This window comes from Archocentrus centrarchus, chromosome 6 (assembly GCF_007364275.1).
Source record: "Archocentrus centrarchus isolate MPI-CPG fArcCen1 chromosome 6, fArcCen1, whole genome shotgun sequence".
NCBI classification, from domain to species: Eukaryota; Metazoa; Chordata; class Actinopteri; order Cichliformes; family Cichlidae; genus Archocentrus; species Archocentrus centrarchus.
Genome location: NC_044351.1, coordinates 23,835,549 through 24,072,881, shown reverse-complemented (window position 1 = coordinate 24,072,881; position 237,333 = coordinate 23,835,549). Strand labels below are relative to the sequence as shown.

Genomic DNA, 237,333 nt, shown 5'->3' with positions numbered 1-237,333 from the left:
AAAATCTGTTCAGAATTTAGAGCGTTACTATAAAGTAGCTTAAGGTTTCACTAAAGTACAGCACATTCAAAAAGAAAAGAGGGGGGGCAAAACATATAACTAGTAGTACTGCATCCATGTGCCTGGACAGAGCAGTTAAAACAACGAGCAGCTGATGTGCATTCATCATGTTTCAATCTGAATATCGTGATAGTCCATTATGGCCGACTGCAGAGGACCTGAGGTTAAGTGGTGCCAGCAGAGAGAGGATGGAGGGAGGCCGATATGCTGACAGCTGGTACGAGTGATTAGACCATGCAGTGATGCAGGGAAGGCATCAAAGCTCTTTAGGGAGAATCCCTAAGTGGGAGGAGACAACGATACACACATACACACACACACACACACACACACACATGCATTAAACCCTGATACACAACTTCCTGGTTGCTAAAACTGCTTACAAACTGAGCTTACCACATCCAACAGCATAGGCCGCACAGACCATCTGTCTTCTGCAGATGCATCACCAACCAATGGATTATGAGCCGCTCCGCCCTCGGACACACACCCCTCTTTCACACGCTTACTAACCCCCCCCTCTGACTATGAGAGTCTGGTAATACAAGAAAATGAGTGGTATCATTAGATTAGATTGGGTGTGGAAGTTATGGAAGGATCTCATCATTAATCATACACACTAATGGTGGTTTAATTGTTATTGTCTCAACTGCTACTTTGTACTGTACATCACTGTGCTGCTTCTCTGTTTCAATAAAGATGTTTTAATCTCAGCAGGATGGCGAATGTTGATTCGAGTGAGATTCACTCAGAATACAACTGACAGAGAAATGCTTCAAAAAGTTAACAAAAAGCCAACATTTGGAAGGAAAACTTATTTTGAGGTTAATTTTATTGTTACTATATCAGAATATGAGATGTTTGAGGTAAATCTGTAAAACAATTTGTTTTAATAAACAGAAAAGTAAAAGAGGAGGTGGCAAAGAGGGTGCACTCCTTACAGCATTGTGAACTTTAGTTAGTTGTAATAAAAATCGCAGTATATAATTTAATAAGGACACAGGTCATGCATTTGTGTAAAACACACACACACACACACACACACACACACACACACACACACACACACACACACACACACACACACACACACACACACACACACACACACACACAAAGAGGGAGACTGGATTACAATAATCCAGGGACTGGGGAGTATTTTTAGGACTCCTTGACCAGAGGCAGACACTCGAGGAAAACAGATAATAACTGTCATATAACCAGCTGGATTTTCATGAAATACAGTTAATTACATAGCGTCTGTGAGGAACACGTGTCAGGCACAGTGAGTGACGTCACTACAAAACTATTTCAACTGCTTCTAAAACCTGCCTCAAATAATCTTAAGGGAAACAGCTTCTTTATTTATTATTGGGATTTCTAAATTTATGTAACTCTCCAGAGTTTTAATAACTGAACCAAATAGTGTATTTGGTGGTTTAATATTGAGCGGATAAATTTAAATTTAAATTCAGGTGGCTCCATAGTATAGTGGTTTATGCCTAACACAGGAGTGTCAAACACAAGGGTTGGGGGCCAGAATCAGTCAGGCAAACTGGACAGCTTTGGAAAATGTGAAGGAGGGTTTCAATTTTGGACTTTTAACTGTATTTTCATAAGTTTTACAGCTTATCCTACTGATAAAGATCTCTTCCAATAATTAAGTAAAAGATAAACAATTAAATGACAGAAAAGTTCCTGTTTTTTAATTATAGTACAGTTTGGGCAGTGAGCTACCAGAAATTTTCTATAATTTTATAAATTTATTTCTAACATGCTGACAGGTTTCCTTCATTTACTAAAGCTGCATTTCTTTATAATTTAGAAAAACTGAAACACACAATGAAATTGCACTTCTTTTTATATATAGTTTGAATTCAGTTAAATCAAATACATTTATGTGGCTGATGTGGAGTTTCCAATAGAGGTGCATTTCTTTGGAATGTGGGAGAAACCAGGGCACCCAAGGGGGCAGGCTTATTCCACACAGAAAGGACAAGGATGCAAAACAACACCTCAGACTTCCTCCTGTGAGGCCACACTGAGGCACAGTGCTGACTTGTTTTACAACCCTGTTTCTAAAAAGAAGTTGGAACGGTCATTCTGAAAGATGGACTCAGATATAAGATTCAGAAAAGCTGCTGCCTTCTCCTGAGCTCATCCAGGATGGAGAGAGTCAAACTGGAAAATTGTACTGTTGTTGTAACTGATCAAACTTTAAAATTCTTTTTGGAAATAATGGCAGAGGTAACTTGGACATCTGTGAAAGCCTAATTATTAACTGTGCGCCTTTTGGAATATTATCTGTGCATTTTCAAAATTGCTTTTAAAAACAGGTTTAAAAGTTGACATTATCAAGTTTTTTAAAAAAAATTAATTCTTGACAAAATTTACTTTGTCATGCAAATCATTGCAGTCTGGACTTTTAAAATCCAAATTAGATTTTTTTTAAAAATCTTGAAAAAATAGAAATATTGCTGAATTTTGAGGGGAAAGTTTTTGAGTTTTTGTGAAGTCAAGCTGCTGAAATTCAGAGTGCTATTTGTGGAAGATGATGGCCCAGTGACGACACTTTTTAAAAATGTTTTCTGGAGGCGAGGGTGTTGATCCATTCTCCTTTTTGTGACTTTTGTGATTAATGTCACAGACCAGAGAAAAGCTCCAGGTCCATTTGCAGAATAAGTTGGGGTTTTTTTAACTGACTTTTTCAACCATGTCTTTGCTCTCTCTGCAAACATCACATCACCCGACTCCATGGGAGCCTACAGTAAGTATTTACTTTCAGTCTTCCAACAAAGACTTTTATAGATGGCAGTGCAAAAGTCTGCATCTCCTACTCATTATTTCCTCAAAGTCTACAGTTAATGTTGATATGTTAGACTTCTGAGGAATGTGAGCCACCATTTTTTTGGGGGGGGGGCTGGTCTCGCTGTTACAGCTTCCCTGCAGAACTCTCCAAACATTCAGACTTCCACTGAACTGGTTAAGAGTTTGGACAGGCCAAGATTAAATTTGTTTAACAGATGCTAATTATTGTTTCATCACTCCACAAAACATTGCTGCACAGCTTTTTGTAAACTACATCCTGTCCATTTACAAGAAGGTTGCATTTGTGGTGAATTCTCCAAAGTTCTGGTCATGAAGTCCTCTCGTTAGCATTGACCAGGAGGCATGCACACCTACAGCATGTTCTGATTTACAGTGCAGTCATAAAGAACTTTTTCTTAGTAATCTATTCCCCATGATATTCCTGTCAGGGCTTTTTAGCCTTTATTGAGACAGGACAGTGGAGTGAGAGCAGAGGGAAGACATACAGTAAATGGCCTTGTGGTGGATTCAATCCCGGGCCTCTGCAACAGCCTTACAGCCTACGGGTCGCCTGCTGAACCCAGCAAGTTATACTACTTAGTGTTCAATGTTGCTGACACTTATTAGGAAACAGCTTTGTAACTGCATCATTACATTTACACTGCTGGTCAGCCAGTGGCAGTCCTTGAGTCTGGTACCAATGCCCAAGACCAAGCTAACTAGTTATGAACCATTAATACTGTAACCACTAGCTTCTATGCTCTTTCCGCTTGCCAGCTACACTAACAAGTCGACTGCTGGTGCTCTGACTGACTTGCAGCAAGCTTCACAACACAGTCAGCAGAGATGGGCACCTCAATAAGTGTACAAAGTGAAGCTGTTTTAAGAGTGTGTGTGCGTGTGTGTGTGTGGGGGGGGGGCACTACTGGCATGGGGCCCAAAGCAGTTGTCTCCTTTGCCTGGTGTCAAGCTGCATCAGCAGGGAAAAAAAAACCTTAGCCACACAGCCAAACAAAGCTTACCGATGCCAGGTTGACTCTGGCTAGTTATGACTATAATCTATCCACCATGCTGTACAACCAACTTACTGAGTGCTGTGTTGTGGTTGAAAGGTGGAGGCTGCAACCTTAATTGAACTGGCATGGTTGTGTTTGTCCTATCCAGAGCCAAGGCACAGCTTTGCAGACTGCCGGCTACATGTTGTAGCTGTTTACTGTCACCCGGAGCAGTGTCAAAAATTTGTGGTCTGTGGGCTTCCCATGATTACTACATACAAAGAGCTGACGTGTTAAAAAAAAAAAGGTGCAAACTGTCCACAGGACCAGAGCCGCCTGTGCTTCTTTTGCTGCTTCTGTGATCTTTGATGTTTTCCCGCTGCCATTCCAACCTTTTCCTGTTGAGGCCTGCTTTTCAACCAACACACATGGCATCATCCCTGTTGGGCTACTCACTGTTAGTTTTTTGGAGGACAGCACACAAACACATCTGCATGAGGAAATACAGGTGCATTTGGAAAAAGCAGGTTTTATTTTTACCTCCAAATTAGGAAAACTGTTTTACAAGAAGTGAAATAATTCTGCATCATTAAAAGAGGTAAACAGAACTGAACTCAAGTTATAATGCCAATATAAAATACTTGCTGGTCAGGCCCAATTAAAGAAGTGGAACAAACACTAGCAAATTAACTAACTATGCATTTGGATGCAGCAACAATCAAAGATTACAGTCACTGAGAAAACTTGATAATTATTGAAATACCGAATGCCTGAGAGCTTCCCCTTACAAGCGAATGTTTTCACTGGTTTAGGCAAATAAGGACATTTTGATGCAGAAAAGGTAAAAACTAGGGCATAAAAGCTAAGCTATAGCTGAGGTACATACATAGTTGTGTTTCTATGACTTTAGAGGAAGATTGCAATGAACTGACCCTAACCAGGATCCTTAGAACAGCTACAGCTTGCCCAGCCCTACCTCATACCCTAACCTTAAGTAAAGTCTTCACCTTAATATTCGGCAATATATGTTTGGGAACTTCTTGACCCTAGAACAGAGGTAGTCCCCATGTGGAGACTGTGTGAAAAGATTCCTGTCCCCACAGTATGAGCAAAACAAATACAAACACATACATATGAATGAAAACATAATGATGCCAAAGCCTCAAAGTATCCTAGAAGCACAGAAGGCTCTGATAGTGAGCAATACAAGCAATTTGGAACATAGCTTGTAGGATCACTGAAAGATAATACTACTATTCCGCCCCCTAGTGGAAAAAAGTCCCAATGCACAGTCTTTGTCAAGCGGCAGCTGAGCTGCTTCCAACCAGCTGGCTCTGGTCAGCTTTCCTATTTGTGAGTGATGAGAAAAAGTTGTGGTTATTCTTATCCATGAAAACCATGAATAAACCTGAATATACAAGGCTGTCTACTAATACAGTAAAAGTCAAACAATGTTTAAGTTTTTCTATAGTTTAGAAGTAAAACAAAACAAAACAAACAAACAAAAAAAAAAAAAAACTGTACCTTCCTGGTTTTGTTATATTTTCAAGCTATAAGACAGAAATGCAGAAAAAGCAAAATTGATCTTTTTATTGTATATATATATATATATATATATATATATATATATATATATATATATATATATATGTGTTTTAATAAACATAGCACAGAAAGTAAGTACAAGATTTATTGCCAAGAAGCATTGTTACAACAAAGAAATAACAGAATAGAATAGAATGCCTTTATTGTCATTATACAGGATGTACAGTGAGATTGGAGGGCCACTTCTGTTCAGTGCCATGCAATAGAATAATTGACCACATAATAATTTTTTTTTAGATGTGCAAACATCTAATAACCTGTAACAGTTAATATAATTTTAGGATTGTTCAGCTGATAGAAAAGTAACTCTTAAAACACAGGAATACAGCTGTGCATACACAGAGAAATCAGGCCTAATCAACTGTCGCCTCACAGTCCTCTGTGAGCTTCAGACTGTAGAGGGCGTCAGTGCTCAAACATAAAATCAACAACAGCACGTCTTCTGTCCTTCAGCTTTATGATCAAAAAGTCAATACCTGTTTCAAAAAAAGAAAAAAAAGAAAGATTTATTTTAGAATAATACAAATATGGGTGTGTGTGTGTGTGTGTGTGTGTGTGTGTGTGTGTGTGTGTGTGTGTGTGTGTGTGTGTGTGTGTGAGGGAGAGAAGGGTCTGGCTTTGCCTGTAATGATTATGTTTGAAGGGTCCATGCTTGCTGAATCCCATGTACTTGGCCTGATCATCTGTCAGCTCTGTGAGGTGTGCGTCAAATAATGGCAGGTGAAGGTTGGCAACGTATTCATCTGAGAATATGAAAATACAGACATTATAATGTCTTAATTTGGTTCTTGACTATATTAATAAATAGTTAAAGTAGGTTAAAGGGGACCCATTTTTCTCTTTTTCACCTTCTCCTTCAGTAGCATCCGGGTATTAATTATAATCATTTATCTTATATTGGGCCTTAGTGATACCTCTCAGTTCATTAGCTGTTTGAAACAAACTGTTTTAGCTCCTCTCTTTTTGAGGCCACATTCTCTTCCTTTCCTCAGTGACATTCAGGGGCATTTTCTGGATTTTTAAAGATGAGGAGCTACCGAAAATCAGAATAATTAATGAAAAAAAAAAAAAAATCAAGAATGGTGTATTAAACATTGGGGATGATTTTCAGGCTCATGTACATTGAGACCCACTACAGATTTATTAAAAAGTGCTGAAAAGTATTGCTGCATATGAGTTTGGGCTTGATTTTGTGTTGGATAATTGTTTTGCAAAGTTGAAAAAAAGTATTTAGACTTTTTATTTAAATAAAATGTATCCTATATAAGTAGCTTGATAGTGCCCAAGATATATAATCAAAAACAGATTTAAAGTATCCAAAGTAAACATACTCATTATGTAGAATGGCACTTTTTAGACTTATATACATTAATTATTGGATCACAAATATTGATTCATTGATGCTGTAGCTCTGATCATTGTAATTATTTATAAACTACAGAGTTCATCTGCAAAATAGTAACTAAAGCTTTATAATAAATAGTACTGAGTACAAAATACAATAACTACATCAAAAATACAGTGGACGTAGAAAGTAGTAGCATTATAAAGGAACCTGTACTTTACATTCCTGCTTGTTCCATCCATGATGAGGAAAAAACAGCTTGAAACTGAGTGCATATGGCAGTCTGAAACCTGTGCTTTTGAATTATTATTATTTTTTTTTTTTTATCTTTGACCATGTTTAAAATGATTGTAACAGTATATATTATAAAGGAAAATATGGAGAAGCATAATAGGTCCCCTTTAATGTTTGTTTCAGTGTATTTAAGCTGAGGACTTGCCCATCTTCTTTGGCAGCAGGTAGACATCCTTTTTGTATCGTCCTTCTGGGGCATTGTACAGCTCTATGAGAGCCATGGCCTGAAACATATCAGTGAACATTAACTGCAAGTGACTGTGAGTAGCTTAAGAACTGACAGAGCTGCTGTGATGCATTTAGAAAAGAATAACAACTTTGTCATTCTGTTTTCCTACCTGAGTAGCAGCTGTGATGGAGAGGACAAATGAGGGCACAGTGGAGCAGCTCAGATTCAGCAAGCGACCCTGAGAGAAAAGTCAATACTAAATGAAAATAAATCACGTAAGAGCGGCTATGATTACAAGCACTTGAAATAATATTTCATGTCAATTGAACTGTGGTTTGTATGTAATAAACAGGCTAATGTAATAATTAGTGTAGTATGAACCCCTAGATCCTGTGCTGTATTGTGTGATTATTTTGAGTTGGAAGATACACACATGGTCATTATATTTGCTGCCTTTCTTTGGATTTTTACCACAAAATCCCTCACATTCATCCATCTCTCCCTACAATACATCCAGAAGAGTGCGTTTTTCTCTTGCTAAATAAGCAGTGGACTTCAAGGTCACACATTTCAAGTTCTTACAAGATTTGAGCCTCGTTAGTGAAGAAATAAGCTGAAGTTCACGAGAAAGACCAAATCTCAATCAAGCCTCAATGACTGTCTATAAATGCCTCCCTGCCTTGCATACCTTCCTGGTTTAATTTTTCTTTCCTAACATGCACCCTTCCTCTTCCTTCTTTTTATCCACTATAACCTCTTTGCCTAGTATAGTCACATACACTGCAAACAAATATTACTCAAATGTTTCCTCCTCAATAAACACTTAATAACACAACTGTCCTCACCTCTGCCAGCAAGACAATTCTCTTGCCATCAGGCCAGATGACATGATCCACCTGAGGCCTCACATGCACCCACTTCAGATCTGAAGTCCGCAGACCTGCCTGAGACACAGGAATCTATAGTTTAACACCAAATCATTCACATAAAGAGGTCTTTGCACACACAAACTCTGTCTTTACCATGTCTATCTCACTGGTGGAGTGTCCCATGTTGCAGACTATGCAGCCGCTCTTCATTTTGTCCAGATGTTCTCTCATAACAACATTTTTATTGCCTGCAGAGAAGCAGTGAATAAAATAAAAACAGATGAAAAATAAGTATTAAAATCTATTTTCTAATATATTTATTAATTACAGGATGACAGCAGTCACCTGTGCAGGTGATGACCACGTCTACCTGTCTGAGTATGTCACTCATTTTAATTACTCTGAAGCCATCCATACTGAGTGGAGGAGAGGATAAGAGGACAGGGTTAAAACAGTATTTCATCGTGTTTTTTCATGGTGTGGTTTTAAGAGGAGGGAACACTTCACATCTTGGTTGATAAAAGCTTCTTCTATTCATACCAGGCCTGAAGGGCACAGATAGGATCCACTTCTGTGACATATACTACAGCACCCAGTGCTTTTAGGGCAGCACAGCAGCCTTTTCCAACCTGCAACAAAACAAAAAAGAAAAAAGAAATACAACATAGTCTGGCAGAGTAGCTTAAATGTGAGCTATTCCATGGGATATGTCATGGCCGGGGAGGAAACGGACGAGGAAGGACTCACATGAAGGACTCCAGAAGCAAACATAACTAAAAAAGGGATTTATTTCAACGGGGAAACACAAATACAAAAACCTTGGAAGGGAGGCACAGGGAGACGAAGGGCAGGCACAGGGAACACAGGAACATGCGGGCACAAAACATCAACGACGCGACAGAGAACAAATGAAAACTGAGGGCTTAAATACACACTGGGTAATCAGGGCAAGAGGAAACAGCAGGGAACAACAGGTGAGGCAAATGAAACTAATTACACAGGGGAAGCAAAGCTAAACACAAAGCACAAGGAAATCACATTGGCAAAATAAAACAGGAAGTGATAAACCAAGGAACACGCAGACAAGTCACAACACTGGGAACATGACAAACATACAGGGAGGACAAACTCAGGAAATAAACTATTAACACAAAACGCTGGGCCAACGGCCCAGGACATGACAGTACCCCCCCCCTCAAAGGCCGGCTCCCGACGGCCAAAACCAGAAACAAAACCAGACAAGGGCGGGAGGCGGGGGACCAGGAAGGAGGGCCCGAAACAAAAACAGACAGGGAGCAAACAAAGTCAGGAACAAAACCCAAAAACACAAGGAAGCACTGGAGCAAGGGTAGAGCACAGGGGCAAAAAACAATAAGCAAAAGGAACAGAACAAAGAAAAGCAACGGCACAAGCTGAATAACAGTCCAAAAACCAGAGCAAAACATGGGGATGAGAAAACAAAAAACAACCGGATGAAAATAAAGCGACGGCACAAGGCCGGAGAGCTCCAATGTCCAAAACAGGGGGTCGAAACAAGGAACAGTCCAGGAGCTATGACAAAACAAAAAACAGCAGGGGAAAAAACAGTCCACAGTTCAGGGGAGTCAGTGGGAAATCCAAAAACAAAAAACACACAGTTCAGGAGGCCGCAGAGGCCAAGGGGCCACAAAGCAAAATCCCAACGAGGGAGGCCGACCGCGCTCCCAGCGGCGGCGGCGACGAGGACGAGAAGGAATCACTGGAGGCCGACCGCGCTCCCAGCGGCGGCGGCGACGAGGACGAGAAGGAATCACTGGAGGCCGACCGCGCTCCCAGCGGCGGCGGCGACGAGGACGAGAAGGAATCACTGGAGGCCGACCGCGCTCCCAGCGGCGGCGGCGACGAGGACGAGGAGTCACTGGAGGCCGACCGCGCTCCCAGCGGCGGCGGCGACGAGGACGAGGAGTCACTGGAGGCCGACCGCGCTCCCAGCGGCGGCGGCGACGACGAGGAGGAGTCACTGGAGGCCGACCGCGCTCCCAGCGGCGGCGGCGACGACGAGGAGGAGTCACTGGAGGCCGACCGCGCTCCCAGCGGCGGCGGCGACGACGAGGAGGAGTCACTGGAGGCCGACCGCGCTCCCAGCGGCGGCGGCGACGACGAGGAGGAGTCACTGGAGGCCGACCGCGCTCCCAGCGGCGGCGGCGACGACGAGGAGGAGTCACTGGAGGCCGACCGCGGGGCATGCGGCGGCGGAGAAGGGCGACCCCGGGCTCTGGTGGGGAACCCTCGGGTGACGTGGAGCGCTCGGACTGAGCAGAGACCCCCACCGGCTCGGACTGAGCGGGACCCCCTGGCTCGGAGCGCTCGGACTGAGCGGAGACCCCCATCGGCTCGGACTGAGCGGGACCCTCGTGCGCGGAGCGCTCGGACTGAGCGGAGACCCCCATCGGCTCGGACTGAGCGGGACCCTCTGGCGCGGAGTGCTCGGACTGAGCGGGACCCCCTGGCTCGGACTGAGCGGAGACCCCCATCGGCTCGGACTGAGCGGGACCCTCTGGCGCGGAGCGCTCGGACTGAGCGGAGACCCCCATCGGCTCGGACTGAGCGGGACCCTCTGGCGCGGAGCGCTCGGACTGAGCGGGACCCTCTGGCGCGGAGCGCTCGGACTGAGCGGAGACCCCCATCGGCTCGGACTGAGCGGGACCCCCTGGCTCGGACTGAGCGGAGACCCCCATCGGCTCGGACTGAGCGGGGCCCTCTGGTGCGGAGTGCTCGGACTGAGCGGAGACCCCCATCGGCTTGGAGTGAGCTGAGCCCATGGGCTGAACGGGGCCTACATAGTGAGGCACCGGATGCGTAGGCTGGGACCGCGGAACAGGGCACACTGCTGCTTTATTGAGCAGCAGGGGCTGCTCGAGGAATAGCAGAGGTGCAGGGGACTGCGTGGAAGCAGGCCGGGAGACGACTGGCTGCGTGGAAGCAGGCCGGGAGACGACTGGCTGCGTGGAAGCAGGCCGGGAGACGACTGGCTGCGTGGAAGCAGGCCGGGAGACGACTGGCTGCGTGGAAGCAGGCCGGGAGACGACTGGCTGCGTGGAAGCAGGCCGGGAGACGACTGGCTGCGTGGAAGCAGGCCGGGAGACGACTGGCTGCGTGGAAGCAGGCCGGGAGCCAGAGAGAGCGGGCTGTGAGCTAGGGAGATCTGGCTGCGTGGAAACAGACCGAGAGCTAGGGAGATCTGGCTGCGTGGAAACAGACCGAGAGCTAGGGAGATCTGGCTGCGTGGAAACAGACCGAGAGCTAGGGAGATCTGGCTGCGTGGAAACAGACCGAGAGCTAGGGAGATCTGGCTGCGTGGAAACAGACCGAGAGCTAGGGAGATCTGGCTGCGTGGAAACAGACCGAGAGCTAGGGAGAACTGGCTGCGTGGAACAGACCGAGAGCTAGGGAGATCTGGCTGCGTGGAGACAGACCGAGAGCTAGGGAGATCTGGCTGCGTGGAGACAGACCGAGAGCTCGCTGACACTGGGGCCTGAGAGGGAGCTGACACTACTGGAGCTACAGAAGGAGCAGGAGCTGAGGGAACTGGGACCAAAACCGAAGGAACTAAGACAGGGGCTGAGGGAACTGACTGAGAGGGCACTGAAACAGCTGACACTGGGGACCGAGGAAGAGTTACTGGAGCTGACTGAAGGCGAGGGAGAGCGACTGGAGCTAGAGCTGACTGAGACCCTGCTGCTGCAGCTAACACAGAAAACCGATGCGAAGGCTTGGACTTGGTTGCCCCCACCCGCGGAACAGGAACGGGTGCAGAGGTCAGCCCGTCCGTGGCTGCCCCCACCCGCGGAACAGGTACGGGTGCAGAGGTCAGCCCGTCCGTGGCTGCCCCCACCCGCGGAACAGGTACGGGTGCAGAGGTCAGCCCGTCCGTGGCTGCCCCCACCCGCGGAACAGGTACGGGTGCAGAGGTCAGCCCGTCCGTGGCTGCCCCCACCCGCGGAACAGGTACGGGTGCAGGGGGAGCTGGAGCCAAGGGAGCGGGAGCAGGGTGAGCAGAGGGAGCTGGAGCTAACTGAGGGGTCTGAGACTGCGACTGAGGAGGAGCTGGAGCTACAGCTGACTGGGAACACTGCGACTGAGGAGGAGCTGGAGCTACAGCTGACTGGGAACACTGCGACTGAGGAGGAGCTGGAGCTACAGCTGACTGGGAACACTGCGACTGAGGAGGAGCTGGAGCTACAGCTGACTGGGAACACTGCGACTGAGGAGGAGCTGGAGCTACAGCTGACTGGGAACACTGCGACTGAGGAGGAGCTGGAGCTACAGCTGACTGGGAACACTGCGACTGAGGAGGAGCTGGAGCTACAGCTGACTGGGAACACTGCGACTGAGGAGGAGCTGGTGCTACAGCTGACTGGGAACACTGCGACTGAGGAGGAGCTGGAGCTACAGCTGACTGGGAACACTGCGACTGAGGAGGAGCTGACACTGGAGGAACTGACAGAGTGCTAGGGTGAACAGACATTAGGGAAACCGACTGAAGGCTAGAGGGGCCTGAGTACGTCAAAACTGGCCGCGTGGAAGCAGGCCGGGAGACAGAAAGAGCAGACTGCGAGCTAGAGAGAGCAGGAGCTAAGGGCGTTAGAGCTGACTGCGAGGAGACTGACTGCGAGGAGACTGACTGCGAGGAGACTGACTGCGAGGAGACTGACTGCGAGGAGACTGACTGCGAGGAGACTGACTGCGAGGAGACTGACTGCGAGGAGACTGACTGCGAGGAGACTGACTGCGAGGAGACTGACTGCGAGGAGACTGACTGCGAGGAGACTGACTGCGAGCTAGGGAGAGGAGCTGACTGCGTGGAAGCAGCCTGAGGCACAGCTGACTGGGGAGACTGAGACACAGCTGACACCGGGCACTGAGAATGCGCTGACACTGGGGACTGAGAATGAGCTGACACTGGGGACTGCTGTAGGTGAAGGGTGGAGGTTAAGAAATCCTGCACTAACCCATGCAGAGAGCCAAATAACCAAGGGTAATCATCGACTAGCCCTTGCAGCTGGGCCGTGAGCTGTTGCTGTTCCTGCTCACATGGGTCAGCCAGAAGGTCCATAACCAGTGAATCCACCCAACAGATAATGGTCTGCTTTGCCACCTCAGGGAGGGGAAAGGCAGGGGGGTGACGGGAATAATTGTCCGCAGGCATAGTAGCGTTGAAGCCAGTGTTACTCACGGAAACGGAGGATTGGGTGTGAAGTGGTGAAGCGGTCCGCGGCGTTATACCGCTCGGGTCTCGGGGTGCCTTCCGCCGTTGCTGCCGGGAACTCCCTCTCCTCCGCGGCTGCCGAGGAAGGGAGGGATCAGCGAAAGGGGAGGCAGGTGAGTGACGATGACGGGGACTGTTCAAAGACGCCGGGCCCCCCAGCGCTAGACGAGTGCCGTCGAAAAAATTGGAGCCGGAGGGGGTTTTGTAATGGTCGCGTCGTTCTGTCATGGCCGGGGAGGAAACGGACGAGGAAGGACTCACATGAAGGACTCCAGAAGCAAACATAACTAAAAAAGGGATTTATTTCAACGGGGAAACACAAATACAAAAACCTTGGAAGGGAGGCACAGGGAGACGAAGGGCAGGCACAGGGAACACAGGAACATGCGGGCACAAAACATCAACGACGCGACAGAGAACAAATGAAAACTGAGGGCTTAAATACACACTGGGTAATCAGGGCAAGAGGAAACAGCAGGGAACAACAGGTGAGGCAAATGAAACTAATTACACAGGGGAAGCAAAGCTAAACACAAAGCACAAGGAAATCACATTGGCAAAATAAAACAGGAAGTGATAAACCAAGGAACACGCAGACAAGTCACAACACTGGGAACATGACAAACATACAGGGAGGACAAACTCAGGAAATAAACTATTAACACAAAACGCTGGGCCAACGGCCCAGGACATGACAGGATACATGCTTTATATCACACTAACCTCACCATATCCGCACACCAACACATGTCTTCCTCCAAACATGATGTCAGTGGTTCGCTTCAGTCTGGAAGTAGAGTTGAGCATGGTCAGGTTACTGCTATGCTGGTGTTCTTACCTGTTTACAGTCACAACAGGAATAGTTACCCTTCCAGTATGGACTCCTTGCAAAAGTAGAGGTTGTCAAACTTTTGCTTGGTCACAGAGTCATTGACATTCATGGCAGGAACAGACAATCTGCCTGCCTTTGACAGCTGGTACAACCTGAAACGGAAACAAATGCGTGAGCTGCAGATTGACTTTGTAAACTTAAAGTAACATCATTCAAGCTTTGTGTTTATGCTAACCGGTAGACGCCTGTAACACTTTCCTCCACAACGCCTTTGAGCTTCTTAAACAGGTCTGGGTACTTGTTATAGATCCAGTGGGTCAGGTCACCTCCGTCATCCAGGATCTGATAAGAGTGAGAATAACAAGCTAGAGGCACCTTCAGGGACTCATTTATAGACGTGCCTGTGAAACACGCACAGTTCACCAAACACTAAACACATTTAAAATATTAAAGAAACTCTAAATGTGTTTAAAATGAGTTTAAAACGTGCATAATAGATCCACTTAGAGAAAAAAAAGACACATTAAACGTAACATTCAACTAAATTTCACTTTTAAAGAGCTGTGCTGTTTTGATCTGCACGCCCAGGGAATTATGTGACACACAAGAGGAGTTGATCAGCATACGATATTGGGCTGCCAGGTCTCAGCGGCGACACATTGGTCAATGCACCACCAGAACTCATCCTCTGATTCTCCTCTCCACGCAAACACTGAGATGCCTGAGACAGGAGGTGGCATGAAGAGTGTGTGATGGTCAAAAAAGAAAGAAGAAGGAGCAATAAAACTTGAGAAATCAGGTGGAGGAGCTGGTGCACAGGTGTACCTGCTTTAACCAGAGCAGCAGCCACGGCATTCTGAGTTGAGAAGATGTTACAGGCCGCCCAGTGACACTGAGCCCCCAATGCAGCCAGAGTCTCAATTAGCACCTGCAGGAAACCAGAAACACACAGAGGCCATTTCTACACACTGAAGTAGCTTAAATTTATAATGTTTGAATGCAGATTTGTATGATTCATAATATGCAATATACATTACGTACATTTAGGTGCTAAGATAGTTTATTAAAAGAAACAAACCAGATCTGTCGGTCTGTGGTACTCAGGAAAAGTGTAGGTGCTTGTTTCTTTATTTGATAGCTGTGTGTGTGTGTGTGTGTGTGTGTGTGTGTGTGTGTGTGTGTGTGTGTGTGTGTGTGTGTGTGTGTGTGTGTGTGTGTGTGTGTGTGTGTGTGTGTGTTGAACTGACTGCTGTCTGTGCAGTTATGTGCGTGCAGCCCACTACTTTGGCTCCAGCCAGTGGTTTCTCCCCACCTGCCCTTTTCCTCAGGTTCATCAGAGCTGGCATTTCTAAATATCACAGATGAGAACCAAGACACAAAATGAGGATATGTTTAGATCCCACCTCTTGTGCATTACTCAGAGCCTTTCTAGATGGGTAATAATATTACTTTTGTTTTTATATTGTAACTTCTGCATAAACTGTGGTTTGAAGGCTGTATTTGCGTACCTTGTTCTGCCATTTCTATTTCTTTGCGTCCAAAATCAGCCTGATTGATGTTTTTGATGCAGAAGTCAGACAGGCCTTTGGCGGACTTCTGATGCTTGTCTCTGGGAGAAGACTCATCCTCAGAGCTGTCACTGTGCACTGCAACACATCATTTAGACTGTGTATGAGAACAATCTGATGGCTTACGTATGAAGGCGCATTACAGAGACACATGACTCTTTGGCTCAAGTTTTCCAGCCTTCATTTTTTTGATAGCTAGGTGAGTCTTTTCTCTGAGCTCTTTGAAGTCTGCATATACTCTGGCAGTGACTGACATGTTTGAGAAAGGCTCATGAAGAGGATTAGGACCAAATTAATGAGGCCTAATTCTCCAGAAGACTTTTCCCTTTAATTAAAGTTTAGCCTGCGTGGCTAATCCTCAGTTTGTGATGCTGGGATCAAAAACAGCTCAGTTTATATATCAGAGACATGTGATTAGACTTAAGAGTGTGTCTGTTTTCATGTTTCCATACCTGAAGTGAAGCTATCTGTAGATGACTGAGACATGGACCGAACAGTCTTCGTGGGAGGTTTGTTGTATTCTTGCTTCTGGTCAGTGAACTGTATTTGCTGAAAACCATAAAAATAAATCACAAACAGGCTCAAAAAGACACTGATGCCAAATATTTTAGTTTTACCTCTTAACAGGTCACAAACAAAGTTTTTGAGGCAGACAGATGTGACAGTCATGAATTTGCTCATAAACACCAGCTTTTACTGTATCTCTCTATCTGTTGCAATCTCACCATCCAGTGTGGCTCTTTGAACGCTGGGCTGCTGCCACAGGAATCCCACTTGGCCATGTTTGCCCCCTGGCTGCATGCACAGACTCTGGACCTACAGCTCAGCCTTACTGAAGGCTCACCACCTGTCTTCAGCTTTTCTTTGGTTGGTGTTTTTTTTTTTTCCCCCGCTTTTGTTCTTTCTTTTACCCACGTGTGCAGACATGTGTGCACACCCACCAAGACCAACACACCCACATGCTGAGCTCAGCTTCCATAAACAAAGCATTTGCATTGAGCGTTTGAAGTTTTACGGTTGCAGGTTTAAGGAGATCAGAGGATTTTTTTACTCTTATACAAGTATGCACATTGGTGAAATTGCTAAAATAGACAGATGCATTTAGTTGAAAGGGCACTTTATAAGTTCTAACGGTCAGTGTATTCACAAGAAGCACTACAGTATATAGCACAATATATTCTTTGATTCTGGAGGGACTTTTTAAATAATGACCACAAAATTTTGACAAAAAGCTTCAGTTACAAACAGAGTTTGACATATAGGGGCGGTCTAATTTAAGATGTTATCAGATTGCATTCTGGAACTAACTTGTTTGACTAACTTGTTTCAATGCAGTCATTGGCTGTTGTGACTCCTCAGCTGCTCTAAAACCTCACAAAAGAAGAAAGCAAGAAACACAGTTCGCTGTAAGCAAGAAGCCACTTTCACTAAATAACAGAGAAAAAGCAAGAAACTACATTGGTGGTTGAAACACAGCAGCTGTACAGCTGAAAGCAACATAAGGGGCATGATTGGCAAATATTTGTGAAGAGTGATTTTACTGAGCAAACAATGACTGATCAAAACAGAGCAATGAAAAAAATATGCATTTAATCACTGCTGCTGACAGCGATTCTTAGTGAAGCACAAGTTTAGGTTTCTTAGTGTAACTTATCAGAAAATCTCAATTCAAAGCAGCTATAGTCTCATGCATGATTGTTTTGGTTTGCCATGGATTTAGTGATTTTAACCACTTGAAATGTATCATTTAAGCACTGATTCTAGTTTATGGCTTTTATGTATCATATCAAAAAAATTTAAGCATTGGTCTGGGTCTACTTTCTTGAAAAATATTTTAGTGGGCTCATATTATTTGAAAAATAACTGAAAACCACTGATATAGTTTTAGGCCAGGTATGTCAGCATAGATTTGATTTTTTTTTTTTGACACACTGAGGTCCACAAAGCTATAATTCATCAATGAGTGAAATACATTCCACATAATTTCCCTTTTTCCCAACATGCCTCACTTTGAATACTTTGTTTCCCAAAGATCTCACGTACATGCATTAATCAACATTAGTCCTCTTTGCTGATCTGGTTGAAGTATACGGACAAAAGTATTGGGCCACACCTCTTAATCTCTGAATTCAGGTGTTTTCAGTTCCATTACCACAGGTGTATAAAATTAAGCACCTAGCCATGCAGTCTGCCTTTCACAAACATTAAAGAGCTCACTGAATTTGGGCGTGGTGCTGTAATAGGATGTCACTATTGCAGCAAGTCAGTTTGTGAAATTTCTTCCCTCCTGTATATCCCATGATCAGCTGTAAGTAGTATTATTGCAAAGTGGAACCAATTTTGATATTCATTTGACTCTTGTGCCTTGTTTTTAGTTTTACTTTTGATCTAGTTTAACCTTCAATTTAGTAACCTTCTATGTTTATATAGTCATGGTCTCTTGTTTGTCCTTTGTCAGGTTGTCTGTGTCAAACCCGTGTCACAAGTCTGTTTACTGTGGCTCTTGATCTGCAGTCTGTTTGTTCTTGTGTTAATTTGAGGTTCTGCAGCTCATGAAGATTTTGAACTGTTGAACTTTGTTGTGAATTCTGTTTGGATTTTATGAACTTCAGTTCTTCAACACACACACACACACACACACACACACATATATATATATATATATATATATATATATATATATATATATATATATATATATATATATATATATATACTGCATTTGGGTCCTTCTGCCTTAACCAAAAATAACAGGGCTATGTGTAAGCATAAAAAGAATCCCAGGAGATTCCAGATCCCAGAAGGATATTCGTATGTCATAGCTCATTTGCTATTTGTATGAGGATTGAAAATCTGATGACTGTGGTTACTAATGATTTCCTGTATCTCTCCGTATGGCAGAAGAGGAAGACTCCTCTCTCTTCACTGTAAAATTGCCTTTATGTCACTTGTGATCCAGGGTTTGTTATTGTGGAAAGAGCACACAGTCTTTCTAGGTAAGACTGTGTCTCTACAGAAGTTGAACAATCAACCTGTCTGTTAATGTCCATACTATTCTCCTTTGTTTCCAGCAGCACATTCCAATCTGTGCATTCAAAGCAGTCCCTTAGAGCCTCAGTAGCATCAGGTCTCCCTTTCCTGCCAATGAGTTTAGTTGCAGGTTGACTGCACACATGTACATCATGTCAGACCTTACACATACACTCACGCTACTGAGGATTAAGCACAGCTGGGAGGAAACAAGACACATTCAACACAATCACAGGGGAAGAAGTAAAACTAAATGCAAGACACAGGAGACAACCAACTAGCAGAGTAAAACAGGAAGTGAACACCAATAACTCCAGACCTCCTCTGGCATTAACATTAGCATGAAAACTGTACACTGGGAGCTTCATGGCATGGGATTCTATGGCCAAACAGCTCCAGAACTTATTCAAAAGAATCACCCATAAACACAAATAACACTGTATTTTCAGGCATGAGGGCCTTTTTAAAGATGTGGTTTCAGGAGACCTATTTTTAGTAACAATCGTTTGAATGCTACCATCTAAAAATAGCTGCCACTTACATAGGCAGCCAGTTAATTATTAACATAAAAGATATTAATCTTTGACCTGGAGCAGTGGGAAGGTTAACTTAATGATAATTAGGTTTAAATTCAAACCAACACTGTCCATATACTACAATGAAAACTCAGAATTAAGTCTTAATTTGTAAAAATGCCTCTTTTGTATCATTGTTTACATTTCCTCTATGCCACTACAGTCAACAAATACTAGTATAACTTTGCTTTAAAAGTGTATTGCTCATTATTACACATTAAGTCCTGACTCTCTACCCTGCATAAAAGAAAGAAAGCTGCGATACCTTGATACAGATGGACTGCACTGGATCCTCATTCTTGGCCTTTGATATATTCACTAGATTATATGTTTTCTTCATGATGGCACAGCACTCTCACAGTGACACTCAGGAACCCTGCAGAGCTGCAAGCTGATGCTGTTGAGCTCACTATAGTTCACAGAGTGACGCGTTATGCCACTCCCTCACCAAACAGGTGACAAAAGAATGTGGGCATGAGTAATACAATCTTTTTGGAGCTTTTATGAGGATTTCTGAGAAAATATAGAAAGCAAATACTAGAAAGATGAAGAGTGAGATCTAAGGAAAGAAGATCTCAGTTGACGGAGACTATAAATAAATATTAATTATATAAAGAAAATTAAATGGACAGTGGTGGTGGTGGTGGTGGGGTGACAGTTATTTCACGACACTTATTGCATGACAGTTATTGCAACATAATGATGAGCAATAGATGAACCAGTCAAGAGGAAAAAAACTCTGTTTGTCTGAGGGGATACAGAGGACAGCTCAAGTTTTCTCATCTAATAACAGAGCATGAATTCATTGTTTTCTGTCCACTGAATGACTAAGCAGCATTGTTACTGAGAGACTCTTCAGGTGGCATTACACTGACGGACAAGAGCCTGTGGAAACAGGTGTTAAATATCATCTGTGGTTCCAGGGCAGCTTTGTAAAGTCAGAGGATCTCTAACAGAAAGTCTGTGTTAGAAACTGAGGGCATGATAGGAACTTTAGGATTAAGTGTTTTTGGAGCTTGATTGACACTCAGAGCAATATATATAATAGGTATGTCTTTTTTTAAACAACAGACTTCCCACAGATATTCAGACATACTGGAGCAGAGAAGGGGCAGATATATTAAGGGTGACACGTCAAAATACCAGTCATAAAAACAGAATATATCAGTAGTTCAGATATTTTATACTGTTGCATTGATGTGAGTGAGCTTGTCAGATGTCTTGCTTTCATTTGCAATTGTACTCCCTAACAGCCCTGAAAAGGCTTAAAACTTTGTCCTATCTTTTCAGGAAGGCAAAGCAAGTGCATCATTTGTATGATTGTACTGGTCAAACATTCATGGAGCACTCACATTACGACTCAAAATCATTAACACCCTGAGTAGATGCGCATTCATGCTTCCTGTGGAGTGCAATTACAGGTGTATGGGCTTTAACATACTTGGTTAAACTGACATAGTGAAAGCACTGTCACTGCTCACCATATTAGTCTTCAGAGCTTCAGTAAGCTGTCCTCTTGCCCCAACTTCAGATACCTGTAGCCCATCTCTGTCCCGGGGCTGCTGAGTCCTCCTCCTCTCTGCTGCCTGTAGCATCAGTAGCAGGTTTGGACTGCCCTTGCCTTGCTGCTCTTTGCTTTCACTTGTTCCACTAGAAGCATCTTCCATATCTTCCCCATTAAGATCAGCTCTGGACTCCATTTGTGGTTTTGAATGCACATTAGGTAGTCCCAGGTCCTGGTTCTGTTCCATGTTTCGTCTGATAGTAATGAGGTTAAAGTAGCTTCCTTCTCCTGTGTATCCCAGTCATCTCCTTCCCACATACATCTGATATTTCCTCCTGCATGAAGTGTATTTACTCCAAACAGGTTACTTTGACTAAATGTAAAGCAGATAATTGGTCCTGGATGCAGTGTGTACAGAGTAAACAGAGATATGAGCACTGCTTCTTGACACAGACAAGCGTAACCTGGAAATATAGGAAATGTAGGATTGTATCTTACCTCTATCAATAAGTAGATGTCAGTTTATGCCTTCATACAGGTTTTTATACTGAAAGGGCACCTCTTTATACAAAGAAGCCCTTGCATTCAAGAGTCACCTCAGTCATCTAGACTTGCACTTCTTGTTTTTGTGTTGTCTTTGATAACACCGAGTCAAATCCCATCAAGGCCCATGTGTAACTTGAGCAGAGGGTTACATCATAAACCATGGTTCCTGACCATTACTCCAATGCTAGGCTGAAAGAAAACAGGTACCAGAGTTAATAAGCGAATTCAATATGAGAGTTTGCAACAAAAAAAATCATCAATTAGACCACAGGTATGGGCAGACACACTGTGATCTCTCAGACAGAGTGACAGGAGTTTGAAACAGTTATCAGTCAATCCCTCTTGGTTTCCCCTTTGAACTGCACTTACAAAAAGAAGAAACTTAGGGGTCTTTGGCATCTTGGGGTTGCTGCTGGCCCTGGGGGGGTTTCCGCTCACCCCATCTTCATAGGGTGGGTAGCTATGGATGAATGTGTGTCTTTGTGTATTTGTCACAGTCTTCATGAGTATGGGTGAGTGAGTGAATGTGTGCGTATGTGTGTATCTGTGCATATATATGTGCGTGGGTGAGTGTGTATGTGGGTGTATGTGTATCTGTGCATAAATGTGTATGTGGGTGTGCATGCGGGTGTGCATGCGTGTTTGTATGTATCGCTGGACCTGGGTCTGGGCCTTGTGCCTTGCCTCCCGACCACTCCTCGCTGGTTGACTCCTCCCCCCTGGGGTGTGGGTGCCTTGGGGTTCCTAGGTGGCCTCGGGATCTCTGGGGCCCTTGCTCCTCGTCTGCTGGGGGGGGTGTGCGGTTGTCTTTGGAATGAGTGGCTGCAGGTCTTCGTAGGTCTTGATGGGCTGCTGGTGGCCTGGGTTTCCTGGGGCTTTCTCTGCCCGCCTCTAGCTTCTGATGGGCGGAGCTGCAGCATTCTGCCCTCATTGGTAAGTACATTTCATGACACAGACACAAACACCCACGTAATCACAACACTAAATTGTTGGTTTGTGTAACTATACTTTTTTTTTTTTCCCCGCACAATTTTTTATTTTGCAAGTATTGTCTTGGTCTTTTATGCTTAACAAGTGATAAACTATTTGGTTTATTTACTTGCTCTCTTGCCTGTTTCTTTCTATTTTCTCCCCTATTCTCCTTTTTTTCCTTCTCTCTTTCTCTCTCCCTTTTTCTTTTCTTTCTTTTTCTCTTTTCTTTTTCCTAAGCCTGTCAGCTCTGGCACAGAGTTTGTTACACAGTATGTTAAAAATAACTCTAATAAAATAAAGGGTCACACACTAACAAGAGGAGCCTATAGAGAATCTATAGAGCTCATCTTGAAAGAGCAAATATGCTTTTCACAACACTGCACTCAGATCACAGTTCTGCTTGCAAGATCTGCCAGACATGACAGGCTTAAAAAAAACAAAACAAACAAACAAAAAACAAAACAAAAAGAAGAAACTTAATACTAAAAAAGCCCAAACTTTGGATGATATCCAGTGTACAGTGAGCAGAGACATTTTAATGGCCACCGTGAACAGGAGGAATGATTATAGCAAGAAAGATATGTCTTAATGTTATGGGCACCTGACTGGTGCTTGAAGACAGATTTGATTAACTGTGAACATGTCCTTTAATTTTAATCTATAAAATAGTTTTGCTTACGTCTGGTCAAATGGAGTGAAGGTCAACACAAACAGAACAAATGGTTGTTTTGCACATTACATAGTCAACTGGACAGAGGACCTTTTTTCAGTTTCTACCATTTAGCCTCCAGGAACATGTTTTTGATACAGTAGAGGGTGTAACAGTTCTGCAGCTGTTTGAAGGTGTTCCCCACACCGTGAAGGTGATGTTCAGGAGCCATTTATGATGCCCTGATTAGAGGGGAAGCACATCTTATCAGCAGGATCTGGTCTCAGAGTGTCACTCCAGCTTGGGAATGAGTTGCTGCCCCAAGTGGAAGAATTTAAATACCACATGGTCTTAATCATGAGTGAAGGGAGAATAGAGCAGGAGATTAACAGATTGGTGGAATTCAAGCAGTGATGTGTACAGTTTACTGGTCTGGTGTTTTGAAGAGAGAGCAGAGAGCAAAGCTGTTGATCTACGCTCCTACTCACACCTATAGTCATGAGCATTGTGTAGTGATCAAAAGAATGAGATCGCAGATACTCCTCCAAAGGGTGGCTGGGCTCAGCCTTAGAGATAGGGTGAGGAGCTCGGCCATTCTGGAAAGGCTCAGAGTAGACCTGCTACTCCTCCACATCAAAAGGAGCCAGCTGATGTGGTTCAGGCATTTGATCAGGATGCCTCCTGGTTACCTCCTAGGTAAAGTGTTCCAGGTATGTCCCTCTGTGGAGGGGCAGACTCAGGACACACTAAAGAGATTATGTCTCTTTTGAGTGTGCCTATACTATTTATTTTAAAGGTATTTATTATTTAGCATGTTAATGGCATTCTTATTACAGTCATCAAAAACTGCCCCATCTAACTGATGTACACATCAATTCAGTTCAGTTTTATTTATATACCACCAAAACACAACAGTTGTCTCAAGGTGTTTAACATCAGTGAATAAATAATTCACAGAGGCTTCAGTTTGGGGGAGGCTTCATTGAGGATCAGCTGCAGCTTACAGGGAGATCCCCTGATACCTTTGACAGAGGCTGACAACCAGAGCAAAATGGGAAGGAGAGTAGGAAATGAGAACAAATGAGTGCATTGTGCAAGTAGACATTCATAGACCAGAAGGGGAATGATTGGGGGTTGCTCCAGGTCCTCAAATTCAGAAAAATGATCCACTTATATAATGGATTTTGAAAAATACCAAATTACATAATGAGCAAATTTACTTTAAATATATTTTTAGTACACAACTTGTGCATTATTAACGCACTAAGCTCCTGTCCAGTAGGATTACAAGTGTTGCTGAAGTAGAACATCTAATTACTTCTTCTACATTGCAAAGAAGTTTCCACCTATGTTTAAACTCTTGTGCAGCAGCATTTTTCAAGTGATAAATCTGCAATAGGGCAGGGGGATGCACACGCACCCAAAGTTTTGGCTGGCAACTTGGATTACATTCTGGTCTGTAATTTGATTTATGATGTTTTCGGTGGAAAAAGCCTGGTGTTCAGACCTTTGTGATCAATTTAGGAAAACAAAATCTCATAGTCCATTTTTCCCCTCTGAGTCCACTGATGGGCTTTTCATGTTGTTGCATTTTGCAGTGGCTCTTATCTGAGCAAGTGTTTACATGAATTTTTTCCAAGCTGTATGTCCCAAAAGCTGCAGTTATTCTAATGAGTCTAACTCTAAAAGCAAATCCCCACAGACTCCCAGCTTAAAAAAAAGAGAGAGAAAAAAACATGTTTGTCATTTACAGGTAAAACAAAACAAAACAAATGCAAGTCACTAGTTATTTCTTTCATATACAGTCTATAATCTTGTGGGATACATTTGGTTGGTTGTGCTTGAGATTTTCAATTTCATTATGTATTTCCATACAGGATGATAGCAAATGGGACTCTCTCAGTTAATATTTAACAGAAATCAAGAAAACAGAGGATAGACAGGTTATGACAAATAACTCTGACACCAAACTGTCTTTTTTAATTTACACAAAACATATAGAAAGAGGGGAAGACACAGATACATTTTACATTTGGACTTGTCTCACAACAACACAGGTTACAGATTCCATTAATGTGAAATGTTAGTTTAGCATGACACACGACACATATCACAGCACAGCTGCTACCTGTCTTTTCTCCTCTGGATTCAATATAAAGACGGGGTTTCATTCAGAAGTAATTTTCCTTTTTTACAGCTCATCATTCATAATCGTGTACTTTTCAATCACCTCCTTTTTATAGTAGACTTTACCTTCACAAAACCATCACAATAACCACATTTTAAACACTGCACAAGTTTGTGTAGAAGGAGGAAAAAGAGGAACAAAACAAAGAAACAAAGTTATTCAAATGTATTCTTTATGATAGACTCAGTAAAGCTCATTGAATTGTGTTGAAAAATTATGAAACAAAGTTCCATTTAAGACTTTGTAGTAGTTTGAGTTTGTAGTACGATTATTAGTTTAATCGATCAATTTTTTTTTTCGGGGGCTGGGGGTGGGGTGTCCTACCAGTGAAAATGACAAAGCAACTGCACAACAAGATCACACTTCATCTATTTTTTTTAAACAACATGTTTCTAACCTTTGTCATCATTCTTTAAAAGATTTATCACACTATTCTAACTCACCAAACAATATAATATTTGCACCCTCATCGTGCTGTGCGTATGTTCTTGTACTGGCACAGAAGCAGCTGCTTGAAGGTGTTCTTGAAGGTGGCATTGCAGAGGGCGTAGCAAGCTGGGTTGATGGTGCTGTTGATGTAGCACAGCCAGTAGCCAATGGTCCACAGGGTGTTGGGGATGCAGATGGAGCAGAATGTGTTGATCAGCACCATCACGTTGTACGGTGTCCACGTGACGACAAAAGCAACCAGGATGGCCATGATGGTGCGTGTGACCTTTCTCTCCCTTGAAGAAATTCCCCTCCTTTTCCACTTTGCCACAGCGTTTTCACTCATAGCACGCATCGTTACCTGGAAAATGAAAAGTTTTTTTTATTCTTTTAAAAGTGGTATTATTATTTTAATTATTTATTTCTTTATTTATTTTGGGTGTGGGGGTGAAATCACTTTAATGTGAGTCCAATATAACTTTCCACTGTCAGCAGAAGAAAGAACGCTTTTAGTGCAAAACTTTGTATGTACACTCACCGGCCACTTAATTAAGTACACCTCTTCTACTGCTTGTTAACACAAATATCTAATCAGCCAATGACATGGCAGCAACTCAATGCATTTAGGAATCTAGGCATGGTTGAGACAACCTGCTGAAATTCAAACCAAGCATCAGAATGGGGAAGAAAGGTGATTTAAGCCACTTTGAAGGTGACATGGTTGTTGGTGCTAGAAAGGCTGGTCTGAGTATTTCAGAAGGTGCTGATCTACTGGAATTTTCCAACACACCATCTCCAGGGTTTACAGAGAATGGCCTGAAAAGGAGAAAATATCCAATGAGTAGCAGTTCTCTGGGTGAAAATACCTTGTTGATGTCAGAGGTCAGAGGAGAATTGCCACATTGCTTCAAGCAGATAGAAAGGCAACAATTACTCGAATAACCCCCTCGTTACAACCAAGCTATGCAGAAGTGCATCTCTGAATGCAGCAACAGCAGCAGCAGCAGCAGTAGAAAACTACACCAGGTGCCACTCCTGCCAGATATGAATGGGAAACTGAGGCAAGAATTCACACAGGCTCACCAAAATTGGACAATAGAAGACTGGACAAACATTACCTTGATTTCTGCAGCAGCATTCAGATGGTAGGGTCAGACTTCAGTGTAAACAACATGAAACCAGGGCTCTATCCTGCCTTGTGTTGGTGGTTCAGGCTACTGGTGGTGTAATAGTGTGGAGGATATTTTCTTGGAACACTTTGGGCACCTTCATACCAAGTGAGTATCATTTAAACACCACAGCCTACCTGACCATGCTCATCCCTTTATGTACAAAGTGTACCTATCATCTGATGTCTGCTTCCAGCAGGATAACACACCATGTCACAAAGCTCAAACTATGTCAAAGTGGTTTCTTGAGCATGACAAATGGCTGCACAGTGATCACCATGATCACCAGATCTCACGCCAATAAAACACTTTTGGAATATGGTAGAACGGGAGATTGACATCATGGATGCGCAGTCGATCAAATCTGCAGCAACTGTGTAATGCTATGAAGTCAAAATGGACCAAAATCTCTGAGGAATGTTTCCAGCACCTTGTTGAATCTATGCCACAAAGAATTAAGGCAGCACTGAAGGCAAAAGGGGGTCTAGTAAGGTGCACCTAATAAAGCATCCGATGAGTTTATATCACTGATATCAAAGAGAAGTAACAATGACCAAAAACACATTTTGAGTTGAGATGGGAGTTTAACTTTGTTAGCTTGTTGCTGAGAAGGTAGTGTACAGTGGGTTTTCTAGAGCAGTTAGCAGTGAAACTTTAAATATTTCACTAAAATGCTTCATACATCTGAATGAATACGGCCATGCTAGCTGCTCTGTGAAGCTGCACTCAGGCAAAAAGGTCATTTAAATGTAATCAAATTTTTTCTTTATTTTTTTTTTTACCATGTTTACTATCTTTATGTATTTATGCTGTTAGTATTCTACTCAAAAACCTGAAAGTTTTGCAAGTATTTGATGACTAATTGCTGATAACAAACCTTTATGACAATCTTTCCAATAGTTGTTGAGATATTTCCATCCAGAGCAAAAAAGCTGGGCCAACAAACTGGCTGATATTACCACTCCATGACTGGTTAAAGTTCTGATTGCTATAAATTTAGTAAATTTGTGATGATATCTTTTTGTTTCTACCTTAAAATTACCTTAAAGAGTGTCTTTGTGACCAGCATTTGAGTTTCAACTGCTGAGTTTTTCCGAGAAGATGGTTGTGTTTCATTTTTCTCAACATTTGAGTTTTTTCGTGATGGCGGAGGAATCTCAGCATCCTTAGATGTTGAAGCCTGAATGCTATCTGATGTGGAGTCCACCTGGTTGGTTCTTTCTGTCTTGCATGGGCCTATTCCATTCTGCTGCTGCTTCTGCTGCAGCATTTCCTTCTCCTTGCCATCCCCAGCCTCCTCCTGTGCTTTTTTTGTTGCAGTGACGTTTTCACCTCCTTCCTCCTGGCTGTTGGAGGGACCTTCTCCCAGACTAGTACCTGAGGTCTTCCTGCTGTCCTTCCTCATGCGGCTGCGGCTGGCCTTGGAGATACGCCAGTAGAGGTGGATCATGATAGCCACAGGTAGGTAGAAAGCTGCAATGGCTGTTCCGAAGGTCACTGCTGGGTTGGAGAAGAACTGGATGTAGCACTCATTTGGTGGTACAGTCCTTCCGCCAACTATAAACTGCCAGAACAAAATCGCAGGAGCCCACAGGATGAAGGACAACACCCAAGCTGCTGCAATCATCAAGCCGGCCATTTTAGTGCTGCGCCTCACCGGGTAGCTAAGCGGTTTGGTGACACAGAAGTAACGGTCAAAACTAATGATGAGCAAGTTCATGACTGAGGCGTTGCTGACAACATAGTCGACAGCCAGCCACAGGTCACACACCACTGCTCCCAGGGGCCAGAAGCCAATCACAATATAGACGGTGTAGAGGTTCATGGAGCAGACGCCAATAATCAGGTCTGCACAAGCCAGGCTGAACAGGAAGTAGTTGTTGACGGTCTGCAGGTTCCTGTTTACCTTTAGAGGAACAAAATAGAGGAAGCTGTCAGATGCTAATCTTTTTTGTGCAATGTGATGTGTGTTTTCTCGTTTCTATTAAATTACCACTCTGCACTGGGTTGTACATGTTGTACTCTTATCTCTAAGTCTGGCTGTGCTGTTCAAGGTGTCCAGAGATGGATGTTTGAATCACACTCATTAATCATGAAGGATCAAAACAAGAAAACTCCAAACCTTTATAGAGAGCATGACCAGGATGTTTCCAATGACAGTGATCAGACTCAGAGATCCAGCAACGAGTATGATGAGCGTTATCTCCACAGTCGTGTACGGGCTTCCAGAGAAAAGGCCCGTGTCATCACTGACATTGATGTTACTAGAGTGGGATGAATTGAGAATCTCCATGCTGTCTGATAGCCTTCACGTGGATGCTTTAAGCTTCGTTCACATGTGTGCAAAACCTAAAAAAATAACAATTATGAACAAAAGTTTTTAAGGCTACATTTCATCAAAGGATACATCTTTGTGTTCACAGATGCAAAATCACGCATAACTTGCAGCGTGTAAACAAGTCACAGACGTTTGAGTGTTTTTGTGGTAACAGCTTGCCCCTGGTGAAAGAATGGACAGGTGTGCAAATAAGGGCTGCAGCAGCTGTGTTTACGAATACACAGCCACATCTCACAAACTTGTCTCAGGAATAACATATTAAAACAGGTTTGAGGTTAATGTGAATGTTGAAATTTGCATTCTGAGAAATGAACAGTTTTAGTAGAATTAATGTGTTGTTTTGTTTTCTTAACCACTCATCAAACTGGATTTGCTGGTGCCCATCCCAACACCGAGCGAGAGGCTGTGTACGTACTGGAGAGTCCATTACAGGGCTAAAACAGAAAGACAGACAACTGCTCACACCTAGAGCCTTTTTTGCCTTCTTTGGACTGTGGGAGAAAACTGGAGCACGCTGAGAAAACACACACAGGTACCAGAAGAGCAAGCTGCATGCAGTAAGGCTCCAGCAAACCAGCAGGTTTGAACTCAGAACCTTGCTACCTTTGTTTCCTGCTTTGTGTAGCAAATCTCTTGCATTTTTATGTAAATCTCAGGGGATCTATAAATAGTGTGTGCCCCAAAACAACTTTCAAATGCCACAACAAATATATATGCAAGTTTCTGTCTTTGTACGGACTGTTTTAGTCATAAATCTACATGAGTTTTAAGCAACTGGCTCCTAGAAGTTTTAACTGACCACATCTTTCCTGCAAGGCCAAGCAAGGCCATCTACACTTTACAATTTTCAAAAATGCCTTTAGAGAGTGTCTAATCTGTGCAGGAGAGTCATTTAAAAAAAATATCAAGTTGGTCACTTGATCCTGCAGGTATGGAAAAAGGACTACCTGGTATATTTGGGGAACATCAAATGTGTGTGGCCATGTGTTCTTGTGTGTTTGGCTCTTTCAGACAGCTGTCCAAATAAATCTTAATAGAAGCTGTGGTTTTTATGTTAAGGCAGGACAGATTCTCTGAGGCTAAAGAAGTGTTATCTGCAGACTTGTGTCTGCAGTGAGAAAAAGGGAGGACGGGGGCCTTTTCTTTGGCACTGGAACTGCTTGTTCTGTGAGTTATGAAAGCCTGTTTTGGTGAGTGTACAAACAGATTTCCACTGGGGCCACCCACGCTCAAGATTCAGGTGCTCACAGTGCTGTTAGGTGCTTTGGATAAAAGCATCTAGTAAACAACAGATTATATGCATATGGGGATACCTGTTCTTTTAAATTACTAACGAGCTGTGTATTTACAATGACCCCGGACATGCAAAGCATACCAATTATGTATCTCTACTGCAAACCATCATTAACGTTACTATTATGTTAAAAACAAAGAAACACCGGGAATAGCAGCAAAACAATGTGATTAACTAATGTATTACGATCAGAAAATCAATATAGAGACACTTAATTTAGACCACAAGGATTGGTGCATACTGCTAAAACCCTGTAAGTGACTCCATTAGGCTACATGATAACATCACGCTGTACCTGAAAGATGTTTCCTTCCTGCTCTTACAGCCAGACAAAACTTCATTACAGCCTCTTAAACTCCATCGCTACTTCATCAAAGACCCATTCCGGGCCTTTTCAGTCACAGATGCAAAAAGGGCATGTTGTATTTGTGTTTGTGTTTGTGTGTGAGGGTTTAATTTTGCTGTAATTCTCAGAACTTAATGGATTACTTGTAAAGTTAGAAAAATGTAAAAGTGAGATTTTTTACTGATGTACAGATGTTTTACTGATCTCCTCTCATTTTGCGATCAAAATCAGGACAACAAAGGGCAGGACGTTACAGTTCCATGTTAAGAATTGGCCTTGGGCCGAGGTCAAAATTTAGGGTCATAGCATTGATCACTTCTTATTAATAAAGTTTAATGCACATGGAAATTAATGTAAGGCAGTGAGTTGATAGTGGCCTTTATTAAGTACTTAAAAAATACTTACAGTATAGTACATAAATATAAAAATGCACTTGAAAGGAGAGCAAAAGCACAGTTTACTGTATGGATCTTAAAAATTTTGTTGATGGGACCTGTTTACTTACTTTATTGTTAATTCAGTGATATTTATATCAGCTGCATTCTATAAGCTGTTCATATTTTTACACTTGAAATTTAAAGATTTTTTAAGGAAAATACAGACAGAGCTGCAGGAAATGTGATAAGCTGCCTCAAGGGATCATTGAAAATGAATAAAAAGTGGCATTAAGTAATTAGAAAGAAGCTGCCAGCAGCCTTCCATGACATAATACTCAACTCTACGGCCACTCCAGTGGTCAAATATCCAAAATCATTTCCTTATGAACCCCCCATGATAAAGGAGAAGTCTATAAAACTTTTAATAGGTCAGCTTTATTCTCTGAACAATAAAGATCTTGGTATCTATAAAAAAGCTACTTTTGGCTGCTCCCTTATTTCCAAAGGATGATGAAACCACATGTTTGATTTGGCAGACTGAACACCAGAAGCCCTTCCTGATGCGACCCTCCCCTTTATCCGGGTTTGGGACTGGGACTAGGAGCACACTAGCTTGTTACATGCTGAGGCTGGTTTTATGTCTCCTTCCTGTGACTGGGGATCTTCTGCGTGTAAGGCGATTATGTCAACCACTACACCATGTAGCCACTAAAAAATTCCTCTATCTATATGAGAGCAATCATACGATTCTTAGAGTAGCTACTCTTTCAAACAGTCAAGCAACAAGTCGTACAAAGTTTCACAATACATGAAATCACTGGATGCATGAAATAGTATTAAGTAATCTCTTGCAACTATACTTGAATGCTGTTCTAGTGATTTTGCTGCCTTAACTTGGTTGTCAGAACTGTGTTATAATTAAACTCTGCTCTTCTGCCAATTTGCTCCACTATTCATTTGTTCAGTGGGCTTGAGCAGAGATTTTCCAATGCAATGCAGAGTTTTTTGAGGAGATTGTTGCCTCCTCTCAAGGCTGTCCTCACTTCTTCTCTCTTCACACTAATAAGACCTGCATTACTGGACCTCCCTAATTGGTATGCAGGGCTACTGGAGAGAGTCACAGAGGCAAACCATATTTCTTTGACAGGCACAGAATCATAGTAATTAAATCCAGCAGATGCAGCCTGCAACAGCTGCACCGGTAATATGGTTCTAGGATACAGTCTTCTGGCTTGGTGAGCTCGGCTTAAAAAAGTCTGTGTTGCCTTTGATATTATGAATGATACATCGGCTGCAGAGTTACTGCCAGATGAGACGTGGAAACAATGGGGTTGTTTGCAGAGAGAAGAACAGGTGTGGAAACACATCGGCGACTGAAGTCGTTACTCAGAGCTCAGGGGATTTAATGACTACAGGGATCAAAGTGTGGTAGCTATATTTTATAGATATCTGTGTCATAAAAGGTTTTATTGGTCAGTTCTGTTCAGGACATCCGTCTAACTATAAATTGTAACATCATGCTGAATGTTTAAACAGGATTTCAAGTGAACTCAGGTGAATTAAACTCAGACATACTGCACATGCACTTAGTTTCAGGTACTGTTTAATTTGTATAGACAACATTTGATGAATTTTAAAAATGTTTTTCATGGTGGCACTTTGCAACAAATGTTTCTGATGTTATTGCACTAGTCACTACTTGTTTTCATCTCAGAGAACTGTGTCCTGAATTTGAAAAGTGGGAAATTTCACATCAACCTGAGCATTGGCTTCGCACAGCGGTGTAACAGAGAGAAGAGAAAACCACTGAATGTCCAATGCAGCGCTGCAAATTAGCCAGGCGCAGGCTGGAGAAAACACAAAAATACCAGAGTAACTGGGGTGTGAAGGGTAAAATAAAACTGAGAAGTTATAAGTTGGTGAGTTGCAGGAAATTTAAACATTCCCCTTTTTTTTTTTTTTTTTTTTTGGATTAAGGGGATTCCTCGGGAGCAGGAACACCGGGGAATCCAGAGTCTGGATCTGATGCTGACTGAAGCCTTTTAGGTCAGGACAGAAATTAAGATTAAACATCTCCTGAAATGCCTTAGGGGAACAATAAACTCCAGGTTTACTTTACACTCAATCAAATCTTCTTCAGGAAACTGAAGCAACAAGCTGTGGAAAAAATGTCAGTCAATATAATGATGTATCATTATTTCATATTTCCTTTTTTGTAAAATTTCATCTGATACAGTTTTTTTTTTCTGTGTGTGTGTAGAATATCCTCAGTTGACTTTGTATCCTTTAAATCAAAGTGGTTATAAGAAATTACAATCTAAGAAGATTCCTGTGGGAAATCAAAATTTAGGAAAACATTTTCCATCTATCAACTCTACTGCTGTTTCAGCTAGCAGACGTTAAAATTGTTCCATGCAACTTTTTCTAAGTTTGGGTAATTCTCTTAAAAAAAAGTGTTCTTACCTGCAGCAGCTTGGTAGAAATCCACAGAGAAACCTTGTCTTACCTCATCTGCAGAAAATGACACAGGTGAGCTGTTTTGAATTCATCCATATTATTCTCTCTACTGCAGACACACTGGAGCAGAGAGCAAAGCAGAAAGTAACCTGACATTCATACCGCTCCTCCTCTGACAAGAACCGGTGTGTGTGTGTGTGTGTGTGTGTGTGTGTGTGTGTGTGTGTGTGTGTGTGTGTGTGTGTGTGTGTGTGTGTGTGTGTGAGACTGCTTGTGTGTTACAGATACAGACCGCCAGAGTAGGGAGGGGTTTATGGGTGCTATTAGTGACTGTGGTGCTGAATCCCTCAAGCTAGGGTCGCAAGTTTCAATAAACAGGAGATGGAGACAGACAGAGAAAGAAAGAAAGAGAGAGAGATAGAGAGAGATGTTTGTTTCAGGACCACGGAGAGCACTGGCCTCTGCAGCATAAACACATCATATTCTCCAGAGCTGTAGGCAACCAAGTGGAGAGAAGTATGAATGGCTGTGGCATGAGTTAAAATGGTAAAGCACTATGAAAAAGAGGACACAAAGAGAGGTTCGCTCTGTTACTCCATTGCTGCAGGACGTTAACCTTTCAGACTGTTGTTTTGACCTTTTAACCAAACTAGTGACGCAGACTGCCCCAGTTGGTGCATGACCTTACTTTGATGGAATTACCACTGAGGATAATAGGTCCTCTCCACAAAACAATACAGTAAATGAAACAAGGACTGTGCCATCAAATAAACCAGAGTCCTGCAAATAATTACTATGAGAATCAGATGAATTACTGTGGGTGTCCTGTCCAGACTTGGAGCACAGTCAAAGAACATTTCAAATTCTGTGTAACATCAAAGATATTTTTTTCTGTTCTTTTTATTTTTATTTTTGGTGTTGTTATTTTTACAGTTATGTCTTTAAAAACCACATTGGTAAGGACATAAACACATTTCTTCATTAGTGAGGAAAACAAATCGATATGTCTGTCTGTCTGTCTACACTTGGGTGTGTTTGGCTTTGTGTGTCCTGGTTTCCTGTCTCCCAGAAGCCAATTTTTCCAATTTACAAGACACTCAGAAATGTCTTATTATCTTGAGCAATTTTAAATATTAAAAAAAATAAGTGGCATTTATCACTCTGATGAATGTACAGAAGAAAAAGCTCTTATGTGAGTATGGTAGCCCATATCCTCCAGAAAGAGTGGACTTGATGCATATTTGCCAAGATATATTCATTCTTATGACATCTTTTACAGCAATAACTAACTTTCACCAAAAGCAGATCTTAAATGGGACGTATAATGCTCATTTCCAGCTCCATAATTTTATCCTTAGACTCACTCACTCAGCTGCTTTGCATGAATCCCAGCTCAAAGAATTCCTTTTCTTAGTCCTATAGTGGGCTTTAGTGCAGTCCCTCAGTTCATCAACTGCCTGGAACAAGTCATTTTAGCTACCATCTCATTGGCCCCCTCTTCTTTACAACATTGCTCTAATTCATTGAGGTTTGCAGGCATTAGCTTATGCACAGCTCTTTTATGGTCCTGCCACAGTATTTCAATCAGGTGAATTTGTTGCCACGCCCACTCCAGATAAGACTGCCATTGTACTTATGTACATCTAAATGCTGCAGACCAGCAAACTGCTAAAACATCTGCTTTTATAGAGGTGGTCACACTTGCTGATGATCAGTTAACAAGTTTATTTGATTAGCAGCACTTGACTGCTACTTAGCAATAAGGGTGTACTTAGGACTGCATAGAGTCCAATAAAAACTTACATACTTACATATCTTTTCACCTAATACTCTGAAAATCAGTAAATAATAATAAGTTCATTAAAATGTTGAACCACTGCTCAGAATTAAATCTAATGAAAGTTCATTCCACCAAATTTATAATCCATTTAGTATTAGTTTAAAAGTCAAATATTTCTAGCCACAGCAGCACGTGGCTTGTATGAAAACATTTTTTTTTACATTCCACTTGAAATGTGAACACATGAGTAGAGAACTGTCGTCATAATGCTTCCTCTAGGTGGTTTGTGTGATTTTTAAGCTCAGCACTAAATCTTTAATTTATAAGGGTTGTATAATTGTCACTCCAGCCCTTGCTGGCCGCTCGCAATTGCTGTGCAAATGTTTCCTCATTTAGGCACTGAGCTGCTAGCTGCATGTGTGACTGTGGCTGGTTTAAGGCTCTTAGTTTAATTAAAGGTTTCGTCTTTGCGTTAGCTTAGTTTGTCACATGGATGCTTTTCCTGTAGAAGTGAACTCAAGATAACCTTCATTCAAAAGCCCAATATACATTCAAGAAGTGTACACAGAAAGAAACCAGAGTGGATGTTCTGCTTTAGGGCATATTGTATATATACTATTATATATATCAGTATGTGTGACAAAAGCTACATAGATTGTCCTTTCCGCTTTTTCCTTCTTATTGTATATTTGAGAAAGTCCTGTTTCCTTCTCTCGTCAGTTCCCAAACTTCTAAAAACGTAAATATTTTAGTGTCATCGCAGTGAGAGAAACAGCCTCATTCAAAAGTTGCTGTGAACCACTCATATGTGGAATGAAAGAACAGAAAACAATGTAGCTCCTCTCTCCTCTCCTCTTCACTATATGAAGAAAAGCCCCAAGGCTGCAGGAAAATGAGGTCATCTAGTTGGAGCCCCAGCAACTGTTTGAATGGAGAAGGGTCACAGACAATGCCGACGCTACTTCTGACAAGACAGCCCTGCAATTTTCTACAATTTTCCTACAGCGTTGCGTTCATCACAAAGATGCAGAATTTATATTTTAAAAGTCTAACAGACTCGTGACTCTGTGGTTAATTGTATGCTGCCTCATGTGCTAATAGCATAATGATCATGATCCACAGACATTTACTGTAAGTCTTCACCAAGCCTGGAGCAAATCGTGACTTTCTAATCTCCTTTGATGATTCATTAAAGAATGGCTATAATTCATCAGTGTGTTTGGGCACAGTTGAGATTTGGGCCACTTGGATTATTGTCAAGCGCTGGCACTGATATGACCTGTATATAAATTAATGCTAGGATTGTGTGTCTTGTGCTTTACCATCAGATCCAATCAAAGAGCTACACAGGAGTTATTCTAAAACAAACAAATGCTTGAACAACACAAAAAGGAATTTAACAGCTCTTCCCCATCTTCTCAAAATATGACCAGAATCGTCACTCTGACACACGTCCAGGATTATTTTTGTACGAGACAAGAAAACATAATAATATAAATCACACAATATGTGATTTATATTTCACATTATGTGTCATGTCATTCAGTTTTACCACAGAGATTTATTTTCTGACTACGATTTTTATTTGGATCACGATGGAGGAGCTTGTGAATCTTATTGTGCAAAAACCTTTTTTCCTTTCTTGTATTTGGGGATTCTGGAAATATCTTCTGAACGCTTTGTACTGTGACTCTGTTATCATAGCAAGTGAAGCAGAAACTTGGGTAACAGATAAATCTTACTTCAGAATTTTCAACTTGCCTTTACAGATAAACAGGAAACTATATCAAATGAATGGTGGGAATGTTCTGCACTCACTCATTGTCTTCTCTACAGCTGCAGCTGACTTACTCCAACATTAAAGTCTGACACGATCCCGTTGTTGAGTTTTGGTTCCTGCTTTGATTTTATTGTTATTTTACGTGTTATTTTTTTGTTTCCAGTGGTTCACTCTCTTGCCTCCCTGTGCCTTGTCATTGTGCTAGTGCCTTTGTCATTCTGTGTTCCCTTGTTTCAGTCAACTTGTTTAATGTTAGTTTTTAAGTCTGTTGTCTTGTGATCATTTCCTGTTTCACCTTAAAGGTTAGTCTTATGTGTCTTGTTGTTTTCCTCCTGTGCAATCATCTGCCCTGGCCTCCTAAGGCCTTTCTCATTTCTCTAATTTGTACCTTGTCGTCTGCTCCATCCTCCTGCCCGTGAACTGAAAATGAAACTTCCATGTTAAAGGATGTCTCAATGCATCAGGAGGACAGAAGAGCAACGAGACTTGCCAGAGAAGTTATAACTGAGGATGAACAGGTGTATCCTTTGCAGAAATGTTTTTGCCTTGAACATATAAAAGAGGTATGGGGCACAGATGGAATATATAAACCACATCAGGAAGCAGATTCTTTAAATAAATCCGGCTTTTTATCACTTAGTTACAAACCCAGTTTCAAAAAAGTTGGGACTTTGTGTAAAATGTAAATAAAAACAAAACGCAACAATTTGCAAATCTATTGTGAATAAAACCCATATTTTATTCACAACAGAAAACAGAAATCATATCAAATGTTTAAAATGAGAAAATGTGCCATTTTAAGAAAAAAAAAGTCCCATTCTTGTCTGATAGAGTATTCTAGCTGCTCAACAGTCCTGCCTTATCTTAGTTGTGTTATTTTGTCTCATGATGCACCAAATGTTTTCAGTTCATGAAAAGTCTGAACTGCAGGGAGGCCAGTTCAGCACCCGGGCTCTTCTATATGATGTTAGACTGTTTTAATAGCTCCAGCATGCAGTTTATCATTGTCTTACTTAAATATGAAATGCCTTCCCTGAAAAAGGCATTGTCTGAATGGGAGCATATGCTGCTCTTAAGCCTGTATTTACCTTTCAGCACTGATGGTGCCTTTCTAGGAGTGTGAGTTGCTAGTGCCATAGGCACTAATGCATCCCCGTACCATTGGAGATGCAGGCTTTTGAACAGAGCACTGATAACGAGCTGGATGGTCCCTCTCCTCTTTAGTCTGGAGAACGTGGCATCCATATTTTAATTACAATTTGTCTGACCAGAGAACATTTTCTGCTTTAGCTCAGTCCATTTTAAATGTGGCCCAGAGAACGGTGGTGTTTCTGGACCATGTTTCTGGACCAGGTGTTTCTGGCTTCTTCTTTACAGGACAGAGCTTTAACCTGCATTTGTGGATGGCACTGTGAACTCTGTTCAGAGATAATGATTTCTGGAAGTTTTCCTGAGTCCATGCAGTGATTTTCATGACAGAATCATGTCTATTTTTAATGGAGTGCTGCTTGAGGGCCCGAAGATCATAGGCATCCAGTATTAATTTTCAGCTTTGTCCCTTGAATACAGAGATTTCTCCAGATTCTCTGAACATTTTGATGATATTATGCACTGTAGATGATGAGATAATTCATTGAGGAACATTATTCTGTAACTGGCCCACAGTTTGTAAACATCGTTTTTTGTTTTTTTGTTTTTTTTTCAGATTGGTGAACCTCTGCCCAAAGATGCTCTTTTTATAGCCAATCATGTTACTGACCTGTTGCCACTTAGCCTATTTAGCTGCCAGATGTTCTTCCAGCTAGGGTGGCATGGTGGTTAGCAACGCTGCCTCACAGCAAGAAGTTTGCATGTTATCCCTGTGTCTGCGTGGGTTTTCTGGGGTTTCCTCCCACAAGTCCAAAAACAAGCAGTTGGTGGGGTTAGGTTAATTGGTGATTCTGAGTTGCCCATAGGTGTGAATGTGAGTGTGAACGGCTCTCTCTCTCTCTCTGTGTTAGCCCTGCAACAGGCTGGTGACCTGTACAAGCTGTACCCTGCCTCTCGCCCTATGTCAGCTGGGATAGGCTCCAGCCCCCCTGCGATCCTGAAAAGGCTAAGCGGAAGAAAATGAATGGATGTTCTTCCAGCTGCTTCTTTTTAATTCTGCTTACTTTTCCAGCCTTTTGTTGCCCCATCCCAACTTTTTTGAGATGTGTTGCTCACATCAAACTCAAAATGAGCTAATATTCTTCATGAAATAGTAAAATTGCTTAGTTTAAACATTTGATATATCGATATGCTCTATTGTGAATAAAATATGGGTTGATGAGATTTACAAATCATTATATTCTATTTTTATTTCCATTTGTAACATAAAAACACAGATGAAAGCATTTCTCTTTAAACATCCCTACCTCACTCACCAGTTCTGAACTTCTGCTGATTTGTTGCTTCATGACTCTGCTGCCACCTGGAGGATTGATTGTCTGTTTCTTCAACAACTCCTGGCCCGCAGATGACCGTCATGTAGGAGTAGAAGGGATCTAACCAACCTTCATCTTTTGACAGCAAAGTCATAATAAAAAGGGCAAAACCAGAAATAAGTAAACATTACAGTATGTATTATGCTGTCTGGGATGATTTTTAAAGCTCTTTGTGCAAAAAACAGAAGCCTGTTTAACACATATATTTACACAGACACCACACACACACACACACACACACACACACACACACACACACACACACACACACACACACACACGCACACAAGCACACATGCACACACACACACTTTGGAGTTTCTGATCAAAGTGAACATGCTCACGCATTGCTCTGCTAGGGCACAGTTCATCTTGCACTCATGAGGCTCTCTCACTTCCTGTTCCTTGAGGGTGCACTGACAGGAAGAAAAAACTGACACACCCTCCCCTGAGTGGCTGACTTATGTTTTCTAATGATATTGTTTGATTTTGTGCATTGTGCATGCAAAGGGAGATCTTTCCATGGCCACTTAGTGTAGACTGGAAAAAATTATGCTGCTAGTTTGCATGATGGAGCCATTTCCCACGGAAATCATATGTAAAGTGAGGAGATGAATTCTAACCACATCTGAACCATCTCCCATCCTGTGTATAAACAAAATGATTGAGTATATGATGGTTCAGTAGAGGTCATTAGGACAGCACAAAGAGTTACTGATTTTGATTTAATCGTTCTCCATATTTACAGGTCTATACATCTTCATGATACAGGGTCACTCAAATAATTGGCACAAAAAATAAACTCATGCATCTTTTGAAAATTGTGATTTCATACCAAGTATTTTTTTTTTTTCTTTTTAGCTGCACAGATTTCAGGTGCTTCAGCCACAATGCTTATTTGAATTCTTGGATGTGGTCACTGGCAGAGCTCAACCACAGGGTGTAGCCCTCATTTGTGAGCCTAAGGTTATCCTTCCATGAACTGACAGCAGCATAGGAGGTCTTCATCATCAGAGCAACCTCTTTAAAACCATTGTTCCAATAATTTTTTGATAATTCATTATTAAATACAATATTCAGATGCTATTTTATTTATTGAGAAATACTGCTGTCGACTGTCTCCTCCATTACTTGTAAAAACTATAGAAATTAGTAGGAGAAACTCTTCTACTATATTGTTTTTAGGTTTTTGACATGTGTTTCTTTTTATTTCCCCTTCCATGATTCACCACCTTACTGTGGTGCAAGGGTTTGCGTGTCCCAGTAATCCTGGGGGCTATGTTGTCTGGGGCTTTTAGCATTGCCCCCTGCAAGGGTCTCCTGTGGCAAATTGGTTCTGGGTGAGGAGCCAGATGAAGAGCAATTCCGTCAATCCCTATGAGAGGAAAGAATGAAAGGGACCAATGTACCTTGCCTGCTAAAGGGTTATCAGGGCCTGTGGAGCTAGGCCAGTGGCAGGTGCTCAAGGGAGAGCATCTGGTGGCTGGGCTTTAGCCTGTGGGGCCCAGCCAGATGCAGCCTAAAGAGGAGACATGGGCGGAGGCCCTGGCAGACCAATCTTAGTCTATCCAGGCTGGCTACTGGGACATTGAACATCACTTTTCTGGTGGGGAAGAAGCCTGAGCTACTGTGTGAGGTTGATAGATATTGGCTAGATATAGCTGGGCTCACCTCAACATACAGCTTGGGCTCTGAAACCAGTCTCCGGGAGAGGGACTGGACTCTGTTCTAGTTGAGGATTTTGCCAACGGACGGTGGATGAGAGGGTTGCTATTCTGCACCTTCATGTTGTGGAATGGGTCCTGACTGTCATTTGTGCTTATGCGTGAAATGACAGGTCAGAGTACCCTGCCTCTTAGAGTGACTGGTGGGGTGCTCGAGGGTGCTCCATCTGGTGATTTTGTCGTTCTACTGGGAGACTTAAACGCTCACATGGGCAAGGACAGTGAGAACTGGCAGGGTGTGACTGTGACCTGATCTCAACCCTAGTAGTGTTCTGTTATTGGACTTCTGTGCAAATCACAGTTTGTCCATAATGAACAGCATGTTCAAACACAGGGATGTCCATGAGTGCACATGGCACAAGAACATCCAAGGTCACAGGTCTATGATTGATTTTATAAACGTATCTCATATCTGTGGCCATATGTTCTGGACACTTGGGTGAAGAGACGAGCTAAGATGGCAACTGATCACCACCTGGTGATGAGTTACATCAGGTTGTGGAAGAGAATGCCAGACAAGCCTGGTGCACCTAAATGTATAGTAAGGGTATGCTGGGAATGCCTGGTAGAGGCTCATGGTCCTTGAGATTGTCACCTCCCACCTCGACACTTCAACAGCATTCCGAGTGAGGCTGGGAACATTGAGTCAGAATGGACCACAATCCCATCTTGATAGCCTCAGAATCTCATCTCTGCTGTTTGGAGATGATGTGCTCCTGTTGGCTTCGTCAGATGGTGACGGAGTTGAGTGTGAAGCAGCAGGAATGAGAATCAGCACCTCTAAGTCTGAAGCCATGGTACTCAGCCAGAAAAGGGTGGCGTGCCTGCTCCGATTCAGGTATGAGTTGCTGCCCCAAGTGGAGGAATTTAAGTATCATGTGGTCTTCTTCATGACTGAGGGGAGAAGAGAGCAGGAGATTGACAGATGGATTGGGGCCGCAGCTGCAGTGATGCAGATGCTGTACCAGTTTGATAAGAGAGAGCTAAGTGTGAAAGCAAAGCTGTCAATTTAATGGACGATCTACGTTCCCACCCTCACCTTTGGGTAGTGACTGAAAGAACAAGATTTTGATGGAAATTAGCTTTCTGCAAAGTGTGGCTGGCCTCTCCCTTAGAGATGAGTTCAGTCATTCCAGAGGGGCTCAGAATAGAGCTGCTGCTCCACCACTTCGACATGAGCCAGTTGAGGTGGTTTGGGCATCTGACTAGGATGTCTCCTGGAGGTGCTACAGGGATCTCCTACCAGGAGGAGGCCCCAGGACAGACCCAGGGCACACAGGAAGGCCTCGGTAGGCTTCCCTGCTTAGGCTGCTGCCCCCACAACCTAGCCCTGGATAAATGGAAGAGGATGGATGGATAGATGGATGAACATGCTGCTTTTCTGTTTGAAGAAAAGTCTGTAGTCTTTTTATATACGGAATAGACATTTTCACAGCAGTCCTTTTTAATTTTTGACATGCACAGTAGAGCAAGCTCAAGTGTGATGATTCAGTTCCATTAAGTGTCCTAATGGACCATGACCGTAAACCAGGATATACAAATCCAGGACCTACCCGTGAGTAATATCCCTGTAATTTCCCTATCATGACAAGTCAAAATGTCTGTGGTGAAAAAGGTCTGTGAGAAATGCAATTGATAATATGACTCATATGAATTGATACTTAACAAAAGCTTATGAAATGGAAAAATCTAAATGTTCTAAATTTTTTACACTAAAAGCATGTCAGAGCTGTTTTTTTTCCATGAGCTGCACATGCAAACATGTTACTGGACATCCAGAGTGCATGACAGAGGCTTATAATGCAAAACAGCTGTGACAGCACAGGCAAAGTGTGAATTATTCTGCTCTCTCTCACACACAAACACTTCTGTGTTGAATAGTTCCATAAAGAAAACAAGTGCTACCTAATCGCAATGATTTGCCTAAATTATCACGTGATTTTCAGCATACCACAAATGTTTGCAACATACCAGAAAAACTCTCCAGCTTCTCTTTTTTAAACCTGACATGAAATTAAGAACTGATCTGTCACCAATGTAAATGTATGAGTTAATTTCTAAAAATAATATAGATTAAAAATCAGCTGAGTAAAAATAAATAAGGAGATATTTCACTTCATAATATAAAATTAAATTGTTAGTATGCAGAATAACTCATTTAAGTAAAACTGTTGAACAGTAAATCAAAATGAAGAAATATTAGTGTAAACCTGCTGTCAAAGTCATATTTGCATCAGCACAGGTACTGTGGATGTCAGAGTCAGAGGAGGTTTATTTATAAACTGTTTATCCTTGCTCATGAAAAATGTATAAGGTCATGGGAGAGTCTGGCATCAACAGTCAGGTCACAGATGAGTGTGACCTCACAAAGAGCCTAAAAATAAGATCACTACTCATCCACATGACTACAAACTCTACATTCTTTTGCCAGATGGCTGGAAAAAGAATGGAGATCAGTTGCTTGTTTATTACTGAGATTAAATAAGGGTTTATAGGTGGATGGAAAATAGAAAGGATATAATAGTAAGTTAGAAAAAAAAGTCTTCCTTCTGTTCTGTCTTTGTTCCCTCTTGGCCACTCCAGAAGCTTGATATTAGCCTACTTTATCTATTCAAAAACAAGTTTTGATGTGTGTTTGGGGTCATTGTCCCGTTGGAACACCCAATTATGTCCAAGTTTCAACCATCTAGCTGTTGGTTTGAGGAGAAGTTGAAGAATTTGGAGGTAGTCCTCCTTCAGTATTCCATCCACTCTGTGCAACGCACCAGTACCACTGGCATCAAAATAGCCTGAACATGATGCTACCACCACCATGCTTGACAGTTGATACGGTGTTTTTAGGTCTGAAAGTCTCACCTTTAGTCTTCCAAACATACCTCTTGGCATTGTGGTCAAATATCTCAGTCTTTGTCTCATCTGACCATTAAACTTTTCACCAAAAGGCATTTGGTTTGTCCAAGTGGGAAGCTGCAAATTTCAGTCAAGCTTGAAGATGTTGATTTTGGAGCAGGGGCTTTTTTCTCCTCTTCAGTCCATGGTGATGCAAAACATGCTTCACTGTGGACAGTGACGCTGCTGTTCCAGCAGTTTCCAGTTAATGGCAGGTTTGAGCCTTGATGGTTCCTGGGTTGTTCCTGACCATCCTAACCAATTTCTCTGGTGTGAGGATGACAGTTTAGGTCTTCTTCCAGACCTTGGCAAGATGGTGACACATATGAATAACTTGTGCCTACGTACTGTTGCTTGAATTGATTGTCTTCAGATTGTTTAGAAGTGGCTCCAAGAGACCTTCCCAAGTTCTCCTTCTCAGATCTTCATTAAGTTCTTTGGATTTTTCCATTGTTCTGAGTATTGGCCAATCCAACGAGTGCTGTCAAACAAATCCGTTTTATGCTGGCAAAGAGAAACTACCAGCTGTAGTTAATTATGATCATTAACAAGAAGTTAATAGGCCTTTGCCTTGTCAAGTTAAAAGGCACTGTAAAACCTTCAGCACCACTTACTAAAAGATTTAAGTGAATATATGTATATATTTGTGCCTGTATGCATACTTTTGACCCTATGTGGATTAGAGAAAATCCAAAATAAATTCAAACTTGTGCACCTAATTCTTGTTTTTTAAAGTCATTAAAAATGCATGTACAATCATTATACCATGGAAAAAGAACAGTTCAAAGAAATCATTAAAGGCCCAAAGCTACCATGACATTAATGCCCACGATGAGTGTATGTAAACATTGACTACAACTGTGCCACTTGAATATTGGTTTCCAATTTTTAATTCACAGCACAGTGGAGTTTTCCCCGTGTTTGCGTGGGTTTCTCCAGGTACTCCGGTTTCCTCCCACAGTCCAAAGACATGCAGTTACTGGTGTTAGGTTAATTGGTGATTCTAAATTGCACATAGGTGTGAATGGTTATCTGTCTCTCTGTGTTGGCCCTGTGACAGGCTGGCGACCTGTACAGGGTGTACCCTGCCTTTCGCTTGATGACAGCTGGGACAGGCTCCAGCCGCCTCCTTGACCCTGAACAGGATAAGAGGATGGATGGACTTTTCTTATTCTATATAAACCATTTGACATATTAATTAATTTTCCTTACCTAAATCAAAATGGAGTTAATTACAAATAAAATTCCTTATTTTGACTCAATAAATGCTACCAAGTTCGTTTTATGAAACCATAAGTCAAAGTTAAAGTTATAAACCATTATAGGAGTAAAAAATTGATAAAATATGAAAAATTAAGGTATCATGTTAGGTTTTTTTTAACAAAAATTTAAGACTAGATGTTTGACTTTGTGTCTCGTTTTTCTTTTTCCACAGTGGTCACCCCGCCTCCCCCCAAAAAGGGCTTGTTGCTCAGTCGCGCATGCGCGGTTTTCAGGTATGTGAGACGAACGGAGGAAGCAAACATTTTTCGGATTGCTCCGCAAATGGTGCCGTCTGTTCTGCTTTAATGTGACTGATCCTGCCTGCTCGACTCGTCGGCTGGTTAAAACCCAAGTAGAAGATATCATAAACGCGACGTTTTGTTTTTTAACTGATATTTGGGACGCCTCGGCTGATAAATCGGGAGCTTGAGTGCGAGGTTAGGGCGTGTTTGAGTCTTAACTGTTAGAGAGACAGACTGCCCCCTCCTTCTTCTCCTTCTTCTTCTCCACCCCCCACCCCACTGGATGCTAACTCGGTAGCCTTTGCATGTCGTTGCACTCGTAGTCAAAAGTTGTGTTTTAGTGTCCGTTTATTCTATTTATTTGGAGGTCCGGAGAGGAGAAGAAGAAGATGGGGTGTACTCTGAGCACGGACGACAAGGCGGCGCAGGAGCGGAGCAAGATGATCGACAGGAATCTGCGAGACGACGGAGAAAAGGCTGCTCGGGAGGTCAAGCTGCTACTTCTCGGTGAGAGAAAGATGGACGTGGTCTGGGTCTGTTTGCTGGAGAGGGACTTTAGTTACCGTCCCCTGACTGCTGCAAGCCTAAAAACAAAACGATACGTGTATAAACAAGTTTCCGTAGCTGCTAAAATTCAAGTTTTGCCCAGCGCATGAAACAGCAGAGGTGGGGACATGTCGGGGCTTTATTTGAATGGTACGGTAATGTTAGCTACGAAGTTTGAGTTAGTGGACATCATATCGTTTATTCTTTATTAAATTAACTCTAATTGTAACTGTGCTCTTAACTAAGACTAGATAAGTTCACGGTGATTAGTTGCTTCCACAGAAGCAGACCGCTAATACCCAGCAGTAAGTCGGTAAGCTAATTTAACTAAGCAATTAGCTGCTTAGCTAGTGTAACACCTTGGTGCTAGCGTGGATTAGTTAGCTTTCGGAAAGCTTCAGTAACTTTCTGTAAACAAGTATGTGTGCTGCTGTCTTTAGTGTGTCCGAGTGCAACTATTAATATAACTTAAAGTGCAGCAGCCACCTAACTCCCTTCCTGTTCCTCATCGCGTAAAATAAAAAGAAAGTAGATGTAACTCAAGATGGGTTATCTCTACAATGCAGCAAATATTTTAAGTGAACACGCGAGTACAGTGTTACAGTTGTTATCTGTAAGAACAGGATTTAAAGTATGTGCGAGTTCCACTGTTCAACAGGTCTGAATAATAAACACACGCATGCGAGACATGTTTGTGCGTCTGACGCTTTGTACTCACATTTTAAGTCCCCTGTATCTGTATCCATATCTATGTGTGTGTTTCTGTATGACTAAGTCTGAAGTCATCTATAACTACACTAACCAATGAGGTGTCGATGGAGAAAAATTTTTTAGTGCTGCTATTTGAATATGTTCGCCAACTATGCAAATATGTTCAGAAAATTGAATGCTTAAATTACTTATACTGCTGTTTTTTTTTTTTTTTAATATTATTTTAAAAACTTTCAAATTATGGAAAACCGCAGTTAAGCTTCCAGTTAACAGAACCGCATGTCACATTTCTCCGGGATTATTTCATGGTTTCAAGGAAAGCTGCCACACCTCTCAGTTCTTCCCATTACATGACCACTCTCGCTTATCTCAGCATGGATAGATGGGGTAGAGGTTGCATAGCAACCTATGCAGCCCGGCTGACAGCAATGCATGTACAACAGAAACAGCTAGTGCGTGCTAATGGGATGTGTGCCACAGCCATGCGGTCTGCAAGCTGTTTTGAAAATGCAGCTTTATTCTGCGTCTTCCAGTTAATTTTTGCTCAAGCACTGCTATGGCACTAGTTATTTTCCAATATAGCTTCACAACCCTGTACGTAGCTCCTCTCGTCGTTGGTCTGTGCGTCATCTGAGATGAGACCTTATTTGAATTTTTATGGTTGTTTTTCCTGTCACGATTCCCCACAACCACCTGCATGAGATGTGAGTTTGGTTTGTGGATTCATCATCTGATGATCTGACTGATCCGTTAAAATGCAAAGATATTTTACATCCACGTTTGTGATGTTAAATGTGTGCGTCTCTGAGGGAGACGGATACGTGCTCACTGCAGTTTGCTGCTCTTTAATGCTTCCCCACTGGGGATGTATGCAATAATGCAGTAATCAGCAAATGACAGGCTCCTGCAATGACTGCTTTGAGTGGGAGGATTGCCTTAATTGTAGACTGTTTGTGGGCAGCTTAAATGCAAATGTGAGAGACAGGTTTTTGTTCTCATGCAGCATTATTTTGGCAAACAATGACAGAAGAAGCAGCACAGAAGGAAAAACTGTATAAATATCTGCATTTTATATGGGCGGGTATGTTGGTCCTGCCCTGTCATTTTGTCTCTGTGGAAGAATATGAACCATTTTACTTCACCAATTTTTATTATAATTGGTTTCTATTATGCTTTTAATTTCAGCAGCTCAGTCAGGCGCAAGTGTGTTTGCAAATTAAATTTAAGTGATGTTTTCAGTACTGTTAGCTCTGTTGTGCATTGCTCTTTATCATATGGGATGATGAAGTGAGTATCGTTCTGGCCGCTGGGGAACTGAGAGTCCCTGCAGGGGTAAGGTAATTAAAATGTTGTGTGCTCAGCTTAAAACGTGCCTCAATCTCAGAGTGTGTGAGCTTTACATGAAACGCAACAACATTGTATGTTTTTATATTTTGAGTCATGTCACCTAAAAGACTGTAGTGGCTTCCTTCTGCCCTATATAGCGTTGTGTTTTTAGATGGCACTGCAGTTCCGAGTCCTGTCAGTCTGGTATGGCATGAGTTTCTAACAGGGGAATTTAAGCTGTGTATAATCTCATTGACAGGAGGATCCAGTTGATTAATCCAATTGTGCTTGTGACCCCACTAAATCTGACCTCAGGCACTGTTGCACTGACACTGCGTTGTGTGTCAGTGTGGGTGTTCATACACCACAAGCAGGAGTTAGTTAAAATTTGGAAAACTTGGCTGAGATTTAAACTGCCCCCATAAACCATTGACTTATGTTAGTGTTTTGACTGTAGGGCTGCGCAATGGCTCAAAATGTTCTACCTAGTTTGATGTTTAAAGGCAGGTGTAGTGTGTTTTTTGTTTTTCACACTAGCTGGTATTTAATGTAATTTTGTAGGTATTCACTATACCTGCGTGTCTGTTGAAAGAATTGACACCATTACTATAATTTTCTGACCCATCTGTTCTCTGTTTCAGGCGCTGGGGAGTCTGGAAAAAGTACCATTGTTAAACAGATGAAGTAAGTCTGAGTGATCAGTAATATGTTTAAGAACATATCAAGTATACTTAGTATTTATTTATTTTTTGTAAAGGAGAATAATAGCAGCATACCAGTTCAAGTCTGTGACTTTTCTCATACTATGTTAAGAGGACGGGACACATTTTATGTGTGCCAGATTATCTCATGGTGCTGTGATTATTAGACATTACCACAACACTCAGTTTTCGTTTCTGTGATGGAAATAAGTTCATTGTCTGCTCATTTGCTATTCTTTAATGGATAGCAATGGACATTTAGCAGTTCTATGGTGGGCAATAAAGTTATTTTGTTTTTTTCTTTTATGATTGTTATTTTGCATCATCACTGGTAAGTTTTGCATGCAATTTCCTGTCATTTTTCAACATGCCAAATACTGCGTTTACACCATGTGGTGAATAGGCAGTATGTGGGGCACAACCATATTTCCTTCTGCTGTAGGCCAGTAAAAAAATGTCCTAAATAACAGGGGTATCATACTCATTTTACATCATGGCCAACACATGGCCCAAGTCCAAACCAATAAACCTGTTTTCTAATAAACCATTTAAACAAAAGAAAAAACATCCAAATGGTGGTCCTTCCTTTCAGAGTATAGAAGTTTAACTACATCTTTATCTGAGATGTCCTCAGAAAAATAAGTGCAGTTTCAATCATATGCCTCAGATTTTCTATGCTATAATCAAATGCAACTATAGTAAATCTAAGAAGACTTTCTTTGGCTTCACACTATAACACTTTTATTTTCCTTAATTCCTGTCATATATGCCACCAAAAGCTCAGGCTTCAGACTGCTTCAGACACTGTTTCAGATTTTTTTTTTCTGCTCTTGGCTCTGTATGATGTCAGAGTGAATACCTAATATGGTCATCTCAGGCACACCACTCTGGCTGTGAATACATGAGCCCCAGCTACCTGTTGTTTAGGCCCTCTTGTTTGAGGAACAGCCAATCAGAGGAAAGTTTCCTTTAAAGGGACATGAGCTAAAAATGCTTGTTTCAGACAGTGGATGAACTGAGGAGTTGCACCAAGGCCCAGTGTAAGATAAATAAGGATTATTTTTGAACTGTGAATGAAGCAGTACTACTCTAGCAGAGTCTTAAAATAAAAAAAAAAAGGGAGCATAAAGAGGTGTGACTGAATAAGTAATTTAAAACAAATTTCATGAGTTATCGGTAAAAGTCCAAGTCCATATATATTTTTAAGTGGCTATAATTTGGCAAACAGTGGCCAGGCTCAGTTAGCTGGTGAACATAGTGGAGCATTAAGCAGCTAATGAGCCAGACATTTCCCTGAGGATCTGGGAGACCAAAAACAGAGCTAGAAAGGATGAGTGCTGGATTTGCATTTACGTGGTGGACAGAAACATGACTCCACACAAACAGTTTACACACAAATGTTTGCTTTTATCATCTGGATGTCTAAAGCAGCTGATTACTTGTTTGTGTGCTATGAAATTTAACTGTGAACCACTTTACCAACATTTAAAGAACAGATTAAACCCTACTATACTGAGTACCGTTTGTACTATTTTTACCTATTGTACAGAGTTAACAATAACTTCAACTCAGTAACTGGTTTGTTTATTATAAAAACAAATCTGTGCTATAACCTTGGAGACAGCTGCTGATGTCCTCTCTCTGTGTGTCAGGATTATCCATGAAGCAGGCTACTCAGAGGAGGAGTGTAAGCAGTACAAGGCTGTGGTCTACAGCAACACCATTCAGTCCATCATCGCCATCATTAGAGCCATGGGACGCCTCAAGATTGACTTTGCTGATCAAGCCAGAGCAGTAAGTGACGGAAAACACATCATTGAGACAACATCACAGGGTGTCTGTGTAGCACATTGCTTCAACCCTTTAACAGCGGGCGATCGCCGCAGACGCACCTGTTACCTGCCCTTACTTGCTGTGAACAGCTGATTAACACCAAGCATATCACCGCTGAAACGTCTGATCAAACGCACTTTGGATTACCGTAATTACGAGACCATTGGTCCTATCGAAAGCTGAGAAATTGCGCTTCACACACAACATAGGGTTATTACGGTAATTATGGCCAGAAGTTAACCAGGGTTAAAGGCCATTTGCCACCATTTTTCTATGGGCAGGTTTCTTTGCAGTCTGACTTTATAAAGAAGGGGGGGAAAAAAACGGTCTGGGTTTAATATCACTTTCAGAATTCTTCTCAAAGCTGAAGCTCACTGTGATGAGGACTGTCTGCTCCTCAGTAAAAATCTTTATTATGAACTGAAGTGCTGCCTGTCAAAAAAGGAATGTGTTATAGTAATAAACAGCATCATGTACATTGTATATAGTGTTATTATTAGTAGTATTAAGGTTAATCTTGTTTGTTGATTTTATATATATTCTTTTCTTAATAGTGTAAATTATTATATCTTTATTTATATTTATAATAACTGCGGCTGCTGTTACACCCAAATTTCCCCTCTGTGGGACAATAAAGGCTGTTTCTTCTTCTTCTTTCTTCTTCTTCATTTCTGTTGGGTTTTTTTTTTTTTTGTTTGTTTTGTTTCTTTTGTTTTCACAAGTGTAGTTTACCACCCAGTTTGGCAAATAAATACAGTGCAGACTTTCTTCATTTTAAACAGACTCCTGTTTCATTTTGCAAATCAGTTTGTTTTTTCTTTTTCTTTTTTCTTCCGGGCACAACAAAAGAGTTAGTCATTGTGTCAGTGTGACTGGCCTGACTTTCACATTGTGACCGAGTTTAATCCTGAAGCCTTTCTTTTCTGATTGTATGCCGTCACAAATATCAAGGTTTTGCCTCTGGCCTTACGACACTGGCACTTTTTAAATCTAATTTTATGCTAAATATAACAGCTCAAAGGACTCGAAGCAGTTATGTTTTCTTTAATTTATTGTTTCAGGTGCTATTAAACAAGGATGTTGGGACACTGTATAAATCTAGTTAGATTTTTATGGACAGTGATATCCCTTTAGTTTGTACAGTCCATTGGGGTTAAGGCAGTAACCCCAAAACCTAATGTGATTATTTATTTTTCCCTTTTAAATATACAAAAAAAAATTTGCAAAATAATCCTTGTAAATCTTTACATTTCCTTTGGTCATGAGTTAACCTTCCTCAGGCTATTGTCAGTTATTTAAGCGATTCTATGTCATTAGGATGATGCGCGACAGCTGTTTGTCTTGGCGGGTTCAGCAGAAGAGGGCTTCATGACCACCGAACTGGCTGGGGTCATACAGCGGCTGTGGAAAGACGGAGGAGTTCAAGCCTGCTTCAGCCGCTCCCGAGAGTACCAGCTGAACGACTCTGCTGCATAGTGAGTAGGATGCACTGACACAAATGCTTGAACCAGTAGGGACATTTTTTGGAAGAATAACTCCTATTCTTTACATCAGTGCTTTAAGCATGTTTCCAATCTTTGTGTCTTGGTGATTCCTCTCTTCCCAAAGTTACCTAAACGATCTGGACAGGATATCCAACAGTGCTTACGTTCCCACCCAGCAGGATGTGTTGAGGACCAGAGTCAAAACTACCGGTATTGTGGAAACACACTTTACTTTCAAGGACCTGCACTTCAAGTGAGTACAACCATGATTGTGTTTTAGTCATATTTAATCTCACCATTGCTTCATGGGCCTCTGTTCCAAATCTTCACTGACTCATATGTGTGTTTTTATTTTCATTTATGGCTGTTAACCTTTTGAAGCCCAAAGGACTCAAAGGTTGGCTAAAACATAGTGCATCTAAAGTTTTCTAACACTAAAGAATATAGACCCAACAAATATAGCGACAGGAAACTGCCTCTGTGAATCTCGTTTATGGCTTTCTCATAGCCATCAACTTTTCCTTCATTTTCAGACGTCATAGACTCATTTGGTTTCAAAGTCCCCTTTTTGCATTGGAGTAATTTCAGTAAAAGCTAAAACACGTTGGTCAACATGCTTTGACACAGCCATTGTTTGAGGTACACAAATAACCACATGGAGATCCCCCCACCAACTAACATTTTTTTTTTTTTTAAAGCTTTATTTGAGAATGATAGAATATCCTGTAACCTGGTGCAATTTTGGAGAAATTGTATCATATGAGATGATATATAATCATAAATGTAATTTTTGTAATTGATGTAACTATAGATCATAGAAAGCTAGGAAATCGGAATCAGCCGAATTAGGGATCTGCATCCTCACACTGTTCCAGCGGGAGGCAGCCATTATAATTCACGCAATTCATTCTGGTAGTTGTGGATGCATTGCTCATGAAAGCATGTAGTCTCGTCACCTAATATGAGAACATAGCAGCTTCATACATTTGATAACCAGCTGCAAAAGTGGCTTCTAAAAGGTTTCCACAAGTGTGTCAGCTCCTGAAAATGTCACCACCCAGACTGATAGGTGTGCGTTTGTGCATGTGTGTTGCAGTTATTTAACAGTGTCTTTCTGTGATCTCAGAATGTTTGATGTAGGTGGACAGAGATCAGAGAGAAAGAAGTGGATCCATTGTTTTGAGGGAGTCACCGCCATCATCTTCTGTGTGGCTTTGAGTGACTACGACCTAGTGCTGGCTGAGGATGAGGAAATGGTAAGAGCTGTCTGCCCTCGAAACACTCTGCCTACTAGTACTGCTTTGGTCGTAATCGCTGTGCACCTCTCCTCTCACTCAGAATCGAATGCATGAAAGCATGAAGCTGTTTGACTCCATTTGCAACAACAAGTGGTTTACAGAGACCTCCATCATCCTCTTCCTCAACAAGAAGGACTTGTTTGAGGAGAAGATAAAAAAGAGCCCCCTTACAATCTGCTTCCCTGAGTACGCAGGTGAGTCAAATAAGCAAACACTGGGATGTGGAGCTGGTGCTCTATACATGCAAATGATGTCCTTTGTTTGTTGGTGGGGCATATAAACCATTAAGCCCAGCTATGTGTGTAGGATTTAGTTTTTAATGACTGATTTGTAAGGATTTTTAGAGCTTCAGAAATCTTAAAAATGTCTTCATTCATAGTCTTAACTCAAGTGTTTTTTTTTTTTTTTTCAAGATGTGTGTAATTTAAATCATATTTAGACTATTTTATGCTGTCAGAATAATATGAATATTGCTTTTAGAACTTAAAATATTTTGTTGCTACACAAAGGTGCGGCAGGCCCCGTAGATGACACAGATGTTGTTTTTGTCCTCCTCACTGCTCTGCTCTTGAACTGTGTGGGCTGCTTCATGTTTAAACAATGCATTTTTGTCAGGTTCACAGATAATGATTAATACTCATAATATTCTCACATGGATCCTCACTTGTAACACAGTTTCCATAACATGTCCGTAATATTATTCAGTCAATATCTATTTATATCAATGTGATGTAAGGATCCACAGTTTTAATACAGTGTAAGTTTTAACCTCTTCCTCCCTGGATCCTTCTTGGAACCCAGGGTTTCTGTACTATGAAGGTTGTGCACTTCTTACTGGGGTACATCCCCACAGCACAAGTTAGAGATCAACAATATGAAAATCACCACCTACTGACTGAGTTCTCTGGAAAATAGTGTCACCGTTCCTGGAAGATTCTCTGCATGGAATCTAAATTCTTATACATCAAGAAATAAAGTTGTTTTTTTGTATTATTATTTTTCCCCTGAACACTGCAAATAACTTTACAAGAATTTTATTGTTCTACAATCATAAATATATATGATCCTACAACAGGGCACCTATTTTTAGTCTACTTGTGTACTTTATATTTGCACGTAGCCTAATCAAAACCCACATTTGAATTTTTTTTATATTTGCTCTTTACTCTCACAATATTAAACACCGCTGAGGCTGCAGCTGAAAGAATTAAAACTAAAACCATTTAACACACATTTAAACCTTAAATTAGTGGACTACTTGATTATAATCCATTAGATTCTCCTGTGTCTTAATGACAGAGCTGTGATATTAAAGTCTGTTAACTTACACAGTCATTGTTTTTGCCTGCTTTCCTTTTTGTCTTGAGATAAGCTGGACATTATGAACATATTATAGATCTTCTCCCATCCCTCACACATACAGTGCTTTCAATACTAAACTAGTTTAAGCATTTGATATGTTTTCTGTATTCTCTTGGGAATAAAGTATGGGGTCATGAGGTTTGCAAGTCATTGCATTCTGTTCATATTTTCTGCAGTGTCCCAACCTTTTTGGAATTGGGGTTGTAGTAAAACACACTGAACATTTCCCTTTAGTGAGTCACTGGTAACCTCTGTCAGGTGAAAATCAGAGTTTATTAATTAAATGTCAGTTTATAAACAGTCAGTTGAGAACTGAATATTCTGCAGCCAGATTGGACATAAACAAGCCCAAAAATAAATCTGAATTGACACTTGAGCAACATTTTTGTAAAGCAGAATTAAATGTCAACATCACACTGGGGTGAAATTGGTGTTTAACGGCCTTCACGGTTAGAAAGTGCATCCTGTTTATCTCAGGATGAGCTCACGTCAGGTGTCTGTTGAACATTGAACCACACAACACTGATAGTGGATCTGTACGACACTGCAGCACATACAAGTGAAACCACTGGAGGTCAGCAAAGACATGACTTTCACAGTGTGGTAGGTTGTCCTTTTTAAAAGGGTAATTGCTACCATTTTTTATTTGTTTTCTTGGTGTGAGCAGTGAGATTAAGTTCCAGAATCGGTAAAACACAAGTGTGTATCTACGCCTTTTTAATTTTCACAATGGCAGTGAAAGGGCACAACAGGAGGTTTAAATTTTTTTTTCTCTATCTTTCTTTGTTCCCCCCTGCTTTTTCTTTTCTTTTTAGGCTCTAACACGTATGAGGAGGCTGCAGCATATGTGCAGTGCCAGTTTGAGGACCTAAACAAGAGAAAGGACACCAAGGAGATCTACACCCATTTCACCTGCGCCACCGACACCAAGAACGTGCAGTTTGTGTTCGATGCCGTCACTGACGTCATCATCAAGAACAATCTGAAAGACTGCGGCCTTTTCTAAAAGGTGACGTTTGGTGTTTCATCCATGAGCTTGGGTGGCATGTGTTCTGTCACATTTTCTCTTCTAATAATCTTTTTTATTTCCTCTGTTTTAGGCAGCTTGGTATCCAGTTTAATGAGTGACTTTATTCAAGGAGGAGTCTGAGTGGAGGAAACTTGACGGATGTCACTTTTAACCTCTTATTAACTTATGTTCATCTCTAAAAGTTTAAAAGGTGGTGTGTAGAGGAAGCATTTTGTGTAAAATATTTGTACAACTGTCTATGGCCAGGGACTTTTTTGTTTTCCACTGTTTTTAAAATGTGCTTCTTTTACCTTATTAATTTTATGTAAAAAGGGGGGCCTTTGCTTTTTTTGTGTGTGTGTGTGTGTGTGTCTGTGAATCAACGTTTTGTCTTTTGTAGTTGCTTGTGCCTTGCATGCCTTAGTTGCAGTGTTCTTTCTTTATTATTGAGTTATGTTTATTTAGATGCCACCATTTAACTCTTCTCAAGTCCCTTGAATTCATATTATGTTCATTTTTTAAAATTCTGGCCATTTCACTGTTTTTATATATATATATATATATATATATATATATATATATATATATATATATATATATATATATATATATATATACTTTTTTTTTGCCTCCTTCTACAAAACAAGCAAGACCAATTCACTCTGATGCTGACATACTGTGAGAGCTGTGTGTAAACTGATGTGTGGTTTTGCATGCGTGATATGAGTGAGGGCAAATGTGCATGTGACTGAAATTGTGTGTGTGCGGGTGTGAATGTGTGCACAATATAAAACAAAGGGACTTTATTCCTCTACTTGTCATCCTCTTTCAAAGTTTTATTTTTCTAAGAGACCAAAAAGAAGCTCCTCTCAAATCAAAAAGTACACCATGTCGATGTGCTGCTGCAAACATTCCCAATTGAACCATGAAGGAAAGGGAAGCTTTGAAAAGAGGATGCCAATGGTGGCCTTGTAGCAGACTGTAGGACCATATGTAGATCTGTGTTCAGTGCATAGATACAGCTGACTGAGTACAAGTGCACTGTTACTCATTATGATCTGTGAAGGTTTCAAGTTACATACCCCCCCCCCCCCCCCCCCCCCCCCCCCCTCCTAGACCCCACATCTCTGTTTCCATGAGATGGGAACTTTAGTGGACTAATCTCCATGATTTTGCTAATAAAAGAGTTGCTATGTTGAAACCATGGCAACTTATGCAACAAACATGTTTGCCTTGTGTTTTTTTTTCTCCCCCCCCCCCCCCCCCCCTAAAAGGTTATTCAATTCTTGAGATAATGCTATAACTGTGATTAAAGTAGAGCTTAAACAACCTTAACAGAATATTTATCTCCAGCTGTTTTGATCATTGTTTAAGCCTTTTGTCACAAAATACTGGCTCCAGTTACTCAAGTGTATTTTTTTTTTTCTTGTCATCGTAAATCCCACAGTCATCAGTATTCCAACAAAAAAAAAAGAAAAATACAGTTAAATTAAAAAGGTATTGAAAGAAAATGTGTATTCTGAAGTTTCAGCTTCTCTGAAAGAATTTTGAAGAATTCACAAAACATTCAGTGGCAGCCCTGCAACAAATGCTTAGAAAATGTGATTAAACCTTTAATTGTCCAATATTTAGATTATAAACTTGTCAGAAAGCAGAAATTTGTGTTTGCTTGTTTGCTGCTTTGTTGTAACAATGCTTCTTGGCAAATCTTTTACTGTTGGAAGGCTTGTTTATATCCTCTTAAATTGTGCCATATTTGTAAGGAAAAATGCATTTGTGGGTTGCTAAATCCTCTCTCCCAATGCCAAACAGCTTATTCTGCCATTGACTCTTGTTTGGTATAGTTTATTGGATTGGATAATTGAAGTCTGAAGTTTGGTACCCCAGATGCTGACAGTCAGGCTTATCATGCTTGGAGGCCATCTCAATGCAGAGTGATCCTGAGATGAGATTACACAACCAGCAGCAAACCCATATCTCCACAGTCTGGGACTGAACTCGCGCCCTCACAGAGTGGGGATTATCAGAGACTACCTCCAGAATTTGGGAATAGAGAGGATGGCCTACCTGCAGTCCTGACCTCAATCTCATTGAACACTTGTGGGATCAGCTTGGGCGTGATGTTAGTGCCAGAGTGACCAATGCAACCACATTGGCTGATTTTTTTTTTTTTGGTAAATGCTCGAAGAATGAAATGCCATCCCATTACAATGTGTGAGCAGCACGAGGAGGAGGTGTTAGGATGCTGTGGCTATGTATGGTTCTTCTACATGATGAAGCATCCCCCGTTTGTTAAATTAATACATTGTTAAATTGCTTGTAGGTTTTGCTTTTTCAATCATCAATCCAGTAAACAACACCAACAAGAGTCAACAGCAGAATAAGTGGTTTAGCATCGGCAGAGAAGATATGACAAGTTTTTCATGGGCACAGCTCACATACTCAACTCTGCTGCCCAACCCACAAATGTGGCACCATTTAAAGGGCAATAAAGAAGCTTCCCAAATGTCCATCCACTTATCCTTTTCAGGGTTGCTGGAGCCTTTCCCAGCTAACATAGGGTGAGAGGCAGGGTACACCCCTGTACAGGTCACCAGCCTGTTGCAGGACTAACAGAGACAGACAACCATTCACACCTATGGGCAATTTAGTGTGACCAATGAACCTAAACCCAGTAAGTGCATGTCTTTGGACTGTGGGAGGAAACCGGAGTAAACCCACGCAGACACGGGGAGAGGGAGGCCCGGACCAAGGTGGAATCAAACCCAGGCCTTCTAGATGTCATTCTAACTGTGAAGCAGCAGTGCTAGCCACCGTGCTGCCCAGCTTCCCAACTGTATAAGAGTTAATGCCAAGAATCATTGTTACAACAAAGAAATAAACACAAATATTTTTTTATAAGTTTATATAAATGGAGTGATCAAAACAAACCATTTACCTAAAGTTCACTCATCACCTGAAGAAAGCAGAGATGCAGTGGATTACATTTTTTAAAATCACAGTATATTCCTATATTCATATTGATATCCCTGAAGTTTAACTGACTTTGCGTTACACAAGTGTTCCCTTAATTTTTTATTCAGTGTTCCCAAAATCATTAAGATCCATAGCTTAGTTTAAAAAAAAAAAAAAAAAAACCTGTGATGGAGAATTTCACAGTTTTGGTTCAAAATTACAGAAAGCAGCTTGGTTTTATATCCATATCAGGCCACTTTTGGCACAGTGATCAATGAGACTCTGTAAATGCAGTTAATCTGGCAGAGATGTCCCTGCCCTATATATATATATATATATATAAAAAAACTACATGCGTAATACATCCTGAAACTCACAGATCAGTATAGGAAAATAAAAGCATAGCTCTCTAGGAGCAGCTATCCGCGCCGTTCAACAGTAACTAGCCCCATCTAGTGGACACTATTAGTACAAGCATGTAATGAGAGATTTCTGCTTGATGGTTATAAAAGAGACAAGAGGAAAAATTTAATCAGCAGTTTTGATATAATTAACACAGATTGCTTGTGACAAAGATGCATTGGCCTTTCATATAAAATCTCCACTGGAAAGCCCTCAAGATTAGGGCTAATTAATCTTGAACTAGAGCGAGAAAGTGATTTTCTACCAAGCTGTGGTGATTTAAAGCAAGAACTGAGGCCCAAAATCATTTCCAGCATTCATGAGCTGATCAAAGGAATTAGTTCCGAGATAGTGAAAGGATTATCAGAACAACTGTCACATTCCAGTCTTTCTCTATATTTATATATTTAATAGACCTCTAGATGATGGCAAGTAACATCCTACAAATGGGTGGCAGCACCAGTGCCAAGGCTGTCTCCTGTCTTGCAGACGTCGCTAAGCCATCACCATTCAAGCACAATAATAGGGCATTAGTTGGGAGGACACTATGTTTGAGGAGGCATTGTGTGATTTAAAAGCTAACTGTAGAGTCACTTAGCTAATCCCTAAAGTTCTCCTGGGGAGATCAAATGGTGTGAATAACTTAATCAAAAACAAGGTATGTGTTCAGGGTACCAGACCAGACCACAAAGGAATTAAAACCCAGAGGAGTGTAATAACCAACACATTTTTATATAATGTTTGAAAGATTTGGAGGCACCAGTGCAAGGCTTTATCCAGTATAGCTGATTCTGGATTTGGCTGTGAGATTCTTAAAGAAAAAAATTACATTTAATGTAATATATTAAGCCCACTAAAACCAAGGACAGCTACAGATTCACGTTATAATTCTTTGCAGGCCCAAATTATGAACACCTAATCTAAAATAACTGACGGATGCAGCTTCAAATCTGTACTTTTGAGTATCATTTCTGCACTGAGCCGACACTGACACCACCACAGATCAGTGGAAGCTAATATTACCTTAATTCTGCTGAATTTCCAGTCTCCTTTGTCTGGTTTGGTCTGGAATCAGTCTGGATTTTTTTTTTATGTTTTTATAACAGGTGTACTCTGGCATCGCAAGACTCCCTTCATAATTAAATCTCATTGTGAGCTCGAAGAAAAAGCAAATGTGATTCAGTTGCCAATTCCCTAAAGCCATTCAGTCTAATTAACTTATTCTGTGTGTGTGTTGCGTTTGACTGTGTGCATGTGTGAAACTGATTTTTTAGCTCCAGCACACCCCTGGGTTCCTCTCAGATGTGACTGTGTCATGTGTGTGTAATTTTAAAGTGTAAAACGCCTCTCAAATATTGTTACAGTCTCATGCGTGCAGACGCATGCAGAACCCCCCATCCCTTTTTCCATCTGTGGTTTAAATAAAGTTGATAAAGACTGGAGGAGACTGTGTGCGAGTGTCTGTGTGAAGGTGACCCCTCTCCACCCCTGTCCTCGCTGAGCAATAAAAACAACTTAGTGTGCATTTTTTTCCCCCCCCGAATAGCAAATGCACAAAGCAGAGTCAATGAGGAAGGCAGTGAACTAAATCCATATAAGCTCTATTGAAATTCCCCCTCTGAGTGCACAGGCTGCCTCGTGTTATTGTATTTTTGCCTTCTGTTGTTGGCAGTCTGCTTTAGGATGCTCATTACTTTCTGTCTATAATGATGATATAAAGTAATATCCGTATCTTTCTTCTTCCTCCCCCACCTCAACATGCACAAACGTGGCCACAAATATATTTACAGGCCCGTTTTCAGGGTGCAGGAGCAAACATCAGCATCAGAGTGACACTCCAGCAAAAGGAGTATGTGCTCCTCCTCCTCCTTCTCCTCCTCCTAACACTGAAGCTGTGTCATTGTTCATGAGTGGCCATACAGACACAGAGAGCTTCTGCTCTACTTTAGCATCCTGTCAGGAAAAAAAATAAAATCTTGAAGTGCCAACGAGCTGCCTAAAATGACTCCAAATTTAGATGCTCTAGCTCAAAGCTTCGACAGCTGATGGCTTTTCTCTTTGTTCTTCTATGGCACTTCTGTTCACAAAAAAGAAGGTCCAAAATAGTAAAAAAAGAACAAAAAAAAAACAAAACTCTGATCCAGATATAGATACACGAGCACAGGACAAAAAATTGTGTGTATGATTTATCCTGCCTGCACAAATATACTACTTATGTAACAAAGAGAGTGAGAGAGCAAGAGAGTGCTCCACATTTGTATTCTCTTTGAAGGCAGCATGAGCTGGTTTCATAATTTAGTGCACCCAGACCCATTAAATGAGCTGGTACTGGAGTCAAAAAATGAAGTTTCAGTCCAGGCTAGAGGCCTCTTGATGCTGCAGTTCTGACGTCCACCAGCAGAGCAGAGCAAAGCAAAACCGGGATTCATTTCCCCCTCTGGGTGTCTAATCTACTAATCCAGCCAGCTTTCTGGATTATTCCAGTACTCTTTCTCTACTGTGGCGGCTAGTCTTTAAAACGAATCCAGTCTACATCTGCTTAGATTTAGTGTCAGAAGCCATCTGAACATATGCATGACCTAAATGCCAAGAAACCTAAGTGTGTAGAGTGACAGTCGAAGTCAGTCCACTGCTCCTAATAGATTATTTACTGGTTTCTTTCGGTGTACAGTAATGTTGTTTTGCAGGGAGAATACTCACATTACAAAAGCTCACGCATGTCCTTACGCACACACAGACACACAAACTCACATTCAGAGGCTGAGAGTGGCAGTAAGAGGGAGCGTCATCCTCAGTAGATTTAGATGAGCAGCTCTCGACTTATGCATTAAATATTGAACGCAACTTTACTTCGCCCACTCCGGGAAGCCATGAAAAAATAATGGCAACAAAAGGATTTGTCGTTTTCTGTTGAACTTGGATTTATGTCATCGCAGTTATGTAACTGTGACCAACGCAAAGAGGGTGAACTTTAACAAAACAGAGTTGAGGATGCGACTTTTCCCTCGCAGTAGATATGAGTCTGCGTTAAGTTTTGCTGCTTCTTAAAAGTTCATGCAACAAACCTGTGATGTTCGGAGGTGTGTAGATGAATTATAACATAATGGCACAAGAAAACAGAATCATCCAAAAGGGGTGCCAGTGGGCTGAAACTCACTCTTTGAAGCCCACTGTTTGGGTATTTATGATCATCTAATGGACAATCTTGCATGCCAGAAGCAGACACTAAAGCAGATGGGTGAGGGAAATATTTATTGACCATCTACCACAGTTTTACACTAACCTGCGTATTAGTTTAACCATAGTTTGGCACAACTCCAAGTTTGCCATATGCAGATTTCCCTGTGTGTTGTGTAGATATTAAGCACGCATGTATTTAACTGAATAAAAGCTGCAATAATAGAGACTTTTAAAATCGATACGCACACACGATGGAGTCCCAAGATATTAATGTTGGTGTTACCTTAAGCCACCTCATTTCAGCTTATGGTGTATTTAATGTTAACAAACAACCGCTAACGTATTTATTATCACAACTTGGTGAACCTGCTGACCTCAGGGGTCCCTGGGCAGTTGTCCCTCTTGGTAATGCAGCCTTGGGTCGTCTTTACAAGCTTGTTGCATATTTTTGGAAAGGGCATAGTCTGTTAAAGTCCACCGATATATGGATTGTGCATGCCAAGACTTCAATCTATTTAAAAGTCAGCCTAAAATCGGTTATTTCTTAGACTCCCCAAACAGACTTTTATGTAAATCGCTCAAGACTGGTTTTATATAGGCTATCACGCAGTGTACCATATTTCGTCCTACATGTGCGCGATCACAGTGAGCCGGAGGAAGCGCCCCTGGCAGTGTAGTAAGAGTGAAGCGCCTCCTGTGTTATTTCCCCTCCTCTCCATCCCTTTACGCCGAACCAGAACCATTCATCTCTCCCCTCCTTCAGGCTTCACATCCGGGTCATCCGCCAGGATCAGTCTCTTGCGTCTGTGTGTCTGACAGAGTGATAATTATTTCAATCCGCTGCCGTGCTGTACTGCAGCTTTCTGCCCGACTGCGCGGCTCGCCGAGCGGACACTGCGCCAGCGTGCACCGGTGATGATGGAGCTACCAGCGCCGTGAAGCTGCAGCCGCTCGCACAAAGGTAGAGATGAGACGGTAGGAGGCTTTTGCAAGGGCTAGCCCGCGGTGACTAACTCGCCCTAACGATGTCGAAGAGCCTCAAGAAGAAAAATCACTGGACCAACAAAGTCCACGAAGCGGTGATAACCCGGGGGAAAGAAGGGGAGCTGGGGTTCGAGCTGAAGGGGGGCGCAGAGAACGGCCAGTTCCCCTACTTCGGCGAGGTGAAGCAGGGGAAGGGACTGATCCAGAGCGGCAAACTGGCCCAGGATGAACTGCTGCTGGAGGTCAACGACATGCCAGTAGCCGGGCTCACCACCCGGGACGTGCTGGCCGTGATTAAACACTGCAAAGACCCGGTCCGCTTCAAATGTGTCAAGCAAGGTGAGATATATGCTGAACGTGAGAGGGGCCATGCGCGCACCGCCGCGCGGATTCAGGCGTGTGTGTGTGTCTATGTTGTGTTTGTGTAAATGAGTGTTGCTGGTTTGATTAAGATGTCATTTGTGCAGTCATCTGTCAGTCTGCATTAAAGGGAGACGCCGGTGTAAACACGAACCTTTGCTAGGCTGCGGGCCTGTTTGTTGGTGAAATATAATTACGAGCCGTAATGATGGGCTCAGTCCACCAGGCTCAGTAACTATTATGATTATATCGCAGCCGGGAGCAGCCGCGGTCTGTTTATCGCTGGTTCGATGCCACAGCCTGGAGGGGGTGTGTCCGTTTAGGCTTGATGCCACAGCCTGCGGTTTTCTCCTGATTTTGGTCGAGGACGCGGGGCCTGCGCTGTGGATCAAATGTTTTTCTTTTTGTTGGCTGCTGTACAGTCTGAGCGGCGACAGACAGACACGCTTCACACAGACAGTCTGCTGCATGCCAGCCCAGATCATCACTGTTATTCTACTATACCTGCGCACTGATGAAAAAGTCACATTTTCATACGCATGTACACATATGATGCTTATTAAATGTCCAGCCAAGCTTTGAGTAGCTTTGTGTTTTTCTTGTCTTGCCTGTGCCCAGTTTTGATTTAATAAAACAAACAAACTGTAGCCTCTGAAGCTGGAGGCTTGTGATGTTTCAGTGGATTTCTGGCAACAGACTTGACTGAGTGACCTGCTTCTGTCAGCCAGTGTAAGAGCATGCAGGGTCTCTGCGCAGCTAGAACATTGGATAGAAGTAACAGTGGAGGAGATGGTTATCATTGCACCCTCTGAGGCTCAGTTTAAGCCCCAGTAAGGGCTGCGTTCTCAGCCATGAAATAAGCCTCAGAGTGGCTTGTTTGTAGGGACACGAGTAAAGCAAGAAATCCAGCCGTTTTTATTTTTGGACATTGCCGAGTGTGCTTACAGAGGATTTGCCTGCTCTGTCTCAATCCCTGTTTCCATGGGTTGCATCAATGTGATTGATTACTGAGTTAGAGCTGCTGACAGAGTGGGAGTATGGTGTTGTGATGTGTGAGGGGTTAAAATGCTAATGCGCCTGTAACAGACAGGTCTATTCTCTTCCTCCCTCACTTATGCATTTAAACATGAGTGTATGTGTATATTGAACTTCCCACCTCTGCTCTCCGGATGAACATGGTCGTTGCTAAGAACGTCCTTGAGCACTCTGCTGTTTGTGCACAGCTTGTTGTCCCCTTCACTACATATTTTTTTGCTCCCTCTCTTGCTCTTTCTCTCCCTGTCATATATTAGTATTTGACTTCCATCCAGTGGAGAGTGGAGTATATTTATGGCAGACAGTTGCTGACACACTCACAGCCCGCTGAGGAATCATCTAGAAGCAGTCTGGCCGCTCAGCTCAGAGGCCACACACAGCCAAAAAAAAAAATGTATATATATATATATATATATATATATATATATTATCAGAGATGGCTGTCCCATCTGAGTGCACAATCACATCTGACTGACTGTGCAAACATGTGTGTACTTACACATTTTAATATGCTATTTCCAGTCAGGTAGATTGTAGGAAGCTCCACTTCAGTCCCAGAGGGAGCATTGCACTGACAGCAAGGCCTGATGGACCTCCAGCGTGAGGTGACTCTCCCATGACCTCCTCTCATATTGTTTCATGTGCCTTCATCACAGGTTTTCAGGAAGCGCAAGATTCAGGCATGTTTTTACTTTGCTCTTATCCAAGCTGACTGGAAGGGGAAGCCAATCATGCACATTTTCCTGGAACAAACCTGTTTTTTGTTTTTTTTTTTGTCTTCAAAAAACCTGTGCTGGCAAGATTTATTTATTTATTTGTGCATTGCAGCATGCAGGTGTGAGTCGTGAGTTAGGATGTATCACTTTCTAAAAGTGTCCATAGGCGTCATGTGCTGTATTACTCAATTAATCAGTCCACTATGGCAAATTGCTTTGTTTTGTACAGAAATTATTTAAGCGTGATAACGCAATTGGCAACATTTTAAAAGAGTTATTTATTCCCCGTCTGTGTGTGTGTGTGTGTGTGTGTGTGTGTGTGTGTGTGTGTGTGTGTGTGTGTGTGTGTGTGTGTGTGTGTGTGTGTATTAGCTGCTTCAAGATTCTCACCCCTCTGTCTTGTAAATGAATGTGCTGTAAATAAATCTCACCCTCAAAGCAACAAACTCCACCACAAAATCACAACAAAACATAACAATTTCTACATCCTGTAAATAATACTCTGGACCCTTCTGGCTGAACGGATAGCCAAGTGGTCAAGCAACTGGGTACGAATGCTTTATGTTCCTTTTCTCTCTCCTAATCCCCCCCCCCCTCAAAAAAAAAACAACAAAAAAACCCAAAACAAAACAAACAAACAAACAAACAAAAACAAGCTTAAAAAGGACCTTTTCACTGATGACACTCTGCCATGTCATAGCTAGAGACTCATGGGTGTTATAAGAAAATGAGTGAGTCCATGCTGGCTCACTGTTTGCTTAGAAAAATGCGTGATATGACAAAGGCCTGTTATTCCAATTAGTGTGTTGTCATTGAGCTTAAATGATAACAGCATCTGCTCGTTTGTACATTAGATGTTGGTTGTGTCCGTCTGTACTTAATGATGTGATGTAGAGCTCTCCGCCGTTGTTCATCACCTCATCAGCAGCGAGCGTGAGTGAAGTGCAAACGGCTGCTCGACTCAGTGAGGCAGATTTATAGAAGTGCCATGAAGATCACAACCACAGAGGTGTTAGAACAGTATGGAGCGGAGAGAAGTGTGAATAAGTGTGTGTGTGTGTGTGTGTGTGTGTGTGTGTGTGTGTGTGTGTGTGTGTGTGTGTGTGTGTGTGTGTGTGTGTGTGTGTGTGAGACAAAGTGAGAAAGAGAAAGGTGGAGTTTTAAGAGAAGAGAATAGTGGAGAGGTGAAAAAAGACAATTGGCAAAATGGACACAATTCCATCTTATTTTATTTTTATTTATTTAGTTTTTTTACCAGATGATATTGGGCAGGTTCTTCATTCTTAAAAAAAAAATAATGTGTTTATACCTGTGTGTCTGTACTGTTTGGAAGCTCATTTGTTTTCAGGGCTGTAATCAGTTGTTTTTTTCCTGTTTTCAGCTTTTGGAAAAAATTTCTAAATGGTTATATGACTAATGCTTTTACACCTCAACTTCGAGACAAACCATCTCCCCTTTTTGTTGCATATAATTGGCTCTGATCTGTTGTTGTAAATAGCTGTGGAGCAAAAGCACTGATATAAATAATGAAATCGGCTATTTTGGGAGTCTTTGTTCCCTTATTCAGATTTTATTAGGGTCATCATCTCAGGCTGAATCTACAACAAATGCTGGTATATTACCAATAAGTAGAATATCAGAAATGCCCCTTTCCCTACCTGAAGATTCAAACTCCATACAAGGAAAGAAACCACTGCTGTCACTGCTTGCTGATATTGTCTGTCTGAAATGTAATTTTCTCCCCTTCAGATACAGTACATGTTTTTGCCTCACGGAGAAATGTGTGGAGGTGGAAGACCCCAGGATGTTTTTTTTTCCACTTGGGTTTGTGAACATAATATGTGGTGCTTCTGAGGGAAAACAACATGAATTCAAAATGTTAACATGCCCTTTAACATCTAAGTGGAGCACAGTCAGCCTCCGTCACACTGTGTAGTAGCAGCACTCACCCACAGCATATACGGGGCAGGCCAGCGAGCTTGCTTTTTACTAATGAAACTGTTGACTAGGATTGAGCAGGCAGCAATAAAAGCATCTGTCCATCATATTGATTGTATAAATTTGATCATCTTCTTTGTGAAATTGACTGTTTAATATCTGTAGTTTACATCAAGAATGGGGGCCCATTTAATTTGTTAAGCACCACATTTTCAATTTAACACAAAGGTAAACTGAAATAGGCTTCTTGGTTTTCACTGATTTTTATTATTTAAAAAAAAAAAGCCCATATTTTGCTTGGAGTACTGGAATACAGATTTTCCCTAGGTAAAGTTATTATCCTCCTAAAGTCTTTTATCACAGTTTATTTCAGTTTAGTTTAGTTTTGTAGTCTTAACCATTTCTCCACAAACCAGTGCACCGGACTTTTTAGTTTGCTTTCTTTGGAAGGTTACTGCTGTATGTACTAAGATAGTTAAGCATGCTGATCTTTCCAGTTTATTTTAGAGCAGAAAAAATACACATTATAATATTTTCATTAGTCTTTTCTGTTGTCTTACTGAATTTTTTAAAGACATATAAAGAGATATATTCATCCAAATGCAACATGTAGGAGAAATTTGAAAGCTTGACAGGCTTTCCAAGCACGATTATGGTTGCTAAGCTCAGACTGAATAATCACTGTTTGGAGGCGTCGATGGTCACAAAGCACAAGTCTCAAAGCTACTGTCCAAGCAAGGCCATTTTAAAACTGCGTGCATCAAACAAAATACAGCCGCACTCATGTTGCAGCACGAAGAGGCTAAATGGGTGTTCAGCTGGCTTTTAATATCTCTTGAATCTACACTTTCAGGCATTGTCTGATGTTGTCAAGTTTTCTGACTTGGCTGTCCAAGTGCTGCCAGTCCTCTTAATGTGGGTACAGTATGGAGGGACAGATGGAGCAGAGGGAGAGAAGGCGACCTTCTTCTGCTCTCATGTCGCTTTGTTGATGAGAAGCTTGAAGAATCAGTGCATAACATCCTGTCTGCTCCGTTGGTATTAATAACTCACCAAGAGATGAGTTCTGTCAGAGGCGGAGGATGATTTTATTGAGGCTAGAAGCTGCTGGAGCTCAGTTCAGAGGATCAAACTCGAGCTTAGCCAGCCAATGACCAAATATCTAACTGGTCCAGTTAAGTGAATTAGGTCAATGTAATTCTCCTCACCCTGGACACGCTGCATGGGACAATCTGGGACTGCGCTGCGGCATGTGTTTGTGAGGTGTAGATAGAAGCGGTGTCTTTGTGTGGAAGACGTGACTGAAAGGAGGTTTTTGTCAATCATTTTCCCTAAATGTCATTCTAGTCATGATGTGATCACCGTTTTTTAAGCACCGTGACGACATTCATGCACCGTTCAGTTCTTCTAATGTTAGGACGTGACTGGTGATGATGCCAGCTGTTAAATTTTTTTCCAGAATCTGTAGCAGCACAGAGCTTTCAGTGATGGATCAATGTGACCATATGATGCAGTGTGAGGCTGTATTTCATACTGGCTCAGATAAGCACCAAATTCTCATGATTATTAATGGTGTGTGTGTGCGTGTATGCGTGTGTGTGTGTGTGCGTGTGTGTGTGTGTGTGTGAGTTTGTGAGTGCTGAGAGAGAGAGGTTTGTGTGAAATATGCTGAGAAAGAAACTAATTGCCAGTATGTAAAATGTATGCATGCACATATTAATTATGGGAACAATAGGAACTTGTCTTTGTGTGCAAGGTTTCCGCAATGAATCATCTCTTTTGGTGAAATAACATGGACACAAGAATGGTAAAAACACAAAGACGGAGCCCAAATCATGGATGTCTTCGGTGACAGTTTTTGCACTGCTGCCTGTTTCCTTTGTTTATTTTGTTTATATGACCTATTTCTTTTCATGATGTTCATCATGCAGTTTACCCTGAACTCTGAAAAAATAGGTTTACAAATCATGTATGTATAAACAATTCTTAATTATGGGTATTTGTATTTTACATACACCCCTGGCCACCTTGTGGTGCTTTTTCATCTTGTGACAACTGCAGTGAAAGTAATGTGATCGAGTTGAGGCGCTTCTGCTTTGTAAGAGAAAATCGTTGTGCTGTGTGAAATCATTTATTTTTATCTTTTACTGAATCAGTAACATGCTGCAAAATACTCCATCACAAGGAAAAGTCCTGAATTCTAAATGTTGCCTAATTGCAACTATATTCGGATACAAAACCTATTTTAAATATTTAATTGCATGTACAGTACTGTGCAAAAGTCTTGAATCACCCGTCATTTCCTTATATTTTGCTTTCAAGGATCCAGACTTTGTTGTAATTTTTTAAAAGTGATCTTGAGCGATAGTTCTCCAGGCTTTCTGAAGGTCTTTTAGGGTTTTTCTTTGGACATTGGCTGCTTTTTCGTTCATTTTCAGTCCACTGATATATTGGCACAGTGTGCAGTGTGTTCTTAAACAAATTGGACAAAGACGAAAGCCCGCACACCTAAGGAGCTCCTGAGAAAACTTTTAATGATCTCGAACAGGAGAGTAACGTTTCGGGCAAACCTTCCTCAGACTTCACATAGTCACATGTTGCAAAGACATTCAATTTATATGCCTTGCCACTGATGATTAGGTCGTGTGATCGAAAATCAAAACAAATTGAGAAAACTTAAAAGTGGAGGATAAAAAATAGTCTACAGCAGAACAGTCATGTCCTTCTGAAACAAGAGAAAAATCCAGCAAAGACCTGACACAGAACCTGAAAGCTGCATCTGACCCGTCAGTTGAGCCATCTACTGTTCACTGAAACCTCATCAGAAATGGTCTCAGTGGAAGGGTGGCTGTCAAGAAGACATTCTTAACGAAGGAAAACAGGGAGAAAAGGCTGAGGTATGCCAAATTACATAAGAACTGGACTAAACATCAGTGGCAATAGGTCAAATGGAGTAATGAATCAAAATCTGGAAGTTTTAATTCAAGTTGTCGTCAATAGGAGGGTGTAAGGAGAGAGGTACAACAGTGAGTGTCTACAACCATTGTGTAAAAAAGTGGAGACTCTGTCTTGGTTTGGGGCTATATTTCAGCCAGTGGTGATGGGGATCTTGTCAAAATATCATGTGGAAAGCATATGATGGGCAACAGCTTCATTTTTCAGTATGACAATGATCCCAAACACACTGCCAATGCAGTAAAAGCAAACCTGGATAGAAAAACATACAAGGGAACACTATCAGTCATGGACTGGCCTCCCCAGAGCCCACACTCACCATTACTGAAGCAGTGTGAGATCATCTTGACAAAGAACGGAACAAAATGCAAAGAAGAACTTTGAATGTCCTTCAAAAAGCCTGGAGAGCTATTGCTGAAGGATATTTAAAGAAATGACAAGAGGGCTACCAAAGTGAGTTCAGGCTGTGTTAAAGATTAAAGGTGATCACACTATTTACTTTCACACTCTGTAGTATTGTACAAACATACAAATGTTTCTGAGCAAAATGTAAAGAAATGAGGGGTGGCTCGACGCTTTTGCGCAGGAACTGTATACTATATTGAGATATCTGATATGATTAATATTACTCATCATTTTTTACTATACTTTCAGGTTGTTTAATGCTCATGTTCACAGACTTTTTTCCCCAGGGAACAAAATTCTCCAACACCAATTAATCTTCTGTTCACAACCATTTACACTCTGAGATGTTTGTATTCTAAAACGGGCCAATCTAAAGATTTCAGGCACATGTGGCGATAACGCGGGCGGGAGTAAAGGAAACAATATGCTTGGTTTGTTGGCGTAAAAAGTATCCATCTATGCATTTGCAGTCAACATTGCAGCACAATTTTATAATTTATGGCAAATGATTTTACAAAGCCCTTGGCTATGTGTAGCACATCCCCTATTGGTAACCACTAATTTAAACTATATTAACTTATCAAACCAATATAATTTGCATATGAAATTAGAGGGCTCTCAAATAATTCTTGTAGTTTAAAAAACACACAATTGGAAATATAAAATGGCATAAATGGAAGCCCTCAAGTATTTACATTTGAATTTACTAATAATCACTACTCTCTCCTACCGACATTCGCATGCAACCCCTGTCACTTTACCCTTTTTCTCCCACTGTCTCAGTCAGTCAGCAGGTCGAAGGGTTTAATGAGGCAACTGTTCAGCTGAGAGACACCACCACCTCTCACCTCCAGAGGTGGAGGCAGTCAGCTCATCACAGCTGCCGCATGTATTTAGAGTTGTTCAGTTCGTGTGGCTTTGTGCATACAATACGTCTCTGTGTGTTTTATAAGTCAGAGGGTCTGCTTTGAAAATGATATCTGCTGTATTTAGAAAACTTTCTCAGGGAGTCAGGTCTGTGAAACAATGGCATCCCTCCTACTTTCACTGAATCATATCTTATTCAGTCAGGCGTGGCAGCACAGAAGGCAGCGCGTGGTTTTCATTCACTGACATAGTGTGTATTAGCCAGCAGCAATAATCTGATAGCTTCACTGTGGGCTTCAGATCTGAATGAGAAGGATTATAAAAGCTGGCGTCCGGAGTTGCTCCAGCTGCTGCACTGAAACTGGTGGATGGCTACCAACAATGGTGTATGATTTTCTGACTTTCTAAAGAGGCTCACTTTCATTCCCGAGTTGAATAGCTTGAAGTGGAGCCAACTCATATACACAGTACTGTGTATATGAGTTATATACAGTGTTTCATGCACTGTAAGCACTGGATATAATATATGTATATGCGTTAAAGCCTGTTTTTCATAACCACACCTCAGCTGTTTCAAAAACCTCTAATTTGTCTGCTCAGCATCAGTTTATGCACATGCCATACCTCTATACAATAAATTAGAGGGAAAGCATCACTTTGTGTAAGGCTGCTCTGCTTAAATATGAATTTAAATTCCACTGCTGACTCAATCATGCTCATCGCAGCAGCAGGCAGCTTTTATGGAAAGAAATCTCAGCTGACGTGTTAAAGCGCTTCATTTACATTCAGGGTCATTTCATAACTGTAGCTAATGCTTCCTACCAGTAGAGGACAGTAACTGTCTAATCAGTTTCCAAAGGAGCAGCTCTCTATCTGCTCTCACAGGGTGTCTAGGTTCAGTTCATGGTAAAGTTTAAGAGTAGTAGATTGAACTACAGTGAGTTCAGTATATACAAAAGTTGTACTAAAGCAACTCTGTTGTTTGAGATAAATGTACAAGTTTATGTGTATAATGACCAGCCCGTTACTGATTAATTCAATAACAAGAGCATCAAAGATAGCTAGAACTGTAAGTTGTGTCTTTTAAGTTGTAAACAGGATGCAACTTACAGTTCTAATTTGTGTGTCTGCATGTTCTTCATGCAGACACACAAGTTTCCCACTTGAACAGGAAATACTTTTTATGAAGAATATTCAGGGTTTTTGTTTTTATTAAAAAGTACATTTGTGTGATTAGAAAAAAGCGAGTTTTTGTGCCGTGCACACTTAATGTTTCCACACTGGTGTTAAGTTGCCTGTGATTGAACCAGGATTTTGTTTTGAACCCCTAGTGATGTCATAAATCCTTAAACTTGCATTTGAGCCCAGACAGATTTTCAGCGATGATTTTGGAAACAGCCTTCTAGTTTATAAAGATACATCTTTCTCTGAGCTGAGGGGTCAAACATCTAAATGATGTTAGATTGTCCAAAGCACGTAGGTGTTTGTAAGGTTAACTGGTTATTCTAAACTGATGTGAATGGCTGTCTGTCTCTCTGTGTCAGAGAGACTAGCAACATGTCCAAGGTGTACCCCACCTTTCTTCCTATGACAGCTGGGATAGACTCGAGCCCCCTACAAGTCTGAATTGGAAAAGCAGAAGAGGATGGATGGATGGATGGATGGATGGATGGATGGATTTTGAAAAGAGTTTTCTCTGAGTTGAGGGTCAAACATGCATGTCTGAGGGGCAAATTATGAACTGAAATATTAAATTCTAACATATCAGGCTAGAATCCTTAAGTAATGGAGGTAAATAACATTTTCTTTACAGAAGTTTTCTGCAGGGGTTACTGTGCCATTTTGCAACAATTAGAGAGGACAGTGTTGAGTAGACATGAAAGTGTGGGGAAAAGAATAAGCGGAATGACATGCAGCAAAGAGCCCTGGGTGGAGTTGAAGCATGGGTTCCACGCTTAACCAGGGGTTGCAACTTTAATAGCATGGCGTGGGTCCGCACAGACATTTTATAGCTTCTTTGGTTACCAGTTTTCACTCATTTTTTTCTGATATCTGATGGACTGACAAACTCCACTAAACGCAAACCTCTTATAACGCATGCAGAGAAACTTGTCCTCCCAGATGTTCTTTTGGTTATCCTGAATGATCCACAAAACACAGTGGAGACAGACATCTGTCTCTCTTTGGTGAATTTTCAAGGAAAATGGAAAATGGTTCACACTGTATTCACTGAAGCAGAGACCTAAGTTTTCTTTTGTGACAGGGCTGAAACTAAGATCTTTGAGAACATCTCAAACCTTGACAAAAAAAAAACTTGGATGACTCAACCTGTCAGTCCTTTACTTTGTTGTGTCCTTTATTGTTTTCTAATTTTGGCTCTTAAAATTGTGTTTATGGAAGAGATGAGCAAAGATGCTGTGATTACTAAGAGCATTAGTATGAGGTGTTTATAAAGGTTTAATCAATCAGAAGGGCAGATATGTTGCTGTCCTTTAACATTAGTTTGACATATGTGTAGTGTAGCTTGGTCAGATCCAGATATTAAGTGTATTATGATTAGTTGTTTACTGCTCATATCATGTGATTTATTAAAACTTTTGGGCTTTTACAGACAATAATTTGGTGATGATCCTAATGAAATGATAATCACTGTGATGATGAGTCAGAGAAGCATGCCTGCTTCGTGAGGAGCTTAAAAGTATTTTCCACCTGACTTGTTTGGGTGAGAATTAAAGCCACTTCTTGCAGACTTTATGAGCAGGGTGTGTATTACATTCTTGTTCATATAGTTCATCCTAGCAAGCTGTAATGGAGAAAAGAAAGGAGCAATCAGGTCAGTACAGTGGAGCTGAATTCAATTCATTTTACTTTGGATTTAGCAGCATGAAGGGCCCCTTAATCACTACAGACAGGCTTTATTAGACTATCAGACCATAGCAGCCAAGTGATGCATTGGAGAGCAGAATCATTATGATGCTCAGAAGGTGGCCTTCTCTCAGCCACAGTCGCAATTATTAATTTTCTGTATTGACAGGGAACACACCCATGCTGGTTTTAACCCCTCAGGGAATGGACTGCTGTGCCCCCAAACTGATGAGTTTCTTATTACTCTCCATTGCCTCTGGGACTTCTTCATATCTCACTCTCTATGTTGTCTCCCCATTACTGTTACTCAACTTCCCACATCTGTGAAACAGAGGATGAATTGTTTGAGCCATGCACATTTTACCCTGTTTTTGCATCTTAATTGGTTTGTTGCTTTACTTTCCATTAACAGGCATGCTGCTTATTTCTGATGGAGTCTTTGGAGCGCTGCTTAAATGCAGTCAGGAGTGACGGGAGAAGGAAGGCAGGATAACTGTAGCAGTTTTTATAGCATGCGATTCCATTTGCCATAATTACCACAGTTTGATAGACATGTATCTGTGGAGATGTATTGTCTCAGGCTTCCCAAGCACAGAACTCTGAGTATATATTTTGCATTAATATAGATAAGAGCTAAAAGAGCACCAAAAGAGCTACAAGTGGGTTTGCTTCACCATTTAAGTGCTGACCATTGTTCCTATACAGATAATAAATGCCAGCACAAATAGATAAACAAACCTTCGTTCATTATTTTCAACACAACACAGAGTGGAGGGGCTGTTTGAACTAGCCGCTAACAGTGAGGTGTAACTGAGCATGGGTACAGAAGGAATTAGGACTGGCAATTCCTTTAGCCTCCCTCTTTTAGTCTTGAAATCTCATTTGTAGTGTGAGCTTGTTTCTCTTTACAGCGACTCAGAGGTTGTGTCTGGCCTTGATTACGGCACCGTAGAGAAAGACAGGGAGGAACATCATCATTAAGACTAGTCTGAGGATGGGGGGATCAATATTAAGACCTTTAGGAGAGAGGCGCTGTCATTTACTATTAATAATGGGCCCTGCAGCCTGCTGTAATAACGCCATTAGGAGTACTGGAAACTGATGCTTTATCTGCAGCTAAATGGCCTTTACAATACACCCACATGTGGCAACTATAAGTGCATACAGTATCCAGTATAATACACACACACACACACGCACACACGCCTTCCTGTGCCTAATTTGGACTGTTAAACAAGAAAAAGTGGACTGGGTCAGATCTGAGTCGTCTTAAACTGGAGCATAGGAGATGTGGATGAAGAGACAAAGAGGAAGAAACTGTGAAAGTAAAATGTCAGATGTGACAAGAAGAAAAAGGAGTTGGAAAAACACAATAATAGAAGAGGGAAAGAGAAAAAGATACTGTATTTTCTTTAAAGAGACGGTAAAATAAAAATTTGACTTTACTCATCATGAACATTTTTTTTTTAAATATTGTATTCACAGTGCAATGGACATAAGGTAAATGTAGCCAATGCAGAATATACTATAAGTGTCCCCAAAATAAAATAGAGTAATTGTATTACAATACATTAATATTTGTAGTCGATCACTATACCTTATAATTGGTTGATTTTTATGTCTGAAGAGTGTACAGTTTGTCATTCTAAGCCTTTATGTATATTAATTGGTTAGTCTCTTATTATGAAACGCAAATATGAGAAACGGAAATTGACAGTGCCAAAATAAGCTCGATTAGGTCTGTAAAGTTCCTGCAGTTGGAGATGACAGCAAAGTACGTTTAAATAACTTTTATTTAAATGACATGTTGTGGGTGCTAAGTGAATGTGGTAGCTGATATTAAAATGTCAAAGTTTAGGATATTTTGAAAATCACAGGAGCATTAGGTGCAACTAATGCACTGTAACAGTTTGTGTTGTTATTACTGGCTTTGAAAAATCCAATAATCTGCCAAATAAAGCTCAACGTCATTTTAACCCCACATTTACCTCTTTGGTTACATGAAAACTGTAGAAATAAACAGAAATTAAAAAGCATGCTGACTTTTAGAAATAGTGCATAATGATAATTGGTGTTAGGAATAAACTGACTGTAAAATCCTAAGGTGACACCGATGTTTAAAAGAAAAATTTGGCCTATGCGCATTGTTTCTGGTGTTATATATTGAATTTTTCCAGCTTTAGCCTACTCAAAACTGATATATGTTATTTGCTTATAGGCTGATGTTATTCAACAGGGTAATATCAGTATTATGTTTGGTCCAAGGTGCACCCAGTATTTACTTACTTTACTTTGATGAGAAAATGATTTTTGTCTCTAAGCAAAACTTGACTTGATGATTTCAGTTTGTAATGCAAGTGTCAAAATGTGGGGAACTTTGCAGTGCTGTCTTTCTTCTTAATCTTTTTCACTGCAGTGCCTGTCTTTGTCAACCCACTGCTACACCAAATAACATATTGTTTGACTTCTGATCTCTAAAAATGGATACCTGCACATTAATATTTAGAATCTGTAGGCAAGGGATAAGACTTTTGGTACTAGAAGCTTTCCAGTTTCCATTTATAGTCTCTAGTCCAATTTAACCAAGCATTGGAAGCTTTCAGCCTGTGTGAAGCTCAAAAGACAAAACACAGTCTCGAGACATTTGGCTATTAGGATTTTTCATAGCATCTCTACAAATTGCCACCTTATTGTGGTAGAGGGGTTTGTATGTCCCACGGATCCCAGGAACTATGTTGTACATGGGCTTTTGCCCCCTGGTAGGGTCTCCCAAGGCAAATTGGTCAAGGAAGAGAGCCTGGTGGCCAGGCCTGAGCCTGTGGGGCCCAGGCGGGAACAGCCCAAAGAGAAGACATGGGCCCACCCTCCTGTAGGCCCACCACAGGGAGCGGCAACCCGCAGCTCATCCAGCCTTAATCTGCGGCTCTGTGCAGCTCGCGGAAGTAAATTATAAGTATCCAACTGAAGTGCATTTTATTTTTGTCAGTTCGGTTTTTGTTGTAGTTTTAAATTGGAACATTATTGTGATCTTGAAATATTAAAATAAAATAATTTTATTTATCTATTTATTTATTTTCGTTTCTCAATATATGCATCACATACAGCTGTACTTGTATATTCAGACCATTTCTACACGGACTATTGCAATATAGCACATATGTACAATGTACATAATTTGTTATTCAGAGAGACTTATTTATTTATTTTTATTATTATTATTTTTTCTTTTATTGCATCTTTTATTGATCTATTTTCTTGGTGTTCTGGCATCCAGTGTGGGCAGCAGAGTAAGACTTTCATTGTACAGGGAAACAATGTTTCTTTACTGTGCATACGACAATAAAGCATTGAAATTGAAATTGAACTCACGGTAGCCGCTACTGGCTTCCGGTAGTATTTGCGGCTCTCACTGTTTTGTTTTCCGTGGAAACCGGGTTCAAATGGCTCTTTCCGGATTACAGGTTGCCGACCCCTGGCCCACCACCTGCAGGGAGTGCCATAAGGGGTTGGGTGCAGTGTGTGTTGGGCGGAGGCCCTGACAGATGGATCCCCAGCTATCAAGGCTGGCTATTGGGACATGGAACGTCACCTCTATGTTGGGGAAGGTGCCCGAGCTAGTGCATAATGTTGAGCGATACTGGCTAAATATAGGCTCATCTCAACACACGGCCTGGGCTCTTAAACCAGTCTGATGGAGAGGGGCTGGACTGTGTTCTAGTCCGGAGTCAGGTGAGAGACTGCAGTCTGGGGTGGGTATTCTTGGGTGGGTATTCCCCTCTGCTTGCTGTCTGTATGTTGGAGACTTCACCGGTTGGCAAGAGGGTTGTTTCCCTGCACCTTGGGATCAAGCAGTGGGTCCTGACTGTCAATTTTGCTTATGTGCCAACAGTTCAGAGTATCCAGCATTCTTGGAGTCACTGGGCGGGGTGCTCAAGAGTGCTCCATCCAGTAAGGGAGGAATGGCCTGCCTGGGCTGATATTGGACTTCTGTGCAAACAACAGTTTGTCCATAACAAACACCATGTTCAAACATAAGGCTGTCCATAAGTGCATGTGGAACCGGGACACCCTAGGTTGTAGGTCGATTTCGTAATCATGTCATCAGATCTGCAGCCGTGTGTTCTGGACACTTGGATGAAGAGAGACTTTGAACTGTTAACTGATTACTGCCTGGTGGCGAGTTGGCTCAGGTGATGAGGGAGGATGCTGGACAGACCTGTCACACCTAAACATATAGTGAGGGTGTGCTGGGAATGCCTGGCAGAGGCCCCAGTCCTTGAGATCTAAAACTCCCACCTCAGACAGAACTTCGACAGCATTCCGAGGGAGGCTGAGGATACTGAGTCAGAATGGGCCATGTTCCACATCTCCATTCTTGAGGCTACCACATGGAGCTGCAGCTGCAAGGTGGTTGGTGAAGGGAGCCATCAAGCTGAGGAAGGAGTCCTATCTGGTTTGGCTTGCTTGTGGGACTTTGGAGGTAGCTGACGGGTACCGGCAGTCCAAGTGGAATGCAGCTTGGGCAGTGGCTGAAGCAGAAACTCGGGTGTGGGAGGAGTTTGGTGAGGCCATGGGAAAAGACTTTCAGACTAACTCAAAGTGATTCTGGCAAGCTGTCAGGCAACTCAGGAAGGGAAAGCAGTACTCTTCTCACACGGTGTATAGTGTGTGAGGGGCACTGCAGACTTCAACTGAGGATATAGTCGGGTAGTGGGTGGAATACTTCGAAAATCTCCTTAATCCCACTGACACGCCTTCTGTAGCAGAAGCAGAGTCTGGGGACAAGGAGGATGACTTGCCTCTCACTGGGGGTGTGATCATTGAGGTAGTTAAACAACTTTTTGGTGGGTGGATGATGTTCTCCCTGAGTTCCTAAAGGCTCTGGATGTTATAGGGCTATCTTAATTGACACGTCATTGCAGCGTTGTGTGAAGATCTGGGGTGATGTCTCTGGAATGGGGTGTTTGTTCCCAACTTTAAGAAGGGGGACTTGAGGGTGTGCTCCAATTATCAGGGGCTCACACTTCTCAGCCTTCCTGGGAAAGTCTATGACAGGGTACTGGAAAGGAGAATTTGTCTGTTAGTCAAACCTTGGATGCAGGAGGAATAATGTGGTTTTTGTTCTGGTTGCAGAACACTCTTGAATCAACACCTCCAAGTCTGAGGCCATGGTCCTCAGCCTGAAAGTCATCCTGAAAATAAAGCTTTTGTAAATCAGATGCTTTCCAGATGGTATTGCATGGTGGCTCAATATCTGATGGTACTTTTCTGGGTTTATAATTCCATCAATTTTGACAAGATCCCCAACATCACTGGTTGAAATGCAGCCCCAAACCATGACAGAGCCTCCAGTAGGTTTTACAGATGACTGTAGACACTCACTCTTATACCTTTCTCCTGAGCTCCTGAACTAAAGATTTCAAATTTGGATTCATAACTCCATAAGACCTGTTGCCACTGATTTTCAGTCCAGGTCTTGTGTAATTTAACATACCTCAGCCATTTCGCCCCGCTACCCTTCCTTAAGAATGGCTTCTTGACAGCCATCCTTCCACTGAGACCATTTCTGATGAGGCTTCAGTGAACAATAGATGGATCAGCTGGAAGGCCAGGTGCATCTTTCAGATTCTCTGTCAGGTCTTTGCTGGATTTTTCCTTCTGTTTCCTAAGGACATGACTTTCAGTTACTGTTGTAGATAGTTTTTAGGCCTGACACTGTTTTTGTCCTCCACTTTTAAGTTTTCTCAAATTTTTTACGACTACACTGCACACTATGCCAAGATATGCCAAGTTTATTGGCTAATAGCTCTATAGGAATCAACTTGTTGATGTAAAAATACTATTTTATGCCCATCAAACTATATTATCTTTGGTATTTTTCACAGATTATGTGTTTTTGTGACAGGCCGCTAGTAACAAAGTGTCAAGAGAAACAATTTAAAAACTGTTTTTTTGCTAAGGTGTCTGTTATGTGTAGACACAACACTGGTTCATCTCTTGAGTTAGGAGCCTTTTTTATGCTTGAATGATTCATAGGTCAGTGTTAAGTGACTTAACAAAAAAAAATTAAAAAAAAGAGCTGCACTTCATAATTAGGAAAAAAATCCCTTTGAAAATGGTTAGGTACAAAGACTGGACTGAAAATGAAAAAGTAGCCAATGTGCAAAGAAAAAATTTCAAAGACTTTTAGATAGACTACTGAACTATTGCTCAAGACCACTTTTTAAAAAATCTTTTGAAAGTCTGGGTCTTTGAAAGCAAAAGAAAAAGTGGTCCAGTGAACTTGCTGTATTTTTTTTTTATATAATACTCCTGTGAATGGGTAAAGGTGGCACAAGCTGTGGTGCTCAGCGGCTTGGTCAGAATTGGATGAGGAAGGAGCCACAAAGGTTTTTCCTCTTTGTTCCTTTGTTCCTCTTTCCTGTTTATGCATGTTTGAGTGTGCGTGTTTCAGAGGTGCAATGAATATGCAGTGCCTCATGCCCTGCAGTTTTGTACTCCTCTGTAACCCATGTGACTTCTTGTGAGAATAAGGGCGCACTATCGATCATCAAGTATCTCTCTGGGTTTCATTCTCCATGAAAACCTCTCTGATATGGCAGCCCCACTTCACCTCAGGTCTCCTCAAACACCCCTGATCATCACTGCAGATCTTACCCATATTACTGAGTGTAGTTGTATGTATCTTTGCCAGTAGGAGTTGGTTAGATGTTTGTGGCGTATCCTTAGGAAGATGAGAAATTTATGTACTTGCATTTGCATTTAAATATAAACATGTCACCTTGCATTTGTGTGGGTGCATGTGTGTGGATATACAGTAAGGGTCTCAGTGTGCATGCAGGTGTAAGCTCCTGAAGCATGACTGTAGGGTTGTTTGCACTTAAGAGTTTAGCAGTTAAACTTTGTGAGGAGAGAAGCTCAGAGAATCAATGTGGCAGGACTGTGCTTCCCTCTTCTCTCAGCCTCCCAGGAAAGTGAGCATGTCAGGCCTAATTATTGCCTTCCAAAATCAAACAAAATGGCTCCCATTGGTGTCTGCATCAATATGCACTCTTCTCTTCTCATATTCATACAAACCGTGCAACGCATTAGCTATGCCATGTAAACAAAAGTGGTACTCTGCAATTTGTGTTGCAGAATAAAAAAACATTTTTACTGTCTGGCCATTTTTTTCAGCAGGGTCATGTTTAATTGGTCCTCAGTCAGGCTAATCAAATAAAACAATTAGTTGATTAAGAAAATTGCTGGCCTTTAGCCACCAGCATTTATAATCAGTTAACAGGTAATTTTTCAAACAAAAATACCAGAGATTCACTTTTTTGTAGCTTTCTTGACAGACTTTTTTGGGCTTTGGTTTGGGCCCATCATGACATTAACAAGAAGTTTTCTTTGACTCAGGGAGGTGATGATATGTGTTTAAATAAAAGAAACAATCCAGATTCACTGATACTGAAATTAGTAGTTAAGGTTAACTCGACAATGCCTGGGATGTTCAAATTCATAACACAAGTCTCAGCCAAGTTTGAATCTTGGCGACCTTGACCTCAAGGGCAGAGGTCAACTTTTCAGACAATCTTGTGAAGGCTAAAAATCTTGGACAAGTTAGTTCTTACAATAATAATGTCAATCACAGAAAATGACAGGATTCTCAGGTGCCGTTTACACGAGACCGTTTTCATTTTGAAACGGTGTCATTTTGATGCGTTTCGGCCTTGCGTTTACACGACAACGGTGTCGTTTTGATGCGTTTCGCCCTTCTGTTTACACGACAACAGAGTGAAAACGATGTGTTTCAGAAACGGGGTCCAGAGTGGAGCGTTTCAGAAACGCACCGGCTTGCGTTTTCGTGTAAACACTTGAAACCGGGGTGATTTGAAAACGCTCGACTCGCACATGCGCACTATGGTTGCGACGGCCAGTTTTTCGCGCACGCGCAAACTGATAAACAGTACTCGCGGATTCACGAGTGCTTCTTATGCTTTTCCTGTGTTTTTACCGTTTTGTAATTCAGCGTTGTGTGCAGCAGCGATCCAACCTCATCATCTGTCCACACAAAACCTCTCACATTGGCCGTTTTGTAAGTAATGAACAATTTGCCGCACTACCTACTGTGTCACTCCACGCATGCGCGTCTTGCGTAAACAAACTGCAAAGAGAAAACCAACGCCAACTTGTGGCCTGGCATGGGAACTACATCGTTTTCATCGTTTCACATGTCCTCGTGTAAACGCGGATCGTTTCTGAAACGCCATCGTGTAAACGAAAGGCTGAAACGCATCAAAACGACACCGTTTCCAGTGAAAACGGCTTCGTGTAAACGGCACCTCAGTGGTTTATATTTGTTATGAGTTTAGCCTTTCTTATTCCTGGTTCTTACTTAGCCATTTGCTTTTGAATTGATATGGTGAATAAAGTCACAAAGGCTCATATGCACCCCATTAAGATCTACTGATATCTGTAATTATGTTTTTGCTTTCATTTTCAGATGTTTTGTTTTTGGTGCTGGAATCATTACATTCAAGAGAAAGCAGACATTTTTTACTAATGACATCTTCAACACCCCCCCCCCCCCCCCCCAAAAAAAAAAAAGAAAAGAAAAAAAATCTGGATGGATAAACAGCACTGTAGTCTAGAGAAAAGAGATGAGGTAAAACTAAGTCTGGAGAGCGTCCCCTTTTTTCTGGCTTGGTTGAAGAACATCTGGCTTCATATTGCTTCTTATGCTCATGTAAGCATGTAGTGTGCATACATGACCACAGACTTGCTGCTGTTTTGAAATAGATGGCTTATAAGATAAATTAATTGTGATGCTGATGTTAGTCAGCAGGTGGATGCATACATTCAGTGACATCGTCAAGTAAAAGATACACATGTCCCAAAGCTGGTGCTGATTAAGCAGATCAGATGAAGGCAAAAAAAAATATAAATACATTTTTTGGAGGAATTATCGGCACATGTAGGATATGAGGTATTGAATGAGCTGCACTATATGTAATTAGGAAAAACTTGTTTATGAATAAATTGTACTTTAAAGAAAGTTCAATCCCAAATTTTAGACAGTGGGAGAAAATCAGAGAAGGATGAGGTTGGCCTTACTGCTCAGACGGAGACTGAAAAGTGCAGCTGCAGTACGCAGCACTGATGAGGTGATGCCAGACATACTTGCTGCTGTGAACAATCAGAATTGAAATCAGAAAGAGGTGGTGGCCTCTGGAATTGGTTGTGCTGGTGTCTACATCAGGAATTAGTGGAAGAACAGGACCTTATTTTTATAGTAGCTTGCAGAGTGTTTATTGATCCCCAGTTAAATCTTTTTAAGCTTTCATCATATACAATCAACAAATAACTACAAATGAAATACTGCTGATACAGAGGTTGGTACAATTTTAATAAATCTTTAGTTAAATTAACTATTGTTCCAACTTGAAAATGAGATGAGCAGAAGTATAAGATCTTGATTATAACATTTTGGTGAAATAACAGAAAGAAAAATATATATATATATATAAAGTTTAGGCTTGGAGAGAGCACATTAAATAACATGCTATGGTACTTGAGTTGATACAGAATTAACATTGGGCTGTGTTTTGCTGTGTACAAAAACATTAAAATTACAGTCACATGATAAATATGGTCTTAAAATGCAGCTTCTTTTAAAGGGGCTAAACAAAAAATGATGTGTTAACCATCAAAGAATTACAACCAGTTATATTCGCAGTTCTCTGTATCTGGAGAATCAAATGTTTACTCATGACAAGTAAAAGCTTTAGCACCATTTCCAAGTGTATTGTGTACATTTGGACCCACAGCACTCAAAAGAGCCGTCAGTACAAATGAAAAAGGCCATCCTGAGGCAGCAAAAACAAAGCAAATCCTCAAAGGGATAACAGAAATATAAGGAAGGGCAAAATCAACAGTTTTGATACAAGAAACACACTGGTGAGCTTGACAGCATAAAAAATGTCTGGACATCAAGTGAAGACCATTGAGAGTGATCCTTTCTATGGTAAAGCCTTATCAGAACAGCCAGCCACTTTAAAAACACTCCACGAGAAAGGCATATAATTATCCAAAGGCATATAACTATCAAACATCAATTAAGAAAGAAATTCAGAGGACTCGCCACAAGATACAAACCAGCGATCAGTTTAAAGAAGAAAAAGGTAAGATTAGAAATTGTCCAAAAAACCCCCCAAAATCAAAGTAAGATAATCCTGTACCAAAATGACCAGAAGGAAAAAGTGGGGAGAAGGCTTTGAACAGTTTCTGAGTGTATTACAAAAATAAATAAATAAATAAAACACAGTGATGGCAGTATGATGCATGGGCCAACACTGCTTCTTTGGCACTGGGTTACAAGTAAATTTTGAAGTGTACAGTGTCACTTTGTGCAAAGATTCGAGCAAATGCAGCAAACTTCATTGGAAGTACAGAAAGGCAATGACCTGAAACATAATGTGAAAACAGCCCAGGAGTTTTTGAAGGTTAGAAAGTGGAATATTTTGCAATGGCCAAGTCAGTGACCTGAATTCAACCTGATGTTGCTGCATTTCACTTGCTTGAAGGAAGGAAAAAAAAGAAATACCCACAAAAAAACTAAAGATAGCTGCAGCAGTGATCTGGTGCTGCCCATGGGTTAGCCAAATAGTGAAATTTTTTACATTTTCAATTTTAAGTGAATGCACCAAAATATGTTGTAGAGTAGGCATGTAGAATTAGAAATGTTGACTTTAAAACACTGAATGAGCTCTCTAGTTTAGGTGTGTGGTGTTAGGTAAATCAACAGCTGTGTGAACAAATCTGCTTCTTTTGTGTTGCTAAGCAACAAAGACCTTAGATTATCTTGTGTATGTTGCCAACTATCTATACATCTCTGTGTGTAAAACTGATCTTTCCTTGACTTCCGGTGTTTATTTAGTAAAATTTGAAGCCGTCTACCTGATTGAACACACAGTTGAACAATTGTTTGTACTGTAAAGATTCTGCACTCTCCACATTGGATCCAAGTAGCATGCTAAACACTCAACTGGAACTATTTAGGGCACCCAGCAGTAGCAGAAGAGACATTTTAACAAGATATTGAGCACAAAAATTAAATGGAAAAGCCCTTGTTGAATATTTAAGAGCACTAGTGATTATGGATAAAATGGACAGTAGTGCTCTATATAGTAAACTGGGAGTGATTTCGAACTCATCTAATCACATAATGAGGTAAAGGCTGCTGTGGTGGACGGAGTGCCAGCAGCTCCACCAGTAACAGCAGATGTGGGAACCGTGGAGGAATTTGGAGCTGACTGTTTAAATGATCCATTATCTTTAAATGTGTATGCATGATTTTTGGGACCAGCAAAAAGTGAGTTGATGGGCAGCGTGAGACTATGTAGTCTTACACTGATTGCTATCTGCCTTGATTATGGTGTTGATTGATTGTCCGTCATTCCCTCCCCCCATCCTCTCTTTTTGGAAATCTATAAAAACTGCCTTTCCCAGAATCATTTTCTGCTTTGTTGAAGCAGCCAGGCAATCAAACAAGTTGACTGTGATGTTTACAGCATCAAGTTTAACTCTGAGCCTGGTAAATTTGTTCTGTTGGAACAGTCACACCAATAAAGCTTCTTCAAATATACCCCTCCTCCACAGTCAGCTGTGCCTTAAGCTCAGTTCTCATATCACGAGTGTGTGTTTCTGTGTTGGTGTTTGTTTATGTCTTGTGTTTTGACCAAACCTTGCTCAAGACGGCGCTCAAGGCATCTACTGCAGCTGTGAGCTCATCAGCCCTCCATGTGCGGATGAGTGAGTGTAACCTCACTGTGGCATATGCTGCTGCTGCTGTGTTTCACAGTATTTCTCTCTACTCTGCTACTTTAACACAAGGTCAAACAGGGAGAGCATCTGGTGGACAGGAGATGCAAAGTATTTGAGGAACGTCAGGGAGCATCTGGGTGTGCTCACACACAAGCAAAAATACTGACACACATCTACAAATGCTTTCACATACATAAACATGTATTTGCTACTACCACTCACTGTCTCTCTCAGTCTCTTGCACACACAAACACACACACACACACACCAATGCAGTAACAGAAGTAGCAGATAGGGGCTGCTGCAGGACTGTGGAAGTCATCCGGCCAATCTGCTGGTAGGTTTTGTGGAGCCCGGCTTCACACTGGCACATCTTCTCCTCTTTTTTCTCCCGACGGTCGTCGTCTCTCGCCATCTATCCGTGTCATTTTACATCTCCCATCCCCCCTGTCCTCGTCTTCTTCCCTGGGATTAAAATTGGCTGCAGCTGGTTGCTGTGTGCTGGAGCAGCAGTGGAGAAGCAGAGGCAGGAGGCGAGAGAGTGTGGTTTCACCAAGGCAGCAGAAGATGTGCGGTGGATGGTTGCAAGGCTAGAGGACGCCTGGGAGGACAGGCTGTCTGTGGATATATACCTGTAGAGAAAGGACTGCTTATATCAACATCTGGGCCAGGTACTGATGAAGTGCCTGGATTGCACAGTTCTTTCTCTTGAATGTCTTTCTCTCTTTGAGCATGTATTGGTGTGCATATACAGATATATGTGTGTTGGTGTCTGTGCATGATAAAGATATGGCCTACGTATGAATGCATAGCTGCGTGACATCATGGTAAACCCATCTGGAAACAATCACTATCCAGTAGTATTGTCAATCAAGATTTCATCATGTCTTCCATTTATTCCTTTGTTTTCCTCTGCTTTCCTCTCCTCTTCTCCCCGCCTCTTCTCCCTTCCTTTCCTCTCCTCTCCTCTCCTCTCCTCTTCTCTCCTCTCGTCTCGCTCTTTGCTGTTTGTGAAGCAATTCATAGCCTTGCTTGATGGCCTTGCTAAAATGGTGTCAGTTTACATAAGATGTTAGACTAAAAGGATTTATAATTTGAGAATTACAGTGTCACCTGTGTCATGGACATGTATGCATGGCTCCAATGTAAAGAGTTTCCTATGATCCTTGAAAGGTAGACACTGCCTAAATCTTAACTGGTAGGCTGAATGCTGTCAACTCCGTTTGGCAGGAGGTCATGAGAGTATGTGTGAGTGAGGAGGCATTTTTGTCATTTGTAAATGCATGGCATGTAACCTCATCCCTCCCGCTGTCGGATGTGATGGTTTTGCATATCGAATGTTGCGTGGTAAATAAGTTCCCCTCCTCTCATCCTCCTGGGCTTCTTTGGTTTCAGATGAAGGGAGGAGAAGCTATTCATGGACATTATCATACACCACATAGATATGGCCTGCTCTTAGCCTTTTGAGTTTATTTGTGTTTGTCATTCATTTTTCTTTGTTTCAGTTCATGGACATAATGACAAGGAAGAAAGCTCAAACAGCACATAATCAGCAGAAACAGAGAGGCAGAAATGAGGAGGTTTGAGCTTCTGTCCTCTGTAGCCTTTGTCACCCAACCTGCTGACAATGCACATTTGGTCCCAAGGGGATCACTGGTTTACACAATTACTGTAGCAGCCTTTGCTGTTTTGCTTTGTTGTGAAAATTATTGCGAGCCATTTTTCCTCATGACACTACAAAATTGTGTTTTGTTTTTCCCCCTTTAACATGCAGTTCTCCCTTTTATTGCTCCTCAAGGAAGTTTAGATATTCTTCAGTGTTTCTCTTTGTTAACAGTTGTGACAGTCTGTGCATTCTGTATCAGCTTACTTCAGCTTTTTGTTGAAAATATTGAAGAAAAATATTCAAACTGAAGATGAAGAACCTCTGAAATAACTGGAATTCATGCATTGATGTTTTATGTCCTTTAAACTTTGAGTTTTCGCTAACAGTTTTAAAGTTCTGTGGTTTTAATAAATGGCGCTTCCACTGCAGTGGAAATCCTTTTGGTATTTTTTTTTAAGCAGTATCTCTTGAATCATGATTTATATGGAGCCAATTTCAAAAATCAAGAACAAAATGTCCCTTGACAGTTTGTGTGTGTGCTGTCATCAAGCTCTAACCTCTCTCTTGCTCTGCTTGTGTTTTTAGGAGGGGTGGTTGACAAGGATTTGCGGCACTACCTCAACCTGCGCTTTTCCAAGGGCTCAGTGGACCACGACCACCAGCAAATCATCAGAGACAACCTCTACCTCCGCACTGTTCCCTGTGAGTCCACATCACCCTTTATCGCTCCTCTCTTCCACCCTCTGGCCTCCATCACTGCTTCACTCCTCTTTTTTTTTTTTTTAAATTTTTTATTCCTCTTTGATCTCGTCGTCTCTGCTGCCTCACCGTGTGTCTGTAATTGTCTCTTTCATTCTCCATTTCTTTCTTGGATATCATTGTCAACCCTCCTTCACCAGCTAATACACCTTCTCTTTCTCTACTTTAGTTTCCTCTGCTTGCCCTCGAGATGTTACCCTCATATTTTACACATGCGAACACACGCACGAGCACACACACACACACACACACACACACGCACACACACACACACTCTTTCATTCTCTCTGTCTCTCACCGTCTATGGCTCCTTCTTTTCCTTCAGTCGTCCGGCTGCCGAGCTCTCAGCCTGAGGTTTCCACGGCAACCACCCTCTTGTCTTGAGGCTTGCGTTGTGGTGATGCCCTACCCCCCCTTCAGCACATGCTAGACATGCACAACGTACACCAATATAAATATATATATATATACTTACATCTTTCTCTCTTGAAGTTTCTTTGAATCTGTGTGTGACAAATTAGATGAAACTAGACGTTTCGTGTCTGTGTGTTACATGTGAATGTGAGATGTTTTTTATCAGTGCGTATGCCTTTTTCCTGTTGGGCAGACAATGTCATTGTGTGATTAATATTGTGGGGATGCAGGGCCCAGCAGGATTTCCCTGTGTCAATACAGGCAGCAGCTCATGAATCAGGTCTGATGGTTGAGTCTGCAGACTGCATGCAGCGTGTGGATCAGTTCACTTTGAATGCATGTTTGTTGATGGGGTTTTGTACTCATCTGACATGTTTTGTTATCCTCTGTTCATAATGCAATTCAGATTGCAGATTCTGGTACAGATGCATGAGAAAACAGAGCTAGGCTTGACGTCAGTGATGGTTGTTTTGTACTGGCTGCTTCTACTATACTAGATGTCCTCTGCCGGTGTGTTGAGCTGCTGACACAGAAGTGATTGTTTAATACGGTCCCACAGCTGCACAGTTCCTGAGCCTCTCTCTCTCTCTCTCTCTTTCACTCTTTTTTCCCCTCTCCTCTCTTTCCTGTCGTCTTCATCTTTTGCTTTTACTCTCTCTCATGTTTCCCCCTGCTCCCTCAACCCCCACCCCCGCCTCTGATTTCTTTTGGTCACCACCTCACTTCATCACATTTTCTCTCCCTTTCAATTTTAACTCCAGGCGGCCTCTCCTTCTCCTTCTCCTTCCCTCTGCCTCTCCTTTCTTCTGCCTTTCTCAGACTGTTGGCTGTGTAATAGTGCAGTGAAGGCAGACTGACAGGGTGACGACAGAGGTGGTGTGGACTGGCTAAGCTTCAACACTTCTGCCCTATTGAGGCTGAAGGGCAGCACGTGTCTGTTTTGGTGGTTTTGTCACCACGTTGCAATTATAGTCCCCTTCCAGCCCTTTATGAGAATGGAAAGAAGCTCGTTCTGCGTGATGTGTGAGCACTAATGATATCCCCATAATTAACTGCCTATCACTTAACAAAGCTGATACAGTTTAATGAAGATTATAGAAATTCCAACTCACAGACCTCCTGCACAGCAGCTTTGAATCATATGCTGATTATTTAAACGTCATTAAAATGCAGTTGTAATATTACCGGGATTCCCCAAATTTATTTTAATGGTGAGCACTTTGTACTGCTTATGCTGTTTCATATACACTGATCAGCCATAACATTAAAATCAGAGACAGGTGAAATGAATAACACTGACTATCTCATTTCAGTGGCAGCCGTCAAGGAGTAGGCTGATGAACTGTCACCTCCTGAAGCTGGTGTGTTGGAAGCAGGAAAAATGGTTGAGCGTCAGGATCTAAGTGACTTTGAAAATTTCCAAATTATGATGGCTAAAGGAGTAAGGTTGGAGGCCCTTCAAAATATCAGGTCTCGTGGGGTGTTCCCTGTATGCAGTGGTTAGTATCTGCAGAAGTGGTCCAGCGTAGGAAGTGAACCAGTGACAGGGTCATGGGCTCACAAATTGCTGATAGAAGGGTGTCAGAGGGGCATCCCTGTAGTTGGTGCAGCATGCACGCCATGTCCTGAAAGTTAAAGTCCTTGCTGCAGCAGCCTGGGTTCTCCCCTGGTCATTTATTGCGTGACATTCACCCTCTCTCTCTCTCTCTCTCTCTCTCTCCCTGCTCCTCTCTGCTTTTTACTGTTCTGTCAAATAAAGACACATTTTCTCTTGTTTTTTTGAGAGAGGTGCCAGAACACAGAATGTAGAGGGATCCTTGTCCTCATCCCCATCACTGCAAGTTCTGATCAGAACTGGACGATGGCGCAATTAAAGAATCTGATTATGTTTCCTTTTACATTGAGCAGGAGGGGTGTTTGGGCACTAGAAAGAGGTGGTAGTATTAAAAAAAAAAGAGGAAAGTTGGCAGAGGCAGTTTGATGCTCTAGGCAGTGATTCACTGGGAAACCTTGGGTCCTGCCATTCATGTGGAAACTTTTCACCCTACATAAACATTTTTTCAGACCACATACACCCCTTCATGGCAGTTTTTTTTCTTTTTTTTTCCCTGATGGCAGTGGCCTCTTTAAATCCACACTGCTGTGCTCCTCAAATCTCTCCTGCAATTTTTGGAAAATGTTCAACCTTCTGTTGACCTGGCCTCAAGCCCCCTCCTCACCCATACCAGACTTGAATAACCTGCTGCTTATATCATAGTTCCCAATAGCACAGGACACCTCAAAGGTCTTTTGAAGTTCATGCTTTACCAGAGCTGTTCTGGTGGCCTACAGGGAGACCTACCCAATATTCAAAAGGTGGGATTAATGTTGTGCCTGTTTAGTGTATATTCACTACACGATTTCCTGGCAGTCTGAGACTTGCATAAGGAGGCGTTGCTCAACCATCAGTGACACAGCATCAGAAGGCCAAATAACAAGGTTGATGGTCCTGAGTGCTGCACTGGTTGTGCCCTGTGGGCTGTTTGTTGTTGTGGTTTGGAGCGTTATAAAATCAGTGTTTTTCTCCCTTGTCTGCAGCGCTCTGACCATGCTGTCAGTACCGGTCTGTCAGCTTGACAAGCAGACGCCACTCTGCATCACAACACGCTGTCAAGGACGTGGGAGGAGGTGTGTCTGTGTGTGTTTGTGTGTTCATACAGCTAGAAGACTCACATGCTGACATCAACTACTGCATCCTGTTACATCATTCAGCTCAAGGATTGGCCGTTCTTTCCGCAAAAATAATGAACTGAGCGTGCTCGTTTGCTCTCTGTTATTAACAACGGTATTCAGATGCTGTATTGTGGCCTGCAGGCTACTGTGTGTATTTTTGTGTTTTCTGTTTTGTTTCCATGTGGATTTTTACTTATTTCAGATTTATTTTGCCCATGCGTTCACACTTCAGCAGGCACACAAATGGTAGCAGGGCAGGCACTTCAAGGACATGCGCATATGTATATTTTCACTAGGACAGGCAATGAAGATGACTGATGTAAATAAATTAGGAGAGATCAAAAAAAGATAATCAAGATTTTAAGTGAATCAATAACTGGTGAAACTTTTAGACAGAAGAAATAAAATTGGAAGATAGTAAAACTTCAGTGAGGTATCCCACATTTCAGGTTAAACCATTTGATGAGATTGCTGCTGTTTGACAGTCTAACTTCTCAAGCCTTTTGAGCTTAGAAAATTTGCAGCACCATTTCATTTCATTTTACAGGGATAAGTTGACCACTTCAGTCTGAGCTCCTGTCAGAGCACCTGCTGTTAGGAATTTAGAGAGAAGTTGAAAATGGCTTTGCTCTCTGCATATTAGCAGTGTGAGTGCCTCTTTGATACAAGTGGAAATGAGTGAAAACATCTGGAAAATATAAAAGAAGAAGAAGAAGCAAAGGGGTGGGGGTACAGTAAATGGAGAGAGTAAGGGGGGGAGTGAAGGTGATGGATGTGGACATGAGCAAAGAGGCTCTGCGAGAAGATGGAAAATGGGGAGAAGAGGAGGTAAAGAGGAGAAGATCAGCAGGGGAGAAAGGGGAGGAAAGAAGGAAGCAGGCAGAAGATGGAAAGTGAGAAACAAGAGTCGATGCAAGTGGATGTTAAGAGGATGGAGGGTAGAGATGTGGGGAGAAGAGCAGACGTGCAAGGAATGAGGGTAGAGGGAGCTATGAGGGAGCCTCGTAAGTAATACCCGGGAGAACCATCTCCTTTCCTCCACTCTACTCAGAGGCATCAGTAAAAGGCTCTATAAATAGCTTCAACAGTGAGCAGCACATTTCTCTACTCAGATAGCCTATAAATACATGCAGCTTCTGTCACTTTACATCCACTGTTCTGGACACATGCTGCCCCGCAGCTTCCAACAGGGAATCCTCCTCAGACTGCAGAGGAGGAGCAGATAAAGATGTTGATGAGTTGAATGTGGCCAAGATGCCTCAGATGGTCATGGTGATAGGGATGATGGATGTCTTATAATGATCATGATGATGTGGGATATTTGTTGGTGAAAGACACCTTTTAACCCTAATACATGCAGGAGCTCTTAATACAGACTCTTGGTAATGTACAGCATTCCCTGTTTGTTCACAGTAAGCAGGAAGTGATTTGGCACATGAAATAAAATGCAAAAAGTGCAAAAGTCTTGAGCTGCCCTTCATTTCTTTATATTGTGCTTTGCTAAGCTTTATGGGACATGGGTGCACTGATTTATTGAAACATGCAAATGTATAAGGAAATAGTGTATATAGGACAAAAAACAGGGTTTTTCGATAAGCTTGAAAGTCAGTACTTGGTATGACAACCTTTATTCTTCAACACAAATGGTACTTTTCTGTGTGCTTAATTCCATTAGTTTTGACAAGATCTCAAACACCACTGGCTGAAATGCAGCTCCAAACCATGACAGAGCCTCCACTGTGTTTTACAGATGGCGGTAGACATTCACTGTTGTACCTCTCTCTTGACCTCCTCTGTTCATGTCAACGACGATTTGAACCTGTTAAGACCTTTTGTCACTGATTTTCAGTCCAGTTCTTGTGTAATGTGGCCTAAATTAGCCCTTTCTCTCTGTTTCCCTTCCTTAAGAATGGCTTCTTGACAGCCATCTTTCCATTGAGACCATTTCCAATGATGCTTCAGTGAACAGTAGATGGGTCTTTTTTCCTATTTCTTAAAGACATGACTTTCAGATATTGTTGATCTGCTGTGGTTTCCTCAGATTTTCTAAGGATACACTGTTTCCATATAATAGGTCTTTGGGAATAACCTTGTTGGTGCAAAAATACTATTTTATGCCTGTCAAACTGTGTTTTCTTTGGCATTTTATGTGGATTCAACTAAAGAAATATCAACAAATTGTGTGTTTTTGCAACAGGCTACTATTAACAAAGTGCCTAAAGAAACAGTACTGTATAAGTTGTCTGTTACCTGTAGACACAATACTGGTTCATCTGGTTGAGATAGGTGCCTTTTGTTGAATAATTCATAGGTCAGTGTTAAGTGACTTAACAACAACAAAAAAACATTCTTCTGAAAATGGTCAGGACTAAAAAAGTAGCCAATGTAAATGGACTGGTACTCTAACTGAGCACTCAAAGCTCTTTTTACTAAAAGCCTCATTCATCCAATCACACAAGCATCTTTTTTTTTTCTATACCTAAGCATTCTAATATTCACACACATGCTCACACTCCGATGGATGTATTAGGGGCTACTCACAGTTCAGTATCTTGCCCAGTGATACTTCAACATGCAGACTGGAGGAGCCAGGAAGCAAACCACCAGCCTTCCGATCGGTCGAGCCTGGAGAACTATTGCCCAAGACTACTTTGAAAAATTCAGAGAAAGTCTGGCTCCTTAAAAACAAAATTTGAAGAAATGAGGGGTGACTCAAGACTTTTACAAGGTACTGTAGTACAGCTATGTTTAAAAAGATGTTTAAAACTACTACTCTCATTTTGTCTTACGTGCATCCAGCAGTTCCCTTTTTAAATGTTTGCACACTGCTGAGTGTATTTGCAGTGAAGGCACTGAAGTAAGAAAAAATAAATTATCATAGAGTCCTTTTGTGCTCACAAAGCCTCAGAAATGCTTGGCAACACTTAGAATAATAGTTAAAAAATTTAAATCAGTCACTGTGGGTACGAGTGGACAATGTGTGTCTACCAGCTGAAGTCTCATATTGTAATTTTCTCTGCTTTCCTCACAGTCATTTGTACATTCACACTTTCCCGACCTGTTGGCTCAGACAGCATGCTTTCCAAAGTGGCGACGTATCAAAGTTAGATTTGAATTTATTATTCAGTTGATAATGTGCAGTCAGATGGACACCTCCTATAAATGCACACAGAGCAAATGCTGCACCTCTAAATGAACATTCAGTCCATTCATCTGAAATGATTTCCTCAGGAAAGGGAGCTGTCACTGTTGTTATCTACCAAATTCTCCCACTTCCATCTGTGTTCAATTTTTCTCTTTTTTAATTTGACTGACTGCAAAAAAAATCTGTGATTTCTGCATCCAGAAATTTGTTCTGAAACGTAATCATGAAGTGCTTCAGTGTTTGCAGTTGGAACACATTAATTTTACTTATCAAGAGTTAAATCCTGCTTATAGATTGCTGATTAAAACGTACTCATATTTACAAATATGAATGTGAATGGGTCCTAGTTCTAATTTAGCACTGTGGCTGATGATGAGGCAGAGGGGGAGGAAGAGGAGTGATGACAGTTATTTCAGGATGTTTGTCGTGATATAATGGCAAAGTTCAGTAAATTGATAAAGATAAAATTAATTTCTTGTGTGTCGATCTGTGGGAGAATGATTGATTGTATATGCACAAAAACTCTACTTATGTATGAGTGTGCATTTGTGGGGTTTTTTATTAAACACTGTTGCATTGATTATTCTGTTTGTGTGCTAAGATTTAATAGGCTGATTTAATAAATGAATCATAGGGGTTTTTACATGCCATTCTCTGTTAAGATTTTATATGTGTGTGTGAGAGAGAAAGAGAAAGAGAGGGAGAAATGCATCATCCCTTGGGGACTCGCTTCTTAAAGGGGTGATTTGCCTGCTGGCTTGCTCTTGTTAAAGGGCTGGCTGACATGCTTTGATGTGGTTTTGTGCTCCCTGCAGTGTGATTGGCACACTGGATTAATGTTGTTCCACAGATGAAAGAAACTGCGAGTGAACTATATGAATTTTATGAAATTAAAATAGAAAATATTGAACATGATTAATGAATTGGTTATGTTTGCAAAGTGTTTTCCACGTTAAGCTTTGGACAGGTGTCATCTTATCTCTTTTTTTTTCCCTCTTCAGTGTGATCCTCTCACCCAGCAGCTAATCACGAAATGAGTTGTTTTGTTTGTTTGTTTGTTGTTTTGTTTTTTTTATATTTATTTTCCCATCTCCAGTTTTACTGGTTTTGGTACTTTTAAGATCTGAGTAATGTTCTTGATAAGCTAGGCTCATCCTATGATGGTCAGCACACACTCACACCTCAGTGAGCTCACATGTTTACACTGGTTAACCTTTACTTCTTGCCATAAGCATACACGTGTACACTCACTGGCCACATTATTAGGTGAACCTTGTAATGGGTTGGACCCTCTGTTGCTTTCCAAACTTAATTCTTCATTGCACAGATTCAACAAGGTGCTGGAAACATTCCTCAGAGATTTTGGTCCATATTGACTTGATAGCATCACACAGTTGCTGCAGATTTGTCGGCTGCACATCCATGATGTGAATCTCCTGTTCCACCACATCCTAAAGGTGCTCTATTGGATTGAGATCTGGTGACTCTGGAGGTCATTTGAATGCAGTGAACTCATTGTCATGTTCAAGAAACCAGTTTGAGATGATTTGAGGTTTGTGATATGGTGCATTATTCAGCTGAAAGCAGCCATCAGAAGATGAGTACACTGTGGTCATAAAGGGATGGAATGGTCAGCAACAATACTCAGGTAGGCTGTGGTGTTAAAACGATGCTCGGTTGGTATTAAGGGGCCCAAAGTGTGCCATGAAATTATCTCGAACACATTATACCACCAACAGCTTGAAACATTGATATAAGGCAGGGTGGATCCATGCTTTCAATATACATATATTAGTGTGTAATTACATCTTTCAACAATTGATGCATTCTCCTAAACTTATAATTAATTCATTAAAAATACATAAGAGCAGGTGCCAGTTTGTGGAAGCCCCCATGTTCGTAGAGTGTTCCACCACTGGTCGACTAATCGCGTTTTACGTATGTGGCAGCCACATACGTCGTACACCAAAGGTGACACAGCACATGCATTCATGTGCTGTGTAGGGACATTTAAATTTATGGCTGCACCTTCAGACTCAATATATGAAGCGTCATACCTATGTTTTATTTTCTGAGAAGGGGTCCCTTTACCAAAGAAGCGAAAACAAAGAGACATCGTCACCGGCATCTTAATAAAATGTAATTTTCTTCCTCCCGACCTCAAGCCTCATCTCCTGAACTGTATTCAGGGCTCTAATACATGAAAATGTGCATAAACATGCTCATTTATTCCTAATATGGTCGCCATTACCTGTTGTCATCAGATTAGACATGCGACTCTCCTATCTTCAGACAGCCTAGGAGCTGGTGTTGTACCAAAAAAAGTGATCGTCTGCCAAAAAGCGTTTTTTGGTATTTGCCAAAAAATGATTGCCTGTATTTACACGGCTGTAAATGACTTGTTGACCTATAATATGTGAAACATATCTCTCATGAATGATATCAAGTCATTTTGAGCGAGAAACAGCATTTCTATCACGAGGTAGAAGCTGCAATCAGTTTTTGGCAAAGTGAATTTTATATTTGTTTTTTATCCAGGTAAAAACTCTCATTGACCTTTGTATGTATTGTATTTTTAAACAGAAATCTGGCTAAGAGGGCTGCAGAAATCACAACAAATATAACATCACAGTTCTATGAAGATATTTTAAGTAGCCAAAAAGTACTGGATTGGTTATAATGTATTTGCAATAACACAGACTCATAAAGCTTCTTGAAAAACAGGTTATTTCTTCATTTCATATATAAGCCCTTCATAAAGCATGCTGAGTGCACTCTACTTACCAATATAAGCAAAGACATTACACATAAAAGCACATAGAAACATCTGAATCACTTTATGGCAGACGATCACTTTTTGGCACAACACTGGGTAAACAACAGCTGGTTATAAGCTAGCATTATGCCAGCTAATGTTAGGCTTGAGCATTCTAAAAATCATATTTTCCCTCTGATAAACAGTTCTCACATCGTATGAGAGTTTATTTACTAAGCCTCAGAGTCCAACAAAGTTGCATCCACTTCAAAGACAGGTTCACTAATGCTGACTAACAGTAGCTAACAGAGGCTAACAGCGGCAAAAACAGCAGTGCTTACCAACAGAAAAGTTCAGGATATCCTCAACAACTCACCTCAGTATCACTGTCATCCTCAGAAGTGAGCTTCACTGACTCATCCACCCATATTACAGCCTCTTCCAGAGTAAATAAAGGTGGATGCGCCTCAACTGGCATTGACAGCTGAGGTAAGCTGAGAACCGACAGCCTACATAACAGGGAAAAGCTCCAGGGTGGATCCTGTCCGTGTCATTTTGGTATCTGAGTACACTCACTACAAATGAATGGTGGTCAGAGTTTTTGAGGTGACTAGGGAGTAAAACCATAAAATACTATAAAATGTTTGACTGTATCTGTTTTTTATTTCCAGATTTATTGTTAAGCATTGATATTATTCGAATATGTTAAAATATAGTCTTTACAAAAATTTTTTTTTTTGTGGTTTTTTTTACACTAACGGTAGTAGAAACATGCTGGCCAGCTACGATCATTACAGTGTACAGTTTAAATTTAATGTTTTTGATCTCTCTTTGCTGACCAAAACATGTTTGTCCTATGGCGGCCACTGTAGCTAGGATTACACACTTGAATTAGGAGGTATAAGAAAACAGAATTCAGTTGACTGCCATCTGCAATCTACTGATATCTAGCAGTGAAAATTTAACACACTCCAAGTTTAAGAATCCAGTCTTCTGTTTTCCAGATTTAGTGAGTCTGTGCAAACTGTATCCTCAGCTTCCTGTTCTTAGCTGGCAGGAGTGGCACCTAATGTGGCCTTCTGCTGTTGTAGGGCATTTGCTTGAAGTTTGATGTGTTTTGTGTTCAGAGACACTGTTCTGCATATCTTGATTGTAATGATTGGTTACTTGAGTTACTGCTGCCTTCCTATCAACTCAAAGCAATTTGACCATTCTCCTCTGAACTCCATTAACATTAGTTCCCAGAGAACTGCTGCTCACTGGATATTTTCTCTTTTTCAGACCATTTTCTGTAAACCCTAGAGATCCCAGCAGATCAGCAGTTTCTGAAATACTCATACCAGCCTGTCGGGCACCAACAACCATGCCACGTTCAAAGTCACTTAAATCACCTGCTCAGTTTGAACTTCAACAGGTCATCTTGGTCATGTCCACACGCCTAAATACATTGAGTTGCTGCTGTGTGATTGGCTGATTAGATATTCCCATTAACGGGCAGTTAAATAAGTGTACCTAACGAAGTGGCCGTGAGTGTGCCATATACCACATCTGTGTGTGAATTATGCCCCCCACTGTCATCCTTCGTCACTCAGATCTGCAGACTAATAAAGGTGCTTTTCAGTCTGTCGCGGTTGATTTCCATCACCACAGGAAACTCCTCGGTGCAGGGGTAATTTCTCAATGTCACCCAGACTCTGACTCTGACTCCGCCAGACGCTGATCCATCGAGCAAGCAGTTGTCTTTGCAGCTGCCTCTGGACCTGACAGACAGACTTATGGAAGGAAATCTACATCTGATGCAAGGTTTAATTTGAATGACTGCTACTAGGTTCCATTTGAAAACAATGGGGGGTTTAGCTGACTACTTGCCTTAGTTTATGGATGAATTTTGAATTCCCTAGAAGGTCACATTTTGCTTAATCACCTACTCCTTCTGATGAATACATTATGAATGTAGTGGGTTTTGATGACAAGCTAATATACACAGAACTTAAAGGATTTCATTTGTTCATTTTTTCATAATGTCCAAACACACCAAATATAACAAGCTGAAGAAAAAAATTAAATTGAAAAACAGCATATTAAATCCAAAACAAGCTTTGAAAAGATTTCCCCTACACATGACCAAAGTCTGTGGTTCTTTCTACAAGAGCTCTGACAAAATTCTCTTATAGATGCTGTTAGTCAGTAAATATATTTGCTGCAACAATGAGTAGAATGAGTAGACATGTCTGTCAACATGCAGATAAAACTTCCATGAACCTGAACCACTGGCATGTGTCATTGCAACAAAACAACCAACATCACTGGTGTCTCCTTCTTATAAAGTCTATGACATTACTCTGCTGATTGCCAAGACAATTTCCTCCAAAGAAAATTATCCTACCTGCTCAGAATTGAGATGTATTTTAACGCAGACTACATTAAAAATAAAGAAACTATGTAAAATATCATTTTGATCACATTACATGTGAATAATTGTCAGTATGAACTATATTGACCCTTTTTTACAGTTCATTAGCTGGTACCTGCAACAGTTGTTCATCTGGTTGATAAGTCAAGGTTGCGTAAATGGCAACCATTAGCTGGTTCTGTTTTCTCACACAGTGTTTGCATGTTTTCATTTATATCAACTCATATTTGTTAATCAGCAATTGTCAATAAAAAAAAAAATAATAATTTTTATACAACTTAATTTCACCTCATATTTTTCTTCCTAGTCATCTAAAACTAACCTGCATTTGTCCCACAGTCTGAGAACCTCATTCTTATTTGAAAGATCTAATATTTAAAATGGACATAGACAGCCAGTTTCCCAGTCATGGATTAAGCATGGTTCTAGACTAAAAGGAAAAAGTCAATGAAGACCACAATAGGAAAAAAGTATTTAGTCCAGGATTAGACATAATCCCTGTACGGGAAACTGGGCCTAATTGTCATTGTGAATTGTGCAGTCAAATGTCAAAAGCTCAACATACACAGATAAATAATCACATTTGAAAATCAGGAATAAGTCAGTTAACTGATTAAACATCCGATCATTTGATTAAAGAGGGTGTTAAGGCTCTTTGACTGCTTGGTGCTACAGACAGGATTACTTTTTTTTTGTTGATACTCAGCCCAGCATCCATAATGATGCAACCTTCCTGAAACTTCCAGGTAAAGGAATAGTTCACCGTTTTAAATAATTACTGTTATTCACGTTCCTGTGCAGAATGAAGTGACAAGATTGATGCTTCTCCAGGAGCTAGTTAGTTTAACTTTGATTAATTTGGCTTGTCTTATTCTATGTATTTGAAAAAGACAGATGTTCACCAATATTCTGTACAACTGAAAGAATGATATAATAAAACACATTAAAAACATAAAAATAATAAGTAATAAAAACAATGTCAGATTTAAAAGCCAAAAAATAAATAGGGCTTTCCAGGGAGTTTAAAAAATATCTTTAGGTGTCCGGATGTGAAAAACAGCCTGTTCCATTATTTAGGAGCAAATATAGCAAAGGTCTACTTTCCAGATGTTGGTTCTGGACCTCAGAGCATTTGCTCAGCAGCCCTCCGTGATCTAGTGGGAGTGTGCAGAGTTAAGAGATGACTTTAAAAAAAAAAAAAAGGAGCAAACAATATAAAAAATGTCAAATTTGTTGTAAAACTGATTGGAGGCTGATTCAAGGGAATGTGGTCTTACTCATACGTGCCACTTGAGACCCGGACAGCTGCATTTTGGAGCAGGTGCAGTTGACAAAGAAAGACTGACACCCGAATAAAAAATGATTACAATAGTCAAGTCGAGACGAAATGAAGGCATCTCTAACCTTTTCAAAGTCTCTGAGGGAGAGAAATATCTTCAACTTCACAAAAGTTGAATGAAGACAATATTTTTGCTCATAAAAAGTAAATGTTGTCAAAGATCACTCTCAGATTATTTGTGTCCCAGGAGGTCCATCCATCCATTGTCTTATGCTTATCCATTTTGGGGGAGGGGTGGGGGGTGCTTGGTGACTTCTGTCTGGTACTGTTGCAGGGCTAACATATAGAGACAACCAACCATTCATGCTCACATTCACACTTCCGGTCAATTTTAGAATCCCCAATGAACCTAACCCCATGCATGTCTTTGGACTGTGGGAGGAAGCCGGAGTACCCAAAGAGAACCCACACAGACATGGGGAGAACACACAAACTCCACACAGAAAGGCTTTTTGAGGATTTGAAGCCAGGTCCTTCTTGCTTTAAGGCAACAGTGCTAACCAACACAGAACCGTGCTGCCTGCTTCTGTTTTGTGATGTAATTTAAATTAAGAAAATTTGCTGACATCCATGTTTTCATTTCTTCTAATGTCTTCCATAAGGTCTGTAAACAAGGATAAACAGCTGGCCTAGCTCTTAGCCAAAACAACAGATCCACCTACCACCACCTCCAAAGCTCACTAACTCTGTTGGTTTTAGCCTTTATATAATCTTAAGTGTGAACTGAGATGTCTGTATTATGGATATCCTCTCATTTTAACATTATACTGATCCAAGAGTAGGGCAGAATCTGTTTGAAACTGAGCATTTTGAGCTGTGTGGAAGCCTGAGTCTGGCTCATAGGGATAACTTGTACATACACAGACCTCATTATTTGAAGCTTTTGCCACTGCATCACTATATATGACAGAAAATAAGGAAAAACATATTAAGCTCACCTTAGATTTGATTTATCGGTAACCGAGTGGGCAGCCAGTCTCACAGCTGTCTTTCTAACTGTCTCACTGCTGACTGCAGCCAGACTGAAAGTGTGAAGCAGAACATCCTTCTGCCCTGAGAGAGATTCACACTAAGAGATGACATCCAAGTCCCCTAGTCCTCCCACCCTGCAGTTCCCATTGGAATAATACCTGTCTGCTCAAACAACAGGTAAATTACTCCAAGGTGGCGAGGTGCAAGCTCTGGGTCGCCATGCTGCAAAAGTAATTGATTGATGAAGTAAGAGTCAGTGATGAGCACAGACCTGCAGCGGTGCAGATCGAAAGGGTTCAAACTGACGACCTCTCACACTGTGACTTGTAAAACGGCACTGCATGCAAAATGGTGTGTCATACCTGACATAGATATTATTTATGTACAGCTCATGTAGATGTTGCTGCCTGTTACCATGGTGAGTCTGTGTTGCCAAGTACTGACATGTTGTCGTGAGAGCATAAGCTCCTGTCAGAGTGTTGCCATGTTGTGTCGCTGCATCTGTAGCCCGGGCTTTGTAGTGTAAATAAGGATGCGTGTGTGTGTGTGTGTGTGTGTGCGCGCACGCGCGCTCAATCATACCTCTTCTATAGACCTGCTGTCACACTTCACATCTGCCAACTGTGAAGAAGAAGACGGAAAGAGGAGAGGGAATGAAAGAGAAGACCAAAGTGTGAGACAGAGCCTGAAGAAAAGACAAAAGAGGAGTGGAGAATAATGAATGGAAAGAGGAGCGGATTAAAAAAGACAGAGAGGGAGTAATGGGGACAGAAATCACCAATAGTGGAACAAAGAGCGATGAGGTAAATTGGAACAAGAAACAAGAGAAAGAGAAGAGGGATGGGTGGATGTTTGACTGAGACAGTCTGTTGTGGTGCTCTGGTTGCTCTGTGCTAGAAAAGATTCTGGGTTAACAAGTTCAGGGCTTTGAGGGCTGTGTGTTCTGTCTCTGTGTTTCTTGATTATATGGTTGCACAATTGTGTCTTCAGACCTTATGTTCCTTATAAATATTATAGTATTTTGTGCATAATTTCAGTGTTAAATTCAGGAAATGGTTAGAATTTTGAATTTTGTGTTAGTATAGTATACCAAAGCATGTAGCAGGGTTAATCAGGTAGTGCCACATGCTAATTCAGTTGAATAGATGTGCAGCATAATAAGGTTAGGATGGACCTACATTTAGCTCAGAAAACAGGTGTGCTATCACTTCTGTACATGCACATATAAAACCTCCTCATTTAGCCCACTAGAGGTTTATTGTAAAAGAGTGTTGCAGCTATTCACCTTTTAGAGAGTATTTTTAGTTACAGTTCGATTTGGTGCTAATTCAGTCTATGTAACAAATTCACTCAGCTCCTAGTGCAGCCTGATGGCTGTTATGGATGAGATGCAGAAACAAACAGAGGTTTGTGAGACAAACACGGTGTTCAGAGGTGTTTAGACAGTGTTTTTGTAGTTTTGCTTCTGTGCACCACCACAGTGGATTTTAGATCAAACAGTCAAGATGTGATTGAAGTGCAGACTTCAAGCTTTAATTAAAGGATTTTTTTTTTAAGTATTGCATTACTTGTTTTGGAATTACAGCTATTTTCCCCCCACATTTCCATATATATTTTTTTCAGAGGCTCAAAATTATTTGGACAGACTATCAGAATTTTACATATAAGGACTGTTTTTAATACTTTGAATGCAAAGGATTTTCACCCATGACTGTCTGAAGTCTAGAACCTGTGAACATCATCAAAAACTGTTATTTCTCCTCTCTAGGCCATTGATGAGCTGTCCAGGCTCTTTTTTATCCATTTTCTATCAGTGTCTGCGCCAATAAACCCTCTGTTTCCATTCATCAAGGTGTCACCTAATTGTGGACTCTTGGTCAGTGCATTCCTTCTTTTTAAGAATTACCAGACAGTTGATTTTGACACACCAAAAGTTTTTGCTATCTATCTGGTTTATTTTGGTTTTCACCCTAGTGATGGCCTCCTTCATTTGCACCAACATCGTTTTTGGACCTCATACTGAGAATTCCATTGAACAGCTGCCAAACACAAGTTTAACACTTGGAATCTACTCCAGATCTCATCTGCTTATTTTATCATAAAATAATGAGGGAACTGGCCTCACTTGGCCATGAAACTCATTGGCAGCCAATTGTCTAATTACTTTATTGCCTCTGAAAATAAACATCTATGTATAAAAATGTATGTAATTCCTAAACAGTTAATGCAGTGCTTCTGTAAAACCTCTTGAATTAAAGCTGAAATTTGATAGCTTGATTTTTAAATCCACTGTGGTGGTGCACAGAGGGAAAAATTACCAAAACCGTGCCTCTGTCCAAATACTTATGGGACTAACTGCATGCACACTGAGATACAGAGTTTAAGGGAAGCCATGCATATCCAGTTTTACTAGTCTGGGTTTGCTGCTTAGTCCTACTATCATATACCTGTAATGTATTATTACTACAAATTTATTAATATTACTGTAGAAGATAATTAGAACTCTGGAGAAATGATAATATCCCCTTGCTCTGTGTATAGATTACAGTATTAACTATTAATAAGAGAGACTTACTTGACACCCCCACTCCAAACACACCTCGTTGTTCCCACACATTCTCACGCAGAGACCGTATCATTTGACTGCCTCCCTCCAACCTTTATTATGTTAATCAGTCCATCGATAAACTATTTTTAGCCCTGAATCTCCACCACTCTGCTTCTCCCTCTTGGTGACTTCCTGTCTAATTATATAAATATGCGAATGAACACAGTTCACATTCTCAAACACACTTGCAAGCTGCTGTGGATGCACTGCGAGGTTAACCAATCAGGCTTTTTCCCCCTCTCTCACTGTCTCCTTCGCTGTTGCTGCCTCTTTCTGTTTTTCTCTGCTTGCCACTCTTCCTCCACTCTATAATTTAGCAAAGGTCTTTGTCCTCTTATCATCTGACACCCAGCTGAGTTATTTCAGTGTATCAGCTATTTTAGCTTTAGCTCTAAATGGACTTTCCTTGTTGTGTTTCTACATCCTCTCTCTCTATTCTCTCCCCTCACACACATCAACAGAAAATATTCTGTAGTTCTTTGCTGTCATGGTTTCAGGCAGACAATGTCTGTCGCTCCCAAAGTGGCAGCTCCAAAGCTTTTTTGTTTTATTGTAGATTTAAGTCATTTAAGCCATAAATCTCGGTGGCACTCAAACTCCTACTTGCAGCGTCACCTGTGAGAGATTTGGATATGCTGGCTGATTGCGATGCAAAGACCATTTTTGGCTCGCAGCCAACTTTATCCTTTTATTAGCAAAAGTACGAAATCCAATCAATAGCCAACTGCAGCAATGTTTTTGGCTGCAGTTAACATCACTGCCTCCACTCTGTATAGTCTGCTGCTATTTTTTTAAAATTTGAGCACCTGTGCTGTTTGTCCTGCTTGGTTCATCTCATTTATTAAAGCACTATTTAGGCCTTTGTGTAATCATGTACAAAAAATTAAGGCGAAATCCCTTAAACCAAACTGAAGACATTTCAGGCTTCATCCACAAGGGCCCATCAATTATGGATTATATGTATTTTTTCCCTTCACCTTAAAGTTTTCCCAGATAAGAATAAAAACAGTTGGTAAGGTTAATTGAAGATGAAGACAGAGAATGATGGCAACAGGGGCAGAAGGAACAGTGTATGGATTTTTCTGGAAACAATGTTCTTTTTAATAAAAAGGTCTACTTCACAGGTATTTAGTGGGAGGAAGGAGGAAGAACACACATTGAAGCAGAAAAACGGGTAATGTGCCAAACCACTCTGAACAGAAATGTGTAAAGAAAAAGGAGAGGAGAAATGAGGAAAAGTCAGCCTATCTCAAACCCAGATAGTCGATCAATATTTCCAGCTCAGATCCAACAAGACGTTCTCCCTCCCTCTCTCCCACTCTGCCTCTCTCTGCTCGCTTGGTGTGTCCAGTGAAGGAAGCTGTGGGAGAAGGCTATCAGCAGGTCATCAGTATTCCAGAAGGCTCTGCCTACTCTGGTGTGGGCAGAAGAATAATTTAATTCTGATCTTACAGATCAATAGCTGTACCCAGTGGAAGGCGACCAGCCCCATGGCTGGCTGGGCATATTCAGCATCTCGCTTCTCATGCCATGGTGGGTCTTCTTCACAATTGTTCTTTGAAAAAGTGTGCATTTGCACCCAAGTGTTCTGCTCATATTTGACTATTTAAACCCAGCTCCACAAAAAAAAATCATAAACACTTTGGTGAATGCATGGTTGCACATCACTTTGACATCACTCCATAGCTCCTTGCCTCCACGATTGAAGCTACCTGTAGTGGTTTGCCTTCAGGGCACGTGAGGTGGTATAAAAGTGACAAGAGTCCATGTGGAGAGGACTGTGGTGGATAAATATGTCAACACAGGATTTTCACTCAGAAGACTGGGATTTGTGTCCTGAGTTAAGGCAAGAGGACTTCTTATTTTGAGTTTTCAGTTTACTTAAGGAAAAAATCCTTTTACAGCAGTAATCATGTTAAAGAAAGCCTTTCTGGTAATGTGTGCCAATAGCATTGTTGACACACAGGCGTTTCTTTAGGGGGTGTTGGTGTTTTTGAAATTGTATCTAAAATTATGACATTATGATGCAATCTTATAAAAACCTTTAAAAATACATTATATTTGTGGAGATTATAATAATAAATGCTTGTATAGACTGAGTCAGAGGAGTGATGAGTCACCTAATGGATGTGGGGAAGAAATTTATTATACCATATGATGCATTGCAATCCAATATAAAAAACATAAAAACTACAGCCTGAAAAAAAATTCCCATGAATTCCCATCAATACTTCTGAAGTTGTGGTAAAATACACTACTCAAAAAAATCTAAAGGAACACTTTGAAAACTACGACGGAGTATTAGGGCCACATTTAGAAAAAAAAAAAAATCGTGCATTTTGAGAATAAAGTCAAAATTTCGAGAAAAAAGTCGAAATAGTATTTTGAGAATAAAGTCGAAATACTATTTCGAGAAAAAAGTCGAAGTCGTCATTTCAAGTCAAATAACGGCCGCGGCTGCTATACCCTCTACAAAATGCCTTGGGTAGATGAAACAACTGGATCAGCTGTCTTAGGGGCTGTACACACGGGGAGCGACGTTGCTCCCTCTCCATTCATGGAACTTCTGCGAAGCGATTGTGGCATCCTTGCACAAGTTCCATAGTAAATGAATGGAGAGCGAGCGACGTCGCTCCCCATGAGGCGAGCCCCTTATTGTGACTTGTGATTCTGAAAATCCCCTCTGTACTGCACGAAGGTGCATTCATCGAAATCCTTGCATCTAACCATTGCCAGTTTGTGTGGTTTTCCATGCAGCTTTCTGCACATCTCATTACCATCCTCATAGTTATCACTCCATTGTGTTTGTGTACTGAAAGAGAAATAAGTTCCGATTCTTAAGTATAGTTTCGCTAACTCATAATACAAGACATTCTGGAGGTTATAGTAGACGTGGCATGGCAGGTGTTTGACTTGAAACACTTAAATCTGCACATTTCGACTTTTTTCTCTAAATACTATTATGACTTTTTTCTCAAAATTTGAATATTTTTCTCGAAATTTGGACTTTATTCTCGAAATTTTGACTTTATTCTCGAAATAGTATTTCAACTTTTTTCTCGAAATTTTGACTTTTTTCTCAAAATTTTGACTTTATTCTCGAAATAGATTTTTGACTTTATTCTCAAAATTTTGACTTTTTTCTTGAAATTTTGGCTTTATTCTCGAAATAGTATTTCAACTTTATTCTCAAAATAGTGTTTCAACTTTTTTCTTGAAATTTTGACTTTTTTCTCTAAATTTTGACTTTATTCTCGAAATAGATTTTGACTTTATTCTCGAAATTTTGACTTTATTCTCAAAATGCACAGTTACATTTTTTTTTCTCAATGTGGCCCTAATATTCCTTTGTACAAAACACATCAGATCTCGATGACAGAGAAAAATCGTGCCGATATCTATACTGATATGGACTGGGTGATGTGTTAGGAAAGAAAGGATGCCACATTGTTTGATGGAAATGAAAATTATTAACCTACAGAGGACACCCTGAAAATCAAAGTGAAAAAATGATGTAGCAGGCTAATCCATTTAGCCCAAATTTCATTGCAGCAACTCAAAATGTTACTTGGTATTTTGTATTCCCACAACATGCTTGTATGCATACCTGACAGTATCGAGGCATGCTCCTAATGCTCTCATCTGTGAAAAGCACAGGGTGCCAGTGGTGGACCTGCCAATTCTGGTATTCTATGGCAAATGCCAGTCAGGCTCCATGGTGCCGGGCAGTGATCACAGGGCTCACTAGAGGACATTGGGCCCTTAGGCCACTCTCATGAAGTCTGTTTCTGATTGTTTGGTCAGAGACATTTACACCAGTGGCCTCCTGGAGGTCATTTTGCAGGGCTCTGGCAGTGCTCATCCTGTTGCTCCTTGCACAAAGGAGCAGATACCGGTCCAGCTGATGGTTTAAGAACCTTCTACAGTCCTGTCTCCTTGAATCTCCTCCATGTTCTCGAGACTGTGCTGGGAGACACAGCAAACCTTCTGACAGTGCCACATATTGATGTGCTATCCTGGAAGAGTTGGACTACCTGTGCAACCTAGGTAGGGTCCAGGTATTATCTCATGTTACCAGTAATGACACTAACCCCAGCCAACTGCAAAACTAGTGAAAAAACAGTCTGATTAAAAAGTGCTCCTTTAATTTATTTGAGCAGTGTAGTAGGCAGCTTTTACCATGGTGCTGTTGTTTTTGGTTGCAGGATCTAGACAAAATACAGGAAACAAACTGAGGATGAACACAACAGAACCGCCACTAGTTAAATTGATATTTGTGGCCAGACATGATATGTCTGATATGAAAAAAAAGCTTAACTTGTGTACAGTATAAAGTAAAGGCTATTCCAAAAGTTTATATTTCTGTTCAACCTTAATGTACAGGAAAAGCTCCAGTTTCCCACAGCTTTGTCAGTTAAATTAACAAATGAACAGTGTGGTTATGTTTTGCATCGTGGAGCTCTTTACAAGTCTTAGACCAATTACAGACATCATAGTCAACTGATTTAGTATTGATCTGAGTCCATCCAGCAATGGTAATGGTGATACATACTCACACACAACACACTCATTCCTGTGGGGTTCCAGATTCACGGTGTCTGACTGAGGTGTGATCAGCTTGGAGATGGGATTATTGTTGGCACAGTGGACACTTTACAGTTCTAGACACAAGTACACAGTGTAATACACATATTTAGGCACACAGAAATGGAAAAAAAAATACCCCCAAAAAACCCAGTCTGTGCACAGTGTGGCCATGTTTAAAATTTTTATAGATGCCTGTTGATGTCTGATGTTCTTGGTGTTACTTCCTCATTCATTAGGTGTTGCTAAGCTGCCATCTTTGCTCCCAGGAGTGAAATAAATACAGTCGAGAATGTTCAGTAGATGCAATACAGGAATAAAGTAGTGACAGACGATCAATAGACATCTAATGATTAAGGAGAGAGTTGGAGGATCCTGCAGTTGCCACTTTCTCTGTATCCACGAGTATGTGGTATTTGAGACCTGAGCACCTCATTCACCTGCTGTTTTAATCTCCCACAGCTGACACTTCTGCTATGATGCCTGTGAACATTTTCTACCCTCTGTTCATACCTGAGGACATGAGGCATTTTTAGCTTTACAAAACCTCACTGATAACATTTTCAGACCTGTACACTTGGACCTGGCACAAATCTTTCACTTTCTGGTAACTGGACAGCCAGATCAATCCGACTTAGCTGTTACAATGTGGACTCGAGTCCTGGGAAAAGCTCAGAGTGGTCTCCCTGTCCGCTCCATGCCAATGATTGTTTTCAGGCATGATCGATAGAGAGAAGGCATCAACGGCAGCATACTTCACTGAACCCGAGCTGTAAGTCCAGTTGGCAGAGACACAAACACAGCACCTCATTAAACTCAAAACTCCCATTGCTGCCATCACAGAGCTGAGCCCCGACGCCGCTGCGCTGATGGAGATCTCCAGAGCACTGATGCAGGAAGGCTCTAATTGCTGCATGGTAATGTGGTGCGTCTGCATTCCTGCTGTTTCCACAATAATCCAATCGGCACTGTATTGTGTGCTGTGTAAGGAGGTTTGAATTATGCTTTCTAAAGCTGCCATATTGATTCACTCATTACTGAAGCAGCATTGGATTGGCTTGTAGGAACTGAATAATGGTGGTTTGCTGTTGGTGTTTTGCTCTCCCTGCTCTTCTGTTGCTGTCTCTCACTGTCACTCACACACACAATTGTGTGAATGGATTTGGCTATCACAAGTGATGACTCCTCAGTCACCCTCTTCTGTTCCATTTCCCTTCCCCTCCCACTTCCTCTCATACACTTTGTAGCCTCAAATCTGCCATTTTTTCCCATCCAGCCCTTTTTCTGGGCTCTTTCTCTGCCTTCCTGCCTTTTCTTCTCAAGTGCACCATTTGGCTCTAATGACCTCTCCCTCTCTCTTTTTTCTCTTTCTTCTGTCCTCTTCCTCTCTCTCTCTCTTTTCAGGTACCACCAGGCAGCCTAAGGAGGGGGAGGTGCCAGGGGTGGACTACAACTTTGTGAGTGTGGAGCGTTTTATGGAATTGGAGCAAAGTGGAGCCCTGCTAGAGAGTGGAACCTATGAAGGTGAGCTCTGGGAATGCTGCTGTGCACAAAATAGTCGTCATCTGCAGGACAAGTACAGGTGCTTGGGGAGAAAAAATGGGAACGTATGTTTTAGTAGAGCCAGTTTTTAAAATGTAATCTGCCATCTTTTTTAAATACACTGTGTGACAGTGTGTATATATTTACTTGATTAATTAGATGTGTCAGGTGATGCTCTTTTACACAGCTCAAGTAAACAAAATGAGTCTTCTGCACTGATTTGTAATCAGTATTATAGTTTCCTCCTGTGGTTGTTCAACAGTTTGTGTGTGTATGTGTGTGTGTATGTGTGTGTGTATGTGCGCGCGGATGTGAGAGCTGGACGAAAGCCATTTCCAAGTCATGTCAAGTCTGTGCATCTCTGCTTTGCTACACTGTCAGGGATATGTCTACAGATGGGGGATTTGCTGGTTCATTTGCCCAGAAGCAATTTTTTTTTTTTTTCCCTGAGTGTGTGCAACTGAACGCACGCACACATAAATTGTGTGCGTGTGAATGTGTGCGTGTAGGGGATACGGGCACATGTACGCTTGTGTGTATGTGTGTTCCTTTTTTCATGTTCATACCACAAGTGTGTGTCTTTGTGTGCCTGCAGTGTACATTTCCCTTGACATAGAGCTTAGCTATGCCCACTGGGGGGAACTGTCTCTTTCTGGGTGGCTGCACTGGAGGTGCTGCAACTCATTTTGTAATGCATATTAAAATAAGAGAGTGGAGAAGGAAGAATTAGAGACCGGATGTATGCTGGGTGATATATCGGAGTAATTTGATTATGGAATAATTTATAATTTCATTAACTCAAATTACTGTTTTTATCAAATGTGAAAAAAAAAGCCTAGATTGCATAACTGAGACATGTGCTTCATTTCTTTCTTATAAATTAAACCAAGGATAGCAGTGAAAAACAGTTGTTCTTGACAGCAGCATAAGCTATCACTGTTTCCTTGGCGATGCACTCACCTGTGATGTTTGTTAGTGTAACACACCTAAATGGTTCGGTTACCCAAAGCACGTCTCTGAACTGACCACCATGCAGTGTAAGGTTGCTAACGCATGGCAAAGTGTTCTAATACCTGAGATAAAAGCATGCAGTAGACTGTGAGTTTTCAGATTCAAGATAGCTTCTGTGTTGATTTCAAACTACAGATAAAAAGCAGCGTTGGCTTCCTCACTTTCCAGAGTCACCCTGTATGACACGGTCCCCTTTTACACAGTGGAAAAGGCAACGTTTGCTAAAGGCTGGAAACAGTTGTTAAACCTCACTGCATATATTTTGTTGAATTATTTTGTTATTGTTGCGCATCTGTTGTTCTTTCATTATTTACAATATGTGAAAGGACAGCCTTGTTAATGCTGTGCTTTTCAATCATGTTTTGTCTTCTCTTTGTGTAGAGAGAGAGAAAACGGAGACTCAAATTGAGGAGAAAAAGAACAACAACAAAAACAAACACTGTGCCCTTTATTTAAATAAATTAAACACAGACAGTGAAGGAGACTAAAATCAGACGTGGAGTCTGGACACTGTATTCCATGTGGGTGTACATGTGAATGCAAGAATCGGTGCACATAGCAGCTTACGCATGTGATCATGTGAGATGAGTCACAGCTGAAGGTGGATATTGAACTGTTACAAAAAAACCAGGATGCCTTTAGGCGTCTCAAGCATTCAAGATCAAGGGAACATTTTATTTTTAAAACTAATGTGGTGCATAAGGAGGAACTCTGGCCTCAACTTGCCCCAGAATGCTTTATGATCTTTAGAGCATCTCTTCTTTAAGCTTTCACAGGTGGGTGCTTGCTGCCTATGCAGTTTTATGCTTGTGTCTTTGTTTACATGTTTATATTTTTCACAGATTGTGGAGGAAGTGGTGGCTGTAATATCTGTCCTCCTTCTGCTGTGATGAAAGTAAACTGAAGTCTGTGGACTGCTGGTCATTTTGTCCTTTATTATCTCCTCTTCTCCTGTTTTCTGGTTAGTGCTCGGTAGACAGACGCTCATCCGTGATTGGTTGTTATGTTGTTAGTCATTATTTTATCATATGAAAGGACATGGACTGTGCTAAGAGACTTACTTATATTTGTGATTCTGCATGTTAGGAGAAAAATCTTCCCCCAATCCATTAAGACCTGGCCTACTGCTGAGGATGCTAGTGACTATTACAGAAACCCAGCCCAATTTTAACTAATCTGCTGTTCCTCCCACTTAAACCTTGATAATGATTCTCCAAACATACTTCCACATGTCTGTCCAACGCTGCAGTTGTAGCTCAGGAAGAGTTGGCTTAATTAGGAAGAACAAACAGCTGGTTTGGGCTTTAGGAGTCAGCAGACTAGTGAGTCAAGTAATGTAGTATAGCAGCAATGCAGAAGTGTAATTTAACCCTAAAAATACTGTGCTTGAAAATGGATCTCTCTTTTGAAACCAAATCCAAATTACACCTAGCAGAAGAATTTCTGTGTCTGTTTCTCTGCTTTTATTCTGCAAAAAGTAATTAAATGTTTCTGTTAATTTGTTACTACTGTTCAATTTAAATCTTTCACAGAGGTTGTGTGTTGAGGTTACATAAAGTAACAAAGAAGGCAAAAAAATAAAAAATAAAACTAGACCTGTGGCAGACTAGGAAGTCTAGTCGCTGGATATACACCAAAGTTAGGTACACCTGTTAACACAAATTTCTAATTAGCCAAACACACGACAACAACTGATGGTCAAGACAGTCTGCTGAAGTTCAGTCCGAGCTTTAGAATGGGGAAGAAAGGTCATTTAAGTGACTTTGAATGTGGCATGGTTATTGGTGTCAGATGGGCACCAACCCACACAACCATCTCTAGGGTTTAACAGAGAAAAAAGAGACTGGAAAAACATTGCCTGGTCTAATGAGTCTCGAGTTCTGCTACAACATTCAGATAGTAGGATTAGAATTGATTTTATTTAAAACATTTAAACATCACAACCTACCTAAATATTGTTGTTGACCCATCCCTTTATGACCACAGTGTACCCATCTTCTATGGCTGCTTGCAGCAGGATAACCTACTATGTCACAAAGCTCAAATCATCTCAAACTGGTTTCTTGAACATGACAATGAGTTCAGTGTACTATAATGACCTTCACTGTCACCAGATCTCACTCCAGTAGAGATCTGCAGCAACTGTGCGATGCTACCATGTGAGTATGAATCAAAATCTCAGGAATATTTCCAGCACCTTGTTCAGTCGGTGCCACGAAGATTTAAAGCAGTTCTGAAGGCAAAAAGGGGTCCAACCTAGTACTGGCAAAGTGTACCTAATAAAGTGGCTGGCGGGTGTATACTGTGAAAGATTGTGAAGTCTGTTGGAAATGTATGAGTGTGTCACAAAACAAGGTGACAGGTCAGGATGAAGCCTGTATTGCAGTTTTTTCCTGTATAAAATGTTATGTTTTAGAGGTCTGTGGGGTGTTTTCTCAGTGCTGAAAAAAAGGTGCAACCGTGATTGAGTGATAAATTTAGTGGACAATGCTGGGAGTGCCCCCTTTTCAGGTTTTATGACTGAGTTAGGAAAGGCTGCCACATGTGCCACATATCATCATAGGGCAGGAAGATATTTTGTAGGTTAAAGGATTCAGACATCAATGGCACTGACTTCCATGTGTGGGGTATTATTTTCTATGCCCCCTCAGTTTTATTGTGTATTATTATTGTTGTTTGTTTAGTCATTTTTGCTTTCTTTGTAAGAAAGCCATTTTGTGCTGTCTCCTTTTTTTCTGAGCTGGTGTTTTTGTGGGATGGGAATGGGAAATTGACAGGGTATGAAAATAGGCAGCTCCTTTTTTTCCTGATTTATTGTGCTGGCATCCTTATTATATTTTAAGTGATTAAAAAGCCTGTGTTCTGAATCCAGTCATGTTTTCAGACTAATGTCTGTCAGAAGGCCCTCTATTAAATAGCACCACATGTGCTTGTTCCTTCCCGAAACACCAGCCAGCGGGTAAATTGATTAGACTTAATAGAAATGATTAGTTACTAGGCAAAAACATGGTCTAAGTTATTTCTGCTGCGCTCTGGTCAGACAGTTAAATCTTACATTTTGAAAGGCAGTCATCTGTTCAAAGCTGCAGCAGTCTGCGAGCTGTGGACCTCCCAGACGGTGTGTTACATCACCTGGGATCCCTCTTTGGTTGTACATGTGCCCTCTAACACAAACGCTGCTTTTCTGCCCTCAGATAACTTTTACGGCACGCCAAAACCTCCAGCCGAGCCGTCCCCGGCAGCACCTCCTCTGAATGTGAGTGAGGCCCTGCTGCCCGGAGCCCGGCCAAGCGCCCAGGGCAAGAGAAAGAGGAACCAATCAGTCAGCAACATGGAGCAGCGTGCTAGTCTGGAGCCGCCTGAGGAGGAGGAAGAGGAGAGCCCGGTTGTCAATGGCAACGGGGTGGCCATCACACCAGGTACTGTAGGAGGAGTGAGAGAAACTTGAATTTCCTGTTGATGTATGCCACATTTTTCATGTACTCGCAACCGAAATTACATTCTATTTCACAAGTGCCGTGACCATGAAGACAGTTTATGATCTCATATTTCGGAGAGGAGAAAATCTGGTTTGAAGGCCTGAAGTATCCCCTGGGTTTTTTATTGCGGTCTCACTGGTACACTTGAGTCAAACCGGTGAAAAAGGCCAGTTGTCACAGCAGCTGATACATTACCTTTATTGCTCCTTAAGTGGAAAATTACGTCTCTTTTCCCTCTGAGTCCATGTTCATGTCTGCAGTAGCTGCAGGAAAACTGTACCCTGACCAGTTATTGCAAACACTGCGTGAACCTAAACTGCTCAGGTTCTCAGTAACCTTATGTTACACGACATGTATGCACAAGGGCACCTCTGTGTAGCCACCATTATCACTGTCCAAAGTCCCATTTTGGCATCAGCTTCATTCGCTCTTTCCTCGGGTTTCATCGTCTCTCCTTCTGTCTTCACGCTTCTGGCCTTTGTCCTTGTTTCTATTAATACCATGACTTTTCTCTCTTCCCCTGCCATCCTCTTCCCTCGTACCTCAATGTTTTTTTTTTAAACGTCTCTCTGGCCCTGTCCCTTCTGACCTCTCTGCTTACTTCTACTTCCACCATCTCTCTCTGTACCCTGTGCTGTTATAACATATATTTTTCCACTTTGTTTGCTGTTAACTTAAATAAGTTTGCTTTCCTGTCTAGTGTAAATCTTGAAAAAAGTCACCAAAGAACCAGCACAGGCGACAACTTAGATTTGGTGATGAGCATTAGTAGATGATTGTGTAACAACACTGATTTTTTAACTGTGAATATGATATAGGCAGATATTAATTTGACTTCTAACTTTTTGTCTGAACTTATTTTCTAATGTTTTTGCATTTTCTTTGCACCTTCACAAAGTTATAACAGAAATCCTTTAGAACTTAAGTTCAGTATTTCTCACCTTGATCGCGTGCTTCTTATCCACTGTCTTAGTTGCCACCAGCCTTTCTTGTCACTCTAAAAATCTTTCCTATTTCTGACTCAGTCTTTGACCCCCTCAAGTCTCTGTCTTTCCCTGTTTCTCAATTTCTGACATCTCTATGTTGTTTTTTTCCCCCCTTGTGCTCATTGTCCTCAGACTCCATCACCTCCCCAACCTCCCTCCCTCTCCTCCTCTCCTGGGGGTTCATAGCTCTGCAGTGGCTTGGCTCTGACTCATGCTTGGCATATGTAATGTGCATTCAGGTCTGCATGTGTGTATTGGGTGTGTGAGAAAAACCGTCTGTTTGTGTGTGTGTGTGTGTGTGTGTGTGTGTGTGTGTGTGTGTGTGTGTGTGTGTGTGTGTGTGTGTGTGTGTGTGTGTGTGTGTGTACGGTCCACAGAGTCCAGTGAACATGAGGACAAGAGCACAGATGCCTCTGGGGAGGTTGCTGTTGAAGCATCAAGCCAGGCCCCAGCATCTGCTGAGCCTCCAACTGAAGGAGAGGAGGCCCCAAAATCTCCCTCTAAATCTCCTACCAAAGTTCTAGATGCAGATGAGGAAGAGCTGGGTCCTCTGCCTGACAACTGGGAGATGGCTTACACTGAGAAAGGGGAAGTTTACTTCATAGAGTAAGAGATATCCTCTTATTAAATGTTATTTTGATATCTGTAACTGATACAGGGGTTTAGTTATAAAATAAATAATAAATAATGGTTAAAACACATTCAATGTAAATCACTTTGCAATGTGCACCTACTTTAAAATCATGGTTTATGTATGGCTATGTGAAAACTTTATAGCGCTGACCTCTGAGTTGAATAATTGATGAAACTCCAGTACTCTTAATCAGACAGGATACACACACACACATTCACACACACACACACACACACACACACACACACACACACACACACACACATGCACGCACACACACACAAAACTTTTGCCCTCTCATCACACCCTTCCTAATTAGTGGCTGAGGGCTAATTACTGGATTAATGACCATTTAGTTTACCTTGGAAATCCCCTTGTTTCTCAGCGCCCCTGCACACACACACAAACACACAGGTCATTACTGATACTTTGCACTCATCTCTTTCTCTTATCTTCTCTGCCTCTTGCTGACCTCTGTTTGCACCTTTCCTCCTTTTATTGCCATCATCTACATGTCTTTTCTTGTTTTCCAGTCACAACACCAAAACAACATCATGGCTCGATCCTCGGCTCGCAAAGAAAGCGAAGCCGCCAGAGGAATGCAGGGAAGACGGTGAGTGTGAACAACCGGATTTTTCTCTTGTAAGCTTCAGTTTATGTTCATCTTAGTCAAGCTCTTCGCTGGGTGTTTGTGGGAGTGTGTGCTGTTTCTGCATTTCGTGATGTTTGTGCACCAGTGTTGTCTGTTCCAGATTCACTGTTCCAGACTGTTTTCCTTTCTTGAGAAAAAGAACACAAAAACACTCAATTTGAGATGTTTGTTAGTCTGTACTGCTTTTGTGGGGGTGTATTCATACAGGAGAGTTGAAACCCAGACAGACTAAATTGGGCATATAAATTTTACCGCTTTAGATTTGTTGCTGAGAATGGATCATTAAGCATAGGACTGTCTTGCAAGATGTGCAGAGAGGACAGTAGCTCTTTCATTAAATGTCCTTGAATTTCTTATTGACCAAATGTTGAGCAAATAATGAACTTCAGAGTAAAACTTGACATCCTAGTGTCAGCTAGTTCTAGTTCTAATTCAAATGGAGATGTGTTCAGACATTTTCAGCATGTAGAAATTAAAACACTAATATCTGCAGAAGGTAACAAAGGTGAATATGGAGAAAACTCCATCAAAGTCTCTTTATAAACTGTAGTTTACAAGAATGCAATGGAAGAAATATATTTCCAAGATTGAAATGGAAATCAGAACCGAATATTAAGATTGCATGTTTAAAAAAATAAATAAATAAACACAAGGACTTGACTGAATCTTGATCTCTTAACACTATGATAGTGGCCAAAGAGGAAAAGCACTACATGGAAAAACTGGTCTTTACATTTTGTGAGGACTAAAGCAGGGACCGATGAACAGCCCTGAAGAAAATTAATTTCATACATGGGGCAGACAGTTTGTTCTCAGATGGCCTGAGAATGATTCAGAAGTGCCAAAGGGAAAGAAGTGCTTTAGTTATTTTTTTAAATCAGCGCTAACAAAACAACTCCAAACCCTACCCTTCCCATAAAAGACAACCATTAGCTGCTCAAAGTTCATTGCTTTTTTTTTCTCATGAAGGTGTGCTTTATATCAAAACTTGTTTCACATTTTTGTTTTTTACTGGTCTATAACCGTGTACTTCAGAGTGTATCACTCCAGTATAAAACAGAGTTTATTGTGTTTAAAGTCTGGAGAGTTCAGCTGCTCTGGTAAAGACATAAATCTTTTAAAAACCAAATGCATATGGAGATTTATTGTTGGAGAAACAGCCAATTTGTTACCTAAAAAAAAAAAAAAAGCTGGGCAGTGCAGTTTTAAGCAAACATTACTCAAACAGGAGCCAGAAAAAAAAAAGAGTGCATTTGTTTGGGAATATTTTCCACTGAGGATTAATACATTCTGGCTGGTTCAGCGCAGCAGCTCCGAAAGTTTTTGGTGTGTCACCCTTGAATTGTGGCGGTTTGCACTCACAACCCCTTGCGATATATTCCCTGCCAGGGAGGATTGACCTGATAAATCACTCTTCATCTTGAATAGTTTTTTGAGACCAGATCAATTATACAGATGGGGACAAAAACCCACAATGGTCACTGAAATAACTTGAAACTGACTAAAGTAATAATAAATTAAATTTTACTGAAAATTAACTAATGAAAATCAGACATTGCTTTTGAATTGTGGTTCAGCAGAATTATTTAAAAAAAACAAACTAATGAAACTGACCTGGACAAAAATGATGGTACCCCTATAAAAGGCTGAAAATAATTTGCCCATATTTGACCACCTTCCTGGACGTGGCCACAAGAGGAAAATTGATGACAAATTAAAGAGACGAATAATACAAATGGTAACCAAAGAGCCCAGAACAACTTCCAAAGAGATCAGAGGTGAACTCCAAGGTAAAGGTACATCAGTGTCACATCGCACCAGCCGTCACTGTTTGAGCTAAAGTTGATTTAATGGAAGATGACTGAGGAAGACACCACTGCTGAAAACAAATCATAAACAAAAGCCAGACTGGAATTTGCCAAAATGCATATTGACAAGCCACAAAGCCTCTTGGAGAATGTGCTTTGGACAGATGAGACAAAACTGGAGCTTTTTGGTAAGTCACATCGGCTCTATGTGCACAGACACAAAAATGAAGCATACAAAGAAAAGAACACTGTACCTACTGTGAAATATGGAGGAGTGTTGGTTATGTTCTGGGGCAGTTTTGCTGCATCTGGCACAGGGTGTCTTGAATCTGTGCAGGGTACAATGAAATCTCAAGACTATCAAGCAATTTTGGAGAAAAATGTTCTGTCCGGTGTCAGAAGGATTTGTCTCAGTCACAGGTCATGGATTGTCGAACAGGATTATGATCCAAAACACACAGCTAAAAACACCCAGGAATGGCTAAGAACAAATCCTGAAAGCCAACTTATTCTGAATTGGCTTTCTATGAACCCCGATCTAAATATTATTGAACATCTGTGGCAATATGCCTTGCCTTGACTAGACTAGACTAGACTAGACTAGACTAGACTAGACATGGGCATAAAGGCACACAGTAAGGGCCGCAAATGATGATGGCTGCGAGGACGTGACAAGGAACAAGGGAAAACGCAGACAATATATGCACAGAGGAATAATGAGGGAAGTGGAAACATCTGGGGAGAACAGGTGAACAGAATACACTAACGAGACACAGGAAGCAAAACAAAATACAAAGCACATAGGACAAGGGACTGTCAAAATAAAACAGGAAGTGACCAAACATGACACAACACAAACTTGACATATAGGGAGGCTGGCACAGGGGGGAATCTAAACATATGATTAAACATAAACATCATCAACACTATGACATCTGAACCGGACATGGAAGCAACTAAACGGGGAAGACACAGACACCTGAAACACAAACACCGAAGACTAGACACAGGAGGGATTACACAGACACCAGAACACAAGAACCTGGGGAAGACTTAGAACAAGGGAAACAGGAACTAAATACAAATAACTATAACAAACAACTAAAGAAATTAAAAAACAGACTTCAGTTACAACAACATAAAACACTGGGCAAAAGGCCCAAGACCATGACAAGGCATCCTTCAAACCTGAGACCCCTGGAGCAGTTTGCTGTCAACAGGTGCAGTAGTCTCATTAAGAGTTACAGAAATCACTCGATTGCAGTGATTGCCTCAAACAGTTGCACAACAAAATATTAAGTTAAGGGTAGCATCATTTTTGTCCAGGTCAGTTTCATTACTTTGTTTTTTAAATTTTTATTTATATAGCACCAAATTACAACAAACAGCTGCCTCAAGATGCTTCAGCAATGTCAGATTTTCATTAGTTTGTTTTCAGTAATTTATTTTATTTTTTTTTACTTTTGGCAGTTTAAAGTTATTTCAGTGACTACTGTGGGATTTTCCTTAACTAAAGGCCAACAACTTTGTCCACGTCTGTATGTATCCAGGAAAGAAAAAACAAAGAGTGGAGAAATAGTGTGTTGTTATTCCTCTCTAACCCATTGATGATTTCATGGCCCTTGTGTTTAGAGCAGCAGGAGGGTGTGTGTCCTTTTAATAGTTTTATTGAAGCTAAGTAAAAATCAAAACTAACAACACAGAAATTTCAGGCAAAAGTTAGTAGCAGTTGTTCTGCTACAGGAGTCCAGCACAGTGGTGATACAGTGTGATCAGATATATGACAGTGAGGTGATCCAACATCCCTGCTGCTGTCACAGTGGGTCGCTGAATTAGTTTGTGATGTGATCTGCCGGAGCGAGATCTAAATCGATACCCTCTCTAGCTCTCCTCAGTTTTCCATCCCTCATGTCCTCTCCCTCACCTCACATCTCCCACTCTTCAGTTATTCCTCTTTCCTTCACTCTCTGTCTCACTATTGCTCTTCCTATTCCCAGTAAAGGGCCAGACTGTGACAGGAATTCTAATAATGGCGCTCAGCTCTGCCCAAACTGGCTCTTACTCTATACACACACACACACACACACACACACACACACACACACACACACACACACACACACACACACACACACACACACACACACACACACACACACAGTTGTTGGTTCAGACCCTTTTCACAAACATGGCTGACAGTACTTTAGCTTTGCCTTGGAAGATGTCAGTAAGGTTTCTGTCACTTCTGATAACGTCTCTTATCCTTAAAAAAAGACGAAGTCACCTTGTGGTTAGCAGCTGTTACAATAGCTCATGGAGCTCAATGTAATCTCTCATTAAAAATTTGTTTCATACTGTGTGTAAAAGGTGGACATGGGCACAGTGGCGCCTCCCAATGGTTTGGGAGATTCTTTTATATTGCCACCTTTATACTTTTTTTTTTTTTAATTAAATTTACATACAGTACTGTGCAAAAATCTTGAGCCGCCCCTCATTTCTTTATATTTTGCTTCCAAGCACCCAGACTTCATTGTAATTTTTTTAAGTGGTCTTGAGCAATAGTTTTCTCATCTTTCTGAAGTTTTTTCAAAATTATTTGGACATTGGCTGCTTTTTCATTCATTTTCAGTCTAGTCCTTGAACCTGACCATTTTCAAAAGAATGTTTTGTTTGGTAAGGGATTATTCACAATTATCAACATTTTCCAAAGTGTAGAAACCATACGCTGGGGGGGAGGGGGTGAACACCCAACATACGCTTTTCAAATAGTTAGAAAATGTCGGTCAGAACTACGTAAAATGAGCACTGCCACCTGATCGCCAATACCTGAGGTATCCACTCTCGTTCACTTGTACGCCAGTGCACTATTGCGTGGTGTGAAGCAATATGGCCTCTGGTGTGGTGGATCAATTCAGAGGCCTCACTGAATTCTCTAAAATAGGCCATCATTCACAGAAAGACTCTACTACCAATATTAGACAGGAACAACCTGTGGTGTGGAAAACAGCTAAAGCTGCTGGAGATGAATTCAACAAAGAAGTTGGAAGAATTGTCCCAGAAAGCCGACTCAAAATGGAAATCGTACACAGTAAACCACAGAAAACGATGATGGATTTTATTCAGAAGGTATGTACATTAATTCTACATCTATGCTAGCCCGTATATTTGTGCATAATCTGGTGATTGGCGGCCGGCACTGTTGCTAACTTTTGTGTAAAAAAACTCACTCTTGGCTGTCTCAGAAGTCACTCGAAGTCGCTAAAGGACGAATTGAGGTCCGGGGGTGGGGGAGTCTGGGCGATGCCATAGCATATGAAGGGACACAGTACGGGTGCTATATGTACACAAAACACGGCAACAGTGGAGTTTTCAGGTTTCCGGTATTGTGCCAAAAAGTGATTTCAGATTTTTTTTTTTTTTTCAAATGTATTATCTTTGCTTATATCTGTAAATAGACTGTGGTGCACAGGATTTATGAAGTGCTTATATATCAAATGAAGAAATGACTTGTTTTGCAACTATATTTATGACTCTGCATTATTGTATCTACATTATAATCAAGCCTTTTTGGCTACTCTTTATAGAGCTGTAATGTTATTTGTTGCAATTTCTGCAGCCCTCTTGGCCAGATCTCTTGAGAAAAAAAGACATTTTTAATGTCAATGATAGTTTTTACCCTCATCAATAAAAAATATATGAAGTCACTTTGCCAAGAAGTGATCGCAGCTTCTACCTTGTGACAGGACTGCTGTTTCTCGCTCAAAATGACATATCATTCATGAGAGATATGTTTGACACGTTTCACAGATTTTAGGCCAAAAATTAATCTACAGCAATTTAAATACCACCAATCTTTTTTTTTTTTTCCAACACTGGAAATTTTGGCAGACGATCACTTTTTGGCACAACATCGGCATATCTTGAAAACCCTCCAAAAGTTTCTGATGACACTGGAAAAAGTCGCTAAATTTGTTGCTAGTCGCTTTTTAGAAAAAAAAAAAAAGTCACTGGGGGATGGGGTCTGAAAAAGCTTAGCAATAAAGTCACTAAGTTGGCAACGCTGGTGGCCAGTGTTGCCAAAAACTGATCGCAGCTTCTGCCATGTGACAGAAATGTTTTTTATGACTCAAATTGAATTGATATCATTCATAAGAGATAATGTCTGAGATATGCTTGACAGATTATAGGTCAACAAGTCATTTACAACAATATAAATACAAGCAATTTTTTGGGGGGCAAATATAGGAAATCACTTTTTGGCACAAGACCGGCTATTCAGATGACAAATCGCTCCACTGCCACTGTGTACAGTGTGGCAGCATGTACATATTGCATACTTGCACTTCAGTACAATTTTTTAATACATAGGAACCAAGATTTCTAGAAGTTTTCAACACCAGGATGTGTTTTTAATAATTCCTATTACATTAAAATACCAACATTTTCTTTGTACACTTTTGGGGAAGAGGGAGGGGGGGGGTCTAAAAAAAGAGTACTCTTAGTACACTTTGGAAAATGTTGATAATTGTGAATGACCCCTAAGCCACTTAACACTGACATATGATCATTAAAGCATTAAAAAAGGCACTTAATCCAAGGAATGAACCAGTGTTGTATCTACACGTAACAGCCACCTTAGCAAAGAACCAATTTCAAATTGTATAAATTGTTCGAATTTCTTTAGCTGAATCTATCTATGAGAAAACTGCCAAAGATAAAACAGTTTGACTGGCATAAAATAGTATTTTTGCATCAACAAAGTGATTCCTGAAGAGCTATTAGGTGAAAACTTGGCAAGTCTGGGGATGTTGTGCAGTCTGTCTTTAGAAAATCTGAGGAAACAGCAATTCAACTCAATTTTTTTTATTCATATAGCACTAAATCACAACAGTTGCCTCAAGGTGCTTTATATTGTAAGGTAAAGACCCTACAATAACACCAGAGAAAACCCAGCAATCAAAACAACCCCCAATGAGCAAGCACTTGGTGACAGTGGGGAAAAAAAAAACTTTCTTTTAACAGGAAGAAACCTCCGGCAGAACCCAGCTAGGGGAGGGGCAGTCATCTGCGGCGACCGGTTGGAGCTGAGGAGAGAGAGACAGGACAAAAGATATGCTGTGGAAGAGAGTCCGAGATTAATATAAGTAGTAATTAAATGCAGAGTTTGTATAAACAGACTAAAAAGAGGTGAATGAAAAGAAATATTCAGTGTATCATGGGAACCCCCGAGCAGCCTAGGGCTATTGCAGCATAACTAAGGGATGGTTCAGAGTCACCTGGTCCAGCCCTAACTACAAGCTTTGTCAAAAGGGTTAGTTTTAAGCTTAATTTTAAAAATAGAGAGGAGGTCTGTCTCCCAAATTCAAACTGCTCCCCCCCCCCCCCCGCGACCCTGAAAGACGATAAGATGGATGGTTTGACTTGCTAGTTGAGTCACCCTCTAGTGGCCATTCAAGAAACTGCAGTTTTTGGCATTGTTTTACTTTTCAGTCCCATTTGCTGCCTGAATGATTTCTTTCTTTCTTTCTTTCTTTCTTTCTTCTGCAAGCTTCTTTCTGCACTGTCTGAAGCTTATTTGTCTTTTTTTTTAATCTTTTGCTTTGCCTGTTTCCATCTTTGGGGGAAGCAGCTGTTAAAGGAATTTAATGCTTAAGTAATCACTACTGGCAGAGGAATTTGGATCAAAGACTGTTAGCAGAGCATTTGTGAAGGCCCTGGATGACACATCACGTCCTCTTGCAGCACCTATGAATTAATGTCTTCCAGAAAACAGTTTTAGATGCCAGGAATTTTTCTTTTTCAATATAAACAGCTAAGCAAGCACATGGGATGACAGAAGGATATGTAGTAGTTTAATCCAGCATGCCGATCCTTACATTACTCGCACTGTTATTCTTTTTTTTGTGTGTGATTTTTAGATAGTGTCCTGTAGCTCTTGGTTATATGCTGTTCTGTCAAATTTTTTGATGTTCATACAATACTTTGGAGTGCCTGCTGTAAAACTTGATAATTTAAAAACATTTTTCCATTTTTGCTTTAATGGACATGTAATTTGCAGATGATGAAATATGCATGAAAGCAAGGATATCAAATTATGCAAGGGGCGTGAATAAAACAATAAATATGGGATGGGAACATCAAGAAGAGGTGGTGCTGTTTTTAACTGGCCCACCGCCTGAAGGATTTCCCAGAGTCTCATAGCCTCAGGCAGGAAACAGAAAAATATTCAGACACACTTTCATCAATGCTTTTTTTTTTATGCTTCTTCCCTCTTGTTATTCCCTTTCCGTTGCTTCCATGTATGGTCTTTTTGCTCCACTTTCCTTTAGCATTTCATATTCTCATTCGCTATTCCCTTTCTCTTTGCTTAGCCTCTCCACATTCTTTTGCTCCCATGCTGCGTTTTGGGTGCTTTTGAGAGCATGCTTGTTTGTGCCGGATGTGTTTGCACAAATTTACAACCTTTGTGTGCATTGTAATGTATCTATTTGCTCAGGCTCAATCCCAGAGTTCAAAGGCTTGTCACCTCAGATCTGGTTTGCTTGCAGTCTTTTTGTCAGTGAGTCTTTTGTTGCGTAATATCTCTTCTCTCGCTCAGAGCAGGAAAGAACAGGACAAGCTTCAAGTCTCCAAGAGTTGGTTTCAATTCTCCCTTTCATAGGCACTCAATCCCATGCGTCATTTTTGGAGTAATCCCTCTGCTGTTGACTAAAACATGCTGTTTATTGTCATTTGGAGGCAGGAATTCTCACTAAGGCCAGCATCACAGTGTCAAAACCGTGCTTGAAACTAACAGAGGAAGATGGAGATGAGTACAGGCTTGCATATGAGGAGCGCTGAAACACACTCTCAGACAGCAAAGCTAAAAATGTTACATCAGAGTTTCATCACTGTTATTACACTCGGTCATGTCTGGACCACGATCATTTCTCTGTCTCAGTTTTTCTCGTCCTTTCACTCTCATTTTTCTGTAATCACTGTTTTATCTGTTTCTGTATTGATAGCTGTTTTGTTTTTTTTTCTGTCTGTGCTCTCTAGGGCTAGACTCCAAGATGGTTAAAAAAAATGATACCTTGAAAAAAATCTCACAGCACCACTTAGTGTGTTTTTTTTGTTTGTTTTTTCAATGAAGATTTTAATTCATGTGGGAGATTTTGGACTGTTGGTCAGATAGAACATTAATTTTAATATGCCAGCTTTGGCATGTTTTTACTATCTTGCTGACACGATAGACAAACAACTTCTCACTTATTACAAAAATAATTTAAAGTTCAAAAGAATCTTTTTTTTCTTTTTCTTTTTATTGCAGCCCTACATAGAAGTGTGGGATGTTTTTTCTTTGAGTTTACTCTTGATGTCATAGTTAGCTTTTTTTTTTCCTGTCAGATGAGTCAGATGAGTTCATTGTATCTGCTCATGGCTTCCTGTTGGTCAGAGAGACGTTTTGTGAGAGGGAAGATGAGTCATCTAATGCAGAGGAATCACAATTAGACTTTATGTCAAGAGAGACAGAAATGCACATACACACTGAGCCCCCTCAGTACTCATACTATATTCAGACACATGAGGAAGTCAGTTTGATGCCAGAGATGACAAACTTTTCAGCCATTTAATACCCCCCTGACACACACACACACACACACACACACACACACACACACACACACACACACACACACACACACACACACACACACACACACACATAAACAGCAAATATAGACTTGTATGAATGCTTAAAAACACACACATACACCCTCCCCCCTCCTCTCTGTATTGCAGCGGCAGGAAATAGAGACAAGACAGAGCCCTCAGCTCAGGCGAGGGGGAAAAAAAAGACTTCCACTGGTGGTTTCCATGGAAACTGTCTCCCTTTCACTTCAGGGGGAGGGCAAGCGACTAGTGGATGACTTAGGCCGACATTTAAGGTGGCTTGTGGACAGGGTGAGGGGGAATTTAAGGTGGTTTGAAGCATGAATCCATCAGGTTTTTTTTTTTCGCCTCAAGGATGAGAAGGGTCATTTAAGGTAATGGCGGTGCGGCGTTGGCGGTTTGAGCAAACAGTAAAGCAAAGGAAAGATAATTGAAGCTGCACCCATTTCACCTTGGGCTGAGTAGTCAGCATGCCCAACAGCAGGACACACACATACACACAGACTGACACATTCACACATGGATTATTTATATCTAAATCACAGATCTGTTCATAATTATATTAGAGTGCGAGGGGATGATGCCACAGTATCAGTATCACACAGACCAAATGATTGTAAAAATAAAAGGACTAGGGGTGGGTGGGGATGTCTGTGATTCTTTAAGTGGGTCAGGCAGTGTTTTGGACTTGGTCTTTTATAAATACCTGAGTTTAGTGCTCTTGCATTGCTTTGAGAAAACTATATGAGATGTATATGTTGTTCTCACATGTAGTAATTTCTTAACAATTTCCACAAGGTTTCCTCCAGATTTAATTGAATGTGTTTGTACTTACAGGTAGAGCCAGTAAATGAGCACATGTTTTAATTAATCTATAAATCAACATGCACACACGTTGATTGATTGATTGATTAATGTTCTAAAAAATTCAGCACATGTCCAGACTGAATGATAAATTATTTATTTATATTTATGTTTACTTAGATAATTAATAAAATAAAATTCTGCTTCTTGAATGTTGAAAGGATCATTTTAACCACATTATAAAGTTCTTTACAGGATAATTAATTAACAAAATGCTCAGATGTTATGTAAACACAGGAACTTTGAAATTGCTACAAGTATCATGTTTTCAGTTGAACAAAGAACCGTGTCTTCAAACAATTTAAACTTAGCAGCAGCCCAGGAACTTGTTTTAAGCTTTTTGTGCTTTACAGATTTTAATAGTCAGTGCTAGAAATACATTTTGGTCAGTACTTTGTTCATTGGGTTTACTTTATTATTGGTGGAAAGTGACCAAGTTTTCACAGGACTCTGCAGTCCTCTGAAAAATAAGTACACCCTTAGTGCTTCCATAGGAATTAAGAGGGTAAGTAACAGCCAGGTGCTGCTAAGTGCATTTAATTAACTGATCATCTTGCAAGTATGACCACCACTATAAAAGCAGAAGTTCTGGCAGTTTGCAGGTCTGGAGCATTCAGGTGTGTGTTAACATAATGCCGCAATCTACCCAGGAGTGGATGTGCCAGCAAATTAAAAAAAAAAAACAAGAGCTGCAGCTCAGACTCTACAGGCCTCAGTCAGCATGTTAAATGTTAAAGCTCATGATAGTACAATTAGAAAAAGATTGGATAAGTTTGGCTTATTTAGAAGGGCTGCCAGTAGCAAACCTTTTCTCTCTAAAAAGAACATGGCAGTACGACGTAGGTTTGCAAAGTCACATCTGAACAAACCACAAGACCTCTGGAACAATGTTCTTTAGACAGACAAAAGTCCAGATGTTTACCCATAATACAAAGTGCCATGTTTGTCAAAAACCAAACAGCATATAAGCACAAACACCTCATACTGACTGTTAAACACAGTGGTGGAGGAGTGATGATTTGGGCTTGTTTGGGCACCTTGTAGTCACTGAGTTGACCATGAATTCTTCTGTATACCAAAGTTATTCTAGAGTCAAATATCAGGCTGTCTGTCCAATGTTGCGAGAGACTAAATGTCATACAGAAAATAATTCAAGTTATTGCTGCTAAAGGTGGTTCTACAAGTTACTGAATCATGGGGTGTACTTAGTTTTTCACAGGTTATAGTTACAAATTGCATAAATGAGACTATTTAAGACCAGACGATAAATAATATGAGAAATGGAATCAACCTTTCAAGAACACTAATGCTAATGAGACATTCTATATATCCGGAATATATGTGAGTGGAAGGGAAACAGCTTGGCAGATGGACTGTTGCTGAGTAGGTGTGTGTTTTTCTATGTTAGCTCAATCTTATAGTGCAATCTAAAACCCCTTGTGTTTCTTATAAGCTCTCTGAAAGCTGAGTGCCAAACCAGAAAACCAAAACATCTTGAATTTTGCAAAAAACCGGCAGAGGGAGCTCATAACATGTTGTGTGAGGTGTGTAAGCATGTTTGTGCACCACAGTGGAAAGTTAGAAGTGAATTAGAAGAAATGGGCATAGAGTATGGGAGTTTCAGCAGCGCCTTGACCCAGTTCCTTTATAATGGAGAGAAGAGAGATAAATCAACAAAGGGATGGATGAAGTGAGGGGGGAACAGAACCAGAGGAGGGAGAGGAGGAGACAATTAACACAACAGCCATGGAAGCCATCCAAGGCAAAATCAAGTGGGTGGGTGAAAGAGACAAACATGAAGTAGTACGTTGTAGGCATTTGGCCTTGAAGGATTTGTGCACACGATAAAAGGTGGAGAACTAAAAGAGAAAGAAGGCAGGCTGACGTGTCAGATGATTTAAATGTTCTTTTCCCTCTCACCCTGCTTTCAATTAACATTTTTGTTGTGATTCGTGTTTCCATGAAGAAGCTACCACTGCAGATCGAAGTGCTGTCTGTCTATTAACGGAGCACTTGGGCGCGTCTAGCTGTGAGCCCTGAGATTCATGTCGTCTCCCCTTAGTGGTTCAATATAGGGTCTACCTTCCTTCTTCAGCTCTCAGCATAAACTGACTTCATTTCCCTTATCTGGTTTTTCTCTCCCTCAGAGCTGCCCTACGGCTGGGAGAAGATAGATGACCCCATCTACGGCAGCTACTACGTGGAGTAAGTTTCCCTGTTGACCTGGATAACTCAGCTGCTCTGTAGTAAAACAGGAAATGCATTTCCATGCAGCACAAGGCCTCGTTATGAATTATAAATGATTCAATTCTCATTTCTTTCTCATATATTACAGCTTATTTTATTAAACATTTAAAGTAAAGCATTGTTTATAAGGACTATTCTGTGAACAGTGTTGATAAAAAACCTGTTCAGTGTTTCAGCGCGTTATATTATAAACACACTTTTTTGGTGCACTTTTTATTATGGAATTACATTCTTTCAGATACAGTTTTAAGAGGCTGCTGCTGCTTTAAGCGCTAGTTCTATTTTCTCATTTGCTTTACACAATTTATTGCAAACTAGCCTGGTGTTATTAAGCTGTTACAGTTATCATGTTTGCCAACACCTGCCAGACATTAGTTTTACATCCAGCAGAAACGTCTTCCTTGGATATGTGCTGGCATTTTATCTCCAGTTTGGTCCTTCATCTGCTGCTGTTTTACTTGAGTAGAGTACTAATGTTTACTAGAAACAACAGCTGAAAATCTGAGCTGTTGATTCTCAGTCAGATCAGCAAGACTAACAACCCTTTCTTTCAGCAACGAGTCATTTAACTGAGTGGAGTTTAAATGTTAGTGATTTAAAACAGGGGAAGCTGCTATTTTTATGAATGAGCACTTCCTTCTGGCACTTGAATACCTAGGAATACAAGGTTTTAAAAAAAAAACATGATTACCGTGATTAAATTTCTAATACAGTATTGCATTTTGGTATTTCTGTTGGCTTCCGCGGAGGCTTTAATCTGTCCTCGTCCATAATTTGTAACAATGCACTGTATTTACAGTCACATCAATAGAAGGACTCAGTTTGAGAATCCGGTCCTGGAAGCTAAAAGGCGCCTGGAGCAGCAGAGGCAGATGCAGAGCCAGGGACTCTCTGCTCTACCGCTGCCTACAATATACAGAGGTACAATTCCACACTGTGTGCAATACTTACATTGAAAACATGCTGACGTGCTCACACAGTTGCACAAACATGAAAATGCCATGACTGCAGAAAGAATATGTGTAGCACGTAGCCTTGGTCTTGAGGACATCACATGCTGGTACACTTTTGAAATAATTACACATTTTCCCTGCTGTACTGAAACTCTGTTTAGAATACTCTGACCTGCGTTTTCCTACTCTTTCCATGGCTTATGTCACAGATTGGGCTGTTTCATGAGTATGTGATGGGGCGGATAAACATTGTCAGTGTACAGGGTTGAATGAAAATCATGGGCAGTGCGGGGGACAGAGAACATGCCCGCCCTAAGGCCCCTAGCGGTCTAATCCAGGCATGCGTACGATGACATACTAGACCAGGACATTATGCACTGCTTCATCTGAGGGTAAACTGCATTTCTCCAGTGGGATAATCAGGAAAATGTATTTTCATGTTTCCGCATTCAGAAAAAAGTTGCAATAGATACATCCAGTACTGAATAAATCATGTCAAAAGTTTCGATCCAAGTAAAAATGACTTTATACCATAATGTTCAAAATTTCTAAAAAAAGAAAAGGAGGTGTAAATTTGTCCCTCACAATCTTGTCTCAATGTAGAGAAGCCATTGTTTACAAGGGACCCAACCCAGCTGAAGGGCACCTTCCTATCAACAGCCCTGCAGAAGAGCAACATGGGATTTGGCTTTACAATAATAGGAGGCGACGAGCCCGACGAGTTCCTGCAAGTGAAGAGTGTGATACCAGATGGACCTGCTGCTCAGGACGGAAAAATGGACACAGGTAATTATGTGTACTGTGCAATTTTGACAACTGGTTTAGAAATAAATTGAGGTTTAAACAAGCTGCAAGCTGTCAGTGCTGTCACTGCTGATAGTGTAACACTGTGTTTGTAGAAATGTTTAAGTACTCCCTCATTATTGTGACACCTCAGTGTTATGGACCTTTTTTTTTTGCCATGGCAGATCAAATACAGAGAGCTTATACTGGCAGGAATTTGAATTTTCACCTGCCTGTTGGCAGGTTCTGTCAACATGTCTGGTTCCTAAAAATCCACAGAAAGCAGTAGTGTCAGTATCCAGTGCATTTTTGTGTTGCTGTGTAATTTTAGCATCAAAAGTCAAACAAATCCAGAGATTTCCTAACATGAGAGGCAGTGATTTAGATCTTGACAGCAGAGCACACACAGACCTCAGACAACACAAGGCCCCATTCTTGAAGTGCCTCTGATTAAGTGGATTACTTTAATTTCTCAAGTATTCAAGTCTTCTCAAAATTCCATTCAAAAGTTAAAGGCAATATTTTTCTGTAACAAGGTTAATATTTCAACAGTATATACCTTCTGACGTGTGCTCAGTTATTGTTCCTTAAGTTTTGAGGTTTTCTTCATTAAATTGTGCCTGTAGCTTACAAATGTGTGTGCAGCCTCAGCTTCATCAGATGTATAGAAAATACACCAGCATACAGCTTAAATTATACATCCATTAAATTATAGTCCGCTAAGACAATATTAATATGACTTGAACTATAACACAGAGCATTCTTTGCAGACTTTCTCCCATATAATACAAACCTCTATATTGTATTACTTCCCATTTTTTTCTGGATAATTTTTCTAATTGCAATACATTTGAAGGCTATCACACGTTTTCCCCTCCTTTCTCTATTCTTGTTGCAATTCACACAGAAGTTTTAAGTGTCATTGTTTCCATCTCAATAAAAATATAATTGTTGCCTCCAGTTAAGTGAAGTCCGGTCTAAGTGGGGTGATAAATGCAATCCATTTTGACCACAATACTATAAACTTTTTTTTGCTGTACTTATAAGGAAAAGGACAGTCTTTCCATTATTTAGCTCTAATTTTTAACCAATCTTTAATTTGTGCTTCATCAGGTTTTGGCCGCTTCCTTGTCAGAGGATTTTTCCCTTCAGCAAGTAGTACTCTCATTAAGTATTTGTCATCTTTAATTTGAATGTCCCTCCGTGAATCACCAACTTATCATGGTGAAGGGTTTTGTGCGTTCCTGGGATCCCATCAGATACGTTGTCAGGGCCAATTTGCCCCTGGTAGGGTCTTCCAAGGCAAACTGGTCCTGGGTGAGGGGCCAAAAAAAAGAGTGATTCTGAAAACCCCTATGATGATGAAAAAAAAAAAATCAATGGTCCAGTTTACTCTGCCTGGGACAGGGTTACCGAGGTTCTACTCTGGAGCTAGGCCTGGGATAAGGGCACAACCCAAACCCGGATAAGCGATGGATGGATGGATGGAAGGATGGAGGGATGGAGGGATGGATGGATGGAGTTTGAATGTACTGAGGCCCCCAAATACTTTGTCAGACTATCAAATGGAATTGTGGTCCTAAATATAGATTCTAAATATTTGTGGATTTCATTCGAAGCTGACTTGAGTTTTGGACATTCCCAAAACAAATGGTAATAATGATTAGCTACTGATGATCCACTTAACCTCCAACAATTCATTCGTACACCTTTGATGTTTTTTTTCTGAGCCAAAGACATTCATGTTGGGTTAATTAATTGAATAAAGCACTGTATGAATGCGTGGTTGAGTGGTCAGTAAGACTACAAGAGCACTATAATATAAATGTATATAGATGCCAGTCCAGTCCATCCACAGTAAGCACAGCACAGGATACTCTTTACTTCAGCCATACATGTAACATACTCACATATGAAAGGATGTTGTATGGAAAATACAAATAGGAGGCATAATATGTCTTTGGTAGCAAAATATACAGCTCTCTGTACCACTCTTTTTTTATATGAGCATCCATTATTAAGGTCAATGTTGTTTTGCTTTTATGATACCTGCATTTTTCTTTATCAAAGTCTTTTTCAGTTTTTCTCAAACTCAATTCAAGTCCAGCTGATGAAAGTCTCCTGTGCTGTATAATAAATGGTATCAATATTGTGGGAAAAAAAAGAAAGAAAAAGCTGCCTTGGTACCCCAGGAGTCATAGAAATTTAAAACCTATTGGTATGGTTTCCACATCCCCAGAAATATGAATTCATGGGCATCATTTGTCCTTGTTGGCATATTTGGGGTGCCCTATATTTGTGCCTGTGGCACTGTACGTCCCAGACAAGGACTTCAGTATCCTCTCAGCACACTCTGTCCTCTGTCAGTGCACTGTTAACATCCTCCAATAAGATGGAGAGAAAATGATTTGATTGGCCGTAACTGACACCAGCCCACACAACACCTACTTCATTAGGGGATTCAATCTGCTTTTATAGCCAAACAGCAAGAGCACAAGCAGTCAAGGTAAAATAATTTGTACACAGGTATGCCACTGTCATACACCCCCAAACATGTGTTTGTGCTTTGGTTCATAAACACAAACGAGCAGCAACATCCACACAAGCAGTAATGCTGTCTCGTGTGGCTCACTTAGTGGTTAGAGAGAACCAGTGTTGCTGTGTTAGAGGAGGCACAGATTGGATTCTTGGAGCCAGTGTGTGTTTTCATTTGTAGTGTCCTTGAGTAAAGCTCTAAATCCTGTTCATTACCAGTTTATTGTTGCTGGTGAAAATACCAATTCCATAGGTTGTTGGTGTCCTCAAAGAAACAGGTTGTTTTAAACTTTATACAAACAAGCCATTTTTTTAAGTCTAAGATCAAAATGCTAATGTTAGGAAAGTCATAGTAAGCCACAGTCAGGATCAGAGAAGGACCTGCTGTATGAGTTTTTATGTGTACTCTCTTCTGAACCTGTGAGCCGGCCTCATGCCTGGCACGGCTGGTGCCTAAACTGCTCATTTAGAGCTCATTTCAGAGCTGGGATTCCTCCTTCCTGCTTTCAGCTCCTGCTCTTTGCTTTTATGTCTCTCCCTCTGCCTATCAGTTTCTCTTTTATCTGGATTCTATCTCTTTCTGTTTTATCTCAATCTCTCTTTGTCTCTGCAGCTTACCCTTTATTATGCTTGCTTATCTAACCATGTCATCTGACACTTTTCCTCTGTTTTCAGCCTCAGCATGTTTTCATCCATGTTCTCTTTCTACCTCTCTAGTTTGTTCTCTTCATCCCTCTACCCTGGTCTGTCAGCCTTTTCCTCTCTCTCTGTGTTCTGATTTCTGTTCTCTCCAACTTGCTCCTCTATGCTCTGTGACATTGCCAGAGCGCACACACATTCACACTTACACTTGCACACTGTCACACACAGACACTCCCTGGCTGAGATTAGCTGGCCTATTTGAGCTGTGCAGCATTGCTCTTAGGGATTTTGTATGATTGTGCATGTGACATGTATGGTGTATGTGTGTTTGTGTGTGCGTGTATACTCATGGGAATGTGTGCGTGTCTGCACGTGTGACACAGAGTGCCTCCAGAAGTGTGAAATAGAGGATTTGAGGCAGCTGTATTTGTCATGGGGCTGTGAATTTAAAGCTAAAATCCATAACTTTCCGCACGTTCACACTACAGCAGAGATGACGGAGTATCTAGTGTTGCATTTGTGAAGTTATTTCACCTCTTTGTTATTGGTGTGCAAGAAAACAATGTTATCAATCAACTAGGAACAGTAATCTAAAGTTCTAATACTGAAGAGTCTGACACCGCGAGCCAGGATGGGTGTAATGAAAAAAACTAAACACACACATGCACACAAAATCTTGTAAACAATAGTATTTGTGCATTTTTTTTAGACTGTGAGATGGAGTCGCAGCATTGTAGTGCACAGTGCATGTGGCTGTGAGTGTTTGCACATTTGAATATTTGAGATTTTCATGATTGAAAAGGTCTCTGTCAGTTTGCACCAGTCATACATCGCCAAGACTCTGACCTCTGACTCTCTCTCACCTGTCTGTCTCACACATACACTTGTAGGTTGCCTGCTGTGGCAGTGAACTGATATCATGTTCTCGTGTAGCACTTTTGAGGGGTGGTGTGACTCTTCTGTGTGGCTGCAGCATGTTCTGATACCTCTGAGAGTTGACACTTTTATTTTTACTGCAGTTTGTCAAACATGAGCCACTGACAACAGATCATTTGGTTTGCCCAGCATGTACTGTAACATTCTGCAGTGTGACTGTGGCTGCTTCTGTCTCCTCCTTCAGGTGATGTCATTGTCTACATTAATGACATCTGCGTGCTCGGCACTACCCACGCCGATGTGGTCAAGCTTTTCCAGTCTGTACCGATCGGTCAGAGTGTTACCCTCGTGCTCTGTCGAGGATATCCTCTGCCCTTCGACCCTGAGGACCCGAGTGCCGCAGCCAGCGCTTCCCTAACACCCATCGGACTAGAGCACCGTTCATTGGTGGTGAACGGCCGCAGCAGCTACGACCCGTACCTGGAGTACCTGTCGCTGAGCTCCCAGCTTCCTGCTCAGGCTCTAGCCCAGACTGGAGCTTCTCACCCCGGAGACACACATCTGGATGGCTCATCCCTGCCGCCCACCACGCCCGGCTCAGCATCGGCGCTCACACCTCACAATGACAATGTGTCAATGGCCTCTTCGGGGACTGCAGGTGTTGCCGGGGCAACAGCACAGGGGGCAGAGCTGCTAACAGTTACCATGGTAAAAGGGGCTGAAGGATTTGGGTTCACCATTGCCGACAGTCCTACCGGTCAGCGAGTTAAACAGGTGACGCATCATGACTCCTCCTTCATCAGTCAACGGTCCAGACATGAAGGCTTCAGACCTGCTTAATATTTTAATTGCATTTTTCCGTCAGTGTTTCAGAAATTAAATGTGTTCTTTCAAGAGTGAAGTCTCAGCAGTCAGCTAAAGTAGTAGAGTTGACTTACAAATTAAACTTGAAGTAGAGTTACAACAGCAGGTCAGAGAAAATTTAATTTGATCAACACAACTTGGTACAAAGAGATTGAGATAAGAAGAACAAAGTGAGCTCAGCTTGTGTTGGATTTGCTATCTGCTAACGTGGTATGAATCAAGAGTCTCCTTAAGGTACAGAGCAAAAAAAAAAAGAAAAGAAAAAGAAAAGTCCAACCTGCATATTTAAATACCTGGAAAGAAGGAACAGATAAATTAGAGTCACTGATTGGGGATGTGACAGATGCTAATATTCATCCCAGTTGTATTTGTACTCTAAAACATCTGCACCACAAAATGCATCTGTCTCCACGAACATGACTGCACCTGTGCTTTTTCCATTGTTTTGTTTGAAGAATTTCTCACAGTCTTCTTGAGTTAAAGTAGTTCAAATGGCTGTAAATCTTTAAATGGCACAACATGTGCAGTGAAGATTTTAGAGTTTAGGTCCCACTGTGGACAAGTGCAAGTTTCCATTGTAACTGATTGCTATTGATTATGGTTGGCAATAGCAGTTTTATGTTTGAGACTGGAAAGTGCCATGAAGTCAAATGTAGTAACAGTGGATGTTGTTGTGGTGCAGGTGCTAGAACCGGGCTCACAAGGAGCATCAGGACTGGTAGAAGGAGACCTGATCCTGGAGGTTAACCAGCAGTCAGTGGCTGCAGCTGGACATGGACGAGTGGTGGAGATGCTCAAAGAGTGTCCCGTGGGGGCAGAAGCAACACTCCTCATACAGAGAGGAGGAACAGGTGAGAGACAAATGTTTTCTTTTGACTGTTTCCAGTACAATTACACTTTTTCTAGAAAGAAAAGTTTAACTTACTACCAATTATCAATAGTAACTGTAATTTCAAACACGTTGTTAGAAAATAATGTGAATAATGTTCAGAGTAAAATTAAAGTCATTTCTAGACTGTCTACAAATGTTTTTCTCAATTCAGGAGAATTGGTTGGTGTAATTTTACAGCAGGAAAAACTACTGTTAGGTAAATGTTAGGAAAATGTATTAAAAGATGCCTTTCTATTGTCGGGGTGAAATTATGGAACAGTCCTGACATAATTATGAAAATGTGTCATTCAGTTGTAGTTTTCAAAAGAGATTCATTTTGTGGTTTGTGTTCTTGTTCTTATTTTTACTTTTTTCTTTTTGGAGGGTACGGCAGCTTAAAGGAGGAGTATGTAGGCCTGGCAGCTGTCTCAGCATATTCAGTCAGTATGTAACTGTCACTATGACTTATGTAGCACTGTCATTGAATAAAAAAACTAATTCAACTAACAAATCACTTAATATAATATTAGTGTATAATATAATAAAAATCCTGCAGTTTTATAGATAAAACCCTAATGATCCCCTTTTAACTGGAGGAAACCTTCAGCACAACCAGGATCAGGGAGACACCTGCCACACGGGGTTGGAGTGAAGGGGAAAAAGAGGCAGAAATTGGCAGCATATAGAGACAACAACACGTTAAAGTACAAACTACAGGAGACAGAAGATACAAATAATGAATGAAATGGTAGCATATAAATGCACGGGAGCACACCTCTGCAGCATTTTGCTACCAGATCCAGGCCTAACTATGAGCTGTAAATGAATGGGGAGTGAAAAAGAGGAGAGTGGTGGAGCAGTACTCAGTGCATTATGGGAGGTCCACCAGCAGCCTGAGCCTTAACTGCTATAAGGGGTGGTTCAGGCGGGCCACCTGATCCAGCCCTAACTATGAATCAAAAAGGATTTTTTTTTTTTTTAATCTAGTCCAAAGCATAGAGAGTGTCTGTTACCTGAACTTAAACTGGGAGTTGGTTCCAAAGGAGAGGCTCCACCTCTGATCCTGCATTTGTAAACTCTAGGACTCACCCATCCATCAATTTTCTTAGCCACTCATCCAGTTTAGGCCTGAACAAAAACCGGATTGCACGATGGACAGGTCGCCAGTCCCTCACGAGGCTAACACAGACAGACAGCCATTCACACCCTAACTCCGTGGGTAGTTTTGACTCACATGCATGTCTCTAGACTGTAGTACTACACACAGGAAGTCCTGAACCAAAAACCTTCTTGCTGTGAGGCAGCAATGCTAACCACTGCACCTGTGTGATGACTCTTGAAACCAGTATTCTAAAATGTGTTTTGTGGAGTATATATTTCTCTTTATCTTCAAATTATAGCAAAAGTCTAATTAGTTTCTCCTCTTCAGTGCCCTATTTGATCTGTCTGCAGTGGTGGCAAAAATTATTTCACTCCAGTTAATATAGAATCACATGTGACATTTTGTTAATATTCAAAGAACAGGATAATTTTAGAAAAATTAAAGAAGGGTCCAGTGCATGAGCAGCTTTCTGCTAAATATAAGCTGGCTTCTGATGGAGATGCACAAATATCATTTTACTGTGCATCTTCACCTCCAGCTGCAGCTTTGCAATAGAGGAGTCAAGTAGAGTTGACAGAGAGCACTGAAAGAGCTAAAGAGATTTTGATTATGATCATTTTGAAACTTGTTCTATTTTTAAACTCATTCAAATAACGCACCCTCTTCACTCGGATTTTATTCAGGTCTTTAGATGAGATTTTATTCTTGGAATCATTTTGTCTGGTGCAAATTCTTGTATTATCTCTTAGAAGGGAAAAATATTTTCATAAAAAGTGTAACAATTCAGATGTATTTCACACTGTGTTGGTTGAGAACATGAAACTTTAATATTCACTTTAGGGAAATTTGATCAATGCAGGTACAAATGGCTGCAGGACAGATTATTAGAAATGATATAACCATAAGTATGCAATGAACAATATGATGTTTAGCATATTTCATATGTGCTGACTCATCCAGTGAATACACATCAATATTACAGATCAGGAAGAAGTGTCAGCAGATGTCACTCTAAGTGTTTTGTGCATCGCACCATGTGTTCTCAGTGGTTTCCAAGTGCAGCTTTATCACCAACATGTCATCAATGTTTTCCAGTGAAACAAACAGAGCGGCATGGGAGGGGGGATTCGACATGGAGGGAATTTTAAGATACAGCGCATCAAATGTAAAATGAAGTGGAGAGTTGGAATGAGAGGTAGCGTTAAACTCACTGTCAGGTGTAGCACAGCTCTCTGGGCACAGATGGCACCAGCACTGTTATGGGGAAAGCAGTTTCATTCCCACTGAGGCCACTCATCTTCAAAATAAATGCAGTTATTTTACTGCAATGTGCTTTGGACAGAAATTACTGGAGAGTGTCATCTAGCTGGCAAACAGGATGAACTGGATGGTGTGATGCTGTTTGGCCGAATATACCGACTGTACTCACACACTCTGGGAAACCGCATTTTTATTGTTTTACTGCATATAAATCTAGTTTGATGTTATGTTGGTGAAGGAAAGCAGCAACAAGAAGAGAATATATGAAGTCATATTATTGCCTGTGATCTGTTTTCCTTTCTGCTGCAAAACTTCCATTGCTTTCTCACAGTGGCTGAGTCTCTTTTAAACAAACATTTAAATCTGACTGATTTGACTGTTGGCTCTTTGTATTTAGACAGAGCTTTCAGGGCTTGTGGTGTTCCACGATGCCTGCCACATGTTGAGTCTTTGCAATGAGCTGCTCTATACCACATGTAATGCTCTGCCATGTTCAGCATTTTACCTTTCTTTTAAAGTGAAGAGAGAACACAATTGCACGCCCTTGGTGTGAGAGAATAAATCAAAATGGAATTATAAAGCAGCTGAGAAAGGGGGCTGAGTGAGAATTTCATGGTGTTGAAGTTTGAAGTGCAGATTCTTGCAGTATTGCCAGAGCCACATGGAGTGTGGCCATTTTCCCTCTTTTCCTAGTTCCTGTGCGATTAGCCACCTGCAAAGATATAAAATTGCATGGGGAAAGCTGTATTTGTTGACACATGCTCTTGCTCTGCTTTTCTAGGAGGCGTTCAGGTCACAGGTGATCATTTGACTTGATAATTCCCCCAGGCTGCGTGTACCAGTGACCCTTAGGCCATCTGACAGAAACACACACACACACACACACATGCTAAACCACACAATGGTTAACTGTAGAACACAGTTGCTCATGAAAGTGAAGAATAACAAAAATCTTCTCTTCTTCAGCCATTTAAAGAAAAAAAACTTAATTTTGAACTCCTTGTGTTTTGAGTGAGCCGCACAGCATCTTTGAAGTTCACCTTTTAATGCTTGTTTTTGTCACTATGTCTGTAGTTTCTCCAGAGGTAATTTGCTTTGTTTTAGAGATGATATCAGAATGATGAAGAGGAATTATGGCGATGCCCTTGTTTGAATCTGTTTGATGCATCTAAGGTTTAATTAATTGAAGTGTGACAAGAATTATGATTGCAGACCTGACAAGTCATCAAAGACATTAGCTCTTAGTGATCCTGGTATATCAGACTGTCTGATGTAAGTGCTGTCGGGTGGTTTGGTGATATTTTTTTTTTTTTTTTTTAATGCAAGTCTTTGAATATATTATTGGCAATAATTGGAGATCACTGCATGTGTGGATGTATATGTGAGCCACTCAGATCGAATGCTGCGATATTTCCTGTGGCACTCGAGCATCCTTTGACCGTGCAGAGCCAGCATCTGCCATCTGGAGGTTAATCTTTGCAAAAACACTCATGTTTCAGATACGACATTAATGCACACATTAATGCAGAATCACACGTTACCATTAATGCAGAATCACATGTAGATACACAGTATATCCTTCTAAACAGATATCCTTCTAGATGTTTGGCTGAATGTGACAAATTACCTCCCTTCCCCCAAAGATGCCATCTCCTCACAAACTCACCAGTTTCTGTCAAACAACTCAAGACAACAACCCCACAGGGGCTATCAGCCTGACACACCAGGAATCTCTCTGTTTCTCTCCCTCTCTCTCTTTTCTCTGCAGGGTGAAAGAAGGGACAAGGTCCTTTACAGTGACTCAGATGTGCAAAATGTCAGGAATGTTTAGGCTTGTTTGAGTTCTCAGATGAAGAATTTTTGTGCCGAGCATCAGTAAAATTTAGGCTGACCACATGATTTTAGATGTGTGACTGAGTGCATTAGTGCTCTCTGTAACGGAGACAAAGTGCTAGACTTCTTCTGCGCGCGTGCGTGTGTGTGTGTGTGTGTGTGTGTGTGTGTGTGTGTGTGTGTGTGTGTGTGTGTGTGTGTGTGTGTGTGTGTGTGTGTGTTGTCTGACTGCTTGACTGTAGCGTGGGCACTCTGCCAGAGTTGCACAGAGCTCTGGTCATGTTCACAGCTCTGTCCCCTGACATCCCAGTTTGAAGCACAGCCAACCACAGACCAGAGACATGTTACAGCACCAATGAGGAGGCAGACTGAGGCTGGAAAGAAAAGGGTGTCAAGCTACACAAGCCAATCAGGCTAATCTGAAGGCCATCCAGAACTCAGCAGGCTAGTCTGTGATACTAGCCTGCCAGACTGCTTGACCACTGACTTGTGAGACAGACCACGTGAAGCCTCCTAAAAGTCATTCATTTGTATTTCATCAGCATGCATACGAGCACACCACACATGCCGGTGAATTATATTAGCATTTAAATTTGCTTAAATGTGTCTGCAAGGATGATGGTTCTCTGTAATATGAGTGGACAATTGCCTTGTAGCTCATTTCCTTCAGTGGGTCATTAAGGAAAGTTTTCTGAGAAGGAGTTATTAGAATTCCTTAAAGGCTTCCCTTAAGGCCTGTATTCCCTGCAGAATATGGTTATTAGTCCCAGCCTCCCAAAGAGCCCTCCCTCCACTGCTGCCACTTTGCAGCACCATGGATAGCGCTCATCAATGTTTATGGGAGCAATTCATGATAGGAGTGTTTTTAATTCTATTTTGCTCCTTCTTTTGCTTCCTCCTCTACACTCACAGACACAGCTAGGGTGGGTGACGTTTGGTTTTGAAATGGAAAACATTTCCAGGTTGCAAAGATGCTTTTAACTGGGAAAATGAAGGAGGATGGGATTTGGAGGGGGAAAAGTGAAAGGAAATGAATTCAAATTTTCATTCTCACTTCATACTGGCATGCAGTGATTTATCGTATTTAGTTTCCTCGACTCACTCATGCTCACTGATTTTAATTGAAAGCTCTGCCATTCTGTCTGTTGGTACGTGTTCATCCCACAAATCTAAAGAGCAGGCAGATGTAGTTGAACACAGCAATTATTTATGGTTACATTTGCTCATTATTGTGATGATAACATTGTTATTATATATTATTCCATTTATTTTTAAGTATATTGAGCCAGTTAGGGACACGATTTGTGTGTGTGTGTGTGTGTGTGTGTGTGTGTGTGTGTGTGTGTGTGTGTGTGTGTGTGTGTGTGTGTGTGTGTGTGTGTATTTTTCTGTTGTGTTTTTGGAATTGCAGTTTATGGAAATATTATAAAATTGTATAATATAGCAATATATGATGAAAAATTAATATAAAAGTATAGATACTGCAAGACTGAAGCTTATACACTTTTGCTCCGCTTATGCTACAGTCACACTAAGGAAAACAGTGGCTGGAGACCACGGCACGACCAGAATATTGAAGCCATATGCCAAGTATGCCAAGAACAAGCAATCTTGTTACCTTTGAAATGGTCGCTTCAAAAACGAGGATCAGGTCTGTCACCACTGGCAGTCAGGTTGCCTCCCACCAGGCAACCTGTGTAATCACCTTGCAATTGAAAATGGTCACAACTACTTGCAGTCAGTTGCTGAATGTGAAAAATATTTAATGCAATCACCAGGCAACCACAGATTTTTTTTTTTACCTAGTTGCAAGGAGGGCATTCTTATTTTTACTGTAATGTGACTGAGCCATTACTCAAAAATGGCAGCTGCAGCGCCACCATGTGGTGATGAATAATGCAAAATGTTTTTGTCTTATCTTGGGAACTGTGAGATGTGCAACAAAAATTCTTGTACAGTATATACTGTATATGGATTTAGTTTAATATGATGAGGAGATCATTCTTGGTTACGCACATTTCATCCAACCATCATTAGACTCAGAACATAGTATACCATGTTTGCCTGCTTTTTATTTTAAGAAACTTTTTTTTTAATGTGTTTGATTAACATATAAAATGCTGTGAGTCTTGAATGGTTCATCCAGTTCCAAGCATCAAATAAGTCTTGATCCTGTTAGCTTGTAAACTGGTTTTTGGTATTAGTTTTTTTTTTTTTTTTTTTAATATCAGACTTTTTTGGTAGACAGCTGACCCCAGTGAAATAGTCACATAATCAGGCTGCTTTGAACAGGTTAAAAGCCACTACCAGCTTTAGATGCTGCAAGTTGCATCAGTTTTCAGCAAACACCCCCACCCACCCACCCACACACTCACACACACACACACACACACACACACACACTTGCATACTTTCTCCCGGAATTGCTATCTTTTGTTCCATAAATACTGCATATTCCACCCAGCGCTCCCTGACATTTCTCAGGAAATCTTAAAAATTATTATATATGAAATATGCTTGGATTCTCCAAAGAATATTTTGCTAGCGCCCACATCAGTTTGAGGATTTGTGCAGGAGTGTGTTTGAGATGCGTGTTTATGCTTTTCTATCCTCATGTGTAAAGATTCAGACTAAAAGTTTGTACTGTATGTTTCCTCCATGTATAAATGAATGTATTTGGGTCTTAGCAGCGAAAAATGTTCTGTATGTCGTTGACTCAGCGGAGTCACAGGGGAGCTGTGGTGATGAGATTGTTGTTGTGATGTAGAGTTCTCCGTGCTTCCTGCATGCAGATAATACATGACTTTCAGAGCAAATTGTGCATGTTTGTGGGTTTGCGTGAAGGGGCGGGGGTCTGTGCTTTTGCCTCCAGCTAATGATGTAATTATGCTGAAAACAAACGCAACAACCAAACCCATTTAAGAAGAGTTACACAAACAAAGTCAAAACAGAGAAATATGAAATCAGCAAACTGAGGATTTTTGTCACTCATTAAGGGAAGATTTCTGATTTTTGTCTCATTAGCAGAAAAGCCTGCATGTCGAACCCCTGTAGTTGTTTTTTTCCGTGTAGTTGTTTTCGTCAGCTGTTTTGTTTTTCCTTAAAAATGGAACAGATTATTGGAGTTTGCTTTCTGTTAACTTTGTTTTTCTTCCTCAGGCCACATCTCTCCATGGAAAGCCTCCAAACAGGTACAGTGATTGAACTGAATGGATTTCTGCTTGTGTGTTAGGGATCAGTGTTGGTTGCAGAGACTGTGTTACCTGAGAGGTGTTTGGCTTTTACTTTATTGTGAAAAGAGACTGCCTCCCCTGAGCTGCTTATTACTTTGATCACATCAGATCGAAGCTCTCACTGGCATGGGGGGTACATTCAGACATATGAATGTCACCTCATTTAAGTTTGAATGTGGTTGTTGATTCGTTGATTTAAATTCATAATAAGCTGCCTCCTGCCCAAAAAGTTATTTTTTGCTTTAAACTAAATATATCTCATGTGCTTCATATGTCTGCCCATATTTCTTATTAAGTCTGATCATGCTTCTTTATTTAGGTACCTGATTCTTAACATTAATTTCTGCATATCTGCACACACAGTCACATCCTTCAGCATTTAGAGACGAACACCATTTTCATAATTTTGCCTCTGCAGTGATTCTGAAATGCGGTAATCAAGATGTGATTGAAGTGTAGACTCTTAGCTTTAATTCAAGGGCTTTTAGGAATTGCAGCCATTTTCCGGTCGCTCCACTTTCACAGGTTCCAAAGCAACTGGACAAACCAATCATAGATGTAAGACTGATTTTTAACACCTAGATGCAAAAAATGAAATCATTGACTTCATAGACTTTGGGGATCACCAAATGCTGCGTTTCCTTCAGAAGGAGGATGGTTTGCAAGGCCTTTACTGCAGCTGCTTGTTGGTGCATGGTCTAATGAGCTAACATCTAATGATGGTCTCTGCCATTAAATAACATTAAATTTCTTTACCTTAAGTATGTTTCAGGTCATTGTTAATCTGTAATATGAATCACATCCAATCAGTTTTGCAGTATTCAACTGGACCTGAGAGGAGAATATATCTCTGCATAATTTGAAATTCATCCTCCTACTTCAATTAGCAGTCACATCCTCAATAAACACTAGTGACTGATAGATTGTTATGCTTTGGGCCGTAAGCCCTTCGCTTACACTTCCACGCCTCTCTCTTCTCTTTCACTCTGATAAAAGCTTGTACTGCAGTACTGTACAAAAGTCGTGAGCCATCCCACATTTCTCTATATTTTTGCATCCCAGGAGACAGACTTTCTTGTAATTTTTTTGAAGTGGTTTTGACCAATAGTTCTCCAGTCTTATAAAAAAGATTTTTTGGACACTGGCTGCTTTTCCAGTCCTTGTACGCAGCCATTTTCAGAGGAAGTTTTTTCAAGCTACTTAACACAGACCTATGAGTCATTAAAACATAAAAAAGGCACCTAACTCAAGGGATTATCCAGTGTTGCATCTACACATTACAGATTAAAAACCAATCTTTCACTTTGGTACTAGCAACCTGTCGCAAAAAAAAAAAAAAAAAATTGTTTTCATTTCTTTAGTTGAATCTACAAAAAATGTCAAATTTTGACAAACATAAAATAGTATTTTTGCACCAACAAAGTAATTCCCAAAGAGCTATTAGCCAAAATTCCACTGTGACAGTCTCCAATGGCAAAAATCCAAAAAATGGTGTATGCAGCCTTTTATTTGTTATTTTAAAGTCCATTATTGTTTGAATTCCTATGGTAAGTCATTGACCAATGTGCAGGTTATATCAGATATGGAAACCTAAACCTATGATGCACAAACAGTGCACAGTGAGACTGTAATTTTCTTGGAAGCAGTTAGACATTTGAAGCATTTGATCCTGAACATTTAGCAGGAGGAGTCTTAAAGAATTCATGGAGACATATTTGAACTTCTTAAAAAATATATAAATTATTCATTCTTATTGTTTGTCCAAAAATGTGTCAGGAAGGAATTTTTAAAAAACAGACACAATTGAACAAAGTCTTCAGTTAAACATTTGTTGTTGATGCTTCCTTCTAGTTGCCTGACCAATGGGATCCACATGGCAGCCCTCAGGCAAATCTGTCTGGTCCAGTATTGCCACCCGGCACCCCCTTCCCAAACCAGCCACAACACCGCACTTCTGTGCCTGACTCCACCGAAGGCTTCGACCTTAACAAACCCGACCCTTATGACCTTTATGAGAAGTCAAGGGCCATCTACGAGAGCAGACGTGAGTACAGGAAACTTTTTTTTTTTTTTTTAAACTAAAGTTTGTGGTTGCAGATCGAGCATTATTTTAACCGTCAGCTTCTGTATGTCAGGCCCTGAATACGAAGAGGTGGAGGTGCACCTGCTGAGGGAGAAGACTGGATTTGGCTTTCGCATCCTGGGGGGAGACGAAGCCGTGCAGGCTGTGAGTCCGGACGCCCGTGACAAGGCTCGTATGGGACGGGCTGGACCACACTCATATTTAACCTCATACACACCAGCCTCATCTGACTTGCATTTAATCTCATTTCACACACTTCATCTGACCAAAAGCACCCTCCAGACACACACAGACTTGCACACAAGGGCTGTTCTCACACTGACCTGACTCTCTAACTGCTCGGTGCCTCCCATACTGAAGTAACGCCTTGCTAACTTGTCCACGTTGTGCAACAGCATGCAATCTATGATACAGAAAGAATGTGATATAAGGATATAAGGTGAAAAACTGTTACCATGACCCAAAGGTAGTTTACAAGCAACTGTTGTGTAATTCCTCTTGTCTCTGACTCATCTTCTTCACCTTAATCTATGCTGCTAATATTGATTGTCTTTGAACAGATTGTCATTGGCGCTATAATAGAGAACACTCCCGCTGAGCGCGACGGGCGGCTTCGACCCGGGGATGAGCTCATTTCTGTGGATAAAAATGTGGTTGCTGGGAAACCACACAAATACGTAATAGACTTGATGCACGCAGCCGCTCGCAATGGTCAAGTCAGCTTGACTGTGAGAAGGAGAGTGCAAATGCCTGGTGAGGACATGTTTTGTTTTTTGTTTTTTTTTTTTTTTCCTTTTCTTTTTTGTTTTGTGTTTTGTTTTTTTTTTTCACACTTAACCAAGACCAGAGAACAGGCTGCACATTTCACTGGCATCAAATTAAAAAACACAGCTTGGACACGGCACACATGCTAACAGTCTGCGCGCAGGATCTCTGTGTACTTCTCACCCACACGTCCTTTCTGTGGTAGTAGATCATACATACATTTATCCTTTGTTCATTGTCAGCACTGCAGCAGGCTCTGTGGTTTGTGTCTTTCTGGGTGTGCTTCTCCTGCAGGGGCATGCGGTTACAAGAGAGTCATAAATGACAAGCAGAGAAGCCAAGTTTGACTTTGACATGGAATCCCTGCTGGGTTTGAAGCCCACTGTTTTATGCATCAATATTGATTTTTTTTTTCTTCAATGGCTACATTTTTAGCTGCTTTTGCCTTAAAACAATTGTGAAAAATAAATGACCACTGTGCAAAATTAATTAGAGCTGATGCTTTGATTCGTCTCACCTGCTTTCTTTCCCTCCTTCAGGTGAACCATGCCCTGTAAACGGCCGCAGCCCCGGCTCAGTGTCGACACAGCACAGCTCTCCACGTAGCGATGCAGCCTCGGCTTCCGGCCCTCCGGTGGTCGCTGCCCCGGTTGCTACTTCAACACCAGAGGGATCTGCCCTGCAAACCAGTGATGTGGTTATTAACCGGAAGGAGAACGAGGGCTTTGGCTTTGTCATCATCAGCTCTCTGAACAGACCGGAAAATGCCACCGTCATCAGTGAGTTACAGAATGACTTGCATCTGTAAGGATCCCTGAAGGTTATTCCTAAACACAAATGGTGATTTTTACATCCTGATGACCAATTGTCCTAAAGGTAGTAGGAGCACAGGTGCCATTTGGTTTTTGCTACACTTCACTGCTCAAAAACGTAAAGGAATATTTTTTTAATCAGAGTAGAGCATCAAGTCAATCTTCTGGGATATTGATCTGGTCAGTTAAGTAGCAGAGGGGGTTGTTAATCAGCTTCAGCTGCTTTGGTTTTAATTAAATTAACAAGAGGTGCAATAGAGGAGCAACAATGAGACAACCTCCAAAACAGGAATGGTTTTATTATTATTTTTTTTTTACTAGTTTTGCTTTTGGCTATGGTCAGTGTCACTACTGTTAGTTAGCATGAGGTGATATCTGGACCTTACAGAGGTTGCACAGGTAGTCCAGCTCCAGGATGGCATATCAATATGTGCCATTGCCGTAAGGTTTGCTGTGCGTCTTAACACAGTCTCAAGACCATGGAAAAGATTCCAGGAGACAGGTAGTTACTCCAGGAGAGCTGGGCAGGGTTCTAGAAGGTCCTTAACCTATCAGCAGGACCGGTATCATCTCCTCTGTGCAAGGAGGAACAAGATGAGCATTGCCAGAGCCCTGCAAAATGACCTCCAGCAGCCCAGTGGTGTAAATGTGTCTGACCAAACAATCAGAAACAGACTTCAAGAGGGTGGCCTGAGGGCCCGATGTCATCTTGTGGACCATGTGCTCACTGCCCGGCACCATGGAGCCCGACTGGCATTTGCCATAGAATTGGCAGGTCCACCAAAAGTGCCCTGTGCTTTTCATAGGTTCACCCTGAGAACATGTGACAGACGTGAAAGGAGAAGCCATGGGGAACGTGATGCTGCCTGTAACATTGTTCAGCATGACCGGTTTGGTGGTGGGTCAGGGACAGTTTGGAGAGACATATCCATGAAGGAACACACAGACCTCCGGCACCCTGACTGCCATTAGGTATCAGAATGAAATCCTTGGACCCAGTGTCAGACCCTGTGCTGGTGCAAGTAGGTCCTGGGTTCCTCCTGGTGCACCACAGTGCCCAGCTTCATGTGGCAAGAGCATGCAGACAGTTCCTGGAGGATAAAGGAATTGATACCCATGAGTGGCCGTCCATGCTCGCCTGACCTGAATCCAATAGAACACCTCTGGGACATTATGTTTCAGTCCATCTGATGCCACCAGGTTGCATGTTAGACTGTCCAGGAATTCAGTGATGCCCTGGTCCAGATCTAAGAGGAGATACCCCAGGACACCATCCATCGTCTCATTATAGGAGCATACCCCAACATTGTCAGGCATGCATACAAGCATGTGGGAGCCATACAAACATTACAGTACAGAGTACCATTTTGAGTTGCTGCAATGAAATTTTGGCAAAATGGACTAGCCTGTGGGTTGATAAATGTATTTTCCATCAAACAATGTGCCATCCTTTCATTCCTAACACATTACCCAGTCAAAGTGTTCCTTTAATTTTTTTATGCAGTGTATTTAAGTTCTACATGGGGAACAAATTGTAAATGTTAGTACATTACATTTTTTCAAACATGTCAGATGCATTGTAGAATTTTTTTTTTCTTTGTAACTGTACAATGTCTGTTCTCTTTACACTCCATGGCTGAAAAGAGATTTGGTCATTATCATAAAATCACTTCCATTAAAGTGCTGTTTCTTATCCCGTCCAGTAGCTTCAGAGCTTCCATTACCCATGGTCAAGAGAAATCAATTTGTCTTGTAAGACTATAATTTTTTTTTTTTGTTCTTGATTCAGCCTTAAGTAGTATTAAAAGCATCTTTAAAAGCCTTAAATGAGGCTTTATTAAGCAAATGATTACACACTGCTACAGGGAGCTAATGTCTTTCAACAGACGTTTTGACAGATGTTTTGAAGATGAATTCATTCTTCTCAAATGCCCAGCAAATTCTGGGAACATCCACTGCAATCAGCATATTTCTGCATATACCTAAGAATAAACATACCCGCAAAGTGGTCTGGTATACCCATTTTAGTACACTGAATTACACCCTGAACTAAACATTAGTTCAGGATGTAATGCTCAACAATCCCTGAGGGGTTTTCTATGCATGGTGGGTTCAGAGATATTTTGTAATGAAGTGGAAATTTTCTTTTATGTTTTATGTTTCTGCAAAAGCTTCAATTCAAAGTTCCATTTGTTTAGTTTGCATACTATCATCATAAAATGGACATCATTGTTTTCTGTGCTGTAATAGGGAAGCATCAAAATATTTAGACCTCTAATTTTACACAGTGGCTGCACTGTTGCACAGTCACGACTGGTGAAGCTAATGCTGCAATACAAATGTTAATGTGTTGTTTTAACATATTTCTTCAAAATTGCTCACATCAACCACCTTGCTGTTGTCTGTTTCCAGCTGTCCCCCATAAAATAGGACGCATCATCGAGGGCAGCCCAGCAGACAGATGCGGGAAGCTGAAGGTGGGCGACCGGATCCTGGCAGTGAACGGACAGTCCATTATCAGCATGCCGCATGCAGACATTGTCAAGCTTATTAAAGATGCTGGACTGACAGTCACGCTGCACATCATACCAGAGGAGAGTAAGTTTTTTTGCACAGCAAATAAAATTAGATGTTGTTCTGTGAATTTTTGTTTGGCTCCTTTTTTGCCTTTGCGGAAAACTCCCTTTGTTTCAAATGAATATATTTTATTTCACTTTCCCAAGGAAAGCCTTACAAACAAAAGATGTTGCATTTGCTAAGGTTAAAAAGTCAAAAGCCTTTCTATATTTAGTAATCTATAAAGGACAGACAGTTTGTGCTTGGTGATGCAGAAACCTAAAGGTTACGAGGTTCTTTAGCAAATAGAGCAAATAATTCCTCCAATGTTCCTCTTCTGCAAGCTTACACATCCTGAGCATGTGTTATTTGTCAATCCATTTAATTTACTTTTTATTCAGAGCTGAATTTGCCGGTCACGTACAGTTTTATCTGACCCTCTGTTCATCACAGGTTCCCATTCTGGTCCAAGTTCAGAGAAGCAGAGTCCCATGACCCAGAAGCACAGCCCGCAGACCCAGCCCAGTCCTGTAGCCCAGACGAGCCAAGGAGGCACACACTCTGGCCAAATGGCTCTTCAGCCAGGCCAAACAGCCACTCAGCCAGGTCAAGCACCCAGCCAGACACTAGTCCAACCCGGCCAGACACCAGCTCAGACAAACCAAACGGTGACTGGCCCTCCTGCACCAGCAGCCTCCCAGCCTGCACCAGCTGGAACCCAGCAGAGCCCAGTCACACAGCCCTCTGGCCCCCATCCACAGCTCTACCTCCACGATGGCAGGTAAGGCTGTGCTAAGAAGGATTTTCAGCATCAGTGTTTTGTGAGGTTTGTTAAAATGTGAAGAGAATGACTGAAAGAAGGAGGGGCATGAATTTCACAGGTGACAGATGTTAAAGGAAGTGTGCCAATAAGTTCAGCAGAAAACCTGTGACCACAGAGAACTTGTGTCCCAGTCAGAGACTCTGTCTCAGCCTGGTTTCTGCCCAGTTGCATAAGACCACTTAGCTTCTACAGTGCCAGTGAATAATTTACTTTAAGGTATCTCCTCTATAATGCAGGAACCTAGCAATCAGACCCTGATCTGTGTCAAAACTATAAAAGTGTGAGTATGTGCTTGGATGAGTGTGCGTGTGTGTGAGTGTGTGTCTGTGTCTGTGCGTGAGTCTCAGATCAAGACACTGTGAGCAGCACTCCCAGAGCTGTGGGTTTATGCCCATTTTGCAAGTGTGAACTAGATAAAAGTTTCATAACATAGGCTGATATTTCCACCCATCCATTTTATGCTGAGCCTCATCTGCACACCTAACGTAATTCTCTGCTTTTTTCCTCCTTCGCATCTCCCGAGTTCCTTCAACAGTAAATTTATACCATTAAGGACAATGTCCATGTGGGAAGACCATCTTTAATGCTTCTTGAAATTGATGTTTTCATCTCTCTTCTCTGATTTTTTTTTATGTCAACTTTTCTTTCTTATGGCAGGTCAGAGGTAAAAGCAAGGCAGGATGTCAAACCTGACTTCCGCCATCCTCCATTCACTGACTATCGACAACCTCCAGTAGACTATCGTCACCCACCGGTGACTGATTATCGCCAGCCACCAACACTGGACTACAGACATCCGCCTGGTCTGCTGGACTTTAGACAGCACCCTGCAGCTGCCCAGTTCCCTCTGGGGATCCCAGCTGACTTCAGACCACAGGTAGAGCTTGACCAAGAACTGTCTGCTTATGTTGACCGTACATCCTTCATTTGTATGCAGGTTTGTAACTTATTGCAGATAAAGTTATCATAATCTTTGTTGACATAGCAACCATATATTTTATTTGCTGTTTTTCTGTTGTAAATTGTCTGCATTTTGTTCTGCAGGACTATGATTACTTTACAGTGGAGCTTGAGAAAAGTGCTAAAGGTTTTGGCTTCAGTATTCGTGGAGGCAGAGAGTACAAGATGGACCTGTTTGTGTTGCGCCTTGCAGAGGATGGTCCTGCTATACGAAATGGAAGGATGAGGGTGAGATAAGGAAAACCATGACAGAGTGAAAGCACTCGTTGGCGGATGATTGGGATTACAGTTGGTGAATATGAACGGCTCTGTTTTGTTCTTTGTTTTTTAATGGAAAAAGTAAGCCTGATTAATCCAGCCTCAGACACACACACACACATCTAGAGATGGTGTAAAGTTTAGCAGAGCATGGATTTTTGTCTTCTGCTTAAGCGAGTAAGTATAAATCCATGTGAACTGAGTAAACCCTCTGCTCACCCTTAACCACTCTTGTTGAAATGCACTTGAACAAGGCTCTTAATGGCACTCATTCCCCAGTTGCTCAGTGGAGGTTCCCCAGCAGAAGACTGGTTGCGTAGAAAAGTTACCCTTCTGTTAGTAAACAGCGGTTGTCAGAAATTGACCCTGTCCTGTGTGTATCTCTTCAAGGTTGGAGATCAGATCATAGAGATTAATGGAGACAGCACTAGGGACATGACTCACGCCCGCGCCATTGAACTCATCAAAGCAGGAGGCAGGCGAGTCAGGCTGCTGTTAAAGAGAGGCACAGGACAGGTGCCAGAATATGGTGAGTTTTCCTGACAAAAACTAGTCTCATTGTTTACATTTGTTCACTCCAGTCTCTGAAATACTGTCTTTTAAAAGTCTCATACTAGGGATTTATTTTTTGCCTTTTAACTTAACTCAAGAACATATTAACATATATTAATATTGTTCCACTTTTTGCTCCTCAACTAATACGTGGTAAACTACTTTGATTAAACAGTAGATGGTAACAACCAACTCTCAAGCCTTCATGTGTTGTAACCCCTCTGCTTTAAGTCTAATGATTGGTATAGGCTTTTACTTGCCTTCCCTCAGGAATGGTACCTTCCAACCTCTCCATGTGCATGAAAGGTGACACACTAAGCTCCCCCTATTTCTTCCTAATGGGCCACTCTAAAGACACGGTTTGTGAAAACTGCATGTCTCTCTCTCCATACCGATTAATCTGTGTGCAATGTAGATGTACTGACTATGATCATGGGTTTCTGCATGTGGGACTTGCAGGCATGTGCGTATCTGTGCTTGTGTGTGTTGTAATAAGAGTGAAAAATGGTTTGTAGTGACCCTCCAGGTATAATTATATCATCCTGAAGAGAGCTGTGAAGTAAACATTGTACTCAGAGCTGCTCGGGATCAGTCTGTCACACAACTATAAATACACTGTATTGCCAAAAGTATTCACTCACCTACCCAAATCATTGAATTCAGATGTTCCAATTGCTTTCATGGCCACAGGTGTATAAATCCAAGCACCTAGACATGCAGACTGCTTCTATAAACATTTGTGAAAGAATGGGTCGCTCTCAGGAGCTCAGCGTGGTACCATGATAGGATGCCGCCTGTGCAACAAGTCCAGTTGTGAAATTTCCTCACTACCAAATACTTCACAGTCAACTGTTAGTGGTATTATAACAAAGTGGAAGTGATTGGGAATGACGGCAACTCAGCCACAAAGTGATAGGCCACATACAATGACAAAGTGGGATCAGCAGCACACAGTACGGAGAGAGGTCGCCAACTTTCTGTAGAGTCAATCACTGCAGACCTCCAAACTTCATGTGGCCTTCAGAGTAGCTCAAGAACAGTGCATGGAGAGCTTCATGGAATGGGGTTCCATGGCCAAGCAGCTGCATCCAAGCCTTACATCACCAACCACTATGCAAAGCATCAGATGCAATGGTGTAAAGCACGCTGCCATTAGACTCTAGAGCAGTGGAGATGTGTTCTCTGGATGAGTCTGATGGACAAGTCTGGATTTGGTGGTTACCAGGAGAACGGTACTTGTCTGACTGCACTGTGCCAAGTGTAAAGTTTGGTGGAAGGGGGATTATGGTGTGGGGTTGTTTTTCAGGAGTTGGGCTTGGCCCCTTAGTTCCAGTGAAAGGAACTCTTAATGCTTCAGAATACCAAGACATTTTGGACAGTTTCATGCTCCCAACTTTGTGGAAACAGTTTGGGGATGGCCCCTTCCTGTTCTAACATGACTGTACACCAGTGCACAAAGCAAGGTCCACAAAGACAGGGATGAGCATGTTTGGTGTGGAAGAACTTGACTGTACAAAGTCCTGACCTCAACCTGACTCTTGGGATGAATTAGAGTGGAGACTGCGAGCCAGGCCTGCTCGTCCAATATCAGTGTCCGACCTCACAAGTGCACTTCTGAAAGAATGGTCAAATATTCCCATAGCTGCAAAGTTATTAAAGCTGCAAAGGGTGGGCCGACATTGTGTTAAACCCTATGGATTACGAATGGAATGTTGCTCAAATTCATATTTGTGTGAAGACAGATAAGCGAATACTTTTGACAATAAAGTATATGTTAACTGTTTACAAGCACTGAATAAATCCTGGCACATAGGTCTGTTGTTGTGCTGCTTATACACATGCAAGTTTACCTGATATTGTAAAAGAACATGTTTTTCTGTTTTTTTTTCTTTCACTTGATTCTGTCTCTGTATGCATGTGCATGCTTGTTTTCCACCTGTTTCATCTCAGTCCATTTGAGTGTACTTTCTTCCTCCCTGACAGACTGTGCCGGCCCCTGGGATTCCCTTTCTACAACCCACTCTGCCCTGCAGGAAGTGACCCTGGAACCTCACCTGAATCCATTGCTCCCATCCCATCCAGTGTCAGCCCCAGACTCCCCTCATCAACTCCCTCTAGAGGCCACAGTGTGTATGGCAGACAAAGCTCCAAAGCTGACAGACCACAGCTCCATTAGAGGGGCTGCAGGTGGCAGGTCCACCGAGCAGAAATGCATCATCAGGGGTCAGGGAACCCCTCAGGGGTCGGGAGAGATGGACTGTGGACCGGGTGACAGACAGCTTCGGGCTTTGCCTTCCAAAGCTGTTGTGGGAAGGTGCATTGACAGAAGAGATAGGCAAAGGGAGATTTGCTCCCCCTGCTGTGAAAGAAAGGGCCTGCATACACAGGCATTAAGCACTATCTGGCCCTGGGACCCATATGCAGGTATGAATTTAAATGGAGCCTCTCAGGGCAGTGGAGATGGACATATCAGCCTCCAGGAGAGGTTGGTGTCCAGAGGTCTGTTCTCCAGAGAAGATGAGAGGGCCAGTGGCCATATTGGGCTCTGTTGCCCCTCCAAAACCGTAGAAGATCCTCCAGCAAGGAGTGCAGCTGCCTCCCCGAGGCCCTGGAATGTCCCCGGTTCTGACAAACTGCCTGGCACCCTGAGGTCCTGGACCTCCACAGTAAGCAGGTAGAATGGACCTTATTGGTTTGGGCTCCTCACGGCTCCTCATTCAGTTCACCACTGGACCTCTCAGAAAATCGGTAAATCTCCCCTGCCGTCTCTCTCTGCCCTGTTTTCATCTCCATCTACTTCTGAGGTCATGTTTTATATTTCAGTTGTTGTTACAAGATGATTATTACACCCACCACCTTAAAGACAAAGAAACTTACACAGCTATTGTAACATATGGTCTAAACCTGATGGGGACCCTTGTACGTGACCGCTGATGTTCTGATCACAGATGGAGCGATGATGCCTGACTCTGAGTGGAGCTGTGCTTTCGATATGTACCTTTAACTGCTTAATCGTATCTGGTTCAGACCGGTTATTGCAGCGTGGCCTCACATGGAAAAAGGAAGAGAAACATATGTTCAACCAGGAGATTTCTTTCTTTTTTGGCTCTATTTTCTCTGTGCAGTGGGAACAATGAGACTACACGTGTCAGATGGAGACAGTGACACTGAAACTCCTGGAACACATGGCACTGACCCCAACAACAGCCTGGTTAACCTGACATATGTTAAATCGCACATGCCTACCAATATATCATACACTATAAATGTAAAGATGTGAAAAATATGTACATTTGGTAAACTCAGAAACATACCTATTGGTGTTTTTGAGGCAGTGTTGTAGTTAGACACATTGTTTTAAAAAAAAAAAAAAAAAAAAAAAAAAGAAAGAAATCCAGGACAGTATTTTAGGATCACTATTTCCATGGCCTCGTCTATAAACTACATATCAAAGACTGTACGAGACACCACACCCAGACCTCTGAGGGAGGCGGTGTTTGTGTGCATGGATATAAACCACCATGTCTTTAGACAGGGACTCATGTCTTTTAAAGGCAGAACATCATGAGACGTGGAGCAGACCAGTCGGTGAGACAAAAAGGATTTTTTTTCCCCACAGAATTGAACTTTTAGGTAACTGAAGACAGTTGGCTTAGTAAGAACTCATGATACTCTTCTGAGTTATGTACACAACTTGATCACAGTCAACCATTAGGTCATTGTGCAGAATTATAAGCTGTGTTGTATTCATTTTAATGATCAAAAGGAAAAATTTGTCCAGTCTCTATTTCCCATTTCTATGCCTTTTACTGTGCTAAGTGTACCACATCACTGTGGGAGAAGGGCATCGGTGCGGGGAAGAGGAGGCCGATGGTGATGAGGTGGGGCAGAGTGCCTTACTCGAACTAATGCAGAGCTGTTGCCATTGTGAATTATTTTGGGAACTGAATGCAAAACAGATATTAGTGACCATGCACATATGTCAGCAAACTGCTGAGTTGTGAAACCTGTTTTTCGTCGGATGCCAAGCAGTATATATCTTGATGCACTCGGCTGTATAGCTTATCAGTGTCAATGATTGCCCTTGTCCCCTTGTGTTTTAAAGGGGATAACATGTAGCCTGTAGCATCACACCCTCTTCTTAGAGTCTTCTGGGAGTGTAGAGCTGTGAACGTTTATCAAGACAGGGCTTCATCGAAGTGGACCGTGGTTTCTGTATTTCAGCTTAACGTTAAATTTGTATTGTTTCCGGCAACACCAGATGTGAAATCAGAGGGCAGAGGTCGAAGCAGAGACACCCGAGACGTCACTATCCTCCTGCATTTCTCCATTTTGATGTCATCCATTTTTCTCAGCAAGATGTTTGCTCTTTATTAAAAATTTATCACTAAAGCTTTTGCGTACTGGAGGACCAGATGATTTAAAAAAAAAAACAAAAAAACAAAAACAGGCACAATACATTGTGACTGTTCGAACGCAGCATGATGGCACATCCAAACTGGTAAAAACCACGTACCTGCTGACTGGGATACTAATAAGACCTTGTGCATTGAGAGCCTGAGCCGCAGTAGATTCTGAGTAAAATGTGGTCTGGATGTTTCTGACTGAGCTGTGCTCTCTGTGATTTAAATGGTTAACGAGATGAATGAAAACATGGCAGTAGGCTGTAGAAATGTGCTTGCTGTATGTACAAATGTCAAAGTTAGCAAAAGCTGAAAGAATTTGTCATCCAGCCCTCTGTCTCCATCCAGGCCACCCCCTCCCCACTCCCCACCCCCTTGCCTGCTGTGACTGATTTTGTATGAACAAAAAAAAGAAAAGAAAACCTGCTTATCAGAACCTGTAAAGGGTGGCACGCTCATAAATCCCCACTGAGATCAAGTATAACTGTGTAGTGTTAATTGTGTACTATTCACCTTGTACAGCTGTATTCCTACAAATATGGTTTACTGTATCATTGATACTGTAGTTTCAAAGACGTGAACAACTATTTTTATGAAATGCGACAGTACTGATATATTACATTTTGCTAAAAAACAAAACTTGTTTACTGAAAGATATTCTGAAATACTGTCAAATAAACTCTTGACATGGTGTAAAATATACTTTTCTACAGATTCTTACTTGTTGAAGGAGACTGCAGCAGAAATAGTGGTCAGTTTAATTCTCCAGACTGTCAAGCATTAATCAGTTGTTTACCCAAACAAAACAGCAAATATTCAATGCACTAATGCATTGGTTTCAGCATCTGTCATTTGTTTATTCGTGGTAATTAAAACTTTAGTTTATTTAAAACAACAACAACCAGCAAACACAAACACCTTTGACTCAGATTTTCAGTGTTTCCAGCCAAAGCTCAGACTACAGTGGGATCTACCACAGACATATAAATGTTCACAATTAACTTGAAATTGGATTTTCTATTCTCACATCTGTTTCTCATTTAACCCATGATGCCACCAACAAACACCTAATCTTTTGACACAGTTCCACTTTAAAAAGGCACACATACACACATCAATCCATCCATCTTCTGCTGGAGTCTATCCGAGAGTACACCACGGACAGGTTGCCAGTCTATCACAAGGCTAACACAGTGACCGCATTTCAGGCTCACACATCACCAGTTAACATGTATGTCTTTCGACTGTGGGAGGAAGCTAGAGTACATACAGAGAGCCCACAGGGAGAATATCCAGGCTCCACGCAGAGGGGGCCCTGGCCAGCCAGTGGACTGAAACTCTGAACCCCCGGCACACACACCCACGTTTTTCCTTTATCTGAAGGTGATGAGATGCATTTTTGACTGGGGAGCTGGGAAGTTGTTCCATGTGAATTTAACTGACATCTCCCTGACAGTTTAAGTATAATGTTTATGTCTGTAAAAAGTAAAAAAAAAAAAAAAGAGTCCTGACCTCACTACCCTGTAGCGGTGGAAAATGGAGAGAAGTGAAAATATGTTGGCCTGCAGGTACCATTCCAGTAAATCTAGTGAATCCTACCCAATTTATCTAAGAATTTCTGCTTTTCATCTCCAGTGACAGTGACAGCTGACTAGTGGAGGTACTGATTACAGTCATTCCCAGGCAGACATACCACTGCATCAGATTTTTACAATCACACAGTAAAAACAGATTAAAAAAAATACACACTGTCAACAAAAAAGGGACATTTTATAATAAAACTTGTAAACATCTCCCCAGCATGTCATTGCTGTCTGTGGGTAAGGCCAAGATTGTGAGCATCTGCTGTTACTGAGTGTCAATTTTCAGCAGCAAGTAGAGTTTTACTGTTTTCCTGTGCTGTCACCTGATCCTTCTGAGAAGAGAGAAAAAAATTAGTACCACTGCAAAAGGGCTGAATTGCTCTTGTACTTGTTTTAGTTCAATATTAACTTACAGGTCTGTAGACTCCTATTTGGAAACGACAGCAAATCACATCCACCAAGAACCCGACCAAACTGTGGATCATACCTGCCAGTAAGACAAAGCGTACATACTGATGTTTCATGTTGAGGGTTTAGATAAGATAAAAGGAACAGCTGTGACTAATGCATAAAGCATGAATTTACATCATTCATTTAAGAATGAAAGTTCACAAGCAGAGTTACAGAACCCTCCACAGTTTAGTCTTGGCAGTATCTTCACGTTTGGAACACTAAATTGCAACATTCAAGGACAAGCTAAGAATTTCTTTGAGAAAACCTTGCCCAGCTTTGTTAAATTAGATGAATTCAAAGGTCTCCAAGGTCTTGCTTTCATTGTTAAAGGGTACCTCTCAAGAACAGTGCTTGGAGAGCTTCATGGAATAGGTTTCCATGGCTGAGCAGCTAAATTCAAGCCTTACATTACCAAGCACAATGCAAAGTGTCAGATGCAGTGGTGTAAAGCACACCGCCACTAGACTCTAGAACAGTGGAGACGTCTTCTCTTGAGTGATGATTCACGCTTCTCTGTCTGGCAATCTAATGGATAAAGTTTGATTGGGGGAGGGGGGGGGGGGGGTGCTTCAGCATACCAAGACATCTTGGACAGCTCCCAACTTTGGGAACAGTTTGGGGATGGCCGCTTCCTGTTCCAACATGAGTGTGCACCAATGCACAAAGCAAGGACCATAAAGAAATGAATGAGCAAGTTGGGTGTGGAAGAACTTGACTGGTCTGCAGAGTCCTGACCTCAACCCTATAAAACACCTTTGGGATGAATTAGAGCAGAGAGTGCGAGCCAGGCCTTCCCATCCAACATCAGTGTCCGGCCTCACAAAAAAAGCTTCTGGAAGAATGGTCAAGAATTCCCATAAACACACTCCTAAACCTTGTGGAAAGCCTTCCCAGAAGAGTTGAAGCTGTTGTAACTCCAAAGAGTGGGCCGACATCATATTAAACCCAATGGATTAAGAATGGGAAGGCAGACGAATGAATACTTTTAGCAATAGCAATTTTACTCTTGTAAAAAAAAAAAAAAAAAAAAAAAAAAAAATCAGTGAGAGCAGATATGTTAATATAGTCATCTTAGGCACAGAAGCTACTCCCACCTGTTGTTGAAATAGTCTGTTTGCAAAGTGTAGCCAATCAGAAAAAACTGGTTTAAACCAAGAGGGAAGGGTTTCAGGCAGCGGCTGACATGAGAGGCTGCATGAAGGCCCAGTATAAGATAAATAAGTATTAATTTGTACTGTGACTCATGCAAAGCTACTATAGTTGAGTTGAGTCCAAGAATAAAAACATGGAGCTGTAAATGAGTGTAATAGTTGCACTTCAAATGAATAGGAATTTCAGACAATGCATGATTTAGCCAGTTAACTTGCAAGCAGCTGATGTCTTGAAATGCTTATAAGAAGCTCTGACATCCAAAATCTATATCATAATTGACTAAAACATGCAGAGTTTAGAGTTGTAAAGGTTACTGTATGTTTTAAAGCTGCACATCACAGCAGTTCTTCTTCCTAACTGCAATACTTTACCAAAAAAAAAAAAAAAAAAGAGCACTGAATAAATATTCACTGTGATCTGCAAGTTGTTTTCCAAGCTGGAGTTAAATAAATTAAAAGCACCTAAAGTCAGGAGAGCAATCTGAAAATGTTACTGCAGTACACTCTTAATGCAATCAGCACTTAAACAGCATGAGCTGAAGCGCGATACCTACCCGTGGTGGAGAAAATGCCTCCAATGATGCCACAGAGTCTGACGAGAAACTGCCAGAGAGGCATGTGCTGCTCAGTGACACTGACCATTAGTGAGCTGATATCATATTTCATAAAGATCCCTGAGACTCCATGGCTGCCTGCAGCATGGTTTATCACACGTTCCTGCAGGACAACCAGAGACATCCAAACACATTCAGTATACTAATACACAGTCTACTCCACAACTACAGCAGTACAAACTCAGACCTACCCGCTCAGTGACGGAGTACTGATGCGTTTCTGCAGAAACTTTGTAGGTGTTCAGTTTGGTTGGCACAATGGTGATGAAGTACTGAAACATGTGGTTAGCTGGAGAGAAGCATCAAGAGTCATCAGTGGAAATACAAGTATAACAGAACACATTAATAAAAAGCAACTGAAGAATTTGAAACATGGACTTACAATCGGATGCGATTTTCTCAGTGCCGTCCAGAGTGCTGATGAGTCCAGGAAGTACTTCTCCAAAGGACAGGTGGTCAATCCGGTGAGAAAAGTTGTAAGCTGTAATGCAACAAATCAAAACAATTAGATAAAAATATATATATATTTTTCCATCTCTCACTACCATGTTTTCAGAGAATATGTAGGCATGTCAAAAAGATTGCAAACCTACAGTCATGGCTAACGAGGGCAGCTAAATGGGCATGACCTCGAGGATGTGGGATGGACCTGTGAGGGGAGGAAAAGGTCAGCAAAACCATATAAAAAGATCAATGACAACACTCAGAATACCTTATTCTGGTTAATAATTTGCAACCAGAGGAACACAAGGGTGACCAGAGAGGGCAGAGCCCAGGTATCAAGGCCCCGATTCCCGCCCTTATTACCAAGCTAAGAGCAAAACCAACCTAAGGGGGGGACTAGTAGGCTAGCTAGAAGGCTTGCAGTTGATAATCACTCTACAAAACTATATCAGCAACAGTCCGGTGTCTCTTTTCCACAGCAGCAGTGCGAGTCATTCCAGTCTCCTTGTGGTTACCCTCCTCATAGCCACTGATGTCAATGCAACTTTGTGTCTTTATTGGTGGAAATGCATGAAACTAGTGCAAGGAAGCACTAGACAGCAGAGCTGTGCAATGATCAAATTTGAATTTCAATTACATTTGCAGCTTCCAAAGATTATCAAACCAAAGTAATAAAATCATTATTGCACCATAATCTATTCCTTTACAACTGCCACTCCACAAAAATGCCAGTTTCACTGCCTCCATTCATTTATTTATTTATTTAGCTAAATTATAATTAAAAGTATTTTTTAAAAATCATTGTGAGTATTACATACTTGCCAACAGTAATGTGGAAATTTCCTGCCACCTTGTTGACATAGAGATGTCCATGGATCCTGCAGGCACTCAGGGAAGCGGCACTGTCCTCACTGTGGGGAAACTTAGCAATCAGCGTAACTGCACTTTCATCCATCCCCCAACAAAACACAGATAATCCTGAGGGTCCTGTACCTTTCTGTCTGAACAGGAGGAGAGCCTTTTATTGCAGCCTTGAAGATCACATCCTGCAGAGCGTGCTCCACTCTCAGACGCTCCTGGATGTGGAGAAGAGTCCTGACAGGGAGGGAAAGAAATATTAGGACAACATAGGATGACATTAAACCATTTTATGTATTTTTTTTAAAAATGGCAACAGCAACAAATACAAGCATGTAAATGTTGCCTTAATTGTTAGAAAACCTAAATGCTTCAGTGAGTTAAATGCCTATATGGCCTAACATTTGGTGTCTTTTAGTGTTATTGGATTACTGGATTACAGACTGTAATATATGTCACCAAAAAAAAAAAAAAAGTGCTGAATGTGAATAAATAACTTACATTTGCCATAATCTTTGCTGTGGTGAAAGCTCAAAGTTGACCTAAATAGTGAAAAACACAACTGTCAGACATGCCAGAGATTATATCTTTATTGTTCACTGCATGATAAAAGCTCACACTCACTGGTTCATATTTTAAGCCATCAGAGGCAACCATAGTCTCTGCCAAATCGAGGACATCTGCACCTATATCTGCATCCAACCAAACACGCAAGTTAAAAACATGTTCTTGATGTTGAAACACACACAAAAATGGACCGTTCTGTACTTACACTGGCATCTCATGGCCACTGTAATGTCCACATTTATCTTGAGTTTACTGTTGGTGAAGAATAGGTGCAGTTAGGACACAGCTGAGGGCTTTTTGGGAGCAGTGATGGCATGAACTCGCTCAGCTTTTACCTGCTGAAGTCTTTGTCCACCTCATATTCGTACTTCATCCATGTGATTCTGTACACGAAGAACTCGAGGAAGGCGAGGACAGCCATGAGAGTGAAAGCTACCAGAGACACTGGACAGAGTTTGAAATGAGATCAAATTAGGCTCAGACGCTCCCTCTGAAAGGTGCTACAGTCAGAAAAGCGCTGTGTGTACCTGTCCCTCCGCTGGCTGTGGACTCCACGTAGCTTTCAGGAACTTTAGGAAAAGCGTCCAACTCCTTCACCAAAGTCAGAGCCTTCTTCTTCGTCAGCCTCTTCATCTTGGGACCTGCAGCGGAGCTTTAACTCCAAGCGACTCCCTCATGAAGTGGATGTTTTCAGGTTTTGGATATTTACACCGACGACAGCTGAGGTCTACTTTAGTTTGCTGACGCTGGTCATGACAATAACCCAGCTAGCCGATAGCGATAGCTAGCTAACCAGCTAAACAACTGATCGAATGCTAAATTAAGCGTAAACTGGTATTTCTACAGCTAGTGTGTCTGTTCACAACGAAACAGCAAGAAATATCCAAATACGAAGAAAGCTACAGATAAGTATGCTATGGACTATCTACATTGTCGTTTGACCCGCGGTCTCTGCACAGAAAAACTGCACTCATTTGGTCTGAGCGCCCTCTAGCGGTGGAAAAAGGAGTCAGCCTGCATTTATTCCTATTTGGTCCTGATTTAAAGCTTTAAAAAAATAATATTAACAATAAAATAATAAAGAATAAAAAGTTCAGCTTTGTGCACCTTTATGCTTTATGTTTTGGCTTTGTAAAAAATTAATCTATGAAGAGTTTGGTGCAGGCAAATTTGTCACGGGGCCAAGACTGGATTACTAACTAACAAAAGACATCTGTCACGCAGGTACTGACTGGTTTTTACCAGATATGTTATCAGGCAGTTACTGTGTGACATTTCTAATCCATCTTCTTTCTGCTGCTCCCTTTTAGGGCAGTGTTTCTCAAACTGTGGGGTGCAGCATCATGACAGAACACACACACACCCACCCCGGACGACACCATAGGGGTCACCACAGCAGCCTCCATCTGCATCCTCTTCTGTCACACCAACCTTCTGCGTGTCCTCCTTCACTGCATCCATGAATCTTCTCTCTGGTCTTCCTCTCTTCCTCCTCTCTGGCAGCTCCATATTCAACATCCCTTGTCCAGTATATCCATAATCCCTCCTCTGCACATCTCCAAACCATCTCAACCTTGTCTCTCTAACTTTGTCACAAACTGTTCAACCTGAGCTGTCCATCTGATCTATTTCTGATCATGTCCATCCTGGTCACTCTCAATGAAAATCTTAGCATCTTCAACTCTGCCACCTCCAGCTCAGTCTCTGCTCTTCTTATCAAGTACCACCTTCTCCAAACCATACATCATAGCAGGTCTCACGACCATCTTGTAAACCTTCCTTTTTGCTGCTATTCATCTGTTACAGATCGCCCCTCACACTTGTCTCCATCCTGCCTGCACTTCCTTCTTCACCTCTTGTACACTGTCCCTAGCTTTGGATGATTGTCTACCTTCACTACCTCTGCTCCTTGAAGCATCACTGTTACATCTGTCTCCCTTTCATTTACACACATGTATTCTGTCTTGCTTCTACTCCTTTTCTCTCCAGTGCATACCTTCACCTCTCCACACTGTCATCCATCTGCTCCCTACTCTCACTACAGATCACAATGTCGCCTGCAAACATCATCATTCGTGGAGACTCCTAACTGATCTCATCTGTCAATCTGTCCATCAGCACTGCAAACAAGAAAGAGCTCAGAGCACATCCCTGACGTAGATGTTATCAGACAGTTACTGTGTGACATTTTGTGAAAAGCAGACTGACTGTGGGAGGAAACCAGAGTAGCTCGAAAAAACCCACGCAAGCAAGGGGAGAACATGCAAACATACATCCCCTTTATTTAAAATTAGCATCAAGATATCGGCTGTTATTATTACCATGTGACACTTTTAGTATACATCCTGATTGTCTGTTAATGAGGGCTTGTACACTGTTCAGCCTAAAAATGCAGTTTTATTCAAGTGTAAGACTACAACAACTGCAACTCTTAAATGCATCCATAACTCTGTAGCATTACTTCTTTTTAGCTTCAGCATCTTGCTTTTCAAATAGTAATAATAGTAATAGTAATAATATAAAACAATATAAAAATATATGCTTTTAAACCAAATGGTTTCTGTAACTAGCAGTGTGAAGGTATTGATAAACATATTTCCTGGTTTTATAGGAAACATATTGTATAGGGTTAACAGGAGCCTGTAGAACAACAATGCTGCAACAAGTTTAATAACCACTGGCAGAAAATTAACTACCAATATTCAGTTTTTTTTTATTTATAAAGCCATTATGAGAACTTCTTTGCTTAGACAGATGTGCATTAGTGATTTATACATATACATATACACTGGCATATTATACAAGTTCAAGTATTTTCTGCATTATTGTGGTGCTATGCAGGCACAACACAAGTAATCATGGCAAAAAAAATGCAGTTCTCATAGACAGTGCAGAGCCACCACAAACATAAAACAAATAAATGACTGCAAACATTACAGTGGCCAGTACACATGCAAATATACAACAAGACCTCCTAAAAGTTTCAAGTAAAACAAAGCCATTCATTAACAGTCCACCCTATTCTGCAGGGACAGAGTCAGGTCCTTCGTCCCGTAGAACTGCTGTCTCTAGAACATCAGAGGTGGGCGTGTCAGGTGGCTCCTGAGAGAGATCTTCAGAACATCTGCTCACAGTGGGTGAGATCACATCTGGACTAGTGTCACATGACTCTGTGCTCTGCTCTGAGGTGGCTGTTGTATTAGTTGTGGCGATGCTTGGGGGAACAGGGTCAAACTCGTCATCCTCATCCTCCAAGATTGGTGACTCATGGATGTCTGTCAGGAAAAACAAATTTATAAATAATTCTACTTACAGTGTTGTGAAAATGCCGGTACCCCCCTCCTGATTTCTTTTTTGCATATTTGTTACACTTAAATGTTTCAGATCATCAAAAAAATGTTATTAGACAAAAATAACCCAAGTGAATACAAAATGCAGTTTTTAAAATGATTTCATTTATTAAGGGGAAAAATAACTATCCAAACCTACCTGGCCCTGTGTGGAAAAAGTAATGGAAAAAGTCTGGAAAGGGTAACAAAACCATTTCTAAGGCTTTGAAACTCCAGTGAACCACAGTGAGAGCCATGGAGAAAATGTGGAACAGTGGTGGACCTTCCCAGGAGTGGTTGGCCTACCAAAATTACTCCTAGAGTGCATCAGTCATCATCCAGAAAGTCACAGAACATCCTTTAAAGAACTGCAGGTCTCACTTGTCTCAGTTAAGGTCAGAGTTCATGATTCAACAATACGAAAGAGTCTGGGCAAAAATAACATCCATGGGAGAGTTCTAAGTAGAAAACCAGTGCGGACCAAAAAAGAACACAAAGGATCGTCTCACATTTGCCAAAAAAACATCTTGAGGATCCCCAAGACTTTTGGGAAAATATTCTGTGGACTGATGAGACAAAAGTTGAAGCTCACACACACTCTTGGGTTATACAGCAGGACCACCTCTGAATGGCTCACAAACATACAAAAAACAAAATAAAGGTTTTTCAGACTTAAATCTGACTGAGAGGCTTTGGCATGACATTAAACAGGCTGTTCATGCTCGAATGTGACTGAGTCAAAACAATTCTGCAAAGAAGAGGGGGCCAAATTTCCTCCACAGCGATGTGAAAGACTCATTGCCAGTTATTGCAAACCCTTGATTGCAGTTCTTGCTGCCAAGGGTGGCACAATCAGTTAGATTCAGGGGGCCGTTACTTTCTCATACAAAGCCAGGTAGGTCTGGATAACCCGTTTCCCTTAATATAGGAAATCATCATTTAAAAACTACATTTTATATTTACTCAGGTTACCATTGTCTGGAATTAAAATTTGTTTCATCTGAAACATTTAAGTGTGACAAATATGTAAAAAACTAAGAAATCAAGAGGAGCGCTAATACTTTTTCACAGCACTGTAGAAAATTTGAGTGGATTAGAATAGAAAGAAAAACACCAACTCACTGCTGAAAGCTTCTGGATACTGCTTAGCAATCTTTCCTTTCAGTGTCCTGGAAAAGCAGGAAAAAAAACAAAAACAAACAGCTGTTAAAGATTTATTTGTGTTTGTATGTTGGCATGGTGGGAGTAGACACTAACCTGATCCTTCTAAAGATGCTGTCCAGATCTTTCTTCATCTCCACGAGGGTGCGAGTGTGGAGCAGGAAACGCTCGTTCATCTGCTGCAGGCGCACATTAGACAGCCCATTAAAGTTGATCAGCATTTCATTGGTTTTCTCAAAGCGGTCGAGCCTGTTGTCGCAACAGTTAACCAGATAAACATATGTCTTAATCTCACACATACAAGAACAAACCTAAACAGAACACCCAATTTATATCTCCTGGTACGAAGTACCAGAAAAATCATACGGGGCTCAGTCTGGCACTCACATGTGTCTCTGAGCCTGGATGATGGCGTTAACATCTTCAGAGTTGACCATGCTTAGCATCCGATTGCAGAACACGCCGGATGCCGTGTGCTCCACCATGATGACGAGCAAACCGAAAAAGCTGCAATTAGAAGCATTTATTCACAACTGCATGAGTAAAAATATCCAGAAATATAAACACAAACAGTGAATCTAAGATACTACAAAGAAAGAAGGGCATACGGACAAGCTAGATTTATTAACTCTAATGAATACTTATCAGAGACAGTCACCTCCAGCTGTTAATGTTAAATTCACAGTTATACCGGTGTTTAGCCGCCCTGCAGCTCCCTGTTAGCCGCCCAAACCAGCCACCGGAGGGTTAGTACGCCAGCCACCTGGCCGCAATAACAATAATAAACGTTACTACAAAATTTACATTACTTACCTCGAGTTGCACGGTGGTTTTCTGCCGTGTTTGGTCGCGTAAACAGCAGGTTAAGACTACATTTGACAGCTGGCTGTCACAGAAAAATAAACCACTTGTTTTTGTAGTTCCTGTCACGAGACCACTGTTTCCGGTGCCTGTGTTTTTGTTTTTTTTTTTGTTTGTTTGGGTTTTTTTCCATTTTCATCTTAGTTTCGATCATCCTGTGTTTAGTGATCCATATAGATTCTGTTTAATTTTTCTATTTAATTACTGACTTGTTTAATTCTACAGAGCAACTTCATTTTTATATTCAGCCTTTAGTTTTACGTAGCATTCTATTGTATTTTATTCATATTTTTACTATCATTTGGTTCATTTATTCAACTTTACTTCTATTTAATTGAGCTACTTACTTTTTGACGTTATTGAACTGTTTTCTTTTGCCAGTATTTTATTTTATTACTTTATTTAAGCCATTCTCGTACGGAATGGATTTGACGTTTTGGTTGCTGTAGCGCAGTTTGTTTTGTTTTTTTTGTTTTTTTTAATTGGACAAAAACTTCGGTAAATTAAAATGTACAATATAATTTGAGACCTGAGTGTACTTTGACAGCTTTGGGTAGGCTCCACCACAAGCGCGACCTTGAATTGGATTAGCAGAAGAAAATGGATGGAATATATTATAGTAATGGCTTAGGACTTATAGTGAACTTACAGAGCAGTGATATGAACAGCCTTTTGTACATTTGGACTGTGATGTTTGTCATATTTTACAGTGTAATCTACACTCACCGACCTCTTCATTAGGACTCCCTTTTGCTTTCAGATCTGACTTAATTCTTTCTGGTAAAGATTCAGCAAGGTGGTGGGAACATTCCTCTGAGATTTTGGTCCATGTTGCCATCACACAGTTGCTGCAGATTTGTCAGCTCCACATCCACAATGAGAATCACCACCACATCCCAAAGGTGCTCTCTTGAATTGAGATTTGGTGACTTTGGAGGACATCTGAGTTCAGTCAATTCACTGTCATGTTCAAGAAACAAGTTTGAGATGATTTGAGCTCTGTGACACAGTGTGTTATCCTGCTGCAAGCAGCCATCAGAAGATGGGTACACTTTGGTCATAAAGGGATGGATATAGTCAGCAACAATACTCGAGTAGGCTGCGGTATTTAAACAATTCTCAGTTGGTACTAGAGTCCAGAGTGCGCCAAGAAAATATTCCCCACACCACCACCAGCGTGAACCACTGATACAAGACAAAATAGACCCATGCTTTCATGTTGTTTATGCCAAATTCTGACCCTACCATCCAAAAGCTGCAGCAGAAATCAAGACGCATCAAACCAGCCAACATTTTTCCAATTTCCAGTCTTCTCTTGACCACTTTTGGTGAATCAGTGCAAACTGTAGCCTCAGTTTCCTGTTCTTAGCTGACAGGAGTAGCACCCGCTGTAGTCTTCTGCTGCTGTACCCCATCTGCTTTAAAGTTCAACATGTTGGGTATTCAAACATGCTCTTCTGCATCCTTTGGTTGTAACAAGTGGTTATTTGAGTTACTGTTGCCTTCCTATCAAAAAAAAAAATCCCAGTAAATCAACATTTTCTCCTAAGTACTCCCTGCAACTGCACACTTGCCACAATGTGATCAGCTGATTATAGATTTGTCATAACAAGCAGGCGTGTACCTAATAAAGTGCACAATGTAATTATGTCATGCACTGCTATGTTTTGAAGATAACTTCCCCATTTCCCTCCCTTGATATGAATTATCCTCCTTTCTGGCTCACACCAATAAATTCAGTCACTCCATACATCCAGAAAGCTCACAAAAATTACCTTTATTAAGGGACAAGTAAAAAAAAGTACATGATGTATAAAAAATACAAAACTGTTTCGTCTAACTTGTAAGTTAAGTAAATGCATAGCAACAATACATGCAAGTCTAGAGTTATGTATCCTACTATTGTATCCTACTATTCTGTAACATTTTTAAGCTACAAGGTAAAAAGGGAGAAGTACAGTTTGATTGCAATCTATCAGCCGTTTCAGTCTACATGATACAGATCCGAAGTGATGATACAGAATAAGTTAGGTTGCACGCAACTCAACTGATGAGCAAATAAATAGTTAACATTTCACAAATATTGACAACCAGTAATTTAACGTAATGTTAAACAAAGTCTGCGTGAGAATAACATTCGTTTTCTGATGAATAAAACCGTACTATGAGTAAGCTAAAGATGAAAAGAATTCACTTCTCTAAGTAGGGATACAAATAAATATGAAATAAATAAATAATGAAACCTATAAGAGCCATATGACTCAGCCAACCCTTTATGTACATAACACACCCACTGCTCCTGACTACAACATCACTTGTATGAAATTTCATATTAGTGTTCTTTTTAAAAACATACATATAAATGACCTCGGACAAGCACAAGTGTCCATAGAAAACCTGCATTGATTTGACATTGGGTGAATTTCAATGTGCTTTGGCTTTCATTTGATAAATAAAGTAATATTAGGCTATATATCACAACACCTTTGTGGTATATAAGAGGCAATGGCATAGAATTTTAGCTTGTATAAAGTCTTTTACCATATACTGACCCGGGAATGATGGAAATCACTGATATTGATATTGCTAAATGACTATAGACCGATTTTGTGTTTTGCTGTCGTACTGTGTGGTATTATTATGCAAAGACACTTTTCTTTTTCTTTCTTTTTTTTTTTTACATATAAAAATAAGTTAAAACTTCAGAAAAATGGATCCAAAAAAATAAAAGTAAGATTTACAATTTCTATAAGGCCATGCAATTTTAGAAGACTCATGCATCAGATCGATAAGTCTTTTGGATGAGTGGGCTTGCCATTCATGCAAAATGCACTGTGTGTTGCTGAGGCCACAATAAATATTTGTACTGTCCCTTTTTGTTCCTTAATACCAATCCAAATTTAACACTAGCGCTGTCTGTAACACATAATTAAGGCTGGTGTATTTGCTGTTGAAGCTGTGAATAGGCCTTCTTCAAATGGGACCCACATATGTATTTACACACAAACGCTAATCCAGTCTAAAAGAAAAACCACAAACTCTTTGATAGGAGTGGATGTTGTCATGAGCAGACAGAAAAACACAAGGGTTACTGTACAGGTCTGTGCTCCGTCAGTGTAAAGTGTCATTCATTCCAAAACGAGATATCCACCATTTAAAAAAAAAATATCTACTCTGAACAAAGAAAGCTAACTTCATTAACCCCATTATATTAGTCATCCTAACATATATGCTTATAAAACATCTTCACTGAGATGGGTTCAGTTGTGTGTTTATGAACTTGAAGTAGCACCTTTTTTTCTGTAAATAAGTGGATATTATTGCGTTTTGGAATAAAATCTGTTAAAATGTACCAGCAAAGTGGAGCTCCAGCATTTCATCTATAGTAGATCAATTACACAAGAGTATGATGGTCCATCATCGCGATGGTCAAAATATTAAATACAAAGTAAAGACAGACAAACGAGAAACACAACTGTCCATAAGTTACCATTTAAACATGATCAACAATCCTCATTATGGAGAAAGAATTTTCAGCTGCTTTATAACTGAAGGCAATCTGAGACAACTTTTTTTTTTTTCCTGGAAGTGCTTGAGAACAAAAAACAAAAAAAACAGCACCCCAAGATTTCTTCAGAGATGTGTGAGTGTGTGTGTGTGTGTGTGTGTGTGTGTGTGTGTGTGTGTGTGTGTGTGTGTGTGTGTGCGCATGCGTGCATGTGTGTATGTTGGAGGGGGTGGTGGTGTGACTTTACCACCCTTCCTCCATCACCACCTCACTCCTGACTGGTGGTGATGCAACACATAGCTGAGCAGGCTCTGCACTTTCTTCACAAGTTGCCATCTCCTTCACTTCCTCTCCCGTCTGGGATTTCGCCACACCCACCCGACCCTCCTCTGCCTCCACCTCTTCTTCCTCATCCTCCTCGTCCTCGTCCTCTTCCTCCTCCTCTTGCTGTTGTTGCTGCTGCTGCTGCTGCTCCTGTTGCTGTTTGTTGCGGCAGCACGGTTTGAACAGATGGGGGTCGATGAGCACCTCCCCAAAACGCCCCTTGTAGATTATTCCACAGCACACCTTTTGCCTGAACAAAACATGACAGTTTTAGTCAAGAGTGTGAAATGAGACAAAAACAATTACAGCTCTGTGGGTTTAAATGCTTCACTCTGTATACAGCATGTCATTAAAATGCGTTCAATATGTAATCTGGGTTTGTTCTGGCTTAGAATTGGACTTGTTCGTAGTATTTGACACAAATCAATGCATTTTCCTGTTATTTCTATCCTACTGACAAACAAAAAATGTCAATTAGGCCAAGAAAACTTCTAGTTTAATCTCCCGTGAGGAGGGCACAAAAAATGAAAACAAACCCTTGGTAAATATCAAAATTCACAGAAAAATATGTTAGAAATCAAAAGTCAGTTTTTAAATGTATTTAAAAAAGGCAACATTTTCTTTATTTACTTAAACATAAATTATAAACTATGTGTTAAAAGATCACTGGTGTTATGCAAGTTTCAAGTCCCTTCAAGCTTTGCAAATAAGACATTAATAGTTCTGTGGAAGGCAAAAATGCACTCAAAAAAAAAAAAAAAAAAAAAAATTATAATATATCTATATCTATATCTATATCTATATATATATATATGGCAAATTGTCAATAACTATAAATGCAATTATTGGTTAATCAGCCAAATTACAAAAAAAGTCTTTTACAGACAGCAACAAGCAAGAAACATGTAGTAGTACATCAAGAAGTCCCTATGTTGTCTCGGGTACAAACTCTGGCAGTCACTCTAATCAGGCAGGTGAAACACCTGTGAGGGTGGGCCATTGGTGGGGGCATCACCTGTATTTTATACACAGTTTAATATAGCACGTACACTGTACTATTCTGAATAATTAGTATGTAGATCCAGCTTACCTTTTCCAGTATGTTAGGTCCAGAAAAGAGAAAACAGGGGAGCGGCTGGATCCTGGGCTGAGCTCTGTGTCGGACCCCTCATCTGACAGGTTGCTGTAGCTGGGAGACTGAGCTGGGGAGGCACTGGAGGTGGTGCTGTGGGCGTCTGAGTCTGGCGGGCAGATCACAGCATGAAAAGTGACTTAAGTCTTAAGTAGGCCAAGAAAGAAGTATTATAAAAAAATAAAAATGAATGAAGTAACAGGAGCGCTACTAGAACCCCTTGACCCACCAGTGCTCTTGGAAGGAAATAAAGGAAAACTGAAAGTTTATGGTACAAATACGTGTTTGTGTATTTTTTAATGTCCATCCCACAGGAGTAAACACCTTTTAAAACCTACCTTGAGTGCCCGGATTTTTTTTTAATGCCATTTTTTTGTCGTAACATTTCCAGTTTCCTCAAATATGTGTCATTATTACTCACTGTGTCTTTTCAGCTCTTTCTGAAGCCTGTTGATCTGGCCTGGCCGTGCTTTCTTGGCGATGGACTTTATTTTCTTGGGCCTGGAAGTTAACTTTAAGCTGGGACCTCCTCTGGCATCAACAACCTGGATAAGGGAGGGGAAACCCAAACGAATTTGCATCTTTCAGGTTTTATCATGACCATAAGTGATAGGTCAGTCAGCACTGCAATGCAAACTCACATGATTCCAGTTTTTCTTGGTTCCCACTGGGAGCTTTTTCCATCGTTTCACAAGAAGCACGCAGGCATTACAGATTTCTCCAGATCGTGTTTCACTCAATCTGCAAGACAGTTTCAATTTGTGAGGGGAGTCTCGTGGAAAATCTATCCCATCAATATGACATGTATAGTCTAAAAGCAGGTAGGCTCCTCTGCAGCCCCCACATGCTCAGGTGTATCTCTTACCCGAAACAGCTCCTGAAGTCTTTCTCATACCGCTTGCTGTCTGTGAAACGAGAGCTCGACGATTTAGCACGGCAGATGCAGCAGCCGTCCAAACTCCTGTACATTTTAGGCTTGTGAAAGCCAAACATCTGCATGTGGGGGGAAAGGTGGGGATTTAAATCTTTACAAATCATTAGTGTGGACCGTGTGTTTACTGCAGCAGGCTACTCCCTGCGTACATTCGCACTTTAGGTCAGAGGTGAAGTAAAATTTTAGTTAAGTCTACCATGAACGAATAAAAATGCGTTTAGTCACTAACAAGGTTCACGGAAAGTGGTTTTGCGGGAGCATCTCTCCGCTTTGACCCACATGGAGGGAACTAGGTCAACAGTCAGACAGCGTGTCAGACAGATAATGTCACCATGCTGCGCTCACAGGATTCACGCTTCGTTTTGGAAACCCAAAATAAGATTTACGCACGCAATCAGTGCGAGCCTCCAGGCTGCACAAGATGCGTTATTCGTCATGGACGGGAAATATAAACTACAAAAAAATATACGGCTGTGTTACCACAGAACCCCCCCCCCCCCCCCCCCCCTCCCTCCCAAAAAAAAAAAAAAAAACAGCTATAACTGCGTCCGGAGGTAATAACTCAAAATGAATAAGCGTGCAGAGGAATTATGATTTATGTTGCTAGGCAAAAATTTAATCTCCACAGCACATGTAGACCTGAACTGCGGCAAAAACTGTGAGCCGCGCCCCCCAGACTGGGCTTTTTTTCTTGCTATCAGTCCTCGGGGTCTTCTGACAGTGCGGTGCCACGGAGAGTCGACAGAGCAGGAAGAATGTAAAGACCTCTCACTCCGCTGGATTAAATCAGATATAAACGAATACTGGACATTTCAGTGGAGAAGTCAGTTTAACAAACGACACAAGTTGCCTTGTAAGGAGTATACTGAGAAAGAAATTTTATTCTGAGACTTAATTTCAGCAGGGAAACATTGTAACTGTGGAGAAGTTAGGCTATAACTGGCTCTGTAAGGTATTAAGATGAACGTATGTAGAAATTGTAACTACAAATTTTATATCTTGCTATATAACAATAGAAGAGCTTCAAGAACTGTTTACTGTTGCAGTTTTATTTGTAGAAAAGTGCAAAGGAAAACAGGACATGAACTTAAATGTGTAAAACATCTCAAGCTAAGAAAAGCGGCATCACATTCGTAAAACTTATTAGAGCACAAAGCATATTAAATGGTAAAAATGATCAAATAAAATCTCGCTGCACGTATTCTGAGGGACGCTAAAAGACATTTTTACCCTTTTCGCGTGCTTCATCTGTAAATTGCAGACGATCTCTGCAGCAAAATACAGTACGTGACGCAACTCAACATGGCAACACACTTCAAAGGCGGAGGCAATGTGGAGAAGGGGGTGTGATGCGATTTTCCGCAAAAACTGCAACATTTAAAACAAACACTAAAAGGAAAAAAATTTCCGCAAAAAGCTGTCGAACTCGCGCGAATAACACTCCTGCATTTCAAAATAAAAGAAGGCATCGAGAAATGCCCTTGTTTTTATCGAGAGAAAAGTGCAAGTCGCCAATTTTCACCGCCCACTCCAGCGAGGAAGCATGGCACGCCACACGACCTGCTTCATGCGCACCCATTTTATGATGACCGTCCTCTGCTTTCAACGATGCCTCACTTCTCTTCACTGCATCAACTTTATGCTGGGCGGATAAACTCGGCCTAATGTGTTTCGAGAGCATTAAAAAAGCAGCGTATTTAATGTTTAAGGTGAAGCTGCTCTGAAATAAATGTGTAATTTGATCTTTACTCTTTGTTATTCCAGATCCGCGGCACTGCAACAATCCACACTCGGCTACATGTGCGGCAAGTTCAAAGCGGAGGTTTTCCGAAAGTCGCTTTTTACTCCAGTTTGTCCAACTAAACAACATTTTTGACCCAGCTTGGCTTTTCCTACGAGGTTCGGGAATACTTTAAGCTCGCCGGAGCTGTTTTGTTGACAGCGGCGCCCTCGTGTTGAGACGCTCCGGGTGGGCGTGAGACATTCAACTTGGCTTCTTTAGCAGACAGAAAATGTGTAGCAGACTGCAGGCGTGCTACGGCCATGCTTTTTCTTCTCCAGAAGACCACGTTTGCGGCCCAACCGCGCACATTAACCGACTTTACCTAATTTACATTACTGATAAACTGTGTGGTTTTCTTCCAATAGCCAAAATGCGCCGAGCCAACCAATAACAGCAGCAGCGGCGGCCATCCCCCGCTCCTCTTCGTGTTCGCACGTGAAAGCCCCTTCAAACACATTTTAAACCCATATTTGCGGCTATTCCGCTTTTCTTCCACTTTGCCCGGTTAGTTTCATGGTTTCTAAGGTGACCTACAAATTTCGATGACCACCAAGTCGAGTCTCGCAGCAGGCCTTAAAAAAAGAGCAATTGTTCTGAGGCAACTCGAAGCTTGTTTTGAATTACACGTCTGAAAGCGCGGCGAACACTTTAAAAGCATTTTAAAGACGCAGCCGAACAAACACACAGTCATTACCTTGCTGCAGGGTGCGTGGAGCTGATACAAAGTAATAATAATCCGTGTACCACGTCGTTACGATGTGACTTATGAACATCTACCCTCATCAGTAACCCGCTCTCTTGTTGATGTCTGCGCTTGTGGACGGGACTAGAGAGTTGTGGACAATTGTGCGCATGCGTGGTATCCACACCTCCATTTCAGAGAAGAGCAGAGGGCTTTTTTTTTTTTTTTTTTCTTCAATCAAACTATTTACATAAACGACGTGTGACGTACGCGTGCGTCTGCATTCTACTGGCCTTATAAGGATGGGAACATTGCGCGGGAACAGGGGGCTCGGCCCCGGTTGCTATGGCACATTGGAGAATGTAAGCAAAGGGGCGGGGCTTGTCGTTTTACTACAGGACGCCAGATGGCTCGTCTGGAGGCCTACGGTTTTTAGGGGGCTCGGTGTCTTGCACGAAGATTGGGCTTTGTTGATTTGAATTGCGTGACCACGGACCAGATTAGTAGTAAATAAAAGGTAGGTCAACCTTAGTCTCCATCCAGTGGTCAGTTTAGGCTATACAACCATGCAGAAATAAAAAAAATATTTGCGCCATGAGTATAAAGGGCCATTTCTAAAGCACGCAGCACGCTGTTTTGCATTACCAAGTATATGAAAGTCGGATTCTTCGTCAGCATTCCTGTAGTAACAGCAAAGGCAACCTTTTTATTGTTGGAAATCATTTTAATGCAAGAGTCTTACCAGATTTTTAGGATAAGCATCACAAAAAAAACAAAAAAAACAGCATGTGTCACTTTTATCAATATTAACTTTAATGCACACACTTCATAAATAACAGGTCATTATTATTGCTTTCTCTAATCAATATTTAAAAGAGAACAGAGGCTTGGTCATCGTGGGTTAATGTAATGTTAATGCTTGCGGGATAGTGCAGGAGACAGCAGTTTCATAATTCCTCATCTGTTTAATTGGATGCAACATCAACATAATACCTAGCGGTTTTGAGAACATGTGCTCTATTCATTGTCAGATTTTTTTATTTTTTTATTTATTCATTTATTTTGAAGACAATCAAAGAGCTTAGAAACAAACGGCATGACTATTGTCCACATGAGAAAGTGTGTCTGGAGTGGGATCTATTGTTGAAACACAGACACAAACAAGATGCCTTTTTAGAGGAAAAGTATGCCACAAATTCATTACACCAACAACAAATAGGAACGTGGGATGGATGGATGATGAAACAGTCCTACCAAAGATCCGATGAAGCAAAATATTTACATGGGGGGGGGGGGGGTTCTGACAAAATGATAAGGGCTATTTAAACTGACACAACTAGGACACTAGTTTGGTTCCAGTGTTTTACCAACTGAGGATTTCATGAGCACAACCCAGACTGAAATAAACAATGAGAAACAGGCCAGACATTACACAGTATTACAATAACATAATAATATAGATATATTTTAACATTATAGAGGGGTAGCATCTTGACTATATTTGCTAAAATATCCAATGATGTCAAAAATAATGATGATGATAATAATAATAAGGCCTGAGTCCTGACATTTGAGAATACGACACCAAAAGACCTAAAAAAACAAACATATTCTGACCATGCATGTGCTTAGTTTAAAATTCAAGTGCAAACAACACAGCAGTAGGATGACAGGTATGGTTATCCTAGAGTCAGGTACAGTATAAATGATGTGAGTGGAGAAATATCTACTGTATATGTGAGTTTATTAATGACTCTCCAGCTCTCTTTCTTGATGAAACAGAACTTCACAGTGTAAACAAGCATAGGACTATTTCCCGAAGCCATCAGAGTATATAAGACATTTACATCAGTGAACAAGGCAATATGTTTGGTGCTCGAGCTGCCAGTGACTTTGTCTAGCTCACTGGCCATTTTGATGATAATGATGATGATAGAGTCACATTTCGCCAAATGTCCGAAAGTACCTCCTTTCCTCGCTGATGGAAAGATGAATATCTGAATCCATCAGTACCTGCTGAACTCACAGGTCAGAGGTCAACCCCTTTAACCAGTGCTGTCTCCAGGGTGATGTTGAACTCATTCAGTGTGTGCAGCATGCGCGAGAGGGAGTGTACAGAGGCACGGTCCCGCAGCAGAGCGCCGTCCTCATATGTCCGAGCTGTGAGGGGACACTCTGACAGCAGGGGGAGCCACTGGGAGAGAAGCCGGTCCCTGCCAAGACAAAACACTGATGATCAATATTGGCGTCATAAATACCTGATGAAGTTTGGTGCTGAACTGAAGGCAAGTTTGCAGAACATGATAAAGTTTTCAAGCTCTGCAAGATAAAATGGATTCAGGGTGTTAACTGAGTGTTGGCTCAAATGAAAGCACAATAATTATTTTTAAACATCAATTTTACAGCAATAATATTGTTTAGCTATGACGCTGCTTAATTATTCTCGAGATAGTAGTGAGACCTGCTATGATGCATAGTTTGAAGATGGTGGCACTAACAAAAAGACAGACGGCAGAGCTGAAGATGCAGAGTGAATCCTGACCAGAGGAAATGCGTATTCACAGGGACAGCTCAGGTTGAGCAGTTTGGAGACAAAGTTAGAGAGGCAAGGCTGAGATGGACTGGACATCTGCAGAGGAGGAATAGTGGATATATTGGACAAAGGATAATATGGAGAATTTGGAGATGACAGGCAGGAAAAAAAGAGGAGACCACAGAGAAGATTTATGGATGTAGTGAAGGAGGACATGCAGAGGGTTGGTGTGATAGAAGAAGATGATGAGGGCTTAATTATTCAACTTTATGAGAATGAACAGAACAAAAAATGGAAAAGGGCCAAGAAAGACAGCATGTCAGCTGTCAACCAGACCTAACAGTGTACATCACTACGTATTAATCCACAGAAGCTAACTACTGTCTCATTATGATAATAGTGAAAATAATTACAGTCTTTTAAAAAAAAAAAAAAAAAAAAAAAAAGACACTTGGACTGCATTGAAACATTCCAACCTGTCTGATTCTGAATGTGCTTCTGCATACCAAACAATAACTTTAAAAGAAATGGTGTTATTTAATGTCACAATTCTAGTTAAATTTAAAAAAAAAAAAAAGTATTTTTCAGTTGCTTTGATTATGATAAAGAAATGTGATAAACATTACTGATCGGAGTTTTTCGAACACATGCAATTGGTTTAAACAAGTTTACCCAATTTGCTCCTACACTATGATAAAAATCAGATATTAAGACAAACATGTTCAAATTATATCCCTATTTCACCTTAAAATATATATCGTAGATCCACATCTTATCTTACTATTGCACTGGGCTAATTACATTAGCAATGGACCAATTATTGTTGGGTGATAGTCCCTTTTATAGCTAATAACTTTCCCGCCTGTGATTGCTTTAACAACATCTGCTACCTGAGGAATGACGATGTGTTTTCTTACTAGATCACTTCAAAATGTTTAAGGGAGTTTCAAAATCCAGTCACCTGATTCCCAGGCAGACAAAAAGCTGGAATTTGCCCTCCTTTCCGATATTTCTAGGAGAGGCATTGATGGCACTGACGTAGTGGCACAGTGAGTCACAGGGCAGGCCCTTTGTCAGTGTAGATCCGTGCAGGTCACCCATCTGATCAGCCGTCTCCATGGAAGCGACAGCCTTTTCTGTGGGAAATCATTGGTGGTCCTTTTTAGTTTATAACTTATTCATATTCATACACAACAGGAGAAAGTTGGCATTGGATGGTTGTTAACAAAACATATCAATCATGCTTTGTTGCGTGCAACTTGAGATGCAGATTTCACACTGACCCCCACTAGATGGAGACAGGAAATAGACACCTCGTCAATTCACACTTACCCACAAAATCCCAAACGAACACATTCCTCTGGAAAAGTCGGTTGGATTTGAACCCATGGAGGAGGAACTTCTCCAAGGAAAGCACTAGGCCTCCTTCACCACACAGCCAGACTGTCAGGTTTCCCCTCTGGAGTGATAGAAATGGGAGCAGGGAGTTAATAGAGTCATTCCAAACATCAGCTCATGTTCCTGTTTATTACAGTTTCATGTTTATTAAAGTAAACAGAACAGAACCTATGCATGTACATTAAAGCTTGTGCACTAAAGATGTTATTAAAATGAATTAGAAGCCTTTTATAGCCAATCTAAAGTGATGCATCCGGTCCCTGCTGCACTTTTAACTGAGATGAGAAAGTCTAGCCTGATATACAAGAGGAACAAATCAGGCCTGCGCTGGAGAGGCCGGGGTAATGAGCCATGTTATAGATAAACATAACACAGCAGGAGGCTGACAGTTGCTGCAAATATTCTGTTCTATGTATTAACTATTTTGTCACCCTTTCAGCTTAGTGAGCCAACAAGTTAGCTGAATAAAGCATGGGTCTCTCTCTTTCTCTCTCTCTCTCGCGCACACACCTCTTGTTCAGGTTTGTGGAAATGTTTCACGAGGTTATTCACCGCCTCCCTCATGTCCTCTTGTACTTCAGCAGACAGCATCCCTGAGAAGATGAATGAAAAATAGTTACCAACAGCAACATGAGGATGAGTTATGAAACTAAGAGGCGAAGAGAAAGGGCTAAAAAGAAAGGTGATCCAGGAACAGAATCTGCTCATCCACAAGTAGGTCAGATATTGTGCTAAAGAATGCTTTCTCTGTCAGTACGTACTGCTTCGGCTGCCAAGTGATCCGAGGACTGTCCGCACACTCTGAGAAGGAGAGGCCAGCTCGGGAGGAGGCGTCCCTGTCAACCTTCCAGCATCCTCCTCCGCACCAGGTGACACCAGCTGACCAATGAGGACTCTTTCCAAGCTGCCGTCCCCGACGCCTTTACCAAGCCATCGGCCACACGGGAACCTGCCAAGAAACAAAGATGCAGGGTTACACTGTATTCAAGATTAAAAAAATAATAATAATAATAAAAACCAAGGATTTGGCTGAGGGGAGAGCCTTCTGCTCTTATCTGCTAGTGTAGTTTGGTGAGTCTGCGTAGTTTATCTATATGACTTCAAGAATCAGGAGAGGTAAAAGCAGCCTTATTGCCCAAACAGTGTGTTTTGGCCTGTGGCAGTTATTAGGGTCATTAAAAAAAAAAAAAAAAAAAAAAAAAATTCAGGGATTATAACTTAAACTCAGACTGTTTTGTCTCATTAACTCCAAAACTCAAATTTTCTAACTTTCATACACTTGCCAGATTTTAAGTTTGCTGTGGATGAAGTCGCTCACACTCAGATTTAACTGATTGGAGAATATCAGAAGATGAATCTTACTTGTAGGTGTGTCCGGTAATCTCATTGTACACCACCACACAGTCAATGAGACACTTGGCTAGCAGGCCAGAGTTCTCCTGTCCCAGCTGCAGAGTGCTCAGCCTGCCCAGATTCTTGCACTGAAATCAGAAGCACAAACCACAGTAAGAGTAGTAGCTCTGTGCGTGTGTGTGTGTGTGTGTGTGTGGGGGGGGGGGGGGGGGGGGGGGGGGGGGTTCTGATGTTACTACAGAGGGGTGAATGCCAACCTGGAAAAAAATTTCTTGTGTATTCTTTGGGATCTGTCTAACTCCTGAATCGCCCAATTCTCCGGACACACACACCCAAGGATTAACTGTTGCCATTGCAATGCTCAGCTTCTTCATGGGTATTATAACAACACGGTATGGAATACCTAAAAAGAAAAAGAAGAACAAGAGCAAAGTTTTATGCATTTGTGCCTTTTTACACTTTTTTAAATTGCCCAGTTCTTCTTACAATATATTTTTACAGTATTGAAGCAAGTTTAAGGTTTGCTATTTGATGTCTGCAGGGTCTTTTTGAACCCAAAGAACACTTTAATCATGTTTATAAGGAGGAGGTTGAGGGTGGCTGCCATAAAACACAACACAAAGGAAACTTTCTGGGCCTTTTGGTGTTCTCAAAAGCAACAAAACTGACAGTAAATTTTGCTGTTAAAGTTTATACGACTTACAGACGGAGGTGAATACGCGTGTAAAGCAGAGGTAGTCCACAGTGTTGAGAGAGAGCAGGTGGAACAAAAACTGCTCCCTTTCTTCCTCACAGAGCAGGAATGCATGAGGTTTATACAGCTGCCTGTCAAGGGCCCACAAGAGAACAATAAGAATATCAGTGATATTACAAATTAAAAAATTTTTAAAAAGCAATATTTCTGTCTATTTGTCGACTGTGAACTCTGACCGGAGCAGCTCCTGATTTGTGAGCAGCTCTTTGAGGTGTTGGGATAGCATTTTTTTCTCTAGAGCCAGGTGGATCCAGGCTCGGGCCTGACCCACATCAGACAGACCCTCGCTCATGGTCTGGATAAACCTGGAAAAACAACAGACATGGAGCTGCAATATCAAACTTTTACACTAATAATATTTTCTGAGTTCATCTATAAAACTAAAAGCTTGCAGCCAAGAAATGCAATCCAGACAATAAACACAGCACCTTTTAATCGATTGCTCTCATTACCTCATATCCTGTATTAACGATCCTCTCAGGGGCAAAGCTCCATCATCAAACGTTTTCTGGTCCAAACAGTTAGATGCTGAAAAGGAAGAGAAAACTCCAGTTATGAGTCAGTTCTTGATTCAGTGATTTCCACAAGAAACTCAATACAGTCGGGCTGTGCTCTGACCTGGAGACTCAGCTGGAACTTCTGTCTTGCTCTGGGCAGCTTGGTAGTGAAGCAGATGGGACCAAAGAGCAGACTTCCCCTGTTCACAATAAACAGTAGTTAATTTCCAACCTATATACAGTCATCTGCATGATGTAAAGCATGTGGACACCGTTGCAGACAGTTTTCTAGGTCATCTCTTTACATGGAGACATACAGTGCAGTGTTTGCACTTCATGTGAGCTGATTAGGCATGCTAAGTCACATGTCTGACCTGTTTCACCTGCAGACCATGGCCCCAGGTTCTCTCCAGCAGATCACACAGGCTGTGGATGAGTGTGTTTTCCTGAAGGCCTGTGATGCTGGCCTCTCCCTGACCCAGTTCCACACTCTCCTTCCCTATCCTTTCCTTCAACATCCGTTTGGTCTAAAAAAGGAGAATATTTTGTTGCATTAACCTTGAGTAAAATAATTAGGGACAGCAGTGTCTATTTTAAAGCACCTAACAAGAGCTATTACCTTCAGACGACACTCGCTCAGCAGCCCATCAACAAACTCCCGGTGTGTCTGAGTGATAGCTTGAGGCGACAGGTCAAGTAGTTTAGACTGGCGGAGATTCTTCCTTGCAAAGGTGTATTTCTGTTGAATAAACAGGTAACATATCATACATGCACCCCTTGAAGCCCCTGCGTTTCTCGGTGTGTGTTTCTGAACATGTGTAGGTACCTGTCTCTGCTCGTTGTCCACTCCTGAGTGATCGGAAACTGTGGATCTCTTGGGCTCAGACCTGCGCGATGCTGTGACACGGCTGGACCGCCTGTTTACCCCGATAACACAGAGAATAAAATTTATAATTTAATCATGTGAGACTAAACCAAGCGGGTTTGGAAATGAAGTGTTGAGTATTTCCATTACTCTGTAGCAACACAATTTAATCTTAATGCTTTCTCACTAAAAAAAAAAAACAAACAAAAAAAACTCACTTGTTGGTGTTTTGCGCTTGGGCAAGCACATCTGTCTGCAGCTTAGGGAAGTAGCCCGGGTGGTGTCGACCCTGGCCAATCCTCATGTCCAGCAGGTGGGGGTGTATGGCTGTATGGTCGGCCTTCAGCAGCCTGCGCTCGATGGCCTGAGCTGCAGAGACAAATGCAGATGTGGTTTTTTGTTTTTTTTGTTTTTTTTAATAGGGATATCATCTTTCAGTTAAAGTTATTTCCATCAAGGACTTGTGCATAACAAGAAACAGTTCAATGGTTTGTTTAGCTGAAAGGAGACTCGTGAATTTACAGCATAAGAGAAAATAACCATGTTATGTAACACGTTGTGCTAATGTATTAAGTGTGAATGTAAACAATGGCACAGACCAACTGAGATAAGGGGTTGGCACCACTTCAAAGCTGCAGCTTTGCAACAGTATTCACAGGACAGAGCGCTGTCCTCTGCTTATATAATGCTCACAGGCCAGCATGGACTTAATTCTACCCCTCTCTAATTTTTTTATTCTACCCATCTTTTCCCCAAAGATCTCACTGGATCCCATCCAGCTTTGTGTTTCAATTATCAATCAGGTTATTTGGTTTTATTTTATTTCAGAAACATTTTAATTAGTTACAGTTTATGTGGATAAATGACCTGATGCAAGAGTCCCCTTAGCTGGGTTTAAGCAAAAATCCTTGGTGCGTATTACAAAAGGGAGAGAAAATGGTGATAGTAGGAAGGCCAAGAAACTGAGTCAATGTATAAACCCAAACAGACAGGCAGATGGTGGCAGATTTGCAGATTCCCCCTGTAAAATTTGGCATCCAGCTCAATTACATAATTTAGGTCAGTTTCAGCTTGGGTTTCCTTCAATATTTTTCCTACGTACTACTTAAATACTGGAAAGACACAGGTGAAGCAGCCTCAGGCATATACTTAAAATATAATTGAAGTCCTGAATAATATGCACATTTTACAGACCCATCTAAAGCATCTAATGATGCTATTCTACTGGGACAACTATGCTCAACTTGTACGGATGAGTCCAACAAAGGGTTTCAGGTAAAACACAGACAGTGCACTCATGCCCCTCTGCTATTATTATAGGTGTTCCACAGGGGTCTACCTGTGGTCCCCCTTACTTCCATATGTAGCACAAACTATATTATTTTTGTCACCCAAAACTTTAGTATACTTTTTTATGGAGATTAAAATTTTATATTCTACTGGCTCTTAATCTGGCTATTGCAAAACTACAATAACAAGTTAAGAAACTTAAGCTTGTTTTGAATTCTAGTAAGTCACCTAAAACTATCCAGTCTACTGTCCACATCTGAACCCTTAGAGGTTATGCAAGTGAAACTCCTGAGTGTTATAAATACTCAGGACTCACTTTTAAGAACCACCTGGAATACCTATTAATTTTGGTGCAATCTCCAATTTTTATTAAATTGTTTATATGCATGCTTTCCCCTCATTCCTTGAAGTCTCTATGCATCACAGGCCAGGTCATGTTTGTAAATGAGAAGTGGTTCTCAAAACATTTTACCTGGTAAAATAAAGGCTAAAACAAAACAAAACAAAACAAACAAACAAAAAAAAAAACAGTGCACTGGCACTTTTCCCTCTCAGTTCATCCTATATGAAAAGCTACAATGGTTGTCCTTAAACAGAAGAAAGCGGCACTAAATGATGTTTAATTGTATAAAACATATACATTTTCCTGCTAATATCTGTTCTCTGATGACATTTAAATACAGTACTTACAATAGAATGTCAGATCACAGGGCTTTCTAACACTAGCTGTACCTTTCATTGACCCGGAACTAGGAAAAAGCAGGTTTAAATGCTGCACAGAAATGGAATAAGCTCTGCATAATATAAAGTTACATTCTCTTATTTATAAGTACCTGATCCCAGTGCCAGTACCTGTGTAAATAAAGGATTTATTAATAATAACACCACATATATGTAACTCTTAGCTTGTCATAGGATTTCATTAATATGTTCAGCTTCTATAAATTACTATGTGATTATTAAATAACTATTAAGCCCCTTTATTTGTGTATACATGTATGCTGGTGGTTGCTCCCTCAAGCACTAAACTTAAAGGAGCTAATCATTTATCTCTGCATATAACCTTCACTGTCTAATTTGCATGAACATCTATGGAAATAAAGCCAGTTTATGTTAGGACACTAACAGCTAAACTGGATTTATGTGTTTGTGTATGCTTCTTGTTGTAGAGTACAGTATTTACTGTGTAGCCTAACTTGTAAGAACATGCACAGTGTGTCATGGAATTTTTTTCCACTTGTTTTCCCATCCCTTTTTGATCCCGGGCACTTTCACAGTACCTGATTCAAAGAGTGTAGTGCATTTCCTGTAAGGACAACGGCGGGAATCCTCAGTCCCCGTGTCGTACAGTCGCTCTCGCTCCAAGCGGCTGTCAAACAGTTGCTGTAGTGGCTCCCTATCTGCCCAGCGAGATATAACTTTCCCATCCACGAAAGAAGAAAACATGGATGTTTCCAGGAAACGGGATAAGAAGTGCAAGTGACTCGTTGGCTGAACAGAGAGAAAAGAACCCTGAAACATTGAAAACCACAGGTTAACAGAATGAAGATATGAGACTTATTTTCACATAAATCCTTTTTTTTTTTTTTTTTTTTAAATCTATCAGTCAGCAATCCACTAAAGTACCTTGTCAAAGCTGAACATCCCCTCTCGATTGCTCAGCCAAGAGTCCAAATCCATGGCGCTGTGGATGACAAAGTCATCATATCTGCCAAACATGGCAGCAAAACGTCCTGCAAACACCTCCCTCAGCTGAATATTCAGCTTTGCAGCCTTCAGCTCTTCCTCCTCCTCCTCAAACACGTGTTCCAGTGTCTTCCCTCCATCTGACATCTTTCCTCCTCCACACCTTCTTGCCAGAGCCTGTAGCCTCTCCAGCACCGCCAACTCCTCGCCTCCAAGGTTCCCATTCCTTCTATCCTCCATCAGATCCTCCAGCACCAGGCTATTCAGACGAGGGGAGGAGGACGAGGTGGTCGTGGGCTTAGTGATCACACCTCCCTGTGGAGGCAGCCCAAATTGCAACAACACCTCACTCAGTTCCTGGATGAGATCAGTGTGATCTGGAAACAGGGGAAGGTCCTCAGGGGCTTCGACATAGTGGTTGTCAATGTCCACAAAGCACAGGTTGGCCTGTGTTAGAATATGAGACAAACCATAAGGTTAAAAATGATTTTCAGTTGGCTCGTCAATCAGATAATCCTAATAGGTTTATCCAGTCACAATATACTTATCTCATGCAGACAAAGTGAGCTGAGCTTTACCTTCTAATTAAGCTCTTAGATGGAGATTTACATGTCATTAATAGATTCTTAGCATTTCACTTTGATAAGCGCTCAAAGGATATTAGCATGTGAAAGATTATCTGTTATCACTGCAACAGGAGACAATGTGGAAACTGCAATATCAGTCTGCGATAACAATATGAAACCTTTGCAAAAAAAAACAAAAAAAAACTGTGCCCATAAAGCTGCCAAGCAACAAACCACAGAAAGAGGATTTAAAAAGAAAAAAAAAAAAAAAACTGCCTCTGTAAGCAGCAGCGGAGCTCAGCAGCGCTCAACAGTCAGCAGCCACACGACCTTCAGCAGTGACCTTCGGCAGTCACTTTACAGCCTTGAGGAGATGAACTGCAGAGTGGACTGTTAAAGTCGTTCTGCTGAGCTTCATCCCTCCTCCTAATGCCTTCACTTCCAAGTCTTTTTTATCATATCTTTGATCCAAACAAGAAAAGAAGGAGAAAGGCCAAAGAATAGTCGAGGAGTTTTGTTTCAGATTGAGAGTTTACACAAACCTTTATTTCACCACAATTAAGTTATGCTCTGGTTGTTATGCTCTGTTTCCCGATTATTGTCTGGATCAGTGGACATACTACTGCAGGTTTTTACTGCAAATCAAACTGATGGACCGCTAATTAACTCCAAACGCTCAAGCACGTATGATTAAAATATTCCTAATTTTCTTCAAATTGCAGAGACTTAGGGGAAATAAGCGGCGAGCTCTAATTCTGATTAATAATTCAGCCAGCCCCATTATTCTGCATCTGTGAGCTCTGCATTTTTGCTTTCATCCCCTCAGAGCTGTCTTACTGCTGCCTTTTTTCTGGGGCAGCGCGACTTCAAAGAAGCTTCAGAGGCAAGATATTCATGCAGCATAAAGTGATCTGGGATGCAGGATTGGATTTGAAAGGGGTAGTCAGATCGTCCCAGTTTGACATGCCAGAGGCAAAGGGTGAGCTCCATGCAGCACAAAGTGGATAAGCAAATGGCTGCAAGACCATCTCAGTTTCAAAAGATATTTTTAGATCCTTTTAATGTCTAATAAAATGTCTGCATCCTGCAGTTCTGATTGGTACAGTCGCACAGGAAACTGCAAACATATTTACACATAATCTTCCCTTTGAGTGATCTACCTCATGTGGTAGGTGGAGGGAGGATCGCTGAGCTCCATCTCTGCGCTGGATACCCATCAGGAATGGCACAGGAGCATCTAGAAGATGATGTAACGGTGCAGAAATGATGGGCAGGTAGATGTGTTGCCACTGAAATGGGAACAGCAGGGTGCTGATGCCCTCTGCCACTGTCATTAAACGCTGGTAGTCTGCATACAGAGACATCAGAACAAAACATTTAACTAAGCTGTCTCTTCTTTTATTATCTAATTAATATTCCTGTTCATGTGCTACAGAACACAAAAACAGATCTGCAGATGGTTTCCCCCTTCATAACAACATCACACTGGGCAAATTTTTTATTTTTTTTTTAACTTATTAATTTGGATGTTGTGAAGACTCAAAGTTGGGGGCTTTACTGCTTTGATTGTCAGGTGCACTGACACAGGTAGCTGTAGCTGTCTGCTTGGCCACACCTTTGCTAACTCAAGTCACTGAATATTTTAATGGAATTACAAACAAACAACAAAAAAAAGCTTTCTGTGTGGTTTGTGCTTCCGTTTTGGTAGGTGAAAGTCTTGTATTTTATTAGTCAGTTACTAATTATTTGTACTGTGCGTGTTATCGATACAGTTTGCTAACCAAGCCTGCTAGTATTAGCTGAGATGTTAGTGCTTCACTCTCTGACCCAATTATGGTCAATTCTGGCTCCTAAACACTAAGATGACTGTGGCCAAAACACTAACACTGAGGCTTCAACATACAGAGTCCAGAAACCAATGGCTGACACCACCATAACTATGTCCATCTTTTATATACAGTCTTTAGTCCATCCCTGCAGATGTTAAAATTCTCAACTTTACAGCTTTACAACCTGTTACAAAAATGGCTTTAGTATCTATAACTAATTATTCCTTCATAATAATCTTGCAGTTAATTTTTATGTAACTCATCCCTTTTAACTGTATCACTTTGACAAAAAACAAGCAGGCACAGCACCAGGAACTTGAAACTGAAGCAGCAATATGGAATTCAGCTGTCATTTATTTTATTATTTATGCCTTTGCTTTTCCCGTAACATGCCAAAATATCTACCATGAATAAAATCTTAATATTAGTGCTTACCTTGAGAGTAAAGCAGGACTTGTGTCTCCAGAAGTGCACAGGTAAGTAGTTTCACCATGTTGTCCACGCCCAGCAGGGAGAACGCATCTCCAAGAGGATACTCCCCCAGAGGAAGCTCACCTGGCCCGGGCCGCTGGCAAAGGATGGTCCTTTGCACCCCGTGGAACCTCAGCGACCTTCCAGGTGGAGGCAACGGCACCTCGTACAAGATGTTATGGATGTAGCTCTCTAAAGGGAGTGGTGGGGCTGTCTGTGATGTCACAGCCTGGTGAAGCTGAACCAGAAACTGTCGTGAAGCTTGAAGAAAAGGGAGCGGGGTGACAATACAGAGGGCTTTGGACACATACAGCGTGTCTCGCGCTGGATCGAAGGAGCCTACACAGCCAAGGCAGCCAGACACCCCAGCCAGAGACTCTGCGTCTGACTCATCCGAGCTGCTCGCAAGCGAGTCCATACTGGAGGTGGAGGGTGAGGAGGCAGAAGATGATGAGGACGAGGGGGAGGAGGCCAGTGAAGAGGAGTGGTGCTCCACATGGTGCATCTGATAGAGTGTCTGCATGGCAGTGATAATCTGAGGACTGGTCACCTCCTCGTAGAAGGTATGAACAAAGCCATAAGAACGCGCGCCATCATCAAAAGCAATCGTAAATGAGTGAAACTGAGGATCGAGCCGGTCTGCTTGAGTGCGGAAAGACAGACCTCTTGGCATACAGAGCTGGAGGACAGAGGAGACAAAACAAAAGACGTTTTAATATAGAGTGGCAACTTTCAACACTGACCTTAATAAGTAAGAAAGAGAAGGTTAAAACCAAAATATTCATTATAAAATACACCACAGCAAACATCAGCACTGAGGATACTGAGACAGCTTTACAAAGAAGACACTTATACCTGATAAAACTGAAGCTTGCAGCCAGCAAAAAAGGCAATTATTTTAAATATCTTTGTCCTAGCATTGGCTTGATATTGTCCTAACAATGTAATCAGAGCAAAAACTGACCCCTGCACCGAGAAATGCAGCAAGAAGTGTGGATTAGCTGCATAAACTATTTTCATATTTTCATTCTGTTGAGAAGTGTGGATTAGCTGCATAAAATGAGATGCTTAAAAAGCCCAAAAAATTTAAATAAAACCAGATGAAGCTGTTTCTTCCCAACATATGGTGGTGTCTGCTATTTCAAACAATGCAAGACTGGACATTAATTCCACTCCATCTGACTGTTCATCTATCTCTGCAGCTGATGCTGCTCTCATCATCCTGACTTGTTTTGCATGTTTATATGAAACACTCTGAAAGAGGGGGAGAAAATAAGCAAGGACATAGCTCCTATTACACTTCCCTCCAGTTGATTTTGTCTCTTCCATTATTCACCATCAATAGTTGGAAGAGCAACAAAATCATTTGGCCTTCTAACAGGCACATCTTGTCCTTCAGCAGCAGCTATAACAGAAAATGACCAACACTGTGTAATCTGACATCTCACCATATTGACAGCATCTTTATTGAAGGGGTTCCTGTCTGTGTTTTCGGGGTAATGAGCCAGAACCTTTGACTTGAAGGACCGTCGAATAGGGCTGTGTTCAAAGCCCTCACCTGAAAGAGAGACAGACAAATTTAGTAAAGGGGTTATTCTATTAATGAAGTGCTGAATCAGAATTTATAATGAGACAGAAAGGACAGACCAGAGGGCATCATGATATGACAGGAGCTTTAATTTATTAAAAATGGCCAGGATAACCTTGTTAGATACTAAAAAAGAAGTTCATGGCTGCAGCAAAATGGAAAAAGCCCTTCCAAGGGTTATGTAACTCAACTCATTAGCATAAAGAAAAGCAATGCAACACTCCTTATCCCTGACACTGCAGGAGGGAACTCTTTAAACTTATGAAGAGTGCTGAGGAGTCAAAACATAAGAACTGAATTCACAGTGCATGAAAAAGAACGCTATCCCATATAAATTCCTACTGCGAACACATGCACTGCCTCATGTGGTTAAAGCATCTCCCCTTTAAGTCTGCACCACGTGTCAGCTTCTAGCTCTGGTTACATACAAAATGCTGTCTGTGTGAATAGATGAAGACAAGCTGCTGCTGCAGAAAAGAGGCAATAGAAATTGTGTGTTTGATTCAGAGTGGGTAATCACTGAGGCATTTTCATTATTTATCCACTTTCTGAGGGGATGCCCTTCAACAGTACTCTAATTTGTGTTCCCCATTTTACTAGTACACCATCAAATCTCAGAGACATTCACTGAAATCTGCACAAGAACAAACTCAGCTGTAAATCCCAAACTAGCTCTGCAGCACTTATTCGGCCTTCAGGAACATCACCATCACTTGCCTACGAAGTGACGCACATCACCTTGTGAAATTGCACCTCAGAAAGGAGCACCGCTTCAAGTCAAACTGACTCAGACTGGTAGGTGGGAGACAGCTAATGGATGCGAGCGACGAGGGGCGGGGAGGCAGTGTTCTTTACTAAGAATACAAATTGGTGCCGGCGCTGAGAGGCACAACTGAGCATCGCTGAAGGAGTTGCCATGGTATCCATTTCCGCCGTGGCCTCGATGATTGCTGTCAAGACAGAGCTTTTTGTGCTTGTCATTGGTTACGTCAGCCTGGGTTTTTAGCAGCTGACCTAATTAAATCCCCCTCCTGATACGGGTTCCCACTGAAGAGCTTTGCACAGAGCAGACGTAAATGCAGCCTTTGTGTTTCACACCGTAGCAGCGCAGGGTGAGGTGGAGTGGAGGGAGGTTTGTTTTAGTGTTTGAATGAAAGCTTAAAAGGGCCTGTAATTAGTACATTTCCTCCTCTTAGCACGTTAACAGACTCACTAGATGTGAAATATGGGCTGAGTGCTTTAAATCACCTGTAGGTCTGTGTATAACTGTGATATTTTCACACTGATCAGTGATTTGGCAGAAAATACTGACAAATGTCTTGTCCAAGAACCCAAATGCCTTACAGTGCTCACTTTAATATCAGTCATATCTTGTTTTGGGTGTTTCATATTCATTCCAGTCACTAAAACAGGCACACTCCATTGGGCACCACTGAACAGCCATAAAGGCACACATCCATCATCTTCACTAACTAAATTACCTTCACTGTCCCATTCATCACACCATTACATGAGCAGGTATAAAAAAGTAGAAAGAGATTAAAATGACAGTTATGTCAGCCAGTCCTGACTGATGGGGAGTTTTTCCTTGTTAGTCCTAACACTTTAAATCACTTCATTATTGATGTGTCCGTCCACTGAAGGTGACTCGAAAGACTGGGTGTAAAGAAAAAAGGCAAATTTTGCTGTTCATCTCAGCCTTAGACTCAGATGTGGAGCTCAGGAACAAAGTAAGTACTGAGTGCCTAAAAATATGTTAAAATCAGGTAGCACATATAATACAATGAGATATAGGCTTTACATCTCCCTGCAATCAGTTCAGCACAATAAAGCAGCTCTGTGCGGTCAGGGAGTACTCCATTAATGTGCCCCCCCCCCCCCCCCCCCGTCCTCGGTGACCATCATCGGGCCTGCACCGGTGCTGAAGCGTCAACCATTCAGCATTCCAACAGGCAACGTCATGTGAAATCTGATTAGGCTGCAGAAACACAGTGGCATCTATTGAGAGGCTAACAAGAGCAGATTGTCTCTCGGTGGGCATTCACTAATTACACACTCACACAAAAAGGGGAACCATGTGTAAGGCTAGTACACACAATGGATTATAACTTATAGAATATTTGTGCATAAAGAGGAAAAACCCTCACACGGGGGAGAAATCCTTTGAAAGGAGCAGAGCCCCCCTGCAGTGATGGGTCTGAGATGACCTGCTGTTATATAAGTACTATGGTGGAGCTCAGACACAGTAGCCAGGGAGGCAGCTTTCTAACCCAGTGGTTAATTAGAGCTCTGGAAAGAAAAAAAGAAAGAAAAAAAAAGAAAGAAAAACAGCACCAGAGCTTGTCCTATATCTACACATTTATCTGTGCCATTATTAAAAACAAAACACGCATGTCTGTTTAAAGCCATCTTTCCCCTCAGGAGCCGTTTCACACAAGCTTCTCCAAAGACAAGGAGAACACAGGGTGTGACTCCTGCTCCAAATCTGGAAGTGACGCTGAAGGTATTCAGCGCACCTGTGATGAGACCGTTTCCTCACAAACACCGCAGCACACGTCACACGGGTCTCCTGGGCCGAGCTGTCCTCAGCTCAGAGTAACAACTGACTGCGAAAGAAAGCAACACAAACCTGATTTTTCTCTGTTTCTTAGAGTGCTGTCCACCACAAATAAACCCTTACAAGCACCTAGGCAGCTTCACTGCAGCCCAAAATGATATTTTATTCCCCTTACCCCCCCTTGGAAAGAAAAGGATCATTTTGGTTATAAGAATGACAGGTCCTTTTCTGTCTGAGGCACAGAAAAAAAAAAAAAAGCTATCACGTGGATTAATCAGAGCTTTTTGATTTACAGAGCAGTGTATTCTGGGAGCAAACAGCCCTGCCTGGATGTTCCAGCTGTGTTCCAGCTTTAATGAGCAGAATTAGGACGCTGTTGTTCTGCTCTCTCTCCTAAGATCCCGAGCCAGGTATAGCAGCAGATGACTTGCAGAATCCATAAAATAAAATCTCATTTGACACAAAACTACTTTGAAAATACGATGACAACACCATGAACATAACTGTCAAATGATTTAGCCCAAACAGAGGGAATACAAATGGACCAGACTGTGGCATACAATAAGACAACATACCAAAAATATTCATTCAAACTGCTTAGGATTGACTGAGAAATTATAATTTCCTTACAATGAACATCACTAATCTGTGCTATTCTATATAAAATAAATACAATTAATACTACATGCTCAGATTTGTGTACAAATCCCGCCGAAATAAATGTTATAGATTATATAGATCATATTTTCGAGGCTATTCTGCACTGGCTGCTCACACATATTGTCAACAGCACTGACAGAGGAGAAAAAAACATTTAAATGGCTGCCCCCTCCCCAAAATACAAATAGGCAACACAAATAGGCCTATGAACCGCTAAATGTATAACATGACTAATAATGTCATAAAACATATCACCGGCTGTGTATCTGTGGATTGGCGGACGTGTTTTTCTTTTTTTTCCCCCCATTTTTTATTGACCATCTACCTGCTCCATCGTCCGGCTCCAGGCCCGTCTCCGCGTCCACTCCACACACGACAAAATAGTGGGCGAAACGGCAAGAAGCCGATCCTGTGGCGGCGGCGTTCATCCTCAGCGCGTTAATGGTGTGACACAGCTCCGTTTACTTCTGCTTAATGTTGTGGGTGTTCATAGCTGATGCGGGTTTTTAATCCGAAATGCTTGAGCCACCCCGTTGCGCGTCCCGATCCTCACCCACTGATCCTCGGTGTGACTCTGATGGAGTCAGGGTGATCCGGCGATGGTCATCCCGTTTGTTCAGAGGGGGAGGAGGCTGTGTGGAGACAGGCAGGCAGGGAGGGAGGCGCAGGAGGGAGACAAAGACTTAAACGCATCATCGTCGCTGCTAAAGTCTGCGTCATTTTAAACAGATGTTTACGAAAATCATCACTAGCACCAAACAATTAGTCTCATATATCATTACATTACATTTTAAAATTTTACGGATTATATTTATTTGTGAAGCCAATTTAGTTCACACATATAATTCACAGGATTTTTTTTTTTTTAAAGAAATGATGCAAAAAAAAAAAAAAAACAGCAGAAGAAAGAAGAAATTACACTTGGGAAATGTGGATGCACTCCATTCACCACTTACCGTAATACTGTGAAAACGGTGTGGCTGCCTACAGTTGGCTGTGGATTTGCAGGAGCTTCCTAAACTCTGACAGCTCTCTGTTTTGTGGGAAGTCTTTTATGGGAAGTTAGTGTTGCCAACTTTAGGCATAGAGTTTGGAAGTCACGAGGTTTTTTTTTTTTTTTTTTTTTTTACCAGTCAGAGAATGACTAATGAAACATGCATGATGGGAGGTTTTGTGGGAAATGTAGGATCAAATGGTTCTGGAGATTGATCCCTGCTATGAACTAAATCGAAATACTAAAAATAATAATTAGTTGCCTTTACTTTAAAAAGTGCCAGCTCGTTGCCTTACAAAAAATAGTGAAATAATGATGGACAGTTAAAATAGATTGTGAGTGTGCAGTTAGTGTTGATATAAGTCACGCGAATTTGATTTACTGAGTAAAAGTATATGACCTCTACTTAATTTTAAGTTAAGTGCACTTGATGCATTTGTTTATCTGTCCTAAAAATATGATTATACAACCATTAAAAGCCTTTTGTAGCTTTTCCATATCAGGACTGAATTTTAAGACAGATCTGTCTGCTTTTGTTGGATACACGCCCCCTACACTTCTTATTCATGTTTGATCAGCAAATAGAAACACTGGCCAAATGTCATTAATCACAGAGATCCATTCCTAGCTAAACTGTAACACTCTTCTCTGATTCACAAACACTAGAAACCCATCACTCCATCATGTAATGGATTCACAGCATTTAAAGCCTAACCATGGTAATCATGAAGCTACTGAAATAATGATTTGAACTTATACTCATTAACTCTGTCAACGGCAAGCACAAAGATTAATACAAAAAAAACAATTAAGTACAAATGATTAAATGAAGTGTGTGTGTGTGGGGGGGGGAACAAAGTTAGATCTTAACATTATCTGTTTATAGTGCATATTTTCTTCTCATGCTTTTTTTAAATGTCTCTTGTTAGATCTCAAACTTTATACTCTATTTTCTGAAAGACCCTGTGGTGGAGACCATAAGTCTTTTACCTCTGCTGAAGTCTGGGCAGGTCTTGTGTGTTCCAGCACAAGTGCATATTTACCTCTGTGATAGGTACTGCCATTTCTTCATGTTTAGTCTGCAGACCATTTAAAAAAAGACACAAATACGTATTTTGATCCTTGGTCACCGACAGGTTTTTAGAAAATATCAATTTGGTGTCTGGTCGGTGACGCACTGAAAGCCATAGAAACAGTAACGTATTCAGTTTCCTTTTTGGTGTGTTAAGATGTTAGCAACAGCATTTTTTCTTAGATGAAAATGAAAACACTGTCAAACTTTCGTGCCTGAGCATGAATAATCAGATTTTTACATTCTTTATTCAAGACTTCGTCCAAAGCAACCAAGGGTGGGGAGGGGGTATCAAGTTTACCATGTTGGATATTTCATTCAAACAGGCATATTTTCAATTTTATAGGCAAAATGCTTACTTCATTAAATAAATAATGATAATCTAGGTCACAAGTAACTCAACCTCCTGCTTCATATGTTCTGGTAAACCACAGTTGCCTGAGATATAGTTAGATTTGGGTTCAATAAAAATCAGTGTCCAAACATAAAAAAAAAAAAAAAAAAAATGCAGCATTTCAACACACCTGGACTGGCTCATGCAGTAAAAATCTTGCATTTATCATCATCTTCTGGGATCACAGTCACATAATTCATGCACCCTTAACCTCTCCTTTCTGTAAATACTGACACCAAGTCATTAGACATGGAGTCAGGTGGATCTGTCACTTGCAGTCTTATTAGTGCATAGCTTAACATGACAAGGCTTGTATTTAACATTCAATACCATTTTTTAAAAGTAACAGCTTTCAGATCATCATCATGATGCTGCTTTGTCAGTCTGACATGTTTGTGATACTTGCGGTGGCTGTAGAACAATCGAAGCAGTCCAAACATCCTTTTTCCTCTTGTAACTTCCTCCAGCTCCTCCCTTGAGGATTTTGCAGGTATTTGGAGGCCAGTTCAGAGAGAGAGAGAGAGAGAGTCAATGACACCGACACAGCCTGGATCAACCCTTCCAGGCAGCTGTGGTCAGCATACTTTCACAGATAAAAGTTTATCCAAATGTTCTCATTCTCAGGTGACCCACGTAACTCAGCTAGGTCTTCTTAATGCTGGTGAGCAAGTGTCTCAACTTCAAAATCTCCTTGATACACTGAACCCCTCTAACTTTCAGAGTAATCCTGTAGGTTAGTCACTTTGGCCTGTCTTTTTAAATAAAAAAAACAAAACAAAAAAACACGATATCCTGCTTCTTAAACTAAAAATACTCCACACAAGGAGGGGAGGGGAACAGTGCACAGGCTCATGCTGTAGAAGTCATACTAAAACATTCTCTAGAAAACTTTTGGCAGTGGAGTTGGATTCAGAAATTTCACCTGGAAAGCATCTTCAGAGATTTTTTTTTTTTTTTTTTTAGGGGAAGTTCTCAGAAGAAGAAAAGGACACTGTGGATTTTGAAAGGAAAACAGTTCCTGGCAGCAGGAAAAACAGGAAGAGGTGGCCTGTTTAGACTCCACTGAATGACAGGGTTCCTCCTGCTTCCTGCTCCCTTATTGCCCATCAGTTAATTGCAGCGTAAGATGCTAGAAATGAGGGAAGGGATAATTTAGCGTTGTGTGATAATATTGATACAGGGAGCACTGCAGGTATGGAAGGAGTGTAAGCAGTGAATCCACACTTAGGCTACACATAGCCAACTCTTCTATAAATTTACTGTCAACTTACATACAAGTTAAAAGTGGAAATGTGAAAGGTTGGTGACTTTGGAAGCAAAATCAAGTGTAGGGAAGGAGGTCTAGGTCAAGATACGGGCCACCTGGGCCTGAATCTCTCCATCAGGGTGCGAAAGCAGCTGGACCAGTTTGCCGTGGAGCTGGGAGGATTCATCTAACATGACCCGGAAGAGGCAATCCTGTTTCCGCCTAAGTTCATCGGCCACCTGGGCCGATGGCCTCCAGGCCTTCAGGTTCCCTGTAAAGGTCAGCAGACGCAGAAGCACCGCAGGGGCTGTTCGTTCATCAAACAGCAGCACCACAGAAGCTGGCGCCTGGGAGGAAAAAGCAAAGAAAAAATTAAAAATAAAAATTTCTAAAGAGACTTCTAACTGCGATTCTGTTTGTTCTGATGACCTCTTAACACTGAGCTCTTAGCTCACTCCCTATGTATCACAAAAACATGCAAACCTCACAGGTGGGTTGATTTCCATGAAGGTGATCAGATAAAGGCTAAATTTTAATTTCCCTTTGGTCTTACCTGAGCTTGAACGATGTCATCCATCATATCTGGGTTAGATGACAAATTCACAAGGACTTTCAGTGTCTGAACCTGAAATAAACAGAACAGCTTTACATATGGCACACATTTTCATGCCATGATTTAAGAATTATTTAATTCTTATGGCTTTTAACAATCTGTTTATGAGAGGTGAAAGAACTCAAGCCTCAAAGTTACAAACCTGTAAGGCTTCATTGCTCACAACCAGAAGAGACAGTAAAAGAGTAACCGATTCCTTCAGTAGGTGTTGATGTTTGTCTGTTACTGAAAGGTTTGTGAGCAGCCTCAGAGCACCGAGCTGAAGGTCCGAATTCACTGGTGACATTTCAATCAGTTCCAGCACTTGTGGAACATAAACCTGGAAGATGGAATGAGGTTTTCAGTGAAAAATGTCTTTTTCAAAAAACTCACAAATATATAAACCAAAGAGCAGCTGCCTACCAAAAGCTATAGAGAATAATGACTACATGAAACAAAATGCACCTTGTCAGCATTGAAACTCCCAAAAACATATCGATAATGATAGCTTACAGATTCAGGGATAATAAACTAGAAACCTAAACCAGTCATTATCACAGGGATCAGAAAACCAGAGGAGAGAGAACATGTGAACATTGTACATTATGCATGACCATCAGAAAGAGCTTCCTAGATCAGGTTGCAGTAGCAGAGGCAACATATGAACAGATAAGACTGAACCACTTAAACTTATACATCAAGTAAGTCACCCAGTATGTAAAAGTACTGCCATAGAGACAAATTATATTATTAGGATCAAATATTAAATGCAAAGGGGACCTATTATGCTACTTTCCAAATCCAAATTTATATCCTTAAACTCTATTAGACCAGCTTTGCAAGAATCACAATTCAGAATAATTCTTATTGATTTACTAGGGGCCTTGATGTATCTCTTTGTTCATACACAGTCTGAAACAAACTATAGCTCTCTAGGACCCTCTAAGACCACCCTCTCTTTAAGTCAACTTTCCCCCTCACCTGCTGCTCCTCAGAGACCGAGCCTGAGACTGCAATTTGCACAGGCTCACTATTCCTCCTTTGCACATGTTCAAATCATCACACATCCTCTTTAATTTGCCTCCAAAGTGCTGAACCTGAGCTGTCCCTCTGATGTACTCATTTCTGATCTCATCCATTCTGGTCACTCCCAATGAAGATCTTAGCATCTTCAACCCTGCCACCTCCTAATCCTCCTCTTGTCTTGTTGTCACTACCATCTTGTAAACCTTCCCTTTCACTCTTGCTGCTATCCTTCTGTCACAAACCACCCCTGACACTCATCTCCACCCACCCCACCCCACCTGTGCTCTCTTATTTACCTCTCTTGTGCACTGTCCATTGCTTTGGATGGTTGACCCTCAGGTATTTAAATTCATTCACCTTCACCACCTCTTCTACTTGCATTTTCACCTTTCCACTGGTCTCACTCACACATGGCAATAACACATGCTAAAAAGAACTGAATACATGACAAACATACCTTTATTTGTTCCTGATTTTGAATGTTCATACACAGGTTATTTAAAGCGTTGAGAGTCTGCACCCTAACCTCAGGTGCAGGATCAGCAAGGAAACCGGCTATGATATGAATCCCATCAAATTCCCGTATTAGATTCTGAGGGACCAATAGAGCAGAAAACAACATTAAAATCAACCACAAACTGCCCCAAGTTATTTACAGATTTCCAATGATGTAAACTTACTGTACCTGATTCACAGTGAAGGCAGCACTGTTTCCTAATGTAAGAAGAACCCGGCACCTGTCAGAGGGATTATTGTTGGTCTGCAGACAGGACAGCAGCATTTTTAGGTGCTGTGGCTCCAGGTTGTCAGGGGACTGGTGGATGATGTCCCCTGTAGAGCATAACACACAAAGAAGAGATTGTGGGTCAGTTATAGGCTTTACCTTTTTCACTTAACATTAAAAATATTATTTTAGTTTATCCAAGTCGTGATACTGAAGATGAGAAACTATTCATGACTCTGAGGAAATTATTATTTTTCTGGAACATTCAGGCAGATTTAAGTAGCAGCTTTAAGGGCTCCGTTGTTCTTACCTGATGTCATATCCAGTGGTCGGGGACAGATAACATCCAGTCCGGACACTCTGGCCAGCAGACTCCCTGGTTGTATCTTCACTTCACTTTGCTGACCGCCTTTGACCCCAGGATTCTCACCTGTGGCATTTTTCTTGTTCCTCTTGAAACTAATAAGCTTATATATCCCATAAGAAGCTCCAGCCCCGGCAACTATTCCTAGCAAAGCCTTCATGTTGCCGAGCCTGGGAGTTATATCACCCATGCTGCTAGCTGCTATGTCTTTAGCTAAGCTCTGCTAGCTGGCTAGCGTTAAGCCACACGTTCCAAATCAAATCATTTATCACAGGCGCGAATTAGTCAAATTCTTTAGTTAGCTAAAACTAACGACACCCCATCGAAACCACTATAAAGCCAACGCAAATTCGTTCCAATAGTTTCATTGTTCTAAAAACTGGAGAAGTTTGCTGACAAGCCACAGTTGTCAACAATAATCTGTGCCGTTGTTCAGGCCAGTTTGGAGTGGCCGACCAAATCTTTCGCGGAGTGACCAGAATGGATTTATGTATCGATACAGAGAGGGGTGTCATGTGTCTGTATATTGTGTTATTTGTAAAAAATTGAAAAGGTGGAAATATAACCTGAAAGAAACTGAAAAGCTGTGCGTGAGCAGATCACACCTTTGACTCTGTGCAACTCCTTTAATCGTTTCTGCCGCGCATTAGTTGTCCAACATTTAACCGTACTTAAGGTTTACTTGATCCGTTACCTGGCAACGGCGGATCTTAGTTAAGATTATAAAATTAAATCCTGCGAAGGTGTTTCCGAGAAAACAGAAAACCTGCGATTAAAGAGAGAAAACTGTTTTTATGACAAGTAATCCTGTAAAGAAATGGGTGTGGGGGTCATTTTCAAGTTTTGTTTCGTTTTTAAAGAAGAAAAAATAAAAATTGAAAAAATAAAAATAGGAACTGTAGCCTTTGTTCCTAAACCCTTTCCGTCCTGTCGTCCATTCTCACTCATTTCCTTGCAGATAAGGAGTTTATATGTGGAAGGTATGAAAGGGTTTTCCAAATCTTGTTATAGTGTCAGAAACTATTCTTAAAATCTTATCCTTTTAAGTGCAGTGTACTGGTTACATCATGTTGTTGGGCTTTGATTGGTCCTCATAAAACCTCAGAAACTCCAAAACTAATAAGGCTTCTAATTCTAGTGGAGAACTGATACAACTTACAATTTAATATGTGAAAAGTAAGTTTTAGGGGGAAAAAAAATGGCAATTTTTAACCAGACTTGTATACCATAAATTATATACTCTACAGACAATATGTTTAAGGAAGCACAATATTTTACAAAACATCACCTCAGACACAGTGACCATCACACACACCTTAAACAGTGTGTTATGTAACCAGCACTGTCCTTCCATATGTCCGTTTTGCTTTTTAGATCCTAATGCACAAGTCATTTTAAATCTGAGGATATCACATTTGAGGTTTCATACGTTTGCATATGAAACCTTATAAAGTAAAACTTTATATTTATATCTTTTCTCAGCGTTCGCCTTCTTTCATATTTATGACATTGGAATTTAAGAAACTGAGGTTTATCTTGTTTTTCCCCATTGTGGCACCTGGCAAACATATGCTAGTAAAGAACATCGATGGATTCTGATGATTTTACTATCAGAGGAACCCATCCTTTCTTACTAAATTTACACATTTAGTTTGCTCACTTCATCATGAATACCCCTACACACACACACACAAAATATGAAAAAGATATCCCAATTTATTTTGCTTTTACAGGCTTCAGTGAGAGCTTCATGCCTGTTATGTTGAAGCAGTACAGTTGATCATTTCCAGGCTGTGCACTGGAACATAGACCCCCATCTTTCCTTGAAACAAACACACGGTGGCTCACTTTCTCTTACTTCAATTTTTCTCTTACTCCTAACCCCTAAAGTCATGGTAGGCCAGCAGATGAGTTCCAGGGAAGATCAAGTTAATATTTTTGCCACCTTTTCACCATATTTCGCTGTTTCTGTCATGTTAAACACATCATGCTTCCTTGTTTACATTGTCCACTAATGTTAATTTCCAGTCACTTTACATATTGTCTTGATGCTTAAGCTACCATCAAAGTGACTTTCAAAAGCAGAACTTCTCTTCAGACTTTAAGGGATCCTTTTCAGAAAGCAGGTTCAAACAAACCGAGTTGATTAACTCTCAAAGTTTGTTGTTACAGAAAGTTCAATCAACTGAATATGTTCACCCAGGTTGAGTATGTGTGGGTAGTGAAAAAACAGCCATCATCAGTGGAGCTCCAGTACCAGGATTCACCATGGCAACATGCAAAGAGCAAAGCTTCCATCTTAATTCACTGAACTGAGAATATGAATGGATGTCAATGTGGAGCAAGACTTATCTTTAAAAAAATAAAATGAAATAAAAAAGTCAGGATCATCCACTCGTTTTTCCAAGACAATGCAGGAATCCTACTAAGTTTTACATATCAGTTTAAATACAGTTATTTTGCTGCAAAATTACATCAAATAAATGCATGTGCAAGAAAGGAATCCAATAGATGGAGCAGTTTTTCTGTAAATCTGATTTTGTTGATTTCCTTTGGAAAATTATTTTTACTTGCAAATATCAAAAATGCATTTTGCATTTAAAAAAAAAAATGCTGTTTGACTTTATTTAGTGACTGTATTTCAAAGTGTGAGCATATTATTACATAAGTTACATTCAGAATACAATCAGACCATCTACAGCCTGGATTTAAAAGCTAATTTTAAACTGCATTTCATCTTCTTTGAGAACCTTAAAGTCATTTCAGAATCATCTTCACACCAACTCTAAAGTAACATACAGTGCATGTTTCAGCGCAGAGGAACTGTCTGACAGTGGCATCTGTCTTACTGTCCATAAAGTTAAATGGATGTATAGTTTTTATTCTGAACTCCAAATATAGCCAATTTATTATAAGAGTGCCATCCTTCAGTGTTTTTAAAAGTAAACTTCTGTAGATTAAATGCTCTGGCACATGCTTTCATGCCATGCTGATTGGATTATCCCATGTGGCAATCAAGACAAGTAAAAATGTTAACTTTCAGGTCTTTACTGAATGTACATAGAACAGCAGAAAGTTGATCTGTAATTGAAGACCAACCCTACTGAAAGGAAAAAAAAAAAAAAAAGTTATTCAGCTCCAGTTTTTAGGTGTCAGAATGAGCATTAACATGAATACTTACTCATATCCAAATAGACGACATGTCAGTAATGTGACCTGCAAATGAAATGGAGACCTAGGAAGCATAAAGCATTCACTTGACCAAAAACAACAACAACAACAAAAAAAAAAAATCCTAGAAGATCTTCTGTCCTAAAAGCTTTATTTTATGATCAGTGTTACCTACAATGTTTAGTTTAATGCAAGTTTTTTTTTTTGGTGTAGTCTATATTGCTCAGAGATGCCAATACCTCCCAGGTTTTCAAACTGTCTATGGGGGTTTACAGTTTAAGTTTATTTAGTAACCCAGTGCTTTGTTTCATATTTAAAGAATTGGTTTTTGGGACAGTAGTTGTTTTCAAAGACAATAAAAAGTGGATTTTTGTGTGTGTGTTTTTGTTTTCATACCTTCAAAAATGTGTTCAGTGTTCTTTCTGGTCCAGCGCAGTGAGTTGCGGTGTCCTTTTATTCAAGCCGTCTTCTAGCACGTCTCCATTGATCTTTGGCAGTCTGGGCTTGCACCTTATGTGGTGTGAAACAGACTTTTGAGAGATACACTACAGCCCTTGTTAAGCGGGTTTTGGACTTAACGTATGGATTTAGAGATGATGGCAATGCATTTTGGGACTCTTGAGCAGGAAGGCTTTTTGTGTTCCTCTTAATGACACATTTAGACATCCAACCTTTGGGTTTAGGCCTCTGTACAGAAGGCCAGTTAGCCAAGTTTCTGGGCCGTCGACGCACACTAGTTAGAGGCATCTGCATCTTTGGTCGTATGAAAGGCTGCAAACGCCCAGCTCTCATTGTTTGCCTTTGTGGTTTAGAAAATGAGCTCAGTGGGTTTCTTATTCCATAAGATGCGAGCCCACTCTGGGGTGAATTTCTGCCACTAAATTTACTGTTATTTGGTTTCTGAACAGCATAAACTAGATTTTGATTGTAGAGGTTTGATTTCTCATCTTTTGCTCGAGCATTTAGGGCAAAGGGAGTGACACTGATTTTCTGGTGTCTGACATAGCCGTCATTTCTGCTTGAGCCATGAAGAAAACTGAAGGGTTTGGCAATGAACATCCAGTGACCTCTGTCCATCTGCTTTTGCTTAAAAACTGGAATTTGTGGGTGTTGTGGGCTGCTTGTCTGATAATCCATGTGACCTCTACTCCGCTTGGGTATAGGGTCATTAAAGCTTAAAGAGACAGAACCACTAGATACAGGCTGGTGGATGTTCTCATTGGGTTCATATGCCTGGACTGATGTAGCCAGCCTTGTCTTGTACTTGGGCCAATAATGCTGCATGAATGGGTGATGCTTTTTGCCATGGGAATACACAGATGGTAGCTTTTTTAGATCAGCTTCAGTTGCTCTGTGGAAGTCTTTAATGAGTTCAAAGCCACCGGATGGTCTCCGATACCCCATTAAAGAATCTTTATTCTGAGAGGAATATACTGGGTTCAGGATATTTTTCTGATAAGGTGTTAAACTTGAGGTCTTACTTGAATAGAAGCCAAAATCTTGAGATGGGGTGTGTGGAGGGTTGAGAGGGGCAGCAGTCACATGGTCACTGTAGGAAAAATCCTGTCCAAAAAAGGAGCTGGAGGGAAATTGTGTTTTTTCTGGTTTCTTGTATCTTTTGGACTGCGCACTCACAGATATGTCGTTGTTTCCTCGGTGAAAACTGTGAGCCAAATTTCTTGAAGCGAGGCCTGCGGCTGCTAAATGAGTGTGTGGGTAGAGAGCAGTGCCCGGTCTAAACTTTTGGTTGTTGTAAACACTGGAAGAAATGAGACTCGCAGAGGAGTTGACAGGATCGGGGAAAGAGAGGCGTTTATTTGGCGTTTGGTAGTTGGCACCCTGTTCAAGCCAATCTTTATTTTTACTGCTGTCACCATAGGCAGGGCCTACATTTTCAGAAGTTGATCTATAGTCCGTGGATTTTCCGAGATTTTTCATTTTTTCCCTTGCAGTTTCAAAATGTCGACTCAAGTCACGTCCTGGTGCTAAGAAAGAGTGCTTCATGTTTTCTATAAACTGTTTTAAATGACTCATTGTGGGGAAACTGACACTCTTCACAGGCTGCTGTGTGTGTCCCCTCACCAAAAGGTCAAAGGGATGGTGATAACCAGACTGAGGAGCAGAGGAGGCCCCATAAAACTTATCAGGTTGGCTTTGCTTTATCGCAGGGGTAGCATCCTGTCCTTTATCATAAGGAAATAGTTCTGGCTGAAGGGAAACAAAGCTTTGCCATCCCACAGCTCGTTTCTCATCCTCATTGTTTGTATTCAAAGAGGGTCCAGAATGAAATCTGCCAGAGGTTTGAGGGCTCTCATAGAGATAATAGCCATGTGCAGTATTGTAACCTATCAGGAAATAAACATCACATTAAACTCGTCATTGTTTATTTAAGCAAAGAATACTGAAAGTCTTACCTTCTTGAGGAAGAAAGCACAAACAGCTCCAGAGCAGAGTGCAAAACCAGGAGTGCCTGTAAAGCAATAAAGATTCAAATGTAAAAAAAAAAATCAGTCCAAAATAAAATGACATACTTTTATTTACCTGAATGGTGGAGCCATGACAGTAAGTTCAACCACAGAGTCCCCCTGCAGCAGAGTGATGATTAAAGCTACCAGCCCAGAAAATAATCACTCATGCTCTGCCTGAAAGCACACTGATAGGGAAGGTGCCAGGAGGGACACACAAACTTTTCACATTCTGCTGCCAGTGATTGCAATTAGGGTTATTGAAGGCAGCTGGTGCTGAGTTAGAGCCGCTGCCGCTTCCTCAGACCAGTGCACTGTGAATTTGTAAGTTCTGGTTACATTTTTTTTAAACTGGGAGAGAGTGACTCAGTCGTAACTCTAGACAACTTAAAAACTTTCTCTCGTTGTTAACAAGTGGGTAAATTCCTGAGGGTATTCTGTTTCACCAGCCCTGTCCGTGACATTTAGTCTCCTGTTTTGGATATCTAGTAAAGCTTTAGCTGGAATAATAATTATAATAAACTGCTTTAGGAAGGACAAAAGCTGAAATTGATCTATAAATTATTTCTGTGTTACTGATTCCCCTTCTATTGAGTTGAGGCTGGCTTCTGACAGCCGGCCTGCCTGTGCACTGAATTAGTGATGAGCTGTGTTTCTTGTTGGGAAGTGGAAGAGGTTCATTGCACAGAGCAAGAGAGATACCACAGGGCTGGCTCTGCTGATGGACTTGACAAAAAAAAACAAAACACTTTGAGAGGAAATGCAGGCAGGTTGCACTTTGAACTGGGTAAAATTACACAAGAAGACAAAAGCTGGTAGGTCAACATTTAAGTATTTCTTTGGGAAGAAATTATATTGAGGTCTTTTAATGGGAGCACTTTTTTTTTTTTTAACTTTCTCGTGTATACAGCCAGAGAAAACACTCACTGTGGTTGAGAAATTTGCCACACTGAAAGCCCTTTCCTGCCGATCATTCTCTGTATCCTCCCACTCCTGTGACTCATTTTGTCCCTGTGCACCTTTTTACTCAGATTTTTAACTCAACTGTTAGAAACTAAAATTTACTTGGATTCATGATTGATGTTGCAACCCATGCTCTTTCCTACCTCTGTGCAGAAATACATATTTGTTCTGTTAAAAATGAAAAAACCCTTTAAAAAAAAATTCCTTTACATATTAACATTGAGAAACTGGAGACCCTTGTAAACACTGGATGCCTTACTGTTAAAAGCACATCATAGCTGCATAGTGTAATGTTAGGACTTGAAAAGGACAGAAGACCACTTTAAGGTATGAATTAATTTGAACCAAAATAACAGTTTTTATTATTTTGCGTGTGTGTGAATCTTCCCAATGTTATAAGCGGGATTTCCTGAGATGGACAACAAGCATCAGCAGAGCGAAAACGGATGTGAAGCCTTGTCTGTGCTTCCGAGCTGCCTCTTACTGAAGGTAGTTTCTCTTACAGCAAGCAACATTCATCTTTCAGTTTTCTTTGTATTTAGCCTGAGGTTTGCACACAGAAAGATGATGGGAGGCCTGGTTTTCAAGCTGCAGCAGCCCCTTGATCTCTAAGTAGTTGATGAGCTCAAATACTGTATCAGTTACAGAACTCTTTAAACGGACTGCACTGTAAATGCAGTCCATTATCTTTGAGGGACTTGAATTAAAACCAGTGCTGGTCATTATGCTTTAATCTAAATACATCCTGTATGTATGTGTGTTTTACACACGCTTACTGGCCATTTTATTAGGTACACCTGTTCAACTACTTCTTAATGCAAGTATCTCAGATGGCAGCAACTCTGTGCATTCAGGCACACTGACATGGTCAAGACAGCCTGTTGAAGTTCAAACTGAGCATCCGGGGGGGGGGGGCTTGTTTACTGATGCCACACAGGACGGTCTGAATGTCTGAGTATTTCAGAAACTGTTAATCTTTTGGGATTTTCCCCCACAATCATCTCTAGGATTTACAGAGAATGTTTCTGAAAAGAGAAAATATCCAGTGAGTGGCAGGAATAAATGCCTTGTTGATGCTAGAGGTCAGAGGAGAGTAGCTACACTGCTTTGACCTGATAGAAAGGCAACAGTAACTCAAATAACCACTTGTTACAACCAGGGCTGGCAGAAAAGCATCTCTGAACACACAACACATTGAATCTTGAAGCAGATGGGCTACAGCACGAGAAGACCACACCAGGTGCCCCTCCTGTCAGCTAAGAAAAGGAAACTGATGCTGCAATTTGCACAGGCTCACCAAACTTGGATATTATTACCTGATCCGATGAGTCAGAATTTGGTGTAAACAACATGAAAGCACAGCTCCATCCTGCCCTGTATCAGCAGCTCAGGCTGCTACTGGTGGTGTAATGGTGTGGAGAATATTTTCTTGGTATACTTTGGGGCCCCTTAGTACCAACTCAGCACTGTGTAAACACCACAGCCTACCTGAGTACTGCTGTTCACCACCACTTTATGACCACAGTGTACCTATCTTCTGATGACTACTTTCTGTAAGTATAGTTACTCATCAACTCTGACAGCACTTACCAGTTGAAGCATCTGTTCGAATGGAATTTGTTTCTGTTCTCTCTTGATTAATAGTGTTTCAACATGCCTGTGGCTTTTGGCTTCTTGTTCACTTTTTATTGCCTTTAAAACACGGCAGAGGTGCCAGTGGACCCTGTCCAAATGCCAACATCATCAAACAGATAGCATCGAAGTTGCTTTCTAAAGCTCTGGATTTCTGTGTCTTGATTCTGTGTGTTAGTATCAAAGAAAGTGTGCTTAAATGTTATATGTGTGTCTGTTACATTTGCTTCGATGTTTGGTTTTGTCCACTGCTTTTGCATTTCATCAAATGTGTTTTTATGATTAATATGTTTGTTTGGTTTTTTTAATCATCAGATCTTTCAGTGCTTAGAATTACAAGATCTGTTGAACTGTGCTGAAGTATGTTGCACATGGAAATCTATCATCCAATCAGGAACGTTGTGGAGTCAGGTCTGTACTGAGAGAATGCTTATTGTGTTTAACTTATGATACTGTTAACGGATTTACTTGAAATAGTAACCTAATACCCTAATTAGGTGTACCCTAATTGTTGCCCTTATTAGATCAACTTCTCTGTGGGCAAAGATTGGATAACAGGCAGTACAGTGAAGAAAATTCTGCAGAGCTACCGTGTATTTGTGACCCATCTTAACCTGCGTGGCTGCACATCCTTACAATGGCCCAGTCTGAGATTTATCAGTAAGTTTTCTTGATCCTATTGTCAGATTTAATGTGGTTTATATGCAGGTGTGCAGTGACCAGTGCAATTTGCATTGTTGTTATAACAGCAATAATGAGTCAAGCTAATCAAAATGTTGATCTTTATATATTTTAATTAAAAACACAACAGTGATAACACAGAAATTACAGAAGTTGTTTCTCCATCTGATGCAGACTGTTTTTTTTTGTTGTTGTTTTTGTTTTTTTACAAAACTAAAAAGAGGTTAATGAGGACAAAACAAACATCCTTTAAATTGTCAAATTGTAGTTCATATTTTCACTTGAGTCAGGACAGTCTGAAGATTTGATATTTCTCTGGCATTCTCAAGGCGCTCGGCTCCAGCTCCTCCTCCTCCAGCTCTCCCTGTACTTCCATCGGTGTGTTCCAGAGCGCGGGGTCTGTCTGGTCTTGATCTGGTCTGCTCTGCTGTCTGTCCTTTGGACACTCTCTGTTGTAGGAATGCACGTACTCCTCCACTCTCTCCCCAGCATGTTCGGGAGGAGAGTGACACACCAGTCCTGAGTGACTCACTCTCGGGTGCAGACTTAGCCAGTACACCATGTATTGGATACTGAAAAAAAGGCAGGCAGTTTTTTTTGTTTGTGTTTTTTTTCTTTTCTTTTCATTATTAGCATTAATCTAAAAATAAAACTAATGCTTGCAAAACTCTGAGCAGAAGAACCCACCTGTAGTCACACACCCAGGGGTTTCCTCCCAGTTTTAAATGTGACAGGAAGTAGAGGTCTTCAAGAACCCCGTGCTGGACAAAATGCAGGTTGTTGTTTGACAAGTCCAGTTCCCGGAGATGCAAGAGCCCAGTCAGGGAGCCTGGGGGGGCGCAAGCAAACGGGCATAGCCTCCGTTAAATTCTTGACCTTCTCAGTATAAATATATGTAGACAGACCCACTGCTGGTTATTATTAACCGAGATGAGCAAAGGCAGCACAATCAGACTTACATATAAATGCTCAGCCTGTCTTCAGTTTGTGTCTGAATAGCTTCAGCACATTAATCCCTTTGTGCCTTCAAACCTCTCAGCTTTCCCTGCCATAAATTAAATTATTACTGTATACACAAAGATGGCAGAATGCCTGCTGTCTCTGAGAACAAAAAATGGGAAACAGAAGTCGGCAGCAGTTGTATAACTGTTCTTAACCTTTAGACTTTCCATGCTCCATGGTACCCATCACATAAAGAAACTGCATATACAGTATATATACAGTGATGTGCACATATATCGACTTATGTGTGGATACAGACCTACTGAGTTTGCTGATTATCATAAAATGGGTAATAATAGCACACGTACCTGTGTCAAGGTCCTCCATTTTGTTATTGCTGAGGTTAAGTGTTCTCAGGCTCCTTGCAGCATGAAAGTCTCTGGTTTTGAGGTGACTGATTGAATTATGTGACAGATCAACGTGGGCAACATTGTCTGGAATACCTGTGGGCACCTCAGTTAAACCTGAACACAGATAAATGCAGAGGAAGCGTTATCCACATGTTCAGTGTTTTTTTATATGGATTTTTCATGCATCAAATTTGTCAAACCAAAGAGTGCTCTAAGAAATCAGCATGTGTTTCACTAGTGGATGATTAGTAACTAAAAGACAGCATATCCATAAAGTGAGTTAGACACTAACATCCAGGCCTTCTGCCAGGAGGATCACAACAGATCATAATCCATCTCATTTAGTCCGTTTTTAGACATAATAAAAATGCTTTTCTATGTTTAATGGGCCTGTTCTCACATCTGAGCCAGATGTTAGCTTTCCAAATTAATAAGGTGACAAACTACTATAAAGTGAGATTTGAGGTAAAGTAAGCACGCATATCCCAAACCACATGTGTATGCACATGTGTATTGCTTGTTTTATGTCAGGCCCTGAAAATCCTTTGAGTGAGTAATTTAGTCATTCCAGCCAAGCAACGGTAATATTTAATCATGAACACATGGCAGTCTGACCCTCGCAGGTATTTTCCGTAACCGCTCTGTTACATAAGAAACATATGTGATGAATTTCTCAAAAAATGGCTCATAACAGAGTAGAGTGTGGTGAGCTTGCCTTGGTTACTGCAGTCCATCCGTATTTGGGGGTAAAAGTAGGTAAAGCAGACTGTTGTAGCATCTGGTTTGATTCGAATTGGACTGGGCTCCATAAGGTCTTTGGGATTCTGTTGGTCGCTTGCTGGGTCTGATTCTTTGCAGAGTAACTCGGGATCCATGTGTTTCAACTTCATGTTTTTTAACCTGATGGGCTCTGCACACCTAGCAGAGGACATATTTGGAGACTCAGTAATGACTTAAATAGATCACATTATGCACTGAGTTTTGTTGGAATAGGTTACCTGGCATAATTTCCCAGATTACGATTGCTTGGGACCTGAAGAGTACGTACAAGACTATCCATTGGGCAGAGACAGTTCCAGGGATTATCATATAAACGCAAGTAGTGAAGGTTTGGTATGGGGATTAGGGCCTCCTCGCTAAGTGTTTGGAGGCGGTTGTGCTGAAGCAGCAGGGTTGTAAGTTGTGTCAGGCCCTGGAAAGCCCCTTCCTCCACGAGAGAGATCTGGTTCTGCTGCAGGTCCAGACTATTTAAACTCTCATATCCGAGGAAGGCTCCATCATGAAGGACTTTGATTTGGTTGCGGGCTAGAAGGAGGTGCTTGGGATTTTTAGACCAGGTGTTTGAGGTGGGAATAGACGAGAGATGTTGGTCTTGGCAGTCTACAAAGACCTCTCCAAATTCTGCCGACTCTAAGCAGTTAATTGATATGAGACCAGAGGGGCCTGACCTGTTGTGACGGCGAGCACCTCGTACCCTGACCCTGAGGATTCAAACACAAATAGCTGATTAATCAGTGAAAATTGGGCTGCAAAAATTAGTAGGAGTAATCTATACCTGTCCCGTGTGAGTTTGTGTCTTGCTCCTTTGAGGCCTCTGCCCTTTCCCTTTTTTTTCATCTCGATGGATGGGAGCAGCAGGAGGAGCAGGCAGAATAAGAGGAGAGAGGGAATCACACGCATCCTGAACCTTGCAGGGGGTCGTCTCTAACTGGAGCCAAAGCAGGAGTTTGTAATAAAAGTCCTCAAGCTGGGAAACAGAAGCAATAGGTCAAAGGGCAAATATGTTATTGCTGATTGTACACAGGGGTTGTCTTGCCTGCAGATGAAGTGAGAGGTAATAGATTATGTGGAACACTGGAGCACTTCATTAATGCACATATATTTACAGCTTTCAAAGAAGGTGGATTACTATAACAATACTTGTTCATTCAATGAGATATAATTATTAAGTACAGTGTTTCCAAAAATATTCAGCATAGTATAAGTAGCCAGTTATCTGCTCTTTACTGTTGTCTGTTTTAGGTGACTGCAGAAACCTCCAGGAGCTCAATGTGTCAGAGTGCTTTAATTTTACAGTAAGTAAATATTGTTCGTTTCGTTCGTGCATCCTAAAACTGGAGGGAAATGCATCATCTTGTTATCATATGTGCACATTTTTTATTACATTTCCAGTTTTCAAAAGCTCTTCAAAAACTCTGCTTAAACCCTGTGGTGCATTAAATTGCTTGTATTTGATTCCATGATAAATAAACAGGGAATGGTGAGTTATCTGAACCCTGGTTTCCTGGTTGGATTTAAGGTAACATTTGAATCTCCTCTTTTGCAGGACATGATGGTTCAGAGAATTTTTGAGTGCTGTCCCTGCCTGCTCTACTTGAACCTTTCTTGCACCCTCTTAACAAACAAAACTCTACAAGAACTGTTCAGGTAAGACTCCACTTAAGATAAAACCATCAGGCTTTGTCACCAGAACACATTTATGCTATAAACAGTGTATCACTGTGCACAATGCTTCTTTTTATTGGCATCCTGCCACTCAGTTTCCAGAATCATCCGCATCTGTTTGTCCAGTTGGGGCAACTGCTGGCTTGTATTTCAAGTCGGAAATGAGTGTGGTCAGTGCCAGCTAAATGATTTAGAGAAACAGATGCTACACCGTATAACTGTATGACATAGCAATAGATCTCCAAGTTTTCCATGATGATGTCACTTTGTGGTATTATGTAATAGTATCTAATTCACATTTTCCCACAAAATAATCTCAAGAAAATTACCTTTCATTCAAATTTTTTTATCCCAGTGTTTTCTTTTCATGGATATGACTTTAAATTTAACTTTATTTTACTAAAAACAACCGAACAACCAATGATCTGTGCCAAGCTCATTGACTCAAACAATTTGTCTTCAGCCATTTCTTGTATCTAACAGGAGCTGCCTGAGCCTTCTGTGCCTGAGTCTGGCCTACTGCAATAGATTCACAGATGAAGGCTTTCTGTACCTGACCACAGGGAAGGGCTGCCGCAATCTCATCCACCTCAACTTGTCCGGCTGCACTCAGGTCAGTTGGGGCGTTCCTCTCAGCCAGGCCACTCGACAACTTCAGTTGAAGACGGCACAGAGCTTTTAAGCTCCTCAGTTTGTCTTGGGCAAATCCAGTCACTTCTCCTGTTTGCACGTGTCCACTCTTGTTTCTGCTCTGTTGGGGTTTGCACTCGGTGAGAGCTCAGAGCGAATAAGCTGATATCTGAAGTTCAGGGAGAGTAAAAGGCAGCTGTGGCCAAGCAGAGGTTTGGGTTGGCCCACCCACTCAGCATGTGTACACTCTGTATTTAACCCACGTAGTGCAACATAAAATGCACACTCTTCTAGGAATGTGTATTAGTTTGCTTCCAGATGTATAGCTTTATGGGGCCCTGAAAATTCTGGGAATGAGGAAAAGTGCATCCAGAAGAATGAGTGTTTGTGACATAGATGCAGATTTTCCTCTCTCCTCCTAGATTACAGTAAATGGGTTCAGATACATTTCTGCTGGATGTCCTTCACTTAAAGAGATTGTGATCAATGACATGCCCACACTGTCAGATACTTGTGTCCTGGTGAGTGTGTTGATTCTAAAACATTTATCATTCCATATATGCTCCGAATTGTTAAATTAAGGCACAGAAAGAATGTCTTGTCGCCTAGTGTGTACTTCTTTGTCCCCGCACCCTGAACCCCATGCAGAGAGGTTTTCATCTCACGCTTCTCTAACAGGCCCTCCTTGCCAGATGTCGCTGCTTGTCTGCTATTTCTCTGCTGGATGCTCCACATCTTTCCGACATCACTTTCAAAGCCATTGCTGAAGCAGCCAAACTAAAGTCTTTCAGCATAGAGGGTGAGCTCACATCCCACAAACTTCCTTTCCATACACATTTGAAGAAATTTAATACTGCTCCAGTTATTCTCGAGTCTGTTTTACACACCATTTGTTCATTAGGCAACTACCAACTCACAGACTTCAGCTGGGACGCCCTGTGCAGCAGTTCACACGGTCTCCGCAGACTCCACGTTGCAGAATGTCCCAGAACGACTGACGCCAGTCTGAAATCTGTGGCCTCCCTCAAACACCTCCAATATCTTGACATTTCACATTGCAGCAAGTGTGTGTTTGTTTGTGTACAGCTGTAGTCTCAAATTTCATGCTTTTTCTTTGCATATCTTAACATAATGTGTTTCAGGGTGACTGATGTTGGGATACAGTATTTGACCAAAGGCTGCTCAGCCACTAAACTGCGAGAACTGAATGTCAGTCACTGCAGTCACATCACTGACATCTCTGTCATGAGGATAGCACAAAGGTACATACAGTTACTGCAAAGACACACAGTCAGGCACCACAGAGCACATGACATTTATTTCCTGCTCATTTTTGTTGTGTGTCCAACTCAGGTTGTATAAACTGTTCCATCTCAATCTGGGTTACTGTGTGAGGCTGACGGATTCGGCTGTGGAGTGGCTGAGTGGCAGCTGTCTCTGTTCACTTGACCTCAGTGGTTGCAACATCCAGGATCAAGTTCTGTTTGCATGTTTGATCCTGTCTTCATGCATTCCTGAAGACAAGTGGCTATTTTGGACAACCTCCAATAACTTAATGTTTGTGTTTCTAGGGACTGGCTGCTCTTGAGGGAATTCCCTTGAAGAAATTAGTTATTGCCCAGTGCCTCGCTGTTACAGACATTGGAATTAAGGTGCATATTTATCTAGAATTTCAATCCGCAGCCAGATCTTCAGGGTCCAAGTTTTCTTTCTTTCCCATAGTTTCGTAACATCAACAGCTAATGGGAAATAAATTTGTCCTCAAACCTTTTCCTGGAAAAGAAAGAAAAATATTTTCACTGTTGTTTCACTTGATTTTTTTTTTTTTTTTTTTGGCTCCCAACGAGTAGATGTGAACAGAGGGGGGGGAAAAAATCCTTGTAGAAAGGATTTCCAATTTCCTACATGTTCTGTCCTCATTCATTTTCTAATCAGCAACACTTCATCACACATTTCATTTTCTTTGTTTCTCACAATGAGCAGAAGCTGTGCAAAAATGTGAGAGACCTGGAACATGTTGATATCTCTCATTGTGTGGCTCTGTCTGATGCAGCCGTCAAAGCCTTTTCATTTTACTGCAGAGGCCTAGTCACTCTGCGGATGGTCGGTTGTCTTAAGGTGCATGCGCACACACACACACACACACACACACACTACTAAAGCCTTTAAATGTTATCTTGCTAAAGGAACTCTCTCCTTGCCCTTTCATGCCATCTTTTCCATTTTCTTCTACCCTGCCTCAGATGACCGATATGGCAGTGCAGTATCTAACAAGTGGATCTCAGTACTTGCGAGAGCTTGATGTGAGTGGCTGCGTTCTTCTCACAGATCTCACGCTTCAGCACTTGGAAAGAATTTGTCCTCCGTTCAGCTCCATCACAATGGCCTGCTGCAGTGGCATCTCCAGGTAAGGCATCTATTTAAAAGTGTACTGCAAAGCCAGAGTGCCGCACAAAACCTTTACTGAACGATGAGCGTGTGTTTCCTCAGGGCTGCTGCCTCAAAACTTCAGCCACGCGTGGCACACTGGGAGCACAGCAATGACACCCTTCCGTACTGGTTCAGACACAACATCCAGTCACATGGGGAATCTGATCACAAAACCCACAGTGACCCAGTGATGATGCATGAGAAGTGGTAAAACAGCAGCAGTATATGGAGGAAATAAACACACCAAAAGGTTTTACCTGTGTGTGTGCTTTCTGGTCCTTAACTGTCAGGACAGAAGGCTGGACAGCAAAATCTCAGTTTCTTTGCTGACATATTTCATCAGTTTCTGACAGTACTGTTGAAGTGGTGTATTAGTTTACTTTGAGAGTTAGTTTTCCGTCCTTTATTATTCATGTATTAATAATATGGCAATATTTTCTAACTGGAAATTATAGCAGATAACATTAAATATGCACAGTTTCCCATGTACCCAAAGCAGCCAGCCATCATTGCTCTGTAAGCTGTCAATTCCATAGCCACTAATGCACCCCCAATACCATCAGAGATGCAGGTTTTTGAACTAAGCACTATTAACAAGCCAGATGGTCCCTCTCCTCTTGACTTCAGAGGATGCAGCACCCAAAATTTTCCAAAACCAATTCAAATTTCGATTCGTCTGACCAGAGAACTGGTTTCTATTTTGCCTCAGTTCATTGTAAATGAGCTTTGGTTCAGAGAAGATGGTGGTGTTTCCGGATCATGTTCACATATGGCTTCTTCTTTGCATGATAGAGCTTCACCCTGCGTTTGTGGATGGCATGGTGCACTGTGTTCAGACAGTGATTTCTGAAAATGTTTCTGAGGTCATGCAGTGATTTCCATGATCATGCGGTGTTGCCTGAGGGCCCAAAGATTACAGGCATCCAATATTGATTTTCGGCCTTGTTCCTTGCACACAGATTTCTCCAGATTCTCTGAATCTTTTGATATTATGCACTGTAGATGAGAATTTTAGTCTTCACACTTTTACATTGAGGAACATTATTCTGAAACTGTCCCACAGTTTTTAGATTTTGTGTTTTGCAGATTGGTGAACCTCTGCCCATCTTTACTTCTGAGAAACTCTACCACTCTAAGATGCTCCTTTTACACCCAAACTGTTCCTGAGCTGTTGCCAATAAACCTAATTAACTGCAAAGTGTTCCTCTGGCTGTTTCTTTTTAGTACCACTTTTCCAGCCTTTTGTTGCCCTGTCTGAATTTTTTTTAGATCAATTTCAGATCTATTTTTCATTAAATATTAAAATGTCTGTTTAAACATTTAATGTTTTCTATGCTCTATTTTGAATAAATGCAATTTGCAAAACATTGCATTGCTTTTATTTACATTTTACAGTATACTTTTTTGGAATAAATTAAAATAATTGTGCAGAATGTTAACTTTTAGCTCACCAATTTTCAATATTGATCTGAAAACTTCATTTTGATCCTGTTTTGCTTCTTTTTTTGTAAATTTCATGATAGTTTGTCTATGTGGTGTGTGCACGTAATAGTTTAGTTCTTTTCATATATTTTGTCTTATTTATTCAAATTAAAAGATGTATAATATCATGGAACATACTGAAGGTTACCTACATAAATGGATTGGTTTTTATATAGTACTTTTCTACTCTTAAGCACTTTATACAACATGCCTCATTCACCCATTCATACAAGCACTTCTTTCTACATGTAAGTGCTTTCTATCTAACATTCACACTTATTTGTACTCCAATGGTTGTGTCAGAGAGCAATTTGGGGATCAGTATCTTGCCCAAGGATACTTTGGCACATTTACTGCAGATCGAACCGCCAAGCTTCCAATTTGTAGGTGACCTCCTCTAGCTCCTGAGCTACAGCACCTGCAACAACATACCCTAATTGTGTACTGTAGTGATCAACTATCAGCTCTAAAACAATGGACAATGAGAAAATTACCACTGAAGACTTCAGTGCAAGGGTAACAGTGGTAAAGAGTGTATCCAGCACTGCTTTCAGTAACACACAGTAACCTTGGACAAAGAATTAGCAAATTTCTTTTTTTTTTTAAACATCCAGAACACTGACAGTTTGGTGCACATATAGAGTATAGTATGCCTCTCAAACTCAGTGGAGTCTATATGGTAAAGTACAGTATGTACAGTGGTTTCTTACACATATAGAACATTTGTAATACTTCAGATTATAATACAGTATATCCTGAGCACAGAGTTAAATAATTAACACTCAGTCTCTTGGAGCTGCAATAAAGTCTGGCTCTTTCTTGTCATTTTAAAGTCCCAGTGCAGTGATGCATAATTACGACTCAATGGGCTGCTCAGCTGCCGAGCCTCCGGGACTCAAACCAGCTTTGTACAGTCAGTCTGACGGAGCCTCCGTCTGCCTGAGCTTTAACCCACTGATCAGCCGGAGACTCTCCATTCATGTAGCCTGAAAGAAACACAGGGCAGGGGAGAAAAAAGTAGGAGACAGACAAAGCAGAGGCAGAATATGAACAGAATGTTCTCCATTGATTTACTTGTTTTAGGATTTGGCACATTAACTGTGCCACAGGGAGGTGTTATACTAAGGGTCAAGAACTTACCAGTAACTGTGGTATGGCCTTCAGTTGTGTTGTTTTCTACTCCATGCAGAACAACCTCTGGGCTGATATCCACCGACATCCCACAAAGTTTCACCCCAGCTCTTAATGAGGATGGCACACGCACACTCACCGCTCCTACGCAAGATGCAGAATGAGGGAGGAAAAACAATATGACTCAAGAGATATAACAAGGAAAGTTGTCTAACAAAGAGAAAGTTCTTCCTATAATGCGTGTTTACCTTCCTGACTGTGAAGCTCAGCACTGCCACCGTCTCCCACGTAGACATCGATGCCTCCGCTGTGAGAGGAAACCTTCAGGAAGCTATTTGAACCATCTGCAAAAGCAAAGCCTCAGGTGGTTTGTTTCTTCAGCCACAGTTGCATACCATACATACGGCACTGTGCAGTCAGTCAGCCTGCTCACCTATAACTGTATCTCCAGACATGTTCTTCACAGTAGTCTCACCTTTTAATTAATGACAGCACATAGTCAGGATTACCTAATGTGACTGCTGGGAAAATAATAACATTGATCATATAGAATATGACTGAAAATATAAAGCATGATGCAAGGGTTAGAGTTAGAGGCTCATTGGAATCAGGAAGAAATCACAATTCTGTATCAATGGTGCATTTTTCTTGCTACACATCATAAGGCTGTTTGTCCCTCTGACGACTGCCTTGTTTTATAGCTATTCAGAAACAAATAACAAGCTGACAGAGAGTGATAAATTGTAACCACATTGCAGTTAAATCCCCCCTGATCTAAGCTCGGGATTCCTGACATACCAAAGTCCTGCTTTATATCAGGGAAGTTAACATAAAGCAGCTGTGTACAAAAATGTACAAAAAAACAGCCTCTTTGTGCAGAATTGTCTCTTTTATATTATGTTAGATTTCTATTAACTGTGTATTAACCTGCAACCAGTATGTTAATATTGAAATTGTTTGCATTTGTTACAATTTCCCCACACTGTTTAGTAGGATAATTGTTCTTGATTTTATTTGGCAAATATTTCTACCTGGTGTCAAAATTAATTTTATTAAAAATAGGCAAAATGGCTCAGTGGTAGAGCAGGCGACCACATACATGGCGTGAGGCAAAAAGCTGGCAGCACAGGTTTGAATCCCGGCCTGTGCTCTTTGCCGCATGTCTTCCCCCATCTCTCCCCCCGCTTTCCTGTCATAACCTACACTGTCAATAAAGCCGCAAAAAAAAAAAAATAGGTGAAATGACCTGACCACCCTTGCAGATTTAGCTGTTAAAAAAAGAGTCACTAAAACTGTCAAATAATCTGAAAAACAATGTAATGTGTAGCAAAGTGGAAATATTTAATTGCTTACTGGCTCGCTTTGCATTTGACTCTGGCTGCAGTACTAACAAGTTCATTAAGATGCATGTTTTTAATAAAGATGAAAAAGGCAAATAGATGCTGCCTTTTGCTCACCGTGTACATGTCCCAGGTCCACTCTCCCCGAGCGGGAGGAGATGCAGCTGGACTCGGCATAGATGGCTTTGACCTTCAGAGGGCCGTGTTCTGTTGACACATTCATCTTGGTGCCCTGGAGCTTCTTGACATCCACTGCCTGGAAACGTACAACTGATCACTGCACAGGGATGCACTTGATGTATAATTTCTACTTTTCTGCTTGTTTGTTTTAAGTGATAACCTCAAATCAAAAAAGGAAAACAAGATACTCAACACTTCTAACACACTTCAGGGTACTGCTGCCCCCTAATGACTGCTAAGCATAAGGACCAACAAGTAGTAACGGTGTCCTCCTTACACTGTCTCCACCAGTGCTGATGACCACGTTGCCATTGATCGTGCCCACACCTGTAACTTGCCCTTCGTGGGACTGCACCTCAACCTGATGAGCCTGAGATAAGACAGGAAAAGATAAGAAAGGACACTCTTTTCAACCCTTTGCAACCTCCACTTTCCAGCTGGTCAGGGAATACAAATTTTTCCCTACCAACTGGAGGTTGCCAGGGTAACACTGCACAGTCTCTAGGCCAGGGATCCTCAACTCCAGGCATCGAGGTCTGGTGTCCTGCAGGTTTTAGATATGTCTCTGCTTCAACACACCTGAGTCAAATATAGAAGTCATTAGCAGGACTCTGGAGAACTTGACTGCATACTGAGGAGGTAATTCAGCCATTTGATTCAGGTGTGTTGGATCAGGGACACATCTAAAAGCTTACAATAAAAAAATAATAATTTTTTCTTATTTGTAGATACAGGAGAGAGAAGGGCCAGAGAATCTTCCTCTTTACATTCATCTTCATCACAAAAGGAAAAAATAAGAACAAAAGAAACCAAAGAAATAACTAAACCGCACAAATAGAAAATTATAGATAAATCATTCATAGCTAATAAGAACAGTTTATTGCTGACTCTGATGTGTTCAATTTATGGGTTCCTATATATAAAAAAAAGTATTCTATTTGTGTCTTTGTTCATTCACATTAATCCAGTTTATTTATTGTTTTCTCACACTCCTTTTGATATTTCTGGTTGAAGGCTGAACAGTGTTTGTGAGAGGAAAAAAAAAAAAATCAAGTTTGACTTGGCTCCATCAGTTTAAGATCACACGGCCCGTGGTGTTCATTTTTTTCTTGCAAGCAGGAAAGGGAGAACAGTCCTTATCACATTTTTGTATGTAATATAAGATGACAGCTGAATAGTGGAACATCCATGACACACTCTAATATAACAAATAATAAAAATGTAAAAAGGCAATGTTAAGCCACTACAATAACAGTGTAAAAGTACAGCGTAATTACAATATAAGATGAGATTTAGTTTGTTTTTTTCCACTAAAATACCCAGAAACTGCACACTATTTAAAATTACTTACAGTATAATTTGTGTCTCCTTTCCTGTAAAAACCTGAATTATTTCCCTGTTATTCCAGTGTATGTACTGCTAAGTCTTTGTAGGTAAATATAATTACATTGTAATTTCAGGCAAAATACATGGAAATTCCATTTAATTCTCAGGGAATTACAACCTTAGTTGCTGGCTGTATTGTAAAGTGTTACCAAAATGTCTTCATAAACCAGTCAAGAAGTCCAGTTTCCTTCAGCTCAAGTGTTCAGTGAAGGCAGACCACGCTGTTTTAATACGGCAGTGTGGATTGGCAGTGTCTTTGTAAAATAAGCAACAAGGTCCCTGAGGAAGACACAGTCTGGATATGTTGCTCCAAAAGGTAGGACCTATTATTTATGTCTCCAGTTTTTTGTTGTTTTTTAGGCCTAGATGGTATTCCCATTTGTTATCAATACCCACCTTGACAGAGTGCAGCAAGCAGTTGCCCTCTTCTGTTTGCACCTTGCAGATATCACACTCCATGTTCTTAACTTGCACACTGCCCCTTCCTTGAGTAGTAATGAAAAGATCTGACAAAAGTTCACATACACGAATTATTCAAAGACGTCAAGAGAGCGCATAATAATAGCTGGACTCCTTGTTTCATTGACACTCACTGCTTTTGATGGGTGCAGCCATTTCAATGGACACTTCGCTGTCCACCTTCTCAGCGGATATTAGGAGCTCTTTGCTTCGTTCATCATAGTGAACGTTTAACCGGTCCAGACAGACCTCCTGCTCTTTGTGTGCCCCATGGACTGTTATGAAGGCTCGGTCAGCCTCGGGGTAGGCGTGCGGGTCCAGCGGGTGGATGGATATGCTGCAGCCTATCTGTGCGCGCACCGTGGTGAAGGGGCTCACCGCCAGATCCCACTGCCTAAGAGGCTGCCTCACCTCTTCATGAGTCGAAGACTTTAGGGGGGCAGAGAAGGAAAGAGACCGTGAAAAGTGCACCGGGCACCGGGGAGGTGTGAGAGTCTTGGGACTGACCGTCAGGGACCAGCAGCGGAGGAGTCCGACAGACCCCCGCTGACCTGCAGACCTCCAAAACATCTCGCTAACCTTTTGGTAAAGCAGGTATTGCACCTCTCAGCAGCCACAAGACCCACCACAGACACGGTGCCATTCACTCCACATCTGCACCATCTTGGATGCAAGATAAAAGGTTTCCGGTATGAGATTTCAGACTAAAAGCCTCATGAAAAATTGTGCGCAAGAGATCCTAAAAAAAACTGCAGCGGCATGTTCACAAATAAATAATATAAAACGTAGGTATTATATAATTGCATTTTAATATAGCAAAATATTCACTGTAGGTATCAATGATTACTTTGTTAACGGAACAAGACTTGTCTTGTTTCTGTAATTGCATGTTTAACCCTCGTAATGTACTGGGGTCATTTTGACCCCAGAGGACAATAGGTGTAAGGCAACCGGGAGGACATTACGAGGGTCAAGATAATTTTACAAGTCATGATGTAAAATTAAAAAAAAAAAAAAAAAAAAAAAAAAAGACAATAGTTTCCACAAATATAATTGATTATCATGTTGTTAAAAAATATAAGATTTAAGCTGAACTAAAGTTGAACTAATTTCTCATATTTTGCCATGTTTCAGACCCACATAACAAAATAAAGCAGGACCGATTACAAAACACCTTTTGTACATCAGCTGAAGTCTTTTATTGGATATTCCGAAACAATCTTTCAAATAAACCATCATATTTGGTGCGCACTATGTTTGGAGCTTTCCAAAACTCCAGTTACCCTCTCTGCCCTGTTGACTTTATTCAAAAGCATGCGTTTCCACAAATCTTATATATTTTTAAGTTGAAGGGAAACTAATTGACTTCTGGTCTTGATCCGTGTCACTCTCAGTTCCTTCACAAAGCGGATGTAGAGCCTTGCGTAAAAGATGTACGTAGATCCGCCTCTCCTCTGGTCCTGTCCAATCAGTAGGATGACACTCTCAGGACGGAAGTGATGTTAGGTTCGTCCCAAAGGCTGTAGGGAAAAGGAGTCTGGACCCTCGTTACCGTAGGTGTACTCATGTTTTCACAGGGGTCGGTGGAGTCTGGCTCTGTTGTTGCGCTTTTAGTTACATTTAACTAAATGTATATTTTTTATTGAATTTGTGGTGCTGTTAATTACAGAGGACAACAAATCGAATGGAAATCGTTCTGTAAACTCATTTTATTCAAAAGTAATCACATCACAAACAGCTTCAGTCTATCAACTGCCCTTCCAGTACACGTAATAAAAATCTCTTTTGCTACACACCCGTCAGGGTGACCAGATTCCAACAAGCTACATGTGGAGCAAGGAGTGTGTTTTGTTACCAAATACAAATACACAAAAACTATACGGGTGTCAGGTTTGGCATCGGTGCGTATGTAACAAGCTTTGACATTCTTTGTACACACCTATATTCCCTTTTTCTACAGCCATAAAACTCTTGTTATTTCTGTTTGGTAAGGGTATCAGCAAGGACGCATCCACAGATCACCACATCTCTTCATAAGCCACGGGATTCTTAAAATGTGGGACCTTGTCTCAGTATGTTTGATGGGCCGTGGGGGCGCAAAGGGTAAAAATGCTGCGCAGTCCCACATAAAGTGTGGCACCTGGTCACCCTGGATTCATATCACAGGTAGAAAAATAAGTCTTCACATTAAAATTTCCTTCTTTTGCAAATTTCCCTCTGAACAAAAATGCTATAATTTTATTCTTAAAAGGTTATAAAATAAACAATGCAACCCTACCTTTGTCACTAGTATATACATCCTCTGTTATTGTAAACGAAACATTATAGAAAACACCACAAGGCGGCAGTATTGTGTTAATGGTTAATAGTGTGGAGAGTACACTAGATTTTATGAAACTTTAATGAAGTATCCTGCGGGCTTATGGTTGAAGTTGGTATTAAACCCTTGTTTTCTTCCCCAGCACAGCTTAGGGTGCAAAGCCCTTTGGTCTGATCATCATCCTGACTCTCTTAAAAGACTGTCTCTCATTGGTGGGGTAGTACTCTGATAATATGTTATACCATGTCCCCCAGAAAATCCCATCCCGGACACCTTTGTACCTCCCCACGTAGTATCTCCCGTTGAGGTTCGCACTCATGCAGGCGTCAAACCACCACCCGGAGCTGTAGTAGGCCCCGCAGTTCCCGGAGGGGTAGCGGTCGTGGTCCCTGTCCGGAGTGGTGAACGCCCTGCTGTTGTGATCGTACCTTTTGCTGAAGCGAAGAGCATCACCTGCGGTACCTGAGTAACCGCTTACTGTCAGTTTATAGCGCAGCCGTTCACTCGCCACCCTGAACTGCTCGTACTGCGCATACCCCGTCATGTTGTCAAAATCCTCCAATTCCACCCGCAGCACCATCTCCCTGTCGCGGGTCAGCAGGTGGATCATGTTGTTGCCCAGCCAAAACTCCCCTCCGTCCAGCTCCCCGAAGCCGGATTGGTACTCTGCCCAGGTGCGGTTGAAGCTCACGCTGCCGTCCTGGCGGCGTTGCAGGACGGTCCACCCTCCACCCTCCTGTTGCATGTCGCAGTACACCAGGAAACTTTTTGTGCGGGGGTCAGGGGTCACCAGGTATCGCCCGCTTTCTGTTCCTCCTCTGAGCAGGTGGTCCGAGCAGTCTCTCGGTGGCATGGTAACTGTGGCTATAACACAAGGGAAGAAATTACAGATTTTTTTCAAAAAGCCAGTAAGCCCTACTTTAGTTAATTACTTAATTTAATTAATTTAGTGAATTACTTTTTTTTATTTTTATTCTTCTTATTTATATGTGTGTGTATATAAGGTTGCAGGTACAAAATACATTTCACTGTGCATTGTACTGTGTATAACTGTGCATGTGACAAATAAACACTATCCTATCCTAGTTAAGACTCGATTTAAGTTCTGTTTTTGCTCTCATATTCCAGGTGATATTATCATCTTGCAGCTGGGATTTATTTGTGAAATGGGCTGGCTGAGGTCACAAGTGCAACAGGTCAGTGCACTTTTCCACCATAAAAAGAGTTATTGTGTGCCAGGGCCTTCAAACCGGACCTCCACAGTAGATGAAAAGATATCTTCTAAAACAGAAATGGTATTGGAGGCATACAAGTGAGGGACGTTTAACAAGTGCACCGTTAAAATAAGTCCAACTTTCCCATATTTTCCTCGTGACTTATAAATAAAGCAGAAAGGACACAATAACAGGCAGTTTACAGAAAGAAAAGAGCACATTTAAAATCCTCTTGACCTTCAGTTGTTACTCTATGACATCATGGATACTGGTAAATGTTATTTCAATTAAATGTTGCATCTGAGCTCAGTTAAAAAAAAATAGCCACTTGTTGAATTCACTTTCTGTAAACAGCTCTCCAGAAAAGGATGGCTTAAAGCTGTTGGTCTTTACATAGTTGTGGTTTCATCTTTAGTCATGACATTAATTAGAAGCGACATATTTTCCACACATGCAGATTCCTCCTTTGACAAATAATAGCCAGTGATCTATGATGCAAATCAGCCCACATAATTATATTATGAGGATCATTAGCATTTACTATGGCATTGTATTACTTAAATTCCTTTCAGCTCAGGCTGTTATTAATGGTCTTATGTATGTCTTTTTAAGTAATAAAAAAGTAATAAGCATTCAAATACTAATGTGGAGCAATTCTTCTGCACATTTCTTATCCTTAAGGTTTTTGATGTATGCATACTTTGCATTTCAAGCCCAGTTTAATCTGCATTGATCACCAAAATTTCTTGCACCTGACTGGCAGAAACAGTTATGTTTCACAAGAACACAGAGACAAAACTTGATCAGCTTGATAGTGTAAAATAATATTTCTTGCCTTTTGGTGGTTTCACTGTTGGCAGTTTGCCGTTTGTGCCGTCAGGCCTGCTGCCTCCCTGGTTCTCCTCTGAGTGCTCTTTATGATGCATGTTTGTCAGGCTTCCATTTAGACTCGGGCTGTTATTGAAGAAAGCGGCCACCTGGTTGATTTTCACTCGTAACTCACGTGCACTGGGAGTGGAAGCCTCAGCTGGGAGCTCGGGGCCAGGAGTGGTCGCAGTTGTTGACCTGAAGTCAGGACTGGGTGTAGAGATAGAGTGGGATATGGGGGAAGGAGCCATTTTCTCCATGTTGTGATGTTTCTTTGCTTGTGTGCCAGAGTCAGATTTTGGACTTATATTTGACTGTGTGGATCCTGGACTGGTGCTAGGGATAACACTTGGGAGGATCCCATGGATGATTTTGTTTGGTCTTGTTGTCATTGGGAGCGATGGCGGCTCACTGGTTGTTTGTGGCTTTAGATCAGACACAATCCTGCTGTTTGGGCTCATAGTAGAGTCTTCAGTGTGAAGGTGAGGGAAGGCCCCATTTTCCAGGCTATTGGAGGTCTTTGGATGTGCAGTGACAGTTTTCCTCACGCTGGGATTGAACTCTGTGTCCCCTGGGGAATGAGTCACTTCAGCAGTATGCTTTGCAGGGCCAGATGTCAAAGGCGTGTTAGTATGAGAGGTTTGGATGTGGTCTGAAATAGTCCTGCTGGTTTGAGATGAATCTGTTTTGGTCTTTGGACTTTTCTTTGGTTGCACTTCTGGTTTTGGTCTTTGAATTGGTGTTGCTCCTGGCCTAACTGTAGACATGGTTGGTGATTCATAAAGGGAGGGAGGCCTTGGTTTGGATGGTCTATTGGACACCGCTTCAGATGCAGACTTGGCTTTAAGATTAGGCATTTGTCCAGGCTTAAGTCTTTTAAGGTTCCAGTTGGTTTGTGGTGGTTTGTGGTCAGTATTAGGCTTTACATTTGGTTTAGGCTTGAAGTCTGTCCCAGGTTTTGGATGTTTTTGGTTTGGTTTGGACACAGGTTTGGGTTTTCCAGGGATGTTTTGGCTGGTTTTAGGCTTTTGGTTGGGGGTTGTTTTCGGAAGATCAGGTAGATCAGCTGGGAGCTTGGGAAGCTCAGGGCCAGGGGCGGTCGCAGTTGTAGACCTGACGTCAGGACTGGGTGTAGAGATAGAGTGGGATATGGAGGAAGGAGTTGTAGAGAATGCAGGAGCCATTTTCTCCATGTTGTGATGTTTCTTTGCTTGTGTGCCAGAGTCAGATTTTGGAATTATATTTGACTGTGTGGGTCCTGGACTGGTGCTAGGGATAACATTTGGAAGGATCCCATGGATGATTTTGTTTGGTCTTGTCATTGGGAGCGATGGTGGCTGATTGACTGTTTGTGGCTTTAGATCAGACACAATCCTGCTGTTTGGGCTCATAGTGGAGTCTTCAGGCAGAGTGTGAAGGTGAGGGAAGGCTCCATTTTCCAGGCTATTGGAGGTCTTTGGATGTGCAGTGACAGTTTTCCTCACGCTGGGATTGAACTCTGTGTCCCCTGGGGAATGAGTCACTTCAGCAGTATGCTTTGCAGGGCCAGATGTCAAAGGCGTGTTAGTATGAGAGGTTTGGATGTGGTCTGAAATAGTCCGGCTGATTTGAGATGAATCTGTTTTGATCTTTGGGCTTTTCTTTGGTTGCACTTCTGATTTTGGTCTTTGAATTGGTGTTGCTCCTGGCCTAACTGTAGACATGGTTGGTGATTCATAAAGGGAGGGAGGCCTTGGTTTGGATGTTCTATTGGATTCCACTTCAGGTGCAGACTTGGCATTAAGATTAGGCGTTTGTCCAGGCTTAAGTCTTTTAAGGTTCCAGTTGGTTTGTGGTGGTTTGTGGCCACTATTATGCTTTACATTTTGTTTAGGCTTGAAGTTTGTCCCAGGTTTTGGATGTTTTTGGTTTGGTTTGGACACAGGTTTGGGTTTTCCAGGGATGTTTTGGCTGGTTTTAGTCTTTTGGTTGGGAGGTGTTTTTGGTAGATCAGGTAACTCATCTGGGAGGTTGGGGAGCTCAGGGTCAGGGGCGGTCGCAGTTGTTGACCTGAAGTCAGGACTGTTTGTAGAGATAGAGTGGGATATGAAGTAAGGAGTTGTAGGGAATGCAGGAGCCATTTTCTCCATGTTGTGATGTTTCTTTGCTTGTGTGCCAGAGTCAGATTTTGGAATTATATTTGACTGTGTGGGTCTTGGACTGGTGCTAGGGATAACACTTGGGAGGATCCCATGGATGAGTTTGTTTGGTCTTGTTGTCATTGGGAGCGATGGCGGCTCACTGGTTGTTTGTGGCTTTAGATCAGACACAATCCTGCTGTTTGGGCTCATAGTGGAGTCTTCAGGCAGAGTGTGAAGGTGAGGGAAGGCTCCATTTTCCAGGCTATTGGAGGTCTTTGGATGTGCAGTGACAGTTTTCTTCACACTGGGATTGAACTCTATGTCCCCTGGGGAATGTGTCACTTCAGCAGTATGCTTTACAGGGCCAGATGTCAAAGGCGTGTTAGTATGAGAGGTTTGGATGTGGTCTGAAATAGTCTTGCTGATTTGAGATGAATCTGTTTTGGTCTTTGGACTTTTCTTTGGTTGCACTTCTGGTTTTGGTCTTTGAATTGGTGTTGCTCCTGGCCTAACTGTAGACATGGTTGGTGATTCATAAAGGGAGGGAGGCCTTGGTTTGGATGGTCTATTGGACACCGCTTCAGGTGCAGACTGGGCTTTAAGATTAGGCGTTTGTCCAGGCTTAAGTCTTTTAAGGTTCCAGTTGGTTTGTGGTGGTTTGTGGCCAGTATTAGGCTTTACATTTGGTTTAGGCTTGAAGTTTGTCCCAGGGTTTGGATGTTTTTGGTTTGGTTTGGACACAGGTTTGAGTTTTCCAGGGATGTTTTGGCTGGTTTTAGGCTTTTGGTTGGGGGTTGTTTTCGGTAGATCAGGTAGATCAGCTGGGAGCTTGGGAAGCTCAGGGTCAGGGGCGGTCGCAGTTGTTGACCTGACGTCAGGACTGGGTGTAGAGATAGAGTGGGATATGGAGGAAGGAGTTGTAGAGAATGCAGGAGCCATTTTCTCCATGTTGTGATGTTTCTTTGCTTGTGTGCCAGAGTCAGACTTTGGAATTATGTTTGACTGTGTGGATCCTGGACTGGTGCTAGGGATAACACTTGGGAGGATCCCATGGATGAGTTTGTTTGGTCTTGTTGTCATTGGGAGCAAAAGCGGCTGACTAGCTGTTTGTGGCTTTAGATCAGACACAATCCTGCTGTTTGGGCTCATAGTGGAGTCTTCAGGCAGAGTGTGAAGGTGAGGGAAGGCTCCATTTTCCAGGCTATTGGAGGTCTTTGGATGTGCAGTGACAGTTTTGTTCACACTGGGATTGAACTCTATGTCTCCTGGGGAATGAGTCACTTCAGCAGTATGCTTTGCAGGGCCAGATGTCAAAGGCATGTTAGTATGAGAGGTTTGGATGTGGTCTGAAATAGTCCTGCTGATTTGAGATGAATCTGTTTTGGTCTTTGCACTCGGCTTTGATTGCACTGCTGGTTTTGGTCTTTGAACTGGTGTTGCTCCTGGCCTAACTGTAGACATGGTTGGTAATCCATAAAAGGAGGGAGGCCTTGGTTTGGGTGTTCTGTTGGACTCCGCTTGAGGTGCAGACTTAGCTTTAAGATTAGGCGTTTGTCCAGGTTTGGTTTGTGGTGGCTTGTGGCCAGTATTAGGCTTTACATTTGGTTTAGGCTTGAAGTTTGTCCCAGGTTTTGGATGTTTTTGGTTTGGTTTGGACACAGGTTTGGGATTTCCAGGGATGTTTTGGCTGGTTTTAGGCTTTTGGTTGGGAGGTAGATTAGGTAGATTAGGTATGGGTTTTTTTCCAGGTGTCGAGTCTTGATTAGAATTTGATGCATGTGAGGGACCTTCATCAAATTTTTCCTTTTGGTTAGGTTTTTCTGTAAAGCTAGCTGCTTGGCTTCGTTTTGATTCAGGCACTTGGCCAGGATTAGGTTTTGTTTTTTCTTCACTTTTTGGATGTTTATCAGGTTTTTGCATTTTGGTCGCTTTTGAAGTTTGATTAGTACCTGGAACGTGATCAGACTTGTGCTCTTGGTCAATAACAGGATATTCATCAGATCGGGTTCTGTTTGCATCCTGAGGTCTTTGATGCAGTGCGGGTCTCTGAAATGGAGTTGCAGTCTTTTCTTGAAATTTTGGCTTTTGAATAGGTGACTTGTTTTGCTCAGGTGTATGGTCTTGGCCAGAATGGTTTTTCAGATTTTGATCAGTGGGTATAATTTCAGGGGGAGTTCTTTGTTTCGGTTTTGAAGTTTCGACTTGTTTCGGGTTTTTGCCAGGTTTAGGTTTAGGTCTTTGGTTGGTTGTGGGTTTATGGTGAGAAGGCTGCTGCTTTTGGTCATATTTTTTTTTGTCAGGAAGAGCAGCTCTGTCTGGTTTGCGGTCAGTCCTGGGATTTTTTAGCATTTGGTCTGCTTCAGTCTTAAGTTTAGGTTTAAGCTTGTCAGTTTGCTTTGGTCCTTGGCCTGGTAGAGGTTTCATACCAGTTGTGGTGTTTGAGATGATGTTATTTTTAGCTGTCCAGTGGCTGTCATCTGTAGCTTCTGGGAATGCAGTTAAATCCCTATGATGAGCTGTGGTGGTTGTAGTTGTTGTAGTTGAACTAATGTGACCTTGGAGACCTCTTCTGGGTGTTAGCCTGGATGCAGTAGTGAGACTGATTATGTTTTGTCCACTCACTGTGCTCATTGTAGTTGCTGTTTCAGACCCTGCATCAAGGTTTGGAGGCTTAGAAATCCCAGCTGCTCTGAGGTCTGTGTTTTGGGTTGTTATCTCTTGATGGACATCTGTGGTATAATGTAAGGTGGCGCTGGGCAGAGGAGGAGATGGAAGAGATGACACAGCTTCGTTCAAGTCCACAGAGTCCAACCTTGAAGCTATGCTAATTGTAGAGTGAGGAGTTGGGCTGATTGAAACAAAGTCTGTCCTTTTAGTTGCTTTGCTGGATGGTGATTCTCCATCACTGTCTCCCTCCCCACTCTCCATGCCTTCATCTTCTGTTTTGATCTCCTTTCCCGTCTCCCTGCCCTCAACCCCCTCTTTTATAGTCTCTTCTTTTTCAATGCGCCCAGTGCGTTCAGTCTTTTCTAGCTCCTCATTATTTTTCTCCACTTTTACTTTCTTTTCCATTTCCTTTTTCCTCTCCTCCCTGTTCTGCTCTTGCTCCTGATTTGTATTCTCATCATGGTCTTCAGACATCTTTATCCTATCACTGGCTTTAGTCTGGGTCTCTGTTTCCTTTGTTTTATCTTGCCACACGTGATGGCCACTTTCTTCTGTTTTTTCTTTATTTTTTATATTAGGGGAACTCTTTCCTTCTTTTCCATGCTCCAGCTTATTCTCTTGATATCCCTGTGCATTCCCTTTTCCAGCACTGTCTTTCTTTCTGTCTCTCTCCGCCTCCCTGTTGTTTTTGTCAGTAACCTTTTCTCCCACTATTCTGTCCTTTCCACCACCGGTTGTTACCTTTGTGTGCCACATTTTGTCCTTTCCTTTTGCTCTGTCTGTCTGAGTTTTTCCACCAGTTTCTAACACTTCTTTCAGTGTTTCTCCTTCCTCATTTTCTTTTATAGCTCCTTCATTGCTTTCTCTTTCTGTCTCCCCTTTCTTTCTTTCTTTCTCTTCCAGAATCACTCTTTTTTTTGAGTCTCCATCCCCTTCGATCTTAACGCCACCTGTGCTGCACTCTTGTTTAAAACCATTCACCCAGTTCGGCTCATCCTCACGTCTATCTGTCCCCTCACTCAGCGTCTCACGCTCTCGCTCTCTCTGCCTTCCACACTCTCTCTCAGTTTGGCTTACTGTACAGTCTGCACACATCTCCCGCAGTTCATCCACGCTGTCCTTCAGCTTTTGCAGGTCCTCAACGATCTTCTCCAGTTCTCTGAGCTGTTGTGGCAGGTGAAGAGTCAGCGGTGGCAAAGTGAGTAAGTAAGGGCACGTGCTCTCATCCTGCACCTGTCTGCACGGCCCCTTGGGCATCAGAGTTACAGTGCAGGGTCCAAATCCTTTATCCACCAGGAGGACTCCTTCATCAGAGTCTGCTGTGATCCAAGAGAGACTTGAGAAGGCCAGCAGGGTCCCACATACGCACAGGGCTGTTAATCTCATTGCGGCATGAGAGTAAAGAGTGAAGGGAGAGAAGGGAGAGAGTGTAAAAACACCCACCTCAGTTTGTGAAGCGCAGCGAGAGTGAGAGGAGGAGGTAAGGTGGGAGGGAGAAGAGGAGGGAATGGGAAATTATGGAGCTGTATGGTGGAAAGTGAATCTGTGAGATCTCTGAGATAGAGAAGAGAGAGGAAGCGGGGTGAAAATAAAACAGAGAAATGAGAGGAGGTACGTCTCTAAGATAGTGGATGATAAGCATGAAGTGTGAGGAAACACTAAAATATTTCTGCTTCATAATATAAGCAGAATTAACTGTAGCAGTTAGAAATCGGTTGTGAAACTTTATAAACCGTGAAAGCTTTAGAAAGCATGTGTCTTATCCTGTTAGTACATTACAATTGATCCTAATTCTAGTCACATCATTTAATGAGGAACATTTGCAACACATTTTCCTTCTATGCTGTAGTGATAAATGTATCACGAACTTGAATATGCATGTGTGTCGCAGTTGCTTTGGCAGGAGCTTCCTGAGCTTCCTGTTAATGCCTCCACAAACATATGAATGGCACATGTGACATGTCAAAATATGCATTTGAAGCAAAAAAAAAAAAAAAATGGTTGCTGGGCTGAAGCCAAGAGGCTGTTATTCAGACTTGAATCGACATGCTTCATTTTACTGGAAACTCTGAGGTTTAGTTCAGGTCATTGTTAACGGTGGGCAGGAATGTCTGATTTATCTAAGAGGGCCACTTGATTAAAACAGTGCCAGAAGAAATAAATATCTCATGTACTATTGACTTTATTCGGACAGTACTAATCCCCAACAAGTGTCAGGAATCGGTGAGGCAATCTCTGGGTGGAGAGGTTAATCTCACTGTGTACAGACTATTCATGTATGATTTGGGCTCTTGGCTAATTTGTTTTGTCTACACATAGTCAAAAAACAGGAAAGAGAGAAAACAGAGTCACATGAACTAAATGAGGCATCTGCTACGCAGGGAGTTTGGATAATGAGGCTTTAGTTTCTCGGACCCCGGGTGTAAATGTCAGTCCCACCACAGGATATGAAATATGAGTGATAGCACGCAATGCCCGTGTTTGATGTTTCAGAAATATGTCTGTTTTTAATGCTTGTTAGACCTCTGAAATGATCTTATTTTTTGACTGAGACATGATCTCCGTGCAGTTTTGGTCTGTGTCTATTTGACCAGCTGAGAGATTTCTCAGCTGTCCTTTAATAATGACAAAGGAAACCATTTGTTTAGTGAGAGCATTGTGGGAAGCTTCAGGTTAGAAATGAAAAACGATTGAAGGAGAGGACTCAATGCAGCACATCGCTGGCCTGCAAGATCACCAATACATCTGGAGAAACTGCATCGCATAACAGCTTTAAATGCTGCAGTTGGTCTTAGAAAGGAATATTTTTAAATGTTTTGGCTACCATAAGAGCTTGATGACTGTACTGTAATCTATGTAACCCTACTCTGTCTAACTTTAAATTTCAACTTGGACAGTTCCTCCTCCTCCTCCTCCTCGTCCTGCTGTGCTAATGCAACTATGAGCTCATTTGACATTTGACAACTGTTGGCAGGATAAAAGCCAGGAATAAGTGTCCTTTCACCTTTCACAGGCACTTCGGTACTTCAACACTTACTCTGGGAAATGGTGTGAGATAAATGTTTGCGCTCTTGAGATACTTCACTCTTAACACTAGGCTTTATTGATTTATTATCACAGAGTCACATCTTCTATAAAGCAGCCAACCTGAAATCTCAGACATTTACTGCTTAGCCGCAACAAACGACCCCGATGCATAGGCCGCATGAAGAACTTATAATGACTGATGGTTAGTAGAGCGTGGTAGATCAGTGTTTATGGGGTAGATTCATTTGAATGAATTCATTTAGTACTTGACAGCTGCAGAGTTCAATCAGCAACTCTATTGTTCTGATAATATCCTCACTCCTGCTTTATCTATTTATGGACTGCAGTTTTTTCTCCTCAGGGTGCCCTCTTTGGATACAGTGTTTTGAATTCCCTCAGTGAGTTGGCTCGGCCTACTCTCTGTCCCTGATCATGTAAACACTGTGCTTTTTATTTTCCATAAGGACAAGAACAAACATCTGACCATCGGCCCAGCTCTGCTGCCTGGACTTCCTGGCAGACCGCTTCATCTCCTTCCACTTTGGGGCAAAGGAGCCAGTGTCGTCGGTTATGTCTGTTATGTGCATAAGTGTCCCATTTCCAGCTGAACTGGAGTGAACCCAACAACTGTCGT

General features: G+C 41.3%; 13 protein-coding genes and 1 long non-coding RNA gene across 20 annotated transcripts; 3 read left to right on the top strand and 11 right to left on the bottom strand.

The window, feature by feature from the left end:
- Positions 1-5,612: 5,612 nt before the first annotated feature.
- On the bottom strand, positions 5,613-21,199 carry LOC115782388 (S-adenosylhomocysteine hydrolase-like protein 1). Of its 3 annotated transcripts, none has more exons than XM_030732567.1 (17): positions 20,880-21,199; positions 16,246-16,342; positions 15,734-15,871; positions 15,473-15,573; positions 15,051-15,153; positions 14,852-14,946; positions 14,461-14,567; positions 14,261-14,377; positions 14,117-14,180; positions 8,686-8,774; positions 8,491-8,561; positions 8,299-8,393; positions 8,122-8,220; positions 7,446-7,514; positions 7,253-7,331; positions 6,091-6,211; positions 5,613-5,944 (listed from the first exon to the last, which is right to left on the bottom strand). In XM_030732567.1, the coding sequence occupies exons 1-17, from the start codon at positions 21,147-21,149 to the stop codon at positions 5,938-5,940; spliced, it is 1,722 nt and encodes a 573-aa protein (XP_030588427.1). In that variant the 5' UTR covers positions 21,150-21,199; the 3' UTR covers positions 5,613-5,937. The 3 variants fall into 3 exon arrangements, with proteins under 3 accessions (XP_030588427.1, XP_030588428.1, XP_030588429.1); XM_030732568.1 differs by lacking the exon at positions 20,880-21,199 and adding an exon at positions 19,664-19,775; XM_030732569.1 differs by lacking the exon at positions 20,880-21,199 and adding an exon at positions 16,519-16,610.
- A 3,882-nt stretch (positions 21,200-25,081) lies between these two features.
- Positions 25,082-33,798, bottom strand: LOC115782389 (muscarinic acetylcholine receptor M2-like). The gene is made up of 4 exons (XM_030732571.1): positions 33,674-33,798; positions 28,978-29,204; positions 27,898-28,761; positions 25,082-26,047 (listed from the first exon to the last, which is right to left on the bottom strand). The coding sequence occupies exons 2-4, from the start codon at positions 29,146-29,148 to the stop codon at positions 25,724-25,726; spliced, it is 1,359 nt and encodes a 452-aa protein (XP_030588431.1). The 5' UTR covers positions 29,149-29,204; positions 33,674-33,798; the 3' UTR covers positions 25,082-25,723.
- Positions 33,799-45,792: 11,994 nt separating this feature from the next.
- On the top strand, positions 45,793-56,637 carry LOC115782083 (guanine nucleotide-binding protein G(i) subunit alpha-1). 2 transcript variants are annotated; one of them, XM_030732090.1, is made up of 10 exons: positions 45,793-46,005; positions 46,178-46,317; positions 49,035-49,077; positions 50,747-50,888; positions 52,245-52,402; positions 52,536-52,664; positions 53,538-53,667; positions 53,750-53,903; positions 55,887-56,080; positions 56,172-56,637. In XM_030732090.1, exons 2-9 carry the CDS (start codon positions 46,200-46,202, stop codon positions 56,075-56,077), a joined length of 1,065 nt encoding a protein of 354 aa, XP_030587950.1. In that variant the 5' UTR covers positions 45,793-46,005; positions 46,178-46,199; the 3' UTR covers positions 56,078-56,080; positions 56,172-56,637. The 2 variants fall into 2 exon arrangements, with proteins under 2 accessions (XP_030587950.1, XP_030587951.1); XM_030732091.1 differs by lacking the exon at positions 45,793-46,005 and having other exon boundaries at positions 46,043-46,317.
- A 6,775-nt stretch (positions 56,638-63,412) lies between these two features.
- LOC115782074 (membrane-associated guanylate kinase, WW and PDZ domain-containing protein 2-like) lies at positions 63,413-157,884 on the top strand. Of its 2 annotated transcripts, XM_030732079.1 has the most exons (23): positions 63,413-63,940; positions 88,739-88,855; positions 111,259-111,378; positions 115,602-115,826; positions 117,250-117,478; positions 118,040-118,119; positions 130,631-130,688; positions 131,530-131,651; positions 132,287-132,469; positions 136,764-137,293; positions 138,066-138,234; positions 145,609-145,640; positions 147,534-147,726; positions 147,818-147,933; positions 148,326-148,518; positions 149,070-149,309; positions 151,755-151,940; positions 152,352-152,679; positions 153,379-153,598; positions 153,766-153,909; positions 154,330-154,468; positions 154,762-154,797; positions 156,475-157,884. In XM_030732079.1, exons 1-23 carry the CDS (start codon positions 63,643-63,645, stop codon positions 157,167-157,169), a joined length of 4,653 nt encoding a protein of 1,550 aa, XP_030587939.1. In that variant the 5' UTR covers positions 63,413-63,642; the 3' UTR covers positions 157,170-157,884. The 2 variants fall into 2 exon arrangements, with proteins under 2 accessions (XP_030587939.1, XP_030587938.1); XM_030732078.1 differs by lacking the exon at positions 154,762-154,797 and having other exon boundaries at positions 63,415-63,940; positions 153,379-153,658.
- LOC115782089 (uncharacterized) lies at positions 140,193-148,406 on the bottom strand. Its single transcript, XR_004020115.1, has 3 exons — positions 148,288-148,406; positions 148,089-148,168; positions 140,193-141,328 (listed from the first exon to the last, which is right to left on the bottom strand). It is a non-coding gene; the product is annotated as an uncharacterized LOC115782089 (long non-coding RNA).
- Positions 157,885-159,760: 1,876 nt separating the features above from the next.
- LOC115782082 (endoplasmic reticulum-Golgi intermediate compartment protein 2-like) lies at positions 159,761-165,546 on the bottom strand. Its single transcript, XM_030732089.1, has 13 exons — positions 165,092-165,546; positions 164,900-165,008; positions 164,770-164,816; positions 164,622-164,689; positions 164,499-164,539; positions 164,133-164,234; positions 163,958-164,050; positions 163,289-163,344; positions 163,078-163,176; positions 162,887-162,984; positions 162,636-162,798; positions 160,891-160,964; positions 159,761-160,809 (listed from the first exon to the last, which is right to left on the bottom strand). Exons 1-13 carry the CDS (start codon positions 165,195-165,197, stop codon positions 160,753-160,755), a joined length of 1,113 nt encoding a protein of 370 aa, XP_030587949.1. The 5' UTR covers positions 165,198-165,546; the 3' UTR covers positions 159,761-160,752.
- Positions 165,547-166,822: 1,276 nt separating this feature from the next.
- kxd1 (KxDL motif containing 1) lies at positions 166,823-169,990 on the bottom strand. The gene is made up of 5 exons (XM_030732094.1): positions 169,868-169,990; positions 169,442-169,561; positions 169,151-169,303; positions 169,016-169,062; positions 166,823-167,839 (listed from the first exon to the last, which is right to left on the bottom strand). The coding sequence occupies exons 2-5, from the start codon at positions 169,537-169,539 to the stop codon at positions 167,583-167,585; spliced, it is 555 nt and encodes a 184-aa protein (XP_030587954.1). The 5' UTR covers positions 169,540-169,561; positions 169,868-169,990; the 3' UTR covers positions 166,823-167,582.
- Positions 169,991-173,531: 3,541 nt separating this feature from the next.
- sinhcaf (SIN3-HDAC complex associated factor) lies at positions 173,532-175,878 on the bottom strand. The gene is made up of 5 exons (XM_030732093.1): positions 175,745-175,878; positions 175,521-175,620; positions 175,301-175,424; positions 174,838-174,988; positions 173,532-173,997 (listed from the first exon to the last, which is right to left on the bottom strand). The coding sequence occupies exons 1-5, from the start codon at positions 175,876-175,878 to the stop codon at positions 173,667-173,669; spliced, it is 840 nt and encodes a 279-aa protein (XP_030587953.1). The 3' UTR covers positions 173,532-173,666.
- A 3,191-nt stretch (positions 175,879-179,069) lies between these two features.
- On the bottom strand, positions 179,070-196,977 carry LOC115782076 (DENN domain-containing protein 5B-like). 2 transcript variants are annotated; one of them, XM_030732081.1, is made up of 21 exons: positions 196,651-196,977; positions 192,969-193,078; positions 191,485-192,199; positions 190,381-190,568; positions 188,595-189,101; positions 188,249-188,480; positions 185,897-186,047; positions 185,640-185,730; positions 185,433-185,552; positions 185,188-185,340; positions 184,935-185,013; positions 184,769-184,844; positions 184,493-184,621; positions 184,266-184,387; positions 183,820-183,965; positions 183,572-183,690; positions 182,971-183,158; positions 182,720-182,802; positions 182,144-182,270; positions 181,773-181,947; positions 179,070-180,491 (listed from the first exon to the last, which is right to left on the bottom strand). In XM_030732081.1, the coding sequence occupies exons 1-21, from the start codon at positions 196,751-196,753 to the stop codon at positions 180,308-180,310; spliced, it is 3,798 nt and encodes a 1,265-aa protein (XP_030587941.1). In that variant the 5' UTR covers positions 196,754-196,977; the 3' UTR covers positions 179,070-180,307. The 2 variants fall into 2 exon arrangements, 1 of the variants encoding a protein (XP_030587941.1); XR_004020113.1 differs by lacking the exons at positions 179,070-180,491; positions 181,773-181,947; positions 182,144-182,270; ... (6 more) ...; positions 185,188-185,340; positions 185,433-185,552 and having other exon boundaries at positions 183,573-183,690; positions 183,820-183,927; positions 185,699-185,730.
- Positions 196,978-198,620: 1,643 nt separating this feature from the next.
- Positions 198,621-203,399, bottom strand: armc10 (armadillo repeat containing 10). 2 transcript variants are annotated; one of them, XR_004020114.1, is made up of 7 exons: positions 202,684-202,927; positions 202,335-202,480; positions 202,107-202,241; positions 200,787-200,963; positions 200,585-200,656; positions 200,057-200,378; positions 198,621-199,259 (listed from the first exon to the last, which is right to left on the bottom strand). XR_004020114.1 is itself a non-coding variant. In XM_030732092.1 (6 exons), the coding sequence occupies exons 1-6, from the start codon at positions 202,925-202,927 to the stop codon at positions 200,127-200,129; spliced, it is 1,026 nt and encodes a 341-aa protein (XP_030587952.1). In that variant the 5' UTR covers positions 202,928-203,399; the 3' UTR covers positions 198,621-200,126. The 2 variants fall into 2 exon arrangements, 1 of the variants encoding a protein (XP_030587952.1); XM_030732092.1 differs by having other exon boundaries at positions 198,621-200,378; positions 202,684-203,399.
- Positions 203,400-208,464: 5,065 nt separating this feature from the next.
- fbxl13 (F-box and leucine-rich repeat protein 13) lies at positions 208,465-219,758 on the top strand. The gene is given in 15 exon segments (XM_030731088.1): positions 208,465-208,470; positions 211,493-211,628; positions 215,024-215,076; positions 215,328-215,428; positions 215,930-216,059; positions 216,499-216,597; positions 216,755-216,875; positions 216,978-217,140; positions 217,219-217,338; positions 217,430-217,553; positions 217,648-217,728; positions 218,060-218,194; positions 218,320-218,483; positions 218,567-218,657; positions 218,659-219,758. Coding segments are annotated over 15 exon segments (1,563 nt in total). The 3' UTR covers positions 218,698-219,758.
- LOC115782078 (leucine-rich repeat-containing protein 17) lies at positions 211,835-216,245 on the bottom strand. Its single transcript, XM_030732083.1, has 7 exons — positions 216,000-216,245; positions 214,557-214,748; positions 214,000-214,482; positions 213,717-213,919; positions 212,960-213,115; positions 212,337-212,478; positions 211,835-212,221 (listed from the first exon to the last, which is right to left on the bottom strand). The coding sequence occupies exons 2-7, from the start codon at positions 214,679-214,681 to the stop codon at positions 211,936-211,938; spliced, it is 1,395 nt and encodes a 464-aa protein (XP_030587943.1). The 5' UTR covers positions 214,682-214,748; positions 216,000-216,245; the 3' UTR covers positions 211,835-211,935.
- Positions 219,759-220,557: 799 nt separating the features above from the next.
- fam185a (family with sequence similarity 185 member A) lies at positions 220,558-225,160 on the bottom strand. The gene is made up of 8 exons (XM_030732088.1): positions 224,619-225,160; positions 224,422-224,531; positions 222,917-223,009; positions 222,577-222,715; positions 221,553-221,594; positions 221,368-221,463; positions 221,129-221,263; positions 220,558-220,974 (listed from the first exon to the last, which is right to left on the bottom strand). Exons 1-8 carry the CDS (start codon positions 225,052-225,054, stop codon positions 220,862-220,864), a joined length of 1,164 nt encoding a protein of 387 aa, XP_030587948.1. The 5' UTR covers positions 225,055-225,160; the 3' UTR covers positions 220,558-220,861.
- A 1,026-nt stretch (positions 225,161-226,186) lies between these two features.
- Positions 226,187-231,971, bottom strand: LOC115782075 (mucin-5AC-like). The gene is made up of 2 exons (XM_030732080.1): positions 228,854-231,971; positions 226,187-227,668 (listed from the first exon to the last, which is right to left on the bottom strand). Exons 1-2 carry the CDS (start codon positions 231,951-231,953, stop codon positions 226,953-226,955), a joined length of 3,816 nt encoding a protein of 1,271 aa, XP_030587940.1. The 5' UTR covers positions 231,954-231,971; the 3' UTR covers positions 226,187-226,952.
- Positions 231,972-237,333: the final 5,362 nt, after the last annotated feature.

What these genes read in the sequence shown, in the direction of transcription:
- LOC115782078 (XM_030732083.1), bottom strand. Translation starts at nt 214,681, where the DNA reads ATGCGTGTGATTCCCTCTCTCCTCTTATTCTGCCTGCTCCTCCTGCTG. An exon ending in AATCTGGGAAATTATGCCAG is followed by an intron (nt 213,920 to 213,999) that starts GTAACCTATTCC and finishes GTCCTCTGCTAG; the next exon opens with GTGTGCAGAGCCCATCAGGT. An exon ending in AATGGAGGACCTTGACACAG is followed by an intron (nt 212,479 to 212,959) that starts GTACGTGTGCTA and finishes GCGCCCCCCCAG; the next exon opens with GCTCCCTGACTGGGCTCTTG.
- armc10 (XM_030732092.1), bottom strand. Translation starts at nt 202,927, where the DNA reads ATGGGTGATATAACTCCCAGGCTCGGCAACATGAAGGCTTTGCTAGGA. An exon ending in CTGCCTTCACTGTGAATCAG is followed by an intron (nt 202,242 to 202,334) that starts GTACAGTAAGTT and finishes TTGGTCCCTCAG; the next exon opens with AATCTAATACGGGAATTTGA. An exon ending in ATGACATCGTTCAAGCTCAG is followed by an intron (nt 200,379 to 200,584) that starts GTAAGACCAAAG and finishes TTTTCCTCCCAG; the next exon opens with GCGCCAGCTTCTGTGGTGCT.
- fam185a (XM_030732088.1), bottom strand. Translation starts at nt 225,054, where the DNA reads ATGTTTTGGAGGTCTGCAGGTCAGCGGGGGTCTGTCGGACTCCTCCGC. An exon ending in GGCTGCACCCATCAAAAGCA is followed by an intron (nt 224,532 to 224,618) that starts GTGAGTGTCAAT and finishes AACTTTTGTCAG; the next exon opens with ATCTTTTCATTACTACTCAA. An exon ending in TCAGCACTGGTGGAGACAGT is followed by an intron (nt 222,716 to 222,916) that starts GTAAGGAGGACA and finishes GTACGTTTCCAG; the next exon opens with GCAGTGGATGTCAAGAAGCT.
- LOC115782075 (XM_030732080.1), bottom strand. Translation starts at nt 231,953, where the DNA reads ATGGAGAAAATGGCTCCTGCATTCTCTACAACTCCTTCCTCCATATCC. An exon ending in AACAGTGAAACCACCAAAAG is followed by an intron (nt 227,669 to 228,853) that starts GCAAGAAATATT and finishes CTTGTGTTATAG; the next exon opens with CCACAGTTACCATGCCACCG.
- sinhcaf (XM_030732093.1), bottom strand. Translation starts at nt 175,878, where the DNA reads ATGCAGATGTTTGGCTTTCACAAGCCTAAAATGTACAGGAGTTTGGAC. An exon ending in GACTTCAGGAGCTGTTTCGG is followed by an intron (nt 175,621 to 175,744) that starts GTAAGAGATACA and finishes ACTGTCTTGCAG; the next exon opens with ATTGAGTGAAACACGATCTG. An exon ending in GACCTAACATACTGGAAAAG is followed by an intron (nt 173,998 to 174,837) that starts GTAAGCTGGATC and finishes TGTTTTGTTCAG; the next exon opens with GCAAAAGGTGTGCTGTGGAA.
- LOC115782389 (XM_030732571.1), bottom strand. Translation starts at nt 29,148, where the DNA reads ATGGAGATTCTCAATTCATCCCACTCTAGTAACATCAATGTCAGTGAT. An exon ending in TGGTCATGCTCTCTATAAAG is followed by an intron (nt 28,762 to 28,977) that starts GTTTGGAGTTTT and finishes GTTCCTCTAAAG; the next exon opens with GTAAACAGGAACCTGCAGAC. An exon ending in TCACAAAGACACTCTTTAAG is followed by an intron (nt 26,048 to 27,897) that starts GTAATTTTAAGG and finishes TTCATTTTCCAG; the next exon opens with GTAACGATGCGTGCTATGAG.
- LOC115782082 (XM_030732089.1), bottom strand. Translation starts at nt 165,197, where the DNA reads ATGAAGAGGCTGACGAAGAAGAAGGCTCTGACTTTGGTGAAGGAGTTG. An exon ending in CAGCAAAGATTATGGCAAAT is followed by an intron (nt 164,235 to 164,498) that starts GTAAGTTATTTA and finishes CCTCCCTGTCAG; the next exon opens with GACTCTTCTCCACATCCAGG. An exon ending in TGAGAAAATCGCATCCGATT is followed by an intron (nt 162,985 to 163,077) that starts GTAAGTCCATGT and finishes GCTTCTCTCCAG; the next exon opens with CTAACCACATGTTTCAGTAC.
- LOC115782083 (XM_030732090.1), top strand. Translation starts at nt 46,200, where the DNA reads ATGGGGTGTACTCTGAGCACGGACGACAAGGCGGCGCAGGAGCGGAGC. An exon ending in TTGCTGATCAAGCCAGAGCA is followed by an intron (nt 50,889 to 52,244) that starts GTAAGTGACGGA and finishes CTATGTCATTAG; the next exon opens with GATGATGCGCGACAGCTGTT. An exon ending in CTGCTTCCCTGAGTACGCAG is followed by an intron (nt 53,904 to 55,886) that starts GTGAGTCAAATA and finishes TTTTCTTTTTAG; the next exon opens with GCTCTAACACGTATGAGGAG.
- kxd1 (XM_030732094.1), bottom strand. Translation starts at nt 169,539, where the DNA reads ATGGTGGAGCACACGGCATCCGGCGTGTTCTGCAATCGGATGCTAAGC. An exon ending in ATCCAGGCTCAGAGACACAT is followed by an intron (nt 169,304 to 169,441) that starts GTGAGTGCCAGA and finishes TTGCGACAACAG; the next exon opens with GCTCGACCGCTTTGAGAAAA. An exon ending in AGCATCTTTAGAAGGATCAG is followed by an intron (nt 169,063 to 169,150) that starts GTTAGTGTCTAC and finishes CTGCTTTTCCAG; the next exon opens with GACACTGAAAGGAAAGATTG.
- LOC115782076 (XM_030732081.1), bottom strand. Translation starts at nt 196,753, where the DNA reads ATGAACGCCGCCGCCACAGGATCGGCTTCTTGCCGTTTCGCCCACTAT. An exon ending in CACTACACTCTTTGAATCAG is followed by an intron (nt 186,048 to 188,248) that starts GTACTGTGAAAG and finishes TTGTCTCTGCAG; the next exon opens with CTCAGGCCATCGAGCGCAGG. An exon ending in ACGCGTATTCACCTCCGTCT is followed by an intron (nt 183,966 to 184,265) that starts GTAAGTCGTATA and finishes TTTTCTTTTTAG; the next exon opens with GTATTCCATACCGTGTTGTT.
- LOC115782074 (XM_030732078.1), top strand. Translation starts at nt 63,643, where the DNA reads ATGTCGAAGAGCCTCAAGAAGAAAAATCACTGGACCAACAAAGTCCAC. An exon ending in AGAGGAATGCAGGGAAGACG is followed by an intron (nt 118,120 to 130,630) that starts GTGAGTGTGAAC and finishes TCTCTCCCTCAG; the next exon opens with AGCTGCCCTACGGCTGGGAG. An exon ending in GCACATCATACCAGAGGAGA is followed by an intron (nt 151,941 to 152,351) that starts GTAAGTTTTTTT and finishes TGTTCATCACAG; the next exon opens with GTTCCCATTCTGGTCCAAGT.
- LOC115782388 (XM_030732567.1), bottom strand. Translation starts at nt 21,149, where the DNA reads ATGGAACAGAACCAGGACCTGGGACTACCTAATGTGCATTCAAAACCA. An exon ending in AAGCTCTGAAGACTAATATG is followed by an intron (nt 16,343 to 20,879) that starts GTGAGCAGTGAC and finishes TATGGTTTTCAG; the next exon opens with CAAATACAGTTCACTGACCA. An exon ending in ACATAACTGCACAGACAGCA is followed by an intron (nt 15,154 to 15,472) that starts GTCAGTTCAACA and finishes GGTTTCCTGCAG; the next exon opens with GTGCTAATTGAGACTCTGGC.